Genomic DNA, 244116 nt, shown 5'->3' with positions numbered 1-244116 from the left:
GCCGCACGCGGCCTCCCGCAAGTAGCCACCGAGTGAGGTCTGTTATCTCCCCGACCTTCCGCACAGCCCCGATGGTGCGGGCGCAGTCCCCGAATCCCAGCCCCGGCCCTTGCAAGCCCTAGGACTTTGAACCAAGCGTTCTCTCTGCGCCTCAGTCTCCTCGCCTGCCGTATGGGGACACCACCGCTGCTGCCACCCGGACCCAACCATCGGGGCCATTGAGAGGATGAAATGCATTCACATATTCGAGGAGCCTGTCCTGGCACAACGCTGGCCCTCACTTAAGTGATGGCCTGTTCTGGCTTCTCTCCCGGTCCCAGAGGGAGGGGCTGAGCGGGAATCAGAGGCTAATTTTAGCTCTGATGACACCCCCTGGCCGCCTGCCTTGTCCAAACATCCTCAGCCAAGCGTGAGGTTCAGAGCATCCCTCCCCAACCTCTGACATCCAAGGAGCCTGTTTATTCGTTCCTGTTGGCCAAAGCATTCCTGGCCTGCCTGCGCCTGCCGTCCGGGCACCATCCCCACGTCGCCTGCCCTGTGTCACCCAGGGTCAGGGACATCTCACCTGCAGGCTGCCTGGAGACGGCCAGCGGCAGGGCAGTCAGGGTGGGGGGCAAGGAAGAGGATGGGCGAGGGTCACTCCTGCCCCAAAGTCTGGCGTCCCCCAGAGGCTTCATTTGTCATTTCCCAAGTAAGATCCCCAACTTCTGTCCCTGTCGACTCAGATGCTGTAATTCATCCAGGACCTGCTTCCCGAGTACCTACTGGGGACCCAGAGGCTGTCCCCACAGGGCTCCTGGTCTTGGGCGGGGAGGCAAGGACGAGCCAGGAAACAGGAGAATGCTCTGGCGGTGCTTAGTACTTTCCATTCCTTTGTTCGTTCGTTGGTTGGTTCATTCATTCATTCATTCACTCATCCATTCATCCAAGGCATGTTTATTGAGGTCCTCCTGTGTGTCGGCCACCGTTCAAGGTGCTGGGACTCAGCAGGAAGGAAACAAAGCAGGCCAGGATCCCTCCTGGAGCTGACATTCTGGTGGGAGAGAGGCAGGAGCAAATGATATAAATAAGTCAAATGCATGGCCCAGTGAAATGGTGGTAATTGTGGTGGAGGAAAAGAAAGCAGGAGAGGGGTCGGGGAGTGCTGGCGGGGGCAGACGGAAAGACAGCGATTCAAGGGAGCCACATCTGAGGAAGCCATATGGGTATCGGGGAAAGAGTTCCAAGCTGAGGGAATAAATAGCACATGCAAAGGTCCTGGGGTATGACGAGTGAGGAGGCACGTGGGGAGACGCAGCAGGACCTGGGCCAGGCTTTGCCCCCGAGACCGATGACAGCCCCTGGAGGGTCTTGAGCAGAGGGGACGGAGGAGATGTCGCCTGAAATTTCACCATCCGGCTCTACCTTTTTTTCGCAGGCCAAGTCCTCGACCCGGCACCCTCCAGCCTGAGGGGAGGGCCGGGGTCGCAGCTGGGCCGGGGAGCCCGAGCGGCTGCAGGTGGAGTCCCACTGTCGATTAGGTCTTCCTGGCCAGGAACATTCGGAGAGCCAGGGTAAGGGGGGAACGGCCGCCCGCCGGAGCAGGCCGGGGGGTTGGGGGGTGGAGGCAGGGCAAATTCTGGGCACATCCTCTGCACGTGGCGTCTCTATCTGCGCCCTGCGGGGCCAGGCCCGGTGCCCGGGTCGCTGGCATTCCTGGCTCAGGTTTCCGCCAGTGGAGGGACAGGTGTCTTAGAATGCTGGCTGGAAGACATCCTCCAAAAACAAACAAAATCTACGCTTTCCTGTCTCCTTGTCCCAACAGATCTCTGAACCATTCTCCGTCTTGCAAAACACCTTCGTTGGCTTTTCTGACTCTAAAGCCGCCACACACGAGCTCCCACAAAACCTTCCCGGAGTGAGAGGGGGATAAAAGGGCCCTTTGTTCCCCAGCCCCCAGTATTCCCTGGAATTTTCTGTCTCCTGACACCGGGCGGCAGGGATGCACCTAGGCACTATTGTTTCTTCGCGCACGGTTTTGCAACGGCTTTTTTCCACTCGACAATAGAGGGCCCCACAGCTTTTATTTCCAGAAATCGGAAAATGAAGCGTGTCCAGCCCCCGCCTCCTCACCCACCGCACGCTGAAATTTAAGCCACGTGAACCGGGAAGGCCAGGGTGCCAGAGGAGGGCGCAGCCCGACGGGCCGGGGGGCCGGGGTGCAGAAAGGCGGAGGGGGGTGGGCAGCACAGGGATGCCAGGTTTCTGTCACCTTGCACTCCCCCCGCCCCCGCAGAGCAGCTCCCAGCACCTGACAATGGGCAGGAGGAGGCTGCGTTCTTGAGAATATCATCGGAGGGGGAAACTGAGGTCCAGAAAGGGCCAGGGGCCCAGGCCTGGGGGTTTCCAGCCCCTGCCTGCAATTCTGCCCCCGCAGGGACCCTTGAGGATCGCAGGAGGGTGATGGTGGTGTGCCAGCCCACCTGAAGAGGGTGCCCGGGTTGCTTCCTTTTGCAAAGAAGATAACTAAAGCCCAGAGAGGTGATGTAACTCACCAAAGGTCACACAGCTGCCAGAGGCCAAAGTCTGTTCCCCGAGGGACGCCTGGGCGGCTCAGTCGGTTGGGCATCCGACTTTGGCTCAGGTCATGATCTCATGGCTTGTGAGTTCGAGCCCCGCGTCAGGCTCTGTGCTGACAGCTTGGAGCCTGGAGCCTGCTTGGGATTCGGTGTCTCCCTCTCTCTCTCTCTGCCCCTTCCCTGCTCATGCTCTGTCTCTCTCTCTCAATAATAATAAATAAATTAATTAATTAAAACATTAAAAAAAAGAAAAAAACGAAGTCTGTTCTCCAAAGCTCTTGTGGTCAAGAGCTCTGAGGTCGGACAGACAGGTCTACCACTTAGGAGCTACAGGTGGATTCGGACTTTAAATGGGGGCTTCCAGAACATCCCAGAACATTCTAGCGTTGGGGGAAATTGCTGCTGTCCAGAGAGAGCAAGAGCCAAGGGAGACAGGGTGGCTTTTTTTGTTTGTTTTTTGTTTGGGGGGGGATTTTTGGTTGAGGGGGAAAAGGTAAACCCTGGGCACTTTCTGAGCCTCGGTTTCCCTGTCTGCACAGTGGGCACTTGGGAATCCTTGGCAGTGCCTTCGACTGGGGCCAGGTGAGGGGATAAAGGGACACTGATGGGTGAGGGTATGGGGGCCCTGGGGGACCTCTGCCAAGCCCGCCGGTAACCCCAGGGCTGCTCGCCTGCCACCCACATTCCACGCCTGGGGCCGCCCTCCTCACTCGCTGGCCGCAAGCCAGGGTACCTGGGAGGCCAGCCCAGGGCATCCTTGCAGGCGGGGGCAGGGCCGGTCCCTGGGGTGGGGGGCACAGGCTGGAGCCTAGGGACCCCTTCGTCCCTGGGGCCACTGCCTCCAATTGAACTGATGTGTGGGAGCTGAACATCTCCCTCTTTCTGGAATTTTCTCTAAGCCTCAGAGGGGAACCTTACTTGGGCCCCAGCCACCTGGGCCAGTATCAGGGGAGGTGCCCCCGTCATACCCAAGCACCACGCCTGCAACCCCCATCACCTTCTCATGTGGCTCAGATCACACATCCCAGGCCAAGGGGGCCCCCACCAGCCACCCTTGGCTCACAGCCCTCAAGCCCCCGGGGAAAGAAATTTCCAGCCGGCTGGCAACTCCGTCACCCACCCCGCCTAGGGAGCAAGGCGCTGGGGGGTCCGATGCAGGCAGAGACACCAGTTGGGGGGTACAGACAGCCCCGCCTCATCCCACACACCCGTGCCAGCTTGTCCTGAGCCTGAAGGAGGGGGTCCCCCCAGTCTGGGCTCTGGGACCAGTTTCCTTCCTAGGGAGGCCTGCCCAGGCTAGGCAAGCCTTGCCCAGGGAGGGTCAGGAGATCTCTCAGGCCACACAGCAAGTTCAGGATAAGCACCAGCTCCCTCTGGCTTTGGGCAGGAGGGGGTCCTCTGACCCCAGGAGCTGGTGTTCGGTCCAGCTGCATATCCTGAGGCCCATAGGTTCAAATCCCAGCCCCACATCTGACTTCCCAGCCTTGTGACACAGGCAATAAAAATATCAATAGAGTGTGAAATAAAATTATAGGCAGAACAGGTGGCTTGAGGCTGTAAAAGTAAATGAAAAGAGGGAGAGTGGCCAAAGGCTCCCGGAAGCAGGTTGAGAAGGAAGAGGGTGAGGGCAGGGTAGGGTGTTCCGAGCGGGAGGAACCAGGGCAAAGGACACTGAGCCAAATGTGCACGGCGGCTGCCAAGGACGACCACTGTGCCAGCTGGGGTGGTTTGGGAGGTGACCTGTCCCCGACCCCTGTGACACCCAGGGGTTTCCTTTCCGGCCCCTGCGGAATGGCAGGACTCAGAGGGAGGGGTGGGCAGAATTGTAGTGACCAGGAGCCGCCCAGGCCTCCCATGAACCCCAGTCACCAACTTCCCCTGCTCTGTGGCTGGGGTGCCTGAAGTCAGGGGCTCAGCCTGGCTACAGTCACTGACCCCAGGAGCACCTCCAGCCTCCTGTTGCCTGCTGGGGTGCCCAGGGAGGCAGCTTCTGGGGGCTGGTGCGTGGAAAATCTCCGTCAGCACCCCTCCTGCTCCAGTCTGCACCCCACCCATGACTTAGTGACTGACGTCTAGAGCCCAGGTGGACCACAGGGGTCTTGGGGTCCTGGGGCAGAGTTGTGTGTGGGACCCTCTGTGGAGAGCGTCTATCTGTGGACTGCCTCCATCCACCTCGCTGGCCACTGGTGACAAGAGCATCTGAACCAGGGGGCCCAGAAGCAGGTGGGAGGGGAGTGGCGGGGAGGACCGCCCGCGGGACAGGAGCAGCAGGGAGGACCTCCATCGGGCTGCCGTCCCAGCCCATCAGGAGCTTCAGGCGGAGGCGTCTCGAACCTCGCTGGCCCGGTCCCGGGGGCAGACAAGGCTGCTCCTGGCTCCTCTAGGGCATCTCACAGTGTCTGATCAGTGACTTCCACAGCAGAGCCACCCTGCTTGGATCCTCCCCTAGATGGGGTGCTCCTTCCTTCCGGAGACAGTGACGGCGAGCACCGCCGGCGATGCTGGCACATGCCCACACGCCCAGTGTGCCCGAGGAGGGACAGCGAGGCTCTGAGAGGGGCAGCGCCCCGTCCCAGATCCCTCGGTGGCTGAAAGGCAAGACCAGGGCTCCCACCCAACACCGTTACAGACCTACGCAGCCAAGCGTCGATCGCAAATGTGGAACAGACGGGACCTTATGGCCCCCCACTAGACACCTGCCTTGGGGGGGTCTATTTTTCATTTTTTTCAGAAGATTGTATTTTTAAGTAATCTCCACCCACCGTGTGGCTTGAACTCACAAACCTGAGATCAAGAGTCATGTGTCCTACCGACTGGGCCAGCCAGGCACCCCCCGCCCCAGGGTTTAAACCCTTGAGATACAACTGTTTTCTTTGTGGTTTTTTTAAAGTGTTTATTTGTTTTGAGAGAGAGAGCAAGTGGGAGAGGGAGGGAAGGAGGGAGGGAGAGAGAGAGAGAGAGAGAGAGAGAGAGGATCCCAAGCAGGTTTCACACCGTCAGTGAAAAGTCCAATGCGGGGCTCGATCCCACGAACCGTGAGATCACCACCTGAGCCGAAACCAAGAGTCGGAGGCTTAACCGACTGAGCCCCCCAGGCGCCCCTGCAACCTGATTTCTGACTCTGTCTTCAAGCTTGTCTTGTTCTTCCGGCTTTTGTGTCCTCCTGGCCTGGCTCTCAGCCCAGCAGGGAAAGCAGCACAGTGTGGCCAAAGCTATGACGGGGAACATCGGCAGCGGCGGGAGCCAGAAGCAGGATGTGACCCGGCTGGGAGGGCAGGGGGAGGCAATCCAGGGAGGCTCCCTGGAGGACAGATCGGCCCCGCAGCCTGCAGGACGACTAGGCTGTAACAAGGTGGCAGGGAGCACAACTCTGCTTCCGGCAGATCAGCATGAGTCACCGGCGGCTCCTTAGCGCATTTGAGATTCTAAGTGACTAGGACGAGGACTGCTCCTCGGGCCCTCGGTCTCCCCGTCAGCAGCGTGGCTCTGGGAAGGCTGAGGTGTCACCCTATCAAGGCTTGGCCGTGGTCCCAGTACACGGTGACATTAAGACCGAAAGCTCCGTGAGTTATATCTTAATAAGTCACCAAATACTTCAGGAGTAGATTTGGGTCGGCCTCCTCTGTAAACGCCCGGCCCTGCGCGGCCTCCAGCCTCCCAAACGTCCACCGGCCCCACTGGCCCAGGATGGCTAGACATTTGGATGACAACACTCCAGGCAGTAGGAAGCTGCCTCATGGAAACGATGTCTCCTCTGGACGCAGGGAAGGGATGACACCTGAGAGGCAGACCTCAGGCCTTGACCAGCCTGCAGCAGCCTCCTCCCTGCGGTCTCCCTGCCTCCTCTCTCCCCTGTGTGTCGAGCACTGCCTGGCTGACCATGGCCACAACACGGCTCCGTGTGGCCTGGCCTCCGCACCAGCTCTGGCCTCCCCTCCTGCTCGGGAAGACCCAGCCTTACTGAATCCCTCCATTCCTCTGTTCCTTGCTGCCTCGGGGCCTTTGCACAGGCTGTTCCTCTGCCCAGAAAGCTCTTCCCTCCTTTTTACAAAAAGAACTTCTAAGGGGCTTTAGGTCACAGCTCACACATCCAGGAAGGCCAGACTAGCCCCATCTTCCTCACTGGTTGCAAGTTATAGTTTTATGCTGGCTTACGATTTCCTTATGGCTTTGTTTTTCGGGTTTTTTGTTTTTTGTTTTTTTTTTTTTTAACCCGCTTGCTTCCTGCAATATCCCTGGGGCCTGGAATGTAGCCAGAAGTCAAGAAATGTTCATTGAAGGGCTAAACATAGGAGTGGGATGTGGGGGAACTAATGGGTAGCTGGACATTCTGCTCACCTGCCCCTCTCCACCCTCTAGGGAACCCCTGCCCACCCCTGGACAGAACCCACTTCTAGAACCCGTGATTTAGGTCAGCCTTTTCCCTTGAAGGATGGGCCCACTGCATGCCCAAAGCCACACAAGCCTCGGGGCCACCGGTGAGGCCAGGCAGTGACTCTAGTCCCCAACTTCTAATACCATCCGTGATAGGATCTTAAGGGGAATTCAACTCTTCATGTTCCCGGACCCGATTCCGATGTGGGGGTGGGGTTCCCACACACATAACACCAGGCAGTTCTCAGAGAATCCAATTCAATTCCAACACCATCCGCCCAGGGACAGCATCAGATCCCACAAAGTTAGGGGCTCACGGCTCCAAGCCTGCCCCGCCCCCACCCCACCCCCCAACTTCAGGTACCAGCCACAAGCCCAGGCCATTACCTGTGTTTCTGACGTACCAGCTAGAGACGAGTTTCCAAGGACCCGCTCCTAAGGTTTCATTAATTTGCTAAAGCGGCTCACAGAACTCGAGAAAACATTTAACGTTTACCCGATCATTAAAGGATATGATAAAGGGTATGAATCAAGAGCCAGGTGGACAGAGGCACAAGGCAAGGTACCAGGGAGGGCTTAGGGTTTCTTTGCCCTTCCAGGCAAGCCACACTGGGCCTATGTCCACCTTCGTACCAACCTGGAAGTTTTCCGAACCCTGTCCTTCTTTATACACAGGCACAATAGCCTTAGTCATGGGGCGCAGGCTGATTCAACCTCCTGGCACAAGGCTCCCACCCTTGGGTGGGTCCAAAAGTCATCTCATGGAAGGATAAGACACCCATTTCACTTTTATGGCCCCGAAACATTTTCAGGAACCACGGATGAAGACCAACTATATCGGAGAAATCAATTTGGGTCGTTTGAATGACCAAATATATGTGCAGTCCTTATCAATCATTGTGTCACAGCCAAGTTCAGGGGAGTCCCACGGTTCGCTGTTTGGCGATGGCCTGGCTCCTGGGACGGGGCACCCCGGGTCACCTGATGAGAGCTCTGGGGGTTGGGCTGAGCCGTGCTGCCGTGACAAGTATATTTCCTTCTCCTCCCTGGCGTCTAATCCACACCCTGAGGAACCAGCTCTCCTCAGTCCTCAAATTCCTGGTCAGCTGCTAGCCACCCCTCCCCAGGTAAGGCCTCTTGGGGCAAATTTAACCCCTGCCGGAATGCATCGGATGCCCCCCTGGGTGAGGCCTGCTGGCTGCCCTCCTGGGGCCTTCCAGAGTCCAGGGGGGCCTGCGGTGGGGTGGTGGGGTGGGGCACCTGAACTTCCGAGGTAGGTGCCAGGCCTCGCCAGACCTCAGAGCCCCCTGCACCCTGGCCTCCATTGGTAACCTCGAGCCCTTTGGAGTTCCAGACCTGGGACTCTCTCTGGCCTGTCTGGTGGGAAAAGGACTTACAATGCAGGGAAGTTTAGGGCTGGGTTTTCATTTGGTTCCTTTCTTTTCTTTCTTTCTTTCTTTGTGGTTTTTGTTTGCTCGCTTTTTGTTTTGTTTTGTTTTTTGCCGATCTGTGTGGCTTCATAGCACAAGGGCATTTTTCATTCTGTTTCCAAGAAAAAAATATCTTGGGTTCAGTTTGGGTGGGAACCCCCCGTCTCCCCCCACCAAATCTGTGCTCCTTCAAGGTCATTGCCAAGGACCTCCTGTCTCCCAGGAGGGGTGCCACACACCCAGGGCCCATACTGAAAAACACCGGCTATATTCACTTTCACTACATTTCTACATATTAACCTTTGGTGCGGGGCCAGAAGCCCTGAGACGCACGGCAGCATATGGGCAAAGCTCTGTCCCTTTCCCAGTCCTGTCTCGGCTATCTCCTGAAAAGCCTGTGTGCTGGGTTCCCTTCCAGAAGTGTTGGCACGAATACGTGATTCTGCACTCCACTCCTTTCCATCATTCAAGGCCACCTGCCGGGTGCTACATGCTACCCCGACAGCTTTACCCCCTCTGCCCGGGAGCACTGGCCTGCCAGCCACCGAGGACATTTTCTGAAACAGCTTCATTGATCTATAATTCACACCCAGTACGATCCACCCATCTGAGGTGTACAATTCAATAGTTAACGTCATTTTAAGACTTTTTTTTAATGTTTATTTATTATTGAGAGAGAGAGAGAGAAAGACAGAGTGCTAGTGGGGGAGGGGCAGCGCGAGCGAGGAAGACACAGAATCCAAAGCAGGCTCCAGGCTCTGAGCTCTCAGCACAGAGGCCGATGCACGAACCGAAGCACGAACCGTGAGATCATGACCTGAGCTAAAGTCCGATGTTTGAGCCACTCAAGAACCCCCCCCCCCCCACCAGATGTTACATTTTAAAATAGGGGCGCCTGGGTGGTTCTGTCTGTTAAGGGTCCCTGTCTCTCTCTCTCTCTCTCTCTCTCTCTCTCTCCCTCAAAAATAAATAAACAAACATTAAAATGTAACATTGCCTGTCAAAATGTTACATCATGTTAGAAATTGTGGCAAAAGGTACCTGACACAAAATTTGCTGTTTTAACCATTTTCACAACGGCAGTGCAGCCAACACATCGATTTACACAACTTTTTTGTCACTCCAAATAGAAACTCTATCCCAGGTAGCAAAGACTCCGGGCTCCCTTTCCACCCTCCCAAACCCCTGGTAATCTTTAATCTCCTTTCTGTCCCTCTCAATTTGCCTATTCTCCATGTTTCGTGGACGTAGGATGGCGGGCGGAATCTATGTCCGGCTTCTCTTACAAGAGAAGGGCAGTGCCCTCAAGGTTCGTGACACTACAGGCAGGTATCGGAATATCCTTCCTTTTGAGACTGACATTCCCTGGTGAGGATGGGCCTCATTTTGTGTACCCATTCGTCCCTCAGAGAACATTTGGGCTGTTTCCAAATTATGGTGTTGGTGAGTCATGCTGTTAGGAGTACAGGTGTACAAATATTTGAGTCCCTGCTTTAAGTTCTTTTTTGCAGACCGCAGGGAGTAGGACTGCTGGCTGAGCGGCAACGGAGCTGCTGTGCTACATGCGTAATTTTGTTTTACATTGTTTAATGTTTGTTTATTTTTGGAGGAGCGAGACAGAGCAGGAGCGGGGGAGGGGCAGCGAGAGAGGGAGACACAGGATCCGAAAGACGCTCCAAGCTCCCAGCTGTCAGCACAGAGCCCAGCACCGGGCTTGAACTCACCAACCGGGAGATCATGACCTGAGCTGAAGTCGGGTGCTTAACCGACAGAGCCAGCCACCCGGGCGCCCCCGGAATTTTTTTTTAATTTTCTACCAGCTGTATTAAAAAGAGTAGAGAGACCAGGGGCGCCTGGGTGGCTCAGTCCGTTGGGCGTCTGACTTAGCCTCAGGTCACGATCTCACGGTTCACAGGTTCAAGCCCTGCCGTCCGGCTCTGTGCCCACAGCTCGGAGCCTGGAGCCTGCTTTGGATTCTGTCTCTCCCTCTCTCTCTACCCCTCCCCTGCTCACGCTCTGTGTCTCTCTGTCTCTCAATAATAAATCAACGTTAAATAATAAATAAATAAGCATTTTTTTAAAGATTTTTAAAAATCATCTCTGCACACAACACGGGGCTCGAACGCACAACCCTGAGATCAAGAGTCGCCTGCTCTACTAACCGAGCCAGCCAGGCACCCCTACTTGCTGTTTTGAAGCAGTTTTTGACTCACTTTTTCAACTGAAATTAGCGTTAAAGACTCTGTTCCTCAGACACAGCGGCCACATTTCAAAGGCTCCATAGCATTACGGGGCTGGTGGCCACTGGATCAGAGACTGCAAACACAGAGCGTTGCCCCGGTGGCAGAGGGCCCTGCTGACAGTGCCCGATGTGTGGACAGAGTGGGGGACGCGTTGCGGGTTATGTCGAGAGGGAGAGTCTGGGCCCTGGGTCATGATGGCTGTGGCTCAGTGTACTTGGGCGAGACATGCATGGGTCTCTCGAAGCCTCAGTTTTCTCATCTAAAACGGGGGACGGGAGGGGCTGGGCTGCAGGAGGCTGCTGGGGCAGAGACAAGGTTCTAGATTTCTGCTCCAGCGGTTGGGGTCTGGGGTCTGCGGTCTGGGAGGACTTTGTGACCACAGGCGGGCACAGGAGGCATCCGGGAATGCAGGGACGCGGGCGGCACCACCCAGCACGGGACCAGAGGGGCTACCTTGGAGAAACACTGAGTAAATCCAACATGAGGCTCACACCGGCACCTCTAACCACTTCCTTTGCTCTCCCCACAAACCGGCCAGGCTCCCGTTCACGGCAGACCTCAGGATTGGCTGTTGCTTTGTCCAGGAGCCAGGAACGCCCTGTGCCCGAAGCTCTACTCTACCTGGTGAGCTCTCGCCTGACCTTCAAACCCAAGCCCTTCGTACCCCTCCTGGACAGATCCCCGGGTTCAAGCCTCCACTCCAGGGCACTGGGGAAGAGGCTGGGACACTATGGGAAGGGCAGGGTCAAGGTGGGACCCGAGGGCCCTTGGGACCAATGCCACCTCCCTGGGGACCCCTCCCCACATAGGTTGTGCGGCCAGGTGGCTGGAGACACTGGGCTCAGGGCCAGGCGCTCTCTGCCGGGACACCAGCGATGCCACTGTCTCCCTCTGAGTCACCTGGCCTCAGTTTCCTCAACCGCAGAATACAGCTGACAGCAGTGCCAGCCTCAGGACTCACGTACGTCACCTGGCTGACACGTTGGTAACCCACGATTGTCTCCTTTGTTATCAACGATGCCGTCTCCACTCCCCCTTCCTCCCAGCTGCTCTGACCCATGGATGCACTCGGCTGGACCAAGACCCGACGGCCCTGGCAACAGTGTCTCCTCGGGCTGCTGCTGCAACTGTTTCTGGCTCTGTGCTTCTTCTCTTACCTGCGAGTGTCCCAGGACACGCCCTTGTGGTCCGCCAGGTCGGGGGCCGATGCGGCAGAAGCTCTCGACGCGGCTCCCAAGGGGTCCTCAGGGACGGTGTCCTGCCAGGGGGCGCCCTGCCCGACCCCCCCCGGGTCCTCTGCCCGCCCGCCCCTGGTGCTCCTGCTGTGGACATGGCCATTCAACCACCCCGTGCCTCTGTCCCGCTGCTCGGAGCTGTGGCCGGGCACGGCCGACTGCCGGCTGACGGCGGACCGCAGCGCGTACCCTCAGGCGGACGCGGTGCTGGTGCATCACCGCGAGGTCAGCTACGACCCGAGGAAGCAGCTCCCCACGTCCCCACGGCCGCCGGGCCAGCGCTGGGTCTGGTACAGCATGGAATCGCCCAGCCACTGCGCGCAACTGAAGGCCCTGGATGGATACTTCAACCTCACCATGTCCTACCGCAGAGACTCGGACATCTTCACACCCTATGGCTGGCTGGAGCCGTGGCCCGGCCAGCCGGCCTCCACGGTGGTCAACGTCTCGGCCAAGACGGAGCTGGTGGCCTGGGTGGTGTCCAACTGGAGGGAAGACTCAGCCAGGGTGCGTTACTACCACCTGCTGAAAGCTCACGTCCAAGTGGACGTGTACGGGCGCTCCCACAAGCCGCTGCCGGAGAAGGCCATGGCCCAGCAGCTGTCCCGGTACAAGTTTTACCTGGCTTTCGAGAACTCCTTGCACCCCGACTACATCACCGAGAAGCTGTGGCGGAATGCCCTAGAAGCCTGGGCCGTGCCCGTGGTGCTGGGCCCCAGCAGGAGTGACTACGAACAGTTCCTGCCCCCCGACGCCTTCATCCACGTCCACGACTTCCAGAGCGCCGAGGAACTGGGCCGGTACCTGCAGGCGCTGGACAAGGACCACGCCCGCTACCTGAGCTACTTCCGCTGGAGGGAGACGCTGCGGCCTCGGTTATTCAGTTGGGCCCTGATGTTCTGCAAGGCCTGCTGGCGGCTGCAGCAGGACTCCACCTACCAGACCGTGCCCAGCATAGCTGCCTGGTTCACGTGAGCTGGCCGGGCCGGGGCGGGGGCCGCCCCACACCACACCCCTGGGGACACACCTGCCGGGACGCGGGTGGCCGGGGAGCTCGCTTAGCTGGGGCTTCACCCGCTGGCCACCTCTGCTGCCAGGAGACCGGCCCTGGCCACCTTACCTGCCAGGGGCCTCCCGGCCGGGGAGTCTCACCCACTTGCGAGGAGCCTCACCCGCTGGGGACCCCACCCCACGAAGGCACTCAGGCCCTGGGGAACCGGCCTGGGGGTCCCACCCATTGGACGCGGTTCTGCTGGGTTTGCTTGTGGTTACCCTGGCTGTTGTTAACCGCCTGTGGGGTGGCAGGTGGGCAATATTGTCACCCGTCTCCAGATGGGAATGTTCCCAGGAAAACCGAGGTCTTCTCCCTTCTTTTACAACAGCGGCTCTCACACCAGGGTGGCTCTGCCCTCCAGGGCACACTCGGCCAGGTGCCGTGAGGCTTCTGGCTGTCACAGCTGGAGATGGGGCGATAGCCTCGAGTGGGTGGGGGGCCACGGATGCTGTGCAACAGCCTAGGGTGCCCAGGACGTCCCCCACAACCACGAATGGCCTGGTCCCGGATGTCAAAAGATGGAAAAGCCCCCGAGGTCAAGCCCATTAGGCAGTGGGGAGTGGGGACCAGGCTGCCTGGGGGTCACTGGGGGCCAGGGGCTCTCCGGCGGAGGGGGGAGGGGCGGGTGTGGTGCTGTGCGAGTAGTCGGGCGGGCTTGTGTGACATGTGGCGACCATGCGGGGCGGGGAGCGTGACCATTGGCATAAGTGTCCCCGCTGTGTGTGGGCGAAAGCCAGACCCCATGTGCTTTACAGATGAGCGGTGACCTTGAGGTGTCCCTCGTAGCGTGCAGTTTTGACCGTGACGACCGAACGCGTGTGCGTGGGCCGGGCGTCTGTGAGTGATCTGCTCTGCCGAGCCCCATGTAGGTGCCCAGTCTCCGTGTGTGTGTGTGTGTGTGTGTGTGCACTACAGGGAACCCGGCCCCAGGGATCCGTGGGGGCCGCCGGGTATGTGTTCCAATTCTCTGGTGGTCTGGGCCAGCGCCCTGTGGTTGGGATTCTGGAACTGAGTGGGAGATGAGGAACCGAGGTGCCAGGACGTCCTGACAGGATGCACACACTCGCCCCTCCATCCACACGCACGCGCGTGCACACACACACACACACACACACACGGTCATCGGGCTTCAGGGGCCACAGACCTGGGCTCCAAGGTCGATTTTCCCACTGTGGATCCTGGGCTGAGCACCTTCTGTCTCTGTGGCTCAAGGCCATCTGGGATGGGGAAACTGAGGCTTGGCTTCTGCTTCAAGCAGATAGGGACCCCGGCTGCTTCTCTGCCACGGCTGAGCCGAGTCAGCCCAAACTAACAGGAATCCACCACCCCAAACCTCAGAGCCAGAAGACTGCACGGGTGGGCGGGGACCCCATCCAGCCTCAGCTCTGAGACTTCCTTCCAGGCAGACCACCCATGGGCTGGGGCCTGGCTGCCCGCCCTGCCCACGGGGCCCCTGGCAGTCCTGCCCGTTAGCTGCCTTCGGTGTGGCCAGCTGCAGCTGGCGACCCGGGCAGCAGGGAACTAGGGATGTTCCTGCTGGGCTGGATGAACCTTCCTGGGGCACCTTCTGATTTGGTCCCTCCAGCTTCGGGATACGGGACTGGGTCTGGGAGGGACACGGTGTTAGAAGGCGGTCCTGCGCTCTGCTGTGCGGGAGAGGACAGGGCCCGTCTTGGGGAAGAGTGAAGGAGGGAAGGGGCTGTGCCCTAGGGAGCCTCGGTGGAGCTGGGGGTGAGGGAAGAGGAGAGGGCAGCACATCCTCAGGAAGGCTGTCTGGGGTAGGGAGGGGGCTGCCCCTCCAGAACCTCACTCGGAGGTGCAGGAGGCCACTGGTCCACGCCCTCTGGTCCAGGGTGCCAGTCTAGGGGCCCAGCACCCGCCCCTGCCCTGCCCTCCTCCAAGCCTGGGACCCCCACCCCTCCCCACGGTCTGGGAACCCAACACCCTGGGGTGTCCCAGGCTTGCCAAGCATCAAGGTGACACCGCGGGCAAACCTCAACAGCGCGCCGGGCTTTTTCTGTCCTCCAAGGGGACACGATGTTAAATCCCCCCGGAGCTCCGGCCAGGGCTTTTATGGGCCCAGGACCTACGTCCCCCGGGACCCGCTCTGCCCCGGCAGGCGCCGGATTCGGGCTGGACAGGGCTGGCGCCCGCCCCAGACCTATCCCCACAGGGAGATGGGCAGCGCGCATGTATTTTTAGCTAGTGAAGGAGATAGTGCTCGGTTCCCTCCGGTGGGGGCCCACCGGCCTGAGGAGGCCCTTTAGGGGAGGGAGGCCGGGTCCACCTGGGCCTCGGACTCGTCATCCGCCTTGGGCTCTCTCTTCCCACCCACAAGCTCGCCTGACGGGGCGGCGGACGAGGGACACGTCGGGGAAGGGGCACGGGGACCTGCAGGCGAGCGGGAAGGACGGTCCCGGCCGACGTCGCCCCCACTCGCCCCACTCGGCTCTTTGTCCCACGGGAGGAGGACCCTCTTGTCCACCTCCTTTCCCCCAAAGCCCACGGGATCCTCCCACCATCCAGCAGGTGGAGCCCGCCCCCGCCCCCCGCCCCCGCCCTCGGGTCCCTCGGAGAGGTGGGCACCCCCGGCACGCGGAATCACGACGCACGCTCCGCTTTCCACACTTTATCTGGAGCGGGTATTGGACAGTCCCGGGGCCTCGACGGCATCGTCTGCGCAAGGGCAGTCTGCGGCCGCGGGGCCCGCCCGGCGGGACGGTGGGCGCCGTCGCGCCGGCGCCGGTGAGGTAGGGTCAGACGCAGGCACACTCGCGCGCCGACAGCTCGTGAACCGTGTGGTAGCGGCTGTGCGCGTCCAGGAAGGACACCTCGTCCTCGTAGGCCGTCGGGCGGCAGCAGGGCTGCGCGCGCACCCGCTCCCGCCGAACCCGCCGCCGCTGGCGGAGCCGCCGCAGCCCCAGGTCGTAGACGCGCGCCGCCGCCTCGCAGGCGCCTGCGCAGTAGCGGAACAGCACCGTCTCGTCGGACGCGTAGCCCAAGCCCAGCTCGCTCACGCGCACCTCGAGCTCGCGCAGCCCGCACGGCCGCGTCCCCGACCGCGCACGCGCGCGCCGCCGCCGGGGCCCCGCCCGACGGCGCGGACGCGGGGGCCTTCCGACCCAGGGCGTCAGCTCGCTCAGCTCCACCGCGTCCGGGGCGCCCTGCAGCAGTGCGCGATCTGCGGGGACAAAGGGCTGCGTCAGCGGGTGGCTGGGGGGAGCGCGCCGGACCCTCGCTGTTCCCCGGCAAAAACAGCCCCGCGCTGGGGCGCTGGCGCAGCTGCCGCATTCCCCCCACCCCCCCCACCCTCTCTGTGCACCCTGTCCCTAAGCACCGTTGCACTGGGACTTTTTCCCTTTCACAGAGCTGCTCCCTCCTCTTGGCAGGGAAGGAAGGGAGCACTCAGCTGGGGGGGGGGGGGGGGTATCCTGGGCCAAATCCCTGTCCCTGATTGGGTCCCCCGCTGGCCCCACCCCTAAGCTGGGCTGTCCCGGGGAACCGGCACACCCTTTCTGACCGGTGTTGGGGAGCTCCACACCGGGCTTCAACCGCTCACCCTTGGTTGAGCTGTTAACGGGTCTCTACGTCACTCTTTGGGGCCCACCCCCAATTCCCCCCCCCCCCCCCCCGCCGCCCCGTTCCTCCTGTTCCACTGCGTGGTGGGACTCAGTTTACTGAGTCAGAAGTTTGGGCTTCGGCACGAGCAGAGGAGCAGCAGGCCTGCATGTGAGGCCTTGCGCGTGGCACCACCTAATGTCACAGCCGCCCCCGTGGTACAGGTAAGGAAACTGGGCATCCAACCCGACAGAGACTTGCCCAAGGCCACGCTGCTAGCAGGTGGCAGAGACAGAGACAAGCCCAAACAGCCTTCTTCCCGCCTCCATCGTGTGCCCAAGTTTGGCCCCCATCCAGTCGTCTTCTCCTACGGTCGCCGGGAGGTGCCCTGAGTCACCGATTCCCAGGGCCCCGTAGCCTAAATTGATTTCCCAAGCGGCTGGGCCTGCCCCAGTACCCTGCAGCCTCAGGAGAGAAGTATAGACGTGGCAGGTGGTGCGGACTGTGGGACTGCAGGGAGGGGTTCCCAAGCCCTCCGCAGGTGGCCTCATACTTGGGTTGGGAAAGGAGATCCCGAGTTTAGCCCCCTAAGGGCCCCCAGGCCGGCACCCCCGGCTCCCAAAGAAATAGCTTGCGGCGTGGCCCAAGTGGGAGAGTCTGTCACCATGGGGATGTCTGTTCCCACGGGGGGTGGGGGGGTGTCTCAGGAATCAAACCCTAGTTCTGCCACTTTCAGCCCGGTACAACTCAGGTGATGGCGCTGCTCCGGGCCTCGGGGGCCCCTTCTGCTCAAGGAGGCTCGTAGGGTCCCTGCTTTGGCTGAGGCTGGACAGTGGAAAGCTGGATCCAATGAGCATCATGTATCCAGTTCCTGAAGTCCAGGGCAGGACTGCGGTGGCTCTGGGGTCAGGTTCGGGCCTACCTCACTTAATGCTGCCTAAAATTGCACCGTGTTGTGCCCAGCCCTAAGGGATACACTTAGAGAGTTTTCCAGATAAAGCACAGATGCCCAGTTAAATTTGAATTTCAGATCAACAGTGAATAATCTCTTGGTGTTGCTGCCCTGCCTCCCTCCAGCAGGCCTGGCCACCGGCACAGGGGCTGGAACATAGGGGTGAGGTCGGCAGCAGCTTCTGCCCTTCCCCCTCCCACCGCCCCAACCGTGAAATTTCACCAGCAGCGCATTGGTCTCGGGGCCTAACACTGGGGCTCTGAGGGGAGTCCGTGGTCACTCGCTTCCCTTAGGAGGGCTGTGCCCAGGGACGGGGTCCAGGGAGGAAATCACCGGCCCACGGACCGAGCCCCTTCCCGGTGCCTGAGATTTCACCATGGGTGTTGTGCCCTCAGGTTCTGGAACGCTAGCGTTTTGGGGCCTCATCCGGGGTCTCTGGGACCCGTGTCCTGGAAGGACTTTGATGCCGCAGGAAGCAGCGGCCAAGCGGCCGACGGAAGTGGAGCCCGTGCCGCCGGCTACCCTTGTCCATTGTGAGCACAAGAAAGGAGGATTGTGTGGGCCCACGGGGTCGGGGAGGACTTGCACGCAGGCGTGCCCGTCGCCCCACCCACAGGCCCGTTGCACGCGCCCAGACGTACACCTCGGTCATCCGCGCGGCTCCGCGTGGACACGTGCGCGCGCGCGCACACAAGACGTGGGACCCACGCCCGGCCCATGCCTGGCAGGAGGGCAGAGGGCAGGTGCCTGGAAGGAGTGGGGAGTTGGGCCGTGGGGGTCACGCCCCTCCGGGGGGGGGGGGGGGAGGCCGTATTTCAAGTCTGCGTCTCCCGCCTTCTAGTATGTCCACCTCTCCCAACTCCTGTCTCTTTGTCTCTGAGCCTTTATGCCTCTGTTTCTCTCCCCGGTTCTAGGTCTCTCGTGTCTCCCCCTCCGCTTGGTCGCTGTCCACCGGGCAGGTCAGTGGGGACTCGGGCGCAGCCTCCGTCTCCGCACGCTCCCCGCTGTGCGGTGGGGGCCTCCGGGCCCGAGGCCCAGGTCTAATCTCCATCTGGTCCCCTGGTCCCCTCGGGGCCAGAGCCTAATTCCTTATGACAGCTGAGCCAAGAGACCCCCCGCCACCCGGGTCTCAGCCGCCACCACCCCCGCCCCCATGCCACCCCTGCCAGGCCGCTGGGAAGACTGGCACCCCCTACACCCCGTCTAAAGAAGCCTCCGTGGCCCCTGCCGGAAATGCCACCGTTGTGCCCGCCCCTGGATCCCGCCATCTGACCCGCGACGGGGAGGGGCTTACGCTGGGCCAGACGGGCGATCCGGGCGTCCAGGGTGCGAGGTGGCCGGCGCAGTGGGGACAGCGCGGGTCCCAGGCGGTGGCTGAGGAGCAGGCCGTCCCGACACATCCAGATGGAGAGCACGCAGCTGCAGAGCACCGAGGCTAAGGCTGCCGCCTTCCAGCGCCGCATACTCGGCCTGCGGGCACGGGATGGGCAGCCACATGGCCTCCGTCCGTCTCTCAGGCGACAAACGGGCACGGGGCACTGGGCCAGACACCGGGGACATGGTGGGGCCCCTGATCTCAAACCACTTCTGCTTAATGATCAGATATAACATAGAAATGATTCATCTAGGAGCCACTGAACAAGGTTGTGAAAAATGCTGCCAAGGAAAGGGGTGGGCGGGGTGCCGGGGGGGGGGGGGGGGACGGGGGAACCACCCCCACCTGGGGGGGGGGTCCCACAGTGCTCCCCTGAGGAGTGTGGAAAGCTGAGACTTGAATGATAGTAGGAGTTGGCCAGGCAGAAGAGAATGGCATCGCAGGCGGGGGAACAGCCTGTGCAAAAGTCCTGAGGCTGGACTGAGGTTGGCCAGTGCACCCAGGAGGCTGGGGTGAGTGGAGCCCAGTGAGCCTGGGGGAAGACTGGAAGGAGGGGAGGCCACTCCCAGCAGGGGGCACTGTGGGACCAGGGTGTGGTGGAGATTTGGTGATTTACAGCACGTTCTAGGAGGCAGGATCCCTGGGGTTGAGACTGTTCCTCACATAGTGAGGTCCTTGGGAGTGACTTCCTGTCCCTCTCTGAGCCCGGGTCTCCCCCCGCCCCCCCCCCGACACATAAACTGATGCCCAGAAGGGGCATCCATGGACCACAGCTGCACTCGACCCACCCCCAGGCTTCGCACAAGCTGGTCCTTCCTCCCAGAATATTCTCTTCCCCTCCTCCTCCAAGCCCCCCATTCCCCTCTCAGTCTCCGCCTGGAGGGCGCCTCCCCTTGGAAGCCTTCTGTGGCTGCTCATACTCCCCAGCCCCGGGCGGCGCAGGTGTGCACCCTCTGGGCCACCGCAATGTCCTGAGCTCCCCCCCAACCCGCCCCGTTAGGGCACCGAAGACTCCCTGCTGGGATCGCCTAGGCGAGTCCGCCCTGAGTGCACACAGTAGGTGTTTCACGACGCATGCGCACCCCCCGCCCACCCGCGCCGGGACCTCTGCCGGCCGCTGGTTTACATTCCCAGCCTGGCCGTCTGGTGCCGGCCCGCGCGGGGCCTGGCGTCCGGCCCGGTGTAAACATTTGCACGGAGCGCTGAAAGCCGGGCTGGACGCGGGTCAGCAGCGCCTGTGCGCGGCTGTCGGGTGCCGGGCACCCCCGCGCGCGCACCTCGGGCCGCTAGTGCTGCTGGCCAGTGCGCGCAGCCGGGATTTGCGGGAGATTTGCACCTCGGTTTTGCATGGGCGCCGCCCTGGGTGGTTAAGCGCAGGGCGTCTGGAACCGCCTCTCCCCGTCCCCACCCCCGCCCCCGCCCCGTGGAGGCGCGGGCGCAGGACCTACAGCCGCCACCCAGCAGCAGGGGACATTAATTAAGCGCCTGCTGTGTAGCAGATCCCGTGCTGAGCCCACGAAGGAGGCGCCATGATCGCCGTTTTACAGCTGGGGAAAATGAGGCCCAAAGCAGGTAGGGCCTTACCCAAGGGCACGGCTAGGAAAGCATCTGGGATTCGAACCCGGGGTCTTTGGCGGGACCCACACGCATGGGCTGTGCTGTGCTTGGGAGCGGATGCTGGGTCATCCTGAGGGCTTGCCGCTTTGGGGGTGTTTGGTAGGGCCGTTCGCGCGGCTGTCGGTGGTGTTGGTGGAGAATGAGCTTCCTCCCCCACAGGGGGCGTGCAAGCAACCTGGGGCCAGCCTGGAGATCAGAGGTCACAGGGCTGTGCCTGGCACGTGGGAGGAACAGCGGTGACCCATGTGGCTGGAACAGAGTGAGTGAGGGGGGAGGGGAGTCCGGAGAGGGGCCCGGGGCGGGTCCTGCAGGGCGGCGGGGGCCGCGGGGAGAATATTTCATTGTCCAATTTGTACAGCAGTTGGGAGACACCCCCCCCCCCCCCGAAGTTGTCAGGTGCCCACACCGCGCTCCTTTGCTCTAAAAGTGCCCCTGGTTTATGCCGGGTCCCCGTGGGCCTCACCTGGGGAAGGCCCTCTCTGGACGCCGGCACCCCGCCAGCTCTCACACCCACGTTTTGAGGCGGGGAGATGGGGGGTGCCTCAGTTTCCCTGTGAGGCTGAACGAGGCCCCTGCATCATGCCCGGCTCTAGTCCTCTGTTTCTGCTCAGGGCTTCCCTCGGGGTGGGGGTGAGGGGGTGGGACGCTGCCAGGCCCGATGGGACTCCGGCCCTGAGAAGGCCAGGCCACGGGAGCCCCTGGTGTCCTTGGAGCCACGGGACCCCCCGGAGTCCTGATGGGGGCCGGAAAGCAGAGCGCCGAGGCTGGAGGGGGCCAGTAGGCGCAGCTGATAAGCGGCTGCTAACAATAGGCCTTTCAGCATGGGGGTCACCCAACTGGTTTGTCTCTGGCTGGGACCTGAGCCAGAGGGGTGCCGCGGGTGTGGCCGATGGCTCGGGGAGGGGCCGGTGTCCACCATCAGCCTCTCGGTGTCGTGGAGCCCCCAGACCTGGGGCCGTGCGCTCCCAGCACACGTGGGGGTCACACGCTCGGCCTTCTTGTCCTCGGAGGCACGCTTGGGTGTCCTCACTCCCATACACACCCAGACACGCCTGCCTGCGCCCACTGGGACTGGCTGTCCCTCAGCCACTCAAACACGGTCCCGCTGATGCTCTGTGTTTTCACACTCACCCCCTCGAATCGATGGGCCTCACGCACTCGGGCGTTTCCACACACGTCAGGACTCGCACGACCACCCCATCCCACTCAGTCGCGTGGCTGTTCTCACATCCATATGCAAAGACGACCACATCGATGGGCTGGGGCATTTTCGCACACATCCAGCAACATTATTACACCCCCAGGCACGTTCACAAGTCTTCCTCAAGCAAGATGACACCGACGGACAAAAACGCGGTCAGTAACTCGGGTGTGTTCACACCCCCACCTGCAAACGTGGTGACACCCTCGGTTTTGAACACAGTCACCAGCTCAGCCCGTTACACGGCATGGATCACTACGGGGGTCACTCCGTCCCGCTACTCACGTGCTCGAACCCCCACCCCGGGGCATGTTGCCACCCACACCCCCACGCTCTGACAGCCACGCTCACACCGGCTTACACACTTGCACGCTTTCACACTTGCACGCCCTCACCCAGGATAGGCCGGCTTCGCTTGCACCCGATCTGGGGAGCTGTCACACCCCCGAGCGCTCACGCTCCCAGCCACTCGGGTGTTCTTAGCCTCTTGCACCCTTGGGGGCTCCCACACCAGCATTTTCAGACTCTTCCGAAAGACACACGTCGTCTCCGGCATGCTGCACGGAGAACGGGCACGGCCGCACATGCACGCCCTGCACGCACGCACTGGGACCTCTGTGCGCCCAGGGACACATACCTGCAGGCTCATGGGTGTCCAGCCGCGTGTGCATCCTGGCCTGGGGCCGCCCGTGCTTGCTCCTGCCACTCCCACACCCCGGCCGCACACTCACACACACGGGGGCACACGTGTGAACACCCCGCTGGTGTTGCCAGGCGGTCAGCTCTGGACGTTCTGGGGGCGAGCGAGCGGCATAGACGCGGAGTGCCGTGAGTTAGGTGAGCGGAAGGGAGGCTGCTGACCCAGGAGGGAACTGCCCTGTCCTGACGACTGGTACACGGCCCTGGTCCACGCAGCTCGGGTGCCTCCCACGCTGCCCAGACGGGGCCTGGCCAGCGGTCTCTTCTCAACCTTCAGAAAATATCCCGACCCTGGAGAGTCCTCACTGCCCAGGGACGGGAGCGTTCTTAGGGGCCGTGACAGTCCGAACTTCGCCATTGGGATCAAGGAGGACTTCCACATCTAGCCGGAGGCCACAACGTGCCCAGGGCTGGGAGGAGACTCAGAGAGGGGTGATGAGTAACCCAAAGTCACACAGCCAGACAGGCGCTTCCGATCACCCAAGGAACAGCTGGGGTGAGGGTGTGGGCATGTGGGTGTTTCTAGCAGCTTCCGTGCTAGTGCCAAGAATGCTGCTCATTATCCTGGTGCCCAGGGAACGCCCTGAGGCTCCACCTTTCCATGGAGCTTCCCAGGAGACGCAGGCCAGGCATACGTGTTCCTAAGATCAACAGCCTCCTTCCTGCAGAACTCCTGGCCTCGGGGAGGTACCTGCTTCATGCTCATTCCCAGGGAGAGGAAGGCTGGGAGGGGACCCTTCCCTCCATCCACTCATCTCTGTAGTCCCAGGGAGGCCTAGAAGCGGGGCCTGCCTGCATCTGGCAAACTCCTACTCATCCTTCAGAGCCCTGGCTCCCACATGCCCTCCTCTGGGAAGCCATCCCTGCTTCCCCTCTTGGATCCCCAGCCGTGGGTCCCTCCCTCTTACCCAGTCCTGCTGGCATAGCGTCTGGGTCCACAGCTGTCTTCTCTGGATTGGGGGATTTGGGAAGGACAGCCTGGGCCGGGTCCTTTCAAGGCAAGGGCAGGCAGGCTCAGTATTTCTATTCACAAAGGCACGCACCTGCTTCGGCTCTGCAGTCTCCATAGTTTTGCTCACAGGGTGCCTCCCTCCGCGTCCAGCCTTGTCCTTCTCCACCTCACCCCTGGACACATCCCCGACCTTCCTATGGGGGGGGGGCATCTCCCCGAAAGGGGCCACTCAGCACCCAGAACACTAGCGAGGACCCAGGGGAGCCTGACCGGTAGCTGCTGGGACCGTCCTCACTGCCCACGGGCCGAGCGGCCATGAGGACGGATGTGTGGGCAGCCCGCACGTATGGGTGAGCTTGTGAGAAGAGGCTTGCAGATCCGGGGTTCTAGATTCTAGACTCTAGACGGGCTGATTTCCGATCCCTGCTCTGCCTCCTCCCTGCTGGATGCCATGGGGCCAGCTGCTGCCGCTCTGAGCCTCAGTTTCCCCATCCGTACAATGAGCTGCCCGAGACACCCTGCCACATTTGGAGGGCCATCTAATTCAGTGAAGTCCCGCAGGCCCGGCCGATGGCAGCAGGCTGGGCCTCAGACAGCGTGCTGGCACGCTTCCTCCCTCCACGCTGACAGCTCCAGGGCCGGTGGCCGGGCCCGTTTCTAAGGCAGCCCGGCTCCTCTCCGTCCCCCTAGATGGCTCCTGGAGGTCCCACTGATGGGGAAACTGAGGTCCCAGCAGGGGCAGGACTTAGGTTCTCTCAAGGCAGGACTCAATGGTCCTGCAAAACGAGAAACAAATTCCGCAGCCCACAAAAATGTGCCCCCTCCCTGGGAGGCCCCAGGGCCCAGCCCCGCCCCTTGGTGGAGGTGGGGAAGCCAGGGCAGCCGCGAGCCGGCGACACACACATCTGGGGGTAAACCAGGAACATCTGGCTAGCACAGCTGGTTCCGATGCTGCGTCTGCAGGGGCTGGGGGCCAGCCTGTGGGGCGGCCTCACGGGGGGGTGCAGTCACAAACACCCCCCAGCCAACCTTCCACGCCCAGCCGGAGGTGAGGGCCCGGCCTCTCTGCTTCCCCCAAGCCAGAAGCTCTCTGCTGCCTGATTGCTAGAACGATCGCTGGCTCCCTGCTACTCTGAGAATCAAGTCTGAGCTTCTGAGCTTGACTTAAGGGGCTCCGGGTCTGTCTTCACCCCAGCGAAGCCAATGGATGTATAGACAGAGTGACTTCTGGGGACACCTGTGCCGGTGGAGAATAGGTAACACCAGCACTAGTGAACAACCCTACCGCTGTTGATTTTTTTTTTAATGTTTTAAAAATGTTTATTTATTTCTGAGAGAGAGTGCGAGCGGGAAGGGAGACAGAATCCCAAGAAGGCTCTGAGCTGTCAGCACAGAGCCCGATGGAAGGCTCGAACTGAGGAACTGAGAGATCATGACCTGAGCCAAAGTTGGACGCTTAACCGACTGAGCCACCAGGCGCCCCTCTTTCTTTTTCTTTTCATTTATTTATTTTATTGTATTGTATTCATTCATTCGTTCATTCATTGAGCGAGTGAGCGAGCATGAGTGGGGGAGGGGCAGAGAGCGAGAGGGAGAGAGAATCCCAAGCAGGCTCCACATTCTGCTGGAGCCCCAGGTGGGACTGGATCTCAACCGTGGTGAGATCATGACCCGAGTGGAAATCAAGAGTCGGAGGCCTAACCCGCGGAGCCGCCCAGGCGCCCCCTACTGGCGCTGTTCTAAGCACTTTCCTCATAGTAACTCAGTGAGGTATGGACTATTTTCTATTTCATAGTTGGGAAAACCGAGGTCCAAAGAAGTGAAGGTATCGGCTCAAGATCAAGCAGAGTGTAAGGGGCCAAGCTGAGATCTGAACACAGATGGTCAGGCAAACTCCTCCTCATCCCTCAAAGTCCCAGCCCCGATGCCCCCTCCACACTCTTCCTCACTGTACCGTATGACCTCTCTAATGACAATAACAACATCAACGCCCTGCCACGTTGGCTGTTATGTTAATTTAGTGCCAAACACTGTGCTAAGTGCTCTCCACGTGCTTAATTGTGCCCACAGACCTTGGAAAAGATGTTGGTATTTCCCACACGGGGAAGCTGAGGAGCAGGGACATAGAGCACCTTGCTCAAGGTGACGCAGCAAATCAGTGGCTGAGCTGAGGTTGAACTTAGGTCTGACTCTGAACTTGTTCTCTCGAACGCCTCCACGGTCCCCGGGACCTGGGTAGCAGGGGTAATGCTGAGGGGCAGGGGGGCAGTGGGAGGGCATGACAGGTCCTGCTGTTTGGGAGAAGGTGGGGCTGAAATCCACAGGAGTAAGAGGCTTTGGCAAAGACACGCAGCACCGCAGAAATAGCGAGTCAGGTGCCCACATGGCAGCAAACCCAGTGTGCCGGGCTGAGCTGTGCCCCCAACACGCCACATCAGCACTTACTGAGTGCCTACTGTGTGTGGCACCCGGCGGAGAACGCGGGCTGACCAAGGCTAACCTGGGCCGCACCCCTGCCACACTCCTCCCCATCCAATCAGGGAGGGGGGGGGGGGGTCACAAGTGAGAAATAAACAAGGTAATTGAGATGCTGGCAGTTCCAAGAACAAAACGAAACAAGGCGAAGCGATAGTGACTGGGGGCGGGCGGGCGGCCTTTAGGTGGAGTGGGCAAGGGGGGCTTCTCAGAGGAGGCGGCATTGGCGCTGAGACCAAGTGGAGAATTGGAGCGAGTGTTCTAGGTGGAGAAGCTGCAGAAGCAAAGGATCACGGAAGCAGGGCCAGGCCCGTTGAGGGCGACCAGTGTGAGGGGCGGAGGGAGTCGGGGGACGGTGTGGGGAGATGAGGGCGGGGAGACGATGGGGCCGTGTGACCTGTGGGACCGGGGCTCGGTTCCCCACCGGTGCCTGGAGTCCTCTTCCAGAACCTGCGGCTACACAGGTGTCTTCTCGGGGAGGCCGGGCTGGGGAGCCTGTGCGATGCGGCCGCCAGCTTTTCAGACCCGCCACTTCCGGCCCCGCCCTCTGCGTGCGGCTGGCCTGTAAAATTCCCACCTTGACCGTACCAGACTGGCCAGGCTGGCCCGGGGCTGGCCTTGCAGGCGTCCGGGGCGGGCAGGAGGGGGCTCCCTGGGGTGGGATAACAGGATCAGCCTAATTAGGCCTGGCACGGCTGAGCAGCTGGTGTGGGGCCCGGAGGGTGGCACAAGGGACGTGGGTCCTCTGCAAGCAGCCAGGACGGTGCCACTCCAAGCTGGCCATTAGACAGAAGGGGGACCAGAGGCACAGACCTCAGGCGTCACTCAAACCCTAACGCTGATTTCCTGGGAAGCAGGGCACCTGAGTCCCCAGAGTTCAAATCCTGCTTCAGGTCCCCAAAACACTGAGCTTCTGAGCCTCAGATGGTGCTCTCTCTCTAGGCCTTGGTTTCCCCAACTGGGAAGTGAGACCCACCTGTGGCAGGCGGGAGCCCCTTGTCTGATTTCTCCCGGCAACAGCCCGAACCCCGGTTTCCCTTGGATTTGAAGGGAAGATCATTCTGCTCCTGGATACCTTTGCTGAAGCGCAAGTGTGGCTGTTACCTCCCCTGAAAGTAACCTCCCAAAGGTGTCCGGGGACAGTAATGGTGTGGCTGTTGGTGGCAGGGCTCCTGGGCCTCGTCCTTCAAAGAAGACAGACTTAGACTCAGGGTAGACCCAGAGCGAGGAGCAAAGGGTGTACCTCAGGATAGGGGGATCAAGGGTGACTTCCTGGAAGAGGGGCATTGGGGCTGGGGCTGTGAAGGATGAGTAGGAGTTTTCTAAGTGGGAAAAGAAGGGGAATTCCAAGAAGCAGGAATTGCACACGCAAAGATCTGGCTGGCTGGTTCATCGGGAGCCTCTCATCCCCCCCCCCACACCCCCACCCCCAGGCGTATCAGGCACCAGGCTTGTCTGATCCTGTGCTTCAACCCAGCACATAGTAGCTCGATGCTTGGGAGATACGTGGAGCATGAAGGAACGATCCCCTGGCTAGCCCAGCCCGAGTTTCCTCAGCTGTGAACTGGGGAGAACCAGCCTCCTCCTGGGCCTGCCCAATGCTTCCTTGGTGCTCACTAAGCAGAGTGAAGACCCCATCTTCCCTCCATCTCCCCACGTGGGCCTCCCCCCAGAGGCCCAGACTCCCTGCTCCACCTTGGGGACCAGGAAGGATGCATCTGCAGAGGAATCTATAGCCTCAGCAAAGAAGGCTGGGCCCAGTGATGCCAGAGGCATTAAAGGCCCATTCCTCCCTCCTCTGTGTTTCCGGCCCTAGCCTCCAGGAATCCGTCCTTGAATGCCCCAGCCCAGTTCTCCCTGTGCCAACCTTTCAGAACAGCCTCTCCCTCCCACACTCACCTAGACACCCTGGATTTTCCGAAAGCGGCAGTGCCATTTTCTGCCTCCAGATCTTTGCATGTGCAGTTCCTCCTACCTGGACTGCCCTTTCTTTTCCCACTTGGAAAACTCCTACTTATCCTTCACAGCCCCAGCCCCAGTGCCCCTCTTCCAGGAAGTTTCCCTTGATCCTCCTATCCTGAAGGAGACCCTTTGCTCCTCACTCTGGGCTCCACCCTGGGTCTACGTCTGTCTTCCTCGAAGGACGAGGCCCAGGAGCCCTGACACCAACAGTCAGCCACACCGTCACCCTCCAACAAACATCTGTGGGAACAATCTCTTGATTGTGTCCTTGTGCCTGGCTGGAAACTCGTTTCTTCTCCTGCCCCAGACTCTTGAAAGCTATATCCTCTGCTCCTTTCCCAAAAACTGAGGCCTGAAACCTAAGGGGACAAGCACTGATGGCAGAATTTCAGCCAGTGTGCCCTGCCACGGAGGGGGGTGTTTCCTTTTCTTCCCTGTACCCCTAGAATTAGCTCTTTGCAGCTCGTCACTGGGAATGGTCTATAAAGCCCGGGGTTGGGGGTGGGGCCTTCAGAACCCTGAACCTCAGGAATCCTAGGATGAAGGGAATGGGGAGGGGTGTCCAAAAGGCCCCAAGGCAAGGGGTTAGGGTGGGGGTAAACTGGTAAAGCTGGGAGTCGTCCCTCCACTGACATCCGCCTAGACCAGTCACGCCCCATTGGGGCTTCCTCAGCCTGGGGCACTTGAAGACAGACAAAGAGTGTCATGGAACACAGAGGGGAGGATGTTGGGCAGAGAAAGGGCAGGGCGGGCAGGCAGGAGTGAGGAAAGTCAGGGGTCTGGCCTCCAGCAACCCCCCCCGCCTCCCAGGACCCTGGCCCTGCTCCCCAGATCCAGGCTGGGGTCCCAGACTTGCAGGTCACCACAGGCCCGCTGAGCCCAGCAAGTGACGACACCACAATGCATGCTGTTTCTTGGGGGAGAGGGTAGTGGCGCGCCAACCCCTGGAAGTGGCCGTTTCCTTCTCCAGTCCCACCCCAAATCCGCCGTCGGCAGCCACTTCTGCCTAATGACTCCTAGCCCACAAACTGCACCTTCTGGGAGAACTGTGAGACTATCCTGAGCAAGAAATGCCTTTTCTAAAAAGCAAGGAAGGCACGGCCCCCTCTCCTTCAAATCCAGGCTTTGCCCTTAAGGGACTACCCTCCCCCCCCGCCCCCCAAATAAGGGTTTCGCGCCCTCTTGTGGCTGAACAGGCGGCTCCAGGAGCCGAGAGCGCCGGGCCCTTACCGGAGGACACCGTGTCCCCGGAGGCGGCGGCGGCTGGAACGCACCACTGACAGATGTTTACTTCTGCGGGCAGCTGGGCTGCGACGGCAGCTCCCCGGCTGGGGTCTGCGGATCCGAATGCCCGCCCCCCACAGCCCCGTGCACACCACAAGGCAGCGCGGCTGTCTGGGTCTCGCTCTCCTAGAGGCTGGGGAGAGGATTCGGCTGCCCCCGCTTCAACCCCTGTTCAGACGCACGCTTGGGGGTCCAAGGAGGCGGAGGCGCTCTCGTCCCGTCGGACAAGGACCCTGGCCAGATCCTGGCTTGGAGAGGCACCTAAGATCGCCCTGCCCACCTCTCCCCCCGGCCGTGCGCGGACCTGTCGCCCCCTTGACCCCACATTCATACACATACCGGTTCATGGCTGGAGGAGGGAAGCCACCGGTCTATCCCGAGCCCCAGTAAGCTCCCAAACCTCCGTCCAGGGGGCCGGTCCCCCGTCCCACCACCCGTGCCCTGCGGGTCCCCCGCCTGCCCCTGCTTACCTGCTCGGGGTGCCCGACTACCCGTCAGTGGTGGCCGCGCCTGCCGCCCGCGCCGGCCCCAGCCCCTGCCCCTGCCGCCGCGACCGCCATCCGGGCCGCCTGGGCCCGCGGCGCCCGGGGGGGCCCGGGCCGGAGGGGGCGGCCGCGGAGGGGACGCGGCGCGGGCCGGCCCATGGGCCCCCCCCCCCCCCCCGGGCTCGATCAGCCGCGGGCTGCGGCCATCCCGGCCGGGCTGGGGCTGGGGCTGGGGGTGCCCTGGACGGCCGGCGGCTCCGAGAGCGCTGGGTGCGGGGGCGCACGGACGGCACGGGCGGCCTGGGCGCGCGGCGCTGGGCTCCGGGGCTGCGGCGCGAGGGGCCGGGGCGCTCGGAGCGGCTCCACCGCGCGCTCTCCCGCCGCCTCCGCCGCTCCCGCCGCGGACGGCTTGGCCGGCGCGGGGCCGGGGGCGGGGCCGGGGGCGGGGCCAGGGGCGGTGGCTCGGGTTTCCCGGGACGGGAGCCGCCCCCGCCTAAGGGGGGGGGGGGGGGCGGGAGGAGCGCAGGTGGCTGGGGTGCAGAGGTGAAGGTGATCTCCCCGGGCCCCGGAGACAACGGCGGCGCCCCTCTGGGAAAGCCGGGGCCCCAAGACGTCCCCACAAGGGCCCCCTTCTGGGAAAGGAGGTACAGCGCCCCCGACGCCACTACCCGCGGCTTTCAGCGCCCCACGCTCGGTTGAGGATCTGGCTTTACTGCCAGGCTCCCAGGTCCTGCCTGGTTCCCTTCCGGAAGGCAGGGCCCCAAGATGTACCCTCACCAAGGAAGCCCTTGAAGGAAACTCCCAGAGTAGCTGCCCCCTAATTAGCCGTTTTCCACCCCTTACTCCAGAGACCCCGACGGCGCATCTTCCATGAATCTGGGTCCCCAAGAAGCACCCCGCCCCCAGATCCCCCGCCAGGGAATTAAGAGTTACAGCACTACCCAAGACGGCGGTGACAGCGGCCCACGATCTCCTCCCACCCCACTGATGATTGTGGGGTCCTCCCAGTCCTGCTCCGGGTCCTCTTTCCAGAAAGCTGAAGAAGCCCCCCCCCCCATGACAAAGCCGTTCTAAGGAACTAAGACCTAAAGTTTTTCCCCGAGACAGTAATCGATACCCTAAGACCGATGATACCCGCAGCCACAGAGCCCCTCCTCGAGTGGCCGTTCTCCCCGTTCTGACCTCAGAGCCCTGCGGGGGATCCCTTTCCCACCCCAGGAGCTCCACGGCGCTCTCCTGGGAATCAGGACCCCGCGCTGCCCCTCCCACCTGCGAGCCCAAACCCACCGCGCCCCCTCCTCGACGGCTCCGCGTTCCTAAAGCGCCCCCTGGCGGCGCCAGCCGACTCAGGGCGGTGGGTGAAGAGGAGGGGTGGGCGGGGCTGGAACCTCCGTGGCCCCGCCCCACCCCGGCCTAGTTACCGAAAAACACCCGCCCTCGGCCCCCGCATAGGGCTTTTTCCCGCGCGGTCCCGGCCGCCTCCCGCGTTCCTTGGGCCGGGTGCTCTGGTTTCTCTCTACTGCCGCCCGATTTCTTGGGGCCTCCTCACTCTGGCCCAGGCCGCCTGCGTTCCTCTGATGCCAGCAACCCTCCCCCCACCCCGCCCTCAACACACACACGCGTGCACGCACGGACACCCCCCGAAGGGCTTGTGCAAGTTGCATCACTACGCGGTGATGGGGGGGACGCTCAGGCAGCCTCACCCCCTGTACTGGGGCTCATGGCGGCGTAGGATGTCTGGGTGTGGGCTCAAGGAGCAGGAGTCTGCCGGGGTGTGAGCGTGTGGGTAGAGTGAGGGCATAAGAACGAGCAGGTATGAGAGAAGTGGTGGCACCGGGTCCGCCCGGTCCTGGTCCAGGATGGAAAAGACAGGTGTCTGCTCCCCGCGGCCTTGGGCCGATACCGCTTGTACGTGCCTCAGTTTCCCCATCTGTAACACGGGGTATTATCAGTAGATCCTCCTAGGGTTGTAGTAAAGACTGAGTAAACGTGACCATGCCTTGCTGGTGGTGAGTGGTGCCCGAGCACCTGCCATTTTTTTTTTTAATTTTTTCTTAACGTTTATTTATTTTTGAGACAGAGAGAGACAGAGCGTGAACAGGGGAGGAGCAGAGAGAGAGGGAGACACGGAATCGGAAGCAGGCTCCAGGCTCTGAGTTGTCGGCACAGAGGCCGACGCGGGGCTCGAACCCACGAACCGTGAGATCGTGACCTGAGCCGAAGTCGGACGCTTCACCGACCCAGCCACCCAGGCGCCCCAAGCACCTGCCATTCCCGTCGTCACCATGTGCAGTGACACGCACACCCTGGCCTGGAGACAGAGGTACGGCACCCATGACCATTCACACGGAGACCCACCCCAGATCTTTGATCCAGGCAGGGTCACGCCCAGGGCCATCCTGGTTCTTACACTCCTGGGACACCCTCATGAGAACGGCGCTGACCCTACACGCACAGGGTGGCCGCAGTCACCCAAGTCCTTGCCTGAGGACAGGTCCGGGCACACACACAGGTGTCCTCACTTCGCCTCCAGCCGGACACTTATACACATGGACACAAAGCTCACACTGCTCCCTGACACACACACACACACACACACACACACACGCACACACCGTTCCCAGTGGAGACACAGACACAGGTAGCTCACTGGCCCTCGAAGTGGCTCCTTGATTGCTCGTGCATATTTACACGCCACCCGGCACCAACACGCGTGGGCGTGGCGTGTGACCCACTCCACACCCACTGCGGGTACGCGTGGCCGCACGGACACGACTCACTCCCCCGCGGTGTGCACGCACACAGCCCTCGGGGGTACTTTTCACCCAATAACTCACGACACACGCGCCACCCCGAGTGTGCGGTCGCCACCCCACAGCCACCCCCACATGCGCGCGCACACACGCCGGGCCAGTCTGGGAGGCGTCGCCCCTCGGCGCACATGCAGCTCAGCCAGGAGCCCACCCCCGCCCCACAGCCACCGTTAAGCTGTCACCAGCTGCCCCTTGGCCACCTCCCGCTCGCCCCGCGCTGCCTGTCGCCCCCTCCCCGCCGTGGCGGGGGCCATGGGGGTGGGGGCGTGCAGACACATGGGGCGCAGGACACACACATGTGCCCAGCATGTGGACGCTCGTAAAATGGTCGCCATGGCAACAGCAACTTGAAAGATTCGCCTCTTCCTCCGGGGTGGGCAGGGGCAGGGGCTCCCGGCGGAGGCCACGGTGGGTGGGGCGAGACGGAGGCAGGAGGTGGGACACCGGGACGCCCTCGGAGACCCGTCCCACTCAGGCCCCCAGGAAGCCTGTTCTGCCCCGGGCCAGCGCCCCGGGGCCACAGGAGACGCAGGTGCACTCCCTCCTGTCACCCTCACACACCAGCGCGTCGCCTCACACAACCCTGCACCCCTGGCCGCTCTGTGGCACCAACCCACACACTCTGTTACCCCTTGGCCAGGCGGTGACAGACACCCCGTCACGCTGGCTGACTCACACGGCAGCTGGGAACTGGGGCGCCGTGGGCGCGCCCTCCCTCCGGCCCCCACCCCCCTCAAAGGAGCTGTCTGGGCCCGGCTGCCCGGGAGGCCAAGAGGATCCAGGGGCCGGTTCCACTTGCAGGAAACACGGGTATTTACGACGCTTTATTTTTAAACCCTCCTTCTCCCAGACCGTGGCTGCTGTGGGGCGGGGGTGGGTGGAACCGAGCCTCGAGCGTCGCCTGCATCTAGTGCAGGGGACTGCGGTCTCCCCAGCACACGGAGAGGCGCAGGGAATCCGAGGCTCAGTGAGGAGCAGGGGGCACTCGGCCCCTGCGGTGACATGAGCCTGCTGACCCCAGGGTCAAGGCCGAGGCGGGGGTGGGACAGCACAGGTGCACCCAGAACCCAGCTCTGCCACCTGCCTGGCCTCCGTGGTGTTTGCCTGGGAATCAGTTCGACGTACTCACTGCCTCCTAGGATGTCTCCCCCAGGTAGCTCCGGGCAATGCCCCCGCCCCCCACACGGCTCTGTGCTCGCTCGGCAGCTGTGAAACCCAAGGACCAGAGAGGTCAAGAGGCTGGCCCAAGGTCACACAGTAGAGAAGAGGCTCCAACCTGGGGCCGGATGATTCCAGAACATTCAGCCCCTGCCCTGGCCACTCCTCCACCCCTGACCCCCTCCCCCCGGGGGCTGGCCCCCTGCCCTCCCCGGGCAGTCACTGCTCCCAAGGGGAGCGCTCTGTTCACTGGTGGAGGCCCATGCAGAGATTCTGGGAGGCCAGCGGCTGCTGGCCAAGACACGGACTTGGCCGGTGGAGAAGTTTCCATCTTAGCATCAGGAGCTGGTCCAGGCCCCGCGGGCCCAGGGCTACACCCCAGGACCCCCAGGAACCGGTCCTACAGGGGTGGGGGTGGCCAGGAGGCCTCTGTGTCTTCTGTCTGTTCAGGCACCCCCCGCTGGAGCCTCAGCCATCTCCATACCCTGAACGTGGCCCCACCCCACAGTGAGCTGCTAACCGGGTTTGCTGGGCCTCAGTTTCCTCAGCTGTGAAATTGCTCCCATATTTGCCCTGTGCCCCGTGCAGACCCTGAGTGGTGGGTAGTGTCGTTCTCCCACGGGGAAATGAGAGGGCTTGTCGGGGGTCACTGGGATGGTGGCCAAGAGGCTCCCCTAAACTAGACTTAAGGGCTCTTAATTTGACAGTCATCCCCACGCTGGACGACGCTGAGAGTGGAGAGAGGCCTCAGCCCCGACAGGGGGACACAGCCCAAGGTCAGAGTTAGGGTCTGGGGGGGCCGGTTAGAGCTGGTGGCCTCGGCCAGGATGGGGCCCTTGAGGCCTGTGGGTGGCAGGAAGGAGCCGGCCGGTTCCAGGCGGGGGAGGACGGGAACAGGAGGGCTGGCAGCCATTTCTGCAGGGCCATTTGCAGCCACAGGACACAGGTCAGGGGCCATGTCCCCGGGGGCCCCAGGTCAGCAAGGTGGGAAAGCCATCAGGCCGGCCCGAGGGAGCCCGGGCGGCGGGACAGGCAGCTGGGTGGGGGCGGGGCTGGGGCTCACAGAGGCACAGCCGCACACACGCAAAAGCCACAAGTGTCTACACACTGTCACACACACACATACAATAAGCACAGACACACCCTCACAGACACACATCAACACTCACCCACACACCCCACAGTCACACACAGCAGTCACACACACACACACACACACACACACACTCACAGCAGCCCCAGCTGCCAAGGCTCGCGGGCGCCCTGTGCCACACACACACCCCAGCACCCTGGCTCTTGCCATCCACCCGCCCAACTGCTGTCTCGTGTCCTTGGCCTGGGCTGCCCTAATCCCTGTCTCGTGTCCTGAAGCCAGAAGATAAGGGGCAGCTGCAGTCCCAGATAAAGGAGGAGCAGCCACAAATCCGGGGTGGCCCCGGCTGAGTCGGGCACTGAGCCCGGGCCGCACCCGCCTTGCTGCTCCCACCCCATCCGGCCTGGCTAAGAGTGACAGAGACATGGAGGGGGAGAGACACGGGGAGGGGGCAGGGAGACAGAGAAGAGGGGCTCGGAGAGAGAGATGTAGACAGAAGCAGAGGGAGAGAGACAGACAGAGACCCCTAGGCAGGCAGACGGAGGGAGAGAGAGTGCACGCAGCATACATAGTGACCGGCCAGAGTGCCAGCAGCGCCTGCCCTGGGCCCTGCCTCCCCGCATCCGAGTGTCTCCGTGTCCCCATCTGTACAGTATCCCCTGTGCCCCTGCCTCCTTCCTCCTTCTTCAAATGAGTCCAGAGAGGGCATCCAGGGGCACCAGGGTGGCTCAGGCGGTTGAGCATCTGACTCTTGATCTCGGCTCAGTTGGTGATCTCACAGTTCACGGGATCGAGTCCCAAATCGGGCTCTGAGCTGACAGCACAGAGGACTCTCCTTTTCTCTTAAAATAATAAACTTAAAAAAAAAAAAAAAGGCATTCAGAGGATGACTCAGGGCTGAATCAGGTGACACTCCACACAAGTTCTCATCCCCTGCCACAGCCTCAGTGAGGGCAGGATCCCCTAGAGCATTCCCAGCCCCTCTGTGCCTCAGTCTCCCAGCCATGATAAGACGCACTAATTCAGGGGTGCGTAGGTGGCTCAGTCGGTTGAGGTTCCACTTTGGCTCAGGGCATGATTTCACCATTCGGGAAGTTCAATCCCCGCACTGGGGTTGCTGCTGTCAGCGCAGAGCGACTGTGCTTAGGATCCTCCCCTGTCTCCCTCCCTCTCTGCACCTCCCCATTTGCGCTCTCTTTCTTAAAAATGAGCATTAAAAAAAAAAAAGATGCGTTCTCTTGGCAAGTGTTCATTGAGCACCTACTGTGTGCTGGGCCTGGTGCTGAGTGCTGGGGACACAGAGTGACTAAGGGGGACCCAACTCCTACCCTCTCTGAACTCATAATCCAGTGGGGAAGATGGTATGTGGCCTGCCAGGCCACAGGATGATGAGGGCCATGATTCCCGGGCGGGGGGTTGGGGGGACATGCTCAGGTGTGCTGCAGAGCCTGAAGGGGGCAGTATCCCCAGCAGGGGGGCAGTTAGAGAGGCTTCTGGAGGAGAAGGAGGAGGGAGGGAGAGGAGGGGAGAACTAGAGGTGAGTGGAATGAACAAGGTAATTGGGAGCAGGGAAGAGACTTCTTGCAAGAGGGAACGGCATATGCAGAGGCTGAGAGGTAAGACTGGCTCGTGGGAGGTCTGGAATGAACTCGATGCTTGAGTTGAGGGGGGTGGTGAGGAATGAAGCTGGGGAAGGCAGCAGGGGCTGGGTCCTGTAGGAACTTGGGGGCTGTGGTACAGGGCTGGGGCAGCGGGGAGACATGGAAGGATTGGGAGCAGGGGAAGGCCGCGGCCAGATCTGTGGGCTGGGAGGGGCAGGATGGGGCTGTCACGGGCAGGATGGAAGACTGATGCCCAGAAAGGTGGTGATGGACTAGAGAGAGACTCTGGAGGTCAAGTGAGCAGGACACAGGAACCACAGGCTGTGGGGGGAGAGGCGGGCAGCTGATTCCCTGGGCTCTGGCTCAGGACGGTGGAGCGGTCCCTGGGCCAGCAACCTCTGGGACCCATGGATTCAGGTGGATTTGGGATGAATGCCCGTTCCCTCTACACAAGGTCAGAGAGTAGAGTAAGTGAGTTAATGCAAGAAAAGGGCTTAGATGAAGTAAGCTCTCAATAATTGCTTAGTTACTGGTAAATAATTAATACTACTCCATTATAATAAGCAATTAATATTACATCATCAATATTTATATTGTTATCAATGGGCAGTCCACAGTACCGTCTCCTCCCCTTACAGGAAGCCTTCCTTGATTGCCTTACACAGAAAGGGCAGGCCATCGCAAGGCAGACCCAGGGAGCCCTTGGAGGCCCCGGAAGAGGGGAGGCTACGTTCAGGCAGCCCTCTGTGGGCCTCAGTTTGCCCACCGATCCAACTATCTCCCTAGGGAGCTGGGGAGCCTGCCGGACGGTGCGGGGAGACTCCTGATGGACCCTCATCGAACAATAGCACGGGCATCTTAGGAGGGAGGAATGAGCTCCCGGCCCAAGCACAGCTCGGCATGGACTGCAGTGGCTTCTCCCAGTTTTGGATTCCACTAATTCCACCGCTTTATTCCCAGACTGTCCTACAGAGGGCAGCCGAGGCCAGCGACGGGGGACAAACCGCTCCGCCCACACCTCGGCTCCTACACGAGCGCTCAAGGGCAGGGATTCGTCTGTTTCAGTCGCTGCTGTAGCTCTGGCATCTAGGACAGCACCTGGCACGCGGGCACTCAACTAACTACCTGTCGAATGAATGCCCCCGCGTAAAAGTGGTGGAATTTAAGTTTGCTTAAAGCCCCAGCTTTAAAGTTTTTCAAACACTCCTGTGGGCCGACTGCGGCCCGTCGGGGGAGGCTCGCGTGCGGCGGGAGAGTCAACAAGCACCTGCTCGCCCCGCAAACAGCTCAGCGGTACCACCGGGCCTGGGACCCGAGGCTCCGCCCCCGCGAGGCTCCGCCCCCACGCGTCGACGCTCGTATAATGGCGTCACTTGGAGCGCCCCGGCCTGCGCGTTTCCCCAGCCCGACCGGGAAGACGCACTCGCGACCCGGAAGGCCTTCCCGCCACACTCGGAGGCGGGCGTGAGGGGGGTCGATGGCGGAGGGAGCGGCGGAGGCCCCAGCAGAGAGTGGTGGCGGCGGCGACTCGGGAGCCAGCGCGCCGGAGCGGGGGGTGGCGCCCATTAAACCTCAGTGAGTCGCCGGGGCCGGGGGAGAACCTCACGAGGCCTTCCCGGCGGCTGCCAGGTGTGCTGGGCGTGCTGGGCGACGGGGGCAGCAGCCCACACGGGAAGCTCGCAGGCTCTTCAGTCGGGGCCGTCCCACCGCCCGCGGGGACCGCGGCGCCTCCGGACACCGCGCGCGTTGGGGGCTGTCACGTGTGCTGAGGACCCCCCCCCCCCCCCCCCCCCCCCCACGGTGCCTGCCGGGGCGGGCAGGGTTTGCGGCCGGGGCCGCAGTGCGTGCTGGGGACTGTAGTCTCCGCGTACGGCGGGAACGGCACTGGGGCACCTCCGGCCAACCTCGGGCTTGTGTCTGAAGCGAGGGCCGTGGGGCACGCTGGGGAGTGTGGCGGCTGTGGCCCCGTTGCAAGGCATGCAGGGACATGTAGTTTTCTCTGGCCGAGCGTGGCCAGGGACGTTCAGGTCTGTTTGTAGTTTGGCTCAACGCTGTGGGCAGTGGGACCCAGGCACAAAATAGGTCCTGCCTGTGGCCTCGAGGTGCATCCGGGCCAGTAGTCGGCGGGTTCTAAGCAGTGCGCTTCCCATCAGCAGAAGCACTTAAGCAGGGACAGGCGTTCTCAGCCCCTTTCTCCAGCGTGCATTGCGACTGAGCTCCAGAAAGGACTCCCTCCACAAGCCCTTTCTCCCACCGCCTCTCTACTGGCAGATACCTCACCACCAAGGAGCAGTTCCACGAGTTTCTGGAAGCCAGAGGGCAGGAGAAGCCCAGCCAGGAAACCGAGGCAGGAGACCCTGGTGGCAATGACCTGGTTGAACCTGAGGCCAAGCGGATCCGACTGGAAGATGGGCAGACGGGGGAGGCAGCTGAACCTGGGGAGCAGCCGCAGGTTCAGAAGAGAGCCCGGGGCCAGAACAAAGGGCGGCCCCACATGAAACCCACCCACTATGACAATAATAGGCTCTGCCCCTCCCTGGTCCAGGTGAGTAATTGTTGCTTGAAAGTCCCAGAGACCTGCGGTCTGAGCCGCCATGCCCCCAGTTTGATCCTCAGGAAGTTATGACATAAGAGTCATTATTATTCCCATCTTTCAGCTGGACTAACAGGCTCGATGATGTCACCCGTGCGCCCAAGGACACACGGCCGGGAGGGGAGGGATTTGAGGTTCTCCGCCGGGCTGCCTGGCTGTCTCAGCCCCTTCCCGTCCTCCCTCGTTGCCTCTTCGTTTCCACGCAGGAATCAGCCGCAAAGTGTCTCTTCGGTGACCGCTGCCGTTTCCTGCACGATGTGGGCCGCTACCTGGAAACCAAGCCGTCGGACCTGGGCCCCCGCTGTGTGCTGTTCGAGACCTTTGGCAGGTGTCCCTATGGTGTCACCTGCCGCTTCGCCGGGGCGCATCTGGGACCCGACGGCCAGAACCTAGTGCGGGAGGAGTGGGTCCAGGCCCCGCCCGTGCGCAACGGCCTGGACAAGGCCCTGCAGCAGCTGCTGCGAAAGCGCAAGGTCCGCTTTGAACGCGCCGAGCAGGCCCTACGCCAGCTGAGCAGGGACCGGGTGCCAGGCCCCTCCCCCGCTGCCGCAGTCCCCAAGGTCACGGGGGCCGAAAGCGCCCCCGGGCAGGACAGTGGTGACACCCAGCAGGCCCTCCCGGGGCCGGACGCCGGTGCCCTTCCCAGCGGCTCGGTGTGGACCCGTGGGCCCCTGACGGATGAGGACGTAGTCAGGCTGCGGCCTTGTGAGAAGAGAAAGGTACGTGTTTCGGGCTTCTTGTTTGGGGCAGCGGTAGCGGCGGGGGCAGAGAGAGCCGGACAGAGAGTCAGGGCTGGGACGGAGGGAGGCACAGGGAAAGGCTTCCTGCAGGAGGGGGCATCGGGGTGGGGTTTTGGCAGTCGGGTCGGAGCTCTGCAGCAGGGGAGCGCGCGGAGAACGGAGCGGTCCTCGTGGAGGGATGCGTTGACGTGTGCTGAGGCGCGGAGGGGGTCACTGCCGGGCCGGGCCGGGCCGGGCAGGGCAGGTGCTAGGCCGGGGAGAGGGGAGGCTCGAGAGCCCTCGCAAGCCTGGCCAGAGGGGCGAGCTTCCCTGTGTTTACTGCCCTGCAGCTGGACATCCACGGCAAACTGTACCTGGCCCCCCTCACCACGGTAGGTCAGCCCGACGGTGCCGAGTGACCTCCCCTGCCTGGTGGGTCCTGGGGCTGGGGCGGGCGTCCGGGGTCCCCACCCGCCGCGTCCTCACGTGTGTGCGTCTCCCCCCGCCGCCCCCCAGTGCGGGAACCTGCCCTTCCGGCGGATCTGTAAGCGCTTCGGGGCCGACGTGACGTGTGGGGAGATGGCCGTGTGCACCAACCTGCTGCAGGGCCAGACGTCCGAGTGGGCTCTGCTCAGACGCCACCAATGCGAGGATGTCTTTGGCGTCCAGGTGGGTGTTGCCCGAGGGAGGGAGGCGGGAAGGGCCGAGGGGCTCTTGGCTGCCTGGTTTTAGAGCAGGGTTCGGGGCCGGCTCTCCGACTCAGTCACTCCCAGACCCCTCTTGCCTCGGCCGTGGGCCGGAGCGCTGAGCCGATGCCCCGTCAAGGGCTGAGGGCCTTGGCCCGGGGCCGCTGTCCGGATCCCCGTGGTGGGCGGGGGCGGTCTGGACCAGCTCTTCACCACCTGCCGCAGCTCGAGGGCGCCTTCCCTGACACCATGGCCAAGTGCGCCGAGCTGCTCAACCGCACCATCGAGGTGGATTTCGTGGATATCAACGTCGGGTGCCCCATTGACCTCGTGTACAAGAAGGTAACGGCCGCTCGGCCCTGGACCCCACGGTGTGGGTGGGGCAGAAGCCTGGGATCTGGCCCTTCCGCCTGCCGAGTCCCCGGAGACCCGCGGGCATTCCTGTGCCTCGGTTTGCCCGTCTGGGCAGCGGAGGCTGAGAAGGGCGTCAGGCCCGGCCTGCGTCCCGGCCTCCCTTGCTTCAGCCGCCCGTTTTTCCCAGGGCGGGGGCTGTGCCCTCATGAACCGCGCGGCCAAGTTCCAGCAGATCGTCCGCGGCATGAACCAGGTACGCACCTCGACGTCCCTGCCCTGTCCCCAGCCCAGCCCAGTCCCGGGCCCCGCTGACTGTAGCCGTCGCCGCAGGTGCTGGACGTGCCCCTGACGGTGAAGATCCGCACGGGCGTCCAGGAGCGCGTGAACCTGGCGCACCGGCTGCTGCCCGAGCTGCGGGACTGGGGCGCGGCCCTGGTCACGGTGGGTCTCGGGGCACAGAGGGTGTCGCGGCCGCGGGAGCGCTCGGCCGCCCTTCCTAATGGTCCCTCTCTGCCCGTCTCTCCCTCTTGCTCTCTGGCTCTCCCTTCATCTCTGTCTCCGTCTGTCTCTTTGCCTCTCTGTCTCTCCCTCTCAGCCTGTCCCTCTTGATCTCTCTGGGTCTCTTTCTCTGTGTCTGATTCTCCGCCTCCTGGGTCCTCCCTCCCCGCGCGTGGCTGCCTTTTCAGCTCCACGGCCGGTCTCGGGAGCAGCGCTACACCAAGCTGGCCGACTGGCAGTACATCGAGCAGTGCGTGACAGCGGCCAGCCCCATGCCCCTGTTCGGTGGGTCCCCCGCCACCTGGCTCAGACCTCCCGCCAGCCCTGCGCTCTCTTGGGCCGCATGCCTGGACCGCCTTCCCCCCCCCCCCCCCCCCCCCCCCCGCACCGCCGGGACCCTTCCCTGCCCTCGTGGGTGTCGCTGGGCTGGCAGGAGCTCTCCCAGAGCTCCCATCGACACGCGGCTCCCTGAGACCCCAGCCTCTGTCCCTCAGGAAACGGGGACATCCTGTCGTATGAGGATGCCAACCGTGCCATGCAGACTGGCGTCGCCGGGATCATGATCGCCCGGTGAGTGTGCTCCGTGCGTGGAAGTATCGCAGAGCGTGGGGAAGGCGCCGGCGCATCCGAGCTTTGTTACGGCCGCCGCCGCCCCCAGCCTCGCTGCCTCGCTCCCCCCGCTCTCCGTCCCCAGCAGGTGGCTCTGCCAGGACACGGGGCGGAGAGATGGGGTCCTGGCCGCCGGCGGGGGTCGGGAGGGGACCGGACATTCGCGCCCGTGTGGGCTGGCACTCTTGGGCTTTGGTGGTCGGGTGAGCTTAGCTGCGAGGCAGGGACCAGGGCTCCGTCCTGACGGCCCCCTGCCCTGCCCTGCCCTGCCCGCCCGCCCGCCCGCCCGCAGCGGTGCCCTGCTGAAGCCGTGGCTGTTCACGGAGATCAAGGAGCAGCGGCACTGGGACATCTCGTCGTCCGAGCGCCTGGCCATCCTGCAGGACTTCACGCGCTACGGCCTGGAGCACTGGGGCTCAGACACGCAGGGCGTGGAGAAGACCCGGCGATTCCTCCTCGAGTGGCTTTCCTTCCTGTGCAGGTGGGCGCCCGCACTGTGCGGCTTGGGGGGCTGCGGGTGGACGGCTTGGCCTGACCCCGCGCCCGCCACCTGCAGGTACGTGCCCGTGGGCCTGCTGGAGCGGCTCCCGCAGAGGATCAACGAGCGGCCGCCCTACTACCTGGGCCGCAACTACCTGGAGACGCTCATGGCCAGCCAGAAGGCGGCCGACTGGATCCGAATCAGGTGCCAGGAAACCGAGGTGCCGCGGTGTGGACGGCTGGGGGGGCCAGGGGGCCCCAGGCCTGACCCTGCCCTCTGCCCTCTGCCCTCTTCACAGTGAGATGCTGCTGGGACCCGTGCCACCCAACTTCGTCTTTCTGCCAAAGCACAAGGCCAACGCGTACAAGTAGTCGTGGGGGTGGGAAGGGGCGTCTGAGGGCCCGGCGGGGTCTCCTGCTGTGTGAGCAGACAATAAATTTTATTCTTTTAAAGCCCAGGCCTTTCTGTCACCCCAAAGCTTCCCCGTCCCGCTCCAGTCAGCTTTGTCTCGACACCGGGCCGTCCCTATCCCCCTCGGTTCCCTTTTCTTTCTCATCTGCGAGAGTCCCCGGCCGTCCCCATGGGCCCAGCCCTGTGCCGCCCGCCGCTGCCGCCCAGAGAGGCTCAAACCGCAAGGAAGCCACAAGGGCTCACGAGGCGGGGGGCCTCGGCCTGCGTGGGTTTGGGTCCGGGCGGGCTGCCTGGAGGAAGGCGCTCTGGAGCAGTCCAGAGCGTTGCCGGAGGCAGCAGACAGGAGTCCGGGGTCTGCCCTGCCATCTGTGAGGCCTGTCTCTGGCCGTCCCCCCCCACAGCCCCTGACGCCGGAATCCCGACCAGTGGGCGGGCCGCAGCCTGGAACCCGCCGCCCAGAGTAACCAGGCAAACAGAACTCTGTAGGACTCTGAACCTGTTCTCCGGGTGGGCCGCCAGTGCTCCCACCTGCTGCCCTCCTGGCCTGCCTGGGCCGGGACCCCTGCCTCCCCATGCAGCACCCCAAACCCTTCTATGCGCCCACAGCTCCCCAAGAAGGCTTCAGCTCCCGGGGCCCAGATGGCACTGAGGGGCCAGGCAGTCAGCCTCTCCCCACCTGCACGGAGCCTCTTCCTACTGTGGGTATGAGTCGGAGGGCGCTAGATGTGGGGCGGGCGTGGGGGTGCCCGATGGGGTGGGGGAACGGGGCTCGGGCCCCCACCCACCTGCCTGCTTTTGTCCCCAGGTTCCTCCAACCTGTATCAGGCCCTAAACCCGGAGAAAGAGGTGTTTCCAGCCCCTCCGGCAGGTACCAGCCTCCCCGCAACCCTTGACGAGGACTCGGGGAGGTTGGGGGGGATGTGGAGCCGTCTAGGCCTGTCTTGCCCATGCCCCTGACCTTAGGTGGCCCCCAGAAGGTAAGGCCTGTGTCTCTTGTCCCTCAGGCCTTTAAGGGCAAAGCCTGTGCCATTCCCAGACAGGTCCCCCCCCCCAAATGATGCCCAGGGCCCCTGACTCCCAGATGGGTCCCCAAAGGCAGGAGCTATGTCCCCATCCCTCAAATGGGCCCCAAAGCCAGGTCTGTGTTTCCCGTCCCCAGATGGGCCCTGCAGGTTTGGGCTGTGCCTCTCCCCCATCCCCCCTGTACTCCTCCCCTCATGGGGGTTCCCAGAGCTCCTCTCAGAACTCCCTCCCTGGCCTGCAGGTTTCCAGATGGCACCCTGCGGGTGCTTCTTTGACCCCCGCATCTACCGAATCGAGTGGGCCACCACTGACTTCGGCCAGTCGTCCCTGTACAAGCTGACGGCAGTGGGCGGTGGGGGGCCCCCCGGGGGTCCGGCGGGGGGCCCCGCCTCGCCAGGCACCTACCTCCTAGAGCCCCAGCACTACCTCAAAGCCCCAGTGCCGGCCCCACCACCCCCGCCCTACCCGCATTACCTGCCAGTGCCCGGGGGCCCCCAGTACCTCATGCCCTACTTCCCCCCCGAGGGGCCGGGGCCGGAGGCTCTGGGCTTTGTGGGGGAAGGGGGGCCCCCCGCCTTCATGGAGCTGCCCCCATCCCTGCTCAAGGAAGGCCCAGGGCCGCCCCCACCTGTCCCCAAGGAGAACAAGCTGCCTCCCTTGCTCATTACCCTTCCCGCTGAGGCCGCGCTGCCCCCCGGCGCCTATGGCCACCTCAAGGGCAGCCTCAGTCAGCTCCATGGGCCCGGTGAGCCCCTGGCCTTCCCCTCCAAGGAGCTGCAGGGCGGTGGGGCCGGGCCGGCCCTGCTGTACCCGCCGGGCCCCGGGGAGCCCAAGGTGGCCGAGGCAGAGGCGGCCCCGCTGGGGGCGGGCGAGGCCAGGGCCCCCGAGGCAGCCAGGGCCTTCGTGCTGCCTGAGAAGGTGCTTCTGGAAGACGCCATGAAACTCTTCGACTGCTTGCCGGGCAACGCCGAGCCCGAGGGGTCCCCACGCAAGGCCCCCGGGCCGGCCCTGCCGGATAGCGGGGGCGGCGGAGACGACTCGTCCAGTGACATCCGCTCGTTGCACCTGCCGGACGAACTGCTGTCCTTTGACTACAGCGTGCCCGAGATCCTGGACACCGTGTCCAACGTGGACTGCCTTTTCAGCTTCAAGGCGCTTGATGAGGAGCCGGCGCCCCGCCCAGGGCCCCCCGCCGCCAGCACCGTGGCCCCTGCCTTGCGACCTGAGCTGCCCGGCAGGAGGAAGGCTGGCACCTCGTCCACCAAGAAGGGGAGGCAGGGAGGCAAGGGCAAGCAGGCTGCGGGCCCGGCCAGCGCCGCCCCCTCGGGGCCCAGGCAGGACCTGGGAGCCGGCCCCCATTAAAATGGATTTGACCTCTCGGCTCACTGTCGGCTCGGTCGCATCGGGGCCCAGGGACGGTGGGCTGAGGCTGGCCGTGGGGGGCTGTCCCCTCCTCCGCCCTGTCGCGGGGGCGCTGGTTCGCACGGGAAGGCCCAGCAGCCCCTCGGCACCTCCTGGGTGCTGGGCTTCCAGAGCTGAGCTGCGGAGGCTTAGAGTCCCGGGGAATCCTAAACCCCCCCCCCCCCCCGAGCCCCGGAAAATCGGGAGTCAGCCTGCAGGGATGGGCGCTTCCGGAAGGTGGGGAGATGCCGTCCATTTCTGTAAGGATCTGTTGCCCGAGTGGTGAACGGGTTGCCCAGAGAGGGGTGGGAGATGAGGCCTCCCCCCACCCCTCTCTCCCCCTGCAGAGGAGGAAGGGACCCTCCTGCCCCAGGGCCTGGGCTGGGTCCCTGGGACCTTTGTTGTTGGGCTCTGCTGGGGTAGCCCTGGGGGCGGCTGGGGTGGGCCCCCCTTTCCTGAACCCTCATTCCTAAGCTCGGGGGAGAGACAGCTGCTGGAACCGTGCTGCGGGCTGTGTGGCCGCGTCTGCGCTTACCCCGCCCGGCCCTGTTCTGGGCCTGGACAGAGAGGCCGGGAGCTCACTTCGCCCAGCTTCCTCCTGAGCCCCCCCTCTCCCCGCAGCCCCATCTGGGGTATCTTTGAGACGAAACTCCAGGGCATTCGGTGAAGGGAAGGCCCTGGCACGTGACGTAAGAGGATGGGTTCGGTTTCCTTGGAAAAATGTTCGCTGCCAAGAGACGCCCGCCCAGGGAGGGCGGGGTAGGTGTGCGCGTGGAGGTTCCCCACCACTGGATCGCGACTGTTTGGGACAACTGAGGACGCCCACAATATACACCTAAGAATAATCAGGAAAGTCATGGGACTTAGGATGGGATGGCTGTCCCGGGCCGCCTGGGGTTCAGAATGAGGCGGTGGGTGGGGAGGGAAACCCCGGTGAACGGGTAGGTAGACTACACGTACCCGTGTACGTTGTATATACGTGTGTGCACACGTCTGTGCACACGTGTACGTGCTATCTACATGCATGTGTAGAACAGGCATGCATATCTATACACGTGTATAGGTCTGTGCCCGCGTGTGTGTAACCTAGGTGAATACACGCTATGGGCGTATACGTGCATTGCACGCACATGCGTGGACACGTGCATACGTACGCACACGAGTCCCAGGTATACACATGTACACGTGGCAAATCTGCCCGACTTGTTCGTGCACGTAGCAAAACACACGTGTACGTGTTTGTATACACGTTAGGGTTTGTACCCAGGAGATGCAATCCCTCAGGCCGCGGTCTCCTACAGACATCCCCCCACTTGTCCTTGGGCCTCGTCCTCTACAGGACACGTTGCCGCGTCTCCTGCTTTTCGGAGAACTGCCTCTTGTCCCCCCGATGCCTGTGCTGGTTTATGTCACCGGCCTGCCCACCTCCTGTCCCAGCCCACGTAGGTGCCACGTGCAGAGGAACTCGGACGTGAGGATGCGGAGAGAGACGGTGACGGTGGGGGGTCGGGAAAACAAACCACGCCTGATACGCGCTGCCGCTGGCTCTTTTCCAGAATGCTTTGTTTTAAGACAACTCTGGGCTCCTCCGCTGTGCGCTCAGCGCCTGCCTTGGAAACACGGGCAAAGGTTTCTGAGTCTCCTGCACAGATTCATCCAGAACTCCTTGAGCCTGAGGCCCTTCTCGGTGTGCAGCAGTTTGGGGATCATGTAGGCCGACCACACGGACAGCAGCATGGCCATTATGAGCGGGATGATGGTGACCGTCGTCGGGATGATGGACGGGGGCAAGGCCCCGTAGACGTAGACGCTGAAGGTGGTCCCCAGGTGACAGTAACTGCAAAGGGGCAGTTGGGGACAGGCCATGGGGCACTGCCCTTCACCCCGGTAAATGTTAAAACCCACAGATGGGACCGTTGGGCCCCGGGTGCTGGGCTGGGACACCGGGTTCATGTGTGTCCGCTTCAGCTCGTATCCGAGTGCTTTGGCGACAGTCACGTTTTCCCTCCCAGCATCCCTGTCCTCCCCTCCTCTGGGGACAGGGTGTCCCCTCAACTCCGTGCCCAGGCTCAACCTAGAGACGCAAACAGACCAACCCATTGCTGACCGGAAGCGGAGGGTGGGCACGATGGGGCCACAGGCACCCAGCAGGCGGGGGGCAGCAGGCCAGGAGGGAAGGGCATCCCAGGAGAGGGGACCCAGCGTATAGGAGAACTCGGCAGGGTTCAGCTGGCAGCGCGGTGCGGAGAGAGGAGGTGACGGGCTCGAAGGCAGTCCCCTCTCTCCTCCGGATGTGCCACCCCAAGCCTCCCGCCCATGGCCATCCCAGAGTCGGCCCCCCTAGGTCAGGGTGTGGCTCTCAAGGGAAGGCAGGGTCTCCATGTGCTTAGGGGGGCGGACTTTGTATTTGGAGAGGACAGATGATGCGGGGGATTGTCCCCTAGTGCCCCGTCCGGTGGGAGACGTTGATAATCCAGACCAGCACACGTAGAAACGTCCTCGCGCACGGGGGTGGTAACCATTTGTAGGGAGCGCCGATTCCCATGGTGTGAATTCTGCCCCTGTAGCTGACCTCAGGCTACCAGTGCAAAGACAGCTTCCCAAACCCCCGCATATTTAAGAGTCAGCTCCTGTACTCCACCAGCGGGATGTGGTTTGCGGGGGGGATTCTGGTCCCCGAGGGCAGGGACGTGGCCTCTCGTCATTGCTGTTGCCCCAGCGCCCAGCATGGGCTCTGAGTAAGGACTTATTTAGCGAGTGAACAGATGTCTTTCAGAACTTAAAAGTATCATCCTTCCCAGGGACTGTCTGGGCTGCCGGGAAAATTGATGTTTATCCGGGACGCGCCAAGGGGTGGGAGAAAGGTGGGTCCCTCACGTGTGTGACCTGCCCTAGGGGAGCCATCCCCCCGCCCCCAGGCCTCTGGCGCAGGGCGACCCGCCCCTGCTCACCTGTAGTAGGGATCCACGATAGAAAGGAAGAAGACATAGATCCCGTTCCTTTGGTCAAAAATAACCTTGTTTGCTGTCGGGCCTCCCAAGATCTGATACGGGACATCTGGCCATCTCAGAGGGGCGTCGTTGTCGGGGTCATGGCAGCTGATGTAGTTCTGGGGAGAAGGACAGAGGCGTGGCCACCAGCTCAGGGGCCGGGGAGGGCCGGGCCAGCGCCCGCAGATGCGCCCCGTGTGTGCACGGCCCCGCCTGCGACACGTCTCACCAAACGCTCATGGGTGGGCGTCCAGGGCCAGGTGCTGGCGGGCAGGTGGTTCGTGGCCTTCGTGGGGGACGCCGTGGATGGCTGCTCGGTCTTTATCCTGCCCCCCTGCTTCTGGGCCTTCCCAAGCTATGGGGGCGTCAGCTTCACAGAATCCCTTACAGTCCTGAGTCTGGGTCTGGGCGCTGCCGGCTACACGTACAACTGGTGTTGTGGGCTGAGGTGAGCCCCCACCCCCGTCGCATGTTGGAGTCCTAACCCCCGACGGCTCAGAATGTGACCTTATCCAGAGATGGCGTCTTTTTCACGTAAATCTGGTTAAAGTGAGGTCATCAGGATGGGCCCTGATCCAATATGACTGGCGTCCTTATAAACAGGGGACGTTTGGACACAGGCATGCACAGGGAGAACATCAGTGTGAAGACAGAGGCAGAAACTGGGGTGTGTGTCTACAGGCCAAGGAACGCCAAAGGGGGCCAGCAAACCACGAGCAGCCAAGCCTGGAACAGAGTCTCGCTCTCAGAAGGAAACAGCCTTGCCAGCACGTTGGTCCCAGACGCCTGGGAAAGTTCCTCCAGAGCTGGGGAAGCATAAATCTCCGGTTCGTGGTGTTTTTGCTACAGCAGCCCCGGCCAGCTAAGACACCTGGGAAATCTGAAGATACAGAGGAGACCCAGCCACCTTCCTGGGGCTTCTTGTTGGCATGGCCACCGAGCGTGGTCGTGGCACCAAGATGTGGTTGGGTGGGGGCAGGAGCTTTTCTGCCCCGTCTTCAGATCCCAGGATTTCATATAAAGGGGGAACCTCCCTGAAAACTCAACAGGTGCATCAGGCTGCCTGCCTGAGCTGAAGACCTGTCTCTTCTGCACTATTTGCTGGTGGACCCAGAAGGGAGGGAGCTGGGCTTGTAGACAAAAGAAGAGAAAGAAAATTTTAAAGCAAGAAAGTCAAAGTAATAGCCCAGCAATATGAAAAATAAAGGACTGGGGCGCCTGGGGGGCTCAGCTAGTTGAGCATCTGACTCTTGATTTCTGCAAGAAATCGGCCCCAGGGTTGTGGGATCGGGCCCCGAGTCAGGATCCGCACTGATAGCATGGAGCCTGCTTGGGATTCTTTCTCTCTCTCTCTCTCTCAAAAAAAAAAAAAGACTCATTTTGCATGGCAAAAGCGAAAACCTGAAAGACATAAAAGATAAACTGAGGGAAATGTTTGCAACTCATGTTGCAGTAAAGGGTTAACTTCACAGATCTATAAAGAGCTCTTGAAAAGTGAGGAGAATCTGAAATCCCAGCAGAAAAAGTGGACACAGACTGAACACAATCCATAGTGCAGAGAAGTGAAAATGGCCCTCAAACAGGAGAAGACACAGCCTGGTCCGCCGTGGAGGAAGTGCACGCGGAAACAGACAAGGTCCTCCCGAGATAGTACACCTAGCTGGTGCGCTGTGGAGAGACAGGTGTCCGTGCACTGTGGTGAGAGGCACCGTGACACCACCCACGGAGGGGGCCTTAGTGGCATCCGCCTATAAGCCAGGAGGCACTTCCCTGGCCTGAAAACAGTCCTGCAGGACCAAGGGACTCAAGCTGGTGGGTAGAAGTGAGAGACCGGAAACATCCCGCGCCCGGCTGTTGGGCAGCAGAAAAACCCTGGAGCACCCATCCTGTGGAGGGTGGTCATGTGACTTTAAAAGGAAGAAGCCCCCCCCCCCCATGCCTCCTCCCCTTCGTGCACACCGCTCTTCCCATCAAGAGGTGGGGTCTGGGTGGGCCCTGGAAACTGCTTCTGACCAGTAGAACAGGCCCGGGGTGGGGGGGGGGCTGGGGGAAGGGGCTGGGCCGGGGACTTCAGGGGTCTGGAGACTTCCGGTCTGGAACCGTGAGGTCATGCTGTAAGGGAGCCCAGGCTACCCTGCTGGGGAGGACAGCACATGGACAACCCGGCTGCTGGCTAACAGAAGCCCCACACGGAAGAGGGGCCTTCTTGGACACCCCGCCCCCAGCTGAATGGCCCCTGCAGGGGCGGTCCTGGCTGACGCCACAGCCACGGGTCTGAGGTGCAGGTGCAGGACTGGGAGTCCGACCCTGCTGGGTTTGGGGTGGTTTCTTCTCCATAATGGCTAGCGGTCCCTCACACTGCTCTTTCGGCTTTTCTGGAGGTTTGGAAGTTCTCAGAATTAAAAACAAAAACAAGAACACAGGGGTGCCCGGGTGGCTAAGTCGCTGAAGCAACTGACTTCAGCTCAGGTCGTGATCTCACGGTTCGTGGGTTCGAGCCCCGCGTCAGGCTCTGTGCTGACAGCTCGGGTTCTGTGTCTCCCTCTCTCTCTGTTCCTCCCCTGCTCATTCTCTGTCTTTCAAAAAGAAATAAACGTTAAAAAAAATATTTTTTAATCCTTCAGGAGGAAAAACAATTGAAAAAGCTGGGCCATATAAAGACCATATTAAAAAAAAAAAGTAACGGGACAAACTGGTAAATGCAGGCTACGTTGAATGACAGCACTAATCAAAAGAATGCAACGCTATATGCGGGCACAGTCGGAAAATAATACACAAATTATATGTATGTGGCTTTCTCCTTTAGAGAAAATGATCAGAGAGGTGGTGTTTGCACGGCAGTGTGAACCCACAGAATGCCTGAGCTGTGCATTTTAAAACGGTTCCTATAGTTTAGGTGAAGTTCACCTTGGATTGAAAAAAAACAAAAAACAAAAAAACCCAAGTAGAATCATTGTTCCCAACAAAATAAATGATCCAACTCACTCAACACAAGGAGTGTGAGAACACTTCGAAGGTGCCCAGCTAAGAAAGAAAGCGTACAAAAAAAGAAAAAAGGGAGCCCAGGGGCGGCCGGGTGGCTCCGTCGGTTAAGGGGCCGACTTCGGCTCAGGTCATGACCTCTCGGTTCATGGGTTTGAGCCCCGCTTCCGGCTCTGTGCTGGCAGCTCAGAGCCCGGAACCTGCTTTGGATTGTGTGTCTCCCTCTCTCTGCCACTCCCCTACTCGTGCTCTGTCTCAAAAAAATAAATGTTAAAGAAAGCGGAGTCCAGTGTCTACGCGCGGGAACGGGCATCAGGTGTGGGGAGCGAGCGCCACCTGCTGGCGGCGGTGCTGCGCTGCGGTCGCGCCCTCGCATCTGGAGCCTGAGCGGTTAGAACCGGTTCTTGGGAAATCAGGAGACTCACAAGAGGGCCCGCGGGGTCCCTTCCTTACACTGGCATCACGCCCTATTTCTCCATTGTGCGACACCCCATGTGCACGACAGAAACGCTCCCGCGGCAGGAACGACTGTGAATTTAATCGGTCCCAGTGGTGATAGGCATTTGGATGGTTCTGGAAGCTTGCATATTATGAGCATGCCTGGGTGCCTTTGGCCAACTCCCTTGAGAGAGCTTGCTCACTTCATAGTCCCCAGATGTCCTAGCGGGCATCCCCACCCCCAGCCACCTTGCTGTGGGAGGTCTGTGTCCCCTCCCCACCCCCCAAATCCCTGTGCTGAAATCTGCCCCCCAAGGTGGTGGTTTGGGGAGGTGAGGCCTCAGGGTCGGATCAGGTCAGAGGGTGCGGCCCCCACGAATGGATGAGCGCCCTGATGAGAAAGACACCAGAGGGCTCCCTGCCCCTGCGTCCTGTGAGCACACGGGGAGAGGACAGTGGTCAATGAACCAGGAAGAGGCCCTCACCAGACACAGAGCCAACAGGCGCCTTGAACTTGGACTCCCGGCCTCCAGACCAGTGAGAAACAAATGTCTGTTGTTATAAGCCGTCCAGTAAATATTCCGTGAGGGCAGCCCCACTGTGGGCTGACACTTTCCCCCCTCCCCCCCGCCGTGGAACCTCCCCCGCCACGTGACCAGTCATCGCCACCCGCAGGTGACCGACAACGGGTTGTTCGGACCCCTTTTGGAAGAAGAGTAAACCCTACCTCTCGGTCCCAGGCGAAGAAGGGCCTTTTGTCGCCTGAGCTCTCCAGGATGGTGGTCCAGTTCTGCGGCTGGGATCTGCACAGCGCCATCTGGGCCGTCAGGGAGTACGTGTACGTGAACAGCCCGTTCACCTCCAGCAGGACGAACTCTGCCTTCGTCACCTCCTGGAACTTTCCTTCCCGCCACCTAGGACACACGCGCAGGGCTTGGCTGCAGGGGGGTGCAGCAGCCCCAGATGTCACGAGACAGTTCTGGGGACGGCGGGGGCGGCAAGCGAGGTCCCCTGGCCTCACCCGGGTGCCACTTGGCAGGGGACCAGCAGCAGGCGGGACGGGGCAGGGCCAGGAGGTGGGGGGGGGGGGCGCGGGCACGGTGTCCTGTGGGTGGCCACCAGAGGCCTCTCTGAGAAGCAGAGACGGGAAGAAATTGATGGGATGTTCTACAGGCAAAAAATGGCACTGGTAAAGAAGTAGATGAGGGGCGACTGGGGGGCTCAGTCGCTGAAGCGTCCGGCCTTGGCTCAGGTCATGATCTTGCGGTTCGTGGGTTCGAGGCCCACATCGGGCTCTATGCTGTCAACACAGAGCCCACATCGGATCCTGTCTGTCGCTCCCTCCGCCCCTTCCTTGCTCCCGCATGTGCTCTCTCTTCTCTCCCTCAATAATATTAAACAATTTTTAAAAAATAGATGAATGAATAAGCAAGTAAGCCAACAAAGAAAACCCTTCACAGCTGTCCTCTGACATTTTTCTAACGACATCTGCCAACATTCAAAAGGTGTACATTAGGGCCGTTAATGAGGGTTGTTCTAAATCATTATTTTTTGGCACACGTCCTGTGCTCTCCTGCCAGGCGGGAGCTTACACCCCTCCTCTGCCCGGACGCCTCCCTTGATCTCCATAGCCCGTGTGGGTTTGCGTCCCCCGCAGCCTGGCAGCTCTGAGTATGGGGCTCGGCCGTGGGGCCGGGCCGGTCCCGTGTGCGCGGCCCACAGCCTCACCCGGGCGCGGGATCGAGGCCACGAACCCGCCCGTTTGCAGGTGTGCGTGGGTGCCTGCTGCCGTCAATCAACTGCTCTTTAGTCAGATGGTCTGCAGGGCACTGAGCTGAGCCCCCGGCCTCCAAGTGCTTACTTAAATCGGTTGGCATTCAGCAAAATGGAAAAGCTGCTTCCTCAGGCGCACTGGCCCCACGTACCAACCCCCCCCAACCCCGGCCCCCCGGCTCATCCAGTACCCACCAAAGTGTAGCCATCACGCAGGGCGGGGTGTGCAGGGGGCGTGGAGGAAGACGGAAGAATCCACAGAGGGGGCAAATGAATGAATGCTCGACCATGTCCCCCAGAGCGCCCCCCACCCCCGGGGACTGTATTTGAAGGTGGGGCCTCTACACGGGGAATTAAGGTGGAATGAGGTCCTCAGGGAGGGCCCTGATCCCACAGGAAGGGGAGGAGACGCAGTGTCGCGCGGGAGGACGCAGAGAGAAGGTGGCCGGCTGTGAGCCAAGGAGGGAGCCTCCCCAGGAGGGGGACCCACGCCCTGTCCACGCTCTGACCTTGGCCTTCTGGCCTCCGGAACCGTGAGAGAATCACTGTCTGCTGTTTGAGCCCCCAGTCGGCGGTAAATTTCGTTATAGCGGCGGGAGCTGAGAGATTGCAGGGAGGGGACAAAACAAGGGCGGGGGAAGGTGTGGAGAGAGGGGTGGGGAGGGCGGCGGTGAGAGGGGTGCGGAGGGGGGAGCGTGATCTGGGTCTTACAGTTCCACCACCGGCCTCCAGGGGGTGTTGTAGTAGACGAGGCGGGGGCAGCCCAGCTTCTCATACCGATAGTTCACCACCAGGTCCTCGCGGGACATCTGCCCCCGGAAGTTGGGGTCATACGCTTCCCTAGGCAGACACGGGGAGGGGGCAGTGGATGGCCCTGCGCCGCCAGCCTCCCCCATCAGACTTTGGGCGTGCCAGACCTCTGCAGTCGTGGGAACCGAGTCCTTAAAATAAATCTCCGTGCCTCTCCTATCTCTGGCCCTGTCTCTGTCTCTCCTCCTGTCTCTGTCTCTCTCTTAGGCTCTTTGTATCTCCCAGTGCGTCCCGTCACTTTTCTCTCTCCCTGGAGGTCCGTGTCACGCACCTGTCCGTGTCCCCCCCCCCCCCCCCCCAGGTCTGAGTGCAGGTTCACTGGCCGCGTTGGGCCTTGGCTGTGGGTGTGGACAGGAAGGTGACTGACTCCTGGCTTGTATCTGGGGGCCGTGGTGTATAAAACACACGCGTGTCTTCATGCTGGGGGTCGGAGTTCTCTGTTCCCCGGGTTCCAAGAAGGGTCGAGTCCCACCCATCCCACCCCATGCCCACTTGGTGGCCCTGGGGACCAGCTGCACTGCACAGAGGGTCACCCTGGCCCTCACCCCCTCCTGCCTTGGCAGACAGTGTTGGGCTAACTGCCAGCTCAGAGGAACAGGTGCCCGGGCCCCATGAGCTGGTGGCAGGCTGGCAAGATGGCAGAAAGGTGGCCTGGTAGGTGGACAGACCTGAGCCACATTACAGTGGCCCTCCCACAGGCCCGGCACCTCCCCTACCTGTCCTCTCCCCGCCCCGGATTCCCTTCTGTCGGGAAACCAATTTAAAAACGATTTCTGAGTTGTCTTTGGGGCTGGGGGACAGTCAAAGGGAGGGACAGTCAAAGGTTTCACCAACGGAAACCTCAGGCTCACTTCTCGATGATGTAGCTGTAGTTGTCCTGAAGGCCCACGGGGTCCAGGATGCCGTTGGAACAGGCTGAGATTTCGCTGCAAGCGAGAAAAAGCGGTGAGAAGCTTCCAGACCCCACACAGCGCCAAAGGATTGTGAATTCTTCCCTTGGACGCGTATACCCCCGCTGGTTTGATTTTGGAGAACTTTCTTACTTCCATCCTCCCTACCAGGCCCAGAATGTCTCCAAGGAGCCAGAACTCGTGTGGGAGACCGACATCAGAGGCCAGGACCTAGGCGCTGGGTGTCCTGGCTCTTGAGACCATCATTTCCTGGGTTTTCTTTGTAGTGTTACATCTGTGCCTGCCTCTTTATGCAATATGGTTTATTTTGGGCCGGTTTCAGATTTTAAGGACTGGAATCATGCTGTGTGTGTCGTTTCGAATCTTCTGTTCCACATCCCTGGCGCACGGCTATGATAGCCCATAGCATCGAGCCACTGCACCTGTTTATTTCCTGTCAATGGGATTCGAGCTGGCCTGCTTCCAGCTTGGAGCTATTAGGAATAATGCCGCTGAGAACGTTCTGGAACCCTTGCCAATGTAAACGTGCCAGATTGGAATTGCTGGGTCAACAGATGTGTTTTCTAAAGCAGCTGAAAAACGTACATACCCGCGGCAAAGTCTGGGCGTTCCGGAGGCTGCCGGGGGCTCCCGGTCCTTACCAGTACTTGCGCCTGGCCGGGCTTTGCAAATTTGACCACGCTGGTGGATGAGAGTGATGGTCTCTAATAAAAGTTTTCATTTTCTTTTCCCTATGAAGTGAGGCTGACCGCATTTTTGGCACCTTTTCCTATGCTTACCAGCCGTTTGGATTCCTTTCTTGTTTCTTTCTTGGAAGTGCCTGTTCAAGACTTTTGCCCATTTTTAAAAAATTAGTTTTTTTTTAAATTATTAATTGGTAGGAATTCTTCATAAAGTCTCAGTAGCACGTGTGACGCTTGATCTTGGGGTCATGAGTTTGAGCCCCACAGTGGACGTAGAGATCACTTAAAAAATAAAATCTGCTTTTTTAGTTTTTTATGAGATATTTTTAAAGGTTTATTTCTTTAGAGAGAGAGTGCGAGTGGGAGAGGGGCAGAGAGGGAGAGGAGAGAGAGAATCTCAAGCAGGCTCTGCACAGTCAGTGCACGGCCTAACGTGGGGCTCAAACTCACCAACCGTGATATCGTGACTGGACCCAAAATCAAGAGTCAGATGCTTAACCGACTGAGCCACCTAGGCACCCCCACCCAAATACAGTCCGTTTACAAGTCCATTGCTGGTTATGCACGTGCAAATATCTTCCCCACGCTCTTTATGGCAAAAGCTATTTGTATGTTGTTTAAAAAATGTTCCCTGCACATTATGTCCTTGTATATAAATATCTCATTTGTTGATTCAACAAAATGTTTCCATTTGGGGGAAGTGTGGTAAAATCATCACCTGTGTTTATTAGTGCCCTTGAGCAGGGGACATTGAAGCTGGCCCCGACTAGCTCCTGAGAGCCAGGCATTAAATCTGCTGGAATTTTGTGAGCCGGTGGATCATTCACGATGGTACTTGAAATCTACACGGGAGTATTCACACCACAGGAATTGGCAAGGGCTACGATTCAGGGCCTCCCCCTCCACCCAGAACTGGTTGTCACCCATTTACCAGCACGCCACTGCCTGCAGGGGAAAAGTATGGCAATTTGGCTGATCTTCTGGGTTCTTCCCTTTTTTGTGCCTTGGATTCTCAGGGCTGCATTCCCTGGGGGTAACTATGGATACTGGAGCAAAGTTCCCCCAAAATATCAGCAACCAATTAAAACCAAAAACCGTAAGCAATTAAAAAAAATTTTTTTTAATGTTTATTTATTTTTGAGACAGAGAGAGACAGAGCATGAAAGGGGGAGGGGCAGAGAGAGAGGGAGACACAGAATCGGAAGCAGGCTCCAGGCTCTGAGCTGTCAGCACAGAGCCCGACGTGGGGCTCGAACTCACAGACCGCGAGATCGTGACCTGAGCTGAAGTCGGACGGTTAACCGACTGAGCCACCCAGGCGCCCCAAAAACTGTAAGCAATTTTAATCAAAATGAGGAATTCAGGGACTCGTAAAAGATGACAAGAAAGAAAGAAAGAAAGAAAGAAAGAAAGAAAGAAAGAAAGAAAAGAAAGCGAACAAACACATGATTAGGAAAGAGAGCAGAGTGTAAATATCACCAAGCTGGTAAAGGAGGGGCGAACACTGTGCCAGAAACCAAACTCAGCCTATCAGTATTCATTATTTAACTATTTCTTTTTTTTCCCCTAACATTTATTCATTTTTGAGAGATAGAGACAGAGCGTGAGCAGGGGAGGGGCAGAGAGAGAGGGAGACACAGAATCCAGGCTCCAGGCTCTGAGCTGTCAGCCCAGGGCCTGACGCAGGGCTCGAACCTACGAACCGCGAGATCATGACCTGAGCTGAAGTCAGACGCTTAGCCGTCTGAGCCACCCAGGTGCCCCATTATTTAACTATTTCTTATGAGAATGTTAAATATACATAAAAACGCACAGGAAGATGTCACCCGATTTCAACAGTTGTGAAACAACTGTGACCAAGCCTGTCACGTCCCGGTCCCCGCCCCGATATCAACACACTTACTTCTGAATGACGATCTTTTTCTCCTGGTCACAACCCACTGAAATGAGTGCCGTCTGCGGAGGAGAGAGGCAGGGATGCTGACCGGGGTCGGTGAGGGCCGCTGATGGCCCGGCTGTGGTAAGAACCCACGTGGGGACACTCACACCCAGGAGAGACAGGAAACGGTGTGCCCAGATCCTGACACGGTGACCCAGTCTCCCGGGACTCACTGTAACTGGGCCTGGCCCCGCGGAGCTCAAGCCCTAAGGGCTTGCCAGAGCTATGGGGGTGCAGTTAAGTCCCCTGTCACTAGCTTATATCTTAGTTCCAACCAGAGGCCAGTTTATAAATGTGGGACAATACTTGGCATACAGAAGACAAACACGGATTTACCACGGGACAGAATGCAATATTCCTATCAATTTTACAAAAATCGTGGTAAAGGGGCGCCTGGGTGGCTCAGCTGGTTAAGCGTCTAACTCCTTTCCGGTTCAGGTCATAATCTCATGGTTCGTGAGATCGAGCCCCACATCTGTGCTGACAGCACAGAGCCTTGCTGTCTTGGGATTCTCTCTCTCCCTCTCTCTCTCTCTCTCTCTCTCTCTCTGCCCCTCCCCTGCTCTCTCTATTTCTCTTTCTCTCCAAATAAGTAAATAAACTTTAAATAAATAAGTAAATCAATAAATAAATAAACTTTAAAAATGTGGTAAAATACACATAACGTGAAATGTACCATGTTAACGATTTTAAGCGCAAAGCTCAAGGCCGTCAGGCGCACTCACACGGCTGTACACCCACCCCCACCAACTGTTTCCAGAACCTTCTCATCTCCCCAAACTGAGACTGTCCCCATGAGTCCTGACACCCCACCCCCTGCCCCACCCCTGGTGCCCACCATCTGTCTCTGTGGACGGGACTGCTCTGGGGACCTCAGAGAAGAGGAATCAGACAGCATTTGTACTTCTGGGATTGACTTCTTTCACTGAGCGTAACATCTTCAAGATCCGTCCATGTTGTGGTGGGTGTCAGAACGGACCTCACTGTGTTTATTGGTTCATCCATCAGTGGACATTTGGGTAGCTAACACCTTTTGACTATTACAAATAAGGCCACTGTGAATATATGTGTACAGGTTTCCGTGTGGATGTGTGCGGTTTTCCGTTCTCTTGGGAGCACCGAGGAGTGCTGTCACCAGAGGTGGCCAGAGGTGTTCTGGGGATGACCAAGGAATGAGACGAGACACCTGCTCCTAGGATGGTGAGTCTTGAGGGGCAGCCCTGGGGGATGCTGTTGCGGGGCGGGGGGGGGGGGCGGGGGGCAGGGAGTGACCCTCGCAACTGGGACCAGATCACCTCCATTTTCAAATCCTGAACATAGGCTCGGCCAGCCCCTCAGGGGAAATCCAGGGGAGACCCACCACCATTATTCTTAACGCTAACAACAAAGAATATGGGACAGGGAAAATTTGGGACGTACCAGTGGCTTGAGGTCCACACAGGAAATTTCCTTGTTGGCTACGTCCAGAGTGATGGTAGATACTGTGGGTTTCTTTATGCTGCGAGGCAATGGGAGTGCGTATTATCGCATATCAGTGTCACAAATAGTATCAGGGTTAAAAACAATCACCAACCCACCGATTTACTTATCCATCCATCCATCCATCCATCATCCATCCAGGCCTCCGCTTGTCCATCCATTCATCCATTTGTTCCAGAATACTGACGGAGAACCTCTGCTCACACGTGGCGGCCCCACCCTCCCTTGAGTTTCTACCTCTTCTTGAGTCAGTTTTATTCATTGACGTATAACAACTTCTTGAAAACCACATCTGACATCCATTATTATTACCTAGCTACGTATCCCAGCATTATTATCACCTAGCTGCGTATAATGTTTTCTTGTTCTGTTTTTCACTGAAGTATAATTGCAATACAATATCATATTGGGGCTCCTGCGTGGCTCAGTCTGTTGCACGTCTGACTTCGGCTCAGGTCACGATCTCGCGGTTCACGAGTTCGAGCCCCGCGTCCAGCTCTGTTTTGACAGGTCAGAGCCCGGAGCCTGCTTCGGATTCTGTGTCTCCCTCTCCTCTCTCTGCCCCTCCCCCACTCATCTCTGTCTCTGTCTCTGTCTCTCTCTCTCTTTCAAAAAATAAAAGCATTTAAAAAATTTTCTTTAAAGAAATGCAATATCATCTTAGTTCCAGGCATACAACATAGTTGTTTAATGTCTGTATACATTGCAAAAGGATCGCCATTGCTAGGCTAGTTACCGTCTGTCACCATACAAAGTTAATACAACGTTACTGACCGTGCTACCCAGGCACTTCAATACATCCCCATGACTTCTTTATGTTATAACTGGGGGCGTATTTCATTGTATACATACACCACGTCTTCTTCATCCATTCCCCTCTAGATGGATTGCTTAGATCAGATGGCTTCCATAATTTGGCTTTTGTAAATGATGCTGCAACAAAGGGGCGCGTGTATTGTTTCAAAGTAGCGTTTCGGTCTTCTTCAAATAGTCAGACCTGGAATTGGGTTGTGTGGTGGGTCTCTGTTTCATTTTCTTTTTTTTTTTTTTTTTTTAATTTTTTTTTCAACGTTTTTTATTTATTTTTGGGACAGAGAGAGACAGAGCATGAACGGGGGAGGGGCAGAGAGAGAGAGGGAGACACAGAATCGGAAACAGGCTCCAGGCTCCGAGCCATCAGCCCAGAGCCCGACGCGGGGCTCGAACTCACGGACCGCGAGATCGTGACCTGGCTGAAGTCGGACGCTTAACCGACTGCGCCACCCAGGCGTCCCTCCGTTTCTTTTTCTGAAGAGCCCCCGTCCTGTTCTCCAGAGCGGCTGCACCAGTTTGCATTCCCACCAACAGTGCAGGGCGCCCCTTTCTCCGCATCCTCGCCAACCCTCGTTTCTTGTGTTGTTGATTGTAGCCATCGTGACGGGTGTGAGGTGGTGTCTCGATGTGCTTTTGATCTGCGTTTCCCTGATGCTGAGTGACGTGGGGGCATCTTTTCACGTGTCTGTTGGCCATGTGGATGTCTTCTCTGGGAAAGCGTCTCTTCAGATCTTCTGCCCATTTTTTCATCGGGTTGTCGTTGTTGTTCTTGAGTTGCGCGTGTCCCTGACGTGTTTTGGACATCGGCGTCTTCTCCCAGTCCGTGGGCCGCCTTTTCATTTTGTGGGTGGCTTCCTTCACTGTGTGGGAGCTTTTGAGTTGGGTGAAGCCCCTCCCCTTATTCTTTCATAAGTCCCCACACTGGTCATTTTCTGTTCTACTGTTTATTTCAATTCTCTCCTCCTTCGTCAGGATTGCGGGGTCGCCTTGTGTACCGGGCTTCTGAAGAACCAGCTTTATGTGTCACTTTGACTTTATCCTGTCTTTTTGCCCTCCGTTTAATACATTTCAGATTGTATCATCATTAACTCCCTTCTTTTTGTGGTTCCCCTGGTTCTTTAAGTTCAATGTTTACTTCATGCGTCTTCAGTCCATTCTTCCCCCTCATAATAAAAGTGCTCAGGGTACAGATTTTCCTTTGAGTGTGTTTCAGCCGTGTTGCATGGATTCTAGGATTCAAGGGTTATTTATAAAAGCGTCTGTCACTTTCCAAGAAAGGGGGCTTTTTGTCATTGGTTTTGTTTTTCTGGCCATTCAGTTCTAGTTTTGTTGGATTGTGGTCTGAGCATGTGGTCTGAAAATCCCTACTGGGAGATCTGGTTGATTTTTTTAATTGCCAAGTACATAAAAAATTGAGTTCAATATTTTTTTAATGTTTATTTGTTTTTGACAGAGACAGAGAGACAGAGTGTGAACGGGGGAGGGGCAAAGAGAGAGAAGGAGACACAGAACCCGAAGCAGGCTCCAGGCTCCGAGCTGTCAGCACAGAGCCCGACACGGGGCTCGAACTCACGAACCGCGAGATTGTGACTGGAGCCGAAGTGGGACGCTCAACCGACTGAGCCCCCCGGGCGCCCCTAGAATACTTTAGTTCCGATGTCTTAGCAAATTCCAATTATGTGATACAGTGATACAAAATTCCACATGTAGAATGAAGACTTGTTGAAATACATATTCCAGGGACCCCCTGTGCGTGGGGTCACGCAGGACGTGTCCTTCTGTGTCTGGCTTCTGTCACCGCACACAGCGTGTGTCCATCCACGTGGTGGCAGGCGGCAGGACGTCCCTCCTTCCTGAGGCTGGGTGATATCCCAGCGTGTGGATGGACCGCACTGTGTCCACCCACTGGGCCGTCTGCGGATACGGGGCTGTTTCCACGTTTTGGTGATTGTGAATCAGGCTGCTGTAAACACGGGTGTGCACATATCTGTTCCAGTCCTGCTTCCCATTCTTCCGGGTGTAGACCCAGAAGCGGGGTTGCCAGGTCATATGGTAATTCTATGTTCAATGTTTTGAGGAACCACCATTTAGAAAGTGTTGCCAACTATTCTGGCCTTACTGTCCTTGGAGGGAGGGAGTCTGGATCTCGGCCCCGCGTTCCCAGATCTGTCAAGGGAACCCCATACCCAGGGGCCGCCCACTCCCACCTAGGCGACCGCGTACCTGGAGGTGAAGTTGGGGTTGGCCCTGCCCCAGTGGTGCTGCTGCCTCAGGGAGATGTTCTGTGGAACCGAGAACAAACACAACGGTGGGGCAGCCCGGGGTGGCTGAGGATCCGGGCTCGGGGGGGACACTGAGGTAGGATGGGGCTTTGGGAGGAGGAGCCTGGAAAGCATCCAGCTGCCTCTTGATTCTAATTGTACCACCCGTGAGAGGCTTCTAGAAGTTCATAGAAATGACCGACCCCAAGCTCCTTCGTTTCCTGGCTGCCTTTGTCTGAGGGACCCGGAGTGAGGGGTGACTTTGTTTCCCCTCTTCTTTAGGAGGTGACGGGGACCGGTCCGAAAATCCCCCTGTGGCTGACTGATGCCTTGTCAGGTTCCCGTTTTGTGGAAACCGCCCAACCCTACCCTAGGCTTCCGGGGTCAAGTGCGAACTCCACGGTGTGACCGTGAGGCCTGGCTCGGCCCCGTGGAGCACCCTGGCCTCCCGTTTGGCCAAGACCCTCCTGCCCCCCCGCCCCCCGTTTCACCTCCATCCTCGTGCCTCAGTTTACCCAGCTACCCAGATTTCCCTGGGGCTATGTTAGGCTCTCTGTCACGTCCTCCTGCTTGTCCCCTGTGCTTCCTGCCTGCAGGGAGCAGGGGAGGGGCGGGGAGCAGCAGGGCTGTGTCCTCTCCAGATGCTTTAGCGCCTTATCCAGCCGCGGGCAGGCGGGCGGGCGGGCGGGCGAGGAAGGAAGTTCAGGCCGAGGAAGCCTTCAGGCGGCCGGACCTGGCTGGGCCCAGTCAAGGCTGTGCCCTTCCCTGCACTGACCTGGGCCTGGGGCAGGGGCACTGCTCACCAGTCTGTGCTTGGTGTTTCCGTCGTAGGTATAGCCGTCCTCGTAGATGGCCACCTGCAGCCCCAGGGAGTGGGGGTTGCTCACCATTGCCTGGTGGGGGGTGGGGGGTGGGGAAGGAGACGCACACCATTTACTGGGGCCGGGGGACACAAAAGGGCGCCACTGGGGTCTCACCCACAGGGGACCCCTGTGCCCCTTCACACTAAAAACCGAGCTTGCTCTGCAAAGGCAGCCGCCCCTCCGATCCCCATGCCCCCGCCCCACCTCGTCTACCCCCCAGTGTGGCCTCTGAGCCCCGGCACTGCAGACGGCTTGGAGCTGCGGGACCCAGACCCGTCCCTGCTGGTGGGTCTGCACCCACCCCCCCAGAGGGCCCCCCAAGGAGGCCCGTCCTGCGCAGGAGGCCGAGGGGAGAGCCCGAGATAAGAGCCGGAGCCAGCCTGGCCTCCCCTGGCTGGACTTCACCCCATGGCCTTACATTAATCCGCACCCTCCCCCCCCCCGCCCGAGAGTCTGGGCTTGGCCACTTGGGTTTCAGGTCTGGGGACCCCCACTGTCTCTTGAGCACCTCCCGCCCTGTGAGGGGAGGCGGGAGTCGGGGCTGCTGGCCGGAAGCACAGAAGCGGGGTCCGGCTGGGCTAAGAGGAAGAGGAGTGGGAAGCATAGAACAGCCCAGAAGCAGGATGGAGAAGGAGGCGCGGAGGCCCCGGGGGAGGAGGCCAGCCGGGCGGAGGCCGTTTCTCCACAGCCTCACGGGTGGGGGCTCTCCCCGGCGGTGCCAGGGGACTCGCAGGGCCTGCGACGCTGGGGGGCCCCCAAGTACCAGAGGCACCGGGTGGCGTCGGGAGGAGGTGGCCTTACCAGTGGGACCGGTGACCTGCCTGGCCGCGGAATCATGAGCGCTGTAAGCTGCAGTTCGCTGTTCATGTCGATGCTGTACATCCTGTTGTCAAACTCTCCTTGCAGAAGCTCCACCTGGGCAGAAACGCCGCGCAAATCAATCCGTCGCGTCAGATTCGCGGGGGCGGGCAGGCAGCGGTCTCCCCTGGGGATGGAACCTTCTTCTTTTTTTTTTTTTTTTTAATTTTTTTTTTTAACGTTTATTTATTTTTGGGACAGAGAGAGACACAGCATGAACGGGGGAGGGGCAGAGAGAGAGGGAGACACAGAATCGGAAGCAGGCTCCAGGCTCCGGGCCATCAGCCCAGAGCCCGATGCGGGGCTCGAACTCGCGGACCGCGAGATCGTGACCTGAGCTGAAGTCGGACGCTTAACCGACTGAGCCACTCAGGCGCCCCAAGAACCTTCTAGTCTTTCATGCACGCCACTGTCTTCCCTGCCAGATCCTGCAGCCGCCCCCCCCCCCCCGTAGAGCCTCGCGGCCCACCCCATTGCAGACGAGCCTCCTCTTTCTAGAAGTCTCCCCACCGCCCCCCCCCCCACCACACCTGATTTTTGCCATAGTTGCTTCTTTGCCAAGTGTGCATCCCTAGGTGATGTAACTTGGTCCGGCCCGTTTTCAAACATTGTTCTAAGCCCCTTGCAATCCACAGGCTCCCCCCTCACCCCGCCCTCTTCGTGTCTCTTCATCGCTGAAGCCCCCCCGGCTGCTGGACCCGTAGATTCTCACAGTCTGGATTTTCCTGGTGCAGGTGGGCGTTCGAGGATGGGTCTGTCGGGTTTGGGTTATTACACTTTGGCTTATTATCTAATACTGTGTGATTTATCTTTGCTGCCCAGCTTTCATCCGGGGGATTTTTGTGTTTTGCTTTTTTTTTTTTTTTTTAACATTTATTTATTTTGGGGAGACAGAGAGAGACAGAGCGTGAACAGGGAAAGGGCAGAGAGAGAGGGAGACACAGAATCGGAAACGGGCTCCAGGCTCCGAGATGTCGACACAGAGCCTGACGCGGGGCTCGAACCCACGAACTGTGAGATCGTGACCTGAGCCGAAGTCGGACGCTTAACCGACGGAGCCCCCCAGGCGCCCCTGCGCTTTTGTTTTTGTTTTTTTTTGTTTTTTTTGTTTTTTTTTTTTTTTAATTTTTTTTTTCAACGTTTTTTATTTATTTTTGGGACAGAGAGAGACAGAGCATGAACGGGGGAGGGGCAGAGAGAGAGGGAGACACAGAATGGGAAACAGGCTCCAGGCTCCGAGCCATCAGCCCAGAGCCTGACGCGGGGCTCGAACTCACGGACCGCGAGATCGTGACCTGGCTGAAGTCGGACGCCTAACCGACTGCGCCACCCAGGCGCCCCCTGTTTTTGTTTTTAAAGTAGGCTGTAGCCCAACGTGGGGCTCAAACTCACGCCCTGGAGATCAAAAATCACAATGCTTTTCCGACTGAGTCAGCCAGGCGCCCCGTCACCCGTGGGTTTTTGTTACACTGTGTAGTTGCTGGTTTGGGTGGGGCTTTTGGTGGGGGTGGGATTTGGGAAAACCACTTGCTAAAGGCACAGCCTTTTTCCCCAGAAGAGTTCAAGGGCCCACCAGAAAATCCCCATGGCTGGGGACTGATAGTTTATCGTGGCAAGTAGAGGAAAGAAGAAAAACAATCACTCCCGTCTCCTAGCACCATCATTTCATAAGAGGATATTTTCATAGATCGATACGCTCAGTAGTTGTTCCCCATATCGCTCAATGCCGTGGACCCAAAGGCCATTTGGAAATGGACACCCTAGGGGCGCCTGGGTGGCTCGGTCGGTTAAGCGGCCGACTTCGGCTCCGGTCATGATCTCACGGTTCATGGGTTCAAGTCCTGCATCGGGCTCTCTGTTCTCAGCACGGAGCCTGCTTCAGATTCTGTGTCTCCCTCGCTCTCTGCCCCTGCCCCATGCTCTCTCTCTCTTTCTCTCTCAAAAATAAGCGTTAAAAAAAAAAAAGAAAGAAAGAAAGGGTGCCTGGAACATTGATCTAAACAGTGACGATCACATACTTTGCAAATGTCAACTTGCAGTTGGGGATCCATGAGAATCTCCTGAACGTTCATAGGGCACCTCTGGAAATCAAAAGCTGGAAACATTGGATCGGGGAGCGGGGTCAGTATTTCCACTTGCCCCACATCAGTGAACATCACGGCTGCCTCTTGGGACCAGATGTTTTGGCCTGAAAACTAAGAGAAAAGCAGCTTGAGAGATCAGGCCATTCTAAGTCTTTTTTGAGGATGTAAATTTTATCTCACGATTCAGGTTTACATTTAGAAGGAAGACCAGATAAAGTCATCAGTACGCTTCATTCATTCCTTGGTGATTAATGATGGAAACTCCGTATTTCCTCAGCAGAGAGGATACACAGGAAATAATTCTAGACTTATCCACAGGTCCCGGACCGCTCTGGAAAGTCGGACGAAAGCTAATGACCCTCCCCCAGAAAATGCCGTGGTTGTCAAGAACGTGTCAGTGTGACGGGGTCCTGGGTGGCTCAGTCGGTTAAGTGTCCGACTCTTGGTTTTGACTCAGGTCATAATCTCACAGTTTGTGAGTTCGAGCCCCGTATCAGGCTCTGTGCTGACAGCGTGTAGCCTGCTTGGGATTCTCTCTCTCTCTCTCTCTCTCTCTCTCTCTCCCTCCCTCCCTCCCTCCCTCCCTCTCCCTCTCTTTCCCTCTCTCTCTGCTCCTCCTACGTTCACTTTCTCTCTCAAAAATAAGTTAACTTTAACAGTCCTCACATTTCTTTTCTGGCTTAGCTGCTAATGAGTTAACGGGCCCTTAAGAAAGAGAGAAATCTGAACTTCAGTTTTTCTTCTCGTGTAAAAGTTGGACGATATTATCTCCTTCCTGGGGTTTTGTGAGAGTGAAATAAAATTAGGCATGACGTAAAAGGGGATGTGAAATAACTGTGGCATCACCGCTTCAGGTCTCTCTGTGACTCAGTTTTTCCGTCTGTCCAATGGGGACAATACAAGGTTCTTCGACTTCTTTTTTTTTTTTTTTTTTACGATTATTTGTTTATTTCTTTTTTAGTTATCTCTACCCTCAGCGTGGGGCTCGAACTCACAGCCCAAGATCAAGAGTCACATGGTCCGCCGACCAAGCCCCCCAGGTGCCCCCGAGGTTCTACTTCTAAGACGATGGTCGGGATTAAATGGGGTTAACAGAGGGAAACCGCTCAGACCAGCACCTACTATATCCTGAACGCCCAGTAAGTTTTAGCTGCTGTGGCCGTAAATCCCATATTAATTAAAATCATTAAGCGATTGCCGTTGTTATTAAACTACCACTACTATTTTCATAACTAGAATGATTTCCCGCCTTCAGGAAAAGGATCGGCGGCTTGAGAACGAGACCGTAATTCCTCACCGACACGGCGATAAGCAACACTTTGATTGTACCTACTTTGATTAGAGAACTTGGCAGGATTCCGAGGCTGCCATAATACAAACTGTTCTCCCGAGTTAAGACTGCCAGTTCATTCTGATCTAGGAGAAAAGAAACAAGACAGAACAAAATGGAAATGAGGGCTGTTTCCGTGGACAAAACTGGAACAAATCTAACAAGTTGTTAAAAAACAATTCCGCCCCATTCCATCATATAGACCAGGGGTCAGCAAACTTCTTTTGTAAAAAGCCAGATGGCAGGGGCGCCTGGGTGGCTTGGTTGGTTGAGCGTCCGACTTCGGCTCAGGTCATGATCTTGTGGTCCGTGGGTTCGAGCCCCGCGTGGGGCTCTGTGCTGACAGCTCAGAGCCTGGAGCCTGCTTCGGATTCTGTGTCTCCCTCTCTCTCTGCCCCTCCCGCACTCATGCTCTGTCTCTCTCTGTCTCAAAAATAAATAAACGTTAAAAAATTTTTTTTTTTTTTTCAAAAAAAAGGCCAGATGGCAAATGTTTTCTGCTTTGCTGGTCAGGTGCTTTGTTACAAGTGTTCAGCTCTCTGACAGCAGCTACAGACCAGTTAGTTGTAAATGAACAGACGTGATTGCGTTCTAAGAAAACTGTATTTTTTTTTTGAAGTTTGTTGATCTTGAGAGAGAGAGAGAGAATGAGCAGGAGGGTAGGCGAGAGGGAGGGAGACAGAGAATCCCAAGAAGGCTCAGCCATCAGCGCCAAGCCTGATGGGGGGCTCGAACTCACGAACCGTTGAGATCATGACCTGAGCAGAAACCCAGAGTCGGATGCTAAACAAAAATTGTTTTCTTCCGTGTGTATGCATGTGCCCGGATGAACTAGAACTGAACTAACCGGTCCTCCACGGGTGGGCCTGGAGGTTGTTTCTGGTCTTTCGTAGACACAGAGCTCCAAGGAACACAGGAGAGCACTAAAAGGTTTTCTGAAAGGGTCAACATGACCGGATGTGTATTTTTATTCTTGAAAAAAAAAAAAAGACAAACAAGGAAGCTTTCAGAAAAAGTGAGGCTTAAGCTGAACCTTGGGGAAAGCCTCTGATATAGAAAAGTGGAGGTGTGTTTGAGGAGCGAGGAGTGAATTAATGTACTGAGGGTTTCTCGACCTTGGCGCTAGTGAGGTTAGGGACCAGATCCTTCTTTGCGGTAGTTTGGGGGTGGGGGGGTGCATCCTGGCACTATAGGATGTTAAGCAGCATCCCTGGCCTCTACCCAGTAGATACTAGGAGCACGCCCCCCGATGAGACAACCACGGATGTCCCCAGACACCGCCGAGTGTCCCCAGGTTGACGAAATGGGGACTTGGCTGTATAACAGGTAGAAGGTTTCAGGTATGCAGGAATTAATTGTATTTGTAATGTTAAGAAGAAAAATTCCTCTAAGGGACCATGCACCTCTAAGGGGTCTAAGGGACCCCATGCACAGAGGGAAATAGTGACTTAAAACTCAAGCGACGGCCCCCTTCGCCCGGTTTACTCCACTATTTGCCTTTCCAACCCACGAACCGTGTGAGGAGAATTACTCGGGCGAATGTCATCTTTTAAGACAGCACCAGGACAATGATTTGGTTGCAAAGAAATCCTGGGGATGCCAGTTGGTGGGGGTTGAAACGTGTCCCCTCCAAAAAAGACAGATTGGGGTCCTAACCCCCAGGACCTCAGCAGGGGACTGTATTTGGAGATCAGGTCTTTCCAGACGTGATCAAGTCCCAGTGAGGTCATCAGGGTGGGTCCTAATCCAATATGACTGGCATCCTTATAAAAAGGGGAAACATGGGGCGCCTGGGAGCCTCAGTCGGTTGAGTGTCCGACTTTGGTTCAGGTCTCAGTTTGTGGGTTCGAGACCCGCGTTGGGCTCTGTGCTGACAGCTCAGATTCTGTGTCTCTGCTTCCGATTCTGTGTCTCCGTCTTTCTCTGCCTTGCTCCACCCCCCCCCTTAAGAAAACATTAAATTTTTTTTAAAGGGGAAATATGGACATGGAGACATGCCCAGTAGGGGGCACAGTGTGCAGACATAGGGGACAAGGACCGTCTACAACCCAGAGAGACAGGCCTGGGGCACATCCGGTCCTAGAGCCTCTGCGGGGGGCACGGGCCAGCCCACATGTTGATGTTGGACTTCCGGCCTCTAGAACCTTCCCCCCACCCTCCTTCCCCGGTTTGTAGGCATTTGTGGTAGCGGCCTTAGGAAGAGAGCACCCGATGAACGGTCCCTCGTGGTGAAAAGGCACAATAGTTTATGGCGGGAGCTGCTCTCGAACGTGCGATGATCACACTGTGGTTTGGTTTGGGCCGGACCGGATCTAGCGGGGTCGGCGGCGAACAAGCCCAGTGTAGGGCACCTTCTAGAAAGCTACCCGTAGGCTGGCCACGCACTGGCAGCGATGTTGTGGATGGTGACGTTGGCTTCCGAAACGGAAGAATACGAGATGCGGGGTTCTTCGTCCACGGGGACAGGGTAAACGAGCTGACCTATGAGACGACAGGGCAGGATCATGAGGAAAGGGACCCCCGCCGCCCGCCCACCCCAGCCCTTGGTTAGCGACTCAAGTGGTAACCGAATGGAGGCAGACACGGCCCGGGGCCGCACCGCCGTGGAGCGTTGCACAGAATGCGCTTAGGTTTGAGCAAAGCAAGCCCGGGTGGGACAGGAACGCCGGGCGCCGGCTGCAGGGTTCTGGAGAACTGGTTTTCTCACTGCAGGAGGCGTGAATGCCCTGGAATGCCTTTTACTATATGGGTAACATGGAATCAGAGCCTCCTTTCTGGAATGAGCGCCCCGAATGGACCAGTCAGCCCTGAGCCCTTTCCTTGTGTGGGGTGGGGCTGGGGTGGGGGTGGGGGGACAACGGTGTTCAGGCGGCCTGACTGGTGCTGTGAAGCGGGCTGCGATTGTAGGTGCCCCTGCAGCCACATTGGTGCCCAGGGGGCCCTGACAGTCCGCCTTCCCGGGGTGGGGCTGCCTTCTGCTCCCTGTCTCATGCTGGCTGGCGGGCTGGGGCTCATGTAGCAGGCCAGCCGGAGGTGTGGTGACTTTTCCCGGCCAGGGGAAGCCCTGAGCCACGTCCCAGAGTCGTGAACCCGTGGTTCCTGGTTGGAAGACCAGGGTTGTCCTAGGTGACTGGGGTGAGGGGTGACTTTCAGAACCTGCCCGCATGGCCCTAAAGACTAGAGGAGGCAGGAAATGGGGTGTGGTGGGGTGCTGGACACAGTGAGGGCTCACAGTGGGAATGGGTTGGTCCCAGTCTGCTCAAGCCAAGGGAGAGAAAAACCCGCTGTGCTTTCCCCACCCGAGGGGGACACCGTGGGGACACCGAGGGCGGCCCCAAGCCTGGGCCTCGCTCACCTGCGTTTCCAGAAACCAACAGGCTCTTCTCAAACCAGAAGATCAGAATGCCTTTCTGGCCCGGGGTGATGAGGATGTCAAGGGTCCCGTTGTAGTCAAAGGGCAGCCCCAAACTGCGGTTCAGGGGGTGTTCTGAGTAGCTGAACATAGCCTGAGAGAAAGAGATCTCTGAATCCCGTGGGGTGACAGGAGTCACGGGGTCGAGGGCGTCTGCGAGCTTGGTCACTGGGGCTTCCTTCAAACCTTATTATCGGGGCCAGTGGTTCTCATTGGGGCGGCCCTGCCCCCAGGGGACACTGGGCGATGTCTGGGACGTGTGGGGCAGTCGGGACTGGGGGAGCTCCTGGCGTGGGGTGGACGAGGTGGGGGTGCTGTTCCACACCCAGGGCGCCTGGGATGGCCCCAAACAACTATTCCTGCCACAGGGCACGCACGGCCGAGGCGGAGGAGCCCTGCCCTCTCCCTCTGGGCTGCCAGAGACACCGCGCTCAGGGCAGGATGGATGGCACGCGGCCCCCAGTGCTCCCACCTCGAGGACACGGGGGCCGGGCCCGTCTCCCTGACCCACTGGGCCCGTGAGCGCGCATCGGGCCCGACCCAGGCCCCCTGTGTAATACGCCGGCTGGCTCCGGTCCCCTCCCTGTCCCCGGGCTGGGCTGCCGGATGGCAGAGGAGCCAACTAAGACAACACAGCAAACACGAAGGAGGTCAGACTTGAATCGCTGACAGGGGAGGCCAGAGACAGCGCGGAGCTCCCGGCCACCCCTCCCCCATGTTGAGGGCCGTGGGGTCAGGCGAGGGGCTCCCCTCACTGCAGAGGGAGCCCCAAACCAAAGGCTCCTAAAGTTTCAGGCACTCAGGGGCCAGGGGGAAGGGAAGCCAGGAGCGGAAAAGCACTGAGCACTGAGTACTGAGTACTGAGTGCTGAGTACCAAGCAGAGAGATGTGCCCTGCTGGTTTCTTCCTTCTCCTTAAGGAGGCTGTGGTCAAGGCACCTCAACAGACTTCAGCTGGACTACAAACAGAGACCTAGGGTCAAGGGCCCAGTGGCTAGGAATGCAAATGTGCAGCGAGCAAACCCCCCAGTGTAGACGCCTGCCAGCCAAGGCCTCTGGGATTGTGGGTAGGCAGGCCTGAGAAATCGTGCGCCGGTGGTAACCACGTGGACACCACCGCACTCACTCCAGAGCGATGCACGGCCCAGGGAACCTTATGCTAATGAGGGCACTCACGTGGGGACGGGACCACGCACCTGATCAGGGGGTGAGGGGCTTTCAGCCACGGAGGTCAGCCCAAATTCTGGAAGCTTCCTCACAGCAGGGCTCCCCTGAACCACAGAGCTGTACATCCCACTTACAGTATCTGAAATGCCTGGGTACTGACTGTACCTAATCCTTTTCTGACTTAATATTTTTTTCTTCAAATGCACTTTCCAGTCTTATTCTAAAGGGTATCTGTGATATCTGTTTCATATGCCAAGTTTCTGAATACACATGCAAATAATCTTTAGCCAATAGTTCAACATGAAACATTTAAGACGATCTTTTGCGCGGTCAGTGACACATGCCCCACACCTTGTATTGTATCCCTAGTGTTCAGCATAGTGCTTAGCACCTCCTGGACACCACTTAAATACTGCCAAGTGCATGACAGAGTGGACAAATGAATGCGGGTGGAGATGGATGGTGGGTGTGTGGGTGGGTAGATGGGTAGATGGATGCATAGGTAGGCAAATGGATGGATGAACGGCTGAGTAGGTAGGTGGAGTGGTGGGTGGATGAATGGATGGACAAGTAGGTAAATGGATGGATGGATGGATGGATGGGTAGGTGGATGGATGGATGGGTGAGTAGAGGGATAGTGGGATGGATGGATGGGTGGATGGATGAAGGGATGGATGGATAGATGGATGGATGGATAAGTAGGCAGGATAGGTGGATGGATGGTTGGATGGATGGATGGATGGATGGATGGATGGATGGATGGATGGGTGAGTAGAGGGATAGTGGGATGGATGGATGGGTGGATGGATGAAGGGATGGATGGATGGATGGATAAGTAGGCAGGATAGGTGGATGGATGGTTGGATGGATGGATGGATGGATGGATGGATGGATGGATGGATGGGTAGGTGGATGGATGGATGGATGGATGGATGGATGGATGGGTGAGTAGAGGGATAGTGGGATGGATGGATGGGTGGATGGATGAAGGGATGGATGGATGGATGGATAAGTAGGCAGGATAGGTGGATGGATGGTTGGATGGATGGATGGATGGATGGATGGATGGATAGGTGGATGGATGGATGGGTGAGTAGAGGGATAGTGGGATGGATGGATGGGTGGATGGATGGATGGATGGATGGATGGATGGATGGATGGATAGGTGGATGGATGGATGGATGGGTGAGTAGAGGGATAGTGGGATGGATGGATGGGTGGATGGATGAAGGGATGGATGGATGGATGGGTAGGTGGATGGATGGATGGATGGATGGGTGAGTAGAGGGATAGTGGGATGGATGGATGGGTGGATGGATGGATGGATGGATGGATAAGTAGGCAGGATAGGTGGATGGATGGCTGGATGGATGGCTGGATGGATGGATGGATGGATGGGTAGGTGGATGGATGGATGGATGGATGGATGGATGGATGGATGGGTAGGTGGATGGATGGATGGGTGAGTAGAGGGATAGTGGGATGGATGGATGGGTGGATGGATGAAGGGATGGATGGATGGATGGATGGATGGATAAGTAGGCAGGATAGGTGGATGGATGGTTGGATGGATGGATGGATGGATGGATGGATGGATGGATGGATGGATGGGTAGGTGGATGGATGGATGGATGGATGGATGGATGAGTAGAGGGATAGTGGGATGGATGGGTGGATGGATGGATGGATGGATGGATGGATGGATGAGTAGAGGGATAGTGGGATGGATGGATGGGTGGATGGATGAAGGGATGGATGGATGGATGGATAAGTAGGCAGGATAGGTGGATGGATGGTTGGATGGATGGATGGATGGATGGATGGATGGATGGATGGGTAGGTGGATGGATGGATGGGTGAGTAGAGGGATAGTGGGATGGATGGATGGGTGGATGGATGAAGGGATGGATGAAGGGATGGATGGATGGATGGATAAGTAGGCAGGATAGGTGGATGGATGGATGGATGGATGGATGGATGGATGGTTAGGTAGATGGATACATGGATAGACAGGTAAATGAAAAGCTAGACGGATTTCAGACATGAAAATCCAAGTGTGTGGGTTTTAACGAAAACCTGGCTTAGGGCAAAGGTCACTTAAGTCTTTCTTCCCAGTCCAAAGCTACTCACCTTCCCTTGGTCAATGAGAAGCAGCCCAACCTGTGACAAGGAGTGAAAGTAGAAGACCCCACCCAAAGACCCGACTAGTTCTGCCTGTGAAACAAACAGAAACACACCACATATGAAGAAATCATTAACATGTGTTTGGTTTTAACTCCAGATTACCTAATAAGCCAAAATGAAGGAAAGTCTATTTTGTTCTGGTCTATTTCCCCTCTAGGGAAATGTAGCATGTAGGACAGAACCTTGAATGAAGGCAGCCTTGTTTGGGGCGTGCTGGGGGAAGTGGTGTGACCCAGATTGCCAGATGCTTGCCTAAATCATTCCCTCCTGCCTTGGTTCCTCATGCCTGATTTCTGGTTGGTCAGCAAAGTGTCTGGAAGCCAAGTGGAGGCATGAGGTCACCCAAGGGCCCTAACCTAGGGGCAATGGGACAACGCAGCTGGCTGCCTCCAGATATCTCCGGGTAAGAGAGAGAAGGACTATTATTTTATTTAAGCCTCCTAAGTTATTAATGGGAATTTTCTAATATAGACAGTGCCATGAACTGAATTGTGTTCCCCCACCAAATTCGTATGTTAAAGTCATAACCCCCCGTCTTAGTCCATTTTGGCTGCTAATGGACATTTTGGCTGCTTAGTGCATTTTGGCCAAAATGCCACGCAGTAGCTTATAAACAACAGAAGTTCATTGCTCACAGTTGTGAAGGCTGCAAATCTGAGGTCAAGGTGCCAGCATGGGTCACGTGAAGGCCCTTCTGGGTTACAGTCTTCTTGCTGTGTCCTCACATGGCAGAAGGAGGCTAGCAAGCTCTCTGTGGCTCCTCTTTTATAAGGGCACTAATCCCAGTCATGGGGACTCCACCCTCATGATCTAAATGCTCCCAAAGGCCCACCTCCTAATACCATCACATAAGGCACTAGAACGGCAGGACATGCATTTTGGGGGGAGGGACACAAACATTCAAACCAGCAACCCCGATGGGATAGTCCTTGGAGGTGGGGCCTCGGATAGGTAATTAGGTTCAGATGAGGTCATAAGAGTGGAGCCCTGATGATGGGGTTAGCTTCCTCGTAAGAAGAGACACTAGAGTGTTCTCTCTTCTCTGTGTGAAGGTGGCCATCAGGAAGAGAGCCCTCGCCAAGGGCTGAATCTGCCAGTGTCTCGATCTTGGACTTTGCAGCCTCTGGAACTATGAGAAATAAATGTCTGTTGCTTGAGTCACCCAGTCTGTGGGGTCTGTTGTGGTGGCCCAAGCTGACCAAAGCAGGCAGTCAATCCATCCCAACTGGCAGGAGTTGCCCATCAGCTCCCCACCAGACACGCCAACTCCTTCCCTGCTGGCGGAACCCCAAGGGGATGAATCACGATTGCTTGGAATCTCAGCCCTTCGGCACAAAAATAACAATAACCACACATGCACGCATGCGCACACACACAGCAGGAAGACTACTGTATTAATAATTGGTGTTTGAGTGAAGGGGACATCGCGGAGAAGAGTAAACATCACCTAGAACTTGACCTTCTCCCCTGGGGAGGGGAGGAGTGCATTTTTGGTTGTACTTAGGATAGTTGTATTGTGTTGGGCAGAATGACGACCTTGTCAGTGTCTTTATTTGGAGATGAAGTACGGAGATGTGTATGGATGCCAAGCTGACCAGGGGTGGACTTGTGTTGGTTCGTTGTATGTGTCAGCTGGATGGAGCTAAGGAATGCCCAGGGAGCCGGTAAAACATTATCTCTGGGTGTGTCTGTGAGGGTGATTCTGGAAGAGATTAGCATTCAATTCAATAGACCCAACAAAGAAGGCCACTCTCACCAGTCTGGGTGGGCATCACCCAATCTGTCGGGGGCCTACATGGAATAAAGAGGAGGAGGAAGGGTGAATTTTTCTCTCTTCTTGAGCTGGGATGTCCATCTTCCCCTGCCCTTGGACACCAGAGCTTTTGGTTCTTGGGCCTTCAGACGCTGGGAATTGCTGTTCCCTGGTTCTCGGGCCTTTGTCTTCAGACTGAACAGCGCAACCAGACTTCCTGGTTCTCCAGCTCACAGATGGCAGGCTGTGGGGGCTTCTCTGCCCGCATAACCATGTGAGCCAATTCCTATTATCAGTCTGTCTGTCTGTCTATCTATCTCTCTATCATCTATCATCTACCTATTATCTATCACTTTATCTATCATCTATTATCTATTATCTATCATCTGTCTATATTATCTGTCATCTATCTATTATCTATCATCTATATATTATCTATCACCCAACTATTATCTATCATCTGTTTATTATCTATTCTCTATCATCATCTATCTGTCTATATCTAGCTATCTATCATCTATGTATCTATCATCTATCTATATCTATCTATGTATCTATCTATCATCTATTACCTATCATCTATGTATCTATCATCTATCATCTATCACCTATTATCTGTCATCTATCTATATTATCTATCATCCAACTATTATCTATCATCTGTCTGTTATCTATCTATCTCTAGCTATCTATTATCTATCTATCTATCTATCTATCTATCTATCATCTACTACCTATCTACCTTTCGGTGTTTCTAGTGATGACAGTTTTCAACGAATCACACATGTTAACCCCGAGTCCTTCTAGGCCTACTTTCGGATGAAAGTATGTAGTTCAGTTAGGTTCTAGGCTCCCTTGGGCCTCCTGGGCAGGGCAGAGAAATAGCGTTTGGGACACAGAGTTTGTGAGCAGAGTAGACTCTTTCTTCCTTCCTTTGCACATACTTCCCGAGTGTTTGGGGGGTGAGGCCATTCTCTGCATCAGAACAAAATCTCCTCATCCCCTGGGCTATCCCAGCAGCCTGTCCACTCCAGCTGTTGGGATCCCAGCTCTGCCCTGCACTCCTCTGGGCCCTCACCCCTCTATCGGTTTCCTGGGGCTGCCATGTGCTTGATGGCTTAAAACCACGGAAATTTACCGTCACCTTTGTGGAAGCCAGAAGTCTGGTGTTGGCAGAGCCGGCTCCTGCCGAGGCTGAGGAAGAAGCCACGCCACACCTCTCTTCCAGCTCCTGGTGGTGGCCAGTAATCCTCGGCATCCCTTGGCTTGTAGCCGCACCCCTGCAGGGTCTCCCTGCGTCTTCACACGGCCCTCTTCTCTGTGCGGGTCTCCCCGTGTCCTCTCCTTTTCTTACAAGGCACCAGTCCCTTTGGATTTAAGACCCACCCTGGTCCAGTGTGGCCACATCTTAACTAACTAAATCTGCAAAGACCCTGTTTCCAAGTAAGGTTACACTCTGAGGTCTCTGGGGTTCTGGATGAACCTAATTTGGGGAGGGTGGGGCATATATTCGACCCAGGACAGTTCTCTCGTCTGTATAATTGGAATGGTGATGGTGCCTGATGGTACGGATCTTTGGATGGGCCTGGGGTTAAGGGCCATAATTACTGTGCAGCCTTTACTGTGGCTTCACCACAGTGTCCTATGACCTAACACCTTTTGTATCCTTTCCTAACTCCCTAGTCTCCCTAGCCAGCTCCTTGGACCTTGAATTTCCCCTACCCTCCCAGCCAGCTGGACTCTTTAAAGAGAGAAAAGCCCTTGGCCACCCAGCGACTGCTGATTACCCCCACCATGCAGGAGGTAAATATCTATTTGTTGATTTTGCTGTTCACGTTCCTACCAAATTGAACATACCTGTCTTTCGTAGGCAAACTTCTGAAATGTGTATCCCCGGGTGTTTGAGAAATACACATTGGTCTGAGATATCTGATCTCCATGCAAATAAGCAAACACGGAATTACTTATATCCTGGAAGAACAGACACATAGAAGTCTCTTTACTTTTTTTCCTAAAGTTTTTAAATGTTTGTTTATTTTGAGAAAGAGAGAGAGAGAGAGAGCAAGCAGGGGAGGGGCAGAGAGAGGGAGAGAATCCCAAGCAGGCTGAGTGCTGTCAGCACAGAGCCCCACATGGGGCTCAGACTTTCAAACCCTGAGGTCATGAACTAAGCCGAAATCGAGTCAGACGCTTAACCGACTGAGCCACCCAGGGGCCCCATAAAACAGTCTCTTTAAAAGCAGAGAAAGGGTAGAGCTTGCAACTGACAGACACATACCTTCTAGAGAGTCTAATGCACAGCATAGCCATACAATGTGTATTACCAACTTCAGATCTTAATTGTTCTCACCACACACCAAAAAGGGTAATCGTGGGATGGAGGTGTTAGTGAATGCTATGATGGCATTTACTGCCACCTATACGTGTATCAAATCAATACACTGTGCACCTTAAATTGACACATTGTTGTATCTCAATTATATCTCCATGGGGGGAAAAAAAAAGGAGATAGAGGTCAGTGATCACACTGCTGGGTGTTTATCCTAGAGACGAAAACTTCTGTGCGCACAAGAATGAAACCTCCATGGCAGCTTTGTTCGTAATAACCCCCAAAATGGAAACAACCAAGTTCACTCCGTGGAGTATTACTCAGCAACGAAGCGGAGCGGGTTCAATACGAGTTTCCGGAGCATTCTGCCGAGAAAAGCTGGTCCCCAGAGTCGCATGTCGTACGATCCCATGTATAGAACACTCTTGGAATGAGGAGGTTATAGCGAAGGAGAACAGCTCGGTGTTTGTCAGGGGTTGGGGACAGTGGGTCAGGGATGTATGGAGAGCTTTGGGGTGATGGCACAGGGTAGCATCTTGAGGGTAGTGGCAGTTCTGGGACTTCACACGTGTGACTTCAAACACGGCATAGAACCAGACACACGTGTTATTTCCATGTCGCTTTCCCAGTTTTAGTTTTTAGTATTTTTTTTAACGTTTGTTTATTTTTGAGAGAGACGGAGACAGAAGACAGAGCACGAATGGCGGAAGGGCAGGGAGAGAGAGGGAGACACAGAATCTGAAGCACGGCTCCAGGCTCTGAGCTGTCAGCACAGAGCCTGATGTGGGGCTCGAACCCACGAACTGTGAGATCACGACCTGAGCTGAAATCGGATGCTTAACTGACTGAGCCCCCCAGGTGCCCCCTCGGGGGCCCCCCAAGTTTTAGTTTTATACTGTAGTTACATAAGATGGAACCATTGGAAGAACCATTGGTAAAGGGGGCATGGGACTTCTTGTAGGGTCTGTAATTATTTCAAAATATCAAGTTTAAAAAAGGAAGAAACTTATTTAAAAAAAAAGAGAGAGAGAGAGTAGGGGGCACCTGGGTGGCTCAGTCTGTTGAGCATCCGACTCTTGATTTCGGCTCAGGTCGTGATCTTGTGGTTCATGAGATCAAGCCCCACATTGGGCTCTCCTCACAGCTGGGATCCAGGTTGGGATTCTTTGCTGCTCTCTCTCTCTCTCTGCCCTGCTCCCACTTGTGCACATACTTTCCCTCTCAAAATAAATAAATAAACATTGAAAAAAAAAAAAAAGGAACAAAGGTGTATATATTCCTGCCAGCCAGGGGATCCCTCTCCTGAACCGTGGAGAAGAGACATTGCCCAAGCCCATCCTGGGACTTGATGTGCCAGCCCTCATGGCTTACTCTGTCCTTATTTTCATTCTTAATTATCTATGTTCAAAGCACTGTAAAAATGGACAGGCTACACACTGTATACTCACCACACAAAAGGGATGTCCGCTGTAACAACAATTATCACCAGAAATATGTGAAACAGGGTGTTCTATACCTAAAAGGGAAAGAGCATTAAAAAAAAAAAAAAAACAAACAAACATGAGTTTGTGGGGCGTCTGGCTGGCTGTTGTAAGAGCATGCGACTCTTGGTCTTGGGTTGTGGGTTCGAGCCCCATGTTGGGCATGGAGACTACTTAGAAAAAAATATAAATCATAAAAAACACGAGTTCCCTAATTTCCAGGGAAAAGGGTAGAGCGGGGTTTCTCAGCCTTGACCCTACTGACATTTGGGGCCAGATCGTTCTCGGTTGTGGGCAGTATCTCCAGACAATGGCAAGCGTCACCTGAGGGACACAGCCGTCAGAGCTGAGAACCACTGGCTTTGCAGGAACTCTTAGGACCCTGCCAAAATGGCAGGAAAGGCTCCTTTCTCTTGGCGAGGCATTCATTGATTCTATTTCAGTTATTTTAAGTGTTTATTTTTGAGAGGGAGACAGAGAGAGACAGAGTACAAGCTGGGGAGGGGCAGAGAGAGGGAGACACAGAATCCGAAGCAGGCTCCGGGCTCTGAGCTGTCAGCACAGAGCCCAACGACGCGTGGCTCGAACTCATGAACCGTGAGATCCTGACTTGAGCGGAAGCCGGACGCTTAACCGACTGAGCCACCCAGGCGCCCCTTGTGGATTCTATGTTAAAAGCAGAAGCTTCAGCTCCTAGGAAAATATACACGTGGCCGACAAGACATGAAAAGCTGCCCTCGACATCCCTGATCATTAGGGAAGTGCAAAGCAAGACCACAGTGAGATAGCCCACACACGCATCAGGATGGTTATTATCGGAGACACAGCACACGAGCGTTGGCGAGGGTGGGGAGTGACTGGAACCCTTGTGCACCGTTGGTGAGAATGTAAGCTGGTGCCCGGGGCATGGAAAACAGGGTGACGGTGCCTCAAAAAATTGAAAATAGGGCTCTGGAAATCCCACTTCTGGGTCTATGCCCAAAGGAACCGAAGGCAGAGACACAAAGAGATATTTGCACACGCGCCCCCGTGCTTCATGGCAGGATTATTCACAATAACTGAAACATGGAGAAAGCAACCCAAGGGTCCAGCGGCAGATGAATGGGCGAACAGAAACGTCACGTATACACGCAGCAGAATATTAATTGGCCTTAAAAAGGCAGGACATTCTGGGGCACCAGGGTGGTTCAGTCCATTAAGTATCTGACTTCAGTTCAGGTCACAATCTCACAGTTTGTGAGTTTAAGCCCTGCACTGGGCTCTGTGCTGACTGCAGAGCCTGCTTGGGATTCTCTCTGCCCCTCCCACACTCATGCCTTCTTTCTGTCTCTCAAAATAAATAAATAAACTTAAAAAAAAAAGAGATAGAACATTCTGGCACCTATTATAATATGGATGAGCCTTGGGGACATGATGCTCAGTAGAATAAGCCAGACACGAAAGGACAAATCCTGTATGAGTTCACTTATATGATCCCAGGGGAGTCTCGTCCACAGAGACAGAAGGTATGTGGTGGGAGCCAGGGTGGGGAGTTAGCCCTTTGGATGCTATTAAAGAAAGTTAGGAAGAAAAGGGGAAGGACGGAGAGCAGACTGACTTATGTTACGAGGAACCCTTATGGTTCCTTCGATAAATTAAAACATGGAGTTTCCACATGGCCCGGCACCTGCTCTCCTCAGTTATATTACCCCAGGGAACTGAAAACCTACATCCACACACAAACTCACGCACAAAGGTGCATAGTAGCACTATTCACGAATACCCAAAAGAATGAAACCAACCGAACGTCCACCGGCTGATGAACGGATAAACAAAAGTGGTTCATCCACACGGGGGAACATTATTCAGCCTTTAAAAGGAGAGAGGCAGTGACACCGGCCAAAATGGGGAGGAACCTCGAACACACGACGCTGGGGGAAGGAACCAGATACAAAAAAGCCACAAGGGGTGTGAGTCCATGTGTGTGAAACGTCCAGCACAGGCTCATCCACAGACAGGAAGGGGGACCGTGACTGCCAGGGGCTGGGGCTGGGACTGGGGCTGGGGGGGAGGTGCCGGCTAATGGGGGAGTGTCTCTTCTTGGGGTGACGGAATGTTCTGGAACTAGACAGAGGTGATGATTGTGCAACATTGCGAATGTTCTAAATGCCAGAGTACTTTGTACACTTTAAGATGGTTGGAAATGGCCAGTTTTTATGTGAATTTTATGCTTCCCTCCCCCGCACCACCTCCCGCCAAAGGAGAAAGAGGCATGAAGCTAAGATTGAAAAGAACTGAACCGAAGGTCAAAGGTCGGCAAGAGGACAGGGCTGCAGAGCTAGAGGGAGCCAGCCTGGGAGAGTTGGGAGGGAGGAAGCGGAGAGGGCCAGGAGGCAGTTTGGCTGCGGGCAGTGAGTGCTGTAAAGAGCGGATGGGCTCATGTTCTGGAGGCAGCTCTGTATTTGGTTTGGATGTGAAAATCGATGAGACGGCCCCAAGGCTGGTCACAGCAGTTTCTGTGGCCTGGAACTACAGTCGGGTTCGCAGCCCCACTCGGGGATACGTATGTTCTCTACCAGCCCGCAGTCCACACTGCGCCTGCGCACGGCCCCCACGTATCCGGGATCCGTGTATTTGGTCGCCTTGTTCTTGGAGGTCACCCTGGAACGCGCTCGAGAAAAGTCAGACAGAGGCCAAGCCAAGGTGTGGCTCTTCTGCTGTGCTTCTCGGTCCCTCTCAGGGCTGCAGGCCCCTCGCCGGCCAGGGCTCAGCAGACACCTGGCAGGTACCACACTGGCTGGGCCAGGTTCCGTCTCGTGGGGCCCACAATCTTTTGCCAAAACTAACACGAGGGAAGCAAAAGATGAACGAGTTGCCAGATGGCGATCTACCAGCCCGGTGGCTCTGGACTGGGTGATATCTGGGGACATTTGGGGTGTCGGGATGCATTGGTGGAGGGGCGCTCCTGACATGGGGTGGGTGGGGCCAGGGATGCCCTACACCCCACAGTGCCCAGGGTGCCAGCCCCCCCCCCCCGAGAATGACCTGGCCCTAAATGTCAGCAGCAGTAGGGTTGAGAAACCTTGATGGACCTCTTTCTTTCTCATCTCAATGGGTACCCAACCATCCTTCTTTTCCAAAGAATAGTATCTTCCTTGTCTTCATTCTCGACCTCGCCGCCTTGCATGCTACGTGATGGTTCTCTTCTTTCTCTCTCTTCATATGGCTTACCTTCTCTCCTGTTCTCTGTCCCTAACATGCAGTAGGTGGGACTGAATATTCCCATCACCCAGGCTTGTCACCAAGTGCGTACAAGCCATTCTCGGCCCTCCTCGATCCTTCCTGACATCCACTCCCACGCAGTTCCCGTTGATGTCCCTCATTGACTCCAATCAGTCAGAGCGGGATTTTGTGGCTCGTAACCACGATCCTGGACAGAAACACCAGGTTCCCACCGTGTAACCAATTTTCATTTGAATTTTAAAGAACAAGGTGATGTCCAGGGGCTGACATCCAAGGAGCAGCACTGTTTGTATTTCCAAAATCAACAACCTGTTCTCGGATGATCGCCAACAAAATTTTTTTAAAAACCACACATATACCTATAGATGCGTTCCAGAAATTGGCCTCGTAATCATAAACATAGACTTTTTGATTCACTACTAACAGCAACACCGAGCCAGCGATATGTGCCGATGTTACTTCCGGTACGCCGACCTAAAAATAACGACACATAGGAGATCCGTGAGTGCATCTTTTGAGAGGATTCGGGAAGTAAGACGTCTAGATGCACATTTAAGAGACATGCATGCTATAGCAAGAGCTGTGTGGTTCCTAGGTGCTGGGAACGGTATATCCTGGGGTCGGAGCCAAAACTGGGCGGTTGGAGTTGGTGTTTGGTGCCCTCGGATACCTGAATTCTCTCTAATCCCCTTCTTCCTTACCAAAACCTTCTCTGAGGGTAAAGCCTAAAGAGTAAGTAACAAACGATGAGCATAAATGATAAACATGTCGCTTATAAGAGAAATATTGGCATTCTAATTGATGGCAAAACCTTCTTCGGCTAGGGGCCAGTGGTAGAATTTCTCAGGGTAGTTACTGAGAGGGTAAAAGTTTTTCTGTTTTGGTTTAGGACAATTAAGGGAGGGCCCAAGATTACTGTATGTAATCTATCCTTAACTCACACGCTTCCAATTCTCTTCAGAATTGTCTCTTTTTTTTTTTTTTTTCAGGAAAAAGAATAGAGTAGAATAGAACTAGAATAGAATCAATCCTTCCTCTGGCTTAGAAATTGCTCTTAATGTCTTTCAAGAGGTACATTGTAATATAAGCCCCCAGGCTTACAAAAACAGACTAGTGTGATATTTCCAAACTGTATCTCCCCCCTCTCCCCCCCCCCCCAAGAGTTACTATGTTGGGAATCTTTCAGATGGTTAAGTAAAATAACTACCTTTATTGATGTAGGGAGGGAAAGTGGAAGGAGACTACTTTTGAAATTATCTCTTGTGAAAAAAATTTGTCTTCTGAAATAGACAATAAAAGAGTTAAATTAGGACAATTTCATACAAGAAAAGAGACAAAGATAGGCACTCTAAAAATGTTCTGTTGAAACAAAATACCCCCCCCCCTTTTTTTTTAACAAGGAACCATTGAAGTTCTATCTATCTATCCATCTATCTGTTTTTGCATGAGTAAACTTCTATAGACTGGATATTTGCATTCTTGAAATAACATTATTTTAAAAGTGTGACCATGTCAAATATAAAATTATATAAATGACATCTTTTATATATATGACACTTGCCTTACCCAGGATGAACTTCAGTTTTGCCATTTATATGACTCTAATCCCACTGAAGTAAAAGGTTTCAGACTAGGAATGTGTGTGTATGAAAGAAACAATGTGTTCCCTCAGGCAGGAAAACTTTTAAGAAGTGAAAATTCATCAGGGTGCCTCGGTGGCTCAGTCGGTTAAGCATCAGACTCTTGATTTTGGTTTAGGTCATGATCTCACGGTTTGTGGGTTTGAGCCCCGCATTGAGGTCTGCGCTGACAGTGCAAAGCCTGTTTGGAATTCTCTCTCTCTCCCTCTATCTGTGCTCCTCCTCTGCACTCTCTCTCTCTCTCAAAATAAATAAATAAACTAAAAAAGAAAGAAAGAAACAAGTGAAAGGCCATCCATGAACATGGTATATTGCTTCCTTATCCAGAGCTCTTTCTCCTGTCCCCTCCAGGAGAGTTTTATGGTTTTAGACAGAAAGGAATTGCTGAGTTGATTCTTATGTGTTTTAAAGTTTTTGTTGTCACTGGGAATGATGTTTTTCATAACTGCTTTTTTTGAGTGTTCATGGCTAGTTTACGAGAGAGGTGTTGATTTTTTTTTTTAATGTTTATTTTTTGAGATAAAGAGAATGTGAGTGAGTGCACAGGCTCATATGTGAACAGGGGAGGGGAAGAGAGAGAGGGAGAGAGAAATCCCAAGCAGGCTTGGTGTTGACAGAAGAGAGCCTGACATGGGGCTTGAAACCCACAAACCGTGAAATCACGACCTGAGCTGAAACCAAGAGTCAGATGCTCAACCGACGGAGCCACGCAGGTGCCCTGAAAGGTGTTGATGTTTTTAATATCTGTTGTATTTGGCCATCCTGCTGTACTCAGTGCTGCTGGTTAGTTCTTTGGATTTGGCAAAATGCTGTCTCTTTCTAATGTGTTTTGTATTTCACATTTTTCTCTTGTCATAGTGCATTGGCTGGGACCTCCAATACATAGTTGAATGAGAGTGATAAGATTCTCTGTTATTTTTACCTTTATATTGTTTCTTTTACAGGGTGAGATACTTTCAGCAAGTATCCAGCTGACATCAAAACCAATAAAACACTGGGGGAGAAAAGAACATCATGGATTGTTGGGTGGAGCCACCCCCAAGACTCTTTCTCCTCTGAGCCACCAGATTCCATGTCCCGTTATTCTCCCCCTGTCTCCCTCCAGTGCTGCCTCCCAGGTCTCTCTCTGGACCACAGCCTCAGCCCCTCACTTGTGTCCTTCTGCTGTCTCCCCTCTCTGCTTCCTGTTCTCCACCCACAGGTCTCAGGAAGCATGTGCTCTAGGAACATCAACAAGTTATAATTTTAGGTTAACTGGCAAGAAACGGGATCGTCGTGTCTGAGAACATGTGCTGACCATTTTGACAGATTCTGCCAAATTGTCCCCCACAGGAGGGGGACCCACTTTGGCCTCATCCACGTTTGCCCTCATCCTCACCAGCACGATAGGCAAAACGTGACATTCCATAATTTTATTAAACATTAGAATGTCTCATGGGGCACCTGGGTGGCTCAGTCGGTTGAGCATCTGACTTCGGCTTGGGTCATGATCTCGCGGCTTGTGGGTTCGAGCCCCGTGTCGGGCTCTGTGCTGACAGCTCAGATTCTGTGTCTCCCTCTCTCTCTGCCCCTCCCCGGCTCACGCTCTGTCTCTCTGTCTCTCGAAAGTAAGTAAACATTAAAAAAAAAAAAATTGAATTTCACATCAGTTCACGTCACAAAATATGATTCTACTTTTGATTTTTTTTCCAATCATATAAAGATGTAAAGACGATTCTTATCTTGCCAGCCCGGCAAAATCAGATGGAAGGCTGAATGTGCCTGGGAGGCCACAGTTTGTGACTCCTGCTCTAAAGCAGACATGATGATGGAAAGCTGTCCGACACGGTTGCCACCAGCTACACTGAGTGCTTGAAATGTGGTTAGTTTGTGGCTTTTTCACTGTATTTAGTTTTAATTAATTAAATTTTTTGTTTAATTTTTTTAATGGCAGTACAATACACACAATATAAAATCTGTATTTCAAACTTATTTTAATGGTGATAAAATATACATAAAATAGACCATTATCATCATTTCTTTAGGGTGCAGTTTGGTGGCACTGAGCACAGTCACACTGTCGTGCAGCTGCCCCTGCCATCTGTCTCCAGAACTTTCCATCTCCCCAGACTGAGACTCTGTCCCCATGAAGCACTGATTCCCTGCCCCTGCCCCACCCCTGGCTCTCACCATCCACTCTCTGTCTCTGCGGACGGGACTGCTCTAGGGACCCCTTGCGAGTGGGGTCACGCAGGATGTGTCTTTCTGTGTCTGGCTTCTGTCACTGTGCACAGTGATCCCAGGGTCCATCCACATGGTGGCAGGATGTCCTTCCCTTTTTTATTTTTATTTTTTATTTGAGAGCGAGTGAGAGAGTGCGCATGAGCCAGAGAAAGGGCCGGAGGGAGAGAGAGAGAATCCTAAACAGGCTCCACGCTCAGTGTGGAACCCGATGCAGGGGACTGAATCCACAACCCAGGGATCATGACCTGAGCTGAAGTCGAGAGTCGGGGGCTCAACCCACTGAGCCACCTGGGTGCCCCAGAATGTCCTTCCTTTTTAAAGCTGAATAACGTTCCAGTGTGTGGGTGCCTCACCCTGTGTTTATCCATTCAGCTGCTGATGGAAACTTTAGATAGCCACGAGGGGCAGATCAACTTTCAAGGAAGGACAGAATTCACATCTTATCAGGAGTAGCTGAGTCCTCACTTGGCCCAGGGCCTGGCCCCATCCCTCCCCCCTTCCGTGGCCATCCCCTCGGCCAGGCCTTCCCACCAGCAGTTATGTCCAGACTCTGCCTCCCTCACTACGCAGCCTCTCTCTCTCTGGTGACCTTTCTTCTCTCTTTGGTCTGTCTTGGCTTCCGGAGAGAGTGCCATCAACCTTGGACCTCTGTGTCCTTGCTTTCTCTCCCATCTGCCCCGCTGCTGTGTTGGCTGTTTTCCCCACCCACGTGCCCTGCCTTCTCCGTGACATCCCTCCCCTCCTTGGCTCCTGCCTTCCTCAGCCTCTAGGTCTCCTGCTTTCCGACCGCCCTTTCTCTCCTCCCACCGGATTCACCAGAACCTCTGGCTGCTGGACATGTGATCCCCCAGTGACTACGCCGTCACGGTGTTGCCATTGCTTTGCGTGCTCGGGCCCCCGTGATGACTAATCATACCAAGGATCTCTGACAGGAGGCACCGCAGTGTTGTGATCATTTTAGTTTATTTGCCGGTGTTTTCCTCTCTCTTCCTTTGGCCCCCACACCAACTCCGAGCTCCCTACAGACCAGTAACCAGCAACACAGGACGGAGAGCCATCTTCCGTAACGTTTGTTGAATGAATGGATGAATGAATGAGGGCAGATCTCACGTTTTAATAGAAAGGACGGTAACAGGACATAAAAAGGTCACTTACCCTAGATACAGGGCTATGTTTTTCTTGCAAGGATGTTTAATCAAGCGTGGTGTCCTCGATGAAAAATACAGATGGTCCTAGAGAGACAGTCACACAAATCTTAAGATCAGTAATAAGCACCCGACGAGAAGCAATTTCCAAATATAAAACATTGAAAGTGTAAAGGCGAAATTGAGGTAGGTGGATAATAGCGATGTAATTTTCCTGTTTTTATATCACACACTGGTTAGTCAGCTGTCATGCGGTGGGGGAGGGGAAGCTGGGTGAAGGGTACCTGAGACATCTCTGTGCTGTATTTGCAACTTGCCGTGAATCTATAATTAGGTCAAGATAAAGTTAAAAGAGATTCACAGGCTAATGATGCATATCTCATTCCTTATGTATGTTACTGCTTACTTACATACATACGATCAGTTATTCGACAGAGAGGTCAGAGGATGGGGAATTATAAAGCTAACAAGGTAGAAAGCAGGCACTTGGAGAGGATTTAGAAATGCAGACATCGCTTCTGAAATAATGCCATGTCAGGAGGAAACGCACTTTAGCTGATGAACTAATTCTTTATGCATCGTAGGGCACAGAGGGTGAAAAAAAAGTGCCCTCTTGCACCGCGTTATTTACGCAAAGTAACAGTCTGCTTCCTGTTACTCCAGAGTTAAAATTAAATGAAACTGGAGAAAAACTCAGGTGATCTGAGTTCTAAACCCATTTCCACCTCCTGGCTTTCTTCGTGTTACTTGATCTCTTTCAACTAGGTTTTTAGTGAAATGGGAAAGATGAATCTCTACTTCAAAGCGCAGTGGTGGGGATTAGATCGTGTTCTGTGCCTGACACAACACTGACACCCAAGAAACACTAGGAAGTGTTAGTTCTGGAAGTGAAAAATGAGACTGAAGTATGGAGCCACATACCCCTTGAATTTGCTGACTAACATGAAACACCTTTCCTGTCCTCACCGTGTGAATACTAGAGGTAAGTGACAAGAGAGACCATCTGTCATTTTTATTCAGCATGACTCCTACCAAGGTACCTCTTGGCTAACTCTAAAGCACCTGTTCCTGATGCTTTAGGGTCACGGGAGCCCCTGGAAAATCTGGTGCAACCGTGGGCCTTTCTCTCCCACAGACAGACCTAGGTATACACAAAAATGGGGACGTAACTCCCAAGAGCTCATAAAGGCGCATTTGCAGACCCCATATTAGGAACTCCTACTCCCAGGTTTTTGGGGTTTTTTTGGCTGTGGCCAGGGGCAGGGAGATGGTGCTGGTGGCTGGAAAATGTTGGTACAGCATCTTGACGTGTGCCAAAAGCACCTGGAAGCTTGATAAACCACAGATTCCTGGGCCCCACCTCCGATTCAGTAGATCCAGGGAATTCTAACAAATTCCCAGGTGATGCTGATGCTGCTGGTCGAGGACCACACTTGGAGAACCAGGGTGACGAAATGGGAGAATTGGATAGAACCCGTCTTTTCAAGTGTGGAGACAAATCCCACCGGTAAAACTTGCTGGAGACCTCTACTTTTCACTTGCTGGTTTTGTGTCTTTAGGTAAGTGTGTCTTTAATTTTGCTGGGTCTGTTTTCACATCTATAAAACAAGGTTGGGGCTCCGGGGTGGCTCAGTCAGTTAAGTCTCCAACTTTGGCTCAGGTCATGAACGTGGTTCATGCGTTCGAGTCCCGCATCGGGCTCTGTGCTGACTGCTCAGAACCTGGAGCCTGCTTTGACTTCTGGGTCTCCCTCCTCTCTGCCCCTCCCTGCTTGCACTGTCTCTCCCTCTCTCCAAAATAAATATTTAAAAACAATCTTAAAAAAAATTATTATTAGAACGTTAAGGAATTACTGCTCATGGACTTTGTTGTAAAGGTCAAGTTAGGCCATGCACCAGAAGCTCACATCTACTATTCCATGGGCAGACAGGGCCCTGCCGAACAGCTTACTCCAGGCAGGGTTTGCCGGAGGGCAGGAACTCGGCTTTAGCATCTGACTAGCTCCGTGGCACCCTGCAAACAGTATTCACTGATCTGATATTTACCAAAATCTAAACATGTTCTGAGTAAGGAGTGAGATAAATACTCCATACCCTCATGGAGCTGATATTCTACTGACAGCAGTAGACAAAACATTTGTCAAAACAGTAACAGAAGTTAGTGGTTGATAGCAAAAACCGGTAGGGGGTGGGGGCGCTGTAAATAAGATGTACTCGGTGCCCCTGGGTAGCTCAGGCAGCTAAGCGGCCAACTTCCGCTCTGGTCATGATCTCACAGTTGAGTTCCAGCCCCATGTTGGGCTCTGTGTTGATAGCTCACAGCCTGGAGCCTGCTTCAGATTCCGTGTCTCCCTCTCTCTCTGCCCCTCCCCTGCTCGTGCTCTGTGTGTGTCTCAAAAATAAATAAACATTAAAAAAAAAAAAAAAAAAAAAAAAAGAGGTGCTATTTAAGTCAGGATCAGAATGAGGAACCAGTCATGGAAGCCAAAGTGTGCCAGGCAGAACGAGTAGCAAACACCGACTCCCCTGTCCCCAAGGCTGGACGGAGTTTGACTTGAGATGACTGGAGCACTGATTCACGGGTGGGCAGGGGCCACATCAGTGGTTCTCAAATTTGCAGGGGACACTTGGCAGTAGCTGGAGACATTTTTGGTTGGTTGTCAAGCCTGGGGAAGGAAGCGCTCGCTACCGGCGGTGGTGGGTGGGGGCCAGGGATGCTGCTCAACATCTTACAATGTACAGGACGGCCCCCAAATGTCAGCAGCGTTGCTGTCGAGGAAAGCCTGGGCCAGATCATGCGGGAAAACGCTGGCCGCGCAAGGAACTTAGGCTTTATCCTGGGTGCCACAGAATCCGGGCAGGGGAAAGACGAGATCAGACTCGTTTACAAATCCCTCCTGCGGCCAGAGCGGGCGAGGGAAAGCAGCGCACGGCCTGGGGCGGTGGCGGCGGACGTGGCCCAAAGGGGTGGGAATCGGGCCCAAGCTTTGATGTGGCAGTGGAGGGACTTGGTGAAGGGCTGGAGTTGGGCAGAAAGAAGGGGCAACACCAAGTTCGATTCCTAGAACTAGAAACTGGGAAGCCTCCGCTCCAGGACAAGCCGGCCCCCTCCCCGACCCTGGGCAACACCCCTCCCCGGGGAGGGCAGCCCCACCGGCACAGCTGCTGAGCTCCGGCCACCAAGCAGAGCCGCAAGGTCGCCGCCGCCACCACCAACATCAACACCAGCATCTCGTATCAAGAACCGCCGGCGCGAAGGCACCTCAACCGCCGCTGGGTGTCGCCTCACGGTTTGGGCAGGCGCCGACTGGAGCCTGCGCCTGCGCACTCGGCCGCCAGCGCAGGCGCACCTCGTCTCCCAGGGAACGCGGAGCCGCCCACCTCAACCGCCCCCCGTGGACGTGAGGGCTCTGGCGCTCACGCTCTCTCCAGTTGGAGCGTGCGTTCGTCGTCCCCTGAACTCAGCACCGGGGCCCCCAGCACACAGTCGCGCGTGAGCAGGCTGGTGTAAGCATGCGCACAGCGTGCCCCGGGAAGCCCGAATCTGCCCACCGGGACGCGCTCCGCAGCCTGAGCGCCTGTCGCCCGTGCGCCAAAACCCAAGTGTATACACGGGGCTGCCTACAAGTTCTTACAGGTGCGCTTGCAGCACTAGTGGCTCCAGGGGCCCTGGAGTGTGCCAACGCCCCCCCCCTCCCCCCAACTTGACCCAAAAGGGCTTTGAGCGCGTCAGCTGGGAGGCCGGGGGAGGGGAGGGAATGTAGCGGGAAGACTGGGCCCCGCCCCACGCTCCTGCAAGCCCCACCCCCGTCGCTTCTGGTTCCACGCCCCCCGCTGGCGCCCAGGCACGCGCCGGGCTTCACGTGCGCACTAGCCGGGCGAGAGGAAGTGACGCAAGTGCCGTGCGTCGCCAGGATGGCCGGGCCATGGCGGCGGGCACAGGCTACGTGCGGCTGTGGGGCGCGGCGCGGTGTTGGGCGCTGCGGCGGCCGCTGCTGGCCGCCGCCGGGGGGCGGGTTCCAACTGCGGCCGGAGCGTGGTTGCCCAGAGGCCGGCGGGCCTGCGACGCCTCGCCTCCCTGGGCGCTGTGGGGCCGAGGCCCTGTGGCCGCGAGCCAGTGGCGGGGACTTTGGGAGGCGAACAGCCGCGGCGGCGGGGGCGCATTCTCCGGCGGCGAGGATGCCCCCGAGGGCGGTGCCGAGGATGGGGCCGCGGGCGCGGGGAGCAGCTCGGGAGGCGGGGAAGGCCCCATCATAACGGCGCTGACGCCCATGACGATTCCGGACGTGTTCCCGCACTTGCCGCTCATCGCCGTCACCCGCAACCCGGTGTTCCCGCGCTTCATCAAGATTATCGAGGTAATGAGCGCCCCCGTCTTGACCTCCATTTCCCCACCTCTGCAAGCAGCGGGTTGGACCGAGGGATCCTTTAGGAGCACCTTCATGCCTCACAACTTTTCCCACGCATGAAGCTTCTTAAAAGTTCGAATTCGTGTCCTTGTCTTCTCATTAGTTTGGTGAGTTGGAGCCAGATTCCTCTCCCTTTCAGATTGAGTTTAGGATTGCCCAGTTAGAGTCCCACCGAGTCGTAGAAATCCGATGCTGGGAAAGACCGGAACTGTTCTGCGCGTTTGGGTAAATGTTTTGTAACACTCTCAGCTGGGGGGCGGTGGTTGCCACCTAGCTAGGAGCCTCTTTGGGATCAGGATTCATTCCTTTCCTAAACATTTCTTGACCGCTTACATGCCAGGTGAGGTTTTTAGGGATACAGCAGTGAATCAGACTGATAAAAATTCCTGCCTTTGGAGGTTATCCCACTAGAATGTGGGATACAAAAGGCAATAAATCAGGTTAGTAAATAAATTGTATGTCGGAAGGTAATACATATTATAGGGATAACAGAGTCAGGAATAGAGCACAGGAGATTTAGGGGGAAGGATGCTCTCAGAGGAGCGCGGCCTTGGTTTATTCGTTTAGTAGAGAGTTCTTCAGCTCCTGCCGCGTAGCCGGCACTGAGGATACAGTAACAAACAAGTCAAATACAGTCCCCGTACCTAAGGAACTTGTGTTCTGATGGAAGAGACAGCAAGCAAGATCATTTCAGACTAAGAGCCATGAGGGGTGGGGAGGCTGGACCTGGGTGATGTAATCGAAAGCAACACGAGTGCAAGGAGCTTGAGGTTTTAGAATACAAAGGTCCCGAATGCCTTCTTCTCTTTTTTTTCTTTTAATGACGTGGAGATTAGAGTCTGTGGTGGAAAATGGTTATCTGTTAACTGTCCGAGCAAGGTCATGTAATGAGTCAGCCTCTGCGTTCATCTCCAACCTTTCCCTACACTCTAGTCTCTGCTAAACAAATCTCAGGACCGAAGGAGCCCCTGCCAGCTCCTCTGAGGTGTCTGAGCAGCTATTCCGAGGGCCTTCTTTGGTTTCGAGTAGTGGTTACTTGCAGACCCCAGAGCCTGTGGATTCATATCCTGGCTCCACCACCCATAGCTCCTTCACCTTCAGAAAGCTGTTCCTCTGGGCCTCCATTTTCTCATCTGCAAAATGGGCATCATAATTGTACCTCAATTCTCAGAGCTCATGGGGGAGGGGAGTTCACCTTTGTCAGGGGTATAGCCTTCTATCTCAGTCAGAAGCTGGTGCTACTGTTTCCTGTATGGTATGCTTCTGACCTCTCAGAAGTTTGCCCTGGGGGCCTTTCTCCTGTCCTCAACCCCAGCCGACCTCTGGGGCCAGGAGTGTTCACCAGGTAGGGTCCCCTCGGCCCTGCAAAGTGGCAAATGCCTCTTGTCCCCAGAGGTAGGATTCTTCCAAGAGATTCTGTTTGCCCCGCCCCGGAGTTAGCCAGGAGGGTTAAATGAATTGCTGTGGAAAGCCTGAGGCTGGCACAGGGTATGCCCTGTATTTCTGTCGTTGTTACCTGGTCAGTGATGGGACAGGGGCTGAAAGGCAGCAGCTTTTAGCAGAGGACAAACTGGAGAAACTTGCATGGGACCGAGTTGGCAAAGCTCCATCTACTCGTGTATTTGCGGTTGACCCTGTCTGTGGCTAATTTGCCCCAGTCGTGTGTCCCCTCGGTATAGATCGGTGGCTCTTAAGTGTCGGTGGGCCATGTACCCCTCCTGGCTGTCCTGGACCTTTTCCCTGGGAAAGGTGCATCTGTGAGGTGAGGAATTCCTGAACCGTAAGAGTCCCTGTTAAGGGATGAGTTAAAGCACTGTTCCCAGAGTGTGGTGCCTAGACCGGCCACATGAGCATCACCTGAGAGCTTGTTTGAAGTGCAGATTGTCAGGCCTACTCCAGGCCTCCTCAAGAAACTTCAGGGCTGGGGCTCAGCCGTCTGTCTGAACAAGTCCTCCAGGGAATTCCAGTGCAGGCTGAAGTTTGAGGGCCCTTAAGTGTCATTATAATCTGGTGTGGGGTTTAACGTCTGCTGGATGGAAATCAGTTGAGCCTTACAGATGTCTGTGCTCCTGCCCCATCAGATGTTTCCTAGAAGACGTTAGCCCTCTCCCTGCCGTTGAAATGACATCAAGATAATGTCTTGTCATCCTAGAGCTTTCAGTCGTTGATGAAGAGGGTACAGATGGGATTGGGAAATCCTTTCAGTGGAAGTTGGAGGAAGTTACCAGCCTGTGGGATGGGCCACGCTTGGATTCTGCGCGTTCAGTGTTGATTTTCTGTCATTGATAAAATCATAATAGTCTAGACATTTTACCCCTGAAACAACTCTTGAGATAGAATGTTAAATCACTTTCTTGGTTCTTGCCACTGGTCGGTCTACTTTGACTTTTCTTTAGAAAGCAGCGGAAACCACTGAGGAATGCAGCCCTGCCAATCTGTCCCACGCCTTTGTGTGTTTGGTTTTTAGCGTATCCCCGAGAATGATAGAGAAAACGCTAGAGCTGCTGTCCAAATGTCAGCTAGGAAACCTGCATTTCACTTTGGGGTCATTGTCATGCTAGGTTAAAAATAAGAAGTTGGTTGAGCTGCTAAGAAGGAAGGTCCGTCTTGCCCAGCCGTATGCCGGCGTCTTTCTAAAGAGAGATGACAAGTAAGTGTAACTTTTCCTTCACTCCTTCGTTGAAGTTGCCCTGGAGTGTAGCTCACCACAAATCCCGCTCCCTAGAGTAGCCGGACCTCTGACCTTTGAGCTGCCGAGCATAAGGCTGAGAGCCAAGCATACTTTGTAGTCTAGGCTGAAGACTTGGCCTCGTGCATTGTCAAGATGCGAGGTGGGGAGGGGGAGTGGATTTTAACCTCCAGGACCCTAAGTGTTAAAGACACCCGTGAGGCCGCTTCAGCACAGGGCTAGGTGGGCAGATACCTTGACTCTCGGTGGCAGTCCGCTCCACTTCTGAGTTCGAAGGTACATTCGAAGGCTCGGTAGTGGGAGGTGTGGAATGGAATCCGTTCTGTCCGGGCCTGCCCTTCCAGCCGACCTGGCCAGGAGCTGCTCACCTGTGTTCGTCGGCAGCCGCCAGGGGCCGCCCTCGGTGAGCAGGCGCCCTGCTGGGCCCTGAGCACCTGTGGGAGCGAGGCGGTTGCTCTCCATTTTCAGTTGAGGCTGGTAGGGGTGCCTCTCTTCTCTTCCTCCTCCCTCTCGGTCCGAGGCAGCCTGCTGAGAATCAGAGGGCCCGTGCCGACGCTCCTTTGTGTCCCTGTCCCTTAGCAACGAGTCGGACGTGGTCGAGAGCCTGGATGAAGTCTACCACACGGGGACGTTTGTCCAGATCCACGAGATGCAGGACCTCGGGGACAAGCTGCGCATGATCGTCATGGGACACAGAAGGTGCGGGGCCCCGAGTGCGTGCGATGGGGCAGGAAGAGAGGCCCCGAGTGCCCCCAGGTGCCAGCACGGACCACCCTTCTTGCTCAGCCCTGTTGCCTTGCCACGGCAGGGACTGGGCCAAAGCTGGAGGTGGCCGAGATGGATCACTTCTGGATCCCTCCCTCCTCGGAGTCCCCTTGTTGGAGTGGCAGCGTGGGTGATCGGTGACAACCTGTATCTTTCATGCACGTTATTCACAAAAGCATCCCGGGTGCAGACAGCAAGTTGTCTGGGTGCGTCTGGGTGTTAGATGTTCCCAGTTGGGGCTCCTTCTCCTCCGGTGCCCTGACTGCGTCAGCCAGCAGGTCCTGCTGGATATCCAGCCTAGCACTGTCGTATTTCACTCGAGCAGACACCTTCCCTTCTCGGGCGGTGTGGTTTCCACCTCCACTCTGCTGAAGGGCCGCTCACAGCGGTGAGCCCAGCTTAAATCCTTGTTCGGCTACAGCTGATTGTGAAAAATGTGCCGGCTCGGCTGGGTGGACGCTGTCCAGTTTTCACGTGTGTGCCAAGGAGCATCGGTCCTCAAGGTGCTCGTCAGGAGCGTCACGGTCACATCCACGTGGGAAACACTTCTGAGTCCTGTGCCATTATGTAGTAAATGTTGCAAATAGCCCCTCATGGAAGGTGCTCGGCCTTTGTTGAAGCGAGAGTTCCCGGTTCTTTTCTTTCCCAGAGCCTTGTCTGGGGTCAGCAAGGCAGCACCCCAGAACACACTCGGGGAAGCGGGGTGCTCCACGCACTGATTCTGTGAAAGGTCCCACTGGCATTCCCACCGCACGGAGCCCCACACCCGTTTTCATCTGCTCATGTTAGAGGCTGTTTTCGGGAAAGTGGCTGCCGCTGTCTCCTGGGGAGATTCGTGGGGGGAGGGGAGGGGAATGCAACCAAAATGAATAAAAACTGGGGTGGCTGCTGAGTGCCGTCCTCACCTACGAGGCGCCTTATGGAGTGGGTCCCGCGGGCTCCAGAGGCAGCTCTGTGCAACTTGCTGATGTCAGCCGGGGGTGGGGTCCGCGCCCGCCAGCTCCCAGGCCCGCCCTCTGGGGAAGGTGGCGTGTGTGACAGGAGAGGGCCCAGAGGTGGAAGGGCACGTTTGCATTCAATGTGTCACTCGACCCCTGGGGCCTGGTATCTGCTGGGCACCTGGGTGTGGGCAGAAAGAGGCCAGCACCCCCTTCTCCCCAGCAGGGAGGGCATGAGCATCCAAACAGGTCACGGCCTGAGTTCTGATGGTGGTGGGTGCTTTCGGGGGGAAGCGAAGACGGACGGGGTGACGGTAGGCAGGCACAGATGGGGGACAGACCACACGTGGAGTGGTCAGGGAGGGCTTCGGCGGAGGTGCCCTCGAATCGAGGCCCGAACCGCACGAAGGAACACCGTACGGTGAGCTTGGGGCCGAGGGAGGGCAGGCGGAGTCCCGGAGGTCCTGCTTGGTTGAGCTGACGGCTTGAGGTGGGCCCCAGAGCCGGTCACCGCTGGCTCACCCGTCACCTGTTCGTGGAGGACAGCAGGGTGTTGGCGTGCGCACGGATTGGGCGGGTCAGCTGGAGGCCCGCGGTGTCGGGGGTGGGGGGGCGCCGTGCCGGTCTCGGGGTTCTGAGACACCGGCTTGGTCCCCGGCTTGGCCCTGTACCCACCCCGGCAGCTTCACCCCGGCCTCGTTTCTGTCTGCAGGATTCACATCAGCAGACAGCTGGAGGTGGAGCCGGAGGAGGCCGAGGCCGAGGCCGAAAACAAGCAGAAGCCCCGCAGGAAGCCGAAACGCAGCAAGAAGGAGGCGGAGGAGGGCCTGAGCTCCGGGCTCCCGACGGAGGTGATGGTGGAGCCCGCCTCGGCTCCCCCCGGCGAGGTGCTCATGGTGGAGGTGGAGAATGTCGTCCACGAGGACTTCCAGGTCACGGAAGAAGTGAAGGTACGGCGGGCAGCTGCCCAGGGAGCTCCCCTGAGCGGGGTGGGTGTTCGTCGACGCTCCAGCCTGTCGCGGCCGTCGGGTTCTTGCGGGATGCAAAATGTACTCCCCCGCAGAAGTGCTAGGAGGGACTGGCATCCAGAAGGCAAAGGAGATGCGCTGGGGCCCTTAGCTGCTCATGAAGGCGGCAGGATTTGAACCTGGGGCCGGCCCCAGCCGTGTCTGCTGTGCGGGAGCCCTCAGCCTTGCTTTCCGTACTGGCTCCTTCCCCTGAAGCCCGGGGTGCTGGGGAGGGAAGCGGGGCCCACCCGCCATTCCCCGTGGCTTCGAGACGGGAGAGCCGCAGCCTTCTGGCCACCTTGACCCCCGGCACAGGCCTGCCAGCAGCGAGCCAGCTGTCAGGGTGGCAGAACGTGTCCTTCCACCTGTTCTTCTGGCGCGTTAGAGGCAGGGTGACCCCCGCCAGTGGGTGGGGACGAACAAGAAAAGCTTACATGCGCGTGGTCTCCCCGAGAACACGCCGTGCGCAGCCGACGGCCTCGGTCTCAGCCTGCAGCGCGGTGTTGAACAGAGTTCTGGGGGGACCTCTGGCCTTGGTGGGAAGGGGTCCCGCAGTCTGTTGGTGACGCCTGCCCCCGGTACCGGGAGGGGCTGCATTTGCTGTTGTCACACCCACGAGCCACACGGGGGCCCTCGGAGCAGTGTTGTCCCGTCCTGGAGAGCTCCCCGTGGTGGTGCAAATGTTCTCTGGCTCCACGCCGTTGGCCCCGTGGTTGGAAGGAAACGTCCAGTCCCGTGTGGCGCTAGTTTACTTGAGTGCGAGTAGCTGCCACCGCTTGCTAGACTGACAGCACAGCTCCGAGTTTCCTACAAGGGTCGTGTGGTGGGGAGAGAGACGGGGCCAAAGTCAAAGATGCTGCGGGGGACAGATCAGGGAGACTTGACGGGGCTGCAGGCACCGTGGGCCTCTAGCTGCCTTCTGCAGGTCCTTTCTGGAAGGTCAGCTTGCTAGGGGCCACGTGCTTGTGGTGAAGGGACGCGGCCGCTCTCCGTGCCCACCGGTGCCTTCGCTGGGGTGTGGCGTGCTGGGAACCGTGCCTTCTGGAAATCATGAGGTTCTGGGCGTTATACCTTAGACTGTCCCATCGTGTCCACTGCAGGGGGGATCCTCTGCCTCGGGGAGCCTGGGGCGAGGTGCTGGGAGGGGGCAGGTGTTGGTTTTCGTTTCTCCTGCCCGGGTCCTGAGTCCCTGGGACTTGGATTCAGGCCGTGCGCCTGGGCACCTGAGGCCATCCTTGCCCTGGGCCACAGCCCCTGCTGGCCCCAGGACCGACGGCAGCACCCCCCCCCCCTCCCCCCCGTTTGCCAGGCCCTGACCGCCGAGATTGTGAAGACCATCCGGGACATCATTGCCTTGAACCCGCTCTACAGGTTGGTCTCCGGCCCCCCTCTGCCGTCTGAGTGTACGGCCGACCGTCCCCCATCCCTGGGGCCGGGCTGGGGTCGCCTGCCTCTTTGTGCCGCTGGGTTGGCGGGAAGCTTTCTCAGAGCGTCGTCCTGACAGAGAACCTTGCTGGCGCGGGGGTTGGTGGCCCAGGGCCCGGCCCTGCGTGAGGAGATCCTGCTTCCCCTGCGGCAAGGGGGCCCTGGCGGGGGGAGTGGGGTGGCCTACCCAGTCCGGGGCCTTTGCCTCCTTCTTGCTGACGAGGGCTTGGATTTGGTCAGAAGCCTTTTCGTCCTCAGCTGCAGCTGGAGAGAATCTCATGGCGGGGCGGGGGGGGGGGGGGGAGGGGTGCACCACACGGCTGCTGGAGGGGCTCGTGTCTGGGCACGGGGACGTTAGTCTCTCGGCTCTGGGACGGGTGGCCTCGCTCGCCCTGCCACCCGGCTCTCGGCATCCCGGGGCCTTGCCCCGTGCTGCCGGGGAGAGGGCGTGCGGGCCACCGGCTGCAGCGGTCCCCGCGGGGCCTCTGTCCCCTCCAGAGAGTCTGTGCTGCAGATGATGCAGGCGGGCCAGAGGGTGGTGGACAACCCCATCTACCTGAGCGACATGGGAGCCGCGCTGACCGGAGCCGAGTCGCACGAGCTGCAGGACGTCCTGGAGGAGACCAACGTGAGTGCGCCCTGGTCCCCCGGGCCCGGCTGCTTGTCCGCGGCTCCGCTCTCCGATTTCACGTCCCCTCTGCACGGGTCCCTGTTCTCTCGTGGCTGCTTGGCGGCCCTGCGGGCGGTGCCTTGTGTTCACCGGGTGGCATGCTCGGCTCGCCGCCAGCCTTTGGCCGCTACGAACGTTCCGGACCACAGCTCGCGGGCCTGCAGGAGTTCCCCTGTAGGAGGTGTTCGCGGAACTGGGCACGTTAGGTCCGAGGGCGCGCGCCTCCGGTGGGTCCGCCCTGTGGGCGCCCCGTCTGCGAGGTGCCTGCCCCCCCACCCTCAGCAGGCCCAGAGGCGGCTTCTGACCGTCGCCCGCGTCTTCCCTTTCTCGGCAGATCCCCAAGCGGCTGTATAAGGCCCTCTCCCTCCTCAAGAAGGAGTTTGAGCTGAGCAAGCTGCAGCAGCGCCTGGGGCGCGAGGTGAGCCCGGGCTGCCGACGCGCCTCTGCGGGTGAGGGCGGCGGCGTGCGGGGCGGCCGCCGGTTCGGGAGGCTCTGCGCGCCAAACCCTGAGGCCGGTTCTGGCAGCTGAGCCCGGAGCCTGTGGTCTCGGGACGTCCCCCGTCGGGACAGAGCCCCGCGGAGATGCTGGGAATGGGGAACCGGCCCGGGAGAGGTTGAAAATCGGTTTCCCCACGACTCTGCGTTTTGCGGCTCACCTTCCCGATTGCGGACGAATCTGTGGGCTGCCTGGATTTTCAGTTGCTCGCCATTCACAGTTGAGTGACTTTTTTCACTCAGTTTTATTTGAGGAAAACCTTCCACGTCACATCTGTAACTAGGAAATTTTTTAACCCTTAGTTATCAGCACGAGGTAATTCTTTTTTACGTATACGCCTATTTAAGTAGTCTCTACCCCCCAGGGTGGGTCTTGAACTCATGACCCTGAGATCAAGAGTTGCATGCTCTTCTGACTAAGCGCACCAGGCACCCCACGAGGCAGTTGGGTGTGTTTTTTTTTTTTTAATGTTTTTTGCTTATTTTCGAGAGAGAGAATGAGCACGAGTACGGAAGGGTCAGAGAGAGAGAGACACGGAATCGGTGGCAGGCTCCAGGCTCTGAGCTGTCAGCACAGAGCCCGACGTGGGGCTTGAATCCATGAACTGCAAGATCATGACCTGAGCCGAAGTTGGCTGCTTCACTGACGGCGCCCCCCCGGGCGCCGCCCCTGCCCCCCACGAGGCAGTTCTGAACGCACCCCCAACGGGACGCAGGGGTGGGGGCTGTAGGCGGCACTGGGGCCCGGCCCGGCCTCCGAGCCCTCGCCTGCTGCCCTGTCCGTCCAGAGGAGCTCCGTGCCCGTGGGAGGCGCGCTGGGGTCACGGTCGGGATCAAAGAGCAAATCGCTTGCTCATCCGGCACCGAGAGTTTATTTTGGGGCCGCACTCAGGGAGACTAGGTTCAGGGTGGGGGAGATGGAGGCGGCCTCGGGGACTCTCCTCCTCCCGTGTCTCGAGGAAGCAGCGGCCCCGCCCCGGCCCATGTGGGTCTGCAGACCTGCCCGTGTTCCCTGCCGTGCGCTGTGACCGTAGCCTCTGGGCCCTATAGGTGGAAGAGAAAATCAAGCAGACGCACCGCAAATATCTCCTGCAAGAGCAGCTGAAGATCATCAAGAAGGAGCTGGGCCTGGAGAAGGAGGACAAGGACGCCATCGAGGAGAAGTTCCGCGAACGGCTGAAGGAGCTCGTGGTCCCCAAGCACGTCATGGACGTGGTGGACGAGGAGCTTAGCAAGCTGGGCCTGCTGGACAACCACTCCTCCGAGTTCAAGTGAGCACCCTGGGGGCTGTGCTCCACGTGCCCTCCGCCCTCAGGGGCGGCCCCTTCTCGCTCCTCCGCCCAGACCCAGAGGCTGGGAGGTCGGGTCCCTTGGGCGCACTCTGGCTACGGTGGGCGCCCGAGGAGCGCTTGACGTATGACGGCCCTGTCTTGGTGCCCCTGGGCGGAACAGACTTCTTTGTCACTCCGTCTCCCGGCTGGAGAATTTGAGGTTCAGAGAAGTCAGCGAGCGGGGCCTCTGAGCTGGTAGACGGGGACGGGAATTTGAACCCTGGGGTGTCGGCCCAAAGCGGTGCTTGCTTGCGGCCCCTCTTTGGCATTTCTCCGAGGGCCTGGAGGTCCGCGCGTCTTCCTCGGGGCTCGGCCTTGTCCGGTGGGCACACGGCTCCCAGCCTGGGGGTCTCTCATCGCCGCGCTGACCTGCCACCGGCCGGGCCCGTTTCCCGCTTGCTCTGGGTGAGGCTGTCTCGCGTTTACCACTGCCGCCTCCGCGGTACAGGCTTCTGACCAGTCCCCGTGCGCGCCCCGTCTGGCTCGGGAAACTGGCCAAGCGCTTGTCCTGGGAACTGTGCCGGGGCCCACAGTGTGGCCTCTGCCCGGACGGCCTTCCCAGGCGGTCGGCGGCCCTTGTGGCTGAGGTGCTCGGCGTGGTCCGCGCAGCGGGTTCCGCGGGCGCTGGCGACGTGGCTTTGCCACGCTCACCGGCCCCGGTCTGGCCCGTGGCAGCGTCACTCGGAACTACCTGGACTGGCTGACGTCCATCCCGTGGGGCAAGCACAGCGACGAGAATCTGGACTTGGCCCGGGCCCAGGCGGTGCTGGAGGAGGACCACTACGGGATGGAAGACGTCAAGAAGCGCATCCTCGTGAGGCCCCCCGCACCCCCCCCCCCCCGCTTCCCAGGCCACCCCCCCCCGCCCCCATCCTGGTCACCCCCCCCCCCCCCCCCCGCTTCCCAGGCCCCCCCCCCCGCCCCCCATCCCGGTGATGCCCCTCTGCACCCACCCCTTGCTTCCCAGGCCGGCCCCCCTGTCCCCCTGCCCCCATCCCGGTGATGCCCCCCACACCACCCTGCTTCCCAGGCCGCCCCCCCCACCCCCATCCCGGTGAGGAAGGAGAGGTGGAGGGCTCCAGCTAGAGGCGGCAAGGGCAGTCTGGGCCAGGCTCCCTGCTCCAGGGGCCTCCGGTTTCTGAGGGGGACAAGAGTGCCTGAGATGACAGACGGACCTGGCCCCAGGGCCAGTAGGCTGTGGCTGGGGCAGAGAGAGGATCGGGACGGTCCAGGATGTGGGAGGAAGGGGACACACTAGCCGGGCCTGGTGCCGTGTCCCCCACGGTCGGTCCCTGCCCTCCCCGGGCCATGTGACCCTTCAGTCGGCTCGGCCCCTCTGGGATACGCCTTGTCCCTTCCGCGGCCCCCGGAACCCTGCAAGGCGGCGTGACGGTGCTGAGGCCCACGTCAGGCGGGGCCCCTTGCTCTGCAGAGAGGGCGGCGAGCCTCACGGGAGCCCACCTCTGCCCGCAGGAGTTCATCGCCGTCAGCCAGCTCCGAGGCTCCACCCAGGGCAAGATCCTCTGCTTCTACGGTCCGCCCGGCGTGGGCAAGACCAGCATCGCCCGCTCCATCGCCCGTGCCCTGAACCGCGAGTACTTCCGCTTCAGCGTGGGCGGCATGACCGACGTGGCCGAGATCAAAGGGCACAGGTAGGCCCGGCCTCCTGTCGGGCTTCGTTCCCCCGCCCCGGCTCTCTTCCCGTGTGTTAGAGGGGGCGTCAGCGGTGAGCGGGGCCCTGTGCTTGCGCTGCGGTAACGTGACCGAGTGCAGCCGCTCGAACGTGGGCCCAAAGCCTTCGCCTTCAGCACCGGGAGGGCGGACCACCCCCAGCGTTTGTTCGCCAGGTCGTGGACAGATATCCCGGTGGATCCAGCTCCCGTCCGCCCACTCAGTGCCCCCAGTGCTGCGGCCAGAGTTCCGGGGCCGCGTGCTCAGCCCCAGGACCAGGGACTGTGGGCCAGGGCGAGGGGCGAGGTGGTCTCCCCAGCGAGGACGGGGCGGCACGCCGGTGAGGTCTCGGCACGGCTCTTGGTTCTTTGCTCCCTCATCCTGGGTCCGGGGTGTCAGAACTGCCCGGCCGTGTGCATGGCACCTTCCGTCAGGGCGGTCAGGATGTCGTGTTCTCCCGGGGCCTCCCGCCACGCCAGCCCCTGCTGAGGGTGGTTCTCGGAGCAGTTTCTTTAGGGAGACACAGGCGTAACAGGTGTACGAGTATCTCGGGAGCTCCAGGAGTTCAGAGAAGGCATCCAGAGTCTGGCAGGGCCTTGGGGGACGGGAGTGGATGAGGCCTTCACGGTGCTGGGCGAGGAGTCAGTGGGAGCCTGTGGTGCAAGGGCGCCCGGGAGACGTGGGGCCTTTGGGCCTGCCCCAAAGGCAGAGGGGCGGCTGTGCCGGCTCTTGGCTCGGGACTGGAGTCTGAGCTGGGTTGGGGAGGCAGAGGCAGGCCCTGGTGGCCCCTTGGCCCCTGGTTCAGAAGGCCCAAGAGTGTGGACAAGGACCACTCACCCAGGCCGGGAAGGGGCCTTGGCTGAGGTTTCAAACAAGTATAGGTCTGTGACAAGTGGGGGTGAGTCACTGGGGGAAAGGGGCCCAGGAGGGCAGGCAGGTGTTCTCTATTGGTGTCCGTCTGGGATCCCCAAACAAGGATGAGGAAGGAAACTTCTGCTGCTGTCCTTTAGTAACAGCTGCAGCATTTTCTCTGTCCACAGCAGCAACATTTTCTCTGTCCACAGCAGCAACATTTTCTCTGTCCACAGCTCTCCAGGGCTCCCTCGTCTCTCGGGGTAAAAGCCCAGATCCACACTGAGGCCTGGAAGGCCTAGCACACCCTGCCCTGTTTGTTCCCTTCTCTCTCTCCCCCTCACTCACTCTACTCTGGAAGCCATGTGGGCTTCCAGCACTCTGGGCCTGGTCCCGCCCCTGCCCCAGGACCTTTGCACAGGCTGTTTTCTTACCCAGAAAACTTCCTTCGAATACCCACACAGTTTGTCTCTTCACTTATTTTGCTCTGGGCGTCTCCCCGAAGCGTCCTTTATCCCCGTCTTAGAGTAGTGTGCCTCTGAGATGGCATTGCAGGACCCCCATCCTTTTGTTGTCTTTGTAGTGTGAAAAAGTTTCCCTACCTCGTGATTTCCTCCTCTACCTGGCCGACCATCTGTCTGCCCTGCTGGGCCTTAACCTCACAGACACAGGGCTCGTGTCTGCTTTATGCTCTGTGATGCCAGACACCTGCAGCTGAGCCGGGACAGTAGAGCAAGTAGATGGTCAAGAAACACCCAGCAGGCGCCAGCTGGGGCCGAGCCCCGGGCGCCGTGGCCCCGAGGGCTGGGAGGCCATGCTGTGCCTGCCATTGGGGAGGACCTGGGAGGCGGGTCGTTTGCTGCCGGCACCTGGCTGCTCTTGACCTTCCCTGCTCTGTGAGGTGGGCACCGTGGGCTGGGTTTCACCATCTGGATAGGAGGTGCTGGCTGGGGGGATGGCCCTGAGAGGGACCCGGTTTCAAGTCTGTGTCTGTGCCTCGAGTCGGGGGCGGGGGGGGGGTGGGGGGGGTGGGCGGGGCGGCCTTCCCATTGCTGGGGCGAACAGGTGGTTGGGGTGACCGTGCTCTGCCTCCGCTGCGGCCCCTGGAGGGCACCTGGCTCGCCGAGGTCCTGTCTGTGAGCTGGGCCTGCGGGTGCCGGCGTGACCAGCCCCAGGCAGGTGAGGTGCCATCCGTTCCTGCTGTGCCCTGCCCCCCAGGCGGACGTATGTGGGCGCCATGCCGGGAAAGATCATCCAGTGCCTGAAGAAGACCAAGACGGAGAACCCCTTGATCCTGATAGACGAGGTGCGCACGGACGGAGGGCGGGGCACGGGGCCGGGCTCAGAGCTGACAGGGCAGCGCTGGCCTCCGTTCCCGGTGCCCTTCCCCAGACGCCGTCCCTCGGGCCGTCCTGGGCCAGAGCTCCGGGCAGTGCTGACCAGGTGGGGAGTGTCCCCGATCGAGCCTCGGGGGAACCCTTCTGCTTCCGCTCTGGGCCGGCCCCGTCCCTCCCCCTGGGCGCAGTCCGGTCCCACTGGCGCCCTCCCACCAGCGGCGTCTGGTCAGGAGACACGGGGAGCCGGACGAGGGGCCGAAGCCGTCTGCCGTCCCTTCAGGTGGACAAGATCGGCCGGGGCTACCAGGGGGACCCCTCGTCAGCACTGCTGGAGCTGCTGGACCCTGAGCAGAACGCCAACTTCCTGGATCACTACCTGGACGTGCCCGTGGACTTGTCCAAGGTGTGCGTCCTGCACGGGGCCCGGGCCCGGGGGGGGCGGCAGGGGCCAATCCTCCAGTACCTCCCTGCCGCCTCCCCAGGTGCTGTTCATCTGCACGGCCAATGTCACGGAGACCATTCCAGAGCCGCTGAGGGACCGGATGGAGATGATCAACGTGTCTGGCTACGTGGCCCAGGAGAAGCTTGCCATCGCAGAGGTGAGGCCAGGACCCCCCGCCCAGCCCTGGACCAAAGCGGGCAGCCCCGCTAAGTGCCCGCCACCTAACCAGAGGGGGGCGGACAGCCCACAGTGGCCCTGCTCGGAGAGGGGGTGGCCGGGGTCTGCCCGCCTGTGCAGTGAGGTATCGCCGAGAGCAAGGCGGGGCCTGCTGTGAACCGTGCAACGGCACAGCTCTGACGCCAACGTGGCATTTCCCCGCGCCACCCCATCTTCCGGTGGGGTGTCCGGCAACTCCCGTCAGAATCTGGTCCTGCCTGGGGCTCGGGTCAGACCCCGCAGGGGAAGGGCTCGGTGCCTCGGACTGCCCACTTACATGCCAGTTGCACGTTCCAGGTCTTTCTTCTGGCCAGCTGGCTGTAAATCTGGAGTTCCCACGGCCTGCTCTTTGGGTTTGAGGATTTGCTAGGACAGCTCACAGAACCCCGGAAAGGTTTACTTAGGTACCGGGTTATTGTAAAGGGTACACCCAGGGAACCGCCAAAAAGGATCTATCGAGCCAAGTAGGGGGCAGGGGCTTCTGTGCCCTCCCTGGGAGTGCCGCCCTCCCAGCACCACCCAGTGAGTCTGAATTCACCCGGCTCCCTTGTCTAGAGTATTTACAGAGGCTCTTTTAGGTGCATCAAGTGAATCATTAGTCACTGGTGACGGACTCTACTTGCAGCCCCTCCTCTCTCCCTGGGGGTCAGGGGTGAGGCTGAAAGTCCCATCCCTCTACCCCCATGGTTGGGTCCTCTGGCCCTCAACAGGGGCCACCTCACTGGCACAAGCTCGGGTGTGGCGGAAAGGGGCTTATAGATCCCAACAGCTGTCCTTCTCACCCTGTCACTCAGAAAACGACAAGGTGTGGGAAGCTCTTATATCAGGACCTGGGGTCAAAGACCAAGGACAGATTTCTTCTTTTAAAAATTTTTTAAGGTCTGTTTATTTTGAGAGACACACAAGTGTGAGCAGGGGGAGGAGGGGCGGAGAGAGGGAGAGAGAATCCTAAGCAGGCTCCACACTGGCAGCGCAGAGCCCGACGTGGGGCTTGAACTCCTAAACCGCCAGATCGTGACCTGAGCCGAAACCAGGAGTCGGACGCTTCACCGGCTGAGCCACCCGGGCGCCCCCAGATTTCTCCTCATACCCCACTGTCTCGGGCCCCAGAATAGGAATAAGGGAAAGACAGCCCGTGAGCACAACGTTGGGGAGAACACAGTCTCTGGGGCTTTCAGGGCGCGGGGGACCCATGCACCGTCGGGGGCTGTGTGCTCAGCTCTGTTAGCAAACTCCCCCGTGAGCGTGCTGCTGCCTCGTCCCGCAGCGCATCTGTCCCCGGTGCGGGCTCTGGGCCCCTCGGCTGGCTTCCGTGGCTGCACGCTTGCAGCCGTGGGTGTGGGTGCGGGTGCGAAGCTGCCGTCTTCCTGCCGGCTGGGTCAGGTTCTGTGCGTGCGTAACGCGTTTCCTAGGCCGAGGCGAGCCCAGGATCCGGGGCTCTGTGCGCTTCTTAGACGTTAGCAGTCTTCTGAGGCTGGAGACTGGATTCACACCCTTGGAGGATGTTGAGCAGAGCCGAGAGCCAGGTTTTCTTCCGGACGGGAGTCTTGGTTTCTGGCTGCGTTGTCTTTGTGGAAAGGGGTTGAGCACGTTTCTCCCTGAGTCCATCACAGCCGTCAGGGGCTGACCGTGGTCTCCTCTCCCGTGGGGTAGGAGGTGGGCAAAAGGAGCTCTTGGCTGAGGTGGTTACAGGGGTACTGGGGTGTCCGCCTGGCCAAGGAGGGGCAGGCTGGGGGGCCTGGGCCGGGGCTGCTTTTGAACCTTTAAAAGGACAAGAGGAACACGGACTCCCAGAAGCTTCTGGCCAACCCATGTCAGCAGATGTACTGATGTGTGTGGTTGTGTCCCCGTGTCTCCCCTCCTGTTCCGCCAGTTGGCGCTCAGGACTGTCCCGTGACCGCTGTGTGGCGGGAGTTGGGCTGGGCTGTGGGTGACAGGGAGCCCCTCGATCTCCCCGCTTCTGTCTGTGCTCGGGGTGGCGGCCGCTTGCCCTGACTCCCAGGTCCTCAGTGTGTACGTGGGCTGAGCCCAGGGATCAGGGAGACCTTCCTGGGGGAGTGGCATCTCAGATGACATCTGGAGGAAGGGCAGGGCTGGGATCTGGGCAGAGACCTGGGAGCTTCCGGAGGAGGCGGGCTGGGCAGCTGCGGGGCTCACGTGTGGGGTCCTGGCGCCTGCCGTGCTCTCCGCCCAGACTCCCCGCCTCCCTCCCTCCTAGCCTCGCTGGCTCCTTACCCTCAGGTCTCAGCTTTGAGGTCGCCTCCCAGGGCAGCTGTCCCCCAGCCACCCACTGGGGGCCGAGAGCTCTGTGCGGGCAGGCGCTGGGCCCACCTCCGTGATCTTTAGGCAGCCTGGGGTCTTGGGAAGGCTCAGGGGTAAGCGGGGCCCACAGGAGAGGCCCTGAGGCCCTGGGGGTCTTGACGACAGCGTCTCCCTCCCTGCCAGCGCTACCTGGTGCCTCAGGCCCGCGCCCTGTGTGGCCTGGATGAGAGCAAGGCCAAGCTGTCCCCAGAGGTGCTGACCCTCCTCATCAAGCAGTACTGCCGGGAGAGCGGCGTGCGCAACTTGCAGAAGCAGGTGGAGAAGGTGAGCCGGGCGGGCCGGCAGGGGTTGGGGGGGGGGGAGGGGGCGGGCTCTGCGGCCTGGCCAGGCAGGTGGAGAATCGTGAGGACCGGATGCCAACCCTGAGACACGTCCTGCGTGACCCCACTCACCGGGGTGCCTAGAGGAGTCCCGTCCACAGAGACAGTAGATAGTGGGCTCCAAGGGTGGGGTGAGGCAGGGGGAGGGGAGTCACCGTTTCATGGGGACAGTCTGTCTGGGGAGATGGAAAGTTTGGAGGCGGTTGCACGACCGCGTGAATGCCCTTATGCCACGGAGCTGTAAACTTAAAAATGGCTGAAAGGTTCATTTTCTGTACTTTACCGTGATGTTAAAGATTAAAGACCAGCGGGGTGGGGGCTGCACCCACCCTGCTGCCTTTCCCCGGCCAGGTGTTACGGAAGTCTGCCTACAAGATTGTGAGTGGCGAGGCCGAGCTCGTGGAGGTGACGCCCGAGAACCTGCAGGACTTTGTGGGGAAGCCCGTGTTCACCGTGGAGCGCATGTATGATGTGACGCCCCCCGGCGTGGTCATGGGGCTGGCCTGGACCGCCATGGGTGAGCAGCCCGTGCCAGGAGGTGGCCCGGGACGGTGGGGGGGGGGGGGGTCCTGGAGAACGTCTCACACCGGTTCCTGTGCGGTCAGCTGGCGTCCCCCCAAGATACACTGGCATTGAAGGGAGTCCCAAGGGATCAGGGGCTGATCGAGGAGGAAAAAGATGCGGCCGCCAGGTGGCAGTGTCCTCGCACAAGCTTTATTCGCATGGACGGGAGGCCCCCTCCCCTTGCTTGGGGAGTCCTGGAGATGGGGTCCCGGTGACCTTGCCCGGCCCAACAGGGAGGCTGGGGTGTGCGAGGCAGGCTCTGAACCGTGAATCAGTCTGCTTGTTTGGACCTCAGTTAAGCAGCCGCACCAGCCAAGCGGGCAAGAGGGCGAGCGGGCGTCTGTCGGCCCTTAGGCCGTAGGGCCGGTGCAGGTGCAGGTGCCGCATCGGATGAGCAGGCCCTAGGCCGGGGAGAGCTAGCGAAGGGACAGTGTTAGTGAAGGGGCATCCGCTAGGTGGCCCCACCGGTAGGGTCGGGGGAGCCACGGTCCCTAGAACCCGAGGGTCCCAGAGTTCACAGGCTCTGCGTGCTGGTCTCCCAGGAGGCTCTACGCTGTTTGTGGAGACCTCCCCTCGGCGGCCACGAGACAAGGACGGCAAGGGGGACAAGGACGGGAGCCTGGAGGTGACAGGCCAGCTGGGGGACGTGATGAAGGAGAGTGCTCGCATCGCCTACACCTTCGCCAGGGCCTTCCTGATGCAGCACGACCCGGCCAACGACTACCTGGTGACCTCCCACATCCACCTGCACGTGCCCGAGGTGAGGCTCCACCTCCCGCCTCCAGGGGCAGCCCCGCCGCCTGTGCCCCCGCCGCCTGTGCCCCCGCCGCCGCCTGTGCCCCCCACCTCGTCCCGCCTGCCCACCCCCTGCCCGCACCTCCCCACCAGGGCGCCACCCCCAAGGACGGCCCGAGTGCCGGCTGCACCATCGTCACGGCGCTGCTCTCCCTCGCGACGGACCGGCCAGTTAGACCAAACCTGGCCATGACGGGCGAGGTCTCCCTCAGGGGCAAGATCTTGCCGGTGGGCGGCATCAAGGAGAAGACCATCGCGGTGAGCGTCCGCCCCACCCCGGGCAGGGCTGGCACTCTCAGGGGAGTCTGGATCGGGGGCCCTGCGCTGTGGCATCGCACACACGGAGCGAGTCTCGGGCAGGAAAGGGTGACAGCGCAGTTTACAGACCACGAGGGTGAGGCCTGGGCCCTGCTGACCCGAGTCTCGGCCGCCCCCCTTTGGTGGCACATCCCGGCCCCCAACCCCCCACCCCGCGTTGCATTGCAGGTAGGATCTGCTACCCTCCGGCCTAAGCGCCCAGATGCACAGAAGGCAGGGGACGTGGGCCTCTGGGGGGTGGAGGGGTCTGCTCCTACCAGACCCTCGGTCCGGGGCTTCCTGTGTCGGGACTCCCACTTCTCGGCAGGGACCCCTCCCTTCCCCACCTTGACCCTACCCCCCACCTGCCTACAAGGCAGGGTGTCCACAGATGGGGGCGGACAGCCGTCTCAGGCAGGGGGCTTGCGGAGGCTCTCCGGGCCTTGCCTCGCCTGTGAGCGGAATGTGCACCGTGTCCCTGGGTGGAGCCTGGGACAGATGGGAACCATTGTTCTCCAAGGGCCTCATCGGGCTGAGGGGCCCTCCCAGTGAGCCAGGGCCCAGGAAAGGACGAGGGGGCAGGCCGGGATGTGCACTAAGCCTACAAGTGCTTAAATGCACGTTTCTGTAAGGCTCCCGTGCCGAACCGCTAAAGGTAAAGCACTGGTGACTGTGGATTAATCCAGAATAGTGGGGCTCTGGGAGAGCAGGTTCCTGGAACGGAGGCCAGTGACGTGGTTTGGGCTCTAGTTTCCTGATCTGTGAGCGAGCTCATGCAGTGCAGCCTGGCCGTCTGGGCCGAGCCCCATCCCACTGCCCGCCCTGACCTCCCGGCCGGCCGGCGGTCCCCTCCTTCCCAGGCCAAGCGAGCCGGAGTGACCTGCATCGTCCTGCCAGCCGAGAACAAGAAGGACTTCTATGACCTGGCCGCCTTCATCACCGAGGGCCTGGAGGTCCACTTCGTGGAACACTACCGGGAGATCTTCAACATCGCCTTCCCCGAGGAGCAGGCGGAGGCCGTGGCGGTGGAGCGGTGACCGGGCGCTGCTGGCACTCACGGGCCCCGTCCAGGCCGAAAACGCGCCAGGGCCGGGGACTCTGGGCAGCTGAGTCCCCAGGAGGCTCGGGAGCGGCTGGAGTCCAAGGACCTCAATTATGGCTTAATCACGGAGTCTGACATATATGAACTATTTAATTATGATTAAAACCCTTTCCAGTACCGGCCGGCTGCTCGTGTCTGTGCGCCACGTCACCACCGCGCCCCTTCCCCCAGACCAATACAAGACCCCCAAGTTCCAAAAAGGCTTTATTACGTACAGAGGGGAGGGGCTCAGTCCTTCTTGGCTGCCGCTTTCCGCATGGCCGCCAGGACGTTGCTCAGCTCCTCTCTCTTCCTCTTGGCGCGGATGTGTGTCCCCACCTGCCGGGAAAAGAGACGGAGCAGTCAGTCTGGGCCCCAAGCCCCGGCCCTGCCGACAGTCCACCTATCCCCCCCCACCTCTTTTTCAAAGCTATCATTAGGGGAAAACTGGGTTCTCAGATTTGAAACATTTTAAATATTTAGACACAGCGCAAGCAGGTAAGGGGCAGAGAGGCAGACAGATCCCAACCAGGCTGCTGCGGGCCGTCAGCACGTGGGGCTCCAACGCACCAACCAGGAGGTCATGACCTGAGCCAAAGCTGGAGGCTTTAACAGACTGCGTCACCAAGGCGACGGTGACATTCACTTATTTTGAGACAGGACAGTGCGAGCGGGAGAGGGAAGAGCGAGAATCCCAGGCAGGTTCCCTGCTCCCGGTGCAGAGCTCCACGTGGGGCTCGAACCCGTGAAGCCTGGAGATCATGGCCTGAGCCAAAACCCAGAGTCAACCCTTAACTGAATGAGCCACCCAGGCACCCCAACCGCCTTCTTTTTCCACGTTTCTTCTTGGCAGTACGCAAGCAGGGGAGGGGCAGAGAGGGGCTCGAGAGGAAGACAGCGAGCGAGATCCCTCCAATCTGACACAGGCTCCGAGCTGTCCGCGCAGAGCCGGAGGTGTCGCGGAGCTTGCACCCCCTAACCCTGAGATCACGACCCGAAGCCCCCGCTTAACCGACTGAGCCCCCCCAGGCGCCCCATCCACCTACCCTTTTCTTGATGAACTTGAGCGCGCGCTTGTCCTTGGAGACCTTGAGCAGCTCCATGGCTCGCCGCTCGTAGGGGGCAAAGCCACACACCTCTCGGATCATGTCCCGCACGAACTTGGTGTGCTTGGTGAGGCGCTGGGGGTTGGGGGGGGGGGGGGGACGGCCGTCAGCGCGAGGCGCTCGCAGCCCACGCCACGACGGAAGCGTGACTCCTCCTCACCCGCACCCCCGAGTCCCAGCCTTCTCGACAGGGCCCCCCCGCCCGGCCTTGACCTAGGCTGTTGCCTGCGCCCGGAAACCTCTGCCAGGGGGCGCAGCTGGGCACCATGGAGTCGCAGCTTAACGACGGAGCCCTTAAACCCGGGGCAGCGGAGATCTCAAGCCTAACGGGGCCTCCGCTTTCCTTCCACGTTCCAGCCTCGACCCCTCGACAAGCCCCGTGCGCCCGGCAAACACCCGCGCGGGGCGCCTCCAGGTGTGCGGCCCAGGTGTGCGCTCCTCACGCAGGCGATTCGCACGGGTCTCCACTCGCTGCTCGGGCGAGTCTCACACCCCCCACGCCGCCCACGAGTCCCCGCCTGCGCCCCACCACGGTCGCCGGGGCCCCCCCCGCCTCCCCCCAAGAGGCTCCCCCCGACGCGCGCACCCGCACTCACCCCGCGGCGGCGGCTGTGCCTCGGCTTGCTCACGTTCTTGGTTACCTTGTGGCCCTTGTTGAGGCCCACGGCCATAGGGTAGCGCAGAGCCATGGCTGCAGACGCGGATGGGGAGGGCAAGAGATGAGTGCGGGCTCCGTCCCCGCCGCCCGGAACCCCGCGTCCCGGCTCCCCGGGGCTCGCTCGCCGCACCCAGGCGCAGCCCTGAGCCGCCCCGGGGCCCCGGAGGCCGGATGGCAACAGATCCCACACACCGAGCACCGGACTAACCTGCTGCTCCTCAATGGCTCCCGCGGCGGAAGGGCTGTAGGCCCGCGGAACTCTGGGATATCTAGCTTCCGCGGGTCGAGCGAGCCAGAGAGGCGGGAACGCCGCGCACTCCCCCTGGCGGCTGGAGGCCCTGCGGTCTCCACGAGCAGGCGCGCATCATCTCCCTGCGCATGCGCGCTTCCACTAGCGGACCAGCGCTAGCCTTGGCCGTGGCTGCGGTGACTCCCTTCGCCGGTGGGTTGAGAGTCCGAATCCTACTTTTGCAGGCTCCTGGCTGACATCCCACCTTGGCCACTGGCTTGCTGACCCTGCGCCAGGAACTTTACCACCCGGCACCTGAATTTCTTCATTTATAAAATGAGGACAATAATAGTACCTATTCCAAACTGTTTAAGATACAATGGTACTTGGCACACAATAAAACTTCCATAAACAGATATTGGTTTCAATCTATATGATCCTAAATTCTTAGAACTGAAGATGTGGTATAGTGCCCCCTGATGGCACTTGATATAATTTGATGTAATTTTAGCTGGTTCCGGGACAGCAGGCAGGGTTGAAACAAAAAAAAAAAAAGAAAAAATTTTTTTCTGGTTTTTTATCTTTCACTTCTACTTACCCCCAAATGATGGTCCCAGTTTGGGGCTGATCTGTTTGGGGGTTAACCCTTGTAACCCTTGCTCATTCTAGAGCCCTGCATAGCCAACAGCTATTGTAACATTGTATTTGTTCTACAGTTTTTATTTGTATAGTTGCTTTTTCCTTCTGCAAGTGCACTAATCTATCATTTTAGGGAGAGGAGGCGTCACGTTTTCACTAACTGATATAAATACCAGTGATGTGCAGGTAGAGAATCCCAGCTCCTGCCACGGACGTCCAGCCTCTCTCTAAGCACATTTCCTTACCTATGAAATGGGAACAGTGGCAACACCAGCTTCAGATTGTGATGATGCCATGAGATCAGCAATGCCAAGGGCTTAGAGCCTGATACACATTATCATTATTGCTGTGCAAACCCTGTACTTCATGCTGCAAATACAACCTCAGTGCCAGTCAGTACCCTTCCTTTCACCAGCGACTTGCTAGGCAAGGGCTACCTCTCTCTCCGCCTCCATTTCTCCCTAAAATAGGGTTGAGAAGTCTGGTCCCCATACACAAATTCCTCTTGACCCACCTGCCACCAGCAAACTGGAAGGACCAAGCAATTTGAACACACGTGTGCAAGGGTAGAAGGATTTTTATAATGAAACAGGAGGCTGGGTCCAGCCCAGAACGCGTTCTTTCCCTCCTCCCCCACCTCAGAACCCATCAGCAGGTGGACAGTTTCAAGGCTGTCCCTTGCTTGGGGCAACGGTAGGGGAATGCTCCAAAATTGAGTGGAAAGAAGAGATCAGGGCTGCAGAGGATCCAGGTGGGAGACGGATAGGGTTCCCAGGGTGGCTCAGGGGTGGTGTGCCCTGTTTCACACGGCCAGGGCCGTGGCGAAAGTCGCATCACCTCTCTGAGCCTCAGTTTTCTTGTCTGCAAAATGGAAGCAGCAACCATGTCATCAGTGGTGGCCCGGAAGGCTGAGGTCATGCCTTCCAGGTCACTGACAGGGTGCCTGGCACACGATCAGCACTTGCACACCGGGAGAGGTGACCGTGTTTCCAGGTGCTGGTAGTGTTTCTCGGTTTTCCTTTTCTGTCTTGATGACTCTGTCTTGAGCCACGGCCACCGTCTCCGAGGTGTCTCGGTTCGTGTCCCCGCTCAGGGACGGCTGGATAGAGGGTTCCCCTCTGGGAAGCTGAAGGGGTGCCACCCGCAGAAGCTCAGGCAGCAGCGGCAGCGGTGACGTTGAGCTCCTGGCGGATGAACCAGGCCCTCGGGTGCGGCAGCCATCCCCGGAGCAGACAGAGCAGGTGGAAGCGCCATGGGTAGAAGACGCCGGGGGCGCGTGTGGCGCCGCCGCGGATCACGGCCAGGGCCGCCTTGGGCCCCGGGGCCGCCTTGGCCCTCGTGACGCCCCTGGGGACAGGAGGGTGCGGTGGAAACTGCGGCTGGGCGGCCCCTCACTGCCCCTGCCCCTGATGGCCCCGGGCCTCACCTGACTCCCTCGGCGGGGGAGGCGCGATCCCGGAGGCCCAGGACACACATGGTGATGGCCACGTTCACGTCCTGCACGTCTAGCTCCCGCCGCAGAGAGCCGAAGAAGCCGTCCAGGGCGAACTTGGCTGCCGAGTACGGGCGGGAGAAGGATGTGGGCACCTGGCCTAGGAGGGCGGGAGGGCAGCAGCTGAGTGACCACCGCCGCTCCCTCTCCTCCAGGGGGCCTTCCTGCCCTGGGGCTCGGCCGCATCGAGCCCTGTGGCCTCCCGACTCTCCGCCCCGCGTGCACGCACCGAGCAGCGAGGACACGACCACCAGAGAGCCTTTGCTGTCCGTCAGGCTGGGCAGCGCCAACGAAGTCAGCTGCACGTAACTCAGAAAGTTCACCTGGAGGTGGCGACGGCGAGTCACCGAACCGCGGAGAAACTCGAGCCCGGAAGGGGCGGGGCTCTGAGGCGTGGGCGGGGCCTCGGGCGGGGGGCAGGGCCCGCGGTGGGGATTTAGGAGGGGGTGGAGTCTGGGGACCGGAGGGACGGGGCGCCGGCCGCGGAGGGGCGGAGCACCTGCATGAGCCAGCGTGTCGCCTGGACGCTCCTGGACCGCGAGCCTGCCGGGGTGGCGCCGAGGTGGTTCAGCACGAGGTAGTCCAGTCCTCCTGGCCCGGAGAGGCCCATCAGCAAGGAGCTAGTCCTTGAGGCTCCGCCCCTGGGCCCGAAGAGACCCCGCCCCTAGCGCCGTCGCCTTGAACCAGCGACGCCTCGGCCAGAGCGCCGACCCAGTGACTTCGGCCCCGGGTGGCGCCCCGCCTAATAGCAAAGAGACCGGGCCCTCCTCCCTGCATCCTGCCAGGCTCCGTCCCTGATCCTATAAGGCCCGGTCCAGAGTTCCAGCCCCTGGCCACGCCCCGGGCCCCGTAAACCTCCACCCGCCGACTACCACGGCCCCACCCCATTCGGGTCCTGCCCCGAAGGCCCCGCCCCTCACCCAGCTTGTCCAGCGCGAACTGCACCACGCGCTCGGGCACCTCAGGGGAGGCCATGTCCGCAGCGATGTAGAAGACCTTGGGAGCGCCCAGCTTCCGGCAGTTCCCTACCACCTGGGGGGGCCAGAGCTGCCCGTGGGCCCGTCCGCCCCAGCCGGCCCCCACCCCCACGCCCCGCCACCGGCTAGGCCACTGGGGCCCCAGCCTAAAGCCCCCTCCCCTACCCCGAGCGTCAACACCCACCATCATTCATTCTCAATACTCAGCACAGGCTGTGGACACTACCCACCCGCCCACTGACCGAGGAACCCTCCCGGTTTTACCCCCGCTGTGTCACTGTACCAACCCAACACCATAACCCACGAGAAGGTACTTTTATTGTCTCCGGTTTGCAAATGAGGAAACTGAGGCCCAGCGGTTAAACAACTGGCCTCAGGTCACACGGGAAGCCCGGACCGTTGCAAGGATTTCAGTAGGCCCGGGCCCCGCTTTCCACCCACGCCCACCCGGCCACCAAACGGGAAATGGGATGTCTCACCTTCTGCAGGAGGGCCTCCGTGTGGGCAGTGAGCACCAGGTGGGAGCCCAGGCGGGCGTAGTGATATGCCAGTTCCTCCCCGACGCCCGCACTGGCCCCTGTCAGCAGCACGCGGGCTCCCTGGAGGCTGGCTGGCAGTGGGGGGGGGGGTGGTCAACCCTGGGGGTGCACCGGACAGCTGGCCAGATTCCTCCCTCCCCCCCTCCCCCCCAGGCACTCACCAGGGTCAAAGTTGTCATCCCAGTAATACGAGAAGAACAGGGCTCCCAGCCCGGTGAAGAGCAGTACCTTCATGGCCCTCCCCGGGGCTGCAGGGGCTGCGGCGGGAGAGAGGGTGGCGGGCACAGGCCTGGCTGACAGCCGCACCCATTTCCCCAATGAGATTTTGTGTGAAGAGGCTCCAGGCCCTGCCCTCGCTTCTCCGTCTCCGCAGCCGCCACCTGCTCCAGGTCACGCGGCTACACAGCTCCCCTGCTCCAATCCCCTCGCCTCTTCTGGGCTTTCACCCTCCCCCCAGGGGCCAAATCACATCTTGCCTCGCCCTGCTCAATATCCAGGCTCCTTGAGGGTCAGAGGACCAGCCCCTCTTGCTCACGCTGCCGGTTGCCACACCTGCCTCCTCACTGTTCCTCGGAAGCAGCCAGTCTCCATCCTGCCCGAGGGCCTTTGCACGGGCTGTGCCCTCTGCCCCGAATGCTCTCCCCAAATATAACCCAATGAGTTGCTCTCCCGCTTCTTTAAAGTCAGAGCAAAACTGATCTCCCCCTAGACTGTCGTGCTCCATGAGGCAGGAAAGAAACAGAAACCTGTTTCTGCTTTGTTCACTCTTGGGTCCTCAATGCCCCAAACTGTGCCAGACACTCAGTAGGTACTCAACAGGCACCAGATGGACACTGAGTGACAGGAGGAACATTGCGGGTAGGAGCTGGGGGAGCGCAGAAACATGACTCTGCCAAGGGACACCCAGAAGGAGTCTTAGGCCTGGGTTGGAGACACAAGAACCTATGCCATCAGGGTTAAGATGTGACGTCAGCTGTGGGAGTGAATTTACTCGTTCCAGGGAGAAGGTGAAAGAGAAACAGGCCAAGTGTTTAACGTTTGGCGGGGGGGCGGGGGGGGGGGTCATGCATTTCCCCCCGGGGAAAGGCACAGGTCCATCCCATCTTGGGGTTTCAATCCTTCAAACTCAGGAGGACAAGAGAGGGGGACTTCCAGAACTGAGAAATGGTGGGGTTGGGTGTCCTCAGATCTTCACTAGATCCAGCCATCAGTCCTTTGCCCCCACCCCAAAGTTGCAGCTGCCCCCCCCCCGGGCTCCCCCATCTTCATACGCCCTCCCTCCCCCCCCTTCAGGCAGCCAAAGGGATCTTTGTCCAAAGAAGTCTGATGTTCCCCTTCCTGCTCCAAACCCTCCTAGGGCTCACCACTGACCCCATAGAGACCAAGATCTTAACCTCAGCCCACAATGCCCAGCGGGTCGGGCCCTGGCCCGCCTGTCCATTCTCCTCTTCCACCATTCCCGTCTATGAACCTCCCTCAGTTCTCAGAAAAGTGAACTCCTCGCCCTTCCCCAGTCACGGCAGCCACCCCCCCTCTCCTCACTTCCAGGGAAAGGCTGTGAAGCGCCTCAACCTGACCCTTAACCTGACCCTCTTCCGACCCTGGCCCTGACCACAGCAGCCACGCAGGGGGAGGTGGGGTCGGGTGGATGAATGGCCGGCTGGGCGGATGGATGGATGGATGGATGGATGGATGGATGGATGGATGGATGAAGCAGTCGGCCTGCGATGGGGGACGAATAGGGGGAACCAGACGATCGCAGAACGTACTGGTCCCCTGACCTCCCTGGGCCTCAGTTTCCCCTCTGGACAAAAAGGACGCGGGCCGTGTTGCGCGCTCCCAACCTCGCACTTACCCACTCGGGCCTCAGTTTCTCCCCGCGGTGCAGAGGGGCTGGGGTCCGGGCCAGGGAACGAGGCGCGCGCCCCTCGGACCTCCCTAAGTGGTCGCGTCCGGCCGGGCCCCCGACCACTCCCCCTCCCGTAGGGCCCGAGTCACGTGACACCGAGCCCACCTCCTCAGGGGGAGGGGCCTGGCCGCGGAGACTTAGCGCCCGGGCGTTGCCGGGCAACGGCCAAGGGCCAGGCTAGCCCCCTCCCAGTCGTGGTCCTGGTCCCGCCCCCTGGGCGAAAGCCCCACCCCCGACCCAGATCACGTGGCCGAGGGCCAGCTTCCCTCACACAATTCCGACCTCTCGTTGCCGTGACGACCATCTCACTGGCAGGCACACTCTTCCTGGGCCTGGGCCCTTATTCCCCCGCGCGGGCGCGGGTGGATCTCCCGGGCTCCGACATCTTCTTGGGTCACGCTCCGGCCTCATTCTAGACGCCGGACACCTGTTTCCCCCTCACGCCCCCGGGACTGTGCCAGGCGGGACTACATTTCCCAGGAGTCTTTGCGGCCAGGCGAGCCATCCGGCCCCTCACGGGGCCCTGCTGACTCCATTTCCCAGGCAGCTTTACGGCTCCCGGGCTCTGAAGATCACACTTCTCAGAATCCTTTCGCTGTAGGGCCGCCGTCCCTCTCCGGAGTCTCCGAGCCTTCGAGCGACTTCGACTCCCGGAGGCCTTTGCGGCCGACCAGGGTGACTACGTTTCCCAGAGGCCTCTGCGGCGCCGCCACCGGAAGCGGCGAGCGAGTCGAGTGTCCTTGCGCGCGGAGCCGAGGGACCATGGTGCCCCGAGTGTGGTCGCTGATGAGGTGCGTGGGGCCGCCGGGCGGGCTCGGAGCCCCCGAAAAAGTCCCCGCCGGTGGGCACCCCCTCCGGTTTGCTCCCGACTGGATCTTCGAATTCCGTGGTGTCAGGTCCCCCATCGCCCAGATGGGGAAACTGAGGTTCAGGCGGGGAGGGGCTTCCCGAGATCTCCTGTCGCCTCCTTCCCGCGTCCCAGCGAACCCTTGCCTCCTGATTGTGTCCGAGACCCCTCGGAGCCTCAGTTGCCTCCTCTGTAAGGTGGGAATGCCGCACGCGCTGTTTCAGGAAGTTAACGCGTGCCCAGAGCGACGTATGACACAAGAAATGACCGGGGGCCCTTGGAAGCCCCTCGAGGGTTGCGCTCGGGTCGTGCCTCCCGGGGCTGGAAGACAGAAAGTCAGGGGTCTTAAGTCTTCACTATTCCGTGCTCTGTGCGGGATCACGCGTGACCCACGGTTCCTCTCCGGGACTTAGTTTCCCAGGTAAACGGGGCCGAGTAGCTCCGCTTTGCAGGGTAAATTGAGTACAACACTCAACGGGCGTAGTAGGCGTCAGGCAAGCCTCTGCGCTTCCAAAGTGCCTTCCGCTGCCTGGCTTCAGGTGTGGCGCTCCGAGGACTGTGGCAGCCCCGGGAGTCCAACTCCTCCCCAAAGTGGGCCTGGAGCCCCGAGGGTGGCCACTGGCGTCCCATGAGCTACTGAGCTGCTGTCCTTCCCTTCTCTGCCTGCAGGTTCCTCATCAAGGGCAGTGTGGCCGGGGGTGCCGTCTACCTGGTGTATGACCAGGAGCTGCTGGGGCCAAGTGACAAGAGCCAGGCTGTCCTTCAGAAGGCAGAGGAGGTAGTCCCCCCAGCCCTGTACCAGTTCAGCCAGTACGTGTGTGAGCAGACAGGTCTGAAGATACCCCAGGTACCCTGGGACTGGGAGTGAGGCTAAGGCTTGGGGGTGGGGGCCGTGGGGGGGTGTGGTGTCAGTTCTGGGGTGGCTTTTGGTCCCTGGTCCCTCCAGCCCTGCGCGGTGTTCTCTGCAGTGGGCTTTGTGCTGCTTTCCGCTGCCTCCGGAGGGGGCTGGGGCTCCTGGGCCCTCCCCTTTTCACCTGCCCCTTCTCCCCTCTCTTCCCAGCTCCCAGCCCCTCCAAAGTTTAACTTTCACATCCGCGACTCCTGGAATTCAGGTAGGCCCCGGTCCCTGGGCTTGGGGGTGGCGGCCCCTGATACCCCAGTCAGCACCCCCTGCCCCCATTTCCTGGCCATTCCTCTCCATCGTTCTCCTTCCTGCTCTGTGCACCCCCTGCAGATCTAAGAGAGGACAAGGGGTGGAGATTTCAGGGGGGTGGGAGCAAGATAGAGCCTCCGTTGAAGACAGGTCACTTTGGAGCTCACCGTGTGACTTCAGACAAGGCGAGGCCCTGCCCCATCTCTGCCTCAGTTTCCCCGTGTGGAACTGACCAGGCTGGAACTGGGGCCTCTCAAAGCCTTGCGGAGCTAGGGTTTCCGGGGGGAGCGGGGAAGCGGTGGCTGAGCCCTGTGGCTGAAGGCACTGGGCCTCCCTCCCCACAGGCATCATTAAGGTGATGTCGGCTCTGTCGGCGGCCCCCTCCAAGGCTTGCGAGTACTCCAGGGAGGGCTGGGACTACCTGAAGGAGCGAATCAAGTAGCCTGTCAGAGGAGGCCACCTGCCCCAGCCAGGAACAGGGGCAGGGATGCCATAGAGCTGGAGACTCCAGACTGGGACTGAGACCCCACGCCAAGGGCAGCTCCCGGCCTTGCTGGCCCAATAAAGGACTTTGGAAGTGTTCCCGACCCGTGTGCTTGCCCTAGGGGCTTGGGGTGGCCCGGCTGGTGCCAGAGCGAGGGGACCTGGGCTTCTGGTGCCTAGCGGCTCGTCAGAGCTTAACTCTGACCACAGGCATTGGTTCACCCCTTTGCTGTCTGGGCCCTGCCCGCTGAGTCCCCAGCCTGGTGTGGGGATTGAGAGCCGACGCTTGGCCCTGGTGCTCTGTAGGCAGTGCTCCGGGCCCAGGAATGAGCCAGTGCTGATGGCCTGCCCAGGTTGGGGGCCTCAGTTCGCGGAGGGCTGAGCCCCTGGTGGGGCGGTCTGGAGGTGGGGACTCGGCAGAGTGAGCAGAATTCATCTGTCTCCGTGGCCAGGAGCTCGTGTGGCCGCCGAATCTCCGACTGGCTCAGCTCACTGATCACCCCTGTCTAGTCTAGTCCTGGCCCTCCCTTGCCTGCTTTCCACCCTCAATCCCCCATGGTCTGGGGATTCCTGGGGACCGCAGGCTTCACGGTCATTGCAGTGGAGGGGGGCTCCCCGGCCCACAGAGGTCCTGCCTTCCCAGCGTCCCCTGCACCCCTGGGAAGCCTTTCTGCCCTGGATCAGCTGCCTGGTGACCAGAGTGTTCTTCCCCATCCGGCGGGACAAGAGGGTGGACCCTGAAAATACTCCCAGCCCCGAGGGCATCCCACCATGATGGCAGCAGGAGGAAACCTGTGCCCCAGATGGGCAATAGGCCGTGGGTTTGGGTGGGAGGCAGGGACTGGCCCGGGCTGCTCCTCCAGGAGCGGAGACCAGGCCTGGGTAATGGTGCCCTGAGCTGGGATGGGATCCCCCGTGCCTGAGAGTCGTGGGAGTTCTGTTGCTTGGTCTAGTGGTCGGGCTCCCCTAGGCCCCTGAGCAAGGAGAGGACAGCGGTTACACGTGAGGAAAGCAGAGACCAGAAGCCACTTCGTTTTGCAGGCCCTTCGGGGATGAGAAGCTGGCGCAGGTCCACGGGAGGTGTGGGGAGGAGTGTGGTAGTGGATGGGTGGCCTGGCCTGGTGCGTTTGGGGAGGGAGAGCCCAAAGTGACCTGCCACTCTGCTTTCCAGGAACAGTGTAGGTGGGCCCCCCGTGGCCAGTGGGCCCCTCCCATCCTGCCTGGGCCGTGGCAGGGGTAGGAGCAAGTCTAGGGCAAGGGCAGGACGAGTGGGGCCGGGGAACATCCCTGATCCTTGGGACCTCCCAGGAGGGAGCAAGCCCAGGTTCAGAGGTGAGGCCGGTAACGCACCCTGGCCTGACCCCCCCCCCATCCACGGAGCCCTTCTACAGGGAAGGAAGCAGATGGGGGGCCCATCGTACAGATGGAGAAACCCGCGTGCGTGGCCGGGTCCAAGCCCTGCTCCTTCCGCCTGGAGCCCAGGTAGTAGGTAGTTAGCTTACGCCCTCCCCTGGGCACAGGATTTCCAGTTGCCTCACTCCCATGACCCAATCCTGGGCCTTTGAAAACTGGAGGGTTTGTGGGGCGCCTGGGTGACGCCGTCGGTTAAGCGTCCAACTCTCGATTTCAGCTCAGGTCACGATTTCGTGGTTCGTGAGTTCAAGCCCTACGTCGGGCTTTACGCTGACAGAGTGGAGCCTGCTTGGGATGCTCACTCTCTCTCTTTGTCTGTCTCTGCCCCTCCCCTACTCTCTCAAAATAAACTTAAAAAAAAAAAAAAAAAAAGGCCTTTGAAAACTGGAGGGTTTGTGCTCAGGGCACGCGAAGCTAGGGCTGTAGCACGTGTCACGTGAGGCTCCTTGCGTCCTCACGACCCTCTGTTACCCTCACCACCATTTCACAAGGCGAGGCAGACCCGGAGGGAGAGAGGCCTGCCAGGGCCACCCTGCCGCGCTCTTGAACGACTCCCAGCAGAGCACATAGGAAGGGAAACCAGCCTTTGGAGGCAGGTCGTTAATGAGCCACCCTGGGAACGTGCTCGGCCCTTCCGGGGCCCCTCACCTCCATCCAGGCAGCTGAGTCCCGCAGGTCCATCGAGTTCTGGGCTTTGGGCAGCGTCTCTGCCGGCTGGCATCAGTAGGGCTGGTCACGGGAGCGACTGCCGTCCCTGCGGGGCGCGCCTGTGTCAGGTGGGGAGGGGGCCGTGAAGCGGGGGCTCCGAAAAGGCGGAGGTGGCCTGGGGCGGCCTGGGTGGGCAGGAAGGGCTTGAGGAAGCACCCGGCCACCCCCACGGCTGCGCACAGCCAGGCCCAGGGCAGCTGAGGAAACGGGCCGAGGCGGATGCACCTGTTAAGAGAGCGCAGAGCAAGCGGGGCTGGGTCATCTGACGGAGGAGATCCGATACCCCCAGGGCGCCGCTCCGGCTGCTCGAGGCCCCCCAGGCTCCCAGCAGCCCCGTGGGGATGGCCCACAAGGTTCCCCAAGCCTGAGGTTTCCGTCTACCCTGTTGGCCCCCCCGCCAGCTTTCCCTGCTTGCCTGGATGGCTCTTGTGTTCGGGGGCACGATGGGGGCCGTCCCCCGAAACAAGCTCTGGTGTGTACCCGCAGCCTGGGCCAGGGGTCAGCCGGCTGCTGGCCCCCTGCTCACACGGACCCAGCCACCAGCCTGCAGACTGGGGCGCCATTCGTGACTCCGCCATCCCCTCGTGCAGCCAGACCCAAACTCCTCTGTCCCCTTGTATCTGTCACCAGTGCCGAGACCACCTCCCTGGTCTTCCCACCTGCCCCTTCAATCTGTTTCCCAATGTCCCAAGATCGGGTCACTGCCCTACTCAGAAACCTTCTATGGCTCCCTGCTGCCCTCCCCTCGAGCCCAGACTCCTCAAAGGGCCGTTTCCTACAACACAGCTGGTTTTCACCACAGCCCTCCTGCCACCCTTCCTCCGGACTCCTACTCATCCTGCCCACATACAGCTCGGCCTCCGCCTACTCCGGGAAGTCTGCCCTGATCCCTCCTTCCCACCCCGGGGCTGAGTCTGGGCCTCGTGACCGCCCTGTGGGTGTCCCATCATGGCACTTACCGCTCCGGGGCCGCGTCTCCCCAGCTCAGCATCTCATGTGCTTGGGACCAGCCTGGGCACCATAGATGTCGAGCAGCACCCCCACCTCCCCCCCCTCAAATACCCGCAGACCCTGTCTCCTCAGTCCCGACAGCCACAGGCGTCTCCAGGTGCTGCCGGGTGTCTGCCCACTGGGGACGGTCATCCCAGCTAACAACCACGGCCTCGGGAGTTTGTAGCAGTCGCGTGTCCACTGTGACCAGCGACCACAGACTGAGGGGCTTGATGCAACCCATGTTGACCGCACCACAGATCAACACGAGTCTCGCTGGGCTACCATGCAGGTGTGGACGGGGCTGGCTCCTTCTGGGCGCTCCAGGGGGAGTGATCCATTTCCTGCCTTTTCGGCTTCTAGAGGCCACTGCACTCCTTGGGATGAGGGCCGCTTCGTCTCCAAAGCCGGCCGTGTCGTCTGCCGGTCTCCGGCTCCCCCGCCTCCCCACTCCCCCGTGAGGACCCTGGTGGTGGCACTGGGCCCACCCGGGTAACCCCAAGGAATTCTCCGTCTCCGGGTCCTGAACTGAATCTCATCTGCAAAGCCCCTTGGCCACGTTAGGTGCCGTATGTCCAGGTTCCAGCGATTGGCGTGGGGTCGTCTGCAGCCCCTCTGGAGAGGGGGTTCGTCTGGCCCCCCACATCTGAGGGCTTGATCTCATGTCTGTCTCCCCCTAGCTGTGGGTTGTGGGGGGACAGGAGCCCAGGCTGCCCCAATGGTTGGGCATCCCCAGGCCCGAAACAGGGCCAGACCCTACTTGGACATGTCAAAGATGGGAGCCCAGAGGGGCAACCAGCCTTGGTTGGTTCCCACAGACCAAGCGGCAGCAGGCCTCCCTCGCGCTACCGGTGTCCTACGCGGGTGGGTTGGACCTCCCATCCCAACCGGGTGGGTTGCATCCCCCCCCCGGGATGCAGTTCCACTCAGGAGATCCTAGGGGGTCAAAGCCACAGGGACAGGAGGTAGAAGGTGGGTGCTGGGGAGCAGCGTATAAGGGTTTGTGTTTGGGAAGATAGAAGGTTCTGTGGATGGGGGTCAGTGGTGGTGGCACAACGGTGTGCCTACGCTATTGCCACGGGCCTGTCTACTTAAAAATGGTTAAAATGGTAAATTTCATGGGATGTGTCTTTCACCCGATTAAAAGAAAAGCACAGCGGCCTGTTGAGCCAGGGGTGGGAGGCAGGGTGCGGGGGACAGAAAGCTCTGGCGTAAATCAGAGGCCCCGGAGGAAGAGGGACAAAACGGCGCAGGCTCAGCAGGCGGCAGGTGAGCGCCACCAGCAGACTGCTTCCGGAAACCTTAACGGTCCCTTTAAATAAAGCTGCCCCCGTCCGTCCTCCTCCCTCCTTCCCCGAAGGAAGAACCATGACTAAGTAAGCAATGCCGAGTATGATTCAACTTACAAAAACACGTGAAATGAAGAGAGACGACGCTTTAAATAAAGGGTATGTGAACAGAAACACATTTATTACAAAAAAACAAAAACCAAAAAAAAAAAAAAACACAAAAAAACATTCACATTGTATTGAGCTACAATATGGCAGCAGATAAAAAAAATTATTGTACACAGTTTAAGAGAAACTCCTAACAGAACATACTCTTGTTGCCACGTGACAGAACACAGGAATCCAAGCGCTTAGTAGCGGCGAGTGAAGCGGGTGTCGTTGGGGCGGCTCCCCCGGTTCTGGCCTCCGAATCCACCCTGCATTCCGCCGCGTGGGATCACGTGGCCCCGCGAGGCCCCGCCTGGGGCGAAGCTGCCGCGCCTACGACACGACACACACGGTTCCCGTGTCGTTCCCGGGTCCGAGGGGCCCGCCCCACACGCCCCCGTGTTCCGGGAGCAGCGCCTCCGGCGGGCAGAGGGAGGAGGTGGGTGGGGCGCCTCCCGGACTATTTGCACCCCGGTGGCCCAGGCGGGCCACCGTGCAGAGGGGAGAGGGCTGAGCTGGACGGGCGGCACAACACCTTACCCTGACATCCCTCCCCGGTTCATCATGTGACCTGGCCCAGAGTGCCCGGACATACTCCTTTCGCCACCTGCGAGACGAGAGATGCCGGTCACACGGTGCCTCTGCGCACCGTGGAGCGCACGTGGAGCGCAGAGGACACCGACGCGGGGCTCCCGTGACTCCAGTACCCTTCCTGAGCCACCCAGTGGACCCAGACCCCGCAGGCCCCCGCGGATCCACACGCCGGCCGTCCTTGCCGAGCGGCGGCAGAGAGGAGCTACCTGTGCCCACGTCGTCTTCCCGTGCCGGATGGCTTCTGTCCATCCCCCCTCCCTCCCCACATCCAGCCAGTAATGAGCAGGACCCCAAGGAGGGACAGCAGAGGAAGCCGTTCCCCGCCCTCGAGAAGCAGGGAGACGAGCAAAGACGGGCGTAAAGCAGGCGGAGCCTGAGCCTTCCGGGTGCTCCCCCACGAAGACAGACACGTCCCCGGCTGAGAGCCAGTCCTCACCTTGCCACCTCTTGTGGTCCCTGTCTACCATGCCTCCGTCAGCAGCACCCTGCCACGCACGGTCATCCTCTATTCTTCGGCCGTGGTCCCCCCAGTCACGTCTGCCCCTTAGGAAAAGATGCCTCTGATTTGGAGTGCCCCCCCCTGCGCCTTTCAGAATAGCAGGCGCCACGGGTTCCGGAAGGTGGGTTTCGCGTTCTGTGTTCCCGGTCCCCATCCTCTCTCCCTGAGCCAGGGCTCCTCAGGAACACACACCGATCCTGCCAGGGGCGTGTGAGGCCCCAGCAGGTGCCGTGGGGGGTGGGACACAAACCTGGGTGGAGGAGGCAGCCCCCGGCCCTCGCTCATCCTCTTGTCAGAGCCGTATCCCCAGCCGTCCCGGGAGTCCCGCCCATGGCGCTCTGGTCCCCCGTGGCGTTCAGGGTAATGCTGGACGTGAAAGAGCCAGAACAGAAAGAAGGCTTCGGTATCAAGCTTGGATCCCAAGGCCTTGGGACCAACAAGCTGATAATGACGACGACAGTGACAGTAACTCAGAAGTACTGGCGAGCATTCTACACACGGTCGTGTGCCACAGAGGCCGTTTCGGCTTGCTCAACAGCCACATCCTCAAAGTCCGTTCACGGACAAGTGAGGAAAACTGAAGAATGTGAACAACGGAGAAAGAAACCGAGGGATGAGATCTACCCTAATCCAGAAGGAGAGACTTCAGGCACCGAAGGAGAGAAGGCGCTGGGGCCTCGTGGCCACCCTGCGCCAGGAACAGACAGACAAGCAGCGCGCCTGGGCCCGGTGCTCTAGCCCCTAGGAACCTCCAGGACAAAATGGCCACTAGGGATCCTTTCACACGCACCCCAGACCCGGTGCCTCACCGGACCGACCACCAGCCACTTGTGGCGTGGTCCGTGGAACCTGCTGGCCTGGCCCTGTTCTATGAGCCATCGGAAGGACGGAAGGGAGAGCCCTTCTAGGAGTGGCGGGTTCTCGTTCTAGGAAATGCTGTTCTCAACAAACGCTCACCACTGGCCCTTCACCCGAAGCCTGCCCTGCTTGCCGGAAGGGCACCCCAAGCTTTAGGGAGCTGGTGAGGCGGCTTCGGCCCCACTGTTGCTCTCGTGATCCCACAAACCCAACCTGTAGCCCTGTGGTCTTTTGCTCCAAGATCGCATTCTAAGTGAGAAAAGCCTAGAAAGGAGTCCTGGTAATGAAGCCTCTTGGACGGATGCTCCGGCTGCCCCGTGGCCGCACGCGTCCGTGCTTCCGCGCCTGCTAGGCCAGGAGCTCGCCGGGGCCGGGGCCAGCCTGCCACACGGGAGCCCTGGCCACGTGTGCTTCCGCCTCCTGCCTCCACGGGCCTCGCATTCCCAAACGTGTGCGGACACCTCCCTCGACCAAAGTGGGGGAGGTGGGGCTCAACTGTACCAGATGGACAAACACAGCACTGTTCCTTCCAGGCACAAAGCCAAAGCCGAAGTGTCCGGGCAGGACAACAGCTGCTTCAATGAGACCCTGAAGCCCCACTTCCATAAGGAACCTGCAGGACACACCAGCTTGTAAAAAAACAAAACAAAAAAAAAACCACAACAGCTCACGATCCAGACCACTTCCTTTCGACAAACGGAAATATCTACGAACAAGCAAGCTTTTCTCGGCAGCCTTCCAAAGACACCGAACCGACAGAGAACACTTTGCACAAAGCCGATCTCTAGCTCTGCCCGGTTTTTCACAGGGTAGCCACACTCTCCTGCCCACCGACCAGCTGGTGTAACGGCTCAGCAAGACCCCGAGAGCCTGTGCTGGTGTCCCCTTCTGTGTCCCATGTCACTGCCTGCATCCAGGGCAGCACCAGGGTTACTAAGGACAGCACACACAAGAGAAAACATCCTTTCAGGTTTGGGAGCGCTTCAGCCCATAGCGGCAGGAGAGAGCAGCCAGGGATTAGCAGCTGCGTGTCAGGAGCCGGGCCAACCGGTGTAGACATGGCTGTCAACCCATTTAGCCCCCACACCCTGAGCAGCGGGGAGTGAGCGCCCTCACTTCAGAGTTGGGAGACAAGTGCTCAGCACAGTGCTGACACCAGAATGCGACTCTGGTTCTGGTTCCGGAGCCTGGACATTTAACCACCGAGCCCCACTTCACCAAAGAGAACCGCCAAGAGCGGGTGTAGATTCAGTTGCTCTTCAGATTCACCTCCAAGAAGAGGAAAAAGAGGCACGCGACGACCGCTCCGGAGGTAGCAGGGGACCCGCTGGGTACGGCCAGGACTACGCAGTCCCCAGCCACGCCCTCAGGAAGCGAGGAAGGAGGGCAGACAGAGCCGCGCTCCAGCAGGGAAAGGAAACTCACGGGCAGCAATTGTGCCCCCACGCCGCCCTGACCACAACCTTCCGGAATTCCTCCCCGCACCCCCCGATATTTCAAGTAAACCCACTAAAGAGTCAGCGCGATGTGGAGAAGTTCTTAATCTAAACGTTCGACAAGTAAAAGAAGAAACTCCAGCATATTTTCTAACCTGTGAGTCCTGCAAAGCACGGGCCCCTGGCCTCTCATGGGCTGAGCTGTGCAGACGGTGACGATGGAGCCCTTGAGACTCACCCAAGGCTCCTTAGCCATTGATACAGATACGGCATTTAGCTACTTCGCTATTCAGAAGTGAACAGAACCTCAGCTGAGGAGGGAGACAGCATGGAGAGAGAATCGATTCCACGGCAAAATCCGTGGCTGCAACTCAAGTTTCTGACTCACCTGTCCTTCTCTTTCTCCCATCATGGATCTTGAACCTTCTCTCCTGAAAAAGGAAATTTAAATGAAAACATAAGAAGAGAAGATAGGTCGGCTAGACAACCCCCCCCCCCCCCCCCCCTAGAAAACATTTCCCAAACCGAACCCAGGTTATTCATAGCCTGAAGGTCTCAAAGCCTGGAAGGGCCAACCCTAGTCCTTCATCATTCAGAACGAGAGGAAAAGAGAACTTGTACAAATGGGCAGGGTCATTGGGAGCCTGGCTGACCTGTCGACAGAGTGGTCAGGGTAGCGGCCCCGGTCCCTGTGGTCAAAGTCATGGAAACGGTCCTGGCGGTTGAAATCAGAATGGTAGCGCTCATCCAGAGCGGCCCGCTTTGCTTCCGGCCAGTAGGCATCGTCTCGCCTGGAGGGGGAATAAAGAAGTGATATAATTTCTCCTTCGAGTTCATAACCTTTGCGGAGCTGGTGAACCGAACCCTCAAACTGTCCCTGGCTCCTGTCATTCCACAGAATGAGAATTAACTTTTTCGTCTTTGCTACACAAGCTGAGAGGGGCCAGTAGGGTGATGTGGGATCCGACTGAAGGACCCCCTTCTATTCTATCCAACAAGCCTCACTTGACCCTAAAGAGAAGAGCTTTGGTTTCCCTAACAGGAGGGGACGTGGGCACACCTGCACACCCGCAGGTCGCCTCCGGGAACAGCACATGGCCTCAATCTATCAGGACAGCAAGCGAGAGTGGTGACCCCCAGCTCTCCTCAGTGCACTACCTCTTTTCCTCCAACGTGAACTTAACCCAGCAAAGACACCAGTGGGGGGACGTTGAGAAGCACCTGAAATAATACTGTTGCAAAAACATGCATGACCGTAACGGACTCCCAGCAGCGGTGTTTTGCACAAAGGCATCAAAAATCCTAAAAGAGCTTGAAGGCCCTCGAAAGAAGTCCTGCTGGATATTACACGCAATCCACGCAATATCCACACAGTAGAGGGAGGAATACAAAACGTGGTTCTTCCCGAGTGGCGATGCGTGCAGAAAAGCTGGTCATATCAGTGCTGGGATTACCACCCTGGACTCCCACCAGCAAGGACTAAAACCGGGCCCGTTTTTCACTGAGGCTAGCGTTGGAGCACGCCCAAGTCACGTCGGTATGTCCAGGGAATTAAAGTTAATATTACTGGAAACGAGCCACAACAAAGGGCTACGATGACAAAGCCTACACGGAGGCCTGAAGAAGTTTCTTCCGGGCGCGGGTCACCCCCCTCCGCACCTGACTCGCATGTGGCCCCGGGCTGAAGAACTCCCTTCCCTCGGGGGTTCTGTGCTAGGACTTGAACGTGAGGCTTTCTTAGGCGCTGCTCTACCCACTTCCCCACTGACCCCTAACGATCTCAGGTGCCCGACGAACAGCACGACGTCAAATCGAGCCGTAGCCCGTACGCGTGCGGCCTCTGAAACGAGAATCTCGCGGAAGCGCGACGTGGGGGACCCTCGCCCGATCCTAAAGGCCACAGGCCGCCTCGGGGGCGGCGGCTAAGGGCAGCTAGGCTCACCGGCCGTCCACGTCGTAGGGCCTCCGCACCGCGGGCCGCCGCTCCTGCTCGTAGCGCAGCTCCTGCTGGCGCCGCAGCTCCTCGCGCTCGCGGTGGATGCGCTCCTGCTCCCGCCGGCGCTCGTGCTCCACGTGCATGCGCTCGCGCTCCAGCCGCTCCCGCTCCATGCGCTCGCGCTCCAGGCGGTGGCGGTGGAAGGCCAGCCTCTCGCGGGCGATCTCCAGCCGCTCGCGCTCCTCGCGCTCCCACTGCGCCTGCATGCGCTGCTCCCACTCGCTGCGCTCGCGCACCCTGCGGGAGAGCAGCTGCTGGAGGGGCCGCGGTGCCGGAGGCGTCACCCGGCCCGGCCACGGCTCCCGCCCGCCCGGAACGCGGACCGGCCCCCGGGAGCCCGGCCAGGGCGTCGGTGCGGGGGCGGCAGCCCCGGGGTGCCGGCACGGGCTCCGCCGCCGGCTCGGTGCCCCCCAGTTCGGTCCCCGAGCGGCGGGAATCAGAGCAGAGAGGCACGGGCACGTAGGGGCTCCGCCAGGATAGGAGCTGAACCTCACTTCCCGAAACCTCGTCTGCAGATCAAGCATCTGATTCCACGAAACAGTCCGTTAAAAAGAAGAAACAGAACACACTTGCCACGGGAAATTAAGTCTCGGTCAGGACCTCTTGTCCCTAAATGAGCTTCAGTCACCCCGGGACGGGGCGAGTGCACTAGAATTGAAATCCTGACGATGTTTGTAAACTCAGATGAGTTTACCGACAGGCAGCCCGTGGTGGCCGAGCGAAGGGCCGGGGAGCCCGCCCAGCCCGAGGGCGCGGCCAGCTCTGCTCTTGTTAGGGACGCCGGCTACACCCCAGCGCATTTCCTGCCAGTCCCTGTACGTGTGACACGGAAGACAGTGGCCACGTTGTCCCCATTCCACCCGTTGCTACGCCTTTACAGACACCTACTTATACCGGCAGAAACGCATACTCTTGCCTCACTGCCGGGTTTTGGACGAGAATGGCTACAGCCTCCTTGATTAATGCGACATGTCCAGGCCCTCCCACATCCACCTTTACAGGTCGAGGGCAAGGGTTCAGGAAAGGCCCCGTGGAGCGGACAGGCCACGGTTTATACAAGCAGCACCCAGAGGCAGACCTTTTGATGGTCTCCTTTCACAAGCTCACAATCGGAGGCTTTCTCATGCACAAGTTCCTCTAGGGCAGGTCTGGAGAAGTGGCACTTCTAGGTCTGGGGCATCAGACTCAGCCGCGCGGGCCTCCGCGGAATCCCTCTCCAGGGGCCGCGCCCCCGTCCCCCACACTGGAATACGCACACAGTGCACCCAACCAAACCGGCAGAAGCAAAAACTGGTCTCACGGCTCTTTTCACGCGCGCTCCCGGTGCCCAGTGAAGCCTGCCTCCCTTCGTCCTGAGTCCTGCGGCACCTGACCCGTCCCTTCTGTCAACTCGCTCCTGTCCGTTTCCTAGCAGGGTTTTTTTTGCCTCCTTGCATTTACTTCACATCACGTTTATTCCCATCCCTCGTGGATCTTTCACGTACAGACAGAAGTTACATTTCCTCTCGGCCAACCTCTCCTTCCGGCCCCTGACTCTTGAACACACCAACTTCCGCTGTATACGGGTGTTGTCAGCTTTCATGTTTGTGTTCTGTCACCAGCTGACGGGGACTGTTTTGCCACTGACGGGAGCTACAGACCCAGAGGGCCGACCGAAGGAATAGCCAAGGGACTTGAAGCTATTAAAGGATGGGAGAGCCCATCCTTTTGTCCCTGGTGAGAAACGTCACTACTGACATATGAAGTCCCCACATGCGCATGGGTCAGCTCTGTGGCCCTACGTCACTTCAACACAAGGGCCCTTTGTCCGGCGCCCGTCCCTGCGCAGCAGGAAGCTGTGAGTGCACGCACCCCAGAAAGGCCGTGCCTCGCCCCCTCTACTCATTCTTACTCTGCCAGTTTTACGAGGGCTGTTTATCTTTTCAACTATAGTTTAAGAATTGTTTCTTTGTAGGAAAACTGTCATACGGTGTGTTCAGTACCGCTTGTGTTTAGTTTTTAAAATTTCTGGAGACTTTTTCTTTAGCTATTTTAAGGATGGGGACATCTCTGCTCTCTCCCTGCGTGTGTCCCACTGTTTCTCTCCCTTCCGACCGCTCTGGGGGCACACCGGGTGTGTGAACCAGCACTGCTAGGCATTTCAACTCCCTGCCGTTACCTCCCAGAATCATCAAGAGATGGGCCTATCTGCATGAGAAGATCATTTGAAAATAACCGCAGGATGAAAGAGCACAGCAAGTCTACTGAAGGCCAAAGGAGCAACTAGGTTTAAAGCAATATCCCACCCACAGGGGGCTCTGAAAATATGCCCCCATGACATGGTCTGACTAGTCCAGAGACAGAAGCAAACCAGGTAACACTGCTGGACACGGACTCACCTCCGGGACTCAGAGTCTCTCGACTTCCGAGGCTCTTTGACTTTATCAAAAGACACAACAGACCGCTTCTCTCTGCTGGCCGATTTGCGATCCTGGCTCTTAGAAACCTGGTTCACCAAAAAATATGCACAAGTTAAGGTAGAAATGACAACAGGAAGAATCAGGCAAGTCCACATCCAAGCATCCAACACGAAAATTGGAAATGAACGTTAACATTTAATGGGACAACCAGTTAACAGGGTGTTCCCTCCTAAGAAACTTCATGTTTTCCTGACCATACTTAAAAATCAAAACGTCATCACCATGCCAAAATATCCAACGAGAATTTTCAACAGGGTCAAAATAGAAATATTATCTCCCTAAACCTTTTTATATGATGAAAGCCAATTTTTTAAAAAACGTATTTACTTATTTTAAGAAAGAGGGAATGAAAGCAGGGGACGGGCAGAGAGAGAGAGGGAGACAGAAAATCCCAAACAGGGGCTCGATTTCACAAACCGTGAGGTCATGACCTGAGCCAAAACCAAGAGTCAGACGCTCAACCAACTAAGCCACCCAGGTGCCCCAAAACCAATTTTTTTAATACTTGGTCTTCTGCATCTAAAATAAACTCCTTGGAGGGATGCCTGGGTGGCTCAGTCGGCTGAGCGTCCGACTTCGGCTCAGGTCATGATCTCACGGTCTGTGAGTTCGAGCCCCGCGTCGGGTTCTGTGCTGACAGCTCAGAGCCTGGAGCCTGCTTCAGATTCTGTGTCTCCTTCTCTCTCTGACCCTCCCCCATTCATGCTCTATCAAAAATAAGTAAACGTTAAAAAAAAAAATTAAAATAAACTCCTTGGAGCGCCTGGGTGGCTCAGTCGGTTAAGCGTCCGACTTCAGCTCAGGTCACGATCTCACGGTTCATGGGTTAGAGCCCCGCGTTGGGCCCTGTGCTGACAGCTCGGAGCCTGGAGCTGCTCTGGATTCTGTGTCTCCCTCTCTCTCTGCCCCTCCCCAGCTTGCACTCGGTTTCTCTCTCTCTCTCTCTCTCTCTCTCTCTCAAAAATAAATAAAACATTGAAAAAATAACATAACATAAACTAAACTCCTTACTCTCAACTCTTTACTCCTGTTCTTTTCCTTCCTAACTAAACATGCAGTGAGTGCCCAACCATGGCTACCTCTAGTATAGCAGAGGATTCCTGATTTGTGTGACTGCGTTATCTTTACGAGATCTACCCATCTTAGCCCTGGGACTCATACTTCCATTTTGCCATTTTCCACTCATTTTACATAAAATAACCGTAAAAGTGGTCACATGTATTATAACATGTGCACACACAAGCATGCTGGAAGTTTGCAGAACTGGAACACTGGCTTGCAACAGCTAAAACGATTTGCCATCTCGCAGCACAGGGTACCATGGCAGGCCCGAGGCTGGCGCCTGGGAACCTGGCATTCAGAGTGTCTCCAGCTGACAGTCCCAGGGTGGTCACTGTGCCTAGACTGTGCCCACTGTGGTTTCTGCTCAACACCTGCTTTCCTCTTCGAATTCACGAATTTTGGTATATATCTAGCAGAACGTCTAGGTAACCAGCCCCCAAATAACAACCTTGGGTGCTGACACTAACAGGCTAACGGGCTTCCCTGGGCAAGAGCACAGGCCACACGAAGGGGAGAGCACGAGGGAGCCTGCACAAGTCCTCTCCGGACTCTGTCTGTGTCTTTTCCCCCATGACTGGGCTGTGTATCCTTACCGCACCACTGTAGGCAATCTTAGCTGTGAGGACCATCACAGGCCAAGCCCCGTGGTCCTGAGGGTGAATGGTGAACGTGGGTGGTCTTGAGGACCCTGGCCCCATATCTATCCAAGTTGCAAGACCCAAAAATTGAAGTTAGGGACACTGACAGCTGCCTAAGCCCTCACAGCAGGCAGAGTGAAATGGTAAGGACCCAAGACAGGTACTTTGTGAATTGTGTTCTCCGGGGCATCTGCGTGGAGAAAGAATACGGGACCGAGCCCAAGTGGAGATCCAACTCAGAAGGGCATGAAACCCCAGCTGGGTTACGTAGGAGTTTAGGAATGTGTGATGGAGAGCTGCCACCACTTTCAAGGGAAACCATGAAAATGGCCAGCTACATGTGGATTCGGGTGGGGGAAGCCAACTATTCCCATGTTTTAATTTTATAAGACAGTGCTCTAACTCTAAAGTCATGGCGCCTTCACATTTGAACTTTAAAATTAGCTTTAGGTAGTAAGAAAACAAAAATTCTCATCAGAACAAAGTTATGCGCAAACAAAAGCTTTTAAACTCTTTCCGTTTTGGGGGGGCAACTGGGTGGATCAGTCACCGGAAATCAAGCGTCCGACTCTTGATTTTCACTCAGGTTACGATCTCATGTTTTGCAAGTTCGAGCCCTGTGTCAGGCTCTGTGATGACAGGACGGAGTGTGCTTGTGATTCTCTGTCTCTCCCCTGCTCTCACTCTCTCAACATAAACTTTAAGAATAAAAAAATAAATAAGTGAAATAAGAGAAACACTAAATACCCTAGTTAGAAAATTGATACTCACTCTCTCTTTGGATCCTGAAGTCTTGACACTAATAACAGGCACCCCTTTAGATTTATCCATCACTACGGTCCGCTCGGTTCCTCGACTTCCTACAGAAGAAAGGAGTTGTGTAATGGAAGAAACAGAAAACTCCCAGATTCGAAAAAAAGGATTTCTCTCTATGGAAAAGAAATCTAGTATGCACTGCTAACAGCAAACCGCAAACCACACCAGCCAGGAACAGAGCATAGGGTGGCATCACCAGTGACAGTACCTGATTTTGTGGTTCGAGATCGCTCTGAGGGGCCAGGTTTCTGATCATCTTGATCTTTACTCTTTTCTCCGCTTACATCTTCACCCTTCTTAGTGTCCTCTTTTCTATCAGCTTTATCTTCCCTCTTGAGGTTCGCAGATCTATAAATGACATCCCAGAACAGACGCACGTTGCGTCCAACATTTAGGCAGCAAAGCAGCCACGACGAGACTCTTGCCGTGAGCGCCACGTGACCAGGAGGCTGCCTGGGCGTCAGCGGGACGAGGCCCGACAAGGGGAGCCGCCTGCTCTCCCCAAGCACCCTTGGAAGAGGGGCTGAAGGAAGGAATCCTCTCAGGGAGCTACTGAAGGTGAACCCCCTCCACCAAACGTTCGTATAAACTAAAGGGGGGGGGGAGGCCTTGCGGTCTCCCTGTCTGTGGAAAACGTGCAGGATGCGAAACGTAGAAAGGCCGTCTTGTCCATAGTTCCCTCAGAGAAGAGCGGTACCTGTCACTGGTGCTGGACTTCTCCTTCTTCCCCTCACCCTCTCTCTTCTCAGAAGTTTTCTTCCCAGTTGGTTCATTTTTCGCCTGAGAAAAAGAATCAAGTGCAAGTATTACCTTATTTCCTAAAAGGGTCACATCCCGGTAAGAAAACCGGAGATCACTTACTTTTTCCACGGAGATCATCTTCCCGTGGAGCTCTGTTTTGTGCAGGTGGTTAATGCATTTTGTGGCCTCTTCTGCTGTGGACATTGTAACAAAGCCATAGCAGCGAGCTCCAGGACTCCGGGCATTTGTCACAACCTTAGCGCCCACCACCTCAAAGGAAAGCACACGAACGGGACTCAGACACAAAGCCCCCACTCACAGACCCCCGACACCCGCCGCGTGAAACGCACAGGACATCCCCGTTCGCGCTGCTTTCCTCTGATGCAGGAGTCCCGGCACCTGCCCTGGAATGAGGACTGTGGGCGACGCCCCATCACCCAGTGCCTGACAAGTGGCACATGACAACCAGGGAGGATGACGCTACTGCCTCACTGGGACGACTCTGCGGATCTGCCCCACTTCCGGCCGTTCGCTCTGGGGATCAGACCTCCGCCGTCATTCCGTTAGCCGTGTGGGCAGTGAAGCGGGAAGACAGATGTGCACGTGGAGACTGACGTAAGGACGCTAAACCCATCTTACTCCGAGCGATGACAAAATTCGGTAGGAGAGGTTTCTGGCACCAGAGGCACATCTTTGCACACTACTTACTTCTCCCAGTGACCCTGGCAAGTTAAGGTCAGGCACTCTGGCTCAGGGGACGTCCCACATAAGCCAGGATTCACCCTCATTATGCCACACGGACACTCAGACCCAAGAGAGTTTCCGAGTGGGCTGTCCCTACTCAAGGGCATTAAGCTGAGAACGAACCCAAGACACTGCAGGCTCCAAGGTGACATGTCCCTGCTGAGAGTACCCATCTGGGCCACAGGGGAATCGTGAAAGAGGCCCACCACGCATTACCGAGGCCCAGGGAATCATTAGTTATTTCTACAACCCCATCGTATTTAATTTCACTCTTTTTGGTTCCCAGACATCGATAACCAAAGCAAATACTATTGGTTTTCTCCGCTATAAATTGTTGAATCCTTACTATAAACAGAGGCCTGTGCTTAAGTCTCACTTTGGCTTGCCCCAAAAGCTACCCCTGAGAAAATGAGCCCTGGATGCAGCAGTTTATTTAGGAGGTGAATCTAGAAAGCACATGGGGAGGTGGTGAAAAAGAGAAGGGAAGAGAGCTAACGCAGGTACTCTAAATCAAACACAGAACCGCAGCCGGCCTGGAGGGGTGGGGGAGGCGGGTGCCTCTATCCATCATGGCCACCGCTCTTGGGCTGAGCGAGGAGGGGAATCAGGCAGAGGAGAAGTGGCCCGGCTGTGGGTGAAAGCAGGCGGGCTGAGGGACACGGGCCGGGGCACCAGCAGCTCTGCAACAGCTACACACGCCATCTGAAGGAGCCAGCACCTCTGAGGGCCCTCAAGCAGACGGGAGCTCACACAGGGGAAATGACGTGCTCCCGGCCACTCGACTGTGAGCAGCAGAGCTGGGCCCACAGCTGCCCAGACCAGTCTGACCCTAAAGGCCCTGTTTACAACCCCTTTCTACAGCCTCCCTCCAGTTCCACAGTGACCACCATCTCGCAGAAGTGCGGACAGCACCTCCCCGCCCTGCCCTTTGCCACCACTGCTGAAGTTGAAGACTCAACACCACAGAAACGGATTTAGAAAATCCTCTAAAATTTACGTGGTGGCTCTGGGGCCCGGGAAAAGGGAGAAACAATACGGAGCAGGCGTGGGCTCTGGGAGCTTCCACCTCTCTCACCGCGAGCAGTGGAGGGACAGACCCGCCACAGGCTGTGAGCAAACATGAGCCAAAGAACGGCACGGTGTCATTCAAAGCAGTCCCCGAGAGGGGACAATCATCTGCATGTAGAGGCCGTACCACATTGGCTTAAAAACATTTTCTCTCCTCGATGACCCCTTGGTCTTACCTTCCCGTATTTGCTGAAAAGATTCTTCAAATCTGTGGCTCTGGTGGTAGAAGAGAGTCCGCTAACCCAGAAATTTCTACCACAACTGCTACGACCTATTTCAAAAGAAGAGTCTGGTCAAAACCACCACACTCACGAGATCCTGAGTCTTAAAGACTAGTCATTCCAAACCAGACACTTCCCCACTTCTCCCAGATGCCAGCACAACCCAAGCCGGCTAAGACGGGAGGGCCTGCCGCGTCCTCACACAACGCTGGGAAACGCACACCGGGTCTACCAGGGTGGTGAGCAAAGCCACTTTGGCAGCAGCGAACCAGGGGCTATCAGGACCGTGGGAGGTTGGTTCACATAGAAAGTCCCCAAATGGCACTAGGCAGCCCGGTGGAATGGCTTCTGCCCATAGAAGAGCTGCTATCAGGATGAACCCAATCCAGATGCTTCTCCTTCTTGTCATATATACCTTCCCACCTATGCCTCATCTGGATTTCTTCTAGATTGCTAAGAAGGAATCCGAACCAACAAAACGTCGTCTCCGTTAGCGATTTTAATAGAGAGCGAAGCTGTTGATAAACCTGAAGTACCAGATAACCCCACGATAGCTGAAGTCAGAACATTTATTCCCATTTACAAGTATCACTGAGGCTAAGGAAGTCTGCAAATCAGAGGGCCAGTCAGGATCGATGAGCTCAAAGTGCTCCCTCGAAAACAAGTGTCTGCTTCAAATCGACAGGTTAACTCTGAGGACCTGGCCTGCCCTCTATAACCCAGAACCTGCAGATGAGTAGCAGAGGAGGGGAGAAAGGCTTCATGAGAGGCCCCAAAGCACATCTGGGAAAGAAACACCATATGCAACGAACCGGAAGCAGATACCCCACTGCTGCCAAGGCCCAACATGCTCCAGGAGACTGGGGTCGCCCCGGTGACCTACCCTTTTCCTCTTTGGAAAGCCTTTTTGTATCCGAGTCATCTTCGACAGAACTAGAGACAAAAGATAATGTCACTCCAGAAGGAAGCAGCAGAGAGGAAACAAACTCAAAATTATAAAACACGTGCTGAGGTTGCATACCTACCCGAAATTTAGTTCTGAAAAAATGATACCCCGACAAACTTGTATTGGAAATCTGACCTAACCATAAGATTTCAGACCCATAGGAGTTAATTAATTCTGCTGGGCTAAAGATAATTAGGAAGAATTAAAGAAAACAACCATGATAGGTTGAGAAAAGAAAAAAGATTATGTAATCAGTTTAAAATAAAGAGAAATAAAACATCGTTTAGAAGTAAACTACAATTGCATCAGTCTGGCTGGCCAATTGCAGAAAAAACAGCTTATGTGTGTCATTAAATGACCAATGAAAAGGAGATAGCGTCTGGTCTAAAACTGAGAAAAAACAAACCTCATTTTCTGATCAGCGCCCTCACTGGCTGAGGACTCTTTAGGAGCCGGAGGGACTTCATTACAAGCTTCAAAAGCAAACTTCTTCACGTCTTCTTTGCTATCTCTGGGGTCTGGGCTTGAGGCTTCCTGGGGCGCTTCCGCGACCTCCTCGCTAGAGGCTTCCGTGTGCTCTGAGGCTTTACTACTCTGCTCAACTGGCTTCTCTAGCCCTACAGGCTCACAGTCCGTCCGCGCGCCATCGCCCGGCTGCTCCACGGGCTCCCTTTTCACTACCGCTAACAGGGTGTCTGCCCTGCTCGCCTGAGCTCGTGCTGTTGACTCGCTGGCCAAATCTAAGTCACCCTCCTCCGGATGGGCGCTGCCAAAAAGGTCCTCTTCCTCCGCAAGCTTTCTGTCTGGCCCCACGCTACTTGTATCCTGTGCAAAGGGCTGCTCCAGCTCGGAACCTTCTTCTTTTACTGGCTCAGATTTACAAGTTTCCCCCAAAATGTCGAGTATTTTCTCATTTTCTACGGATTTAACAGGAATAGAATGGCACAAGGTTTAATTACCAGGGAAATAAAGCAATCACAAATGCGGAACCGGCACGGCTGCCACGCTAACACGAAGAGAACCGCTAGCTACACAGAGATTGGAAAACCCGCGGGTACACAAAGTTACACTGGTTACACTACCTGCGCTCCAACCGACTGCTACAGTAAGCCGCTACGCTACATGGAAGAGAAAAGCATCCCAGAGATTTAACCCCCAAAACCTTCTGGCTGATTCTTGACAGTCTTCATTCTGTCGTCGTTTACATAGAACTCTTCCAAATTTAGCTTCCAAAGTCCAAGTTGCTTAACTGAATGTATCACCATTCACTGAACAGCTCAATTTCCAAATTTCTTTGAATTTCTTTTAACAGAACAGTCCAACATGAAAACCAGAATCTCTTCCATCGGTGATCTGAGATATTTGCAGTCCAGAAAGTGAACGGTATTTGTTTGGAATTCTCATGAAGAAACTCTTTCCTCTTCTGGAATCCAGTTATGTCTCAATGTTTTAAAACGCATCTCCCTACAACTACCTGCACTGCCTGAATTAAAAACCACAAAGTTAAGACACTGCCCAATATCACAAGATCTGTTTTGTGGGGTGCAGAGGTTATTAGCTCTTGAGAGGCATGCAAACTCTTTCTACATGTTTAAATGCCGTTTATGTTTAAAAAGGCATGAGATAGTCTCATCTCACCAATACAGTTTGTAAAATGAGAAGTCAGCCACTTTCACAGATCTGGTGATATGGCTGGGTTTCCAATCTCTATGATCCTGGTATGTTCTGGATCGTAAACCTTTAGAACAATGTATACTACAGTAAGGCAACTTTTTAAAATTAAAGAATTTAAATTAGAGAAGGTGGAAAGCTAGAATGGTTCCAAACCCCCGCTGGTAAGTTTTTCATTTAACAGTACCTGGCTCCAAGGATGGCTCTTCAATTTCCTGCAACAAAAAACATAAATAAGATTGTGCCAGATGAACGCAATCTGGTTCATTTACGCTGAAAACTAACTAAAAGGGGGATTTCTGAAGTACATACTAGGAAACTCACAACTGCACCAGGTGGAGAACCTGCTCGCGCATTCAGGAAAGAGCCTGCCCTCAGACACGCCACCTCCCTCCCCTCCGCCCCAAGCTCCCCATTGTAGACTACTCTCCAGGGGCCTGGGCCCTGGTTGCGGATACTGTTTCTTTTGCCTTGTTTCCCCAGCACCTGGCAATCGTATCATTTTCAGTGGTGATGACATCATCACGGGCTTGTCGGTCCCCCTAGACTGAACTCTTAAAAGCCAACAGAGCGGTGTTTTTGTCTACTTGTGGCGTGTAACACAATGCCTGACATTTCACTCAACGTAGCGCTAATTTCTAAAAATTCAGAAGTGTGAGGGAACATAGGTACAGGTGGTTGGACCTCTGTTCTTAGTTCACATGGTCCTACTACCTCACCTCTGCCTGCCTGTCACTTGAGTGCTGTCCAACATTACACGCTACTCCCGCCCCCCCCCCCCCCCCAGCTTTTCCAACCAGCGTTGCCACGGGGCCCCCTCTAATCCGTAAATATCCTCCAAACCCTTCCCAGAGAGCCCTGTCCGTCCAGACCATGGCCACTCCTCATCTACAACAGCATCTGGTCTCACTCTCCCTTCCCCATATGCCTGCACTTTACCGCCATGGTGAGCATATGGTTCCTCGTGGCCTAAAGCCTTCAGCAATGGCCCCCACACCCTCTCTCCCCCAGCAGGCCGTGTCCCCACCCCACCCCCAGGCGAGGCCTACACCTCCCTCAGCACTTGGCTTGGGGGCCATCTCTTCATAGAAAGGCTTCTCCTAATGGCTTCAGAGGCTGCCCACTATGGAAGAGCCCCTCTGTCAACCGACTAGGTTCCACGCACAAATTTAACCACCACACACACACACACACACACACACACACACACACACACACATTAATCAGACAATCCTAACAGGTTGGAACTATCAGTATCAAACTTCTTTTCACAGACAGGGAGACTGGCACAGAGTGACTGACAAACTTCCTCAAGGACACACAGCACAGCCAGAATCTAAGCAATGGCTGTGTGGGTGGGAGTTCACACCAGTCCTGGTCTCTGCTTGACCCTGCTGAGGTACTTCCCATGGCGAGGAAGGGCTCTGGGAAGATGGTGACCACCCTTTCTTCTCATTCATCTCTGTATACACACCTGACACATGCTTGTGGGATGGAGGGGAACGGTCTGCACCTCCACTGGGAACTAGTCTGCCATCCTGGAAAGCACTGTGGAACTGTTCACTTCTCTCAGTTTCGTTTTATGTATTTTTTTTCATGCAACGTACCCCACCCTGGGAATTAAGCCTACAACTAAAGCCAAAGATCATTCTAGACAGAATTCTCTCCTTAACTTTCTCCAGGAAGAAATTAATGTACCTCTATTTGTCTCTGGAAGGGTTTATATATTTTCCACGTTAACACAGGAGCCTTTGACCAAAAAAACCCAAAAAACAAAAAACTAGAGCAAATGGCAAGACCCGGCCCCTCCTTTCCTTTCGGAGTCAGGAAATGGGTGGTGTCACTTTGCAGCTGGAGCGAGACATCAGGACTAAAGGTAAACTGGGCTCCACCACACTTTCTTGAGGTTCGCACCCTCCTCGCAGCTGGGATTCTGGCTTGCCAATAACCAACCTTGCCCCTGCCTGGCAGAAGCAAATGGGGATTGTGTCTGAAAGACGGCTTCTAATTAAGCAGTACAGGTAAATGAAAAATGACACCAAAAAACCCCAAAAAACAAAAACTGGCACATACTATGTTTTTATTTCCTTGCAAAATTTTCCAATGAAAATCAGATTGCTACCCAGATAAGTTTATTCCAGCAGTCTTTATCTAGGCAGGCTTGCTGAAAAATTAAAAGGAAACTCAAGACCCACATGTATGTAAATCCTACCTGAAAGTCAGTCCACATCTCATTTGTTCTCATCTAAGATTTAATATTTACACAGACGATACAGTCAAGATGACAGAGTCATCAAAATAAAGCTCTGCATTTGCTGTGAGAAAATTCCCGTAGACGGAACCAGAACCCCCGAGGTTCCACCCTTCCCAGCTGTGACGTCACTGCTCTGGCCACCCCACCCCTCCTGCATCCTCATCTGGACCCCGAGAATCTCTCCTAGGGAGTGAGTGCTCCCCTCGGCCCCCCCACCCCCACCCCATCTCACCCAACAGAGGACACCACCCAGAACAGATCAGACAGGTGGTCTTTCCGCCGGCAATGAAACCAACAAGACCTTCCCAAACGGGCCCTCCTCTTGGCTGTACAGAAGCCACGGAGCTCGAAGGGGAAGGAAAAGACGAGGAGTCCTTTGCAACAGGCACATTGTATTTGGAGAAAGTGGAAAGTAAAACCCTCTCTGAAGGTGCCAGAGGGGCAAACACACCTCACAATGCCTTGTACTTAGCAGTGCCATACAACATCTGAAGTGGTTGCCAGAAATGGCAGTCTCATCTTGGATTCTAAAATTATTGAGACATACAATTTACCTGCAATATAGTGAAGTCAGATGATGAAGTATCTAAATTGTTTAGAGTTTCTTTGTCCTCCATCTGTAAAATAAACGAGAATACAGCTTATGTTGTCAATACAGGGTAACCCAACGGTACATCCATACAATGAAAAATAAGAGCCATGAAAATCACTCCTGACACAGTGCAGGAATCAAAACAGCATTATAGTTTGACTTCACCTCAGTTTAAAGAAACATTCCAAGTGTATATACCTGCAGATAGAGCGTGAAACCCACTAAAATGGTACCAGTGAGGATTTTAAGATGCAAGCCAAAGGAAAAAGGAAAAACAGTAGGTCTAATCTAAAAAGAGATTAAAATTAGGTAGTACAGACTCTCCCAAGTCAGTCGGAACCCGACGTTTGGGGGCTGCTCTCCCGTGAACAATGTCCAGAACCAGACCGCAGGACAGATTCTCAGATTTCTCGGGCCGCCACTTCTCCAAGCCTGAATGCTACGGCTACTGAGCCTGCTGCCCCAAGGTGGCTCCGGCCTAGACTGGGATGGATCCCTTGAGTACCTGACTCCTAGCCTCATCAGTCTCCAAAGTGGAGTGTGGGGATAGGAACACAGGACTGCAAAGTCAGGTGGCCCAGAGGCACCTCTGTTGGGGAAGAACGACTGGTGTACTGATCTTCTAAGAGGCGGGCTCTACGCAATAAGGTGGGGGTTCCCCATACACATAAGGGAGATCCATAAAATTATTGGGCGAACCAAAATAATTTTAACTGCTTGCCATAACACCCCAAGCTGGTTATGTTTTAGGGAGGACAATAATGTTTCAAGTATTTGCTAAAGAACATGTACGGCCTATTACGTTTATCTGGCTAGGAAGCCACCCTTGCACCACTCCTTCCTTCCCGACGCAGCTGTCTCCAGATCGCCTGTGTGTGCTCCCAAGAGTGCAAGACCATCTGTCCTTTCTCTGCACAAGTGGCCACACATTGTGTACCCTGCCACAGCTTCACTTTCCTCTTGGAGATTGTTTTAATTCCTATAAACCTAATTAGTCCATGTACGTGGTTACATTAAAAGTAATAACTATAATAGCAGAAGGGGTGATAACATTTCACACCGACGACAGCAATGACCCTACGGTGCGGCTATATGCTGGGCACTGCTCTAAAGCAGGGTCAGCAGACTTGTCCTGTCAAGGGCCAGCTGGTGTATATCTGAGGCTCTGCAGGCCAAACGGTCTTTGACATGATTATTCTACTGTACTGTTGGAGAAATCAACCGCAGAAGACTGTCCCCAACAGGAGTGGCCATGTTTCAACAGATCTTTGGCCAGTATGACGACTTTGGATCTAAGCTGGTAAGAAACATTTGTCTTTTCAATCTTCCCCAAACCAATTATTTTTGCAAGTGAAGTCTAGAGAGGTTAACTAACTTGCCCAAGGTCGCACAACAAATTAAGTGGCAGACCTTTACTGAATGGTCTTGATTCTTACACTATACCACTTCCATCAATCATAATTACTTAACCATCACTGACAGACACTCGAGACACTTCCAGGCTTTTGGGACTGAATGTATTATTTTCTAATCAGAGAGGAAAAACCAACTTCAAGAAGCAGCAGCTAATAAGGAAGGGTAAGTACTTCGTCTCATCGCTCTAGCGTTTGGGGTACTTTTGAGGAAAGCCACTGAATGAGACTCACGCCAAAAACTAAAATTATATACCCTATTTGTATCAAAATGAGAGTCATTTCTCAGAATCACACTTTCCATTCCAAGGACAGTCTGCTACCTCTAAGGATACTCAGGATCCGTTCCACTAGCAGAGAACAGAGGTTCCTTCCCTGAGGATGACTCAGGAGGCACCCACCAGAAGACATCTGAGAACCACTATAGAAATGAGGTGCCTCCCAGGAACCCACACATAAGCATTCCTACCGAGATGCCTCACATCTTCTAATTTTTACCGCCTTTTCCATCTAGTCAACATTCACCCTCACAGAAATACAACAATCTAATAAATTTTTCGCACCAAGTCAACACGGTGTAGGAGTTAAGTACACGGACTCTGTCATCAGCCTGGTCTTCTTACTCTCTTACGAGCTATGGGTTCTTGGATCTTTACCTTTACTCTCCAATTTCCTCAAGGAGAAAATAGGCAAAACGTCATTTACATACGTCCTGTTGTGCCAAAAAGATTAAAGGACATCATGCCTAATGCCTGGCAGACAACATTCAATAAAAAATACCCATTACAACTGCATTATAATTTGATTTGTTTCTAACATGAAAAAACTAAGGCTTAAAAACCGTCCAAGCTTATTATGGAAGGGTGACTAGAAGGAGGGTACCAGACGGCTCTTTAACAGGAAAAGACCAACTTTCAACCTGTATTTTGGTATTTTCGAGGCTTCTGAGCCATATTACCGTAGACCAACCTCCTAGAATGGGAAGGTCTTGAATAGTGCCCCTGAATGTTTAAGACTGCATTATGGAAATAAATAGCACCTACTCACGTACCTCACCAAGACACTACTTTTCCAAGCAAAGCGTGTTTTCAGAACTGTCTGAATTTTACACGTGAACAGATGAACTAGTTTTAAAAGGACCCAATTCCAGACGCAAACCTTATCATCTACCAAGATATTTGAGGAACTGACGAATCCCGGTACATCCTAGACAGAGACCCTGCCGAGTTACCTACAGCATGTTCTTGAAGCTGCTCAGGAAGGTCTTTCATTTCTCCCTCGACTAGCTCTCTGCTATCGGACAGGGACTCTGGGAGGTTATCCGCATCATCGTCTTCTACGCCGTCTGCAACGCTTCCATTATCGATTTCTGCTTCGTCCAACACGCTGATATCCATCATGTCGATGTCCTGCAAGTTCTCCAGACTTGTTTCAACGTCCTCCTGTGACAAAACAAAACATAACCACCACGTGGCCGCCATGGGTCAATCCACCAAGTTGAGTCACTAGCAAGGCTGCACATACCTGTCCGTCCCCAGAGTTTTCCTCCAGTCCATTGTCTTCCACACCCTCTTCTTCTGGCTTACGTCCTGGAGAAAGAATCATTTACGCCATGAGATCCGTGACATCTATATTCCAGAAGCAGTAACTTTTATAGGCCCTAAGCATTCCAGAAGTAGACACCAACACCACGGCACTTCCCAACTTAGGGATGGTAAGACCATTTGGGACTGGACAGCCTGCTCCTACCCCAGGCAGAAGAGTTCTGTTCTCGACAAGCGGCCGTGCAAGTGTGAGGAGCTAGAAATGAGCGCATAGGAAGGTCGGGGCAGATCAGACCTGTTTTGAGGCCCGGCCTCCGTGTCGAGTGGCTCTGGTTGTGGGAAAAGAGTATTTCACACAGTGTGCTGCCTTTTAGTTAAGAAAGAGCAAGCGTATTTTCCTACAAAACTAACACAAGACAACATAAATAAGCAAAAAGGAAAAACCATTCATAATTTTACCACCTGGAGTTATCAGTCCCCATGTTATCATATACTTACATACACAGACATCCTCTCCTATCTTGATACCTACGTACGCGTAAGATGCTTACAAAAATGGCACCGTACGGTCATCCTGTGATCTCGTCACTTAGTATCTTATGAACGTATTTCCGTATTCTTTAACGGCATCATCTAGAGATACCACCATTGATCTAATTAATACATACAAGTAGAAATTCAAGAAAAAGCTTATAAAGATGAACATCCTGGCAGTTTTCTTAAACGTTTATTTATTTGAGAGAGAGAGAGAGAGAGAGAGAGAGAGAGAGAGAGAGAGAGAAAGAGCACATGCGCGAATGGGGGAGGGGCAGAGAGAGGAGGAGACACAGAATTGGAAGCAGGCTCCAGGCTCTGAGCTGTCAGCACAGAGCCTGACACGAGGTTCAAACTCACGAACCGTGAGACCATGACCTGAACTGAAGTCGGACACGAAATCGACCAAGCAACCCAAGAACCTCCTGGCAATTCTTTTTGCACATAGGCAATTACCATTCTAGAACATATTTCTAGAAAGGGCATTCCCAAGACAAAGGGTATTTTTAAGGCTTTTATTAAAAAAGAAAAAAGATCCTACCTATTATCAAGATAGGTCACTCCAATTCACACAGCTCCATCAACTATGAATGAAACTGCCAATCTTTCCAAATCTTTGGTAAAATCAGGTATTAATTTTTACCTTTGTCAATGCACTAGGCAAAAAAAGGAATACTGTCTTCACCACAATTTATCTTAGGTTGCATTTTTTGTTCAGGACGCTGGACTCACCCCTTAACCCTTCTCACTCAACCTCTTAATGTTTCTTATGAATAGATTGCTACATTCACAAGCTGTTCTGAAGACAACAGTTCACAACCGGCCAGCAGGTTGGCACTTTCATCTAAATAGTAATTATGTAGCCAATGCCTTTAATTTTTATACAAATTATCAGATGAATAAAAAAAATAGAAAAAATGCAAATGATACTAGAAATGACAGATCTAAAGAGAAAAGGGAAATCATTAGCCATGGTAATAATGAAAACTATAGGGCAGAAGTGGAATTTTTGGTCCGAGAACAGGCTTGCGAAAATTAAACCCTTTTCATCACGAAGAACGAAATCCCAGGTACGAAGTACACGAAGTACACGAAGTACGCTGTGGAGGCCGAGTCTCAACAGCACAGTGCAACGCAGTGAGCTCACATGCTTTCGAACTACAGCTCCTGGTCACGGAGGCAGAGCTCAGCTTCTGGAAGGATGCGGCAAGGGTTGCTGATCGGCTACCTTTACTCAGTCACAAATCCTCAGAAAAACTCACTTCCTTCAAGACCTTTTTCCCAAAATGAAGATCAGTTTCTTAAAGCCAGTAGCTGTTTTTCCAAGTCACGTAAGGGAAACAAACGTTAACTTGCTTACATTTAAGGATTTATCTTGTGAGTGTGCAAGATGCATTAACATTTAGGGCAAAGGGCGGGGGAGCGGCAAAAACACAAACCTAATCATGGATACCGTAATTGAGTTTTCTAAAAAAAACCCTCAGGGGTAAGAATTTCCTTATAACATCTGTTCCCTGATTTTTCCATATTCTAATTTCATTCAGCAATATCAGGAAATCTGAAAAGTTTTTTAGGAATACCTTCTTCAAAAACATAGAGCGTGTGGCACCTGGGTAGCTCTTTGGGTTAAGCGTCAGACTTGTCTCAGGTCATGATCTCAACGTTTTTGAGTTCGAGCCCCGCGTCGGGCTCTGTGCCGACAGCTCGGAGCCTGGAGCCTGCTTCGGATTCTGTGTCTCCCTCTCTGCCCCTCCCCTACCCCACCCACATTCTCTCAAAAATAAACATTAACCCTCCCCCCCCCCCACAAGAACATGACACTAACAGCACCATTCAATACATTATGTGCAAATAGTCTTTAGTGGCTGGCGGGGAACACCGTTAGCGTTTTATAATATCTCCATGGCAAAATATGCCTTAAGCTTTAAAAAAATGTCTGGAACTCAACCCAGCGCTCTTTATATATAAATATACCAAGAAGATGCACTAGCAGCATGTCCACGGATTACATTTGATAAAGCTGCTATCATTCTAGAATATATACCTCGTACATCCTAGTTACTAGGAAAACTCTAAGTAGGTCACCGTGAACTTTCAACCCTTTACTGATCTCTCCCTTCCACAAGAGGCAGCAGGTTTCCCACAAGCAAAATCAGTTTTCCACGTTCACAGTCACCTTTGCTCCAGAGCAGCAGCACGGGCACACTGCAGCCCAGACTCCTCACGGGGGAGCTCTCTCAAGTAAGAAACCAGCAGAGGTCAAGACGAACATGTATGTGGTTTGCTTTTTGTTTTTTAATATTTATCTGAGAGAGAGACAGAGAGACAGAATCGGAAGCCAGCTCAAGGCTCTGAGCTGTCAGCACAGGGCCCGAGATGGGGCCCGACACAGGGCTCGAACTCACGAACCACGAGATCGTGATCTGAGCCGAAGTTGCAAGTTTAACCAACTGAGCCACCCAGGCACTTCAAGAGAACGTGTGCTGGGAAGAACAGGCTTCAGTACAAAAAGCGTAACGCCGGTCGGGAAGCTTACCGAGAGCAACTATTTGGGAAAGCCACTCTTCTAAAGAGGAGACAGGTGTTTAAGTCGATCCAAAATGGATAAAAATGAAAACCACAGCTCTCTAGAATAAGCCAAAGTGCCATCTTTATGTCCAGAGAAAAGGAGGCCCCTCAAATCCTCCCTCCGGAGTAAACAGCATCCTTGTTCACAGCCTCCTAACTACAAGGTATTGCTCTACTCACTCTGCTCTGGCATCGGTAACCTGTAGAGCAGGAACCTGTCCCTTGCCCTCTTGCCTGGGATTCCATCTCCTCTTCCTCCCCTGAGCTTCTTTCTGCCTCAGGACTCACCAGTTAACTGCCTCCTCCGACTCTGCCAGGGTCCCCCCAAAGCACGAGTGGCCAGATGCACGCGGGCAGGTCATTACTTTTAAAACGTATCTGATTACGGGTGCCCGGGTGGTTCATGGTTCCTGAGCTTGAGCCTTGCGCCGGGATCTCTGCTGTCAGCACAGATCTCTGCTTCACTCTCCCTCTGTCTCGGCCCCTCCCCTGCTCGTTCTCTTAAGTAAATAACTTAAAAAAAATAAAATAAAATGTATTCTATTACACATTTATGCAATCATATGCTCAAAAACAGTCACACTCCTCACTGTCATTTTTACTTCACGAATAAAAGATTCAACCTCGTTTTCTTGCACTACATGTTAATCCACCTCCATCTTTTATTTTGTACTGTGGATATTCCTTAGGTTAGGGACTCCCACGCAAAGAGGCTTTATTAAAAAAATTTTTTTTTCACATTTATTTATTTTTGAGAGAGACACAGCATAAGCAGAGGAGGGGCAGAGAGAAGGAAACACAGAATCCGAAGCAGGCTCCAGGCTCTGAGCTGTTAGCACAGAACCCGATGCGGGGCTCGAACTCACAAACTGTGAGATCACGACATGAGCTGAAGTTGGACGCTTAACCAACCGAGCCACCCAGGCGCGCCCCGAAGAGATTTATTAAATCATTTCCAAAAACTGCCCAACTCCGCACATCCTTGCTAACATGGAATATTAGAACGGTATAAAATTTTGCCAGGGTGAGAGGCCAAAATGAGAACTCTATTTTTTTCTTTGCTTTCCTTCAATTACTGCAAAAGAATCTTTTTTCATTATACAGGCCAATGTTTTTTCTTTGATCCATGAACCACTTGTTCATAATCTCTACTTTGTCAACTGGACTGTGAATTTTCCTTATTAAAAAAAATTTTAGTGTTTATTCATTTTTTGAGAGAGAGACAGAGAGAGAGAGAGAGAGCGAGCACGAATGGGGCGGGGGGGGGGGGGGGGGGGCAGAGAGAGACGGAGACACAGAATCCGAAACAGGTTCCAGGCTACAAGTTGTCAACACAGAGCCCGACACTGGGCTCAAACTCATGAGCTATGAGAGCGTGACTTGAGCCAAAGTCAGACACTTAACCAAATGAGACCCCAGGTACTTATTTTCCTTATTCTATAATACTTGCTCTCAATCTGTTGCATCTGAGTTATTTACGTCGTCTTTTGCTGAGAGGATTAAACCTTTCGTGCAGCTAAGTTTATTAGCCTTCTTGTCCGTCGGTTTTAGTGTCATTTCAGGTCTTCACCAGGGTAACTATCAAAGTACTGTCCTAGCCAGAATTTTCTATTTGGCCTGGAAGGAGGAAGAACAGATCTTTTCCCACCATGAGATAGACAGCCAGCTGTTCCAGCATCATCTACTGAAAACCCCTCAGTGCCATTTTTAAGAGGAACAAATCCTCAAACTTCCCAGTTTCTGATATCCTATTAAAATTAGAGCAACTCCACATCACTGGTTTTCCATTATTTTTTTTTAAATATTTGTTTATTTCTTTTGATGGAGAGAAAAGCATGTGTGTCAGGAATAACTGACAACTTTCTAATATGAAATCATCACATCTAGAAAAATGTTCTCAAAATTAGTCATGTCACAGGTTTTGAAGATCGCTATTAGCTTTGCTATTTAGGGACACTAAACATACTACCTTTTACACCCACCTTGTCTTTGACTTACAAGTGTTACTGCCACCTCCAAAATCCAACAGAATAAACAATTTTAACTAGTTAGCAAGTTCAGTTGGCACACTGTTCCTGTTAGCCAGAACTTTATTTTTTCACATTTCTGAAGCTGTCACTGGCTAACTTGATTGCTTCAACAGTATTTCATTTCATGAGGCACATTCAGTCCAAGAGACCTTACAAACCCAGCACTGGCCCACGAGGAATGGAGATCACAGTAGCAGGGTACCGCTCTCCACAAAAAAGAACATGGGTGCCTGGAAGAAATGGCTGATTCCCAAGGTACAGCAGGAAAGTACTAGAGGAATACCCTCTTGCGCCAAAAATAAGAAAGTGGTCAAAGAGTGACACGGACATGTCAAAAGACACGTGAGTCAGACTGGAGGGCTCTCACTGGAACAATCTGAATGAACATCATCAAAATAATCATCATAAGGTTTAACAACTTACTGAACAAAGTAAGAGTCTCTACATTCACACTGATAAATAAAGGAGAAGAGCAAGCCCTCCCTTATGGCAGAAAACAGACGAATAAACGTAGATAGAATAATACATTTAAAAACTCACCAATGGATAACCTAACGGATGCCAAAAGTAATGGAGAAAGAACAAGATGTGAACAAAAGTCTCAAAGTATCCTTCTCATAGATACAGTTACAAAGAGTAAGATAGTAACTTTCCAGTGGAGAAAAGGGAGGAACACCACTTTAAGTCAGTTACTCAAATGGACAGCATGTACCTCCAGAGAGGATACACCGAGAAGAGCAACACTTCTGTTGGTACTGCTGACCAAAGTGTGTAATTTGAACCTAATGAGGAAAAGAAATATGAATGAATAAACAAACCCCAATTAAAAAACCAAACTAGCCTTTGTAATAAACAATCTGTACTCTTCAAAAATGGCAATATCAAGAATGCAATAGAAATCTTAAAAACTGTTACAGACGGGCACCTGGGGAGGGGGCTCAGTCGGTTGAATGTCCAACTTCAGTTCAGGTCATGATCTCACAGCTCATGAGCTGGAGCCTGGTGTGGGTGTCGGGCTCTGTGCTCACCGCACAGTGCATGGAGCCTGCCTCGAGCTCTGTGTCTCCCTTTTTCTCTCCCTCCCTCCTCCCCTCCCACCAAAATAAACATTAAAAAACAAAAAACAAAAAAACAAAAAAAAAGTTACAGATAAAAGGAAACCAAAGAGACATGGCAACTGAATGCAATGTATGACCCTGGCTTTTTCTTCCTTTTGAGCCGTGAAGAACCTAATGTCTAAATAAGGTCTGAGCTTAGACAACTTTATTGATGTTAACGTCTTCATTTTGATGACTACGGTTACGTAATACCCTTGCTTTTAGGCAATACTGGAGAATGTAGGGCAAAAGGGCACATGCCAGCAAATCATTCTCAAATAATTCAGGAACAAAACATACATACATACGTATACATACATATGAAGGCTGGGAGGAGAATAAAGAAATTTAGTAAAATGCTAACATCTGGGGAACCTGGACAAAGGATACACAAAAATTTCTCAGTCTTACATCTTTTCTCTAATATTAACTTGTGTCAAACAAACAAATCAGCAGCACAGGATCAGGTATTGGCTAAAAAGCAAACATATCAGTTTTGCTTTTTCCAGTTAAATTTACTTTTCTGACAATTATTTTAAAACATTCTGCTTAGGGGTGCCTGGGTGGCTCAGCTGATTAAACTCTTGTTTTGGCTCAGGTCATGATCTCAGGGTCAGGAGACGGAGCCCCGCTGACAACTTGGAGCCTGCTCGGGATTCTCGCTCTCCTTCTCTCTGCCCCTCCCTCCCTCACGCACATGCACTTGATCGCAAAAGAAATGAACGTTAAAAAAAAAAAAAAACAACTCTACCTAACAGATTACTGGTATGACACTAGACAAGTGCTGAGATTACCTCAGACATACGTTCTAGGATTCTGATTAAAATAACCAACATGCAGATTTTAAACCATGGAGTTTGTTCACCAATCGGGCCAGAAAAAAGAACTTTATTTTCATTAAAATCTTGCTGAAGTGGGGGCCCCTGGCTGGCTCAGTCAGGTACGTGTCCTACTCTTGATGTCATGATCTCGAGGTGGTGGGATGGGGCCCTGCATCGGGCACGCACTGACAGCATGAAGCCTGCTTGGGATTGTTTCCCTTTTCCTCTGCCCCCTACCCCACTTACGCATGCCTGCCGAGTGTGCAAGTTCTCTCTCAAAATACATATTAAAAAAAAATCTTGCTAAAATGCAATAAAGTTGTTGAACGTAATTCAGGAGAACTTACATACTTGCCCTATCAAACATCAAAATGTACTGCAGAGCTCCAGAATAGAATGAATTATGCCAACCAAAGAACCTGGTGCAAGAGTTTGTACTGAATGGTTCTGTTTTACACGAAGTCCTAGAAGAGGCAAAAATAATCTACCGTGCAAGTAATCACAACAAACGTTTTTTAGGGAGGGTGTGAGGGGGCTCAAAGGAATGTGACTGGGAAAGGACAAGGAATTGGATAACACTGTTCCATATACTTGGATCCCTACCTACCTCACACCATACGCAAAAGTAAATTCCAAATGAATTAAACACCCATATTAAAAAACAAAACAATAAAAGTTACTCTATAATACGGAATATTTTTTATAGTTTTAAAGGAAAGGAAGGCCTTTTAAAACACAACATAAAATCTAGAAACCATATAGAATGGGTAGGTTGACAGTGCAGCCTGTGTTACAAATTAAAACTTTAACAACCTGAGGCGCCTGGGTGGCTCAGACAGTTTAGTGCCCAACTGTTGGTATCATGATCTCATAGTTCTTGGGTGAGCCCTGCGTTGGGCTCTGTGCTGACAGTGCAGATTGGGATTCTCTCTCTTCTCTGTCCCTCGCAAAATAAATAAAAAAACTAAAAAAAAAAATTAAATAAAACAACCTAAACATCACGACCAAGTTTAAATTTTAAAATAGGAAAAAACAATTGCAATGTTTTTATACAGAGAGAGTCCTCAAAAGTCAGTAAAACAAACTCAGCAGAAAAGTGGGCAAAGGGCATGAAATGAAAAGGCAATTAAGAAAATACAGATGGCCAATTAACAGAAGCTGTTTAATCTACGTAAAGAAATACAAATGAAAACTACCTGTGGAGAAATGCAGATAAGTATGACACCTTTCTTCTACATAAGAGACAACATTTAAAAAAAATACGTACTATTCAACATTGAGGGACAATTTAAATAGACACTCCCCCTCCCTGTGGTTGGTAGGGATATTAACCAGTATAGCCTGTTGAAGAGCCATTTGTCAGTGGCTTTTTTTTTTTTTTTTAATGCTTATTATTTGAGAAAGAGAGACAGAGAGACAGACAGCAAGCAGGGGAGGGGCAGAGAGAGAGGGAGACACAGAATCCGAAGCAGCCTCCGGGCTCTGAACTGCCAACAAAGAGCTTGACACGGAGCTTGAACCCACAGACCATGAGATCATGACCTCAGCTGAAGTCGGCCGCTTAACCGACTGAGCCACCCAGGGGCCCCCATTTGTCAGTAGCTATTTTAAAATAAAAGGCACATATCTTAACCCCACAATTCTTCTTCTATTAAAAGTTACCAAAAAAGATATTCCCTTAAATACACAAAAATATTTCTGATTCATGGCAGCAAAGATCATTGAAAATACCAAGTAAAAACTGGAAAAAAAAATCTCAACAGTCTAGTAATAAAGAAACTGATGATGGGATGCCTGGGTGGCTCAGTCGGTTAAGCGTCCGACTTCAGCTCAGGTCACGATCTCGCGGTCCGTGAGTTCGAGCCCCGCGTCGGGCTCTGGGCTGATGGCTCGGAGCCTGGAGCCTGCTTCCGATTCTGTGTCTCCCTCTCTCTCTGCCCCTCCCCCGTTCATGCTCTGTCTCTCTCTGTCTCAAAAATAAATAAAAACACTTAAAAAAAATTAAAAAAAAAAAAAAAAAGAAACTGATGAGCTAAGTTGTGGAATGTTGATACGAAACATTACTATTAAGCTATTTAAGAAATCAGGTCTTTTTACCTGTAATCACCGGGAATGCCCATAAAATGGTAAGTGAAAGAAGCAACCTACAAAATATTTTGTAAATTAAGACCTATTTTCTGGGTTTTTTTCCCCCCTAAGTTTATTTTTGAAAGGAGAGAGAACACTAATGGGGGAGCAGTAGAGAGCGAGAGACACAGAACCTGAAGCAGGCTCCAGGCCCTGAGCTGCCCGCACAGAGCCTGACACGGGGCTTAAACCCACAAGCTGGGATATCGTGACCTAAGCCAAAGTTGGACGTTTAACTGACTGAGCCACCCAGGTGTCCCAGACCCATTTTCTTAAAGAGAAAAATATATTTGTACAGCTGTATACATGTCTTTGTGCATTTTTTTTTTTAAAAGACTGCATATACACAGGAAAGTCCAGGAAAGTATCCCCAACCATCTAATAACTGGTAAAAAAGTAACTTCTACATTTTACTTAATACAGGTCTGTGTTTAAAAAACAAAAACTGGGGCGCCTGGGTGGCTCAGTCGGTTAGGCATCCAACTTTGGCTCAGGTCATGATCTCACAGTTCGTGAGTTCAAGCCCCGCATCCGGCTCTGTGCTGACAGCTCAGAGCCTAGAGCCTGCTTTGGATTCTGTGTCTCCCTCTCTCTCTGCCCCTTCCCCACTCAAGCTCTGTCTCTCTCCAACTCTCAAAACTGAATAGATGTTTAAAAAAAAAAAAGATTAAAAAACATCAAAAACAAAATACCCACTTAGAATACTTTACTTCCTTCCTTCCTTTCTTTCTTTCTTCTTTTTCCAATCAAAAAGAAAAAGAGATCCAACAGGCTCTATTTCCCTCCAGGGTGACCATCTTTCTGTAATTTTCCAGTACTCTTTGCCCTGGCAAAGACATTGACTTGGACAAAGCCAAAAATGCATAATGTACTATAGACCACAGAAGTGACTTTATTCCAAAGTCAAGTCACCTGGCTGCTTTTCTCCAAGAGCTCACACCACACAGAGTGACACACAGGGACTGACATTGGTCTTAGACACTTCAAACCCAATTCTTCACCACTGGCCAGACAATATAAATATTTCATTTTGTTTTTGGGGTTGAGCAACAAAGCCACCAATTATCAACAACTTTCAGAACAGTTCAAATGCTCAGTTTTAGTGGATTCTTTCTTAAAAGAGTAGCTGGATGTTACTCAATTAAATTACTGAGTGAATACTGAAGAAAAAGAAAGACAAGGAAGATAGAGCCCTTGCCCTCCACAATCTCAACACTGACAAGGTGACATAAGCATTAAAGCAAAGTATAAGGAGCCAGGTCATCGCACTGTAGAAGATCTAAGGAGGGAAGAGCTGCTGCCGATGGGATCACAGTTGTCTGTCGATGGACAAAGACTTGAATGCAGACAGAGGGGGAAAAAGGGGAGGTACAACACGTAAATTCAGGCAAAGAAGTTCAAGAAAGGAAACATGTTTGGGGCCTGACTAAAGCCCAGGATGTAGTAGAGGAAGGTGGTAGGGGTGAAGAAAGAAATAGAGATTTGGGTGAGATAGTGAAGATCATTAATGCCACGTGCAATATGGCATTTCTGCAGTAGGCGATTTTGAAAGCAATGCTGTAAGAGTGACGAGCCTTGTTTTGGCCAGGTGGTATTTAAAAAAGAAGTTATGTTTTGCAAGTCAGAGAAATAGGAGACCCAAGCAGTCCTAAATACTCTCTACGTAAAGAAGAAGGTTAAGAGTCTGGACAAACAAGAGCTGCTGAGAAATCTACAGAGTAAAATGAATAAATACGTAAATACCCTTCCCACTCTGTCTGAGTTCCTAAATACTAGAGAAACAAAATATACCAGAAGAGTCTTACTGGAAACGCAAAGCTTCATTCCAGGCCGTCTGGAGTCACAGGGCAGTCCACAGGCCCCAAACACAGCCAAGTAAGCAGGCAGGCACATTAGCAGAGAAAGTAATTGTGAAGAGAGCTCCTAAAGTTGGCAGTGCTTATAAGATTCTCAATACCTTTGCTGGATCTCTTTGATGTCTTCTTGTTTCCCTCAGAGGTAATTTCAATTTCATCAGGATTACCCCCTTCATCTTCAATTGCCTAAAGGGAAGGTTAAAAAGAAAAAGTTAACCAAAAAAGGCAACATGCAGACTTGACTTTCATGGAGACTTCAGGAAAGGGCTGCCCCCCAACTCCTCTGTGGTCTAGCTCTATGTTGGAACAATGACTCTGGAGTCAGACAGACTCCACCAGTCCTTAGCTGTATGGATTAAGACGCATTTACTTACTCTGAATAGTTCACCCTGGAACGTGAGGCTAATAAAAGTATTCACTCTAGAAGGTCGTCCCGAAAACTCTCATCTGTGTAAATCAAGCACTCAACAATCGGCTGTTTTAACGCTATCATCACCACAACCTAGTTTATTCTCTTCCTGGACCAAGAAGAACTCAAAAAGGGAAAAGCACTCTCTTCCATTTCCTACGACTTCACCCAGCAATGTGTTGTTGACCCTCTGTGACCCCCTCTCCATGCCGTGCCTACACTTAGCACTGTCTGGACAGACTAGTTACTAACGCTCACGGGCGGAGATCATAGCGTGTGCAGCACAAGACTGAACTGACACGTATTACCTCATCAGGTCACCCACACCTATGACGGCCTGCAAAGGTCTCGCTCTTAAGCGCTAGGGGACGCACCTGAAAGGATACAGGATTACAAGGCTCTCCCGGCAAGCCGGACCTCCCATCCTGAGAGCCTGTCCTTCACTTGAACAGCCCACACCCATGCGCGGCACAACACACCCAGCACCGAGGAGGCACTCGGCAAACGGGTACTGGGCAGGTCGCTGATGACCTCCCCGGATGCTGGGCTGTGCTTTCCGGCTTTACCCAGAACCCTGTCTCTCGGTACTGTACTCTCCCGTGAGCACGAGTTCTATTTAAACCTGCTGCAAACGCTGTGTTTTATTTGTCGGTGGTTTCAGAAATTTCAGGGTGGAAGGAGTTTTCCAGCGGGGAAGGCTGAACTTGAAGTGGGTCTTAGGAGCTTCCACATCTAGTCCGTACCAGGAGCAAAGAAAGTCTCTCCCTTCTGTCCAAAGCCAGAGCAAGGAGGAAGAAGTGGAAGTTCCGCTCTGGGACCCAGGAAAGCACAACCAGGAAGTCCCCCATGTTCTTCCTGGCAACAGAGGGTTCTGGAATCCTGCAGGGGGAACAGAGACCTGCCCCCAGACAGAAGGCGTAGCGTTCTGCCCCTCGGTGCGTCTCCCCTGGGTGCAGTGTTTGCAGGATCATCTCTAGGGGCACCGTGGGCTCTGAGTCATCCTTACGGAGCTCGGCGAACTGCACTCTCTGTGCTCCCTCCGCCTTCTCCTCATTTCCTTCCTGGAAAAGTGACTGGAGAAGGGACACCAGGTGGTGAAAACAGAAAAGAAAAGGAGGAGCAGTGGTTCCAGACCCGCTGGGGCGGGGGAGCGGATACACACAAACGCTGATGCCGTTTCTGCACGACCACCGCATCCCTGAGAAAACGGGGGGGACAGCGGAGGAAGCCAAGACGGCTCAGAGGGGACAGTTGGAGGGTCCCCGCAGTCACACACCAACCGGTCTCCGCCACCAACGTGACAGGCAGGCCCAACGCCACCCTAGCAGCCCTGCAGACCGTCCGGGGTGAAAGAAGGATGGAGGTCCCGATTTGGCTTTGCCGGCGGGGGGCCCCGGTGGCCAAGCAGGCCGACCCCAAGTCCCCAGGTGCCGACCCTCGGCCTGCGGGCACTTCTGTCAAGGTGCACGTCTCGGCTGACGGACGACGCCGAGTCTCGAACAAAGGAGGTCGGAATCCACAGCGAGAGAAACACAAGCTCCAGCGAGAAAGGCCCGACCGACTCTGAGCTGATCGACTGCTGGTTCTCAAGTCCGAGCTTCCTCGTTCGGAAAATAGGAACCCTGCTTCCTCTGAACAGTGATGGGTAACAAATAAAGCCCCGACACGCGACTGTCCGGGGGCCAGAATCACAGATCACGTCGCCTGCAGGGGCTGCCGGCCGGGGAGGCCGAGACTACGCGGGAGACGGCCCCAGACAGCGCCGGGCGGACGGGAAAAGGCAAAGCGGCCGAGAGCAACGCGCGGAAAGCGGAACCGCGGGGCCCCGACGCGCAGCTGACTCGTGCTTCCCGCGCCGGCCCCTCAGGGCTCCCCCCACGGCGGGGGTCACGACGATCCCGCCTCCGCAGACCAGCCGCACAGGGGAGCGGAGCGAGCCGGGCCCACCGCGCACCCGCACGTGCCAGGCCCCGGGCCAAGCCCGCCTCGCGCGGCCTCGGCTGATCCGACCACGAGGGCGCCACCGTCCCTTCTGCTCGGGGAGCGTCCACGGGCTTCCAGGCCCCCGACCGGGCCGCGGAGCCCGGCGTCCGGACCCCCGGACGGGAGCCCCCCCGCTGCCTGCGTCCGGGTGAAGCCCTGAAGCGGCCCCCGCGCTCCTCCCGCCAACGTCTCCGCGGCCCCGGTCGCCACGGTAAACACTGGCCTCCCTTCCCCGGGGTTTTCTGGACCTGCGGCTGGCAAGTCCGTAAACCGCTTTTTCTCTCTTTTTTTCTTTTTTTTAAAGCGTTTGGACGCGCTCTTGGCACGCCTTTCTGAATTAGCCCTCCGGTCGAGGTGCGTCGGCCCTAACGGGTCAAGGCGCATCCCCACCTTCGGAGAACGGCCGGCGGCCGGCGCGGGTTCCAATCCCGCCGCCTCGTCTGCGCGGCCGTGTGACCTTGGCCGAGTCCCCCGACCTCGCCCGGGGAAAGAGGGTTTCCGGGCTTCCTGTCGTTTTCGCTGGCCGCGACGGGACAGCGAGAGGAAGGCCCTCCGCGCAGCGCCTGGTGCGGAAAACAGGGGCCCCCCGGCCCAGGTGCCCCGCCGCCCGCCCGCCCGCCGCCGCAAGGCCGCGGCGCTGTCCCCGGGTCGCGCCGACGCTCTCTTCTCTCTCCTGAGCGGCGCTGCGCTTCGCACCCAGGACCCGCTGGGCTGGGCGCTCCCGCTGAGGCCTCGGAGGAGCCGGGGAGAAGCCCGGGGCGCCAGGCCAGGCGCAGGCCCCGAAAAGGGCCGGAGGCGGACCCAGACACCGGGGGACCCCCGTCGCGGCCGCGAGGACCCCCCCCCCCACGCCCGCCACCTCCTGCCGCCCCCAGGGCCCCAGCTCCACCTTTTTGAGCCGCTCCATCAAAACGCTCTTATTGCCGCTCGAGTCCAGATTCCGTTTCCTCAGCTCCGCCCGCAGATCGATTACCCGCAGGTCGCTGAGGCGCCGCGTCCCGGTCTCGGACGAGGCAGAGCTCAGAGCCGCTGCGCCCGCCGCACCCGAATCGCCTAGGCCTGAGAGAGTCTCCGCCATTCCAGGGACCCTGGCTCCGCCGCCCACTTCACACAGAACCGGGCCGGTTTTATCTCGGCTCCTAGCACAAAATGGCGCCGCCTGCGAGGGAACCGCTCCAGCCGCCCTGGCGCGCCTGGCTTCTGCGCAAGCGCACCCGGCGCGGAGCCGACGCTGCCGGTCGCGTCTGCACATGCGTGGTGAGCGCTCACAGGGATGGGCGCAGGCGCGTTGCAGCTCGCCTGCCTCCCGCCGCGGACGGCCGCGACACATGCGTGCTGCAGTTACGGCGCCTGCGCGTTGTGGTGGGGAACGTGCGGTTGGTCGACGCGCGAGCGCGCGTGCTGCTAATAAAGCTGGCATGTGTGGCACGCATGCGCGGCCGGAAAGCGGGGCGGGAGAAAGCGAGTGCGTTTTCCTCTTAGGCGGCGCCATTTTGTGCTCAGAGCCGCTACAGCCGCCGGCGGTGTGGGAAGGAGGTGGCGGCGACGCGGGACCTGGGATGGCGGAGACTCTGGCAGGCTCCGGCGAGTCGGGTTCTGGCACAGCCGCTGTGGGGTCGGGTGCCTCGGAGGCTGGGACGCGGCGGCTGAGCGAGCTGCGGGTGATCGACCTGCGGGCGGAGCTGAAGAAGCGGAACCTGGACACGGGCGGCAACAAGAGCGTCCTGATGGAGCGGCTCAAGAAGGTGAGGCGGCTCGACGTCCCGGGGTGGAGCAGGAGGTCGGGGCACGCCCCCGCGCGGGCCTGTCACCGCGGTTCCCGGACCTCCTTCCGCCACTCCCCGCTTGTGACGGACCCCGGCCCGAGCTCGCGGGGACCAGGGGGCCCGGCTGTGTGACCTTGGCCCGTCACCGCCCCTCTCTGTGTGTCTCGCCTTTGGTCTTCCTTCCAACCAGTGCCCTCGAGTGCCGAAAGCGCGTCTTGATAGCCCCCGGCTGGCCCCGGGGCTTGTTCCGGGCCCCGGTTGGAGACTTGGTTCTGTGACCTTGGACAGGTGCCTTCTTCTCCCTTGCGCCTCAGTTTCCCCTCCTGGAGAACGGCTGACTGAGGAGCCTTGGAGATGTTGGAGGGGAGGGAGCTGCGCTGGTTCCTATTCCAGGGTCTTCGCTCGCAGGTCTTGCGCTCGACGGCTCTTCTTCCAGGGCCGTCCTCTGGCTGGCGGGCGCCTTGTCTTTCTCGGTCGCTTGAGCTGTGTCCCCAACATCCTTTGTAACGTGTTGCTCCGTCTCCCCGCTTCTGCGTTTATGCACCGCCCCCGCCCCGGGCCAACCCCGAGTATTGGGGGGGGGGTGTCTCCCCAAGAACAGGCTCCTTGCAGGACTTGAGTTTGCCATCGAGTTCCCCAGTCCTGCCCAGCCCCCCCCCCCTTGTTGAACGCCGCTCAGGCTTTTCCAGAAGGTGCGTCTAGCGCGGGGTCTCTGCTGGTTACCTTGAAGCGGAAGTTAGCGCGATCTTTAGGGCCCGCGTAGGACCGTCCTTGACCCCCGCTCGCACATCCCCCGGTGCCTCGCACCCAGCGAGGACCCGGACCCGGCCGTGCAAGCCTTTCGAAGGGCTTGCGGCTCAGGCAGCAGGAGCAGCGTGGCTCTTGGCGAGCGAGGGGTCGGCTGTGTCGGCTGCCGCGCTCCTCAACTTCGTTCGATTTTCTCTCTTCTTCACAGGCGGTTAAGGAGGAAGGGCAGGATCCCGATGAACTCGGCATCGCCTTGGAAGCCTCCAGCAAGAAGACGGCCAAGAGAGGCGTCAAAGGTAGCGGCTCGTGCTGGTTGCCGCCTAAGGCCCGGCGCTCAGGGAACCTGCTAGCGGAACCGGTCCCGCAGCACCGGTTCTGTCCGCGGGCCGGAGGGGGGCTTTGGAGGTTCCCGTCTGACGATTCCGCTTGCTTTTTTGCTTTCGTCACCTTGCGAGTAGTTCTGGGAAGACGAAAGAGACTTTGCGGGTGCTAAGTAGGACGCCTGGGCTCTTGTCGTTGGGATTTTCGCTGAATGAGGGTGAGGCCCGCTCTCAAACCTGCTGTGGCTTCTTCCTCGGCTCAAAAACTAGGCTTTACACCGAGGGAAAGGACACCAGCAGGAGACTAAATAGAACCCAGCTGCCCGAAGGGTCCAAAATAGATTGTTGGGAGCGTTTACACCCAGCCTATTTTCCGCTGGTGAGTTGTTTCTTGTTCGGTTTAAGGCTTTATTTTTAAGCAGTCTCTGCACCCAACGTAAAACCCCTGAGGTCAAGAGTCACGTGCTCCATGGACCGAGCTTGCCAGGTGCTCAGCAGTCAGATATTTTTTTTTCTCCCTCTCTCCCTTTTTTTTTTTGACATGTGATTCAAATACCATAAAATTTGCCTGTTTACAGTGCACAATTCGTTACTTTTTAGTATATTCATAAGGCTGCGTCACTGCTACGTGATTCTACAACGTTTCCATCATCCTACGTAGAAGTCTTTGTGCCTATTAGCATTTGCTCCCCATTCCCCGCCCCCCTCCCCTGCCGGAAGTGTGTAATTGTTCTGTTCCACCAAAATAGGATCGCACAATACGTGGCCTTTTGTGCCTAGCTTCTTTCATTGAGCGTGTTTCCAAGAGTCTTCTGGTTTGTGACATCTGTCAGTGGTTCGTTTCTTTTCGTGGATGGGACCAGCTGTTTCTGGAAGTATTTAGTTCCACAAAGCTTTGAAATCTTGTTACCGTCATTGGTTTTCGTCCTCAGTTTTTGTATGGATGAGGACAATCTGATTTTGGAACTTGCGTGTGATGTGGGTTATTTTCCTGAAAGGTGCCACCGCAAGAATTCTCACCGTGGGCTATACCCTGTTCATCTGAAAAAGAGTTAAATTTAGGCAGTGGAGCACACCCGCTTACAAAAGGAGAAAGTAATTTGTAGCGTTTTCAGTAACTTCAGTTTACTTTTTAGAAGGGCTGTTCTAGAAGGGCTTTTGCATGACTCATCTGTTTAAAAACTTTGTGTGTTTTGAAAGGTTAAACTTCTGAGTTAGGTTGCCTTAGGGATTTCCATTTAAGCTGAATTTTAAAACATTAACGTGCTGTTACTGCTCTTGTAATGGTCTGGTATCTATACTGATTAGTCAAGAGAATGCAGATTGAGAGCCCTGTATCTGTTAGAAGTTGTGTCTGAAAGTTCTTAATGTAGGTGCTCATTTAAAACTTGGGAGGTTCGAGGCTCACGAGTCAAAAATGTTCTTGGCTCTTAACAGGGACCTTTGCATTGTTAGACAAACCAGATCGTGGCTGAGTGCTTCCAGTGCGTGTCTGAACGTGTGGGTTGCGGTTTAGGTGACATTAAAACTGCTTGGACTTACCATTTTGTCAAAAAAACAGCTTCGGTGGTCTTTATTTCTGCTGGTATAAAGAAATGTTTATACTAGTACAACCGTAGCTGGAGTTGGAGGGGCACCGGTCCCTTCCCCTTTGTTTTTCTGAGAAGTCACCAGAAGGGTCCTGGGGCCGAGGGCAGCTCCTGCAAGTTGTTCAGCTAGCGTGCTCTTTGCAGGTGTCTGCACATGTGGGTGTTGGTATGAAGTGCCAGACCCTCTTGTGTCTTGGCTGAAGTTAGATCTTCAAAGGTTACGTCAAAGTGAAAAGTAGCTAAACTTTAGACACGCAAATTTTTGAAGCTTGTGGATGTGATTTTTGAAAGATTACCGTTCTGAATATTAGGTTTTCTAGCATCTTTGTCCGCCACCCCTTCAGCTTTTAGTTGCTGAAACCAGACCCTCGGAATTGGGGCGTGGCCCCTGCCCAGCTTTTGTCGTTCTGTTGGCCTTTAGGGAGGGCTTTTCTCGGTCTGCATCTGTCCTGTTTACGTCCTTTCTGGGTACAGCAGGCTACGAGTTAGAGGTCCTGAAAGTGGGTGCAGCCACCAAACATTAAAAAAAATTTTTTTTTTTGACGTTTATTCCTTTTATGAGGAACAGCACCAGCAGGGGAAGGATAGAAAGAGGGAGACCCAGACTCTGAAGCAGGCTCCAGACTCCGAGCTGTCGCCCCAGAGCCCGACGCGGGGCTCGAACTCACGAACTGTGGGACCATGATCTGAGCCGAAGTCAGGCGCCTCACCGACTGAGCCACCCGGGTGCCCCAGCTGCCAAACGTTTTTCGAGCACATGTTGCGAGAGGGAGTGCTGGATTCCCACATAACGGGAGCCAGTGCAGCTGAGTCTTTAAGAACCGAACCAAGTTCTCAGCTGTCAGATGCAGCTAATAAACTGCTGGTGTCGTGGGAGTGTTAATGATATAAAGAGCACAGAGCCTGACAGGTGATAAAGCTACACGTTTTGAGTGTTAACGGTGGCCCGGAGGGCGTGTGGGGGGGGTACATACTGTTTGGATCTGTACTCAAAGATTGAGGTTTCTTCTGTTTAATTTTCTCATTTCAAAAAATTATGGAAGGGTTTAGATACTTTAGAAGCTGTATCAAATAGCTTAGAACGTGTAAAACGTACACACATGAAAATAAAATGTTATCTCTAATTCTACCACTGTGTTTGAACCCCTGTTGATGACTGCCTTTGTTACTTTTACGTATGTGCTGTAAATACGTCTTCACGTTTGGATGTATACAAACATGTACGTGCTATTTTTTTAAGTTTATTTTGAGAGGCCTGCTAGTGATGGGGGGGGGGGGGGCGGGAAGAGAGAGAGAGAGAGAGAGAGAGAGAGAGAGAGAATATATATCCCAGGCAGGCTCCATGCTGCCAGCACGGAGCCCAGCGTGGGACTTGAACCCATGGAACCGTGACCTCATGACCTAAGCAGAAACCAAGAGTCAGACACTTAACTGATTGAGCCACCCAGGCACCTCTACGTGCTATTTAGTAAAAGTAGACATACTGTACCTGATTCTTTTTTTTTTTTTTATTGTATACGCATTTTCACGTATTCTTAAATATTCTTTAGAAGCATGATTTTTTTTTTTTTTTTTTTAAGACCTTTGTGGTGTGCCACAGTGTTTTGCGAACTTGGCACTGTTGACAGTTTGGGGTGAGGAATTCTTTCCGTCCTGTGCACTATCTTAGGTTGAACAGCATCCCTGCTCACTACCCACTAGATGCCAGGAGCATCTCCCACTTGTGACACCAAAAATGTTTCCAGTCATGGCCGAATTCCACCCAACTTCCCCTGTTGACAGCAACTGGTGTCCCACGAGTGAACAGACTGTCATGATGTGTTTCCCTTTCGAATGCTTGGGCTCTGTATATTTCTAGATAGGGTACTTTTGGTTTTGTTCTTTGTCAGACATTTTAGTGTTAGCACATGCCCCTATAGAGGGAATTTCTAGAATAAAAGGTTTGTACAGTTTTAAGGCTTTTTGATCCACGATGGAGCCCAAAGGTTTTACTTCTCTTTCTAAGCCTAGAGGTTTCCATCCTCCTCCTCCAGCCCCCCTTGGAAATATTTAGCATTAATCCTAAGTAGTTCTGCATTTACGAGATCCAGGACGACCATTGACTTTGTGGTAGCCTTTACCTTTGTACCTTGCAAAGAAAAGTTCCTGAGTCGGAGAATGAGGAGAGGTGGTCAGCCTGCCTGACGTGGGTGGAATGTGTGGGAGAAGCAGCAGCTTAATCTAGTGTTATTTTGGGATGAAGCTCTTTGATCACCAGGTGGACTTGGCATTTGTAAGTGTCTGTTTGTTGGAAAATGCCCGTTCATCCTTTGCTCGTTTTTCTTTCGGGGTGTTTTTTTTTTAGTTTGGAGTGGTTTTGAGGTCTTTTAAAGTTAGATATCTTGTGCAAAATCAAAATGCTTTGACAATAGTATAGAAATCCTCGATTTCCACGTCCCGGTTGCAGCAAAATTCCACACAGTGGGAGAACGGGTACTTTTGTTTGCTTATGATGTATCCTCACCCAGGTTGAAATCTGTTAGCGTGCATAAACTAATTAGGAGGTGAGAACCTAAATGTTAATCTAACTGAAAGGTTATTTTGTAATTAGGACAAAAGATGGAGGAAGAAGGCACAGAAGACAACGGCCTGGAAGAAGATTCCAGAGATGGGCAGGTACGTGGCATCGAAGGCGGAGATGCCAGCAGGAGCGCCACCACCAGCCTCCCGGTCGTTGACGCGTTTCCTTCTCTTTCCAGGAGGATATGGAGACAGGTTTAGAGAGCTTGCGGAATATGGACGTGATGGATGTCGGTGTGTTGGAAGAGAGCGAAGTTGAAAACAGCACCGCTCCCGACTTTGGGGAGGACGGCACGGACAGCATTCTTGGTTCCCTGTGTGACAGCAAAGAATATGTGGCGGCACAGCTGCAAGAGCTCCCCGCGCAGCTCACAGAGCACGCTGTAGGTAACTTGAAGACGCGGTGGAATGTGCCAGTAGCCCCGAGGCTCCCCAGTGCTCACGTGCTGCTCACGTGAGCAAGAACACCCTGCTGGTTGATTAGACCGCATCCACCATAGACACTGAACTCGGTGTCTAAACCTTCGTGGCAAGTTACATCCGTTGAAATTCTGTAGAAGTCTGATGTTAACTACCGGAGAACTTCTCTAGAATTCCGAGGAATATTTTGATAAATGGGCGGGAGGCACTTTCTACGCATAAGTCTTAAAAGATTGATGTACTTGGTCAAAGTATTTTCCTTTGGAAAATAGGTTTTAAAAATGTGTGGGATGATAAGAAAACAGGTCATAAGTTCATCATCTGGATTGTCCTGTTGGTTGTTTTGTTTTGTTTTGTTTTTTGAGAGAGAGAGCACAAACTGGGGCAGGGCAGAGGGAGAGAATCCCAAGCAGGCTCCACACGTGGGGCTCGATCTCACAAACTATGAGATCATGACCTGAGCCAAAACCAAGAGTTGGACACTTAACCAACTGAGCCACCCAGGTGCCCCTAAAGAAAACCACTTTTCATATCCTTGTGCATAAGGGAGGGCTTTAACCTTGTTACCAGTGTTGCTTTCTCAAGCTTCAACTTTGAGTATTTGGCACAGACCCCTCTGTGGCGGCCTTCCTAAAACTGATGGCCGTTTTAGCCTTACCACCTTGGCATACTCCGTCCTCTTAGTTTGGTTGGTATTTTTTGTTTGTGTTTGTTGGGTCCCCCTCCCTTCCCCCCCCCCCCCCCCCCCCCCGCCCGCCTTAACTGTTCTCGCTTTAAACTGGGAGAAAAAGTACCCTCGTAAGACTGAACTTTAAACCTTAAACCGTAAAGGTCAAAAATCACAAACTCCAAATATCACTGCATCTCCGCCTAGGGTGCCATTGGGCAGCTGTTTTGCTGTCCTCTCTCAGTGCGATCCTGTTGTGTGTTAATTATTTCCAAGCATGAACTTGGTTTCTTCTTGGTGAATCAGATCACCCAGGTCATAAGCTTCAAACCTGGAAAAGGAAGCACATTCGGGAAAGCATATTTTTGTATTTCACTTAAGAAGGTTAAAAAGTTTTCAAGTTGAATACAGAAGATACCAGTTTGGTTAAATGTTTTAAATAAAGCCTCTAGGAGAAAGTGCCCAGTGGATGTTTTTAAAGGTATCGTTACCAAAGGAAAGTGGAAAAGTGTGAAGTTTTTCATTTTCCTTTTGAGTTCTGCTCTGGAAAAATGTCTGGGTCACGTATGTGGACCACCAGTAAATAGAAACTGCCTGGGAAATGACTTTGTATGTTTGTGGGCCAGCACTGACAGCAGCCACCTTGTGTGAGACCCTGTCAGAGGAGGCAGGGAGGCCAACGATAAACTGAATAATCCAATGGTGAACTACCCCTTGGCACTAGCAGGTGGCGGCGGGCGCTAAGAGGGAAACAGACACGTAAGTCACTTAGAAACTGGTGAGGTATGGGGTGCCTGGGTGGCTCAGTCGGTTGAGCATCTGACTTCGGCTCAGGTCATGATCTCATCAGTTGATGAGTTCGAGCTGTGCTGACAGCTCAGAGCCTGGAGCCTGCTTCAGATTCCATGTCTCCCTCTCTCTCTGCCCCTCCCCTGCTCACGCTCTGTCTCTCTCTGTCTCAAAAATAAATAAACATTAAAAAAACAACTGGTGAGGTGTATAGGCCTTGACCTTCATAACTTTGTCTCCATTAAGCGGTCTTCCATTTTTGTCTTTCAGGTGGATGGGGAGGGCTTCGAGAATACTTTGGATGCTTCATCATTGGACTTCAAAGTACCTCCGGTAAGTTACCACCTGGTTGTGCGTGGTTGGAAACATCAGGCGAGTGTTTAATATTCCATAGAGAAAAAGGATGCGCGTCTGTAAAAAATTGATTTGAACACTGATTTGGAGCCAAAGTGCCTGGAGTAAGAGGTTAAGCCAAACAAGTTACAGTCTTGCTTTTTGCATTCTACTGGGGGCATGTTAATAACCAAAAAGAAAGTAACTAGAAAAGAAAAGAAGTTCATCAGGGAGAAGGCAATAAAAAAACTCCTGAAAGGCTTCCCGGAGGAGCCCAACCCAAATTGAGGTCTGACACATAGGTCAGGAGTGAATCCAGAGAAAGGGGAAAGAGGACTTTGGGCCCGAAGGGAGAATGGCTGGTTGTAGGGGTGGAGGATGCAGGAGTGAGACTGCAGACGTTGGTGGGCCTGACTACCCCCATCTGGGGTCAGGGAAAGGATTTGGCCCGCTGTCTTAAGTACAGTGGGGAGCCAGGGAAAGGATTTGAGAAAACAGATGGTTTTGTTGACAGGTTCCAGTGATAAGTAACAGCTTCTTCGGAGAGAACTAGATCTTACTCAAATCTGGCATGATGTATAAAGCAGTAGTCGACTGTGTGGCCTCTCACTGTTGGCCGTTGTTGCGCTCTCCAGAGGCCCTTCGGTCAGCTCAGACTTGGGTGGGGTGGCCACACCCTCCCCGGGGAATTCGAATAGGCCAAGTGTCACTGCTGCCTGCCAGGCTTTGCTGGGGAAAAAGAAGCCAGCAAAATGGGTTTGTTCTCATGGAGATCATCCTAGAATGCAACACGGTGTTTTGACTGGAACCACTGGAGAAAGTCGTTTGAAACTGGCATTTATTCACACTTGATTGAAGCTGTGTCTGCCAGGGAAAGGTATCTGCCCTGTTTCTAAGTGCCTTGTGGATTTTTTTCTCTTTTCTTTTTTTAAAATAGGATATTGAAGAACCTCTCTTGGAGCCAGGTACTGATAAGAGAAACACGACAGTTAATGGTTTGAAAGTTTTCCCACTCTTGTTTTTCAAGCTGTCTATATATTCTAAGCTGTGTATGGTCATGTAAATTATTTTAATGGTGGACAATCCAGATCGTACGAGGATCAGAGATTGGAAACCCACTCGTATCACCAGATCTGTGGAAGTGCCGTTCTGGTTTCTGGAGGTCAAATATATTTGGTGAGATGTAGTGATTATTTTCATCTCTCTAACCACGTAGAGTGGCATTTTAAGTAATTTCCCCCTGTGATTCTTCCATGTGTTTCTACACATGAAACAGATCTTGTGATATTTTGCCCCAGTCTTTCTGAGTGATAACAGTTAAGGCAGGATAAAAAGCGGTTGTCAGGGCACTTTTAACCCGAGAAGTGACTGGATTCTAGAAGAGGAAACAGTTTCTTCAGGAAAATTTCCAACGTGTCACTCCCCTTCCGGACTGCGTGTCTATCTCCTGCCATCGGAAGAGATTCTGGGTTTCATGTCGGACTGTCCCGTTAAAAGAAATTCGAAGAAATTTGGAAACTGAGCTGTCGTCAAACGGTGATCGCATTCGGTTCCGCACCTCGGACACTGGGAAAATAAGTCGAAGACCCACACTTGAACAAAAACCTGACGAAGACTGTCGAGAAGCAGCCACGTGGTTGTAGGTGTTTAAATCTGTGGGGGCCTTTTCTCTTCCATGTAGCGTAGCGGCTTACTGTAGCAGTCGGTTGGAGCGCAGGTAGTGTAACCAGTGTAACTTTGTGTACCCGCGGGTTTTCCAATCTCTGTGTAGCTAGCGGTTCTCTTCGTGTTAGCGTGGCAGCCGTGCCGGTTCCGCATTTGTGATTGCTTTATTTCCCTGGTAATTAAACCTTGTGCCATTCTATTCCTGTTAAATCCGTAGAAAATGAGAAAATACTCGACATTTTGGGGGAAACTTGTAAATCTGAGCCAGTAAAAGAAGAAGGTTCCGAGCTGGAGCAGCCCTTTGCACAGGATACAAGTAGCGTGGGGCCAGACAGAAAGCTTGCGGAGGAAGAGGACCTTTTTGGCAGCGCCCATCCGGAGGAGGGTGACTTAGATTTGGCCAGCGAGTCAACAGCACGAGCTCAGGCGAGCAGGGCAGACACCCTGTTAGCGGTAGTGAAAAGGGAGCCCGTGGAGCAGCCGGGCGATGGCGCGCGGACGGACTGTGAGCCTGTAGGGCTAGAGAAGCCAGTTGAGCAGAGTAGTAAAGCCTCAGAGCACACGGAAGCCTCTAGCGAGGAGGTCGCGGAAGCGCCCCAGGAAGCCTCAAGCCCAGACCCCAGAGATAGCAAAGAAGACGTGAAGAAGTTTGCTTTTGAAGCTTGTAATGAAGTCCCTCCGGCTCCTAAAGAGTCCTCAGCCAGTGAGGGCGCTGATCAGAAAATGAGGTTTGTTTTTTCTCAGTTTTAGACCAGACGCTATCTCCTTTTCATTGGTCATTTAATGACACACATAAGCTGTTTTTTCTGCAATTGGCCAGCCAGACTGATGCAATTGTAGTTTACTTCTAAACGATGTTTTATATCTCTCTGTGTATTTTTAATGAGTGAACCTATTTCTTTTCTTTTTCTCAACCTATTAACGGTTGTGTTCTTAAATTGTTAACTCTTATCTTCGGCTAAATCCAATTGACTTTTAAGAATCTGACATTGTATTTTGGGGGTCAGATTTCCTATAAAAGCTTGCAAAGGTGTCTTAAAATTTTATTTCAGACTAATTTTCTGGTAGGTATTCAGTTTTAGCACATACCATACTTTTAATTTAGTTCTCTTTCATTTTTTTCCTGTGTGAGTAACATTAACTTTTGTCTCTAGCTCTTTTAAGGAAGAAAAAGATATAAAGCCAATCATTAAAGATGAAAAAGGTATGATTTAACTTATGTGGCAGGGAGCCGCCTGTGGATCCCTTATTTCGGGAGGGAGGGGCCTACAGGTACCCACGTTTGGGATCCAGTAGTTGGTTTGATTGAGGATTACCGGAAGTCCCATCTAGCGGTATCTTGAGAGACTAGATGTAAATGTTGGTGAGCTTCTGTGGTTTCTGTCTCTGTCGTGGGTGTCATTCATGAGATAGTGAAAGTCTGACTGCACTGCGTCCTATTCTCATCCTGTTCTGCCCATTATAATAATGGAACAAGGTTGTAGAAACTGCCATCTTGGGTGAGAATGGGCACCAGTAGTCGTTTCCATTTGTAACTGACGTGGACCTGAGGATTCCTTGAGTAAGGAAGCCGTTTTCCGCAATCCGTATTTTTGGTCTTCCGTGTGTTGGCAGTAATTACGTTCTTAAACCAGGAGAGTTGAAATCGGATGTGGCTGGGGTTTAAGAGAGGGCCACGTTCTGAGGCACGCCGTGCTTCCTGTTAGGCCTGGAGGCAAAGCCTGATCCTTTCCCTCCTGCCCCAGGTCGTACCGGAAGCAGCTCTGGCAGGAACCTGTGGGTCAGTGGACTGTCCTCCACAACTCGAGCGACAGATCTGAAGAATCTATTCAACAAGTATGGAAAGGTACGTGCTCCCTTAACGTCCTGCCACCCGGCCTCTATTTGGCATTAAAAAATAAGCTCAGAGTTTGGGGAGTTCTTTTTTCTATCGTTAATCTGGTCGGTGGTCTTTTTTGTTTTTTTGGGCTTGTACATATATACACGTGTGTGTACGTGCACACATACATATGTACGGAAAACAAAACCCCACAAGGTAGTGGGCCTTGTTTCCCAGTTGAGAGTGGGGAACAGCCAACAGGTAGTTCATTGTGTTACAGAAAATGTATGTAAATAGCTACAGTCTAAACGTTGCTGTGGTTCATTCTAACTTGTCTTAAAGAAACTGCTGTTTTTGTGGCCCATATACAACTTAAAAGCTGGCATGCTGGATTTTTTTCCTGAACAGTAAGTGACGAGTTAACTTTATATATTCCGGCGTTTTTAAACCTATAGTTCAAAAACTGGAACACGACAGTGGTTTAAAAATATATCAACTAATACGCTGTTCACAGGGGCAGGAAGAAAATAATACAATTTAGAAGCCTTCTGAGGACTCGAGAACATTTAAAACCGATTTTCATCATCCTGGAATTAGATAGTGAAGCAGTCTCATTTTAGGGCAGGAGGACTGCCCTGGTCTTGTGGGTGCCTGTGGGGAGTGGCCCTCCAAGGGGGGAGCAGGTGTGAGGTTCCCCCACACACACACACCCCACCCCCAGCATGGAGAAGCTGCCGGGAGTCCAGGAGGAGCTTCACAGATGTCCTGGATGCCCTGGGCCTGTCTTTGCTCAGGTCTGTGTCCCTGACTAGACGTCAGCAAATGTGTCAGTGACTTAAGTGGACAGGACCCAGAAGGAGCGTTTGTAAGATGAATTTTTCTTCACAGTGAATGTCTTTCACAAGGGCTTCAAACTGACGCTGTAACCTGTTTGTCGGTTATTTACTTGACTTAGACACCAATTATGAAGCCTAACAGCACATAGAAGGTCACGTCCTCATAGGTCTTAACAGTCTGATGCGGAAATCGTTTAAGAAGTCAATACAACAGGGGTGCTTGGGTGGCTTCAGCTCAGGTCATGATCTCACGGTTTGAGTTTGAGCCGTGCATCGGGCTGGGCTCTCTGCTGTTAGCACAGAATCCGCTTCTCAGCCCCTCCCCTGCTTGTTTGCTTTCCTCAAGAGTAAACATTGAAAAAAAAAAGTAAACATAGCCTAAATGATGGGTTTATTCAGGAAGTTAACAGCATGCCATCAGCGTTTGGGAGGGACACCAGATTTAGATGTGGGTCTGGGGTTTGGCGCACCTTGCCGAGTAAGTGCTGTTGAAGTGAGGCCTAGGTGATTCTGGAGTTGACCTTGCCCACAGGTCTCAGCTGTGGACTAGAGCAGTGGCACGGAGGCCCTGTGGTGGGACAAGTCTGTATTTTGGATCAACTAATCGGAGGCTGCTGTGGGGGGCAGAGGGCGAGGCCAGGGGACAGGGACAGGTGAGGTTGTCTTGGATTCTGCTCTTGTGGCCATCAGAAGCGATGTCCTTGCCAGGGTACTTAGTTTGGTGGGGAAGTCACGTGACCCCACAATTGGCTCAGCCCCTTGACCTTGAGGAGAGTGAAGAATGGGAAATTCGTCGCTGAGAGAAGTGACTTCTGTGCCCTTCAGAAAGTCCACCCCCTTTGGCCCTCTGTGAGGTGCTCTGGACAGAGCGGGGCTCTCCTCTACTGGGAGAGCAGCGCTCCTCCACACCTGCGGGCGGGAACACGGACCCCCGAGTCTGCTGCGAACCTAGAGATGATGGAACGTTCCCCCACCCCACCCCCACCATCATCGCACAGGTGGGGACGTTGAGGTCCGGAGAGAGGAGAGGACTTGCTCACGTTGACCTGAATCAGGTGGTCGGGGCCAGACTCAGGGCTCTGCACTCGCGTAGGTGCGGGCTCTCCCCTCGGTTCTCTGCACATCCCATGGGAACATTCACATGTAACACGAGCACGAGCATAGTGGGGTTTGAGTCTGCTCTGGCTCTGTCTTCTCTCTGACCTATTTCTTGGCCTCCTTGCTTCTCTTGCTGCCTTTTGCATTGAGTGCTTTTTATGATTTGTTCTGCCCTAGCTGTAACTTGTGTATGGGACTAGTGTTACTATGGCCTGGTTTCTGGAGGTTGTAAAATTTAGTTGTTTATTTGAGTTTTTCCTTGTTTCTTGATGTGGACTTCCATCACCGTGAACTTCACTCTTCACTGCTTTTGCTACATCCCATAATTATTGTGTGTTGTATTTACTTTTCGTTTGTCTCAAGGTATTTTTTATTTCCTGACTTTTTTTTCACTTATTAGTTGAATTATAACATTTCTCTTTGGTGGCCGCATTTAGGAATTCTATTACAAGGTTCAACTTGGGGTGCCTGCGTGGCTCGGTCAGTTAAGCGTCTGACTCTTGATTTTGGCTCAGGTCATGATCTCACGGTTCGTACGATCGAGCCCCACATCAGGCTGTGCGCTGACAGTGCGGAGCCTGCTTAGGATTCTTTCTCCCTCTCCCCTGTGTGTATTCCCCCCTCACCCCTCTTAAAATACATAAATAAACTTAAAAAAAAAAAAAAAGACTCAATTTAGCCCAGTCTGTTCCTTCAGTGATAATCTGGTTTCCTGGAGGCGTGCGAACCTTGTAACAGTGCACCGCCATTTTCCCTCCCAGCCTTTTTGGTCTTGCCATTGTGGTCTGTTTTCTATTTAATAACGCAGTACGTTATTGGCTTATTTACGTGTGTAATATGCTTTGTGCTTATACCTTAAAGAGGTACATAAATAAGAAAAAACAGGGACTTTTCAGTTACCTACGTGTTTATCTTTTGAGGTGCTCTTTACTCCCTTTTGTTGACATCCAAGTTCCTGTTGGGTATTATTTTATTCTATCTTTAAACCTTCCTTAAGGTACAGGCTTGCCAGTGATAATTTCCACTGCTCTTGTGGGCCTGGGAATGTCATTCTTTCGCCTTCGTTTGGAAAACTCTGTTTGCCGGGTGCCAAATTCCAGGTTCCTTGATTTTTTTTTTTTTTTTTTTTTTTTTTTTCCTGGACAGCAGTGCTGCCTCTTTCCTTCCGGCTCATGTCATCTGACCTGTGGCTATGGGTCTCACCTTCGTTCCTTAGGGCACGGGTGTCTGTTTTCCTCTGGCTTACCTGTAAGATTCTCTTGATCACTGGCTTGGAGCGATTCGCTGCCATGAATGTTCTGGGGTTTCATCCACTAAGTTTTTCCTGTGCTTCTTGCCTTTGACGACCCATGCGCTGTCGTAAAGCCTGCTGTTGCTGTGGTTTGTTTTGGCGTGTTTTGTCTTTTTCCCTCCATTTATTTCGAGTAGCTTCTGTTGCTATGTTTTCAAGTTCCCTTACCTTTTTCTCTGCAGGGTCTGCTGTCCGTCTCCTCTGATGTATTTTCCAGCTCCAAAATGCCGGGTTGGGTATTTTCAAATACCTTCTGTGTGTTTACCCGGCATGTGGAGTGGTTTCTCCAGCTTCTTGAGGGTTTAGGATATAGCCAAAATAATTTTTTTTTTCCAACGTTTTTTATTTATTTTTGGGACAGAGAGAGACAGAGCATGAACGGGGGAGGGGCAGAGAGAGAGGGAGACACAGAATCGGAAACAGGCTCCAGGCTCCGAGCCATCAGCCCAGAGCCTGACGCGGGGCTCGAACTCACGGACCGCGAGATCGTGACCTGGCTGAAGTCGGACGCTTAACCGACTGCGCCAACCAGGCGCCCCTAGCCAAAATAATTTTAACATCGTTGTTGACTAATTCTGTTATGGCGTCACTTCTGGGTCTTTCTCTATTGGTTGGTTTGTTTTCTTCATTAGAGTCCCTTTCTGCTTCTGGGCCTGCCTGGTTATTTTCAATTGGACGTCAGACGTGATTTACATGTATTCTGGTTATTCGTATGTCCCTATAAATGTTCTTGAGCTTTTGCTGGGGCGCAGTTCACTTATTTATTCCTCAGATTTGCTGTCCGGCTTCGTTAGGTCAGAGCAGGTTGGTTAGGTTAGTTCGGCTCCGGGGGTGGCACCCTTCTGGCTTCTCAGCCTTGTGCCCCGTGAATTGCAAGCTTTTCCATTCCAGCTGCTGGGTTCACTCTGGAAAAAGTGAATCGTTTGAGGCCCTGAGCAGCCCAGCCGTGGGGATTGCTTGCTCTCTTCTTACGGGTGGTTCTCTCGCCCCTGGCCGCCCGTGGGCTCCTCACAGGTGTGGGGCTCCCCGCAGCGGTCTTTATGCGGCGCTGCCCTCCTCGACACTGGGCTCTCGCTGCCTCGATTGTTTCAGACGTTGACTTGTGTGCCGCTCCGGGATACCGCCCCTCACCCCTCCCCAGGCCGTCCCCACTCTCTGCCCGTGGCCAGGTACTTCTGGGAAGTGAGCCCAGGCACCCGTACGGCTCCGCGTGTCCTCTCTTGCGGGTCACCATCCCGTGTGGCCTGGTGTGCGGCGTCCGAAAACCCTTGTTGCCTGCTTTTCCTCTAGTTTTCTAGTTTCAGGCAGCCGGAGGGTAATTACTTGGTGCGCCAGCCTGTCTGGAAGTAGAAGTCCGGTTGGAGAAAATGATCCAAGTGGGAAGGACTTTTGATTAATTAATGAGTCGTGGTTGGTGAAGTTTAAATGTCTTTAGCTTTTTCTGTTTGTTTTTCGTCACTCCGAGGGCCGATCTTGCATCGAAAACAATTGTATTTTGATGGGATGGATTAGAACCACTTGCGTAACTAGTCCTGGAGAACCACCAGTTTGTGGAGAAGTAAAAAGTAGTGGAAGTAGTTCCGATGATCAGTTAACTGCTCGTCAGTTTTGACAGATTGTGTGGTGATCTGTACGGGAGAATAAGCGTGCCCTTTCTCGTGAAGGTTGTCGGGGCCAAAGTGGTGACCAACGCCCGCAGTCCTGGAGCTCGGTGCTATGGGTTTGTCACCATGTCGACATCTGATGAGGCTACAAAGTGCATCAGCCATCTCCACAGAACTGAGCTTCACGGAAGAATGATCTCCGTCGAGAAGGTGAGGCCGTTCTTGCCTGCCGTAACCCACGGAGCCGACAAGCGAGAAGACCTGGACCGTGAGCCATTTCTATCCGTCTTGTGTTTTAGGCCAAAAACGAACCGGCTGGGAAAAAGCTGTCCGACAGAAAAGAGTGTGAAGTGAAGAAGGAAAAACTAACTAGTGTTGACAGACATCATCCCGTGGAGATCAAAATGGAAAAGTAAAGTGGTGATTTCAAACCTTTCTCAGGGCGCCCGGGGGGCTCAGTCAGTGGGGCGTCCGCCTCTTGATCTCAGCTCAGGTCTTGATCTCACGGCTGTGAGTGGAAGCCCTGCGTGGCCTTTCTCTTAACTTTTCTCTTGGGAGCGGGCGGGAAGAGGGCAGGTGACAGCCACAGGGTCACTCCTCCTCTCCAAGGACAGCCTGCCTCTCCAGCTTCTCACTGAAGCGTCCGATTTGTGCATCTTGCTGCCACTTGAGTATTGTCTCTGTAAAGCCTGTCGAGTGAAGTAACGTGTAACTCTAAGAAATGTGTTCGGAGGATCCTTAATAAGCGTTTGTGTCTAAACAACTTAATAATCTGTTGGGAAAAAATGACACGCAAAATGGAAGAATAATAATTTTGTAATTTTTTTAAGTTTGTTTATTTTGAGAAACAGACCGTGCCAGTGAGGGAAGGGCGGGGGGGTGAGAGAGAATCCCAGGCAGGCTCCGCTCTGCCACTGCAGAGCCTGACGTGGCCGTGACCTGAGCCGAGACCAAGAGTCGGACACTTAACCGACTGAGCCACCCAGGCGACCCCCGAAAGAATGATTTTTATTTCACTGTTAACGTTCTGGGTCCTTGCACAGTCTCTCAAACCTTGCAATCATTTCCTAATCCAGACTGGTTTTCGTTCAGTTCCTGCTTTTTGTCACAGCCGCTTTTAAAAAATGTAGCGTCATCCAAAGGAACTTAACCTGAACTGGTACCGAAAAGAATATCGTCGAGCTAGTAGTTTGTGCGGTGTCTGACCACCGTCAGGTATTACCGTGTCCCTCAAAAATGTCAGGTACCTCAGGGCACTTGTGAGTTCACTGTGGCAGCCTGAGGGGTACCTTGGCACAGAAGTTGGGGAACTGTGGGTCTGGGATGCCATCTATGAAGGAGGTGATTTGTATCTTTAACCAAGATGGAAATAGGGACAGACGGGTCATTCAGAGTAGGCATTGCTGACTTACAAATTTTCTCAAAGTTAATAGGTTTATCTCCTGGAGGAGGTAGGCTCCCGTGAGGGGCGTGATGGTGGTACAGTTCTCAGTGCCCAGCACGGTGCGTTCATATTGTCTGTGCAACCTTCTTGCACACCTGGGGCCATTCTCACTGCAGATTGAACCCGTTGCCGGGAAAGCTGTCCGTCTCAGTGATTCAGTTTTGCCTTTGTCTTTTATGTTAAGAAAACGTACGCCGAGCGAAGGTGCGGACATCGTTAACACTCCTCAGTTCAACTCCATTTGTAACAGTTTAATTGCCGCTCTTCATTCCAAATTAGTCTGTGGGCCCGTGAGTACTAGGTGTCAGAGTAGCCTTCGTGTATTTACAAGCGAGACCAGCGATTCTGTCAGCAGCTTCTCCAAAGAGACCTGTTCTGTCCGCAGTTCTAAAACCGTATTTGTCAGATATCGGTAGCTGTTCAGAATTCTTGGTCTTCTTGGTGTCGGGGAATCCATTTCCCTCAGTGATTTTTCTGACCACCCAGTGAGATGTGTCTGTGGACGAAAGGAAGGGGCTGATAACTGGCTAGCATGCATCGGGTGGTTCCCTTGGTCCCAGGAAGAGTTTCGTGTCGCAGAGGGAGCAGGCTCCGGGTCGGGGACTGCCCGGCTGAAGGGCACACAGAGCAGCCCAGCTAAGAAGTGGCAAGGCCAGGGTTCGGTCGCGGCGGGCAGTGAACTCGGGGCTGTTGACAGCCACACTGCCTTGAAGTGATTCGACTGGGAGATTGAGGAATTCACAATATGTTTGAACCACAGTTTTTTTCTTCCGGTGAACACCTTCATTAACCTTTCCTTTCAAGAATCTCTAGGTTCAGTAGGTAGTCTAAGCGAAGGAGAGAAACTTTTCCGAACAAGTGGCTCGTCTTCACGGTCTCGGATGAGTGGTGCGTTTGCTGCGTGCGGTTGCCGTTTGGAAAGCACACGCACGTGTCCAGCACCAGCCCCTGCCCGAGGGTGGCCCCTTCCTGTGTGTCCCTCCAGCCTTTTTGTGTCCGTATGCATTCATGTTTTCGAAATTACATTTTTAACTTTTGTTACCGAGAGGTTCCTATGCGTGCGGGAGGTGCCGCGTGAGTACAGGACAGCGGGAGGGGTCTCCTCTGAGAGAGAAGGCGCCACCACAGGATAGCGAGGGCCGTGCGTCACCCGTGATTCGTCGCGGCTTTATCTGGAGTCACGTAGTCACCAGAACGATTTCCGCCTCTGTCAGAAGGGAAGGGACGTGGACTGCGTAGCCATGGAAGGGAGCCACGTCTGTGTGTGTCCCCCGACACGGACGTGAGGTGAGACGCTGCGGTGCAGCGTTCTAGTGCCGTCCCGGTGACTCCAGGCTGTGAGGCTACCCAGGCACCACTCAGCAGAGACACGGGCGGTGGAGCCCAGGGATGGTCAGGAAAGGCCCTGTGGTGGCCATCACAGGGAAGTTCCTTGAGTAAGTTGACACGCGTATGGTGTTTTGGGTTTTGGCTTTGTTGTTTTTAGTGAAACCAATATGATTACAAAAAAATTTTTTTTTTAATTTTTCTTTTAACGTCTTTACTTATTTTTGAAGGAGAGAAAGAGCATGAGCGGGGAAGGGCCAGAGAGAGAGGGAGATGCGGAATCTCAAGCAGGCTCCAGGCTCTGAGCTGTCAGCACAGAGCCCGATGCGAGGCTCGAACTCACGACCTGTGAGATCATGACCTGAGTCGAAGTCGGACGCTTAGCCGACTGAGCCATCCGGGTGCCACCCCCCCACACTTTTTTTTTTTTAAGCGTTTGTTTATTTTTGGGAGAGGGGGAGAGAGAAACAGGAGCAGGGAGAGAAGGAGACACAGAATCCAAACGAGGCCCCGGGCTCCTGGCTCTCAGCACAGAGCCCGTCACAGGGCTCAAACCCAGGAACCGTGAGATCGTGATCTGAGTCGAAGTCGGATGCTTAACTGACTGAGCCACCCAGGCGCCCCCAAATAACAGGTCTTGATTCTAGTACACACCACCAGTTGTTGTGTGTATTTACATTTTCATAAATTTTAAATAGGGGCACCTCGGGTGGCTCAGTGGGTTGAGCTTTGGACTCTTTGTAAGTTTATTTTTATTTTTAGCGAGAGTGTGAGCAGGGGCGGGGCAGAGGGATTCTCTCTCCCTCAGCGAGAAGCAGGCTTCTCGCTGAATGTGCCGCCTGCTTAAAATTCTCTCCCTCTCTCTCTCAGCCCCTCTCTCCAGTTCACACGCTTAAGCTTGCTTGCACGTGTTCTCTCTCTCTCTCTCTCTCTCTCTCTCTGAAAAATTAAAATATAAAAATTAAAAAATTTTTTTTAAACAAGGTTTTTCTTAAAGTGTGAATATTATTTTAAAGACGACGTGCTGTGGAAGTTGAGGAGGGAGGAAGAGTGACCTTGGGAGAGGTTTCTCCAACAGGCTGAGCCCTGCCTGGGTTGTAGGGAAGACAGGGCAGGGACCTGGTCAGGGAACCCGAGGGGCCTGGCTTTCCCGTCCTGGACCCTGCCTGGCACACGGTGGGCATTTAAGGAGTGTGAGATTTGATCGCCCGAGATAACAGCGTTAGGGAATAAGGGAGACGAGTTTGGGTGGCGACGAGGATTTATTTCACTGCTTAGAAAAAAGCTGCCTCCGGGTTGAAATGTGACAGCAGTTGCTGCACAAGCTGGGACGTAGCCTGCCATTTTAACTCCCCCACAATATGCAGAAATGACCAGGCGTGTGGTTACAGGCCCGTGGCCCGCTGCTTCGTGTAAGCCGCCACCTCCTGTCCTCATTCCGTACCTCCACTCTATTTTATTTCTTTTTTTTTAGTTTTTTGCTAACGTTTCTTACTTTGAGAGCGAGGGAGAGTGTCTGAGCAGGGCAGCGGCAGAGAGAGAGAGGGAGACATAGAATCCGACGCAGGCTCCAGGGTCCGAGCTGTCAGCACAGAGCCAGAAGCGGGCCTCCAACCCACGGACCTGGAGATCACGACCTGAGGGACACTCAACCGACTGAGCCACCCGGGCACCCCTCCATTCTATTTTATACTGTATTTATTTGGAAAAAATGTTTTTTTCCACACACGGCAAAACACTTGAAGTTAGTTTTTAACGCGCATTCGGACGTAGTTTCCCGTGTTTGTGCCCGTGGGCCGCTCTGCTATCCCCGGGCATCGAGCAGTTGGCAAAAATGGCCACAAGCCTGCAGTTCCTTCCTGACGGTTCGAGATGTGGCAGAGACCTCCCGGGGGAGTGAGGGCTCTGCCTCTCAAGAGGATATTGTCCCTACCGCGGTTTTCCGAGAGTCGTGCCCGTCCGCCTGCCGCCAGGCTGGTTGGTTTTGTGTGCAAGTCTGAAGAGGTGTGAGCTGCCGCCCGAGTCCCAGGAACTCAAGTTTGGTAACCGTGTTTTTCAACAGAACCGTGATTAAGAAGGAAGAGAAGTTGGAGAAAAAGGAGGAAAAAAAGCCTGAAGACATTAAGAAGGAAGAAAAGGAAGAGGATGAGCCGAAACCAGGACCTGCAAATCGGTCGAGAGTCACCAAATCAGGTGAGCAGAGCTTTCCACGTGCCCACAAAAAGGGAGGAGCTCGGTGGGGGGGAGGTGGACCGCGGGTTCTGTTGACAGGCGGCTCTGAACGCATCGCAGCCCCAGGGTGACGTGGCCTGAAGGAGTGTCTGGTGACGTCACACACGTGGGGACGCTCCCCCCGGTGACTTCTGCTCACTGGCAGCCCCGCGACTAGGCCTCTCGCTCTTCTGCGTAACATTTGGCAGGAGCGCAGACGGGTATGCGTGGGAGATGCGTCCTGGTTCTTGAAACTGATTTGATGCAGTTATGCAGGCGTGTGGTCAGGCTTCTCCTGCGCGTGTGTTAAAGGCAGATAGAGTCAAAACCGGAGATACGGTGCAAACCTCAGAACCTCTGTTCCCGTTGACGTAGCTGCACTTGGGGCGTGCCACCTCTTGACATTTTGTAAAGTTCATCGTGTTCCGCGCCTTCAGATTTGCATGAGGCTCCACGGAATGTCGTCTGGAAAAAATAAAACCAATTCTCCCTGCGCTTCCCTCCTCTCCTCCCCAATAAAACAAGCAAAATTCAGCCGTCTGGGGCATTGGAACTGGGTACAGCGCATTACAGAGCGTTACAAATTGGATCTTTGGCGTTTGGTGTAATTTACCGGCAGTCTCACGAGGAACGTGTTTTTAAAATGCTCCTCAAGTATGGCAGATCTCCCCGAATCAGGAATAGTCCTGGTGGTTAGAGTCTGGTTATTGTGTCATCGAGGGGAAGATTCTATTTGGAGGCCTTTATTGCTGTGGATGAACGAAGGGAAGCCCAACCGTCCGATTGCGACGAGGGCCTGAATCCTGCAGAGCGTTCCAGGATGTGGAGGAGAAAAAAAATCAAAATTGGTTCTCCTGGAGCTGCTAGGATTTAGCGCGAGGGTAAAGGAAGCTTGTGGGTTGGATGTGTGTGCGTTGCAGAACGCGCCTTGGCTTAGATTTACGTTGCAAGATGTGGGGAAATCCCAGCCGCGTCGTTCCAGGTGAGCAGAGACCTGGAGGGCCTCGTGTCGGCAGTGGGTGCTTCGTGTCCGAACGGGAAGGAGGAGGAGACACGGAGGCTCCAGACGTTAGCGTTAGTCACTCGAGGGAGCCTGGCGGGCCCCCGGTCAGCCCGTGTGCTGCCTGCTCTTTGGAAGTGGGGGCCTCGGCAGGTTTTCACAGATGCCTGGTTTTTTGTTTTTTTCCCTGAAGGAAGCAGAGGAATGGAACGGACAGTCGTGATGGATAAATCGAAAGGAGAGCCTGTCATTAGCGTGAAAACCACAAGCAGGTCAAAAGAGAGAGTAAGTATTGCTTCTGCCGTCTCAGGTCCAACTGATCTGAGCACTGTGATCTACACACGAAAACAGCTTTGTTTCGCCTTTTTCAAGTTTTCGGAGCCCTTGGATGTGTTCAGAAGGCATGTTATTAGCCGTCGGATGGTACGTACAGACACAGAGATTCTACAACTTATTTCCAAACAGCACCGAGTGTTTTCACTTCACACGATGTGTTGACCCCGATTCTCTGTCAGGTTACGCCATCTTCTGGAAGAATTGATTCGCAGAAAGCTGACCGTTGAGTAGAACGGGCAGGACCCAGGCTGTTCAAGTCAGAAGGCAGGTTCTGCTCTTTGGTTAACCTAGTGGTAGCTGATTCGTCGCTTCGGGCGATGCTTCATCTTCTGTGAGGTTAACAAGAAAGAAAACGGAGTCCGCTGGAAAATCGACTCACGTTGTCAGAGCGCGGACCTCCATTTCTTAAGTGGTACACGTAGCTGGACCAGCTAGTGGTTCCTCGTTTTGTTTTTTCCACTCCGAAAAACAAACCCCTCTGCTCACCACCTGAAGGTTCTAGCTCAACCATTCATGAGAGCCGGCCCCTTCCAGTGAATGCCGAGCTAGCAGTATTCATCCAAGAATCTTTGTGGTGCTGAGATTTATTTTTGAAATGAACGTTTGGTTTCTAATCCATCCCTTCTTGACGTCATTTTCCTTTTGGGGTACGTGAAAACCATAAAGACACTAAGGTAGAAAAATCTCTCAAGGAAGCCTAGATAAACCATAATCTCACCACCTAAGTAACTCTGACGTTAAAAAAATAAATAGTAACACGCACACGATGAGAACATTCAGATCTTCAGGTCGTATAGGAGGATGACAACAGAAGTAGGACACAAGCCTCTTCGCTTTCACGTGGACTCCTCGCACTTCCTTTCTTTTCTCTTCGAGAGAGAGAGCACGAGTGGGGAAGGGGCAGAGAGAGAATCGCAGGCAGGCTCCACGCTCGGCACAGAGCCCGATTGGGGGCTCAATCTCATAACCCGAGGCAAAATGAAGAGCCGGAGGCTCACCCAGCTGAGCACCAAGCCTGTACACTGGATTTCGAAATAATGGTAGTTTCACAGGAAGTTGCAGAAATAGCACAGAGGTCCTGCGTGCCCTTCCCCCAGCTTTCCCCAGTGACTTCTTTTGTGTCACTGTAGCACGGTAGCGAAGCCAGGATGGTGACATTGGTATCCGGCGTGTGTGTGCCTACGTAATGCTGGGACTTTTCTGTTACTGGTGTGGACCGCTGTGAGCACCGCCATCAGGATACAGGACTAGCCCGTCACCACAGAGATCCCCTGCCTGTCACACCCATGCCACCAGCCCATCTCCAGCCCTGGGAACACCGGTTGTCTGTTTCCCATCTCTGGAATGTTGTTGTTCTGAGAACGTGGAGTCGTGCAGCACGTGACCACAGCATGGTGCCCTGGAGAGCCATCCGGGGTGCACAGGTGTTGTCCTTTCTCTTTAGGAAGCCGTGATCGTCTTAACCAGGCTCTTGGTTACGGACGCTTGGTTGTCTCTCGTCCCCTGCTGAGAACTGCTGTGGCGGGACGTTTGTGTGCACACCCCTTAGCATACTGTGGGTTTCTAGGTGCAGAGGGACACGGATGTCATTCTTTGGGATGGGTGTTAGCAGAGTGCCCTTCCGGAAGGCAGCAGGATACTACAGTCCGTGGCTGCGTCCGGTGCCCTGGCCGCTAGTAAGTGGGAGGTGGTGAGCCCAGGACTCTGACCCCGAGACCCCGGTGCTGCGCTGGCCTCGGCACGAGGTTGCACCCTCACCTGGACACTTAGGGTGTCTGTCCCCCTGCCTTCTACCTACAGTGTGTGTGATCAGACTCCAGTCATTTTGCCCGTCTCCTCGACAAAGGGGGGTCATCGTGGTATTTTGGGTTATGGATCTTTCTGTGATGAGATGGTCCTCTCTTTTTTTGGTTGTTTTTTTGGTAAAATTTCTGTTCAAAACTTCTGCCTGTTTTTCTCCCACCACCCACGAGGCAATTAAGAAAGTAAGCTAAGGAAATTTTTTTTAAATGTCTCCCAGGCCTATTCTCTAGAGACTCTGAGGCTGTGGGTCAGCAGATAGCCCTGCGTTCTGAGCTATAAAAGCTTCCTGGGAGAGTGATCGTGGGCAGCTTGGGTGTTGTGGCCCCTGAAGGCCTCAGGCAGGAATAGGAGTCAGTAGTTAAGGTTTCGTGCCCTGTCCTGGAAATGAGAGTGGCACGGAAGTTGCCCGTTAATGCTCTGGAGCTGATGAGGAGCGCTCTTTTACGTTAAGCATCTTTGACCTGTTCTGTTCGAAGGCTGCCTGCCTGAGGCCCGAGTCAGCGGCTGAGAAGTGTGGTCCGTCATGCAGCCGTGCATCCAGCATGCACGTGCCCCGTGGCTCTGTGAGGCCTTGTTCTAGACTACACACAGTCCTGGGCTCTGCCGCACTAAAGAAACCTGCCTGTAGGTTTTGTGGGGTGTCATCCCCCCTTCCCCTTCCATGACGCCCTTTGTTGGCAGGCCTTCCCGGAAACCACGTGGGACAGAAGAATTTTTGTCTACCCTAGATACGCAAATGTAACTTTCACCGTGCGTCTGTTGGCATTTTTCTGATGTTAACCGGCCAATTTTGGTAAACAGAGCTCCAAGAGTCAGGATCGCAAATCGGAAAGCAAGGAGAAGAGAGACATCTTGTCATTTGATAAAATCAAAGAGCAAAGGGAGCGTGAACGCCAGAGGCAGCGGGAACGGGAGATCCGAGAGACGGAGAGGCGGCGGTGAGTGGGTCCTGGCAGGCTGGCCGGTTGGTGGGCTCCCCTGGGGGTGCTCGGCCTTTCTCCCTGAGCGAGTCTCCTGCCCGCCCAGGCTCGATGACTGCCTCGTGTGTCCCCGGAGACAGAAGGGCCAGGGTGGCGAGGGCCGGCGGTCAGCCTCGGCACGGCGATCGTCAGAGCTGGAGTCTGTCTAGCGGCACCACTCCTGGGGCCTGGTGGGCCCCGGCACGTGGAGTGAGCTCATCCACGCGTGGCTTTGGTGGGAGGGTCTCCAGTGTTGAGGTCTCAGTCTTCGCTGCCGAACCGCATGTAGATAAGATCGCAAGTGCAGCCAAGGGATGTGGTGCTTTTGTTAGAGGTGTTACTCAGAGGAGTAGCGTTCTCAGGCGGCCTCGGTCCCACAAGACGTTCTTTGCCACGCACACCTTTTTTTGTTGAGACAGTTTATGGAAGTAGGCCTGCCGTTCCCAGTTTCGCCTTCTGCCGTTTTCCGTCCGTAGCTCCCTTGTCATTTTGCTTCACGTGCTGCTCGGCAGAACGAAAGCCTCCCGCCTCACAGCATGGCATTAGGAGAACTTGTCTGAGTGAAAGCGGGTCGTGGAGAAGCTGCTCCGGTTGTGCTATATTTGCTTTCCCGAGTGGTGTGGTTCTGGTCTCTCTGCATATGTAGCTTTAGAAAGTAGAAGCACCATTCAGATGTCTTTTGTTTCCGACTGGCTCCCAACGGCTTTGGAGCCTTTCCAGTCGCTGAGGGCGGGCACGAGGAGTGACAGCGACTCCTTTCTGGGATGCAGAGGGGGTGTACCCTGTCCCTGTCTCCCCCTGTTCCTGCCACCACCACCACCACCACCACTACCACCACCACCACCACCACCACCCCCCCCCCCCCCCCCCAGCTTCCAGGATGCAGGGGCCGGTGACAGGAGACCTGGTGCCGGGCCGCATAGCATCGGCCCCCTTTGCTCATGCCTAGCCTTCCTCTGGCCCCACAGTCCCCCAGGTCTGCTCAGACGCTGTCATTAGCACACGCAGCCGCCTTGGAGGGAAAGGGTGAGGGAGGACGGCTGTTTCGGGGCATCGCTCAGTTACTTGTTCCTCCAGGGTTTTCTGTGTGCACGGCGGCTTTCATAGTAGCAGTTCTCCCCTTTTCTTACTCTTCTCCCTTTATTTAAAAAAAAATTTTTTTTTAATGTTTGTTTATTTTTGAGACGGAGACAGAGCATGAGTGGGGGAGGGTCAGAGAAAGAGGGAGACACAGAATCTGAAACAGGCTCCGAGCTCTGAGCTGTCAGCACAGAGCCCGACGCGGGGCTCGAACCCACGAACCGTGAGATCATGACCTGAGCCGAAGTCGGACACTTAACCCACCGAGCCACCCAGGCGCCCCACTCTCCTCCCTTTAATGTGTGGCTTAGTCCTCCTGGCCTGGACACCAGGCTGGGTCTCTTCGCCCCCTCCCTGCCCGCGCACCCTTGGCTTTGCTTTTGTGAGAAGGGAGAGTCCGGAGGTTGGGGTTCGTGGCCCGGCCCGGCGCGCGGTCACGGGGGCGCGCGCGGGGACGTCAGGGCGGCCTTGCGTGTGTGTCCCCGCAGCGAGCGGGAGCAGCGTGAGCGGGAGCAGCGCCTGGAGGCCTTCCACGAGCGGAAGGAGAAGGCGCGCCTGCAGCGGGAGCGCCTGCAGCTCGAGTGCCAGCGGCAGCGCCTGGAGCGCGAGCGCATGGAGCGGGAGCGGCTGGAGCGCGAGCGCATGCGCGTGGAGCGCGAGCGCCGCAAGGAGCAGGAGCGCATCCACCGGGAGCGCGAGGAGCTGCGGCGCCAGCAGGAGCAGCTGCGCTACGAGCAGGAGCGGCGGCCGGTGCTGCGGAGGCCCTACGAGGACGGCCGGTGAGGACCCGGCCTCGGCTGCCCCCCTGCCCTGGAAAGTCGGGGCCCCGGTGCCTCCGGACGCCGTCGCGGGGCTCTGCGGTGTTTGCCTGAGTTACTCGCAAAGTCTTGACGGTGGCCGCTTGCTGAAGGGGTCGCCGTGCTGTGGCTTAGCAAGGCCTCCCGTCGCATCCACGCTGTGGTTCCCGGTGGGGCGGTGGCTAGGCCCGCGCTCGCCGCGGCCGCCGGTCAGCCAGGGATGGGGAGAGGCACCGGGCTGCACTCGGAAGAAGAAATTGCCTTCCCGTTCACAAAGTAGGTTTATTGGTCTCCAGCTCCTCTGAGCTTCATAATTGACGGTCACCCATCACCCCACCACCCGTGAGCCTAGTTTTCTGGTAAAAAATCAGGAGGAAGATAATTGGATGCCATCTTGAGCCGTATGCAGTTCACTATCACCCGATCTAATTCCCTTTGCTTTTGCAAAAAAAAAACTCAGAGGGAGGTTCAGGTTACCATAGAAGACAGGAAGGTGAAAATGTGGCAACTCAGAATGCCATTCCAGAAGAATCAAATATTTCATTTCACTTGCATCTGAGCTCATGCGGGGATCAAGGTATTAACAGCCTTGTGATACAATTAGCTCCCAGCAGCCCTCCTTTCAGGACTGTCAGATGAGAATGCCGGCATGCCTCTTGGCAGTTTGGGGGATTTTAATTTATCAAATCAAAGCGATAATGATTGAATGTTTAGAGATTAGCCCTGCAGGACATTTTAAATGATACCGGGTCTGGAGAGAGCTCCTCTCCCCACCTCCACCCCCTTCCCTATTTCCCTCGTTCTCGCTCATAAATGCAATTCATATCCTTTTAAAAACAAAAAACAGGCGAGATGATGCTTATTGGCCGGAAGGAAAGCGTGTGGCCATGGAGGACAGGTACCGCCCAGACTTCCCTCGGCCCGATCACCGCTTCCACGACTTTGACCATCGAGACCGGGCCCAGTACCAGGACCACGTGGCTGACAGGTCAGCACCCACCGTCTCCCGAAGCCACGGACACAGCCAACTGAGCCCGGTGCAGGGATAGGTCTCTGTTCATTCTCTGATGTCTCATTTACTTGTGAGGCTCCTGCTGGCTGGCTGACCGACCGGCTGCGCGTGGGATTTAGAAGCACAGGCCTTGAGCAGGATGTTGGACTCGGGGCTCACTTAGGGTGTCCTCAGCTTGTATGGCGGGAAGGCCCTCCACTCCTTTCACTCGTTGTCCCCTTCACGGATCGGGGGTTTGGGGCGATTCCTATGTCTCAGCGCCCCACGGCCCACTCTCTGGGCCTCACGGCTCCCCGGGGCTCTCGCCCAGCCTCTGCTCCTCCGCCTTGTCCCTCCTTGTTTTTATGGTGAGGATGCCGTTTACAGAACTTTTCAGAAAGGCACCTGAGTCTGTGCAGGCAGGGCAGGCTGGCGTCCACATCCATGGGGTTCCCTGACTGACACGGGCTCCTGCGTTGGCATACTGTGTAAGAACTGACCGGACAACGTGGGAGAGTTTTTACTAGGCTGGCTGTGTCTGAGAAGATTTTTTTTTTTTTTTTAGCTGGTTCCTTTGTCAGTGTCTTCTTAAATGAGAAATATATATATATAGTTTATTAGAAAGGCAGCCCTCGATTTTCTAGTTCAAGAATTCTCTCTCTGGGGTTCTCATCATGGTCCCCTGGGCCGCATATCCCTGAACCAATTCTCCGTTCGTTAGCTCTTCCGTAAGGGAAGGGAGAGCAGGGGGGAGATGGGCTGAGAAGCCACTCATTTAATGAATCATGCCTGGAGTTGGTTTGAGAATCCTGTGAATCCTGTGTACTGACTGGGTCAAACCAGAGGTTAGGGATCCTCTAAAGGCTTCTTGTTAGACCCTAGATTTTGTCACCAGTCCAGATATATTAGTCTTTGGCTTCATGGTGGGCCTCTGTTTCTGAGATCCCTCCAAGGGACTTTAGTTCAGTAAAATTTTTATTCCCACCTTCTTAGGATCCAGCTTCACTCCTACTCCCTGGAAGAAGGCTTTAGATGTAAGCCAGCTTTTTTTCACAGGCCAGCATATTACAGTTCTTACTTGGTGAAATAGAATAAGTACCCCAATTGTGGAAAACACTCGTGTGTGGCCTGCCGAAATGTTGTCTAGTGCCATCGGCAGCTGTTGGAATGAGATGTTTCCCTTTTGCAGGAGGGAAGGTTCAAGGTCGGTGATGGGAGAGCGAGATGGGCAAGTAAGTAAAACCCGGCCCCAAGCCTGGGGGCACCCTGCTTCTGTGTTGGGGTGGGCGAGGGTGAGTGAAGTGTGCATAATTGTTTTCTGATTACGGAGTTGTACGTGTGTTTCCAATACATAGGGTTTTATTTGTTCAGTTGGCTCTAGTAGATTGCAAGCATCTCTGGGTCGTCCACTTGCTTAGAGTGCCTTCGAGTCTCAGTATTGTGAGCTGCCCCACAATATCCCAAATGGGGGAGGCGTTTTGCCTGTGTTGGGGCGGGGGAGGGGTCCTGTGTCTCTGGCAATCTGCAGGTGCCCTGTGAGGGATGCTCAGAGAAAAGGGGAGCTCTCCAAGAGAGAGGTAGGGGATGGGCATCAGAATCATGCCTGTTTAAAATACCGGGGTGTTTTTTGAGGGAACATCATGCGATTATGTCTCGCTACAAAGACGTGCTGGGTTTTTGAGCACAGGATTGGTTGGCGGTTGGCCAGGGGCACGGAGTGGCTCCCCTCCTCAGCACCTGCCTCCAGTGTCACATAGACAGGCCTCTGCTGCCTCCATAGAATGGTGCCCACAGGGGTCTGAGGGCACTGCCTGTCCCGGGGTGTGGGAGGGGCCCTCCTGGCATCAGCAAGAAGGAAGTGCCCTGATTCTTCTGGGGAGGACTAAGTGATCCTCTCAGAGGACCCTTCAGCAGAGCCATCAAATGCCATCAAGTGCAGGGCTCTCCGAGCTCACAGGGCCAGAGAGGCCTCTGCTGGCACTTTATGTGGTGCCAGAGATGGAGGTCTAGGGGTGCCCAAGAGTTCTCGAGCAAGGAGGAGATCAGGAAGCAGAGGGCCCACCAGGAGCTTCTGTGGCCTCGTCAGGGTTGGGAGCAGAGCATCCGGTGAGGTGTGCGGTTTGGAAGGGGCCTGGACAGGTCCCCTTGGGGCCACACCCCGGCCGGCTGCAGCGGGATCTGCAGGTTCACAGGCCCGTCCAAGAACGGCATGGTTAGGGTGCCCTGTCCCTCTTGTGCCTTCCAGCACTACTCAGATGAACGCCACGGCCACGGAGGACCACCAGAGCGCCATAGCCGAGACTCCCGAGACGGCTGGGGGGGCTACGGCTCCGACAAGAGGATGAGTGAGGGCCGGGGGCCGCCGCCCCCACCCAGGTAAGCAGCGGGCAGCTCTGGGGGTCCCTGTCTGCTGAGGAACACCGCCCTGGATCCTTTCGTAGACTTGCCCCAGGACATCCCCGCCGCTGTCCCCCAGGGGCCTGTAGGTGTTTTTAAGGCAGGTCTTTGCATGTCAGAAGGTTCTGCCTCATCTCGAGGTGGGTTTTCAGGGGTTGAGCGAAGGGTGCACCACTCCGGTAGAGGAGCGATGAAAAGTCGTCTTCCCCAGGTGACCCGTTGAGCTCTCGGTCCTTGAATGCCATTTTGTCCGTTTTGCCTTAAATGTCCGTGGGAAATGTAACCGGGGAGCTCCTCTGCAGACGAGAGGGGACACTGAGCACCGTCACTGTAGGGCTGGGTGGCTGTCACCCCATGCGGGGCAGTCTCGCCTTCACCCTCGAGGACAGGTGTTGGGGGCTCTGATGGGCTTCTCGCCCGCGGCTCTGCGCACTGGCCGGCCTGGCAGCTGGTACTCTGACCGTTCCAGACTCAGCCTGAGTCTGGGAAGCTTTCCTGGACACGCCTGGTGGCTGCTGGTGGCCGCACATTGGACTTGTGTTTTGGTTTGAATCACCTGGACTTTCTGTCTGAAACTTTTTTTTTTTTTTTAAACAGCTCTCTTGAGCTTTATTCACGTGCCGTATATAGTTCATCCACCTGAAGTGTGCGATTTGATGTTTTTTAATGTATTCAAGAGTTGTACGCTCATCACCACAGTCCACCCCCGAGGGAAGCTCCATTAGCAGTCAGTCCCGGTCCCTCCCCACCCCGCAGCCCCTGCACCCCCGATCCACCATCTGTCTCTGGGTTGGCCTGTTGTGGGCGTTTCACACAAGTGAAGTCACGTGTCACGGCCTTTTGTGTCCTGCTTCTTTCAGCGTAGTGTTTTCAAGGTCCGGTCACACGGTCACCTGGGTCAGAGCCGTATTCCTTCTTGGGGTTCGGTAACAGGCCACATGTGGGGAGAGCACGTTTTGCGTCTCCCGCTCATGAGCTGCTGGCCATTGGGGTGGTTTCACCTTGGGGCTGTCAGAGGATCCTGCTGCTAAGCGTATTCGTGCGCGGGTCTTCCCGTGAATGTGTTTCCCGCTCCCCTGGGGTAGATGACCAGGGGTGGACTCGCTGGGTCCCGGGGTCAGCCTGCCGCACTGTTGCCCGTTCTCACCAGCCACGTGTGAGGATCGCTGTCTCCGCGTCCTCCGAAGCGCCCAGCGTCTGTCCCTTTGCCACCGGCCAACCCAGCGGGTCGCGTGGAGGTCTCCCGTCCCATGCGCGTGGCTGCGCCGAGCTGCTCCGGGTGCTTACTGGCCACGTGGGTCTCCGCGGGGGCGTGTCGTCCTCACGCTTCGCCGTTGTCCCTCAGAAACGCGTGACATCGGGCGGGATCGGCCGTGCTACGGCCTCCCCGTGCAGGCACGTGGCACACTCTCCGGTCGGCTTTTTGTTTTGACGCAGGGCTGGACGTGACTGGGCGGAGCATCAGGAGCGCGTGTGGCCGGGTTCGGTGGACGCAGGCACGGCGGGCCGGGAGCACGCGCGGTGGCAAGGTACAGGCTGACCTGTGCCCAGGAGTAGAAGGAGGGTTCCCAGGACGCTCCCTGGGGACTGGTCCCTCCAGCGGTTGCAGAGGCTTCCAGGCACTTCCAAGAAGGGAGTGTGTGCAAAGCCTTTCTTTTCTTCCAGGTGGTGAGAGGGGCCTCTCTGGGCCCTCGGGGCCAGGACACATGGCAAATCGGGGCGGGATGTCGGGGTAAGAAGTTTTGCGCTCAGATAAAATTGATTTGTTCCCACTCCTCATTTCCTCTCCCTTCTTTGCACGTTTGGTCGGTTTGCCGGGTTGAATGTTTTGAAAACCAACCCGAAAAGCAGCTCTTGGCAGCTTGTGCAAGTCGGAGCTCAGTCTGTGGTTCTGATTTCCCTCACCTGGAAGAGCCAACGGGCCGTAAAGGCTGCACAGCCATGCGCTGCGCCCCAGAACGGTGAGAGCGGCAAGCACTTCAAGGGGACAAACGTGTGCCTTTGTTCCTAGGCGAGGCGGCTTTGCACAAGGCGGGCATTCCCAGGGTCACATGGTGCCCGGTGGCGGACTGGAAGGTGGACTGGCCGGCCAGGACCGGGGCAGCAGAGTTCCGCACCCCCACCCCCACCCCCACCCGTATCCCCACTTCACCCGCCGCTACTAAACCCCACTCCGAGTTTCCAGGTAGGCAGATGCACTGTTGAATCTCAGCCAGAGTTACCTTGAACTTGCGGAATCTTTTAAGAAACAAAAAGCAAATCCTGCCACCATGTTGTAGCTCAATACAATGTGAATTCACTTTTTTTTTTTTTTTTAATAAACGTGATCTCTGCCATTTTTAAGACAAGATTTCTGTTAATAAGGCATTCCATTTTCCATTAATAAAAGTTTATGGTTCGCACCGGTGTGTGTCGCACTGATTGCAGGACAGAGAACGCTTCCGACCTCAGCGGCACCGACGTGTGTGTAGAGGCTCCCGTACCCAGTTCTGCTGGCCTCCCCGGGGAGTGGGACGTCCATCTCCCCTCCTTACAGATGAGGAAACGGGTGTGGGCCACCTGCCCAAGGTCCTAGAGCTTGTAGGAGGTGGCAGGGCTGGGATCAGAACCAGGATTTCTTTTTATTTGGTAAATGTTCGTTTATTTTTGAGACCGAGGGAGACCGGGCGCGAGTGGAGGGAAGGAGCAGAGAGAGGGAGGCACAGAATGGGAAGCAGGCTCCGATATGTTGGCGCAGAGCCCGACGTGGGACTCGAACTCACCGTGCAATCGGGACCTGCCTGAGCCGAAGTCGGACATTTAACCTGAGGCACCCAAGTGCCCCAGAATTAGGATTTCTTAACGGCAGGTGGGGGGGGTGCATCGTGGGGCCTACAGACCAGTCGCTTCACCCCTCGAGCTGGTGTGCCTGGGGTGGGGGGCGTCCAGTGATGGTGTGCGGGCTTGGGGTCTGGCTGAGGGCAGTCCCTGCATTTAATATGTAATTTCCTCATTTGTCACTACAAACAGTTCTAATTTTCTTCGTCAAAGCCTGCCAGACAAGGCCTCTGGCCAGCCATAAGTGCCATACATGAGTCCTCTGACCCAGGCCCCTCCTGTGTGACTCCACAGGAAGAGTTTCTACCAGAGAACGGCTGAGCCCATGCCAGCCGAGAGCATAGGTGACCCCCGGTGCGGCACGCTGGGGCATCCAAGGGACCTGTGCCGGGGGGCGGGGAGGGGGTCTGGGGGTAAGCCGGAGGGCCTGCCTCCCACAAGTCCTGGCCGTGATCCGGCGTGGTGAGAGTTAACCTCAGTGCCGCCTGCTGGGAACCTGGATTCCCTTCGTAACTAGGACAGCCACCCCACAGGCTCCTGAACAATCACCAGTTCTCCCGGAGTAGCCTGTGTTCCCGCTGGGGTGTTTAGTTTTAAAAGAGCGATCTGAAAATCTGCCCAGCTTGCCGCGGAATCTAGACCGTTAAAGGCGGGTCAGCGCTGGCCTTTGGCGTCCTGCTCGTCTGAATTGCGGCAAGTAAATACCTCGTGGCCACCCCCACCACGGGGGCCCTCAGAGTCGTTTTCCAGTGACAGTTGGGCAAGATGCTGCCTCCGCGTCACCTCCTGCATGGGGCCCCGTCTCTTCTCTGCAAGTCAGAGTCTAGAAACGGGTCTGAGCTTCCCATGTTGGGTGATCAAAGCCATACCCGGCCTGGGGGTGTGGGTGAGACCCGTTTTGAGATCTTGTCACCTGGCTGCAGTTGAGCGACCGCCCTTCAGGGGGAAGGGGTGACCGAGGGTGTGACCCGTGGCCCTCAGGCGGGGCACCGCTGCTGAGCTGCCCCAGGGGAGCCTCGGAGAGCCGCGGGGGCGAGAACAGCCCCTTCCTAGTCAGCCGAGCCTGCAGCCTGGGTCTGGCTGACGTGGATGCAGCGTTTGCTAGGCCTGCGGGAACACAGTACTGGAGACGGGGTGCTTTGAGACCAGTCTATTCTCTCACGGTTCTGGAGGCCGGAAGTCCCGTGTCGTCTGGGCCGGTTCCTTACCAGGCTGTGAGAGAGTCCGTTCCGTACGCTCGCCCAGCTTTTAGGGGATCGCTGACCATCTTCGGCGTCCCTTGGCTTTGTCGACACGTCACCCTGAATTCCGCCTCCGCCATCGGCCTCCCTGTGCGCGTGTCCTTGGCCAAATTGCCCCTTGCTGTGCGCACGCTGGTCACGTGGGTTGGGGCCCACCCGAATGCCCTCATTTTAACTCCATCACTCACATAAGGGCTTTGTCCCCAAATACAGTCGCGTTCTGAGGCCCTGGAGGCCAGCGTTTCAACACAGCAACGGGGTTGGCAGAGTTTACCCCCCGTAAGTGCTCCTCACGGTTTTCATATACAGATCTTCCCAGGATGCAACTGCCTTTTTTTTTAGTTTATTTGTTTGCTTCGAGAGAGCACAAGCCGGGGAGGGGCAGAGAGAGAATCCCAAGCAGGCTCCGCACTGGCAACACAGAGCCCAACTTGGGGCTTGATCTCACGAACCCTGAGATCATGACCTGAGCTGAAATCAAGAGTCGAGCACTTAAACCTACCGAGCCACCCAGGCGTCCCCTCCGGGACGTGACTTCTGGGCAAGTGGAGCATCGCTCAACACTTGAGTCCAGGATCTTCCCATTTCTGTGACCAGAGCTGCTGGGGCTGCCGGGGTCTAAATGCCTCCCAGCCGCCTCCGCCCAGGATCGGAGCTGTGCGCGCGCATGCAACTTGAGCACCGGGTCACGTTCGCCCTATAACTGGGCCCTGCCCCTGAGCAGTGATAGTCTCTTCTTCTTTCTTGTGTTTGTGTCTGAAATGCATCGTATTTTTTTCTAATTGTAGTTGGGTTATATTAGGTCTGATTTTTATGTCAGGAGACGAGGTGGAACCAGGCGTGTGTTCTAGAAGGGGCCTGCTAGCAGGCATGGGGATTGTTTGCATTTTTGGCTCCTGTGAACGTTGCTTACGGTGAAGGCCGGAGTACGTGTATTTGCTCGCGCACGTTTCCCATTCTGGGTAGGTGCCTAGGCATGGGATTGCTGGCTCCTATGGTAATTCTGTGTTTAACTTTGGAGGAACCACCTGTTCTCCACAATGTGGAAAAGTTGCACCTTTTCCACGTCACCAACACGGGTTTTCTGGGGTTTATGACAGTCGTGTGTGGTGGTAAGGATAAACTGTGTCCATCCACGCACTGAACTGCCACCACGTGGACGGCCCTGGAGGTCACTGTGCACAGGGACAGAAGCCAGACACAGAAGGACACATCCCGCGTGACCCCACGCACAGGGGGTCCCCAGAGGAGTCCCGTCCGCAAGGGCAGAGAGTAGATGGTGGGAGCCGGGGGGGGGGGGTGGGCGGGGAGTCAGTGCTTCATGGGGACAGTCTCAGTTTGGGGAGATGGAAAGTTCTGGACACAGCTGGTGGGGGTGGCTGCACGACAGTGTGAATGTGCTTGGTGCTGCTGACCTGTGCACTTAGAAATGGTTACATTTTGGGGCGCCTGGGTGGCTCAGTCGGTTAAGCGTCCGACTTCGGCTCAGGTCACGATCTTGCGGTCCGTGAGTTCGAGCCCCGCGTCGGGCTCTGGGCTGATGGCTCAGAGCCTGGAGCCTGTTTCGGATTCTGTGTCTCCCTCTCTCTCTGCCCCTCCCCCGTTCATGCTCTGTCTCTCTCTGTCTCAAAAATAAATAAAACGTTAAAAATTTAAAAAAAAAAAAAAAAAAAAGAAATTTGATAAAGTCAACCACAAGTATACTTTAAAAAAAAAAAAAAAAGAAAAAGAAAAAAAAGAAATGGTTACATTTTATGTGTATTTTATCACAATTTAAAAAATGTTGAGAGAGAGACACCGAGCGCGAGCAGGGGAGGGTCAGAGAGAGAGGGAGACACAGAATCCGAAGCAGGCTCCAGGCTCCGAGCTGTCCGCACAGAGCCCGACGCGGGGCTCGAACCCACGAACCTCGAGATCATGACCTGAGCCGAAGTGAGACACTTGACCGACTGAGCCGCCCAGGGCCACTAAAAGTAATTTTTGAAGATGGGGGTTCTGTGGGTTACCACCGGATCAGGAAGCACTAGGTGTGGAGGCCAGGAGGGCGGGCTCAGGATCCACCCCATCTGCCTTGTCTTCCCGCAGGGAGTTCATGGTCCCTCTGCTTTGGCCTCCTTAACTGGAAGAAGAAAACAATAGTAGTATTTACCATAAAGAGTCTTTGCGAAGATTAAGTCAGTCAAATACGTGAAAAACTCAGAATTGTTGCTGCATACAGTAAGTGCTTAATGTTGACAGGCACTGGGAGGCCCTTGAGGAAAAGGTCCTGGGGTGGTGCTTGCTCGTGCTGTTCAGAGAACCTGGAAGAAGTTTTGAGGCCTGGAGAGAAGGAAGAAAGAAATTATCAGCTCCCCAAATAAAACCCACATCAGCATTAATACCTTATCAAATGTCTGCACGTCTACAAAAATGTGTCAACCTCATCAACTGCTAAATTTTGTACTCATACAGATTTCATTACATTTCAAAACAGTTGCTAGGTGAAATTTTCTCACTTTGCAGGAATTCCCAAGCCTGCATGATGATTGCCAGTCTTAAATTGTGTGTGTTACTTCTAGTCAAAAAAAATCTCAAACACAAAGTTATAAAAAGCCCTTTGGGTTTTAAAAAAAAAAAAAATACGGACACAAAAGTCGCCAGCTAGTGGGGACGTAGTGCCTCTAAAGCGATTTGCCGGAGGGGCGCCTGGGGGGCTCAGTCGGTGAATCGTCCGACTCCGGCTCAGGTCATGATCTCGCGGTTCGTGGGTTCGAGCCCCGCGTCGGGCTCTGTGCGGACCGCTCGGAGCCTGGAGCCTGCTTCCGATTCTGTGTCTCCCTCTCTCTCTGCCCCTAACCCACTCATGCTCTGTTTCTCTCTCAAAAATAAACATTGAAAAATTTTTCAAAAAATAAAGCGGCTTTCTGGGGGTGAGGGGTGGGGCCTCCACCGATATTCCTGGGGGCGTGCCCCCCCATCTCCCGCCCCCCCCCCCGGCCCCTACTCCCACCAGGTAAGATGCCCCCCTCTTGAGTCATATGGTCACAGGATGGTGAGAGTCATGGTTTGAATCTGGGCTGTCACCTTGTCAGGTGGGTCCACAGCTCAGCTCCGCCTCTGGAGCTGTGTGTCCTTGGGAAAGTGACTCACCCCTTCTGCAGCCCACTGCTTTCCCGTGTCTCAAAGGGGTGTGTGCTGCCTTCAGCCGGGCAGGATTTGACGGATGGCCACAGCAGGCCCACCCCACCCCGTGTGCTGGCAGCCTGCTTTGCTCGCTGGGGCGCCGGGTTCTCAGCAACAGTGATCTCCTCCTGTCCCCGGAGTGCTGTGCTCATTTTGGGATTGGAGCGTTTCACACAATACCTGCAGGATAACTGGGTGTGTGCGTTTTCCTGCGGCTGCCCTAACAAATTAAGACAAACTTAGTGACTCAAAACAGCACCAACTCATCATCCCCCGGTTTTGGAGGCCAGAAGCCCCACACTTCAGGGTGGGCAGGGCCGGTTCCCTGTGGAGGCTGCGGCACAGGAACAGGTGCCCTGCGTTCCCGGGTCCCCCTCCCGTGCCCTGTCCCCGCCCCTCCCCCATCCGCAGAGCCCGGCCTTGCCGGAGTCCCTTCTCCGACCACAGGCAGGGAAGAGCCTCCAAGTTTAAGGGTTCGTGTGATCAGATTGGACCCCCCTGGGAATCCAGGACCCCCTCGCGGCCCGACAGCGCCCGACAGACACTTGCTCGTGGGTCCACCCTGGGATGCGGGGGCCACGTACTGAGGTCACGTGGTGCTGAAGTGACAGTTCCTCCCTGCAGGCCGGACTCGAGGGTGACTCGCTACTCTGTGTGTGCGCCTAACCTTTAGAGTTGACCTCAAGGGTAACTTCCGGTGTCCCTGATGCCATCGGGGCTGGAAGTGGCCCCCGCGGAGGTGAAAGCAGTGCCGAGGCCCCCAGATCACTCCCGGAAAGGCAGGTGACGGGGAGCAGCAGGATGGCCCGTGGCTCTTGGCTTGTTACTTGTTGCCACCAGTGTCGCCTCCGGCAGCAAATCCTGGCCCAACGGGACCCCGTCCTGCTCCGCGGGAAGCTCTCAGGACAGGATCCAGTGAAGTGAGGGCCGTGCCGTGGCACTGGCCACGCCGACCGCCCCTTCCGACCTTGAAGGTCGGGGCTCAGATTCCACCCACCCCGAGGGCTCCCTTCCCACCTGGTCACTGTCACAGCTGCCTGTCCTCATCGCGTTCTGTCCACAGCCGGCACCAGAATGTCAACGTCCCCAGGCATTCGCTGTGTCGTTCTCAGCTGTGTCTCCAGCGGCAGGCGTTCCCAGACGTAGGTTCCATTGTGCTTCAGGGCTGACGAGGCCAGCAGATCAGCAGACGACCGCCGCTGCAAAGAAGGTCTGGGGCAGCTGGCGTGCTCAGTGGTAGAGTGTGCGACTCATGATCTTGGGGTGGTGACATCGAGCCCTCCGCGTTGGGTGCAGAGATTACTTTAAAAAAATAAATAGGGGTCGAGGCGCCTGGGTGGCTCAGTCAGTTGAGCGTCAGACTCCGGCTCAGGTCGTGAGTTTGAGCCCCGCGTCGGGCTCTGTGCCGACAGCTCGGAGCCCGGAGCCTGCTTCGGATTCTGGGTCTCCCTCTCTCTCTCTACCCCTCCCCTGCTCGTGCTCTGTCTCTCTCTGTCTCAAAAGTAAATAAAAACATTAAAAAAAATTTTTTTAATAATTTTTTTTTTTTTTTTTTAATAAATAGATAAGGGCACCTGGGTGGCTCAGTTGGTTAAGCACCTGACTTCAGCTCAGGTCATGATCTCACAGCTCGTGGGTTCGAGCTCCACATCGAGCTCTCTGCTGTCAGCACAGAATCTGCTTCGGATCCTCTGTCCCCGTCAGACGGCTCTGCCACTACCCCGCTCGCTCTCTCTCAAAAATAAACATTAAATAAATAAATAAATAAATAAATAAATAAATAGAAAGGTCGTTACTCACTGATGCCACGGCAGGAGCAGGGGTGGGGGCGTGCAGGGCCACACGGGGAAGTGCCCGGGTCAGTCAGGCGGAGGGGGGCGGGGGTGGGGTGCAGGGGGGCACAGAGTGGACAAGGACTTTAGCGTGGTTTCGGCCAGCAGGAACAGTGAAGCCGGGTCAGCAGGCCCAGGACTGCTAGTCTGAGTAAGGCCAGAGGGCTCTGGGGTGTAGGGAATGGCCTAGTTGTGTGGTCCTGGGCCCTGGGGTGATAGGGCAGGGGGACATTGGCCCCGAGTGGGACAGCCTCCAGAGGACAGGGTTGGGGCTTGGGCTCTGTGACGGTTAGTTTGCATGTGAGAGGCAGTCCAGGGTGGGTCGGTGGGTCGTTTGCTGTCTCGGAATTAGCTGGCCCCCGGGAGGGGCTGTGCCTCCAGGGTGAGTAAGGCCCCCAGTGTCAAAGCATCAAACAGCAGAAAACAAAGATACGGCCAATACACCTGGGCCATGGCAGACACACACTAAATGCTCATCAAGTCTCGGAGAGGAGGAAGAAAACTACACAATAATCTTGTATTTTCAAGTTTTCCAAATGCGTGACCCCTTGTTTGGCCTGTGGGGTCTCTCAAGGGCTGGTGGCAAGTTCCCCCCGTTTAGTGCCTGATGGGGGCCCTCAAATCCTCACGTCTCAGTGGCGTCCTCAGGAAACAGCAGGTGGCAGTCTCCCCCGAGATTCAGAGGGGACGCTGCAAACGCGTTCGGACGGATGCAGTAAAGAGGCTGCTGTTTCTGTGAAGGGACTCTATAGCAAGAGTTACCTGGGGCGGAGGCAGATGCCAGCTTCCCGTGCAGGTTCCCAGGCCCCAACTCAGAACTGCTGGTCTGATTCAGGCCTTCCTTCCAGTCGCCCCTGGGATCCTGACCATTGAGAAGCGCCGTGGTTTCCAGGGTATCCAGACGGTGGCCCTTGCCGGGGAGGGTTGGGTGATGAGACCAAGCCAGGCCAGAAGGTCAGACTCAACAGCTCTGCCCCTCGCCAGCTGGGTGACCCCAAGCCAGTTACCTTGAACCCCTCTGACTTGTGTCCGTGTAAAAGGGGCTGCGTGATTTCTGAGGACCCAAGGAGGCGGGGCATTTAAACTGCTCAGTACTCCGCACACAGCGGGTGCTTCGCCTTTGATGGTCAAGAGTGGCCTCTGATTCTTCGAGAAGAGCTACACGTACTCAAGGCCTTCCACCTCCTTGCCGGATATACCTCCCCCTAAGGATTCAGTATGTCCTTCGGACTTGGGAGGGGATGCTGCTCAGTCTCCACTTCAACCACGCCCGTCATCTCATGATGTGGCATTAGCCATTTGTAAAACGAGAGGCCCGGGTCTGGCCTCCCGATGCCGCGCACGGCGGGGTTAAGTGCCAGAAGCCTCTGGTGGCTTCTTGCGGCCCCACAGTTCTACCCACCTCACGGCAGCCAGCTGTGACACTGCCTGGGCGTCCCACATACCCCGCCACGGAAACCTCGCGTTAGGCGCCTGCGGGAAGGCTCGTAAAAGGCACTGAAGCTTCCCCCGCCTAGATGCTGCTGGCCGCAGAGGACCAAATATTTACCGACTCGGCTGAAATGAAACCCAGCAGGGTAGATTTCACCAGTGGCCCAGAAAACGTCCCCTCACTCCCCATCCCGGGGAAACAGGGCGCAGAGCGGGAAGCAACCCACTCGGCCAGGGTCTCCCCAGCAAGGCAAGAAGAAACATCTGGGCTCGAAGGCACAGCCCTGAACCCTTCCCTCCTCTGTTTAGCAAACGCTTCCCGGACCCTTCCTGTGAGCCGGGCTCCGTGCCAGGGACACCGCCATGACCGTGACTGAGACAGACCTGCTTTCTGATGTTCAACAGATGGCTTCAAGCAGCGGGTGGGATGAGGCCGGCTTCCTGGAGGAGGTGACCGGAAGGGCATCTGGGGAGGGAACAGAATGCGCAGAATCCCCCAGGGGGGAAAGGGTGTGGCACCTCAAAGGAATAGAGTGAAAAGCTTGGGGACCTTGGGGTCAGACTGGGCTCTGAGGCTTGGGCTGCCCAGGGAGCAGGCCCATGGGCGATGGCGGCGGGGTGGGGGTGGGGGGGTCCATGGCGGGTTTTCGGCAGTTGAGACCCCTGTCCTCCTCGCAGGGTTCAAGGGTGACCATCACTGTCTCTCTAGGCCCTTCCTGGCTTAGGGCGTTCAAATCTTCATCGTCCCCGTGCCCCTCCCCGCCAGACAAGTAGCACTTCTCGCCTCCGGGCAGCCAGCGTCGGCCAGCCCCAGGGAAAGCGTGAGCCAAGGTGGGTTCCTGCACCAGGCTCTGGCGGAGGGCGCAGATGCGGTCCCCTCCCCGGAGACCAGAACGGAGGCTGTGGGAGCGGCGGGCTGGCAAAGCTGACGAGGTCGGTCACCCCACCCCACCTGGACTGAGTCATGCTGGCAGCCCATGGGTGGCAGGAAGTGCCAAGATGCCATCGGAGGACCGGGGACAGGAGATGCTGCTGATAAGAGGGGTGGGTAGGGAGGGGTCGTTGGAGGCACTCAGGCTCCTCTGTGGAGGAGGGCTGGGGCTCCAGAGGTAGGGGGAGGCACGGGGGCAGGGGAGGAAGAGGGAGCAAAAGACAGAGACTTACAGAGAAGGGAGACAGAGGCTGAGCGAGACACAGAGAGAAAGGGACACAGACTCAGAGACAAAGGCCCCCCCCATGGGCCCAGAGACACCCACAGACCTGCAAAACTGTGGAGTTGAAGGGGTGCCGTGCCCCCTGCCCCCCATGCCCACCGGGTGGCGCCCAAGAGCCGCGCTCTGTGCCCTCAGCTGGCCTGCCTGCCCCGCCTGCTCCTTTCTCCCCGCCAGCGGCTCCTGCACTGGTCCCCCACCCCCACCCCAGTCCGCTCCCGCCTTAGCGGGTGGCTCTGGGCCCCAGGGTGAAGGCACAGAGGTGGGGGCTGAAGCCAGGGCTGGGGTCCAGGCTGTCCAGAGCCTCCCTAACCCGGCCAGGTCAGGCCAAGGCCCCGGCTTGCGTGTGTCTGTCTTGGGGTGTGTGTTTGCATTGGTCCCGGGTATGTGTGCGTCTAAGTGTGTGTTTTCATGTGGGTGGGCGTGCGTGTATTTGTCTTGGGGTATGTACCTAGCAGGCCTCTTTGCCTCGAGGTGTGTGTGTGTCCCAGGGGCTGCGGTGTCTGTGTTTGTCTTGGGGCGGCGGGGGGCGGGGGGGAGGTGATATCTGCAGCACGTCTCCACGACACCAGAAACCTGCCACGACCACTTCTGTTTGAGTCACCCAGGGAATCCGAGCCTGAGCCTAGGGAGCATTTGCGGATGCTCCATGGGACCGCAGTCTCTCACAGGCCCCTAGAAGACACGCCTCCCAGAGAGCTAGGAACTCGTGTTCACACGCTGACTGAGTACGATTTCGGTTCTGCTAAACCTAAGCACTTACTCTGCGCCAGGCCCTTGCTGGGACACTGCTTTCATGCCGGGGGCTCAGTTTCCTCATCTGTAAAATGGGCCTAAACATTAGCACCTAACGTAGAGCTTCGCTCTGAAGCGACTGAGCTGAGTGTTTGTAAAGCTCTTTGGACACAGTCTGGCCCAGCCTATGGACTAGTAGGCGTCAGAAATCATCCCACTTATTCCTTAGAATGACAAGCACATCCATTAAGCTGCGGGGTCAGTGGGAGGCCCTGAAAATCCTCCCTGCCACTCCTAGGGATTCACTGGTTGTCTTTTATTTATTTTTAAAATTTTGTTTTTAACGTTTATTTATTACTTTTGAGAGACAGACAGAGCATGAGCAGGGGAGGGGCAGGGAGACAGGGAGACACAGATTCCGAAGCAGGCTCCTGGCTCTGAGCTGTCAGCACAGAGCCCGATGCGGGACTCGAACTCACGAACCGCGAGATCGAGACCTGAAGTCGGACGTTTAACCGACTGAGCCACCCAGGCGCCCCCACTGGTTGTCTTAAAAGACCTAAATAGAGTGGATGCTCAGATATCTCTCCGCACCAAAACTTCCTTTTTGGTGAAGTCTAGCTCAGTGGTTCTCAAACTCCAGTGCACAGAAAAATGAGTAGTCTAGACCGTGCTGGGTATATAAATCAGATCCAGGGGCTGTTAGTGGTACTAGGGACCCAGCAGTGAGCAAAACACACAAAAATCCCCGCCCCAGGGGAGCTTCTGTTCAATTGGGGGGGACACAATAAGTGAAGTCGATCTGTTACTCAACAGAAGTGAGTTATTACCATTGGTTGTTATCCATCAAAGGCTTTCAATACACTTAGCCATCTTGCCTTCCAGAAAGATGGTACTAACTTATACTAGCAATGGACATGAGTACCCATTGCCTTGCATCCTCAAAAAATCAAATATTATCAGGGATCAGATATCTTTCTCAAATATAAGAGTGGGAGAATTCTAGAAGATTAGACACTTTTGTATGTGAGCCTGTCGTTTATAATTTCCCGCCTACATCGTTTGGGCGTCCAAAGTAACATCCATGTTCTTTGCATGTGTCTCTCTATTCTTATTTGTTTCCGACAGCTCTTTATATATGAAGGATGCCACAAGAGAGATAGACTAGAATAACACAACTTACCAGCAGAGACCGTCGTGAGCCCTCATTTGCCAGACCTCCTAGCGATGAAATTTTATTGGAGGGGGCCAGAGGTCCAAGAAGTGGTAGCTATGGAGGGCACCCTGACCCGAGGCAAGGCCTTTCCTAGCTAAGGATCGATGTATCCATCTTCTGAGATGGACCCAGCACTGTCAGGGTGTTTTCTAATGCATAGAATAGATCATGCCATTCCCTTGCTTCAAACCCTCCCATGGCTCCCCACTGCCCTTAGAAGAAAATCCAAACTCCGTCCCATGCCCTTCACAAAGCCATTCTACCCCCACACCACATTCTCCTTTTGCCTCCCAGCTAGAGAGGCGCCTGAGCCCTCTCGTTAGCTCACTCCTGCCACGTTCCAGGGGCTCTGCCCCTGCCTTCTGATGTGGCGCTGGGAACGTGATTTTTTTCCCTGGGGGGCGGGGGGGGGGGACCTTAGCAAAAATGCTGCCCCTTGGAACTCACTTTCTCGGTCGTAAAATGAAGAACCAAAGTGAGTACTATCACTGGTCCAGTGAGAGCAAACGCGCCCTTCAGGGGTCAAGAAGTGAACGGGACCTCGTAGGGACGGTGAACGCAGCCACAGAGCGCCCACGGCTGCCACTTGGTCTGGAGACACCAATGGAGCTCCGACTGCTTACGTGGAAACTCTCACTCCCCAGATCTTTTTTCAAAAGCATCACGCACACGCCAACCAGATTCAGCCTCTGGGCTTCCAGTGTGACAGACCCCCGATCCAAGGGGATAAAACCAGGTGAGAAATCTCTTCCGCATCACAAGAGCATCTGGGATTCCAGAATTCTGTGATGCCAGGTTCAGTGGCCATCGCTCTCCAATTCGGGAACGTTCAGGGGGATGCATTCTGCGGGTCTAGAACGCCAGGCATTCCAAGATTCTGGGAGTCCGCAGTTTCAGCGGTCCCACGACTCTGAGCTTCCCAGGTTCCGGAACTCGGATTCTCTGAGCTTGTCACTGTCCGCCTGGGTCTCCTATAATCGCCCGTGACAGATAATATAGTGTCTTGAGGCAGAAACCATGATCCCTTTAATCTGGCGGCCCAGGCAGAGGGCTACTGCCTGCAGCCACCTGGCTTTCCTGACGGCTTAATGAGAAAGTCAGAATTAATTGGAACTGGCACCCAACACTCACAGGGCTCGGCGTGGCTGGCTTGGCCCCCGTATGCTCCCAGCGTCCCTGGGCCTCGCTCTGACCTGTTGGAGACACCAGCGGGTGCGACGGGAGAGCCCGAAGCTTAGCCTGACAAGGGAGGTGGCTGGGGCCGGGGTGCCGGTCGAGCCGGCCCGTCCACCTGCCCTAGAAAGAGGGCGCACCAGCCTGGGTTCTCGTTCTCCCATTTCTGCTCTGTGGGCCTTAGTTTCTCTCCTTTGACCTATGGGCTCGGCCACACAGTTTGCTGCAGGTTACGCGTAAATGGCTCAGCGCTTGTGCGATAATCTGCCCTCGGGCCCATGGAGAGACTGCCAGAAGGCACATACGGCTGGTTTGTCATTTCAGTAGCTGTCACTAGAGAGATTATGCCATTTCGCACTGCGCACCCCAAGGCGTGAGCCTGCCCTTCTCCCAAAGCTGGGCCCGGCAACGTGGTCAACGATCAAACTTCTTCATTTCTAGCAACTCGATAGATTTCGTTTTTTTTTTTAAAAGGGTATTTCGTGGTAGTTTCATTTTACATTTCGTTTACTGTGAGTGAAAAGAGGCTCCGTTCATATGCTTAGAAGACATGCATATTTCCTTTCCAAAGACTGTCTTTTGCTGCTTTTTCTATTGGGTCGTTGGCCCTTACTTATTGATTTCTGGGAGCTTTTTACATATTAAGGAAATCAGCTTTTCATCTAGCATGTCTTGGAAAGGTTTTCCTAACTTTGTCTATTGACCTAGGATGTGTGATGTGTGTGTGCACACACGGGCACACGCAGGAATTTTATATTTGTATGCCATCAATTACTAATCTTTTAATTAAAGGCTTCAGGCTTAATGTCATGCTTCAACACACTGGGATTGTTATTATTTTGAACTCCCATGTTCTCTTCTAGTAGTCTTATAGCCTCTGTCTCTCTCTCTCTCTCTTTTTTTTTTTTTTTTTTTGCACGGGGCAGGCACATTCAGGGGATGGGGACCCACCTGAAATTTATTTTGCTTTTAGGCACTTTTAAAATCTGCATCTGAAATCCGATGATTGTGTAACACGCTGGGTAGCAAGTGCACAGTGGCGTGATTCATGAAGTTAGGTGGCCAGCGAGCACTTGGCTAGGGTTCTGGTTCTGCCATTTTTCACTGTGTATCCTCAGAGAAGTCACTCAGCCTCTCTAGGCCTCAGTTTACTCATCTGTAAAATGGGAGATGATCGCACCAGGTGACAATTAAGAGAAGCTTTTTTTTTCTTTCTTTCTTTTTAAATCCTATACCTGGAACCCCATCTGTCACTGACCAGGTGACTTTCCTGTTTGCTATTTTTGTTTTCATCTGCTTTTCTTGGAGGAGTCAAATTGCCCTTCTCTGTGACTACTCCCTCAGCATAGCCAATTAGTGGGGCGACTATGCTTCAGGAATATTCTAAGTACTTCACCCCCAGCAATTTATCCTCATAGCAATTCCCACTGGATAGATGGGGACCTCCAGGACCAGGGAGGGTACGTTCCTTCCTCAGGAACTTCCAAGAGGCAGGGTCAGGATTGGAGCCCACACTCTGTCTTGTGCTGGCCTCAGCCTCTCTCCCTCCCTCCCTCCCTCCTCCTCCTCCTCCCTCCCTTCCTCCTGCCCTCCCAGCCACTGCTGGAGCAGGACTTCCCAGGGAGCCCAGTGAAACTGGCTTCTAAGTACAGACTTAGAGTCATTGAGGTCAAGCCAGAATCCTAGATACCAGAAACCGGTCAGTTCTGTCCTGGTAGGTATGACAGTGGGTAGGGGCAGGCAGCAATCAGGGAAGGCTTTTGGGAAGAGGGCGCTTGGATCAGTGGGACTGCAGAGGCCAGCTGGGCCTGAGAAAGGGATTGCAAGGTGGGGGTGGGGGGTGGGGGGGAGAGAACAAACAAGGAATTGGGGGTAGGCGATCCCCTGCTCACAGCCTCTTGTGGCTGATACTGGCCGTAAGTCTTGACTCCCGTTTCTCCCCACTAGGCACACATTGAACTAATAGTTGGTGACCGTGGGCAGGTGCCTCCTTAGTGGGAGCGTTGAACTCCTACTCATCTGCCAAAGCCCAAGCTCCAATGCCCACCCATCTGGGAAGCCATCCCCACCTCCTGGCCTTTCCCAGCCTGGGAGCTCCTACTTCTCAAGCCCTGAGTGCACAGGGGCCGGGAGTGTCTGTGTCCTGCTCTGTGTCCCCACCTCCCCAACTGGGAGACCTCCGAGGGCAGGACCCTAGGTTGAGACTTCTCTGCTGCCCAGCGCTGCCCAGACCAGCCCAGACCCAGACTAGGTGCTTGTTGTATGTGTCTCGAAGGAAATAAGGGAATAAACGGGTAACAAGCGTAAACTCCAGTCACTTCCTTCCACTGCCCGCAGCCTTCCAGGGGTCCCATCTCCCTCCGAGTAAAAGCACAAGTCTTCCTCCCCTCCCCCCTCGCCTGTCTGTTTAACCTCCCTCCCTCCTGCCCCCGCCCCGCCACCGCTCAGCCAGAGGCCTCCTCCGCCCTGTTCCTCCGGCGGCGGCCCGGTCGGGACCCTGCCCCGGGGCCTTTGCACTGGCCGCTCCCGCCGCCGCCCGCAGGAGGCCCCTTCCCAGGGCCGGCGCGCCCCCCTCGTCCTTCACGGCTGGGTCCAGACGCCGCCTCCTCTGAGACGCCTCCCTTGACCCTCGCCTCGGTCTAAGATGGCCCGCCAGGCTCCCCTCTCGCTCCCTTCCCTCCCCTCGGGCCGACGCCTCGCGTGTGCGTCCGGACTCATCCGCGTGACGCGCTCCTTTCGGGGCGCCCTTGGCGCGCAGGTGTCCGGGGCGCGTCCCCGCCGGAGCGAGGGGGCGGCGGCGAGGGGCCCCGGCCGGGCGCCGCCGCCGCCGCCGCCGCCGCGTCCCGCCCTCCGGGGCCCCCGCCCGCTCGCCGGGCGTGCCTGGACGGGCGGGCGCGGGCGCGGGCGCGGGGGGCGGGCGGGCGGCCGGGCCGGGGCCGGAGCGCCGGGCGGGCGCCATGGAGGGGCTGCGGCGGGGCCTGTCGCGCTGGAAGCGCTACCACATCAAGGTGCACCTGGCGGACGAGGCGCTGCTGCTGCCGCTCACGGTGCGGCCGCGCGACACGCTCAGCGACCTGCGCGCGCAGCTCGTGGGCCAGGGCGTGTGCTCCTGGAAGCGCACCTTCTACTACAACGCGCGGCGGCTGGACGACCACCAGACGGTGCGCGACGTGCGCCTGCAGGACGGCTCCGTGCTGCTGCTCGTCAGCGACCCCAGGTGGCGGGGCGGGGGGTCCCGGGGCGGGGGGGAGGGCGGGAGGACCGGGCGGGGGTTGGGGGGGGGGGGCGGCTGCAAGGAGGCGGGAGGGCCGCGGGCTGGGGTCCCCGGTGGGGCGCGGGGGGCCGGGGTCCCGGGGCCGGAGGCGGGCGCAGGGCAGCGCCGGCGGCTGTGGGAAGCAGCTGCCAGGAGGCGGGAGGCCGGCACGCAGGGGCCTGGCCCCCCTTCGCGACGCCTCTTCTCTGGCTCTGCCCCCTCCCTCTGACCTGCCCCTCCGCCCCCAGTCTCCTTCCTCTCTCAGTGGCGCTGGCCCTGTGTGTGTTTCACTTCCGGTCACTCTTCCGGTCTCCGTCCCTCTGTCCGTGGCCGTCTCCGCCGCTTGTGCCTGTGTGACCCTCTCGTCTCTCTGCGTCTCTCTGCCTTCCGTGCCACCCCCCACAGTCCTGCCCACACGCTTCTTTGCCAGCACTCTGACCCGGCCATCCGAGTTTTCCAAAGGGGCGTCTCTGCCCAAGGAGGGGTCTGCGCAGAAGGGCATCTGGGACAGGCACGCACACGGAGAGGCCTGGGGCGGCTCCGGGAGACGGTGAAGGCTGCCGTGTGGCAAGAGGGACAGGGAGGTCGTAGACGTGGGCAGGGGTTGGTCCCAGGGCAGAGGCCGGCTTGCAAGTGTGGGCAGGGGATGGACTGAAGCCAGATGTGTAACCGTGGTTTACGGAGGTCACACTTGCCAGGTTTGGCCCTTAAGGTTTGATCTGCAAGCCTGGGGTGATGCTTTGAGAGCGGGAGCCTCAGAAGCCGGTCCTGGAGGCTCCAGGTTGCGGGGACAGCCGCCTTCCCCGGGTCCTCTGGAAGGAGGGTCTCAGGGGTGGGGTGATTCGAGAGTGGAGGGATGGGGGCTGTCATTTTACATGTTTATTTTATGTATTTTGAGGGGGGTGGTGAGCGCAGAGGGAGAGGGAGGGAGAGAATCTCTGGGTGGATAGCGTGGAGCCCAACGCAGGGTTTTGAACTCATGAGCCGTGAGATCACGACCTGAGCCAAAATCAAGAGTCAGAGGGTTAACTGACTGGGCCACCCAGGTGCCCCGAGGATTATTTTTATTTTATTTTATTTTATTTTATTTTATTTTATTTTATTTTATTTTATTTTATTTTATTTTATTTTATTTTATTTTGTTATTTTATGTTATTTTATGTTTTATTTTTTTTTAATTTTATTTTTAAGTGTATTTATTTTTGAGACAGAGAGAGAGAGAAAGTGCAGGTGGGGGAGGGGCAGAGAGCGAGGGAAAGAGAGAATCCCAAGCAGGCTCCACACTCTCAGTGCAGAGCTCCGTGTGGGGCTCAAACCCACAAACTGTGAGACCATGACCTGAGCTCTGGTGCCTAACCAACGGAGCCACCCAGGTGCCCCCTGTGGGTTGTCATTTTAAACAGGGTTGTAGGGACAGCTTCACTGAGGAGGTGACAGTTTGAGTAAAGTCTTGATGGAGGTGAGGGAGGGAATCAAGTGGATATGCAGGCAAAGGAAAGTTTGGGCAGAGGGCACAGTTCGTGCAAAGGCCCTGGGGCAGGACCAGGCTTGGTGTGTTGGAGGAACAGCGAGGAGGCCTATGTGACTGGAGCAGAGTGAGCGAGGGGGAGAGAGGGAGGAGGGGTGGCCATGGAGGGGTGGAGGCAGCTCATGGAGGACCTTGGGGGACCTCATGGAGGACTTGGGTTTTTGCTGAAGGAGATGGGAACCCTGGAGGGCGGTGGGCAGAGGAAAGGAGGCTCTACTCAGCGCCCTCTGGTGTCCACTGCAGGGAGCACAGACTGGGGGGGGGGGGTTGAGGGCAGAAACCTGGGGACCAGGGCAGAGGTCCAGGTGGTGGAGACTGAACTACGAGAGAGCCAACTCACTGTTTTTCCAACACTCTAGGCAGGGTCCTGCCGGGCCTTTGCACTGGCTGTTCCATCCGCCTGGAATGCTTTCCACCTGCCCTCCTCCCTTACTCAGCGCTTTCAGGCCTTAGTTCGGGTATCGTCACAGTTCAGTCTTCCCTGATGACCCGGTTTAAAATTGCATCCCGCTGACAGGGCCCACCCCCCACCCCTGCTCTGTCTCTCTCGCTAGCACTTATCGGCAGCTGACTTCTTTAGGTTTCATCGGTTTTTTCACCTCATCTCCTCCCCCAGGCTGTAAACTCGATGAACACTCTATTGTCCCTCCTGCTCTCTGCCGTGTTCCCAGTTCAGTGCCCGGCACATAGTAGGTCCTCAACAAATATTTGTTCAGGGGCTGCTTAGCACATCTTCCCGGAGCCCTGGCAGTGCCTGGAAGTGGGGAGGGGGGGGAGGTGAGTCCTGGGCGGGTTCTTGAAGATGCGTTGGCGGGACGTTGAGCAGATCACGGCCGTGAGTGCCAAGATGAGGGCTGCATTTGGCCTGCCACATGTGTCTTCCTGTCCCCGTCTTTCAGGTAGTTGGCGGAGGTGGAGGCGTGACCAAGGGGACTGGAGGTGACGGCTGAGGGAGCAGGCTGGGGCAGGAGCCCCGACTTCACTCTGGGTAAGTCTCCAGTACTGTTTCTTTTTTTTTTAAAGATTGATTTCCTTTTTTATTTATTTAAGTTTACTTATTTATTTTGAGAGAGACAGCATGAGGGGCAGAGAAAGAGGGAGAGAGAGAATCCCAAGCAGGGCTCCACGCTGTCAGCACGGAGCCGGACGCGGGGCTCGAACTCACACAAAACCGCGAGATCGTGACCTGAGCCAAACCAAGAGTCAGCCGCTTAACTGACCGAGCCGCCCAGGCATCCGAAAGATTTTTTTTTTTTTTCTTAAGTAACCTCTACACCCCATGTGGGACTCAAACTCACAACTCTGAGATTAAGAGTCGCTGTACCGGGGCGCCTGGGTGGCGCAGTCGGTTAAGCGTCCGACTTCAGCCAGGTCACGATCTCGCGGTCCGTGAGTTCGAGCCCCGCGTCAGGCTCTGGGCTGATGGCTCGGAGCCTGGAGCCTGTTTCCGATTCTGTGTCTCCCTCTCTCTCTGCCCCTCCCCCGTTCATGCTCTGTCTCTCTCTGTCCCAAAAATAAATAAAAAACGTTGAAAAAAAATTTAAAAAAAAAAAAAAAAAAAAAAGAGTCGCTGTACCGACTAAGCCAGCCAGATGCCTCTGTCCCTAATACAGAAAGGACACTGTAGAGTGTAGAGACCACAGATGTGGAAACTGAGGCCAGAGAGAAGGGACTCACTTCTGTTGACTCTCACCCCACGGCACACCCTCATGATTTTTGCCCCCTGGGTAAGAACGTGGGCCTTACTCTCTCACTTACCGGTAGACCAACATCTGTTGCCCCTAGCTAGCAGGAATGATGTTGCCCCGACTTGCTGTGTGACCTCGGGCAAAGCACTCCTCGCTGGGCTTCTTAGGAGGCAAGAGTGGGATCGGGTCGAAGAGGGTCGGTTGAATTGCACTTTGCCTGCAATTCCTGAGACGGTCACCAGGGGGCTCCAAACAGCCAGGCTCCTGCCATCCCTGTGTCTCTGCCTCCCGGTAGGCACCGGGGCCAGCGGGAAGAAGGAGAGGGCTACATGCGTCAGCCGCCAAGTCGAGGATGTTAGGGAAAGGGAAGAAGGAAAACTGGCCAGACAGCTGGTGTTTCACCTTTCCACGGGCCTGGATTGAAATTGTTCTGTTTCCTCCTTGCTGCTCTTGCAAGTTCCGGGCTCCTGGGGGCGTGCGGGTGACGTCCCGGCCTGACCAGCTGATGCCTGCTGCCCCAGACACACCTGATCACACCCAGGGGGAGGCCCAGTCCCTGACGCCCCACCTGGGATGTTGCTGCTCCAGCCCAGGCAGCAGGGAGGAGCCTGTGTAACCCCGAGGCCATGGCTCCCCCCTGGGGGCCTCCAACGTGTGCAGCCAGAGGGTATGATCCGAAGAGACCCACAGAGGGGAGAGGTGAGGCGCGCGGAGGACGTCATCCCTTCACCTTGGACGTTCTCTCGGCCACACCTTTGCCCAAGCTGGGCCCCCTGCCTGAAGCACCTTTCGTGCTCCTCTCGGCCACTCCAGCTCACCTGAGATTGCAGCCTCCTCCGGGACGTCTTCTCGGATTCCCTTCTCACCAGTCAGTGAGCACTTTGTCCTCCTTGGGGCCCACCCCAAGCCCCCTGTACTGCGAACGGCCTTTGCGTGGGGGCCCGAGGGTGCAGCCAGTTACTGGCGAAATCTCAAATGGCTACAGGTGGAGACTGGGGGGACCCCAGCCCTCTCACCCCCGCAACGGTGCCCACTCCCTCGGCGGTGTCCTCCTTCCCCTGAATCCCACTGCCTTGTCCCTTACACGGGGTCTCCCCGTTGGGTCTGAAGGGCTCTGGTTGAATGGGTGGGGTTGGGGGGTGCTGGGCCGCGTAGAGCCATGAGGCACAGGCGGTGATCACGGGGGCATTCCAGGCGACGTGGTGTGGGAACTCTGGGGACAGGACCCTCTGGGTAGAAGGCTGGGCCCCAGCTGGACAGGAAGGGAGGGGGCTCTTGGGGACCACCCAGCTCCACTCCTCGGCCCCCACTGCGTGCCCCAGTCGGTGCCCCATCCTCGGCCGGCCTCGACTTACTGGAGACGGACCACGCGTGGTGGTGGCTGGGATTATGGCCCGTTTTACAGAGGGGGTGTCCGAGGTCATCCTTCTCGGGGCGGCTGCCCCAGCAGCAGCCCCTGAACTGAGGGGTCCCAGCCCAGGCGGAGGTCCCTGATGGAGGAGGGGGAGGGTTTCCTGCTTCTTGACTGAAGGTGGGGGGCGGCGGCGGCGGCAGGGAGGGGGGAGGGAGCGTTTCAGGCCGTTTTGACATTTAACAAACACTATGCAAATCACATGCAAATCACCCCCCATTTCTTAAGCCTCGACAGCTCAGGCGTGTTCTGAGATAGTAATGCTGGACCTGGCCGAGGCCGGTCGCCTGGAGGAGGGGTTCAAAGCCTCTCCCTTCCCCCTTCCTCCCTTCCTCCCCTCCCGTCTCCCGTCTCTCCCCCTCCTTCCCTTTCTTCCTGTTACCACTTTTCTTCCTTCCTCACTTGGTTTGTTGGATGCCTCCCAGTCCTGAGGCGAACGCAAAGAGCGACGAAAGCAGCTCCCCGCGTTCCCGTTTTCCAGATGGGGAAACGGAGCTGCAGGGAGGCACAAGCCTGGCCTGAGGTCCCAGAGCCACATGCAGAAAGCGGTGCCCCCACCACATGTCGTCATGGACTAAAATGGACAGAGCCTGTGACCCAGGAAGGAGAGGGGACAGTGGCTGGAGCCGGCAGGACTCTGAGGAGGCTCCAGGCCTGGCAAGGCTGGCAGAGCTCCGTGAAATCTTCCTACAGTGTGGTTTGCCCTTGAGGGGCCACCGCGACCTCGGATCTGGAGAAACCTGACACCGCCTGATTCTGCCCCTCGGGTGCTCCTTTCTCCTGCTACTCCGTCAGCATGGGCTTGGAATTCCGCCCCCCTCCAGCTGGCATGCCCTGCCCTCTCTGTTTGGCAAACTCCTAGTCATCCTGCAAAGCCCAGCTACAACGCCCCCTTGTTCATGCGGCCATTTCTGATCCTCCACGAAGAGTCTCCGTTTCCCTCTGGGCTTCTGTTACCCTAGGTCTCTCTCTGGTCCAGCCCTGACCCCTTGAGGCCTGTAGGGTCACTGCCCACTCGGGCGCAGTTCTGGCACCTGCCTGGGAATGACACGGCTCCAGGCCTTTGCATGTGCACACTCTGTGCCCAGAATGCCCTTTCTGGTCTGTTCCACCTGGCACGCTCCTACACTCTCGAGGTCCTCGCACGAATGCCTCACCGCTGTGCGCGCTCTGCCGTGCTCCCAGTCGGTCTCCGGGTCCTGCAGCCTCCAATCCCACGGGGATGGGCTTCATGCATGGAACTAGGGGGTGTCTCCCTCCTCCCAGCCTGACAGATCCTGCCTGGGGCCCCGGCATCACATCAGCAGGTTGGGGACCGGGCAGAGAAGGGCCCTCTTCGCGTGTGCATGAATAAAGATTACGTGCAAACAGGTCAAGCTCAAGTCCCCTAACTTGGTCTTGGGGCTTCTGCCCGGGAGTGCCTGTCTCGGCCTCCCCTCCAGGACCGTGCAAGCTCTGCCCTCCCCAGGAACACCTTTTCCCTCGACTCCTATTCTGGCTGACCCCAACCAGGTCGCCGGGGTCACCCCTCTCTGGGCTGTGAAAAGAGGGGAGGCCTGGTCCCTCCCCCCACCCCCGCCCCCGGGGCCTCTCAGGCTCCTGGCTCCACCCCAGGAGCAAGTCTGGGCAGCAAGGAGTTTCGAGTGAGACTTGGCAGCCACCGCCTCCCGCGGGGGCCCAGCGCGTCCCGGGGAGGGGCCACCTCCCGCCCTGGCTGCCCGCTTGGTTTGTGCTCCCAGAGTTCCGGGCCGGGGAGGGGGTTCCGGGGCGGCGAGTAAATCCAGGCGGTTCCCAGAGGAGGCATCAGTCGCCCAGCCAGAAGCTGCCGGCGCCCAGACTCCCGGAGCTGGTTCTCTGCCCCACTCCCTCCGCGACGCCCAGCCAGGTCTTGGCATTTGCTGAGTCTGTTCCTTTGTTCACTGGGCACGTACTGAGCGTACTCCGTGTGCCTGGCCCGTGCTGGCTGCTAGAGAGATCAAGACAGACCCTGCTCCAGCTGCCACAGACGGCGGGACAGGTTGTTCACTGCACAAAAGCACCCAGCTGAGGGGTGAGAGGGCCCCAGGAAGGGGATACTTTTTTACAATTCACACAATGTCTCCTATTCAGGTGAGTGGTGGTCCTCATACACACACACACTTTCCATCCATCCATCCATCCATCCATCCATCCATCCATCCATCTCTGTGTCTCATTTCACTGCTTTTTTCTCTTTTTTTCTTTCTCTTTTTTTCTTTTCTTTTTCCATCTTTTTTCCTTTTTCTCTTTTCTCTTTCTTTTTCCCCCCACCGTGTGTCTTTATCTCTGCCTCCCTCCAAGATCTCTATCTGGGTCTCTCCCTTCGTCTCTATCTTTGTCTCCCTGCCTCTCTTTCTCCCCACATCTCTGGCTGCTTATCTCTCTCTGTCTCTCACACCCCCTATCAGAAAGGAACCTCTCTCATGCCCTGAGCATGACCTCGGGGGCGTTTTCCAAAGCTGCTGGGCTGGTGAATCGAAGTCACTGACTGAACACCTCCGATCGATCGATCGTCAGCACGCTGGGGACGGCGTGGTGGCCCAAACACCACCTGTTGGCTCTCATGAGACTGCAGGGCCAGCAGAAGACCCACGAAGCTACGGGGAGGAGTCCGCTCCTGGGATCCCAGAACCCCCCGCCTCTGGGCCAAGCCCACAGTCCTCCACCGAAAGGCCTTGGGGATCCTTGTCCTTCTCTGGGCCTGTTTCCCCACCTGCCCGGGGAAGGAGTGCCTGGGCCAGGAGCTGCTCGCACGGTATCAGTATCAGCTGTTTGTTGGCAGAGAAATCCTGACTCACCCCCACCCCCAACTGGGTTTGAAAGAGTCCTCCAAGGGGGAAACAGTTGTAAGAAGAAACAAAACAATAGCAGACTCAGCTGCCCAGCCTACCATCTGACTCACCCGGCGTGGAAGCAGCCTTACTGCCAGCCCCCAAGAACGTGAGAGAAACTTGCCTGTCCCTTCCCCTGATGGCCCCTGGTACCCACTGCAGGCTGCTGGCCTCACCCTGAGGGCTCCAGGCCTGGCTCTACAGGGCTCCCGACTTGGCACTGACCTCACCCCTGTGCTCCGACCTCCAGACCCACTCAGCCTCTTGCTGTCGCTGGGTCCCACATGAGAGAAACTCTTCCTAGCCACAGGGCCTTTGCATGTGCTGTTCCTGTGTACGCAGCCCCCTCTCACCGCCTTTCATCTTCCGACTTGCAGGCTCAATGTCACTTCCCTGAGGAGGCCCTAAACAAGTCACGTCCCCCCAGTTTCGCATTCTCACGCCATCCTGTTTCTTTCCTTTGTCGCATTAATTATTTACATTATTACTTATGCAGTATGTATTTTTCCCACGAGCCTGTGACACTGCAAAGGCTGGGATGGGGTCTCATCTGGTCACTGCTGGATCGCACAACATTCAGTAAGGGAGTGGGGAGCCGGGAACACCCTCCCTTCCCAGGCTCAGTGAGGGACCCCTGCCGTCAGCACTGTGTCCGGCTCCAGCTGGCCAAGGGGCACAGAGGCTTGGGATTAGGATTCCATGAGCTCTGGTTCCTGCCACTGTGATAAATGGGAACAATTCAGAATTAATTATTGACCGCCCCGCTGAGCTGGCCCGATGTGGACAGATAGTGTGCCCTCGCCATCATGCCTGCCCAACATTTCTCAGGAGTTTCTAAGAGGTTGAGAGGCAGCTGGCTCGGGGGAGAGGCCCGGAAGACACTGGAGCCAGATGGAGCTGGGTGCAAAGCCTGGCTCTGCGGGGCTGTTTTGGGCAACCCGCTTTCCCTCTCTGGACCTCAGTTTGCTTAGGATTCGTTGCAGGAATCACCTTAACAGCGCGGAGCACGCAGTGGTTCTACAATAAATGCTGCAGAATCTGTGAGTTGACTCTGGAGGCCTAATTCTTCCCCCTGACCCTGGCCGAATAAACCGGAGTCAGGGTGGGAGGCAGAATCCTTACCCACAGGTGGCTCTGCCCCCCCTTAGATGGTGAGCCATGGCAGATGGCAAACATAGATCTGGGTTGTAAGAACTGATCCAAGGCAACGACCACAAAGGAGCAACTGTCTGAGTTACTACTTCCTTTTCCTTTAGATTCCAGATTGCCCCACCCCACTGCAAGGACACAGCGTCCCCTGGTGGGCAGTGAGTGAAAAGGCCGCTGCATTAGAATTTAAATGCCTAGTAGAAAGGCATTTAAATGGTAGAAAGATCATGGAAGCCACGGATGTACTTTAGAACTTTGCGGGTAGGGGCGCCTGGGTGGCTCAGTCGGTTGAGGGTCCGGCTGCGGCTCAGGTCATGATCTCACGGTTCAGGGTTCGAGCCCCGCGTCGGGCTCTGTGGTGACAGCTTGGAGCCTGCTTGGGATTCTGTGTCTCCCTCTCTCTCTGCCCCTCTCCCGCTCATGCTTTCTCTCTGTCGTCTCTCAAAAATCAATAAACCAAAACAAATGTTTTTAAACTTTCCGGTAGCCACAAGAGGGAAAAAAAAAAAAAGTGAAAAGAAACAGGTGAAATGAATCTTGATTATCTTTTTAAAAAAAAATTTATTGTTTATTTACTTTTGAGAGGGGGGAGGGGCAGAGAGAGAGGGAGACACAGAATCGGAAGCGGGCTCCAGGCCCCGAGCTGTCAGCACAGAGCCCCACGCGGGGCTCGAACTCACGGACCGCGAGATCGTGACCTGAGCCCAAGTCGGACGCTTAACTGACTGAGCCACCCGGGCGCCCCAATTTTGGCATGTTTTCGTTAACTCAATACAGCCAAAACGTCAGTTTAACATGCAATCGATATAAACCATTGTTAATGAGCTATCTTAACATTCTTTTCCCACCAAGTCTTCAGCACCTGATATGTGTTTTGTGCTTGGAGAACATGTCGATTTGCACTAGTCACATTTGAAAGGCCAGTGGCTCCCACACTGGACAGTATGGGATCAGGGTGTACGGTTCCATCGCCCGCGTGGACCAGCGCGGTCCCCTCTGCTCGGGTTCCCTCCTCCCCCACCCGTACACGGTGGGGTCCTCTTCCCGGAAGCAGCCACTAGAGGGCGGCCGTAAGCACCCGAGTCAGGTCCCCGACCTCCTTTGATCTCATTGCCCTTGGAGGTAGGTCCTGCGGGGGCCCCGGGGGCCACAGGATTTGGGCTTTTATCCCAAAGAAGGTGGGAGCCCCGGAAGGCTGTCGAGGGTTCAAATCCCGCCTCTGCGTTCTTTTAGCCAAGTAACCCGAGGCCCGTGACTTGCCCTTCTGGGCCTGTTTCCCAGCTATAAAATCAGTCCAGGGGCCCCTGGGTGGCTCAGTTGGTTAAGTGGCCGACTTCAGCTCGGGTCGTGATCTCGCGGTCCGTGAGTTCGAGCCCCGCGCCGGGCTCTGTGCTGACGGCTCGGAGCCTGGAGCCTGCTTCAAATTCTGTGTCTCCCTCTCTCTCTGCTCCTTCCCCGCTCATGCTCTGTCTCTCTCTCCTTCAAAAATAAAAAAAATAAAAACATTTAAAAATAAATAAATAAAGATTAAAAAAAAAAAAAAACAGTTTAAAAAAAATAAAAAATAAATCAGTCCAGTAATAGACCATCCGTCCTCTGACAGCTTCTGGCCTCAGGATGCTTACTTAGGAGCTCCAGCCTCCTCGCAGCTATCAGGACCCGGGTAAGGTGAGGCCAGGGAGGCACCACGGACTCTCCACACAAGTTAAGAGGTGACGCCAAAGTCAGCCGTCTGGATAAGTACTATTTTGATAGCACATTTAAAAAGCACAACGAAGAGATAAAAAGTAAAAACTACTCACAATGAATGCAAAAACATCTACAATGAACAAAGTATCAAAGTGCTAAGTATAGACATCCTCCACCCTGCCTCGCTTGCCTCGCCCTATTCCGGGTTCTGCTGCACCTGGGAGGCCCTTCCTCTGCACAGCCTCCCCTCCTCGCACAGCCTCCCCTCCCCGCCGTAAAGGCTTCTGATTGAACCTTCATTCTCCATGATTAAGCCCAGGGATCTGGGGGCCCAGCAGCACCGCAGGAGGGAGGCCCTGGCAGGGGCAGGCCAGGCTGGGCCTCCCTGGGGGAGAGGGGAGACCGGGAGGGAGGCCGCTGAGTGGCTGGAGCGGAAGCCGGAACTTAATGAGCCCCTCAGGATTAATTACGGGGCCCGGGAGCAGGCTGAGAAATCTATTACCCGAGCCTTTCCCAGACTCCGGGCTTCCCTCTTTCGCTCCATCATTTCCCGTTCCCCCGCCCCCCAACCTCCTCCCCATTCTTTTCCAACAAAATATAGTTATTTTTAAAATGCACCTTTATATCCTACCGTGGAAACCCAGATATATATATTTTTGAGCGGAGTAGATGGTGTCCATAAATTTGGGAGGATATACATTGAAATGAATATATAACTGTTAAAAAATGATCTGCGTGGTCCTGGTTGGAACCGTAGTAACAGCAGCCGCCCTGTGAGTACGTGAGTATGCGCTGAGTGTTTACACAGTTGGCTCAGCTCTTCTTGTCCTAACAGTAGCTCTGGGGGGTGCCAGCTCTCATGACCCCCCACTTTGCAAGTGCTTCTCGGACTCTAGGATCTACATTCCTGAGCCCGGCTGTCTGCATCAGGGTAGGTTCTGACTTGAGATCTTGTCCTGCAAAGCCCCACCAGGCTGCTCTGTCCAGAGGGAGCCACTCTGGGTTCCAGCTGAGACCAGAATTTGTGACTTTTTTTTTTTTCTCTTTCTGCCTCCAAGCATTCGCCTCGGCCGTTCCCTCCACAAGGAATGCCTTTCCTTCTGGCGTGTGCATCGTCCTCGGTCTTCAAAACTCAGGGCGCAAGTCTGCCTGCAGGAGGCTTTCTTTGTGAACCCCATGAGGCTTCACCCACCCCACCGTGGGCACCCTGTCTTCCGCCCAGCCTGACCCCTCGGGCGGGTAGGGTAGGATATCAGTAGTGGGGGAGGGAGGCACTCGTGGCTCTTGGAGTCTGTGGGGAGAGGGGCCCCCCGCTTGTCCTTCATCTCCCTCCTTTAAGCACCGTTATCTCTCCATCTTACAGGGGAGGACACCGAGGCTGGGGGAGAACCGACGACCTAAGTCACACACCAGGGGGGTGGGGGGCGGGGCACAAGGCCTGGTGACTCAACTCTGACGCTGGTGACAGGAGTCGCCTCCTGGGTCCACGGCCCCTCCCCCGTTGTGCAGATGGGGAAACCGAGGCGCTGAGAGGCAAACCGGCCTTGCTGAGGTCACGCGGCCGGTCCTCAGGGTGGAGATGGGGACAGTGCCATTGTCCGAGGGGGAGTGGATCTGGAAGGGCGAGGTTACAAAGGCAGCAATAGTGTTATGGGAGGAGGAGCAAGGGGGGGGCAAGGAGGGGGGAGGAGGGGGGGACCCACGGGGACACCGAGGCTCCGCCCCCTTCCCTGTCTCTTCTCCACCTCCCTCTCTGGGCCTGTTGCTGGTCAGCTGGCTGCGGGGGTGGGGTTGGGGGGGGGAATCTCACCATTTCCTTGGGGCAAGGAAATTAAACGGTGCCAAGTGGGGCAAGGTGACCCCGGAGGGACAGCCGGCCAACCCCCCAGGCTTTCTCTGGCCACCAAAGGTCCAAAATGCAGGTGGGAAGGCTTAGGTCCTCCTGTCTCTCTCTCTCTCTTTCACCCCCGCCCCTCGATCTCATAACACCCCCAGACCCCTGGCCTCATGTTTAATTTATTTCAGGGCTAATTAGAGCCAGGCTGGCGGAGGGGCATGGTGACCTTGGCTTCCCCCCACCCCTGCCCCCCGCCCTTCCTGCCGCTGGGGAGACCGGGGAACGGTGGGGGCAAATTCAAGGGGCTCTGTGTCCCCCTCTGCACCCCCAGCCTCCCAGCACCTCCTCCCAGGGAGCATGCTCCTCATGGCTCGGGAAACTGTGGGGGGCGGGGGGGGGGGGAGATGGGGGGGGGGAGGGGGGCAGGCAGGATGGGGGCGAAGAGGTGGGATTTCCAGCTCAGGCCAACTGCACCCCAGGGTCAGGATGCTCCTTCTGTCCCGCCCTCCCGTCCACCGATCGGGATTGATAAAAATACCTGGGGGGGGTGGGGGGGCGGTGCAGGTGGGTCCACCAAGGCCCCAGGTCCCAGGGCACCAGGCTGAATATTCAACAAGGGTGAGTAATCAGCAGCGCTCTGGGTCACATGAGATCCCCCCGGTGAGTGTGGCACGTGGCTCTCCGAAAATGTTAGCCACGGTCCTGGAGGACGTACCGCGGGCCAGGCCGGGGACTGAGCAACCTTGGCGCTTATCACCAGGCCAGGATCAGAGGCGCCAACAGGGCCGGTGAGCGAGATAAACACTATTTGAAGTCATAGAGAGTTCAAACCAATGCAAAACAAAGGCCACGTGGAACAAAATCGCCAATGTTCTTTTTTTTTTTTAATGTGTATTTTTGAGAGAGAGACAGAAAGAGAGAGAGAGCGAGAGAGAGCATGAACGGGGGAGGGGCAGAGAGAGAGGGAGACACAGCATCCGAAGCAGGCCCCAGGCTCCGAGCTGTCAGCACAGAGCCGGACGCAGGGCTCGAACTCGTGAACCGTGAGATCATGACCTGAGCTGAAGTCGGACGCTTCACCGACTGAGTCACCCAGGCGCCCCCCGGAACTATCCAATGTTACAGACCACTCTGACGGGCCTGCTGGCCTCCCCACCTCTTGGCCCGGGTGGGACTTTGTTCTTCCCTCCCCGCTGGCTCCCACTGTGGGAAACAAGGGTGGGCATCCCCGTGACATCAGCCCTGCACAATAGCTCGCTCTCTCTCTCTCTCTCTCTCTGTCTCTCTCTCTCCCCCCCATCCCCCGGAGGGGAAAGACCCCAGCTTCAGGCATCAGCATCGGGCAACTTGCGGCTGGGGGCCCAGCCTCGAAGCCCCCATTTGTCCCCCGTAGGAGCAAAGCCTCTCTCTCACTTCTGTTTCCCATAAGCAAGGTGGGTGGTAGAGACCAGGTCCCCCCCGCCCCCCCCCCCCCCCCCGGCTCCCCCCCCCCCCCAGAGACCACCATTCACGAGGCCCTCCTCCGCGGACAAACACAAACCCCCCAAATTCCGGTTCAGACACACGCTGTAGGCCAATCATGGATCGGTGCTCAGCTTCCGCAGCCAGCCGTCCTGGGTTCAAGTCCTAGGTCGACCTCGAGCAAGCCGTGTGACTCGAGGCCGACCGTTTACCCTCCTCGGCCAAGTGCCGCTGGATGAAACGAGTGCAACGGGCTGAGGCCGCCGCCCGGGTCCCCGCCGTCGTGCGGGGCGGGGCGGGCCGGGCGCAGAGCCGAGCGGCCGAGGCTCGGAGCGGGGGGAGGGGGACGAGCGGGAGGCCGCGCGGCCCGGATCCGCGCTCGGCGGCGGCGCCGAGCGTTTCCATGGCAGCCTGGCGGGAGCCGGCCGGAGCGATTAGGCGTCCCGCGTCGCTGCTGCTAAAAATAGCCCGCGCCGCACCGGGCTCATTAGCCGCTGGGCTTTTGGCCGCCAGGTACCCCCTCCCGGCCCCGCTTCCCGCTGGCGCCCGGGCGCAGGAGGATGCGGCGGGGACGCGCGGCCCCGGGGCCCGGCCCTGCTCCCCGAGATCGTCCCCAGAGGCAGCTCTGATCTCCCTGCGGCGCTGCCCTGAATCCTTCCTTGGCTCCCCATCGCCCTCGGCTCCCCTGACCGCCCTGACTCCCTCTGGATGCCTCTCAGGGGCTCGCAGCCGCCGCTGCTCGTGCCCGCCCTTCCCTCCGCGTGGGCCCCCCTGCCTTCTCCCCCTCCGCCTGTCCTGCCTCAGCGGATGCATCGCCTCCTCCGGGAAGCCCGAGTCCCGCCCAGCCCAGCTCGGCCCTCTTCTGGGCGCCTCGTCTCGCTAACCTGCGAGCTCTTGGAGGGAGGGGAGAGCGCGCCCTAGCCCCGGTGGCGGGAGAAGGACACGGCACACAGCCCGCGTTCAGGCTTCGTGGAAAGAGCCAGGGAATGAAACGATCCATGTGGGATGCGGGGATGTCCTGGGGGAGGAGGGGTGGCCGCTCCGACTGTGCGTCCCCACAGCCCTCCGTGGGCCAGGCTCAGCCATCTGCTTCCTTTGCAGAGGGTGGCCCGGCTGCGTGACCCGGCCGAGGCCACCCGCTCTCTCTGGGTTGCTTTTGGGGAAGCAGTGGGCAGGATTTCCGGAGCCGGGAAGGGCAGTTCCGCGGCCGGCCACGTGGTGGCCCGTTTGGCACGCTACAGCTTGGTGGCAGCAAGGCTGGGCCGCGCACAGGGGACTTCCGGGGAGATCGGGAGGCGGAGATGGGGCGCTGGGCAGTTTGCAGCAGGGGAGGGTTAGCGGGAAAGGGAGGAAGTCCGGGGCCTGCAATATGGGCGGTGACGGTGCGCAAAACTTTTGATTATCGGAGACCTGTTGTTGCCATGATTACATGACCCCGTCTGTGAAACCGTTAAGACCGTGGCTTCAGTGAAAGAGAAGCTCACCGTTCCCGTCCTCACTGTCCCGGCATCATCCCAGGCTGCCGCGGTGGCTCCTCAATCACCAGGGACCAGACTTCTTTTACCTTGTTCCTCTAGCCCCTCAGCTGAACTCCCATCTGTGGACCATAGTGGCTGCTCCAGCTCCTGCCATCACAAATACCTCCCAGCCAAGAGGGTGGAGGCGTGAGGGGAGAAGGGTTGGAGGAGGGCCTGTGCGTCCGTGCTGAGGTTACAACCTGGAAGTTACATGCGTGATTTATGCTCATATCCTGTCGTCCACTCTGTAGCCAAATGGTCACGCTGAGCTGCAAGGGGGGCTGGGAAGTATAGTCTTTAGCAGGGAAGGTTTTCTTTCTTTCTTTCTTTCTTTCTTTCTTTCTTTCTTTCTTTCTTTCTTTCTTTCTTTCAGTTTATTTATTTTGAGAGAGAGCAAGGGAGGGGCCAAAAGAGAGAGAAAGAGACAGAATCCCAAGCAGGCTCTGTGCTGTGCTGACAGTGAGGGGCTCGAGGCAGGACTCGAACCTCCCACCCCCACCCCCACCCGCCCCGGGCGCCCCTGGGCAGATTCTATTTCTAAAGGAGAAAACAGAATGAATATCAAGGGCCAGCTCACAGCCTCTGCCACTGAGGGGGCTGGGAAGGAAGAGTGGACCTTTGTCACTGTTTCCATGACCCTAGCAGAGTGATGCCCTTTCTCCTCGATCTCTGGACAAGGAGACGGGCACGACCCCGTCCTGCTCCCTCTCCCCCTCGCTCACTCTGCTCCAGCCACACGAGCCTCCTGCCCAACAAGGGCCCTTGCACAGGCTTCCCTCCGCCTGGGATGTTCTTTCTCCACATCTCTCCATGGCTCCCTCCTTCCCGTCCTTCAGCTCTCTGCTCAGCTGTCACCCTCTCCGAGACCTTCCCCGAATGCCCTGTTTAAAATTACAAACTGCCCTCCCTGCCCTCTTCCTGCCCCTTCCAGAAGCCTTCCCTGCCCTCCTATTCTTCCGAGCACTTTGCACTCTTTAAAGCCCTGTAGGTTTACTCGCTCTGTCTCCCCCACCAGGCCGTGAGCTGGACCAGGGCAGAGCTTTCCGCCTCTTATGTGCGCTGTCGCGGTCCCAGCGCCTGGACCAGTGCCTGGCCCTCAGTCGGGGCTCAGGAAATATTCTGAACGACAGCCCTGAGTATATAAAGAATTCCCCTTTTACAGATATGGAAACTGAGGTCCCAGGGGGAAGGGTGATTCACCCACGGTCGCATGCTGGTGGTGGGCAAAATATGGCCACGTTGCCGGCCTGGCTCCCATCTCCTCTCTGTCGGCCTCTTTCTCCACCTTTCTCTCCCGCCGCCCCCCCCCCCCCCCCTCGAGCTACTCACCAGTTTTGGTTCAGGTTCTGCTTGTGTTTCCTGGAGCACATTCCTGATGCCTGAACACATTTCTGATGCAGCAGCCGAGAAGAGCCCGGGGGTGACCCAAGAGGCGCCCCTGTGCCTGGGCCCCTGGCCGCTGTGTCGCATTTCAATGCCACACAAGTATAAAGGCACGTGCGAATTTAAAATCGCACCCGAAGTTCTTGCGGCCCGTTGCACGCCTCTTGCTTCCTCCCCGCTGTTGGGCGAGGCTCACTGCCACCCAGGGTGGGGCAAAGCTTTGGTCTCGGGTTCGAGTCCTGCCTTGCGTGGCCTCGGGTATCTTCTTTGCCACCCGCCCCCCGGCCTCAGGTTTCTACTGAGAAATACCCCACTGTGTGCAGAGCCTGGCCTACGGACGGTGCTCCCACGATCCCACGAGGCAGGAAGGTGAGGACATCAACTGGCTCCCCGAGGCTGCAGACCACCCCCCCCCCCAGCCCACCCCAGACCCTCTCCACCTTCCCGGCCTCACTCCCTATTCCCTCGGCCGCCCTGTGCCAGGTTTCTGTTTAGTTTAATAATCTCCCGAAAGTTTAATTGTTGTTTTATTCATCCGTGACCTTTTTCTCTCATCTGGAGACGTATTATTGCTAATCTACAAATTTCAAGAACCAGATTTATTTGCAAAACCAATTACCTGCCTATGCAAATGACCTCTTTCGGCGCCCGCCTCCCAGGCCAGCTGGCTGGTGGGGGGAGAGGGGGGAGCCGCCGCCCGCCCCCGTTAGAGCCGCTGCTCAAACACTTGGAAGCCAACTTATCTATAATTCCTCTGAGTGGGGCAGCCCTCTCGGCCCAGGAGTTAATTAGAATCGCAGTAATCAAGGGAGGCCCTGACCCCACATCTCTCAGCTCTGACCTCCTAGAGGGGCCTCATGAAGTGGCCAGAGGCTCTGATTGCCTTCCTACCTGGCCCTTCTGACGGGAACGACGCCCGTTCAGTCGTTCGCTCGCTCATTCATTTGTTCACTGATTCAGAATTGCTCGCGAGAGTGGCCCGTGTGCCAGGCACTGTTCTAGGCTCTGGAGGCGAAGCAGGGGACAGACGGGCCGGCCAGGAAGGAAGATGTCTCCGCCTGTACGAAGCTGACAGCTGAAGAGAGAGAAAACAAGCGAGATCAATAAGGAAAAGCCCCGTTCCTGGACGGCTTTCCCCGGCATCGTGGCCAGCCTGATGCGTCCTACGGACTCAGCTCACATGTCACCTCCTCAAGGAAGCCTCCCCTGATCACCCCAGCTAGCGGGCACCTTCCCCGAACCGTGAAGTCCCCTTTCCCTGCTCCCTGAAGTTAGATTAGGCGTTTGTGTGCTGCCTTCTGTCTCCCGCAGCTTAAATATCAGCCCCTGGAGGACGGAGGGGCCGTGGTTGTTTTGTGTACAGCTGCATCCCCAGCACCCAGAGCGGCACCTGGGCGCCCCACAATCCTTTGTTGAATGAATGAATGAGTGAATGAACGCGTGGACGGACGATGGATGATGCAGGGGGCAGAAGGCCCTGCTTGTCTTCGTGCGGAGGACACGATAACTTCTCCCTGTGGTCGTCTTGGCCTCGGCAATTTACCTCGGCCTCTGGGGCCGAAATGTTCCCATTTCACAGACAGAACACGGAGGCTGCCAGAAAACAACAGCTCAGGCGTCTCCCTCAGGGGTCCTCAGGGCTCCTGCAACTGCCCCAGCAGAAGGAAGGGACAGAGAGGTCACGGGTCAGAGCCCGGGCTGGCGGGCAGGACCTCAAGTTCTCTGGCCACGCCCCGGGTCTCCTTCCCCTGGGCTTTGAGACTCCACCCACCTCTGGTTTCCCTCCCACCTCTCAGGCCTCCTCCTCTCCTTTGCCTCCTGCCCATCCCCCTGGAGACTCCCCAGCGGCCCCCCCCCCCACACCGCCCCGTCCGGGGGGCAGCAACCTCCCCTGAAACCCACTCCTTGTCCAGGGTCCTGACATCATGTCCAGGGACCGCTTCACGTGCCCTGCCCTTGAGCCGTGGGGCATCTGGCTCTTCTTTGTGTATGCTGTTCCCTCTGCCTGTGACACTGTTCCCCTCTGGAGCCCTGTCATGTCATGTCCTCCCAACCTGATTATCACCCCCCCTCCCCGCTCCCGCTCCGGGGTTATATGTCCCAGAGCCTCGAGTGTGTCTTAAGGAACCGTCACAATTTCAACAATGTAACATTTATCTTTCCAACTAGATGCTAAACTCCCACTGAGCAGGGCCCTCCGGATCTCCCAGTATCTCCAGCGCTCTCACAGCCCCTCCCCACCCCCTCCCCGTTCCTGTGCCCCCCCCCCCAATGCCTATGGCTAAGCATCTCCTCCTGTCTCGGAATGCAACCCCCCCCAGCCCTCCCGCCTCCACCCCTCTCGATTCATTCAATCCCGGGCCACCCGCGGATTCAATTATTCTGCTGCTGGGGCGGCCCGGCAATTTTCTTCTGGGGCTGAGAAGCTGCGTTCCCGTCTGTGTGACTTTGAACAGCACAGCGACCCAGAGACAAAGACGCGGAGACAAACAGGGAATAGGAGAGAGACAGAATCAGAGAAGCAAATCGAAGGAAAGAGATAGAGACAGAGAGACACAGAGACGCGGAGGGGAGAGGCCGGGAGAAAGTCAGCCTGGGCTAACCTCACCCGATGGCCTCAGGCTTTCAACTTGTTTCAAAACAGTGACCACTCTGCGAACGTTCCAGAATGTCCCCCTCACGACCTCGTGTCGCTCCCCCATTCTTCAACACACACACACACACACACACACACACACACACACACACCAGCCCAGACTTTGCCGAGGACACTGCTATCGGCCAGAACAGCTCTGACAGGAAACGGGAGCTTTTTGGAAGGTAGTGAGCCCCTCATCCGGAGAGGAGTCCAAGCAGCAACTGTGCACTAGAAGATCCTTTCAGATTCCAAATGTGTTCAGGGTGCCCATTTATTCTGCAGACAGGCCTTTCATTTTTTCTGAGCACGCATTAAGTACCAGGGCCTGGGCAGGGAGGAAGAGAGAGGGAAGGGAGGGAGGGGAGGGAATGGGGCAGGTCGTGCAGAGAGCACGGGGAGGGGAGGACTTGGGCGGCTACCCCAGGCAGGGGAGCGCCCTGGGGGGCTGTGGGCAGAGGGAAGAGAGACCTGAGTCAGGCTTACCCTTGGCGGCTGCCGGGGAGTATCTATGTAGCCCCTCTCCGGCTTTGGCTGCGTGACCTTGGCCACGTCCCCCACGCCCCTGCTCTGGCCCCAGCCCCTGTCTCCACACAGAGGTGACGGGCAAAGCCGTCTCTGCGCACCTGCCGTGGCCCCACTGCCTGAGCCGCCTCGGGGAGCCTTGATGACTCCGGTGCCCCGTATCACGGGTGGTTATCTGCACGCGCGAACCCTCCCGGGAGCTTTGCAGACAATAATGAAATCACCAAATCTCGTGATCGGAGACTTAACAGGGACGCGTCCTCGGCAGCTGGCGCCACCTCTCCCCAGGGAGACGTTCCCAAGACTCGGGCAAGGAGAGAAGACGCTTCCTTCACATTCAGCCTCCCCTGCCAGGAGCCCCGAGCAGAGTCAGCCTCTCCCTGGAGAGGGATCTGGTGGGACTTTCTCATTCATTCAGCCTGTGTCGGAGCCTCCCAAGTTCTGGCCAGGCTCCCTCCTTGCCGTCTGGTGCTGGGCAACTCTCCTCCTCCCTGGACCCAGGTTTCCCTAAACTGGCTCCCGACGCTGTTTCCGAGCCACCTTCCGAGCAGAAGGTGGGGTCCCCCCCTCCAGTGGGAGGCAAAACCTTTCCTTGCGCCCCACCCCCACCCATTTTTCTTTTAATGTTCATTTAGGCTCCAGGCTCCGAGCTGTCAGCACAGAGCCTGACGCGGGGCTCGAACCCACAAACCGTGAGATCATGACCTGAGCCCAGGTCGGAGGCTTAACCGACTGGGCCACCCAGGTGCCCCAAGGTTTTCTAGTTACTCCCTCATTCCTTCCAGGTTTTCTAAGCTTTCTACGCTCTAGAGTTCATGCTCAGTGATCATGAGCGGTGGGGCTGGGAGCCCTTGCTTTCTGGGGTGATATTAAACATATTCAGCCACAGGACCCACCAAGGAGACTGGCAGTGCTGGGGTAAGTCCCAGCAGCTCTGGTCGGGGCCAGACCTTCAAGGAGGCCCGGCGGGCTCAGGGATAGACCTGGGGAATGGGCGGGAGACATCCTTGATTCGCCAAGCATTCCTGGACAGCGATAAGCCCACCGTCACGGCCAAGCCCGGAACGCAAATTGTCTTGCTCCCCATCTGCCGGTGCGTTGGCCTGAGGCTTCCAGAAGTCCGTTCTGCCATTCCCCGGCACGTATTGGCCCTCCGTCTTAAGAGGACCTCAGGAGGGGCGCCTGGGGGGGCTCAGTCTGTTGAGCGTCCGACTTCGGCTCGGGGCGTGATCTCACGGTTCGTGAGTTTGAGCCCCACCTTGGGCTCGGGCTCGCTGCTGTGAGCACAGAGCCTGTTTCGGATCCTTTCTCCCCCCCCCTGTCTGCTCCTCCCCTGCCTGTGCCCTCTCAGAAATAAATAAACATTAAAAAAAAAAAAAGAGGGCTTCAGGTGTTGGAAAGGAAAGGCCAGCGGATCCTCAGCGAGCCTCCACGGCCAGTAGCCGGGACTGGGTTGGCAGGGAGGGGTCCCCTTAACGGACCCCTCGGCCAGAGGGTTCTGAGGGCCCCTGGCCAGGCCCCGGTTCCGCCTGCAAGCCTGGGAAAAGCATCCCTGGCTCCTGAGCCCTCCCGAGAAGGTGGACGGAAAAGGAGGCTAGTGGGCTGCCTGAAGTGGAACTTAACATTTTTTAATCAGAAGGAACTGCCAGCCACCTTTCCTTTGTAGAGTGGAGACAGCTAAACTCTACGAAGCAGAACTCCTTTATCTGGGGAGAGCCGAGTGAGGGATTCCTCCTCCGTCTCCTTATGTTTAAGTGGGTGCCCATGATTATGGCGGACAGTGATGACGATGCCGTCATCCGCCGAGCCAGCCCCAAATCCAACAGCCGAAAGCACTGAGCATTTACTTGGGTCCACGAGTCTGCAGATCAGCTGGGCGATTCTGCTCGTCTCATCCAGCCTCAGTCCTGACTCCACACTCAAGGAGTCAGCTCCGAGGGTCTTGGCTGGGCGCTCTTGTTGGGGGTCAGCTGGCCGCCAGCTGGGACAGCTAGATTTTCTTCCGCGATCATCTTCCATGATGATCAAGGATGTTCGTCTAGGCAGACCAGCCTGGGGTTGCTCGCACGGAGCTGGGCTCCAGGAGAGGGAACGGGAGCATTCGAGGCCTCGACTCTGTTCTGGTTGAACGTGGAGACGACTGTGGCCTCAGCTGACCCTTTGGTTGCAGCCTTTTGAGAGATCCTGGAGCAGAGGAGCAGCTAAGTTGTGTCTGGGCTCCCAGTCCACAGAAACTGTCAGATGATAAATGAGTGTTGTTTTAAGCCGCTAAGTTTGGGCCCATTTGTTACGCGGCAACAGCTAGCTGATACACCTCTCCCCAAACTCCTTGATGTGCGGAGCTCCTTCCCATCTGAGGTTCTCTCTGATGGGTTGAGGTGGCCCTGATGGAGATCTAAGGGCGGGAAAGGTCCCTCAGTGATGTCCCAGTGGGGACTTAGTCACAAAGAAAGAAGGAAGGGACTGGGTTCCAATGCAGGGCATGGTGGGGATGGAAGTCCTACGTCACTCACTTCTGTCGTGGTGTCTAGCTTGTGCAAGGATCTGGCTTAGGACAAGCAGGGAGAAGGAAGCAGGACCGCACAAACACGTGTTCGACACCGTCACCTTGGGGCAGCCACAGAAGTAACAGCAGGAATGGCCCATCTATCCCACCATCTGGCCCTCCCCCCATCTGATGTTTGAAAGCGTGACCGAGCTGGGGACTGAGAAGGGTCTCGGGGGTCTTGGACAATTTGAGGGAAATGTCAAGAGGGCAGCCAGCGGGAATGTGCGAGATTCGTGGGAAGAATGAAGGAGAACTGACCTGGCCCGCATCCTTCCTTGGAACAGAGCCTTGGATTTCCCTGGGGAAGAGACCTCCCTGGACTTGGTTTTACTTCATGAGGTTCAGGCAGGGTTGGCTTCAGCCTGGGCGCCAGGTACGGAAGCGATGACCAAATGCAGCAGCCCCACCCATATGCCCTTGAACTCACCTTTGCACGCCAGCCTGCTTACGGCCGAAACAGGCAACCTGCTCTCTGGAGATCTTTTCCCGGCTGCCGGAGCTCACTCGGCCCTGGGCAGGCCAGGCCAGAAGGCGGGAGAGTTAACGCAGCCCTCGGGGAGTCGGTGGGTAAATAGTTGCAGCCACCTGACCCTACTGTTGGGGTAACTCCAAGGCACGACCTCTACCGTACCCTAGAGACCCCTCCACAGCCACCAGCTCGCCAGTACCCCTCTATTGGCCACTTCCTTTCCCATCTCACTTTCCCCTCTTCCTTGATGCTTCCTGGGATCAACCCATAAACTACCTGTCCCCTCCTGCCCCACCCCACCCCAAATCCTTGCCTCCGTGTCCCTTTTTTGGGGATGCCCCATCAAAGACACCCAGTGCCGGCCAGTCGGGGGATGCTAAACCTCTGGCTTCAGTGATTAGCTCAGGGCCACCCACCACGTCCCAAGCTGGTCCAATCAGAGTGAGCTCCTGGACGTTTGCTGCGTTTGGGGGGAAAGTTCTGCTATGGGGGCGAAGACACTGTCCCCCTCTGCCTCAGAGTTTGCTGAGCCGGTGGGAGCCTGGTCTGATCACCACGAGGGAAACGCTCCCCTGAGAATGGGAGTTCCTGGAAAGGGAAACAGATGACCCGGGTGTGATTTGAGCACCTTGATCGCACCATGCCTGCAGCTGTCTATTTTGTTAGAATAGCTGTCTTCTGGCTTAAGAAGAATCTGGCTCCAGTCATTGTGTGTGTGTGTGTGTGTGTGTGTGTGTGTGTGTGTGTGTCACTTGCAGACCAAACAGTCCTGACTGCTGAAGTTCCAGAGCTGGCGAAGCTGTTCTCACAGGCACCCTATGAGCTTGCTGGGGCTGCCGTCACCAAGTACTATAGACTAGGCGGCTTAAACAACAGACATTTATTTTCTCACAATTCTGGAGGCCAGAAGTCTGAGCGCAGGTGTTGGCAGGATTGGGTTTTTTTTTTTTTTTTTTTTTTTCCCTGAGGCCTCTCTCTTTGACTTAGAGAAGGCGCCTTCTCTCTGTGTCCCCACATGGTCTCTCCTCTGTGTGTGTCTCTGTCCAGATCTCTTCTTCTTAGAAGGACATCTGGGAGGCATTACACAAGAGCGGCTGCGTAAGCAGCTTCAGGCCAGCGGTAGAAGCCCTCCTACCTCAGCGTCAGACTTCCCGGGTTCAAATCCCGGCCCTGGAACTTGGCTGTTCTGTGGCCCCGGGAAAGTCAGTTCACCCCGCTGTGCCTCCCAGCACCCGTAGGCTTATCTTATTCCTCCTCACTGAGTCACGGCTCAGCCCCGGGCACCCCAGGATTTTGCACAGCTTCTCATGACCTACAGCAGAGCCCCGACCTTTTCCACCTGGTGTTTGAGGCCTGGCGGTTTATTCCCCCCTCTCCTCTTGATGCTCTAACGCCCTGTGTAACTTCCAGCCTCTACCCCTTTGCTCCCGCCACTCGCCCACCAGGACTTCCCCCTCCCCTCAGTTTCTCCAGGATCGTAAGGCCCAGATCAAACGTTGCCTCTTCCAGGAAGCCTTCCGGGGCTGCCCTGAAAGCTCCCAGGGCCTAATGCAGGATGTATCTACTGTCACCATCTGAAGTGGTTGCAACAGTTCACGGCCCTACGGGGCAGATTCTTTTCTGCAAAACCCACCTTGCAGACAAACACGGAGACGTCGCCATATCAACTCCCAGCCCAGCACTACAGCAGGAGCTGAGATGAGGACCCGGCCCGTGGCCCCCACGGCTGCTGCTTCTACGCCCTGCTCTCTGGCTGGTGCATCCTGCTGCTGAGTGTTTCTGTCATGGGCGGGCTGGCTGTCCTTGCCTGGGTGGCCCTGGCACCATGCCCCCTCCAGGATGCGGGAAGCTGGGCGGAGAGCGGGGGATGGAGGGATGAAGGGCGCTGGGGTGGAGGCAGGAGGGTGGCAGGCAGCGAGGGAGGGAGGGGGCGAGATTGATCATCTGCAGAGCCCTGGGCCCACGTGGCCACGTGGCCAGTGGCTTTTGTGGAGATATGTCGCTTTGCAGACTCAGCACTTGGCCGGCTTCCTGTGACCGCCGTTTCCCCAGCCTCTGCCAGGAAAAGGGCCCACCGAGCCCCCTGGTGCCGCCCGATAACCCAGCAGGGTCCTCTGCGGCCTCTGTCAGGCAGCGGCTCTCTCCTCCGTGGTGGGGAGGGCAGTGGTCCGCAGCCAGGTGGACTGGGGTTCAAGTCTTGGCTCTACCACGCACTGGACGACCTTGGAGTGCCCTCCCACCTCCCTGCGCCTGCGCGCTCTCCTTTGTAACACCCTCCTCTAGCGGCTCAGCTCAGACGTGAAGTGAACCCCGGAGGCTGGTGCCCACGTAGTAAGGGACCATCCCCGATAATAGCAATGATACAAATCACAAGAGTGGCCGGCACAGCATGGTGGCGGAGGAGGCACAGGCTTTGCGATCGCACGTCCGTGGGTCTAAATCCCAGCTTTTGGAATTTATGGGACTCGGGGTGGGGAGGGGGGTGGGGGGACCACCCTGGGGCTAGCGGTTTGGCGTCTGGGGGCCTCGATGTTCTGACCTGGGCCATGGGTGCGGTGGTATTTTTCCCCTTGGGGAGGCCCGAGAGGGCAAAGGCTGCAATCCGCAGGGGGCACGGCCAGCCAGCCAGCTGACTTCCAGAGAGAGAACGTGCTGGGGTGTCAGGGGTGCGGGGTGCTCGGTGTAGTCCCCAGGGTCCTAAAACGTGGAAGAGGGGGGCCGGGGAGGGGGGAGCAGAGAGAGGACAGGGTGAGGACTCGACCAGCCTTGGCTGGCTGTGAAGATGGGAGGAGGGGCCGGGAGCCAAGGGATGCGGGCGCCCCTGGAAGCTGGAAGACGGGCAGGAAGCGGTTCTCCCCCGGAGACTCCAGAAGGAACCCGCCCTGACTGCACCTTGGTTCTAGCCCCGCGAGAGCTGACGTCCAGAAGCGCAGGATCATGCATTTTCCTGTTATTTTACTAAAAACTTCATAACGTGTGCTAATTTGTTACAGCAGCCTTAGAAAATGAATACAGGTATTGTCAGACGCGAGGGTCCGGGGACGTCGCGAGGATCCAGGGACGTCTCGAGGATCCAGGGACGTCCCTCCTTCTCCACCCCTCCCCACCCCCCCACTCCCATACTCACCTTCTTCCTCCCCTGCCAATCAAGGCTGGCTTGAGGGGGATGGAGGGCTGGCACTCTGTTAAAGACTACATTTCCCAGACTCCTTTGCAGCTAGCTAGCCAGGCATGGCCATGTGACTGAGTTCTGGCCAATGAGATGTTGGGAGTGGCTTCTGGGAAGATTCTTTAAAGGAGACAGTCCTTTGGGGAAAGCCTTTGCCCTGCCGCCCTTCTGCCTTCCTGGGGCCGGCACGAGGGTGTGATGGTCAGCTTTGGCAATCACTTTAGATCCATGAGGAGCAACGTGGTGGACGTACTGAGGAAGACACGGGTCTCTGTTCTTGATGAATAAGCAAGCCATCCATTTATTTAGGAAACACCTTCCATATGCCACTGAGAACACGTGAACAAAACGGACACAAATTTCTGCCTTCGGGGAGCTGGCGCTTGGAGGGGGTAATGAACAAATACAGTGTCAGGAAATGGTACGAGCTGGGGAGAGAAAAAAGAAACAGGGTAAAAGAGAGACTACAGAAGGACCGATCAGCTTGGTTCTTGGCAGAAGCGCTTTTTGAATAAAGACCTTAGTGTTTTGTTGTATAAAATGAAAAAAAAAAAATTCTTTTTAACGTTGAAACAGACTAACTTGGGTTTTTCCAGAACTCGCGGCCAAAAGCGCTGCTATGAGTGTGCCTTTCTTGGCGTTCTCCTACCACGTCCCCGGGTGGGGAAGGACTATACCCATCCTGTTTTACAGATCAGGAGACTGAGGCTGGGAGGGCGCGCTGACACGTTCGAGATCACACAGGTAATAAGAGGCGGGAGCCAGGATTTGAACCCTGGAGTAGGTGGCCGGGGGCCACAGAAGGTTCATGGAGGGCTGGGCGTAATGCAGTGAGCTGTATGTTCTGGCGGTGAGATCAGGTGGGGGCCGGAAGGTGCGTGAAGAGACGTGTCCTACCTCCACACCTTTGCCTCTGCAGTCTCCCCTGCCCGTGATGCCTTCTTGCAATCCCAGCAGCAACCACACCTCCTCCGGGAAGCCCTCCTGGCCCCCCACTATCACTGGCTCATCATGCCCTGCGGCTGAAAGCTCAGAGTGTCAGAGGACAAGTCCCTCCTTCCCCAGCCTCTGTGCCATCATGTTTATGCATCGCTCTGGAAAAACCTGATTACATTCCAGCCTGACCTTCTCCCCCGTCGGCGGGGCCCAGGCGGCGCCCATTACCTCGTCAATCACACGGCTCAGAGGGGGAAAAATTATTTTATCTTTAACGATACTTAAAACTGCTCAGCAGGGCCATCATGGGGAGTGGGCACGGGCGGCTGCTGGGCCGTGAGCTCTGTGTCCCACGGGCTTATGATTTGCTCTCTGCCTGCCTTCCAGAAACTGCTTGAACCTTCCTATTTGTAGACTTAACTCTCCCCGCTCTGGGGCCACCCCATCTCCAAATGGGGCGCATGCCTCCCCATTGTGCGTGCTCTCTCCCTTTCTGCCTTGACTCAGTCTCTCTGACCCTGTCTTTCTGACTCCCTCTATGGCTGTCTCTCTTTTTGTCTCTGTTTTCAACACCCTGTAACGGAGATAGCGCAGTCATGCCCATTTACAGTTCTGGAGACCGATGCACAGAGAGGCAAGGCTCTTTTTTCAAGGGCACACAGCAATAATAACAAGGCTGAACTGGGGAAATTTGAAGCTATGTCCATTTGTCACCAGACCTGGTCCCTGCCGCCGGTCTAACCTGTCCCTGCATAGGAAGGAAAGCCCGTAATCCCTTCCCTCTGAAAGGAGCTTAGGAGTCTTGAAGGCTTTGGAAGGCTCAGACCCCAGGGTTGGGTTTGAGACTGAAGTCAGCCACTACGTGACCTTGGGCAGGCCTTGAACATCCTCTTGCCTCTACTTCCTCATCAGGTGAATGGGGCCTCGTGGGTGGGTCTGTTGGGAGCTGGGGTCCTGACCATCGTGGTAGGACTGTCAGATAAAATACAAAATGCCCGGATAAATCACAAAGAATTCTCCATTAAGCGTAACTGTGTCCCTGAAAAATGCAGGCCCAGTCCCGTCCCAGTCCCTCCTGCCCCCGGGGCGGCCCCGCCAGCCACCCCATCGTGGCCCATCCCCAAGCCTGGTGCCTCCTTTCTCCAGGTGTCAATACCTCCCGTTCTAAATTTTGCCCCAGAAATCAATTAGGGCCCCGGGCAAGTTGATTATAAATCAGCTATTTTCATAATTGTTATGTCTTTAATAAATCAAAGCTGCGCCCGTCGCCGGCAAAAATGGAGCTGTTCCCCGGGGGTCATCAATTACCCAGGGGAAGACAGGGCCGCGTCCACGCTCCCCCGTCCTCCACCCGATCCGGGGGCGCAGCCGGCCAGCCAGGGAGCTCCTGGACCCGGGCCGGGCTGTTCCATTACGAAATTGCTTAAGCAGCGTTTTAAATAACAAAAAGGGATATCATTTCATTTTTTCGCCACGTGGAGATCAATACGCTGTCCTTCAGATGGCATGACGGATCATCTTGGCTGGCTTCTCCGAGTTAATCCAATTTCCCCGGGTCTGGCGGCTACGGGGCCTGCCAGCACGGCCCAGCCCGAGATGCATGGGCTCCCCGGGCCTTCCCGGCCCGGCCCCCCCGAGTGCCGCGGGTACATAGGACAGTGCGGGAAGCGGGGAGGTTCTCACCAGGGTTCTCACCCAGGGACAGTTCTGCCCCCGCCACCCCAGGGGACGCTGAGTGATGTCTGGGGACATCTGTGGGTGTCGCATGGGGGGAGCGCCTGGCACCGAGTGGGTGGGGGCCAAGGATGCTGGCCCCAGAGAATGAGTGTCAGCAGCCCCGGAGGTGGAGAAACCCTGCTTTGGGGGCCTCTCATGGAGGGCAGTTTGGGGTACCCCATCTTCTCTTCTGAGCCCTGTATCCTGGTTATTCCAAAGCCGGGAGGGACAGAGACCCCGGCTCGAGTCCTGTGTCTGTGGCCGACGGTTGTAATCCAGAGAAAGCGGGCCGTTTATTTCTTCCACCATCACACGTGCCCTCTGGGTCCTCGGATCCAGGAGTCAGTGGTTCAATCCAGCTGCTATGCATTGAGCACTTACGGTATACCAAGCACCGTGCTAAGTGCTGGGAATCCAGCCCCGGAGATGATGGAGAAAATGCCTGTCCTCGTGTGGTTGAAATTCTAGTCAGGGGCGGGAGAGTCAGAGTGTAAATAAGAGAGTCAGAGTGTAAATAAGAAAGGGAAGATGGTGATTTCAGAGCTCAGTGGAGGAAATAAAATGGGAAAGGACGGGGCCGGGCCGGAGGGGGCTGGTGGTCGTGAGCAGCTAGGACAGGGAAGTCGCAGAGCTGTGTATCAGTCAGGGATCTGCAGAGAAGCAAAACCAATAGGACGTATATGTGTCTAGAAGGAGATTTGTCGTAAGGAATTGGCTCGCACGATCACCGAGGCTGACGAGTCGTCCGGTCTGCTGCCTGCACGCTGGAGCCCCAGGAAAGCAGGTGGTGTAAGTCCCAGTAAGTCCCAGGGAGGGAGTCAGGGAAAGAGGGAGGGAGGGAGGGAAAAGGGGAGGGAGGGAGGGCGATGGGAAAGGAGGGAGAATTCTCTTCCTGTGAATGAACCATCACAGGAGGCTACTCTGAGGACGTGATGTCGCAGCAGGAGCCCTGGCGGGGGTGGGGGGGACGGTCGCGGGGAGGACAGGATCTGGGGGACCAGGGGAGTCCGAGAACCAAGGCAGTGGTGCGGCTTTAGGGGCCGTGTGTGAGCGGCCTCTGCTGGCGAGAGGCGGCATCGCAACCTTGCTCTAGTGGCCCTGCGGAGGAGGACAGAGCAAAAGCAGGTCGGGCTTTGCGTGGCTCCGGGGGGGTGGGGGGCACAGTTAGGGGAATCCTCTGTAACAGGCACCGATTCTTCAGTCTGGGAAGGGTGTTGCTTTCGATTATTCCTGTGACCGTTGTGACAAAGTATCACAGACGGGCGCACGTGTATTCTCTCACAGTTCTGGAAGCTACAGGTCTGGAATCAGGGTGTTGGCGGGGCCCTGCTCCCTCCAAAGTCTCCAGAGGAAGAGCCTTCTGGCCTCTTCCAGCTTCTGGTGGCCCCGGGGCATCCTTGGCGTCTGGGGGCAGACCTCCCGTCCCTGCCCCCACCATCCCACGGGCGTCTTTCCTGAGAGTCTTCATGTGACACTGTCCTCTCTGGGTGTGGGCCCAGGTCTCCGCCTCTCCCTTCTCGTAAGGACACCACTCACCCTGGACTTGGGCCCACCCCAATGACTTCATCTTAACTCAATTATGGTGGCCAAGACTCGATTTGCAAATAAGGTCATGTTCACGGGCATTGGGTGTTAGGACTTCAGCATAGCTTTTTGGAGGGGACACGATTCAACCCATAACACCTGGCTTTGGGACTTCCTCCTTCTGTGGGCAAGCTACTTTGACCTCGCTGAGCCTCAGTTTACTCATCTGTAAAATGGGGTTGATAAGAGCACCATGGTGCTTAAATGGCAGCAACACGGAGAAAACACAGAGCGCGGAGCCTGGCGCAAGTTGCCCAAACTTCTACCCACAGAGACATTCCCCCCCCCCCACCCCAGTTCACTAGGCTCTTCTGTAATTTGAGAGAGGAGGGAGGAGTTTGGAGAGAGTCTAGGGGCAATAAGGAGGGAGAGGGAGAGGTGGACGGTCCCAGTAGGGCAGAGCTGGCCCACTGGAATTTGAATAATTTGTGGTGAGTTGAATAAAGGTACTATTTCTGGTTTTTAAAATATCTATTTATCGGGGGGGGGGGCACCTGGGTGTCTCAGTTGGTTGAGCGTCCGACTTCACCTCAGGTCACGATCTCACAGTTCATGGGTTTGAGCCCCGCGTGGGGCTGTGTGCTGACAGTGTGCAGCCTGGAGCCTGCTTTGGATTCTGTGTCTCCCTCTCTCTCTGCCTCTCCCCTGCTCGTGCCCACACACTCTCTCTCTCTCTCAAAAATAATAAATAAACATTAAAAAATATTTATTTTGGAGAGAGAGACCGAGGGTGAGTGGAGGAGGGGCAGAAAGAGAGGGAGACAGAATTGTTATGGATGCATATAGATGCTACGGTTGATGAAAATAAGGAGAACAGGGCAGATACAAGTACAGCCAGTTCGTGAATCTTCTTTCTCTCCCCCCCACCCCCATCCCCTTAGCTGTCAGCAGCTCCCCCTTCAACCCTTAGGGAAGCAGATTTAGGAAGAATGTGACAGAGGGGAGAGAGAGAAGGAATCTGGATTCTTGCCGACCTGTTGGAACACTGGATCAAACCCTCCCTGAAGGCCACCCTACTTCTGAATTAAACACAAACCCGGCCCAGCTTTGCCTTGTCGGCTACTGAGGCTGGAGGAAATTCAGGGAACCCACAGACTCGGTGGGACGAAGGAGGGCAAGCTGTGGAATGGGTGTTTCTCTGGCACTACCTCTGACTTGCTGTGCAGCATCAGGTAAGTGCTTTGCCATCTCTGGGCTCCAGTTTCCTCAACCATAAAAATGGGATCAGAGTCCCTATTCGGCAGGGTTGTCTTGCGAGGTGGGTGAGCAAGCATGTGTGGGTGCCTCGTAAGGAGGTTAGCATACAGCAGGCACTCAGTACATGCATGTGTTGTGGTTACAAAGGCTGTTGGTAGGATTCCAGTTCTCGTCTTGCGAGGAACGGGGTATGATTGTATGCTGCTATTATGGGTTGGACTGTGTCTTCTTCAGTTCGTATGTTGAACGCCTAAGCCCCAACACCAGAGAAGGCACCTTTATTTGGAAACAGGGTCATTGCGGAGGTGATTAATTAAGATGAGGTCATACGGGAGCAGGGTGGACCCTTAATGCGCTGTGACCGATGCCTTTATAAAAAAGGGGGAATTTGGACACAGAGACATGCACACAAGGGAAAGGCTCTGTGACGTTTGGAGTTCTGCTGCCACGAGCCAAGAAGCTACCAGAAGCTGGGAGGGAGGAACAGATCCTTCCCTAGGGCTTCAGAGAGAGTAGGGCCCTGCCAACACGGTCAGCTTGGGCCTCTGGCCTCCAGAACTGCGAGGCACGAACTTCCTGTTGTCTGAGCCGCTGGGCTGCTGGTACCTTATTACCGCAGCCCTCGCAAACTCCCACACCCGCCTTTTGTTTGTTTGTTTTTAAAGATAATACTTTTTAAGTCTTATTTATTCATTTTGACAGAGAGGAAGAGAGTGCGAGCAGGGGAGGGGCAGAGAGAGGGGGACAGAGAGAGAACCCCGAGCAGGCTCCCTGCTGCCAGCACAGAGCCCCATGTGGGGCTTGATCTCATGAACCCTGAGATCAGGACCTGAGCCGAAGTCAAGAGTCAGACGCTTACCCGACTGAGCCACCCAGGCCCCTAAACCTTAGCTGTCTTAAAGCCACGAAGAATTCGGGATTTGCTTTCGTTACGACCGTTGTGTAGATCCCTTGAAGACGTAGCGGCTGAAAATAATAATATATTGCTGCCCTTGGTTTTGTGGGTCAGGAATTTGGAGGCCATGTAGCCGGGTAGCTCTGGCTTGCGATCTCTCACAAGGTCACAGTCAAGCTGTTGGTTGGGGCTGTCTCATCTGAAAGCCCGACCGGGGCTTTCATGGAGGCCAGGGCCTGTCTCCATAAGGTCACTTGGGACTGTGCCACCAGTTGGCCCTGCCTGACAAAAGCCACCGCAGCACTGGCTGGCCGGTGAGCTTGGGAAGATCGCTTCTGCCTGGTGAACCTGAGTTTTCCCGCCTCTGAGATGACGGGACATCGTCGTAGGCAACGTGGGGGAGCCTGCAGGGGAAGGGGGACTCCCCAGGAGGTAAACTGAGTCCACTGACTCCTTTTCAAAACTGGAGATGCATTCCTGGGAGAAAAGGCCTCCTTCTACCCCTCTCCTGGTTGCCTGAATTAAAGATTTGAACCCAGAAATCTTGGCCAGGAGACCCAAAGGTGCTGTACCTGGGGGCTAAGTTCGTAGGGTCTGGAATGAGGTCCACAGTCAAGTCCCAGCTCTATCACCCACCGGCTGTGTGACCTTCTGCCAGAGGAGGGACGTCTCTGAGTCAAGTCGTGAAAGGGTGCTAACAGCGGTACCTACTTCATGCGGGAGCTGAGGATTGAAATCCCACCTCATCACAGACCAGAGGACCTACTTTGGTCCTTCCTTCCTGGCCGGGCTCACAGGAAGCAGTGCTAATGTCGGCTGGGGTCCTAAGCCGGAGTCACCTCCTCTAATTTTCCAGCCTGGGACGCTGAGGCCTGGAGAAGGGCAGACAAGAGTGGGCTTGGGCAGCACACAACTTCCTGACCTCTCTTTGCTCTGACCCCACGGCTGTGCTGTCTTTGGACAGGACATTTCTGCCAAGGAATTAGGGGGAGAGGGTGGTTGGGGGGGGTGGTGGTGGAACAGGCCTGCCAGGTGTGGGCAAAAACCTGGGGGTGGAAAAACTTGGGGAATTTGGGGAAGAAGCTGGGATTCGATCTCAGAAGAGAGAGTGGACTTTGACTCTTGAGGCCCAGCTGGAATGCTGGATCAGGCCACTCTTGAAGTCCACC

General features: G+C 56.2%; 12 protein-coding genes and 1 long non-coding RNA gene across 26 annotated transcripts; 8 read left to right on the top strand and 5 right to left on the bottom strand.

Annotated features, from left to right (window-relative positions):
- Positions 1–6916: 6916 nt before the first annotated feature.
- LOC109256005 (3-galactosyl-N-acetylglucosaminide 4-alpha-L-fucosyltransferase FUT3) lies at positions 6917–13179 on the top strand. Its single transcript, XM_019430926.2, has 2 exons — positions 6917–8059; positions 11652–13179. The coding sequence occupies exon 2, from the start codon at positions 11664–11666 to the stop codon at positions 12813–12815; it is 1152 nt and encodes a 383-aa protein (XP_019286471.1). The 5' UTR covers positions 6917–8059; positions 11652–11663; the 3' UTR covers positions 12816–13179.
- A 2329-nt stretch (positions 13180–15508) lies between these two features.
- Positions 15509–29877, bottom strand: NRTN (neurturin). The gene is made up of 3 exons (XM_019430913.2): positions 29440–29877; positions 18699–18874; positions 15509–16075 (listed from the first exon to the last, which is right to left on the bottom strand). Exons 2-3 carry the CDS (start codon positions 18865–18867, stop codon positions 15651–15653), a joined length of 594 nt encoding a protein of 197 aa, XP_019286458.2. The 5' UTR covers positions 18868–18874; positions 29440–29877; the 3' UTR covers positions 15509–15650.
- A 7582-nt stretch (positions 29878–37459) lies between these two features.
- On the top strand, positions 37460–42511 carry DUS3L (dihydrouridine synthase 3 like). 3 transcript variants are annotated; one of them, XM_019430785.2, is made up of 13 exons: positions 37462–37694; positions 38391–38664; positions 38919–39431; positions 39782–39823; positions 39948–40100; positions 40343–40459; positions 40659–40724; positions 40802–40912; positions 41158–41254; positions 41464–41539; positions 41871–42059; positions 42135–42263; positions 42358–42511. In XM_019430785.2, exons 1-13 carry the CDS (start codon positions 37597–37599, stop codon positions 42428–42430), a joined length of 1938 nt encoding a protein of 645 aa, XP_019286330.2. In that variant the 5' UTR covers positions 37462–37596; the 3' UTR covers positions 42431–42511. The 3 variants fall into 3 exon arrangements, 2 of the variants coding, with proteins under 2 accessions (XP_019286330.2, XP_053754147.1); XM_053898172.1 differs by lacking the exon at positions 37462–37694 and having other exon boundaries at positions 38517–38664; positions 38777–39431; XR_002075423.2 differs by lacking the exons at positions 42135–42263; positions 42358–42511 and having other exon boundaries at positions 37460–37694; positions 41067–41254; positions 41871–41986.
- A 127-nt stretch (positions 42512–42638) lies between these two features.
- On the top strand, positions 42639–44873 carry PRR22 (proline rich 22). Its single transcript, XM_019430786.2, has 3 exons — positions 42639–43172; positions 43276–43338; positions 43735–44873. The coding sequence occupies exons 1-3, from the start codon at positions 43043–43045 to the stop codon at positions 44853–44855; spliced, it is 1314 nt and encodes a 437-aa protein (XP_019286331.2). The 5' UTR covers positions 42639–43042; the 3' UTR covers positions 44856–44873.
- Positions 44874–46436: 1563 nt separating this feature from the next.
- On the bottom strand, positions 46437–90995 carry CATSPERD (cation channel sperm associated auxiliary subunit delta). Of its 2 annotated transcripts, XM_019430783.2 has the most exons (22): positions 90817–90995; positions 88585–88639; positions 87674–87750; positions 83863–83935; positions 83015–83129; positions 79401–79468; positions 77481–77594; positions 73817–73900; positions 70464–70614; positions 69494–69589; positions 67112–67194; positions 65713–65889; positions 63638–63751; positions 62777–62866; positions 61936–61994; positions 58840–58918; positions 57385–57437; positions 54739–54813; positions 53789–53917; positions 52032–52218; positions 47846–48003; positions 46437–46731 (listed from the first exon to the last, which is right to left on the bottom strand). In XM_019430783.2, exons 1-22 carry the CDS (start codon positions 90891–90893, stop codon positions 46494–46496), a joined length of 2352 nt encoding a protein of 783 aa, XP_019286328.2. In that variant the 5' UTR covers positions 90894–90995; the 3' UTR covers positions 46437–46493. The 2 variants fall into 2 exon arrangements, with proteins under 2 accessions (XP_019286328.2, XP_019286329.2); XM_019430784.2 differs by lacking the exons at positions 53789–53917; positions 54739–54813.
- On the top strand, positions 53484–77927 carry LOC109255933 (uncharacterized). Of its 2 annotated transcripts, none has more exons than XR_002075427.2 (3): positions 53484–53651; positions 58496–58620; positions 77307–77927. It is a non-coding gene; the product is annotated as an uncharacterized LOC109255933 (long non-coding RNA). The 2 variants fall into 2 exon arrangements; XR_002075428.2 differs by lacking the exon at positions 77307–77927 and adding an exon at positions 66740–67311.
- Positions 90996–91560: 565 nt separating the features above from the next.
- LONP1 (lon peptidase 1, mitochondrial) lies at positions 91561–111426 on the top strand. The gene is made up of 18 exons (XM_053898171.1): positions 91561–92020; positions 94633–94721; positions 95340–95459; positions 97176–97413; positions 98780–98841; positions 99394–99523; positions 99900–99983; positions 101111–101331; positions 102067–102205; positions 102865–103043; positions 105133–105220; positions 105532–105654; positions 105734–105850; positions 108355–108495; positions 108903–109068; positions 109658–109875; positions 110004–110168; positions 111068–111426. Exons 1-18 carry the CDS (start codon positions 91589–91591, stop codon positions 111242–111244), a joined length of 2889 nt encoding a protein of 962 aa, XP_053754146.1. The 5' UTR covers positions 91561–91588; the 3' UTR covers positions 111245–111426.
- Positions 111427–111496: 70 nt separating this feature from the next.
- On the bottom strand, positions 111497–113390 carry RPL36 (ribosomal protein L36). Its single transcript, XM_019430793.2, has 4 exons — positions 113261–113390; positions 112991–113085; positions 112335–112469; positions 111497–111627 (listed from the first exon to the last, which is right to left on the bottom strand). The coding sequence occupies exons 2-4, from the start codon at positions 113081–113083 to the stop codon at positions 111538–111540; spliced, it is 318 nt and encodes a 105-aa protein (XP_019286338.1). The 5' UTR covers positions 113084–113085; positions 113261–113390; the 3' UTR covers positions 111497–111537.
- Positions 113391–114874: 1484 nt separating this feature from the next.
- On the bottom strand, positions 114875–119392 carry HSD11B1L (hydroxysteroid 11-beta dehydrogenase 1 like). 4 transcript variants are annotated; one of them, XM_019430788.2, is made up of 8 exons: positions 119120–119392; positions 117090–117185; positions 116869–116999; positions 116333–116444; positions 115912–116003; positions 115642–115735; positions 115347–115473; positions 114875–115267 (listed from the first exon to the last, which is right to left on the bottom strand). In XM_019430788.2, the coding sequence occupies exons 1-8, from the start codon at positions 119139–119141 to the stop codon at positions 115072–115074; spliced, it is 870 nt and encodes a 289-aa protein (XP_019286333.1). In that variant the 5' UTR covers positions 119142–119392; the 3' UTR covers positions 114875–115071. The 4 variants fall into 4 exon arrangements, with proteins under 4 accessions (XP_019286333.1, XP_019286332.1, XP_019286334.1 ...); XM_019430787.2 differs by having other exon boundaries at positions 115347–115512; positions 119120–119307; XM_019430789.2 differs by lacking the exon at positions 119120–119392 and adding an exon at positions 118784–119069 and having other exon boundaries at positions 115347–115512.
- Positions 119393–119466: 74 nt separating this feature from the next.
- On the top strand, positions 119467–123129 carry MICOS13 (mitochondrial contact site and cristae organizing system subunit 13). 4 transcript variants are annotated; one of them, XM_053898174.1, is made up of 4 exons: positions 119467–119628; positions 120354–120462; positions 120745–120796; positions 122951–123129. In XM_053898174.1, exons 1-4 carry the CDS (start codon positions 119600–119602, stop codon positions 123112–123114), a joined length of 354 nt encoding a protein of 117 aa, XP_053754149.1. In that variant the 5' UTR covers positions 119467–119599; the 3' UTR covers positions 123115–123129. The 4 variants fall into 4 exon arrangements, with proteins under 4 accessions (XP_053754149.1, XP_053754148.1, XP_019286337.1 ...); XM_053898173.1 differs by having other exon boundaries at positions 120354–120531; XM_019430792.2 differs by lacking the exon at positions 122951–123129 and adding an exon at positions 121182–121419.
- A 2744-nt stretch (positions 123130–125873) lies between these two features.
- Positions 125874–162049, bottom strand: SAFB (scaffold attachment factor B). Of its 2 annotated transcripts, none has more exons than XM_019430719.2 (21): positions 161733–162049; positions 158553–158637; positions 147399–147463; positions 147110–147316; positions 144425–144487; positions 141804–141831; positions 140352–140862; positions 139883–139932; positions 138955–139049; positions 137087–137236; positions 136923–137005; positions 136434–136573; positions 136181–136269; positions 133629–133735; positions 131197–131487; positions 129908–130045; positions 129643–129685; positions 127211–127326; positions 126898–127004; positions 126408–126474; positions 125874–126200 (listed from the first exon to the last, which is right to left on the bottom strand). In XM_019430719.2, exons 1-21 carry the CDS (start codon positions 161919–161921, stop codon positions 126071–126073), a joined length of 2754 nt encoding a protein of 917 aa, XP_019286264.1. In that variant the 5' UTR covers positions 161922–162049; the 3' UTR covers positions 125874–126070. The 2 variants fall into 2 exon arrangements, with proteins under 2 accessions (XP_019286264.1, XP_019286265.1); XM_019430720.2 differs by having other exon boundaries at positions 126898–126998.
- A 275-nt stretch (positions 162050–162324) lies between these two features.
- On the top strand, positions 162325–195092 carry SAFB2 (scaffold attachment factor B2). The gene is made up of 21 exons (XM_019430721.2): positions 162325–162588; positions 163565–163652; positions 167856–167920; positions 168004–168207; positions 169971–170033; positions 170971–170998; positions 171916–172426; positions 172853–172902; positions 173444–173544; positions 178407–178556; positions 178646–178758; positions 183179–183309; positions 184521–184612; positions 187268–187404; positions 188994–189284; positions 190150–190290; positions 191483–191525; positions 192539–192669; positions 194128–194219; positions 194356–194422; positions 194702–195092. Exons 1-21 carry the CDS (start codon positions 162403–162405, stop codon positions 194853–194855), a joined length of 2838 nt encoding a protein of 945 aa, XP_019286266.2. The 5' UTR covers positions 162325–162402; the 3' UTR covers positions 194856–195092.
- A 15331-nt stretch (positions 195093–210423) lies between these two features.
- Positions 210424–216277, top strand: TINCR (TINCR ubiquitin domain containing). 3 transcript variants are annotated; one of them, XM_053897704.1, is made up of 3 exons: positions 210424–210725; positions 213193–213277; positions 214435–216277. In XM_053897704.1, exons 1-2 carry the CDS (start codon positions 210466–210468, stop codon positions 213230–213232), a joined length of 300 nt encoding a protein of 99 aa, XP_053753679.1. In that variant the 5' UTR covers positions 210424–210465; the 3' UTR covers positions 213233–213277; positions 214435–216277. The 3 variants fall into 3 exon arrangements, with proteins under 3 accessions (XP_053753679.1, XP_053753681.1, XP_053753680.1); XM_053897706.1 differs by having other exon boundaries at positions 213189–213277; XM_053897705.1 differs by lacking the exon at positions 214435–216277 and adding an exon at positions 212906–212982.
- Positions 216278–244116: the final 27839 nt, after the last annotated feature.

This window comes from Panthera pardus, unplaced genomic scaffold, assembly GCF_024362965.1.
Source record: "Panthera pardus isolate Hobbes unplaced genomic scaffold, ASM2436296v1 HiC_scaffold_8, whole genome shotgun sequence".
Lineage (NCBI taxonomy): Eukaryota > Metazoa > Chordata > Mammalia > Carnivora > Felidae > Panthera > Panthera pardus.
Note: the sequence above shows the minus strand (reverse complement) of the source record. Positions and strands in the feature narration are given on the sequence as shown.

What these genes read in the sequence shown, in the direction of transcription:
- RPL36 (XM_019430793.2), bottom strand. Translation starts at nt 113,083, where the DNA reads ATGGCTCTGCGCTACCCTATGGCCGTGGGCCTCAACAAGGGCCACAAG. An exon ending in GGCACAGCCGCCGCCGCGGG is followed by an intron (nt 112,470 to 112,990) that starts GTGAGTGCGGGT and finishes CCCAACCCCCAG; the next exon opens with CGCCTCACCAAGCACACCAA. An exon ending in TCAAGTTCATCAAGAAAAGG is followed by an intron (nt 111,628 to 112,334) that starts GTAGGTGGATGG and finishes TTTTCCCGGCAG; the next exon opens with GTGGGGACACACATCCGCGC.
- PRR22 (XM_019430786.2), top strand. Translation starts at nt 43,043, where the DNA reads ATGCAGCACCCCAAACCCTTCTATGCGCCCACAGCTCCCCAAGAAGGC. An exon ending in GGAGCCTCTTCCTACTGTGG is followed by an intron (nt 43,173 to 43,275) that starts GTATGAGTCGGA and finishes TTTTGTCCCCAG; the next exon opens with GTTCCTCCAACCTGTATCAG. An exon ending in GTTTCCAGCCCCTCCGGCAG is followed by an intron (nt 43,339 to 43,734) that starts GTACCAGCCTCC and finishes CCTGGCCTGCAG; the next exon opens with GTTTCCAGATGGCACCCTGC.
- LOC109256005 (XM_019430926.2), top strand. Translation starts at nt 11,664, where the DNA reads ATGGATGCACTCGGCTGGACCAAGACCCGACGGCCCTGGCAACAGTGT.
- HSD11B1L (XM_019430787.2), bottom strand. Translation starts at nt 119,141, where the DNA reads ATGGTCGTCACGGCAACGAGAG. An exon ending in GGATGACAACTTTGACCCTG is followed by an intron (nt 117,000 to 117,089) that starts GTGAGTGCCTGG and finishes CCCCACTGCCAG; the next exon opens with CCAGCCTCCAGGGAGCCCGC. An exon ending in GTTCGCGCTGGACAAGCTGG is followed by an intron (nt 116,004 to 116,332) that starts GTGAGGGGCGGG and finishes TCTCCGGGCCAG; the next exon opens with GAGGACTGGACTACCTCGTG.
- NRTN (XM_019430913.2), bottom strand. Translation starts at nt 18,867, where the DNA reads ATGCGGCGCTGGAAGGCGGCAGCCTTAGCCTCGGTGCTCTGCAGCTGC. An exon ending in GATCGCCCGTCTGGCCCAGC is followed by an intron (nt 16,076 to 18,698) that starts GTAAGCCCCTCC and finishes TTGTCCCCGCAG; the next exon opens with ATCGCGCACTGCTGCAGGGC.
- CATSPERD (XM_019430783.2), bottom strand. Translation starts at nt 90,893, where the DNA reads ATGCTGGTGTTGATGTTGGTGGTGGCGGCGGCGACCTTGCGGCTCTGC. An exon ending in AACATAGCCCTGTATCTAGG is followed by an intron (nt 83,936 to 87,673) that starts GTAAGTGACCTT and finishes TGTCTATTTCAG; the next exon opens with AAGACAAATTTTTTTCACAA. An exon ending in CCCTCCCTACATCAATAAAG is followed by an intron (nt 83,130 to 83,862) that starts GTAGTTATTTTA and finishes CGTTATTTTTAG; the next exon opens with GTCGGCGTACCGGAAGTAAC.
- SAFB (XM_019430719.2), bottom strand. Translation starts at nt 161,921, where the DNA reads ATGGCGGAGACTCTCTCAGGCCTAGGCGATTCGGGTGCGGCGGGCGCA. An exon ending in AAAACTCTGGGGACGGACAG is followed by an intron (nt 147,317 to 147,398) that starts GTATGTGCAGCC and finishes GTTTTGTCACAG; the next exon opens with GAGGACGTTGAAACAAGTCT. An exon ending in AAGTCCAGCACCAGTGACAG is followed by an intron (nt 136,574 to 136,922) that starts GTACCGCTCTTC and finishes TGTCATTTATAG; the next exon opens with ATCTGCGAACCTCAAGAGGG.
- SAFB2 (XM_019430721.2), top strand. Translation starts at nt 162,403, where the DNA reads ATGGCGGAGACTCTGGCAGGCTCCGGCGAGTCGGGTTCTGGCACAGCC. An exon ending in TGATGGAGCGGCTCAAGAAG is followed by an intron (nt 162,589 to 163,564) that starts GTGAGGCGGCTC and finishes TCTTCTTCACAG; the next exon opens with GCGGTTAAGGAGGAAGGGCA. An exon ending in AGGCCCTACGAGGACGGCCG is followed by an intron (nt 189,285 to 190,149) that starts GTGAGGACCCGG and finishes AACAAAAAACAG; the next exon opens with GCGAGATGATGCTTATTGGC.
- TINCR (XM_053897704.1), top strand. Translation starts at nt 210,466, where the DNA reads ATGGAGGGGCTGCGGCGGGGCCTGTCGCGCTGGAAGCGCTACCACATC. An exon ending in CTGCTCGTCAGCGACCCCAG is followed by an intron (nt 210,726 to 213,192) that starts GTGGCGGGGCGG and finishes TCTTTCAGGTAG; the next exon opens with TTGGCGGAGGTGGAGGCGTG.
- MICOS13 (XM_053898173.1), top strand. Translation starts at nt 119,600, where the DNA reads ATGGTGCCCCGAGTGTGGTCGCTGATGAG. An exon ending in CGAGTGTGGTCGCTGATGAG is followed by an intron (nt 119,629 to 120,353) that starts GTGCGTGGGGCC and finishes CTCTGCCTGCAG; the next exon opens with GTTCCTCATCAAGGGCAGTG. An exon ending in CAGGTCTGAAGATACCCCAG is followed by an intron (nt 120,532 to 120,744) that starts GTACCCTGGGAC and finishes CTCTCTTCCCAG; the next exon opens with CTCCCAGCCCCTCCAAAGTT.
- DUS3L (XM_019430785.2), top strand. Translation starts at nt 37,597, where the DNA reads ATGGCGGAGGGAGCGGCGGAGGCCCCAGCAGAGAGTGGTGGCGGCGGC. An exon ending in GCCGGGATCATGATCGCCCG is followed by an intron (nt 41,540 to 41,870) that starts GTGAGTGTGCTC and finishes GCCCGCCCGCAG; the next exon opens with CGGTGCCCTGCTGAAGCCGT. An exon ending in TGGCTTTCCTTCCTGTGCAG is followed by an intron (nt 42,060 to 42,134) that starts GTGGGCGCCCGC and finishes CGCCACCTGCAG; the next exon opens with GTACGTGCCCGTGGGCCTGC.
- LONP1 (XM_053898171.1), top strand. Translation starts at nt 91,589, where the DNA reads ATGGCGGCGGGCACAGGCTACGTGCGGCTGTGGGGCGCGGCGCGGTGT. An exon ending in ATCGTCATGGGACACAGAAG is followed by an intron (nt 95,460 to 97,175) that starts GTGCGGGGCCCC and finishes TTCTGTCTGCAG; the next exon opens with GATTCACATCAGCAGACAGC. An exon ending in AGAAGCTTGCCATCGCAGAG is followed by an intron (nt 105,851 to 108,354) that starts GTGAGGCCAGGA and finishes CCTCCCTGCCAG; the next exon opens with CGCTACCTGGTGCCTCAGGC.